Source organism: Pholis gunnellus, assembly GCF_910591455.1.
Source record: "Pholis gunnellus genome assembly, chromosome: 18".
NCBI lineage: Eukaryota > Metazoa > Chordata > Actinopteri > Perciformes > Pholidae > Pholis > Pholis gunnellus.
The window spans coordinates 11281660-11521812 of NC_136545.1; the positions used below are offsets into that span (position 1 = coordinate 11281660).

Sequence of the window (240153 nt, forward strand, 5' to 3'; positions counted from 1 at the left end):
TTATACCACATGTTATGTGGCCTACTTGGTAGAAACATCGTCCTGTTACAGGTTTGTATCATTGTATCATTTGCATGCAGTGGTTGACGTTTGCAAAATCATCTCTGTATGAATGTTGCATTAAACGGAATCTAAATTGTATGATAAGTGGGATATCTAATTCTTTAAAGATTGGAAATGGCAAAAACCAAACTTTTATTTGGGGATAGACACATCAGCAGACATGTTGGGTCAGCTGGGGTTTATACACCAATTAGAGTGGAATCCGTCGGCTGTCACCTCATCACACATAGGCCAAGTTCATTCAGGAGTAATTTAATTGCATACTTTATGTCAGAATTATTCTTGCCCCAGCGGCTTCATTGTATGGCGAGGACAAACACTTTCTATGTCATGATTTCGTACACTGAGGATGAAAGCCAGGACTTTGGACAGTATGTTCTCTTCTAGGTTGCAAATCATTTGATGCAGCACAATTATGAAGGAATAACAAAGATGAAGAGTCCCATCCCAAACACAATTAAAGCACTTTTGACACCACCCAAAAACACATTTACTACACCATGGAAATTTGCATAAGTTGTTTTATTCATAGTTATTGTCCTCTTTATACTTCTTTTTTAGTTGTTTTGTCTTTTGTTGAAGTGGACATCCCGTCAAGTCAAGCCTGAAGCCCTTAGCTTAGTTGTTTGCACATCACCCTCTGAACTGAAAAGAAAGGGTAAGAGGAGGAGTGGAGTGGGGTTTTGCTCCTTCTCTTTCTCTCGCTCTCTCTTTCTCTCATTTACAGTATCCCAACTCAACCTATGTTTTCATTTGTTTGAACAAAGAGTGTACCTTACAGTATATTTACACATCATACTGACTGGCTGTTAAACAATTTCCACTTAGATAATGCAAGGAAGATTGAACTTTCACGATTTGCTTCTTCGTTTTCATGTTTTTCTACAGTCTTGTTGTCCTTTGATCCAGTTTTTCCTCTCATGCCATTGAGATTTTCCTCGACATTATTGTAATCATCATCACCCCTACCATCATCATCAATCATCTTTTTCATCTTCATCATAAATTCATATTCACCATTATTATATTGATATAACTCTTTTCAATAGATTCCTCTCTGACAACTGTACAATCGTACACAGTGTTTGACTTATATATATATATATATGTATATATGTATATATACATATATATATACATATATATATATATACATATACATATATATTTGGGAATATATTATTTAAACCTAAGAAAAGAGGAGCATAATCCCAAAGAAATTATATTAGTATCCCAAAGTAACAAAATCATGCATGTTTAAATGTATTTGTCCATAAAAAATAAACAAAAATGAACATAATGGATGGGATCTGGTTTTATTTACAAATTGATCTTGGCACTGTTTTTTGTTGTCTCTTTGCTGGAAACTGGAATGATCATAAAGAATACTTTTGACTACCGAGCATAACACTCTCTTGGTATTATAATAGGTCAGTGACCTGCTATTAAAAAGCAGGTTTGAGAGACATAATCTTTCTTTAAAACACAAAAAAAGATAAAAGCTAGAGGGAAAAGAACAACATTAGAGAGTTGACCAGGAGGGAAAAACAGAAATAGTGTGTAGAAAATGTATTTCACTTCAGCTTTACACTGTGGCAGTTTCCTCTTTTAGGTAGAAACCCTGTGACATCATGTCTGCTGACATTTTTTTTTTCCCCCCTCAGATATACAGGCTCTCTCCACGTCTCGCCAGGTGCACTCACTGGTGATTGTTAAGGTGACAAACCCAATAGAGAACATTGATTCTTTCAAAATTCTTCTTGTAAAGCAGCATTAATTGACTGTGGCAAATAAAATGAAGGAGACAAAAGTAACTGAAAACCATCAGTACAGACCTACTACCTCGAGTTTGGCAGGCAGGTAGGGGCAGCTGTCTAACATTTCCAGTGTTACCTTGTCAAACAAGTGCTTGACTGTTGATCCAAAGATCTTTTGTGTGAGCAAACCTAAGGATATGTGTTGGTGCGTGTGTGTGTCTGTGTGTGTGTGTGTGTGTGTATGCGTGTTTGGGTGTCTCTGCATACTCATATTCAGTGCAAACACATTGGGTAAAAATCCCATCTTGACCATGGCCCATCAGCTCTTTTGTTTCAACTGAAACACATAAATCTACAGTATCGTCCATCCCTGACCATCATACTACCTCATTTCTTTTGCAGGTCTCTGTTGCACCTCTTCAGAGAGATAAACTGTCAGGCAGACGGACGTGCCTTTTTGTTTATCCAGCCTGGTGGCGGGCCGACTGCTGCCGAGCGGGCCCCCACCCCCCCCCCCCCTGCCAGAATCAGGTCCTAGCACAGCCCAATGTACTTGAGATTGTTCTGGATGATCACGTCCGTGACAGCGTCGAACACAAACTGGATGTTGCTGGTGTCAGTGGCACAGGTGAAGTGCGAATAGATCTCCTTGGTCTCCTTGTTGCGGTTGAGGTCCTCAAACTGCCGCTGCACGTATACAGCTGCCTCCTCGTAGGTGTTCTGACCCTTGTAGTCAGGGAAGCACACTGTCAGAGGAATGCGTTTGATCTTCTCAGCCAACAGGTCCTTCTTGTTGAGGAAGAGGATGAGCGACGTGTTGGTGAACCAGTTGTTGTTGCAAATGGAGTCGAACAGGCGCAAGCTCTCGGCCATGCGGCTCTGTGTGGATGTGGAGAGAGAGAAAGGAAACATGAAGAAGATCACACCGTGAAGACATTATGTCAGAAAAATGTAATATTTACTTTGAAGCAACAACCCAAACCAGCCCGATCCATCACACAATCAGACCACAAGAAGGGTCATGTAACCCAAGAGAGGAAATTAGACCATGTACGGTGTGAGTTGAGGGGGAACATGAAGACAGGAAAACGGACTGACTGGCGAGCCAATGGTACGGCTTCCCTGTTATGTCAACAGAGACTTGAGACGCAGACAGTCCTGCGTTTGAACTCTCTGCACATTCTCCTCCGAAACTGCTGATTACTTCTTTTTACCACCATACCGTAAAATGATTAGTGACAGAAGGTGACTTTACTCATTACAGATACATCTCGCTATTGTGAATAATTTGAAAATGGGACAATAACTGTCATATGTAAACATCCGAATGGATCACACGGAGGCGGAGACTTCTGTGTGTTTACACTGAGGACAGGCTGCTATCACGTTCTCTTCCAGTGCACCGTAACTGCTCTGGCTCTATGATAGTGTTTTATTCTTCAGCCTCAACATAAATTAATCTTAACAAAGGTCCCCCAAATGTTGATGGATTATCATTTATAGCCCGCAGGACCACATTTTTGTTTCACAATAATGGAAATCGCTGCTGTCTGCCATGTCTTGCAGATAAATGAGCTACACAAAAGATAAAGCGAGGAAGAGTACAACAGCAAGAATTTGATGCAAAACTAAAATATGAACCATGTGACTGGCATTAGCATTAAATCCTAAATTGTTTTCATTTGATTCTACTGCATGCAGGACAGGACATAAAAGAAAGTATTGTTTTTGTGTTGGGGGCAATCTGTTGGTTTTGGTACAGAAGAAAAAGAAAAAATGTGTGTGCGTATGTGTTGATTTGCATGTATATATCCATGTGCTTCAGTACAGTTTGCGCTCATGTGACGGTGAATGTATAAGAGAAAAGAAAGTTGATTTGTTCGTGGCAGCTGCTGGCATGTGGCGACTGGCCAGCAGCTTGTGACTGGGAGGTTGTCAGATGGAAGACTGCTGTTTAAAAGGTTACAGATACAACATGGTGCTCTGAGCAAATCACAAGATCTGCACAGCATGAAAACAGATACTGAGGGGAGTAGCGACGGATTAGACAATCATAGTGTGGATTCAAAGTTAGCCTTAAAATTATTCAGTGTTGTAAGTGCACTATTTTGGGAAAATGATGAAAAGCCTAAAGTTGCATGTAACCCTTATATGCAGTCCGTGTTTTTACATCAGCTCATTTAAGTTGAAAACTCTCCATTATTGGATTATTTATGTCCATTAAAACATCCTTGTTATAATAGATTATATAGAAAAACAGTGTGTTTGTTCAAATTTGACAAAGTAGCCCCTAATAATAACTACGTCCCTGAAGGGACAAAGATTTCCAAGAACACACTGAAAATATTGAATCACAAGTTCAAACTAAGATACTGTAAACCTTTTCTCCAAAAACACCTTTTGCCCTATTAAACAAATGAAATGACATAACACATGAGGAACAAACTAAGGCTTTGTTCACTACAAATTGGATAAGAATATGTCTGCAGATCCCCGTTGCCCTGATCTTCGTTCATTCATTCATGTGTCTTCCTTTCCGCTCCCGTTCTCTCACATGTTGTTACCCTCACAATGAAACATAAGCTCTCCTTTCTGTATAAGTATGTTTCTCCCGGGGACTAAGACTGGCCCCTAAACAATGCACACTATACATACAGTCATGTCTGGCAGTTTGACCTCACTCCTCCTCGTACGGTGTGAAAACAAGAGCTCAGCTGCAAAGAGGGTATGGCAGGAGACAGCGAGCTGAGCCCGGGAGTCGCTAGCCTCACCTGGCCACTACGGCGCTCCTACACTCAGACTTTCTTAATGGCGAGGGGGAGAAGGGGAAGGAGGGGGAGGAGGGGGAGCACTAAAGCATGCACACTACCTTCCTTCGCTTCAAACGCCCACTGATACACAAACACACACTTCTCTCCCCCTCTCCTCTTCCTGTCAGAGTAGACCAGAGGCGCAGGCTTTAATTAAGCTTAAGTATTAATGAAGAAGTCATTGCTTTGTTTACCATAAATACAAATCACTTAAGTGTATAGCCACCCCTTCATAATTCATTACGGTTCATTTTCAATGCCACAGTCTTACAAGTAGGAGTGCTTTGCTCTTATCTACCGAGATGATTTTCTTGCTGTACCTGAAAATTAAAATGTTCTCCCTTTCTGTTTGATTACTAATGTCTATGTGGCAGCAACACCGCTGGGTTTAGATTTCACCTTCCACTTTTGGTGAAGGGACCTGATGTGGTTTAAAGTCCGCGATCAAGGAAACTGTCATTTCACGTTCACATCAGTTCATTAGGTGTCTCTGCTGAGGCTTTAAAGCGCACATGACAAACTTTGACATAAAATCATGAGACACCCGCGATTCCTTTCCACCCGTCTGTCATGCGACGGGTAATTAATTCCTGTTTTTTTCAGAGATTAATACGAAAAGAATTGAGACAATAGAAACAGAGCTGACACTGCAGTCAGTGTCTGCCTTGATGTTTGGCTAACACAAGCTTAAACAGGCGCTGTAACCTAACATCATTTCGTTTTCACCTCACATACACAGGATCCGCTGCAGTTGCTCAGCCTCAGCCATTGCATATAAACCTGCACTACACAGATGTTGCACCCACAAACAGTCACGCAGGCACACAATACAAGGACGCACATATACACCTCATATCTATTCTCTCCAGCGCCGCTGTTTGTTGCACAACCCCCCCCCCCCCCCCCCCCCCCCCACCCCCACCCCTCTCTTCTTCCCTGCTCTCTCCTTCTCATCCTCCCTTCCCTAGTCACAGCTCACTGTCAACAGCGCAGGATTAGGAGCATTTGACTGGCCTGTTGCTAAGCAACTGTAGCCAAGGCAACCGATTCATTATGAAGACAGGGATGGGACAGGGAAAATGCACCAGGGGATGGGTTGATGGGTAAATGTTATACTGTAATTATTATGGTGTATTTTCTCTCTTGTGTGAGCCGGTGCATTGAAACTGAACCGGCGTCGATCTCGTCAGACGAAGTTTGTTTTTCTGCTCGTGTGACATTTTCAAAAACTTTGAAGATTTAGACCACGAAGCTAATTGTTGGACACCACAAGCCGTTCTCATAAAAACGACACCTTTTCCTTCAAAGCTACGGTTTTCTATAAGTGTGACGGTTAATTAGTGATCGCCGCACATATGCACGCACAAAATAAACTGATGAACCCTCAAAACTTCGAATGAATTTCGCAACAAACACTGTGCTTTGCCTCCTCTAGGCGTGCCGTTCAACTCCTATAATCCCTGTTGTGCTTCATTCTAACACGCTTGTTAACCAAGCATTCTGATACTGCGGTTCTTCACTAAGACACGGAAGAGCCAGACTCGCACTTGATCTAAAATTGATGAGTCACCTTTGGTCCAGAACGTTGAATCAGTGACTTCTTTTCTAATCTCACACAGGTTTATGCCATTGGACATTATTGACTCAGTTGTGTGAGGAGAGGTAAAGGAAAGGTTAGTACAGGAGCCATTAATTAGCAATCAATGTATATGCTGTACAACAGCTTTACTGCTAATGTATTCAACATTTCTGAGATGTTTCTTCATGGAAGGTTTAACCCATAAATGTGTCAAGGTCATACCGCGACAGACAGCACTTTCTGATATGGTCTCGGTTGTGAAATCTATTTTATTTATTGTTCAACCTAATAAATACGAGTTGCACTTTAGGTTATTTTCTAAAAGGTTAGCTATCTTGCAAAAGGATAAGGCAAGGATATGGTTATGTTTTTGTTCTTTTTTGAAACATCTGTTGAGCCTGCACAGTTATCTCCTTTTCGTACGATCCGACCAAACAGAAGGGAAACATTTTCTTAGAAATATGTACACATTTCCCCTGAGATCCGCCTGCCTACTATCCAGCTATTCATTATCATTCGTGCTCTACTTAATTGTCAGTATCTGTTTTCTGGTACATTGAGATACGTTGCCTTGTCTGTGTTTGGAGCATTGAGGCTGACCTGTTTTCTGCCTAACATACTGTGGGCTTCTGGATATATTTAAATGTATTTTGTAGGTATTGCATATTAGTTTATTTATTTCAAAAGAATAATATTTTGTCCTTATATTTACCATTTGCCATTTTCTATACCGCTGTAGCTTGTTAGTATTCTTCTCTCTCTCTGCACCAGAATCAGGGTCAGTCCTTTTGCCCTCACACTGTCCTGACCTTCATTCTTTTAATATTAACTGATGCTTAACCTAATTTAATAGAAACCAAATCGGGTTTCACTGCTGTTATTTTCTCATGTTGTATCATGTAAACCTTGTAACCAGACACACGTACCGTACACAGATACAAACACTCTTCTTTTCGTCGTGTTGCAGATTTATTTAGCATTTAGAGGCTCGACGATGTGTTAGGTAACAGCTGTTCGGCCGCGTGGCGTCAGCTGACTGTGGTTATAGAAGCGGACGGCTACAATGTGCAGGAATTCACTAAGGAGCCTTCTGTAGGTGATGAAGGAACCACAGGAACATTAAGATTGGGACTACACTTAAATTTAGAATTGCTGCTGCATTATGCCGTCTGCCTGATGGTCCTGTTGATTTATGAAGGCGTGGCCTGATGTCCAGTATGGCCACCGTCATGTGGTGCTGGTACAGCCTCTCTTTCACAAATCTGCGGGCACAGTATAAATGTTCAAACGACTGGACCATCTTAGCCACGACATTAATGTGTTTCTATGTTACTGTATGAGTGCTTTGTCAATGCCGTGTTCAAATGTACATATTTATTCAGCATTACCGTGGTGTGGCTGCACGACACTAAATACACGCCTCGTGCACAGTGTGATGTTCAATTTGAAATGTGAGTAGATCATCTCTCCAGGTCATACTTTAATACGCTGTGCGTCCTGATACACTTCTGCGCATTTCTGCCATTTGCACGTTCTATCTATCCATTGTATATTAAGTATATTATTTTAATCATTAAGACACTGTTACATCTGTTAAGTTATATAAGATAAAGCCTTCTATTTCTAATTCTGTGCCCGTCAAGATTTTTCATTCATTCTCGACTTGATTATTACAACACATGTGTTTCTTTAAGTCTTGAATGTCATGAAGATTGCCTATATTGTGCTATTGCCATGGTGTTGAAGCTGCACTTATTGATTTAACATATTTCACACATAAACAAAAATACAATAGCTAATAACAATAGCCTCCACATTTCTATCCTTGTGTAGCTGAGATAGACAGGTATAGCTGAACATTGAAAAGAACGAAGAACATTGTTGGTGCACAGTTTTGGCAACTGAGTGGCTGTCTTCAAGCAATGCACTTTGCGTGCACATGGCCATAAACTTGGCTGTATGCTGCTATACGCTTGCTGTCCCTCAAATGGTTGCTCAGCAATGGTACGCTTTTTGCTTTGTTTTTGGTCTCACAGTAAAGTCACTGTAGAATGGCTTGCACTGAATAGCCAAACAAGCTAGCCTTCCCCAGTGCCCATGCAAGAAAACCATTTTGCAAAAAAAGTACAACAGTTCGATGTGGCGCAGGATTAGCTGATTGCACTGATGACGACATGCAAATAGCATCGATCTCGTAATGAAGAATAGCACTTTGTGTGCTCATCACTCATAACACTTTAAAACACATCTAAATCTGAAATGTGCAAGACTTATTGGGACTCGTTCAGCCAATGTCTGGCGTCTCTTTGTGCAAATGCAGTTAATGGGAACACAAAGGGCTTTTTTGTGAACGGGTTTCACTTGAAACAGATAAGGCAACATGTTACAGTCTGGCCTCAGGAAACCACAGCCAGTAATAATGTTACTTTGTCACAAGTTTTGCCATTGTCCAACTGATCAAAGAGAACTTCTGCTTCACGTGTTCAAACACATCAACTAAAGGCAGTCATTCATTCAACCACAAACCAACCATGAAAATGTCAGTTTTAGCAGAAATTGTATTCATAGTGTTCTGCAGCAGGGTGGTTCGTCTTTCTTTCTGGTACTTTTGATCCATCGCTGAATTTTCTTCCTCTCCTGTCTTAGAATAATAAAGGTTGTTTTTTTTCTAGCACCTGTGAACTCCCATTGCTACACAGTGCCTTTCAGAATCTGCTAATTCTCACAGGTACAGCCTCACACTTTATTCTGTGAACTCAATTAACACCATAGTGCATTTTTCTTCTCACACTTTATTTTTAACCTGTCAAACTAATTGATTTCGTGCTATAACCCAGCACGGTGTACTCCCTGTTTTATCCGGGGAACCAAGGAATTATCAGGCCAGTTCAGTTGCAGGAATGACAAAGTTCTGTTCTCAAGTTATTTCTTGTGTATAAAGAGGTGTAAATAGATACTGGAATCTCTTTAGGAAAGAAATGTGATCATGCCTGTGAAGAAATAGAAAATAGCTGACCCCTCATAGCTGGTCTAGCCTAAAAAAGTCAAACAGAATCTATTGTTGACCTTCCATTGTCAAAAAGGCAGATAAACAAGCAATAACGACCCAGCTATTCCAAAACACTCAGATAACAAAACAGATATGCTAATCGTTGGAATTCCACAACCATGAAGGGGAGATAAGAACCGCCGGCCACTGTCATTCAGACAGATTTGAAATAGTTTCACCACCACATTAAGGCAGTGTTAATGTGTTTCACCTATTTTGACAAAATCAATCCATTCATGCCCCCAGCCAAAGAACTTTGGATTAGGAACATTACATTTGTATAAGACTCACCCAATTGTTTATTAAACCAAACTACATGAACTGTAGAGGGATAACATTAGGTGGGAATGCTTTTTAGGATGAGAATAACGTGACGACAACGGTGCATAAAGTGGTACTGGATACCTTTTGATCCGCAACTTTGGGTATATATTTCATTTTTGTACATAGATTGAACGTTTTACAGTTGCTTTCTGTAGCTGTAGACCTAAACTTAGTAGAATGCCTTTTAATACTCTGTTTGTTTAGGTCTGTTATCCTTCTTTGAATGATAAGCTGCTTTAGGAATCTTTCAGTCGGCTAATCGTGCATTTGTTCCCATACAGTGGAAATGCAATGTACTTGATCTACTTAATGAAATGCTGGGAAACAATCATATTTTTAATTCCTAATTGCTGCATCTAAAATTGTTAAAGCTCTTTCCTTTATTAAAATATTATTATTTGAATTTGAAGTAATCAACCCAGTTTCCAAAAATGATTTTGCATGTAGCCATTATTCAATTCTAATTAAATTCAAAATTAAAATGCGAATGACGCAATCATTATCTTAATTGCTTTGACTGAAATCTAGATACCAAGATTATTGGTAGCTAAGATCATGAGCCAAACAAATGTTATCTGTCTCACATAAGAGAATTATCCACTTGAATTATCTCAACACATTGTGAGAAATAATGGTCACACTTCTACTCACGAATGGTGTAAAAACTTAAGTATTTGTAGAATATGTGCTGATTGGGTTGATATCTGGCTGCCGTGTGCGAGCATGTGTTAGTGCATACACGTGTGCATGTGCATACATTTACTGTGAAAATGTGGGCCCTTTAAAAAGAGATCTTTCTTACCGTCTGGTTGTCCTCGTAGAGCTTGAGGTCATAGCCACTTAGCTCGACACAGAAAATGATTGCAGTCACGCCCTCAAAGCAGTGGATCCACTTCTTTCTCTCCGAACGCTGTCCGCCCACATCCACCATCTTGAAGGTGAGCTCCTTGAAGGTGAACTTGTTCTCCACAATGCCGGTGGTCATGTCGCGGGACCGCAGGATGTCCTCTACAGTTGGGATGAACTCAAGCGCAGAGATGCGGTCCAGGTCATTCAAGTAGTAGGCAGTGTTGTCCTCTAAGTGGTACTCATTGGATCGTTGAAAGCACTCCTGGACCCCTGAGTCAGCCCACAGGCGCTTCATGACCCCCTGCAACTCTAGAGTGATCTCCCCTTTGCTCTCCGCTGGCCCTGTGAGGGCAAAGAGCTGCACAGCATCGTAGGCGCGATCGGCATTGTGAAAGTCGATCTTGAGGGTGGTAAGAGCGCGGATGATGCGGGTGAGCGAGTCGATGGCATTGTACAGGATGAGGGGCTTGTACTCCTTGCAGGCCTCCAGGTTGAAGCCACCGCTGTGGATGATCTTCATCTGCTTGACGATGGTGCTCTTGCCCGAGTTGCTGGTGCCCAGCAACAGTAGCTTGATCTCACGCCGCTGCCGCTGACTCTCTGAGCGCAAGTGGCGGTCGATTCGCCGCGAGCGCCGCGCCGCTTCCTTCTCCTCCGAGCTCTGACGGCATCCCATGGTCCTCCACCACGTGGTGAGCGCAAAGGAACTCGTGCTGCTGCTTGATGGGAAAGCAAATTACAACGAAGTGGTGACCTAAAAGGAGCCGGTGGAAGAGTTGGAGAGGGTTTTCACTAAAGGTAGGAACGTGCCGGTGAAGAGGCAGACAGAACTTCACAACAGACCAATTTAACACTAGACAGGAGAGCCACCACACTGAGGAGTGGCTCAGGAGTATTTCATTATTTTTGTTCAGGGGCAGTCGGTGAGTCCTGTGTGGGCAGAACCCAGACTTGTGGGATGCCCACACAGTGCCTGGCACTGAGGGTTGGACTGCCTGCTGAAGCCAATGGAGCCGGGGTGCATAGCAGGGGCTCCCGCTGACGAAAAGCTCTGGACAATAGCTGGGGAACGTTACGTATATCAGTAGACAACTTGTTTGGGCTTGATGCGTGACAATAGCAAAGCCCCCTCACTCTCCTCCCACATGGCTCTTGTGGTACGTTTCACTCGTTTGGCGTCTGCAACCGTCCACCTCAGTTCGATATTGGCCTGTTTTGTTTGATGTTCCTGATAAAATCGTTTCCGCTTCTTCTGTGGTGTGATATCTCCCCAGCAACTGAAGGGCTGCGAGTCTGCCAACACATAAGACGGAAAGAGAAGAGAAATGAATACCACGTTCAAGACAAGTAAGAGCAGTTTCATCTCTCTCCATTACATCAATAACATATTAAAAGAATAGTTCAACATTTTGTAAAATATGCTTCTTCTCTTGGAGATAACTCTTAAGTCTTTGCGTTTGATTAATAGCTGGAGCCAGGAGGTAGTTAGCCTAGCTTAGCATCGAAGCAGGGGGGAAATAGATTTACAAATATCTTTGTACCAAAATCTGTGCTCACTGACTGAGTCCAGCAACCAGCACTCTGCATAGAAGTGCTTGCTGGATGGATAAAACACAAATTATTGTTTTTGCAATTGTGCCATTCAAATAAACAAGTGAGCTTTGGCGGAACCGGGAATCATATTTTCCAACTTTGGACTTGCTGTGTGCCCACTTCCAGTCTTTATGCTAATTGCCTCCTGGCTCTAGCTCTGCATTATCACACATGGCAGTAACACCGATCTGCTTATTTCAATGTAATGACATGTAATTCTTTATCCACAAAATGTAAAATCGACTGATTAGCAATGAAAGCCTATACAGTCACATACATACTGACCTGCACACTTCCCATTCAACCATTGCCATGCTACCCTTGTTCTGTGTACGCTGCCTCTTGAGATTTCTGCTCCTAATAGTTACACACCCCAACTCTCTCCCTCAGCAGTCCTGTGTTACCATAGACCCTGAACCAATGTAGATCTCAGCTCACCACGCCCAGACGTTTAGCACCGCCGCACACACGGACACTCATTATATACACAATCAAGGTCAAACAAACGCATAGCAACAGACCGAGAAAAACAAACTGTACTCTTTGAAAAGGAACGGGTGCAGGATTAACATGACACACGTGTTTCCTTGTATCCAATGGCATCTTCCGCCATTCACACTACACCGCAACACCTCTGACTGTCGTGCTCTCAGAGATGCTCAGCTTAATGCATCAGGTGAAATGCTCATTTACTATCGCAGTGGAAAATAACAGGCTTGATTCAGAAGGTGCCTCTCGTGCTTTCATTCCCCGTGAAGCCCCCTTTCCTTGCCCAGATATCTGTATTGTATCCTTACGATTGTATGCGGTGATCAGAAAAATAAAAAAAAGTTTGGGGACATGAATTCAAATAAAATACTGTCTTATAGGATATGATGAATGTAAAGCAAAAACAAATTTGGAGTAGTGAATGCCTGTGGGAATTGGTGATAAATAGATGCACATTGAAACGAGCTGTATGCTATTGGCTGAGTAACGAATGTGAAATCATACTGTGGCCTAGTTTGGTTGGCGGAACTATATTCTGCAGACCTATCACATAGAGGGGGAGAGAGAAGGAGGGAGAGGGAGCGAGAGAGAGAGAAAGCATTTCTCAGAGCTCAGTGAGTGAGGTCCACTCTTCAAATGACGGACAAACAGAGCAGAACAAAGCCATAACAAAGCATCACAACACAAACGGAGTGCAGAGCATTGTTTCCTGGCTCCAGGCACCTGACTTCCCTCTCAAAATGGCATAGCCAGCCAAACCGGTTAATGCACATCACTGATTTTGAGAGCCTACGAAACACATTAAAGCTTCAGAAATATGCAACACTTGCATTTCCGCACTTTTTGAAGTCTCACCACTTTAAATAATTGCTAAGGAAGTAATGTACCGGCAGTGCAAAAATCAGTGTATATTAATATCAAATTTAATTTGTATTATTAATATTCCCCATGCTGACACACTAATAACTGGAGCGTAATGCAGAAGGACAAAACAAAAAAAAGCCTGAAACTTAAATTTGTAATAATCATAAAAAACAGTAAAAATGAATTAAGAAAGTGCCTACAGGATAAAAACATGCTTACTCTTTATTGAAATAGCTCTGAATGACAGCAACAACAAATAATATATCATCTCTATTCCACATCACGCCTACAGTGTCATCATCTTTACTCATTAAGGATACATTTCCAGGCTTACCTCCTCTGGCAAGTCCTATCTATCCTCATATATGTCAAACCGTCCTCCAGAGAAAAAGGTGTTACGAGGACACCTGTGCTACCTTGGCTCCGGTACGAAGAACAGGCGTGTCACTTTAAGAGTAAGTGAGTGGAGGTAGAGCCATGGGGGCCGCAGAGTGAGGCCAGCATCTCAATGTGTCATGAGGGCTGAGGTAATGTGATAGCCGAGATTAGACCGAGCTTGGTCACTCTCCTTCACAGCTCCTGCTGCACACGGCCCATCAGCTCCTATTATTAATTTACCACGCTGCAAATAATTACAATCCCGCTCTTTATCAGAGATGAGCACACGTAGTCACGGTGTGTTTCTGTTGCACAACAGCCTCTTCCTACCTGCTGCAGTTGTTGAGTCCACAAAAATGCTATTCAAATTAAGGGTCAATCACATTAGGTTGAGTGGTGATTTTAATCCATCAGGGGCTTAATTGTAATTGCTCACAAAAAAATTTGTTGCAAGAAAAATGGACAGTCTGAATACACTCTCAAAGATATAAATCCCACATTGATGATCAAACACACACCTGAGAGGATGAGAAAACCAGGTGGTCGATTAGATTCAAACAACCACCGAAAGCACAACTTTCAAAAAGAGGAAATGAAAGAGAAAGTCGGCGGGTACACCCTCATCTGTTTGCAGGCTCAGCGAGCACATCGCCATGAAAAAGGTGACAATAAACTCGGTGTTCCAGGTCAGTAGACATTGTTAAACATATGTAGAGCATTTAATTGTATCTCATAGATGCTATTTTAAAGAGCTACACAAGCGTGCTAAATCCATTATGTGTTGCTGTGAAATCAATCTCACCGTGTGAGCCGCTGAAGACACATAATTAAAATCAAACCACATATCATTTCAGAGGAGGAATGAAAAGTGATGCTGTGGTGCAGCGGTATTATGCGCTACGAGTCCCACTTGTGCTCAGGTGTGTCAAAGATGAGGAAGAGCAAATGCAGCAAATGTATTTATTTCAATGAATGAAAAGCAAAAAATTCGGAGAAAAGAAAGGGGGAAAGGCACGTGTCTCTTTTAGTCATCTTGTAATGCTTTATGAATGAGGCGGGCAGGTGTGTGGTCAGCAGTCTTGCATTTCGAGAGGGATCGGATGAGGTGTTCCAGTGGGAATAACCCTGCAGTCGGCAGGCAGTGGGAAGAATACTGCACTTCAAAAACATCTGCCGTCATAAATAACTGTTGTCTTCAGCGGGGGACCAGCAAGCAATCGTGTTTCTCATTTATTAACCAATTATCCATTTACATCAAGACCAACTTGAGCAAGAAAATTGTCGATTTATCACAGCTAAGCAGGCCAAGGGCTTGGCACGTGTGTTGGGAAAGTGACTGAACATAAACTCGGTTGAAACCTATATGGCCGTGAATGTGTTAAATGTTGGGCAAATTGTTATGGCGATTAGTGGTTAGAGTTAGTGGTAGTGTCTATAGTGTGAATTCCTGAATCTTTAATGTTCATCTGTAGTGGTCCCAGTAATATGTGTTTACACGAGCACATAACTGATCGCAGACGAAGGCCACTGCAAGGCCTTATGACTCAACTCATACACTGCCATGGATGTAAAAACAAAAGGGACATTGCACATCAGGAAAAAAATGCTTTGAAGATAGTACACATGGCAGCATATTCTTTCAATTTGTATAAGGCTTCTGGTGAATTGGATGCTCACACTGCAAGCCCTGTTTTTTTTAGACGAGATCGTAATAGGTGAGTAATACTGAGCTATCACAAGTCATGCTACTGACTTACAAACTCCGAAACAAATAAACTAAAATTGTTATTAGACCATAATTCCCGCCGCCGTTATCGTCTGCTCTGACTGCAGTCTATGTTCACTTTAAAGGTGCAAAGTGTAAGATATGACCGGAGTTTTTTATTGAAAAACAGTACAAAAACACTCCCTCGTCTCTGCCACCCCGGACTGAAGGGAAAAAATAAACTCCCAAAAGCGTACAGTACAGCCCCCGGTTAGTGCCACAATAAGCTCGCTGATGGCTCACGTAAACTAGAGGCCGATGCCAAATGTGAAAATGATAAGATAGCCGTGTTATATCGAAGAGCTCTCAGTGTTTCGGTCGAATTTTGCATGTTCTTGCCTTGCTGTTAGTAGTTGTTTTTATAACTGATCACTAAATTTAGATTGTATGGACCCAGCAGTGGAGGTGAAATGTTAGGCATTACATGGTGCACCTTTAAAGGCTGCAACTTATGTATTGGGAGCTGCGACTCCCGTTAACTCCTTGTTCTACAGAGAATTTAAAAGCAGATGGGTTTTTTTCTCTCTATGACGCAAGTTAACTTTGCATCTGTTTTTACAAACGCTTTATCAGTGACCAACAATCCTCTCTTCTTCAACATTTTTGGGAGCAAAATGCGGCCACATGGTTCATAAAAGCGAAGGGACAATTCGCATTGCGCAATACCTTGAGCGCCTTTCTCCTCATAACGTTTCTTGGCGTCTACTGGCAATTCTTTCTGTGCTTTTGTTTTGAAAGAGCTACAGCCAATGGTGTAACTCCATCACTCACTCACCTGGTAAGTCAGGGGCAGACTTTCACATTCACAGTCCTGGCCCCGCTTTGCTGTGGTCCAGCCAGAAATAATGCTGGCGCTCATTCAGCATTGTCATTAGGATGATACAGAAAGGCATACGCATGGACAATTTAACCTCGACCATTCAGAAGAGTATGGTGCTCTGGAAACGTGACTCTTTGATGACTGAACGGTAATTCATATCCATATGCCCCATGGGTTAGCAGACCTACTGAACATTATGTGTTGCCATCATTCATCGCATTTTCCCCAACAGGCCACACATTGTGTTGTAAACATGTTCTCATAAAGGAACATTCCAGCAGTTAGACTCCCTCTGGCAAACTAACATACAGTACATGCACAGAAAACAAAACAGCTCACATGCTTTACAATCAGCTGCACAGCGCTCATGCTGTCTCAACCAAAGGCAACTGTTTTAGTGACTGGGTGGTCGCTTCCTGCTTCTGACTAGCTTCATCCTGACAACCTGCAGGACTTAAGGCTGTCTGGTCGGTGTCCATATACAGTGTTAGAGTTTTACTGGGATATAAGAGAGTGATTCTTACAATAATATCCGAAACCCCAGGAGTGAAAAAGTAGCTAATCCCCAGATCTGCTATAAATCCTGCTATTGTGTCAAGATTAGGCAGTTAGAGTAAAACGGCAATCAAACCTTTTGGCCGTGTCGGATATTTATGAGCTCAGTGGCAACTGTCAAGACCAACTCTGTCTGCGATCTTTCAGTTCTGTTTCACCAGGGAAGAGACTGCCGACCCTGTAGGTGGAGGTCAGGGCGACATTCATAGGTTTGGGTAGATCGTTGGAGCTGTGCTGTTGTTATTGAGCTACGGCAGCGCACCAGCACTGCACACCCGCTGAACTGAAATTTCCATGGGCATTAGCATTTCTTTACAAGAGCTGAGAAATTTAAACACTGGTAGTGACGCTGTTGACAGATGAAACAAACTTTCAAAATATCATCTGAAACAGTAAACAGAAGAGCAGCACTCCTTTAGGAGCAGCCTTAAGTTTCATTTTAGTGTCATGGCTACAAAAGAAAGGTATTGAATATTGATATATATATATATATATATATATATATAAACACTGCTTGGTTGGTCATTGACAAAGCGATACTCTTGAGGCTGTAATCATTGGAGGTTTTTCAGTATGTACACAGGGGCAGACATGTTCTCTTAGCTCTTGCCTTTTTAATAAAGCACTGTAGCTGTAAATATTCCAATTTGCATATTGTGAAAGAGATAACACGCCAAAGTATTTGTTATTGTGATCGTGACTGATTATTGAAATAATAAATGGAACCAAAATTACATCCACCTCGAAACAATACATTTTACAGCTTGCTTGAACCCAATAAACTAAATAAATAAAAGCAGAGTAATCAAAGAGAACAATAAGCCTTTCATAAAAAAAAGGACACGGGTGGGGTCAGTAACGTCGACCAAAAGCAAGCGATTGCAACATTACATGAATTAATCTAAAAGTACAAGCCTTTCATTAGAAAGAAATGTTGGATTTTAATCAAGACATGAGGTTTCAATCTTTGCATTGCTGAGCTAAATACTGGATCACAACATGTTTGTGGCTGATGGGCTGCACATGACTCAAATCAAGTCTTTTAAAGCTTCACTTTAAGCGAGGTAGATACACCCAGAGGAAAGAAACCTGTTGGAATCATAGTGTGTTGTAATTCGATCCAGGTTTATGGTTTGCATGTGAACATTGTGTGGACATAATGATTATGGCCACTTACAGATTTCACATTTTCCTGACAAGATATGCATTGATGTTACCTTAAAGGCTGCATGTAGCACCTATTGTACATCACCAAGAAGAGATATCATTTATGTTCTACATTTATGGTCCTTCAATAACGTCATCGCCTCTATTACAATGACGCCATAGACGGAGGGCTTTTTGTGTTTGGATACTGTTGTCTTTGTATACGCGTTGTTTTTGGCACCTTCGTAGACTGCTACCAGCTATAAAGTCCCATGAAATAGCTCAACAGTTGCTGTGCACTTTGATGAAGCGGTGGTCTATATTTCATCTTTTAACGACTGATACGCTCGCATCGCAAATGAGACACTCACACCTTTGTTATTCCTCGTTAAAATAGTTCATTTTGGGCTTTTATTGGTTTGGCTATTTCCTGAGGTCATTGTCAAATCTGGTGTGCGCTTGCTAGTCTGCTCACATGGTCTAATGTGAGAGCGTCACAACCACTCATTGCATTTAATTGTCAACACTACTAAACAAAGGACAAAGGAAGGATGTATCGCAGGGTTATTGTAATGGACCACATTAAGTATACTTGGTAAACTGATGACTTGATATATTTTGGTTGGTTGTCAGTGTCATTAATGACCAGTTTGATAAAGTGTAGTCTAAATGATGAACGATGGGGAAGTAGGAAGGAAGGGAGTGGAAGGTTTTACCATGTAAACATATTCAATATGTGATTCGTATGCATTTTAAGACACAGATGTTTCATGTAGCATGCACAGTACATGTAACAGCATTTTAAAGGGCTGCAGCTATGATCCAGAATGACAAGAACATTTCTCATCCAAACAATGATGCCATAACTGATATGTTAAGTACATTTACTTCATTTAACTCAAAACTGAAGGTGGAATCTTTGAATCTGAAATAGCAAAAGAGATATTGAAATATACCTCGTACAAAGCAACATTGACCAATTACCTAGACCCAATTCATCAGTTATATTACCCAATCTTCTTCTTTTTTTTTTGCACGAGTATCCTTTTGAATCCCACTCTCTTGTCTTATCATGACTTTAATCTATTTAGGCCGACTGCCTCAGAGTAGAGCCACGAGGAGTCTTAAATCAGTCGTGCTAGAGCTACTGGAAAGAGTACGAGTGATGTGAGCAGTCTGGCAAGGGTTCCAGGAATTCCTACATCTAGCAGCTTATACTGTACACCATGGCAGCTTTTGATAAGATGGAGCTGGCTACTTTGGCGATTATAATCTTAATCTGTCAAAATCCTTTTGCCACAATAAACGTGGGAACCATGAATGGTTAAAAAAGGGCAGTTGTCCTTTAATTCCTTCCAATACGCCTGATCATCTTTTTACCACACTGTATTTACTGTATGAATCGATGCTAACTAAGTGCAAGTAGGTAACTTTCCAAGGGACAGAAATAAGATGCACAGTAAGTCATAGGTGGGTGATCTGCAGGGAACTCCAGGGTTTTTGTTTCCCTAAACTGGATATACTGAAACTACAACGATGTGGAATCTGGGATAAAAGTCAGAGAGTCAATGTCATGCTTCTAACAGCAGAATGATAGATCAATATCAGCCCAATGCCAGTTGCTAACACAGATCCCGTTGATAACATTATATCATGTGATGCTCCTGAAAAATGTACTGTGTGTGCCTCGTAGCCTAATAACTGAAATACATGTTTTTTTTTTGTGCATCTCTCAGTGGAATGAAATAAATGAAGTCTTCCAACCAAGAAGGCCTGTGTCTGTGTGGTGAGTCAGAGCTTTGTGGTCTCTACATCCTACATCAGAATCCTATGAGATATAGGTCGCAGGCAGAGTGATCCTCAGCACCATTCAACAGTTTGCACCATTTTATGCAAGATTTAGCCTTTGAGCCTGAAAGGACTGCGTCCGGACTGGCCTACTTTCCCTACAATAATCCGGTCCATTTTCCAACACTAAATTCGGTCTCTCCTCGTATGTCATCTGTTCTAGAGAATAGCTAGTGAAAAAATGAACAAGCTAGGGACCATGTCATTCAGGCTGAACAAGAAAACCTAGTTAACCACATTTACACAGTGAAGACACATTTAAATTGGCTGTCAAAGAGCCTCAAGAATGAGCCTGTCAGCAGAAGTGTGTCTAGGATTTCTCTACCAGAAGACTCCTGGGGGAATTTTGAAAGCCTCTAATGTCGTATAGCACCTTCGCTTCATATGTCAGGAGACATCGTATCTAATGGATTTTGAAATTGATGTTGTCATTATAGTAAGGGACCGTCAGACGTTTTCTTTGTTCTTGTCGTAAAGCTTTTAGGTAAACTCAAAATCTCGGGAGATCAGTTCTTGTGTAGCTTAATGAAAACTACATTAACTGGTACTAATCAGTACTTTTAAGGTGGATCAAATGACTATGTGACGTCAAATTGGTTGAAATCATGGAGAATTATCGCCCTTCTCTGCAGCTCTACAGGGCTTTATAGCTGTATAGCCTCTTTTAGCAAATTGTTATGGTTCTGTGTCCTGCATATTACTGTTACTACAGGCTTTTTGCGCACAAATAAAAGAGAGGAAAAGCCTTGCATCAAGATGGTAGACAGACAATGTAAACAACTAGCTGGTGAAAAGAGTCAAACAGCCTGCGAAAATATGTTGGTGGACCAAAACGGAGGTAAAAAGAGCAGTGGATACTGGATTTATGGACTGTAAATATGACTCCAAATGAATCCTAATGTTGCTCCGTGTCTGCTGGATGTGTGAGTAGACAACTGTGCGCCAGCGATATGGTGGTCGCTAGCTAAGGACACTTTTTTCTGTGTGCACCCTAGTGGCAAAAAATGGAATAATGCAGCTTTAAGAGAAACACTGTTCTTATCTCAGGACATCTATAACATGCATGGAAGCGTGTCACATGTTCTTTTTCCAGCGATGTGAATCTACCTATTCATTATGGATGGACCAAATCATCTGGGAGTTGAAGCTAAATCTAATATAAGCTAGTAAATTGAATTCTCTGTCATTGGCTTTATGAAAAAGAATTATATGGTAATCTAATTATTAAACCCAGTTATTGTAAACCCTTAATTTATGCCTCACATTTGTTTGTTCAACATTTCATGCTATCGCTTCATGTTATCGTCGTTGACATGCTGTCCTGCATGCGAATTTCATAGAAAGTTGCCCGTATACTGTACACATGTGAGGACACTGCTCATTCATTATGAGAAACAATGATGGGCTGTGTTCTCCTCTCTACTCCGCCGAAACAGTGGGCTGTTTGGAGACGGGGTGGGGATCAGGCCTCTGTATGCTAGATACTTTTTCGTGATAGTGCTCCGTTTAACGTTCCTGATCTCAATGGATGTGTTCCCCCTTCTCCAATCCAGCGGGTCACACTGAGTCACAAGGCCGGCCGGCGATGACAATGGCATGTTTGTGCACAGGCTGAGCTATGGGTAGGCTGTCTGATGCGAAGGGATAAGATGGCACAAGGTGGACACTAGAGTCTTGTGTTGTCACTGATGTACACACAGATGTGAGTACACGTGTGAGTCTTTGGGTATCTGTCTGAACAGATCTTTTGCTGCTGGTGCTTACAGATGTTTTTCTGCCTTCATACTTCTCTCACTATATCACTTCGATCAAAACCATTCAGGTTAGTAAGCAGTCTAATCTTCATTCAAACACTCCAACGTTATATTCATTTGGGTCATGACAGATAAGATAAATGCTTTCTGCAACAGAAGGAAATTGTGGTAAACGGACACTTTCAGGCTTTGTACAACCCACAGACATTATCTGCAGTTGGGGGATTTGATAACTGGAACAGGAAAAGGAGAAATAACTACTACAGCACACGCAACAGCCATTAAACCACATTATCAGCGCTGTAAAATAAATGCTGTAAGGGACAATGATGAAGTATGCTAAAAGGAATAAGAGTAACATATCTTACATATTGCAGTAGGGCCCCTGCAGAGACTGTGCAAGACTTACACCAAATGATGAAATCACCATCCGAAAAGGCCACACCTATATTTTAATCAAATGATGTATAATCTTGCTCTATTGCCAAGCCCCCAACTGATGCCAGCCCAGAACTGAACAGTTATATGTTTATGGGATGAATGTGTGGGTAGGGGAGAGATATGACAAAATGGCACCTGTACAAACAGGGAAAGGCAATTATACTGCATGTTAAACACAGGAAATCAGAATTGATTTATCTACAGCAGTGGACTGCAGAGGTCACTGACACGCACCACCAGCTTTAATCCACTTTCGGGTATTTTCTCGGAAAAGCAGACGTGCACGCCCTAATCAAAACAACCTAATTGTCGTGCTATGAACGTTACGTTGTATCTAAGAAAGCCTGTAGTATTCACAGATTCATGCAGGCATATACATGCGTCCATGCACGCACACACACACGCTCCTTTCGATTCTTTCGGTATAGACCAACATCCCTCACCAGTATGTAGTAGGCCATACACTCCCTCATCAACCCCCATCCCCCCCCCCATCCCTCCCTCCCTCTCTTCCACCTCCTTGTTGTCATATGACCGCTGTTATGTGTGTGCAATGGAACACAACGTTGCTCTGTTAGTCCCCTCTGCTCTGCCCTCTCAGATTTGAGTGCTGTATGTAAGGCCCTCTCACTCGCCGGCCTCAAGAAAACACACAGGCCCCTGTATGTGACGAACAGCAAAGATTAGAAAGGAGCGCAAAGAGAAAGAGAGGGATGAATTGAGCCCCCCCCCCCAAAAAAAAAAAAACGTACTCATTAACAGAGCCCCGCCCGGAGATTTTGTTTGATTCAGCTTTCCTCACTGATGCTTTACTGTCAAGTCCTTTATTAGTCCTCTATACATCTGTGTCTGCCCAACAGTGTCTCCTAGTCGTTTGTGTGGAGATGACACTTTGTCCCTGTACCTGGCAAGGATTAAAGACCCAAAACAAACACAAATGCTGAGCCAGCTGAAACAAAGCACTGCCCTGTCTGAATATACAGAGTGACAAAGCGACTGAGAGCTCTGAGCTCTATGGACCGCCGTGGTGTTAAAGGGTATTTCATCGCCTCTGCAAGATCACTTTCAATGTTAATTCCCACTACCACTAAAGCAAATGTATAAGAAGTGGTTAATTCTGGTGCTCCCTCTCCAGGAAAAAAGGGACATCTTACATTAATCATTTTATTAAGTAGGCTGCCGAGGGAGCTATGTTTGGCCCCCTTGGTACTTAAGTGGAATAGAGCTGAGTTTAATCGTCCAAGTCGACTGTGTGCTCACCTAAAAGGTGTAAGATGGCTGAAAGTGCACCGGACGGGGACATTGGCCTCCTCAGTGCTAGAGCTGCCACCTCAACAGCCACTGTCACTTTAAAACCAAGTCTGTCCCCGCTGTCCCCTGCCATTATGTCACCCAGTGGAGTGGATGTAGCAAGTAACAAAGGAGGTGGAAGGAGGTCAACTCAGCATAGGTTCTGTCACACTATTGCTCTCATTTTTACATGCATAAAGGCAGCTTGAGTGGAAGCATACTGCGTATTACCATTGAAACAAAGGAGAATAAATACATCAAGAGGCTCCATGCTTAATGTATGTGACATGTATTCCACTGGTTTAAGAATTCATGTTGAGGTTTGTGTATTTGGCTTAAAAAAACAATTTATCAAAAATCAGACGAATTGTATTTCTTCCAATATTATGTTCAATATTATGTTCAAACTGTCTGAATGAGGGTATGATGATATTTTTCAGTATGTGCGCGTGTGTGTGTGTGTGTGTGTGTGTGTGTGTGTGTGTGTGTGTGTGTGTGTGTGTGTGTGTGTGTGTGTGTGTGTGTGTGTGTGTGTGTATGTAAGCATGTGATTAACCTTCATATTCCCCACTGGACCTCGTCATACATCATTTTAAAGCCAAGGGCATTAGTGATCTCTAACATTTTTTGACGGCTTGCAGAAGAAAACTGAAAATCCAACAGAAATAATTCTTATTGATTGGAGCTTTTGTCCCAGTGGATGTGACCTTGGTTTGTCTTCTAGTGGTCAACAAGTTGCTGAGACTGTAGAGGAGAACGCGGTCATAACTGGACCAAATCAACAAAGTCACTCTGAATTGTGGGTGAAAAACACAGACGGCGACACACTGTCTTGACGACAATGCAAAACATGTATTGTTGTGCACGCAGTTCTGATCGTGGCTGTGATATTATCGGCCACTGTTTTTCTCCAAGTAATTGGAAGCAACATGACGTGCGTCTTCTCTTGAAATGGCATCATGAAGAATTAAGTATCTGCACATTTTGGTCACCGCCCTAAATCACAACTCAGACCCTTTGAAGTTTTAATGAAACCAATACTGCACATTGCACTGACAACAATACATCACTTTACTGCGAGTCATCTACACTTGAAAAACACATGGATAATTAATTCATTTGATTTATCCACATTGTTAATTTGAGGTCAGAAAGAAATAGAGCATGATGTCTCAGCTAATGGTAAAGTTACACTTCCTAAAAAATATGGTGCTTCAATATCTGCTTATCTGAATTCCATAACGTCGAGCATTTTCTTGATGACAAACAGTAAATTCAACTTGCAAGCAACCCACAAAGGCTTATTCCAATCTGTCAGCATTACACTATGACAGCGATCAATATTCCCATCCAGTTTAATTGCGTTTTATCGCGAACCTGAATCAGGCAACATTACACACGTTCAGCAAAAGTGTCAATCTACTCCTGATCCATTTTGGTATCAGTAGTGCTCAAGAGATAAGGGCATGGTGGAATTTATCCACCATCTTTGCCTTGATTCACAGATGTCTCTGGTACTCGGTGTGAGCTGCTGCCGCTGGAACTATCACAGGCACATCCAGCGTTTTTTTTTTTCTTTTTCCTTCACATGCTCAGAAAAAGCGCTGTCTTTCTACACCGACGTGAAATTATCACGGTCTTTCCCCCTCTCGTGTATCCAATCGGTTCCAAATCTTCTCTTTCCTTCATTCTCTCTCTTGCTCTCTGCTGCATCAACCTCCGCCCCTCTGCCCCATCTGCCTCCCTACTGTTAAACCCCCCCCCCCCCCCCCCTCGACCCCTCCCTGCACTGGTTCTCCCTCTCTCTATCTCTCCCTCTCGCATGTAACACAAACACACATACAGTACGCACAAATACACATGCTCTCCTGATGCTGCACAACCGATCCCAACCCCCCCATTGAAAAAAATACAGTAACACTCTGTTAAAGATGTGAAAGATTACTGAAACAGAAAATGTCACAAATTGTAATGAACATGCTCTGCTCTCCCCCCCCCCCACACTTGCCCCCTCTCACCGTTAAGATTTTACATTCACAAACAAACACAACTTGACCATATAAATCCCAGCTGGAGATTATTAATGAATGGTGAGGTAAATGTCCCCCAAAGAACAGCAGACAGAAAGCTCCACTCCAATCCTACAAGCGTTCCTGTGCTGCTGTCAAGCCACAATTTGCCCGCTTATCCCAGTGTCTGCGAGCTTCGTGGGATTTGTGCACTTCCCACTGCAAATTCACAATCAATATCTCGTGAAGCCAGTTGTAAGTACACTGAACACCTGATCGTGTGCTTTTACTCTCTCATTTACCCTCTTTCCATTTCTGAGCTTATGGCCTGGACAGACAGACAGACAGACAGACACACACACACACACACACACACACACACACACACACACATCTTTGACGGATCCTTGACTTGTCCTACATACAGTAATTACATGAACTAAGCATTCAGAGAAAAACATTCTCTCCGGATCGAGGATGCTTCGGGGAGATGATGAGTCAGATTGCAAGCATAAGATACAGCAGCGTCCGTTGGCACAGAGCTAGCAGGGTGGAGGAGGGGACTGGACAGGCTGCCTGCCTGCCTGCCTGCCTTGGTGCCATCTCTGAACATCACCTTCCCCATTTTATCAGGAAAACATACTCGCCCTACGACAGAATGACTGCAATGAAATGGCATCTTGCTCCACCACTGTGTCCAAACCAGACCAGCCTTGCGGTGATCACAAAAAAAAAAAAGAAGCTTTGCGTCTGTTTTGAGAGTAGTCAGGCTTACCGTGTTCACAAGCCAGCATCCATTTACAAAGGATACTGCAGACAAGCCCTTACAGGGAGAGAAAGGCTCTGTGCAATCCACCTTTAGTCCCGCTGCTTCATCTTCAAATCTTCCTCATATTCACAGGGTCACACACACTCAAGTACATCTCTCTCTCTTTCTCTCTCTCTCTCTCTCTCTCTCTCTTTCAGCACCCCACTTTCTCTGTCTTATTAACGTCTGCGTTCTATATCCTCTCTTGTTTGCTCCAAGGCAGTTGAGACACTGCAGCGATGGGGGTGGAGGGCGTGTATATATGTGTGCGTGTGTTTGAGTGTGTCAGAGACAGAGAGGCAGAGAGAGGGAGTGCAGGACAGAAACGGAGGGAGGAGTCAGCAGGGATAGAGAGAGAAGGGGGAAATGGTCAGGATTAAATCATGAGAGTAACAGACAGAGAGAGAAAAACAGGCTTTGATGGGGTTGCTACAGCACCGTATCTTTATTTCACGCTATAATGATAAAATATACATTTGCCTTTAAGAAATCTGAGCCCCTCCGGCTGGAATGGAGATGATACAGTGAGTAGATCTGTTTCTTGAGCTATTATATTTGCTGACAGACCAGCAGCAGGATTGGTTGTGTTTCATTGATGACTGAAAAAACATACAAGATAGGAAGAGAGGGAGGAGGAGGAGGAGGAGGAGGAAGGGACTGGAGAGGAGAGGAAGAGAGGGGAGGGGAGAAATGACGACAAAGGAATGGGAGGGGGATTGGACGATGGTGTAATGTGCTGTTTCCGTGCCAACTGTTTCTGTGACAGTGGGACCACTTCCTTTATTGCTATTGGCTATAACCAAGAATTGATAGAGGCTCGGGCAAATGAGGCAGCATACCATGAGGTGTGAATGGGTGGGGTTTTTTTTCTTTTTCTTTTATTTATTATTTATTCTTGTTCATCTCTGGTTTTGCTTGACTGCAGCCACAGAGAACACATGTACGCACGAACACATGGAAACATAATGATCGCAGCGCTGGAGCATGATGTGAGTTATTGCTTTGTCATTATGGATGCCACCAGTGTGTAAAAAAAGACTCCTCCCTTCCTCCTGACACACACAAACACACTGTACAACAGCGGGAGAAATCCCCAGATCGGGTTGCTCAGGGTGTGTAGTGTGAGGAAATTGCCTGGACATCAACCCCGGTGTCATGAACTGTGAGATAATTAATGGGCAAATTGCCAAAGCAAGCGCACATCTGGTGGGGGGGGGTGAGAAACTTTGCTTCTCCCTGACCTTTCATCTGGCCCTTTTAATCCGTTCTGGGAGGCAGGTGGTGTAATTGTCCCCATTCTTTCTCCCTGTCACTTTCTCCCTCACTGTAATCATCAATTACCGTAAACAGACGCTCGATCTCAGCGTACAGTCGCTTCCTCTTTAGTGTCCATTTAATATTGCAGAAATGTATCGGCTCTCGGTTTCGGCTTGGGAAGTGAACTCTCTATACTTCTCAAAAATGAGTTACAGAAACCTGCAGACAATAGTGTATAATGTAAGTCAGGTGCATGAACCTGCCATCTGCCACAAAACCACACTGGGATGTCCCTACGTGTCCATTTCAGTCACATTAAAACACATCTGACAGGTGCCTGTTCCGAGTCGATGTCACGTACTCAACAGCCTTGATTCTAAACTAGGTTGTTTCCACTTGGGCTCAGGCGGCTGTTGTTTTACCTTCGAAATATCAAACCTGTGACGATCCACCAGACCACATCACACAGGAGATAAGTCTCGAGGTGGGATAGAAACATTACGTATGTTTTGATGTTTTTGAACACGAAATGTGTCAATCAGTGCTGAATGAGAAGATCTATCAGGCTGATAGAAATACAAAGCAAGAATCGGTCAAGTTGCTGATGGTCACAGGCAATGACAATCTGTCATTTTGCCACTTAACAACCACTTTGCCTCCTAAAAGGTTCTTAACACTTCTTGGCTTTTTAGTAGCTATAGCTCACCAGCTCATTTTGGTCTCCTATCATTTTAAAGCTGCTATTGTCCACTGAAAAACACTTTTATAACAATCACAGGCCTCCTTTTTTGCTATAGAATCACTCAATGTAAGTACATCATTTTTAACAACTAGCCTCTCAAGTAAGACTCGAGTGGCAACCAATCAAGCAACAGCTACCCTATATACCCTTGGATGTGATTGGGTCTGATATTTGCTGTAATGATAAATGTGCTCAGTCTTTGCTTCCTTCATTTAAAAGCTATTTATAAAATAACATATTGTTTTTGTTCATATTTGGAGACCTTAAAACATTACACATGCCTTTGTTTTTGTTTTTTACATTTAGATTACTATATGATTCTTATTCCTGTTTGCAAAACCGCAGCAGCTGTTCGCCAAACGAAGAACAAAAGATCTTATCACCCCCCCCCCCCCCCGTTAAGCAGTTCTACACTGGTTGCCTGTTAGCTTTAGAATTGATTTCAACATTTCACCATTAAAGCACAGCAGGCTTTGTCAGACTTAACACTTCATGAGCTGCAGCACAGCTCGGTCCTCTGGGAGAGAGCTTGGTTTGTAACAGAAGGTGACTGAGCTCGCACAATGTCCAGTGAGAAAAACTAAAGCTGTGTTGTCTTTTAAATCACTTCAAAAGACGTGTTTTGCAGAAAACACTTGTATTGTATTTGTTCGACTGTACTTCTTGTTCCTCTCATTAGTGGACTGATGTATTTCTTCACTGACTTTTTCTTTAGTTTCTCAAGGTGTTCTCTGCCCGTGCCTAATGACCCCTTCAACATTTTTTCCATCCCTTTCACTGCCCATAAACCTCACTATCCCTTTTTGTCTCTCCCAGATTGTCTCTGTGCCTCTCCCAGCTTCCTGTCTCCCTAATCCTTAATCCTGTGGAAATCGGTCAGGCAGAATGAGCCAGCTTTGATCAGGCTCTCATATCAGGCGTGATAACAGTGTCAGCACACCCGGATCCCACAGAACCCTGGAGCCCAGGGGGAGAGCTTCAAACAGGCGTTCACCCCTTGACTCTGTTTGAGAGGAAGGGGAGGCTGCAGAGTTCCTGGCTCAACTGCAAGATACAGATTCTGTCATCAGTCTCTCTCTCTTTTAATTTAGCAAACATCACGATTGAACGCCATTTATCTGTGATGGCACCTTTGCTTTCAGATGGACTTATTCTGCACGAGTTAAACTTGCTGTGGGAAAAAGTAACACCATTTGAGGCTCAGAACAGTGTACGGCACAGGGAAGTGAAGGTCACTTCTGCTTTTGTCAGCGGTGTCCTTGACAGTAATCATGCGATCTGTCACTGGTGTTTCGGTATTGTGATCCACAGCGAGGGATGATACCTGCCTGAGTGGGAGGCATGTCACAAAACACATGGCGAACTTGTGGCACAAATGCATCACGCGGGAACATGAGCTTTTCTTAAACGTCAGCATTGCACACAGCGTCTGACAAAGTCCGAACAAAATACACGAGCTGATTTGTGCCAAACGCGATTTGTGCTTGATCCCACATTTGAATCCAAACATCCTACCCTGAAGACATGTTTGTAATGATCACTGCAACGCAATAACTCAAATAAACCTGCTGCTTTCCCTTCGGGTAAGTGTTTGAAGGTGGAACCATTTGTAAAAAGAGGTATTTACTGACTCGGAATTGATGCTATAAAGTGTAAGAGTAAGTAACAATGCAAATACCACTGCATTCTCTTAGTAATTAATTGTATAGGTGGTGCAGATATTCTTAGTGGAAAGGTTATCCTACATTGTTAGATTTGGATCTTGATAAAGAGTTATTCACTATACGTACTTGCGGAACCAACAGAAACTGTACATAGAGGTTTTTGCTTCTCACAATCACATGACCTGGAAGTTGGAACTCTCTGCAAATCTACAACAATACTGACAGCGCACTCAGTCTTAAATCAGTTTAGATGTGTTGGCTAATCAGGTAGACAACTGAAGCATCCAGCACGGCCAGTCTAGATAAAGTGCAACATGTAATATGTTTATTGAGCTCCATTCCTCAACTGAAGACGAAAGAGGGCAAACCCTGAACATATCTGTGCTCATAACTCTGTTCTAGAAAATGTAAATTTTGCAAACAAGACATCGCCCTGTATACAGTACATCAAAGTAACTGATGTGGTACCTGCATCACTTACCAGTGGTTCATAAAAAGATGAAAATGGGAACATGGCAAGGAGAGTACATGTCTGTAAGTGGAAATAAACTGTTGACGAATGCACCGACTCTTTTTCTGTACAACTCTACCTTTGCATGACTTGTTGTGGTCTGCCCCTCTGTGTCGCTTGTCCACCTTCCTCAAAGTAAAGGCTGACATCTACCGGCCAAACTGATGTACTACAATGTTAAGATGGAAGATTTTGTATTTGGATCCAATTTTGGGGTATTGAGCACAAAACATTGTTAAGTAAGAAAAATATGATTTATATAAATTAGAAATGATTGAGTTGATTTGAATGTTTGAGACAAATCACGATCAATTCAACCTCACATTAATAAATAATTAACCTACATTTGAAAGTGAAAGACACAGAAGGCCCAGTTTGTGCCAAATGTAGTAAATTGTTTTAGTAGCTCATGTATTTACTTAATAAGGGCTTCACCTCTGAGCTAATATTGAGTACTCACACAGCAATGAGCCAGCAAATGTACTCATATCTAAGGCGTTTTATTTACACTTACATGCACCTTTCTGTAGCCATTATGCAGCTGACATCAATACAAAGACACATTTAATTTTTAAAATAAATGACAGCCACTTGAAGCCTGTAATTGAAACATCCTGTCAGAAATCAAGAATGAATTGACAATATTTACACTAGCCCTTATTTTTCTTTGTACAGATGGAGCAAACCTCTGGTCTTCAGTATTTGCTTTAGACTATCAGCTGATGTTCAGACTATCAGTGATTTCACATTTGTGGCTGTCTGTAATCTAACTCTTACTTCTATGAACAACTTTTGTGAACCGTGTTCTTCTCATATGATCTACATACCCAACAACATGGTTATCATGTGCACTAAATTACATAATTTAGGCGTCCTGTCATATCTTAAATTAGTATTGACTACATACACTTAAGTAGTTGTTATGAGCGCCCCTCTTCAAAACCCCAGAACATGGCTGTTGTTTGGCTTTAGGCTCAGAGAGATGGACACTAAATATAATTTAGTTTTGTGTCACAAGCTAGCTGAGTGCAGCTCGTGGATGCTGCAGAAAGAAAAACCTTCCTTGCCATTGAATGAATACACATTTTGGTCCATACTGCTGCTGTGCTCTTGTGGATATAAGGTGCTGAGAACAGAATGCACATAATCTGTAAGAAAATCAGCTCTTTGCGGGCTTTGGTAATCCCCACACTCTTTGGCTAGAGGGAATCCCATTGACCCCATTCTAAACCCTAATGCCATCTTTATCTACAGGAAAGACACTGTCTGGTCTGGCATCAGCTAAGCTCTTACAGGAAAGTTTCCTTTTGTCAAGCATGATGATTAAATCCACTGTGCTGGAAAGTAAAAAGAGCAAGGATTGTCTGCACTTTTTATGTGATTTTGTTTCTTAACCAGGACGGGAAATTAATAGGTTTGCAATGTTATGGCCTGCAGCCGTGTAATGGTCGACTTTCAATGAGGCGGAAATGATTGCACGTGATTTATAGCATGCTCATGGGTTCACATGGATGGTTAATTTCACAGAACAGTTATAATAGACATTGACAGTAAGCTGTGTCTACACCACACATGGCTGTAGAAATTAGATTCTTTATTTGTCTGTTATAAAAACAGTCATTTTGACCAATACCATTGCCAACACTACAGGATCGTGCTCCAGTACGGCCAAGCACACATCACTGTGACTTGAGGCTTCTTTTTTAATAATACATCATTGTTTTTGTTTAACACACTAAAGTAAGTGAATGTTCTTCGATTGACATAGAACAGAACCAGTGTGAAGTCTCGGGCCAGCGTGTTGCTAATGTACTCTTTTCTTGTTCCATCCGTCCATGCGTGCATCTGAGAATTAGTTTGTGTATTCATTCATTCAAAGCAAGATATTTCAATAGCTACTTCCCCCATGACCTATTGTCCAATGCCACTTTTACATCAAAATGTCCCCCTGACCAACCATGGCAACTCATCCCCAGAACAGATGAATTCCATGAGATTTGCTGTAGATCCTAGTCGAGCCTACTCTAGTCCCCAGAGAATGAATCCTAATCTTGATTGGTTCTCTAAAAACATGAATCCTGATTTGAATGAGCTGATAGTCTTTCAGTGGTGTTGCGTACTGATAAGGCTCCTTGAACAGAAGAAGACAACGGATCCAGAGCCATGCTAGCGGCTCAGTTAGGTCCTAATGCTTATTATGAAGACAAAACAAACTGTTGGAGAGAACCAACGAATTATTGCACAATTTGGAAATTTGGAAATAAGGATTGCATTAGATGAAAGTTCAGGGGATCACCAAGCTCAGAAAGACCATGAATGTCTGCCCCAAATTCATGCCAATCCATCCCATAGTTCACTAAAAATCCACAATGACAATATCATGGTGGCACTAGAGGAATACATCTGTAAATGTCCCCGCTGCGGGACTAATAAAGGATTATCGTATCTTATCAGGGTCTGGAGACTTCCCTGAAGATCATGGATGCCTGTAAAAACTTGAATGGCAATCCATCCAGGGGTTGTTGAGGTATATCAGTTTGGACCAAAGTTGAAACTGACTGATGACTGACATTGCCATCCCTTGAGCCTCTAGCGTGGCTAATACAAATTGTATGTCGTTTGTTCCAACCAACAGTTTTATATCGAGGGTTGTATATTGCAGCCTCTTGGGGAGCCCGTGGGGCTTTACAATTGGCCAAGGAATCATCATGTTTGTTCACACAGAAAATCTCACACAGTGCTGATGAAAGTTCCATGAAGGGGAATGATAATCTAGCTTGTACAAAATAGTAACAATAAGGACCTGACCTTTTGTTGAGGATCTTGAGGTATATGTAAATGCAATTATATTTAAGCCAGGACAGATTGAGTGCAGTGATGCCTATAAGAGCTCTCACTGAAAAGCTCAACCACCCTGCAAGAGTTGTATAAGTAAGGGCAACTGGGGAAATTGTGATATCTAGAGAGCATTAATCTGCAGGGTCCCTATTACAGGTTTACTAACATTGATCAGAGGACCCTCTTAGGATCTCTATCCAGTAGAAACATGTGTCTTCTCCAATACTTGTTTCTATTAATCATCTGCTAAATCCTGAATGATACAGTATTTAATTATTTTTTTATGGCCACCATTGAATCCAGCATTCTTTGCAATTACATTGATCCTCCTAAGGAGGCGCCACAACATGTATTTGCTAATGAAAATATGATAAAGAAATACATGTAGTAAGGCCTAACGTATTGTCAGGACATTCAGATTTATTGAAATGTTTGTAACACAACATAATATTTTATATGTAGCTGTTGTTTTTGTCTTACTGTGTTTTATTATGTATTATAGCCTAATTTATATCTGATATATGTCTTTGGACCAGGGGCCTTAGACCCTGGAGCAAAACTGATTCAAAATAAACTCTTACAGATAATTCTGTAAACCATTTATGTGACAGAAGCCAATGGGTGAGTCTTTCTTTGCAAAAAATATATAAAAAGGCCAAAAGCAGGCTAATCTATACCTGTTCTCCTTTGTATAAACCTTATAAAAACACTTGTTAAACGTTTGTTTGTGTAACCCCTTTTCTCTAGTTATTTAAATGCATCTAATACAGAGGGGCTGTCCGTTTATCCGTATTTTGTCAGTAATCCAAAATCACGCTTATGATCACATCAAATTATTCGGCAATAATTTAAATATGTATAACCACGAATTATATTGTATAATCGACGTAATGTGGTCGGTGTGTATGATAGGCTGCAAAGCTGCCAGCTGAAGGGAAACCATTGCCAGTACAAAAGCGTCTCAGTGCACGTCCTACTTGTGTCGCTCTACAGCAGGGCGATTTTGCGCGTTCCCGTGACTCGCCATAGAAAACAAAGCTTGAACGTCTCCCACAACAGCGAGGGGTGCAGACTTGAGGACTATCTGAATTTATTCTGGATACATCATGCTGGATATGGATCTACAGTGGCTGTAGCATCGTTGGAGACCGAGCCTTCACGGCCGGGGTTGACGGCAGGACATTAGCGAAAACGGACGAAAATAACATCAGTGTTTTTTTTTCTTTTCTCGGGGTGCTTTGTCTTGTCCACCTAACGATAGCAAACCATCATTCCCATTTCAATTGCAAGATATTCAGCTAGTGACTACTAGCTGCCGCCGGGATGTATCGTCATGTTGTCACCTTAAAGTAGCTGCTAGGACTGTTGGATTGTGAAGGATACGCGGAAAACCTCTCCGAGGTCCCATCGGGTTGTCACCGGGACCTGAATCTGTGTTGGCCACAGTCGCGGAACCCACTGTTTTCGGCGATATGGCGGAGCAGGGCTACTCATCTTGGTGAGTGCGCACAGGCATCGCGCTACCGATTAGTAGTACCGCTAGCTACCGTACGCTAGCTGCTGCTACTGCCTGGTGATATAGGTCACTAAACCAATGCACTATATTCATGACATGTCACGGAAATACTCTCCACACAGACTCCTTCTGATGCATGTATCACAGTGGAGCGTGTAAAATGCCACTAATCCCATTTCCCCCCTGCACCTCCGATATTGCTAACAGGCTGGTTAGCTAGCCGCGGCTAATCAGCTGCACCAGCTGACGCTATGCTAGCGCTACCTAGCTTCGGTTCCAACGGTGCTATTGTGAGCGAGTGCTACGGAGCTAGCTGCCTAGCTAACGTGTTAAGCTCACTGAGGTTAGCCAGCTGGTGAATGACTCGTTCGCTAACATTATCAGCGCTTGCTGTCTGAAAGTTGTAATGACACTGCACGACAGTGTCGAATCGATTATTGAACATTAGCTGTGCCAGCAAATTAGCGTTAGCTGATTAGATGGCTAGCATTCGTCGTCGATCCGCTGCACACAATAACAAAGGTTCTGCCGTTGAGCTAAAGCTAGCTAACTGGCATCGCCAAAATACTATTTCAGGGTGAGGTAAGCATTGTGACACAAGACAGGTTGTCCCAAAACATATGTGCGGAAACGTGAGGTATGCAGACTATAAACAAGGTGAACGTTATAGCTGAATTGAAGTGCTTGGTGAGGATTAGATGAAGACAGAGATGGTGTGATCACTGAAATGCGTTGCCCCATGAATGAATATGTCCTGACTATGGTGAGGCCTAGTTAATAAAATAGGATAAATTATGCTTGTTTGATCCCAGCAACACGGGTTGAATGTTCGCACAATGCTTATAGCAGCAGCGTCTTATGTATGAATAGTCCAAACCAATACCTCTCCAACAGCAGACCAGGTTCATTGAATGGTAGTGGTCCACAGAAATGCTTGTGTTTACCTAAATCTCATTTAATGTCACATTGTGATTATTTCCTGGAAATGTCTTTTTAAGACTTTTTTTATTTTGACTAATTTATACTGGCTTTTTGTCATTGTAGTTTTCATAAAAAAATCCTGTTTGTACTGTTGGGGAAATTGCTTACATGAGGAAAAGCCCAACCACTGCTGTATGTTCACTATGATGTAATATTAGGCCGGCGATTTCTCGTTGACACAGACTACATTTATTTTAAGCGTGAATGCAAAGTGGTAGCAGTTGTTTTGGAAAATACTATCTCTTGGGTTCATCTCCCCCTTTCTCCATTCGTATTATGTTAGTACTAACTAATAATAGTTAATTAACTAATGAATTAGTTTTTTTGCCAATAACGTGGTGAAAATCCTATTTTACATGTTTGTGAAAAAAAATAAGAGTAAAACAACTAAAGGGCCCAAGACAGCGTTAGTTTAATATAGATTTGATGTTGTAGGTTTTCATTGGAAAAGTTAGCATGGAGTGCTTCTTTACAGTTTTATAACAGAATTATAACAGATATTTTTTGATGATGATGATCAGAGAACAAAGACACAAACAATGACAATCTATTGTGTGAGAAATGGCATAAATGTCACTGAAGAACTGTGGAGATCAGGGTGTATTTGTATGTGTGTGGTCATACACACCTAAGAATTTGAAAATAGCAATTTCCAGGTCTGGCGAAGTTTTGGAAAATTAAATGAACCCAGAATTTTTGGAAAAGTCATGGACTTTCCTAAAACCTGTATACTGTGGTTCAGATAAGGTCAACTGATAACAATCTATACTGGTTGAACTTAAATGTTTTGCATTAGATGTTGCGTTGTTCTCTGTGCGCGCTAACGTCAGACTCTGACATTTTATTCTAGTTTTTCATGTTATAAACAGACAATTCAGAGCTTGTATTCACGCTTGAAATTAGTTTTTTGCTGTGCAACCAAACTGATAAGTCACACTTGCTTTCAGCAAACAACTGTAGCTATGTGAAGATATAGTGGAGTAATGTCTACCTGAGAATGAAGTCACTCTTGTTATCCCAGCTTCTCCGTGCTTTATTGACATAGGCGGGCTGGCCGCACGCGCATTTCAGTGCTTGTTCATGCATGTGAGCGTGCCCCCACTAGCTAGCTTTTCACTGCTCTCATTCGGCGATTACAGCCAATAGCGCCTACATGGTCGTTGTAAAAGTGTAGTACCCACCCCGGGGTTCCCCCTCAGGTCAACACAGTTTGCTCTGTCAGCACTTTTGTCGTAGTTTGTCCATGTTGGGAGCCATGATGTACCGTCAAGACTGCCAAAGCTGCACATTTTCAAATCATATCGTTCTCATATCTTATCATAACGCAGGAGAGTAAAAGTGTATTTGCCGTGGTCGTATTTGCGGTTTTAAAAATGTTAATGCCGTTGCACCGGTTTATTGAACCTTGCCATAACATCTAACTTCATCACTTCCGTATTACATTACCTGTTCAGTAGGTGGTCTTTTACTCCATACCAGTGAGGTGAAATAACTTAAAGTTACAGGATGCTCTGCTTTGTTTTTCCTGTTTTTAAATGAACAGATGGCAGCTTCATATCGGGCTCACCTAGTTGCACAAATCAAGCTGTCCTCGGCAAACATAAGTCGTCTGGAAACGTTACCTCTGCCAGTTGTGTCTGTTGTTGTTACACATCTTTGAGCCTCGGAACGCAACCCCGTGCTCCCATCGCCTTGGAAGCAGACAACGTGCAAACGCCCAATAATGCATTTTCGAAACCATTACATTAAGATCATGGACATAAATAATATGATTTGTTGTACTAGGGATGCTTGACTAAAGCAGGTTTTTAGAAGATACAGACCTCTCTGACATTGCTTGTGCAGACATTTGAATTGGATGCTGTGCTTGGCTGAATTTGCACAATTATTAATATATATTTCTCAATCACTGCCTGGATGAACTGCTGATAAGTAAACCGAGGCGTCCCCTGTTGAGGCTTGTGGTTTTGTAGGTGTCTTTTTTTTTTTGAGAGCTTGCAACTTGTAGTTTGATGACATGTTCATCAGCCTTCATGGCTTTCTTGCATCTTGCTTCAATCCAAACCGTCAGTAGGTGGCTTTATGCAACAATCGCGCGACTACATCTACTCGGTAATGGAATTTTCTCCTTGTTTCGCTTCCTCATTTTGCAGCGTGTCAAGTACCTCGTGTAAGTAAGAGCAGACCTACGCAGTTCTCTTATAGTGTTTGGTTTTACTTGTCCATCGAGGCGAATGCAGTGTGCCACTCTTCGTGTTTTGTATCTGGGAAACATTGATCAGTCGCTGCACTTGTTGGTGCCACCACATGAAAGCCTTTAATCTGTTCATTTGTGAGAGGAAGAGGAAATTATCTTAAATAAACCATTATGTTTTGCCTGAACATTTCATTAACAGCTGTTGCTGCAGCCATTGTTTTTGCCCAATTGTGCCTTTTTTGCTTTACTTTAGTTTCTTTAGTCAAACGCTTTATTGAGCAGCCAAAGGGTTTCGGTCTATATTATCTTCAGGGCCGGATGCAAGTGTGTGATTATCTGGCAAGTGCACATAACAAACGTCACAGTGAGGTTTATATTATGACTGAGAAAGACGGGGCTTTTCTGATGCGGAGAGGATGAGCATTACATTCAAGTCAACGATCAAAAGTGAATATGATGCGATGCTGTTATGTTCAATGTCAGGGGTCTGAAAAAACGTGGACATGTTCGCACATGTTTGTTGGTAAAGTAGCAGACAACACTTCGGTAAACAAAGGCACCAGCTTGCCTTATGACCGAGCTTTCGCTCTTGATTCAGAGATCAAAGGGGGAAAAAAACCCCATCATATAGTGAAACCACTCTGCCCACACCATCAGGTGTAATATCCAGTATGAACAACCACGTCAATCAAACTGAAAGTTCAAATTCTGCCAGGGAATATGTACAGTGTTTCCCACAAATGAAGTTGGTTAATCTTGGCTGAATGTAGTTATATGGTTGGTCATGGGCATGTCAAAAATATTGACGAATACCCACAAGAAGAAGCTGTAATTGTACTTGATAAATGACTGATTGTTTATCAGCGAATTGATTGTTTTAGCACTTGCGTTACACAGTTCATTCTGTGGGTTGTGTGGACGAGTGATTTGTAAGCGTTGCTGTCCACGTGTGGAGAAAATCCTTTGATGTTCAGTAACCACGTTAGCCGCCAAACTCATCCCTGCAGCTCGTTTTACTGCCTCGCAAAATGTTTTAAAAGCTTCTTGCAAGTGTGCAAGGTTATGAGCGAATGTGTCGATATATTTGCCATCAACAACGGTGGTTTCATCTGCAATCCCACACACGGCCCTGTGTTAGCGATGGGGGAGTTTTAGAGAGGGATGAGTTTGTGTTGTTTGCTGCCTGACATTAGTCATTGCTGGTATTTACCTCAGACTACATACAAACCGATAACATGGCGTCGTCAGTGTGAAGCCAACAGCTTCTGAGGGTTGGTCAGAAATGTAATCTTGTTTCGTATTGATATAAAAGAATATAAACATGCTATCATAAACATATTAACTGAGACTATGTTGCCTTTTTTATTGATGAATTTAAGAAAAATCCATTCTCAAGAAACATGGTTATTAAGATCTTATCCCGAAATCCTGTTATTAAGACTCCACAGTACAACCTAGTCCAAGCTCTGCCTTTCTAGACAAAGGAGGTGATGTTGAACTTAAAAATACATTTAAATTTTAACAGAAACATCTAGTGTAAATGAGCATCTGCTGCCTTTTTAACTAAGAATCTGTGGTACAAGCACTGTTTAGTTCTTCTCTACAGTATATTTTAACTATATAGACACAACTAATGCTGCTGTGTTCTGCTGAGAGCACACATCGCTCTGTTTGAATCTGACAGATTACTGAACACCTGTTGCCTGCATCTTGGAACAGAAGCTCCGCTTAAGATTAGCCATCAGAATTTCAAAGCCTAAATAGTTTAGATTCGGACATACAGCGGGTCGAATGCATCTTGAATTCCCGAGGCTCAGACTTTGCCTCATAGTGTCCACGTGGTCTGGAAAACAATTAACATAATGATTCAATCTGGACGTCAGTCTTGACATTTTGACCAGCAGCTAATATAAATGTATATTTATGCCCCGCATCGTTCTGCAGGGCATACTTGTGATGCCCAACCCTCACATGCCTCATTCACACAAAGACAAATGCCACAGAAGGGTGTAAACACACGCACACACACCCACACCCCCACAAACACACAAACACACAAACACACACACACACACACACACACTGGAGTAGCAATGTTGGGGAGGAGTACTTATATTCATAGCGACAAAAAGGTCATCTGTGATCACAAATTACATTCTTGTACCTGAAGGATGTAACCCATTACATCCATAATTGGATGAGAAAGTGGAGGCAGATTAATGTTAATCCCCAATAGGAGGTCCAGCGGCAACCTTAAACCGGAGTGAATAATAGTGCATGTTAAGTTAATGTATATTCAGTTTGTATCATCTTGTGTATGATCTGGTGAGGACTGAGTAAGATATCATTTAGTATATATCCACGCCTCACAGGGCAGTGTTTTGTAGAAGTCTTCGTCGTAGCCTGCTGACCTGGCCCTTAACGGTCGAGTCATGCATGCGGCTGGCTTGACGGAGGACGGTATTGGAATTGTGTTATTGAAAACCGAGCCCGTTGGCGAACAAGGACGTCTTATGGCGCTGTGGGCCGCCATCCAGCCCCTCAACAGTCCGGGATTGTATTTAGTTTTTAAATGTTCCATTCATCTATCGCACCCATGTTCTACAGGCTGCTTGTGCGCAGAATTCAGACGAACCGGTTCGATGCTAGAATATGAATGAGGTCCGTGGTAGATTAAACTAGCTGTCTGTCCACTCGCTGTGTCGACAGTGAGGCAGTGACATCATTAGTGTGTGTGTGTGTGTGTGTGGGGAAGAACAAGGCCAGTTTCTTAATCGCTGTCTTTAACGCTCGAGGCCAAACTGTTGTCAAAATATTTAACCTGCTTAGTTTAGTACTTCCTAAAAAAAAAAAAAAAAAAAAAAAAAAGTAGTGTCCCTTCTCCACATGTTACCCCTCCCCTCCTAAACACCCCGTCGTCATTCCTGTACTGCTGAATGAATGAAAGGAGACGGGAGATTCTTGTTTCCCCTCCTCCTCCTCCTCCGCATCACAATGAAACCTGTGAATTCCTGCATCACATACCAGAATGAAAAGTGATTTAGAGCAGAGTCTTTTTTCATTTTTTTTTTTTTTTATATGCGAGGGCTGTTGTCTCCGTCAGTACTTGAAAGACAACTAGTGATGCGGCCCAGCGATACTCGCAACTGAAATAGTACTCACTGGATGCCGAGTTAAGTTGCAGGTCCTGGTATTTCTTAGCAGATGGTATCCAAATGAAGTAACACTGACCAAAACCAAAATGCATTTACCCACGAGCCCTGTTCAGACCACGATGGCGTTAACCCTCCATAACCAGGGTTTTATATACGGTTGTAAGTGTTTTGTGCGTTTCTTTCTTACTTGCACTGATGCTTAGGTTCATATCCGTTGTTAACATTGTAATGTAAACACTTCACCATGTTCCCTTGCATGGTGTCATATGTTGCAGAGGAAACCCATGTATAGTCGCTGTGTGGTGTGTCGAGTAGTAGTCGAGTGGGAGATATTGTTGCCTTTTTAAAAATATGACCCAGAGCTCACTAAATCAAACTTTAATAATAAAGAGAAATGCCAGTAGTGGGAATAAATAGCGGAAACTGTTACAGACGTTAAATCACCGCAGTGTTTCTTTTATTTTTAGAACTTCATCTTGTCGTGTAACAAATGTTCAGCTCATTCAGAGACGGCCGGGCTCAACTTGTGACTGTTGTTCGTTTTTTTTGTTAATGTGGTTTTCCTGTGTGGAGCGTCTGTCATCATGATGTGAAAGACCCTTTGTAGCTCCGGCTCTCTTTTGTCTCATTTATTATTCTCAGTATAATAAATACTCAATTATTTATTACATAGTGAGCAGGAAATTCTGCAATCAAACATCCACTGATGTAGCCCAAAGTATTTAGAGTGTCTAAGTGCGATACAGACGTGAGAGCCTCTAAATCATCCGCGAGTGTGACGTTTAACAATTAAAAAATATTTAAGACCAACGATGTAACAGTGTCGCTATTCAGTAACGTCTTCAAACGTATGTTTGGCAATAATGTGCTTCAATTACTTGTCGGCCAACATTCATCAATACAATATATCTGCAAGCTGATCTTGCAGTCTTGCGCTCTAGTGTTGTACAAGTGCATTTTATATAAAATGTGGCGCATTGCATTCTGGGATTGATAGAAACCTGTAGTCGTGATTTGTTTGGGGGCTTCACTTGAAGCAGCATCGGCCGATCATTGGCTCTATCTTTTAAGACACGATTGTGATTGTTTACGACCAAAAATGGAACGGCGTCGGTGGTTTAGCCGGCCGTGTGGATCTGCTGATAGCTAATAAACGTCAGCGTTGGATGCAGACCCTGATGAAATTTGGGGGGAGCTAAGCTGGTGATGACATTATTAGGGGTCACTGGTTGTTGTTTTTTTTTTAAATCCAGACGGCAGAGAGTTTGACGGGAGAGACAGACGGGTCAGGATTGGGGTCAAATCTGCACCTCTCACATGAAGGCAGCCGCTTCACAATGGCAGCCTTGTCTTTCCCCCTAGAAAAGGTCTGAATTATAAGGTTGCATGTGAAGTCTACGCTACGTCAAGGCCCTCAGATCATTGACAGTTTGGCGCTTGAATGCAGCATCCGCCTGCAAAACTAAAAGCCCGATTTACGCATGGAAAAAAAAAAAATGTACATGTACAATGTACAATCTCTTGTTTCTGAGAGCACGGAAAATCTGTTTGTTTGAAAATAAGCTGTAGGAAGTTTTAAAGCCACGTTCATCCTTCATCTAGAACGTACACTTTGTCTCTCCTGGACCAGAACCAAGATGCCGCCATCTTTATTCTGAAGTGATACTCTCTTGGCTAAGGACTTGCATTATGATGTCCTTCATCAGCTCCTGTTTGTTTTGTCTGGTCTTTCTCACGACGCACAAAAACAAACAGATTGCAAGGAGTAGGATGTAGGTTAAGAGGAATTTAGATTATTTTTGGCAGGATCGCAGCAAGGCGAGGCCACTCAAACTCGAAAGTATGTCACTGACCGACTGAGTCACTGAGTGAGTGAATACATTTTGTTGCTGTGGTAATTTCATGACCAGGCTCGCTTAGCGCACCTGGGATCAGTAGGAGCGCATTATAGGCGGGTCCATTAGAGGCTGTTGTAATCATGGCCGATCACATTCTTTACTTTTCGGCCTTCAGTATAGCTCCACTAACTTCACATATCAATAATTTTTGTTTACTATTTTGTGAGTTAAATACTTGACAAATGTAAAGTGTTTTGAGCTGTACATTGACTATGTTTACACAGTTATTAGATTAAAATAGTTGTTGACAAATAGTTTCATTTCACCACACTGGACGATATCCGTAAGCAGAGTTCTTGGGTGCAGGAGTTGAACAACGAAGCTGAATGAATGTAGAGAATCCTGCACACTGCTGTTGGGGAAAAAAAAAACGACTCAACATTTGGGTTCCCAGTGGACCGTCGCACATTAATCTCCACAATTACTATGCAGAGAGAACCGTGTCCTCAGCTGGATGTGCTGTTGTGTTCTGAAGTAATTGAGCTTAAAGGGACAGTTCACCACAAAATCCAAAATGCATATTTTTCCTCTTACCTGTAGTGTATCAATCTAGATCATTTTGGTTGTGAGTTGACTCGTTTATGAACCGGTAGCCGTCAGAGCTGACCGATGCTGCGCAATGATTGGCCAGTCTGCGTTCAAGGGGCGGGACTTTGCGATGGGTTTAAATTGGCTTATGCTTTTCAGCTCATTCAGGCATTTTCTTTTGTTATGTTACTTTATATCGGTGTGATGTTAGTTTTTCATTAAATATCATACAAGATACGACCCATACATTCTGCTTTATATTAGTGCTGATTAAAAATTAACCGTGAATAAGTAGCTACCCTTTATAAAGCACCTTTGAAAAAGCGACGTGCTGTACAATATAACAAATAGTACAATATATACATGAAGGTGTGTGTGTGTGTGTGTGTGTGTGTGTGTGTGTGTGTGTGTGTGTGTGTGTGTGTGTGTGTGTGTGTGTGTGTGTGTGTGTGTGTGTGTGTGTGTGTGTATATATAATAATTGATTTCCCCTTGTGGGATTAAGACGTATACTTCTTCTCTAGTATGCTGTTGTTGAGCGATTTTAAATTGCACGTCTTTCAATGTTTTTTTAAACCACAGCTATTTGATGTTTATTTTCCAAACTACGGATGAGTCATATGCTCCCAAATTACATCAATAGGCCCAATTAAAATGTAGAAGACCTTGTTGTTGTTGTGTGAAGAGACCCCCCCCCTCCTTTTGTAGAGTGTTTCAAATGTGCCTAGAACCATATGGGTCACATTTGCTTTATTGATCTTCATAATCGATCGCTTGTTTTTTTCCCCCAGTTTGTTTGTTTGTTTTTTTTAAACAACAAAATTTGCAATTCTTATTTTCAGCACACTGATATCAGGGGAATAGAATATCATCGTGTTCTTGAAGCGGGTCGTATCAGTGTGTTTGGAATGTTTTCACGTTGCTTTTGATGTTCTTGTCGATAGTCACTGAAGAGGATTTTAAATTCTTCTCGTTTTCTAATTTTGACTACAGTGATTATAGTTGAACACTTAAATTGTCGACGCAGTTCCCCAAATATACACACTGCGCAAGTCAGTTGGCCGTTGTATACATTGTTAAATGCATACTGTACTTCCTAATCTTGATTCCTGACATATCTCCACACGCAGCATCACTTTTGGTTGTTGGAAGCAGGCTGTTTCTGGCTGCTTTGAAGGGGTTAACGTGACTCGTGTACCTGCAGAGATTCACAGTCGGGGTTTGTAGAATCGTCGATGTGAGATTGTCAAAGTCAAAATCTGGAATGATTGACCAAAGTTACAGTTAGCATGAGTTAGCACTCAATCACCTGAGCTTGCGATCAATCATCAATATAGTCAAAAATGAGAAATGCCAAAACTTGCATAATCATCGATATCAAGCTGCAGTCGGCTAACTGGCTTCGATGCAACTCTCCGTGTGTAAAAGATTCCAGTTGGGACCAACAAAAGGAGGAAGCAGCAGATTAAAAAGGGCTTAAAGTCTTTTCACAACACCGTTTGTGTATTTAAGGATTATTTACTTTTCTTTTCTATTTTGCTGTTCATGTGATGTTTAAGGAATTGACAGCTTCTGTTAAGTAGAAACTAATCAATGTTTGAGTTAATCAATGTCAATAAATATACATGAAGCGCTTAACAATACAAACAATGTGTACTTTTGTCTCCAGTATTGCACTAAAGGTGATGGGGGATGTTTCATTAAATACACTTTTGTCTTCTTCTCTGTGTCCTCCTTTAGGGCCTACTCCCTAGTTGACTCCAGCCAGGTGTCCACCTTCCTCATCTCCATCCTCCTCATCGTCTATGGCAGCTTCAGGTGAGTCTCTCTAAATAAACACTTCAGCTGTCTAGAGGGGAGTCAACAAGGACTTACCGAGCATGTCTCGCAAAGACCTATAGTCTCAAATGTCATCACTTTCACGTCATCTCTTCATCCTGTTAGACGTTTGTGTGATAATAAGTCGTATCAATTATTAAGTTATGGGCAAAAACATGAGTTGTGAGGTCACTTAGCCTTTGACCACCAAATTCTAATCAGTTTAGTCTTTGAGTAGACGTACGTGTTTAAGTATTCTACTCTGCACTGTGAGATGTCTCCAGCATTAGACACGGCAGATATTTGTACTTGTCAAAGCAGGAAACGCAAAGGTGTTACTGAAACCATTAATGCTCAAGTGTGTCTGTAAGCCTCGACTGTGTTGACAGTGAGCCAGCGTGCACGATGCCAGGGCCCTGAAAGTGAAGCAGCTAAATGCAAATCCAGCCGTCATTCATTTCATTAATGACGCTTGTGTTTTTTTTGCGTTTTGTAACGATGTCAAAATGTCTTCAGTGGAAAAGGCGTTCCCCTGTAAGATGGGAACACGCCTGGAGAATAAAGAAATAAATTACATTTTTGTGCATATATATATGTAGTAATTCTTCTCGGTATGACACTGTTCTGGACGGGAAAGAAAAGCAAGGAAATGGTGTTGGAGATACGTTCAGCTTAAGTTTTCGGGTATTTTCAACACCCTTACTTACACTAATCAATTCACCGTAGAATAAGTATTTTTAAGTCTCCCACACAGCCTCATATCAACAGTTTACATGCTTCTGAGATTGGGATTACTGCTGTCTGAGTCCAACTCACTTCCTGTGTGTCCCTCCCCTCCTGCAGATCATTAAACATGGATTGTGAGAACCAGGAGAAGGATAAAGACGGTAACCCCATGCCGGGGGCTTTCAATAACGGAGGCTCAAACAACAGTGAGTGTCTGTATCCTTCAGACCTTGCAAAAACTAACACACAAAAACAAACCAATTTTTTTTTTGTTGGACTGTGCGAGTATTCACTTCTCATGTTCTGTGTTGCAGGTATTCAGACTATAGACTCCACACAGGCCCTCTTCCTGCCCATAGGAGCCTCGGTGTCTCTGCTAGTCATGTTCTTCTTCTTCGACTCGGTACAGGTGGTCTTCACCATCTGCACGGCAGGTGAGTGCCGCTCTCGAACGTAGTAACACAAAGCGGCTTTAACCAGGCTTTTTTTCGCGTTCCCGTCCAGTAGTCGGGACACCGGGGCAGGCCTCTTAAACTGTGAGTATTGAAACTGTAAAGGCCGTTAGCCGCCCCATTAAACTCAACGAAAGCGACCGGGACGAGCAGTCGAGTTGTGTTAGGCCTTCGGTTTTTAACGGCGACCATTTGTTCTTCTCCTCAGTTCTCGCAACAATCGCATTTGCATTCCTCTTGTTGCCGATGTGCCAGTATCTGACCAGACCCTGCTCCCCGCAGAACAAGTAAGCAAATCGTGTGGATTCTGTGTGCCTGTTGTCGCTCAAGGGTTTAGTCTCCCATGTCTTTTTGAAAATATTTATAAAGCTCCGCGCTTCAGCAAATCAGCTTCCTGTCAATTAAAACTGAAACTGTCCGCGAGGCTTAATAACGCCACTGGGAACAAGTAGGAAATAAGTTTTGTTATTTCAGGTTTTATTTATTTTTTTACTTACTGCATACAAAACATGTTTAATAGCCTCGAACAAGGAATCCCCAACAACACAACCCACCCGCTCAATAACCAATATGAACGCCTCCTCTCTAGTGATCCAGAGCTTCCTTTCTCGTGTCACTAAAGCTTTTATCTGCTTTACGGAATCAGTAATAACCCTCCAACCCAAAACCCCTTTTTCTACTCTGTGTTATTATTATTATTCACTCATCTCCGTCCCCCTTGTCATTTCAACAGTAACAGTTTAGCCAGCGTTAGCTCCCACTTTTTATGAATTGCGAGCCTAAACGTTTTATAGTCTTCTCCGGGTCTCACTCGCTCCACTTATAGAGATCAATGCTCTCTCAGTTGTTCTTTGCTTATCGTTAAGTATGCAAATACTGCTCGTGTGCAAAATGAATCGGCCTGTAAATGTTTGCCTGCACATTTTCTAATGCTAAAAAAAAAAAAATCCCATAAATGTTCTGTCCACACGCCTCTCCTTCCCGTTAAGTCTTCTTATCTCGGTTCTGTGTGATTTAGACTACACTTGATTGAGGGTGTCTCTTATTCGTCTTGTTGCAGGATTTCTTTTGGCTGCTGTGGGCGTTTCACTCTGGCTGAGCTCCTGGCCTTCTCCCTCTCCGTGTTGCTGGTGCTCATCTGGGTGCTGACTGGACACTGGCTGCTCATGGACGGTGCGTCTCTCGGTCCCGACTCTTGTGCCAGCGTTCCCGTCCACCAGAATTCAGTACACATCAGATCGTTTGTTTTTATTCAATACTCCTGGTGATCTACCGGGATCCCAACGATTTCGTGACATTAATCTGAACGGTGGTTTGTGGTTCACATTAGGAACATTGCCAGTTATTAGACGGATGATTTGAAGTGTGCGAGGAGAAGTTCTGTTAGCATAGCTGCTAACTTTGATGCTGCGGAGTCGTGAAAATACATTCGGCCGTCTCAATCTTTAATAAAGGCTGGAGTCTGGGCACAATGTTTCATCTTCTGTTGAAGGAGGAATTTGACATCATGACTCATACAATATGAAGTTTTTAGCAACACTATTTTAAGGCTCTTGCTGTAGTGTGATGCACTCTTAACAGGGAGAATACACTGATGTTAGTCAGCTGCTAACTGGCATTTAAGCTATCTGGCCTTTCAAAGTTGGAATCTTAGTGAGACACTGACAAAACGAAGAAAAGTGTGTGTGTGTACTTCATTTATTTAACCCAGTTGACTTCTGTAATTTGAAACGTATTACTGGCAGTCTCCTTCAGTAATCGCTGCCTTGACACAAATGGCAGCATTTCGGTTTGAATTGGGGAAAACGATCTGAAGAATCAAACTCTGACTATAAAATTTAAAACATTTGCAGAAGAGTTTGACACAACCGTGTAGGGCTTCTTTTTGCACATCTGTTAATTACATTTCAACCCGGTGTTTCTGCTTAATTGCAGATAAAGATCAGGCTTCACTAATAGTTTTATACTATTTGTATTTGTATCGTGTGATACAAACTCTACAGAGTGACGTCAGGTCCAAAAGTCAACATTTATCGAAAAAAGATGTAATCATGTCCACGATTCACATGTTTTTATCGAACAAAATATTCTGCTTCAATTCACATGTGAGCTTTTAACCTTTTATAAAATAACATTTTGACTGAGATCAATAAACAGTTTGTTCTCCTACTTGCAGCACATTAGGGGAGGCACTCGCCTGTATAAATGGGGCCGTCTAGCCCTTTTTGAGGGTGTTGATGTCTCAATAGAAGCTTTGAATGCAAAAACCAAAATCAGCATGGCATACTGTGTGTCTCTGCATTGGAACCAGTTAAATAATGTTACAGTGCCCCCTGGGCTCCTATCACCATTATGCCTGCTATAGTAAATGAACACCACAGTAGACGCACTTCTTTTAACAGGTGAAATGCAGCCATTGTGACAAACATTCACTTTAAATGAGTCCGATCGTCTACGCGTGGAAACCCTGACGTGCTCCCATGTTTAATCTCAACACCATCTAGTGTCTCATCAGGGCACCCAGAAGTGAATTAAGACATTTCATGAGAATAATCTGACTAATTAATTAGGCCTGTGTGCACAGTAATGACTGTTTCTTAAATAAACTTGCTAAAGTCGGTGCCCACGTTGCTATTTCAGCTCATTTCCGCTAAGACTTGGAACTGTTGTTAACATATCTTGTGTGTTTTTTTTTCCTCCCTGCAGCTTTAGCCATGGGCTTGTGTGTCGCCATGATAGCCTTCGTGCGGCTTCCCAGTCTGAAGGTGTCTTGCCTGCTGCTATCAGGACTGCTCATTTATGATGTATTTTGGGTAAGACACGCTCTCATCCAAAGCTTCACCCCTGTCGCAGCTGACGTACAAGCCACAATTATTTAAAAAATGTCTTTGTATCAAACTTAAAACAAAATGGTCATGATTCAGCGTATGAAAGCCTTTACATGTGGGTTTTTTTTTAAACATACACAAGCTAATACCTCCTTGCCAGCTAGATTACTTGCTGCTTGGGGAAGTGACTCATTTTACATTTTCCAGCCACAATCCAGTGTTTTGAAAAACCTCGGTCGTGAGAAATTCAGCCTTCACGAATGGAAATGAACAAAGGTAGACGATGAAGAGGAAGGCGAGCGTGCGACAAGCCATAATTAGGATGATCATCGGAAATTCCTCTTGAGAAATGATAAAACATTGATGTCTAGCTTTGTCTCTTTCTGGCTTTGGTAGATTCAGGTTTGATTTATTAGTCATATCTGGCACCGTCCCTATTCTGGAGCCGCGCCTGCACACAAAAGCAACGGCCACTTAGCAGATAAAGTGGCACCAACGTCGAGGGGAACCGGCGTCACGAGCGGTGGTTTTATTATGAGGATGTGCATCAGTGGGTTAGAGAGTGACTGAGGTGGAGAGTCATGTTTTTTTGAGTTTGATGAACGTAATTGAACCACTGAACAAAGTAATCGGTTCAGATCTTAATCTGAGCGTAGTAGAGCTGAACTATGAGCACCTTGCTGCTTTAGATGTATTATCTCTTTCATTCAGGTAATTATACGTTTGTTTAAATAGTTGCTTGTTAGAAATAATTAAAAAATGATTCACTTTGTCATTTGATTACAGAAAACTGCTTCTCTCATGTTTTGTCAGACTATGTCCTGCACACACAAATACAAACTGAACTTAAATCATAACTGACTCTGCACAACACACCGCTTCAGCTGATGTTCTACCAGTGAACACGTCGACTACGATTGCTCTCATCTTTCGCCGTGCTCGGCGCCTCCGGTGTTTATTTCCCCGCTGACCTTTTATGTTCACAATAACGTTATTTGTGAGACAAACGTTAGATGAATCGGATAAACTATCTCCACCTGCTTTGAGGAGTTGAAGCAGCGATGGAGTCTGATTAAAGATATAAATCAGGTATTCAGACGATACATCTGGAGATTTATAATCTAGAACTGAAACTATTAATAGCAAAGAGTATTGATTATCATTCTGATGATCAATTAATAAAGTTATTCTAAATACCAAACGGGCTGCAGCTTCTCAAAAATGGGTGTTTTCTTGCTCGTCTGTATAAGATGAATTGCGGCTTAAATTCCTCTTCTCTTCCCCCCCCACAGGTGTTCTTCTCAGCCTACATCTTTAATAGTAATGTGATGGTCAAAGTTGCAACCCAACCTGCTGAAAATCCCATAGATGTTCTGTCCCGGAAGCTCCACTTGGGACCCGGGATGGGCCGCGACGTCCCCCGTCTCTCCTTACCTGGAAAACTGGTCTTTCCCAGGTAAGACACAGACGGAACCATGCGGAGAAAACAATCACACACTTTTATTTTCTAGCATTATAACCTCACTAACGCTAAAACGATGAATGAAATACAAACGGTACACGCTTATTGCACATGACTCTGTGTCATGTACCCAAATGTATTTTCTGCTTCTTTTTCCCCCGATGCGTGCAGCTCCACAGGAAGTCACTTCTCGATGCTGGGGATAGGAGACATCGTGATGCCGGGGCTGCTGTTGTGCTTCGTCCTGCGCTACGACAACTACAAGAAGCAAGCAAATGGGGAAGTCCCTTTGTCCGGACGCATGCAGCGCGTCTCCTATTTCCACTGCACTCTCATCGGATACTTTGTGGGTAAGAAAAGCAACCGATGGACGGATGGATGTGAAAGGTCGAGGGTTTTATTGTGACTGTGTTTGGTGGGTTTAGGGGTGATCGCTTTAGGTGTTCGGGAGCCGGTATAATGTGGTTGCTGATGATGTGAATCTGTCTTCAGGTCTGCTGACTGCCACTGTGGCCTCCAGGATCCATCGTGCGGCTCAGCCCGCTCTGCTCTACCTGGTGCCCTTCACCCTGCTGCCTCTGCTCACTATGGCCTACCTGAAGGTACGGGTTAGCGGACAAGAAAAACTAAAGTTAGGCGGTGGCAGTTTTGCAGAATTTAGCAACTTTACTGGGGGTTTTTTGCAAAGTTTTCAACAGTGCAGCACATACAGTATGTTCTATTAATGGCAACACATCCTGTTAAAGTGCATATGATTTTATTCTACACTTGTGAACATGTTTCACGTAGTAAAGTGGTTGTAATCATGACTGTAAAATTAAAAATAGATGAATTATCAGGTTAATAGTTCACCTCTGCTTATGATTTTCTTCTGACTTTTGTGGTCTCACTCAACTCAGCCATTTTATCCGAGAGGAGCATAAATGAGTTTTTTTTAAGTCGATAAAAAGTTTTACAGATGTTTTCTCGGCTGACTTGGTCAGCGAGGATGCATCGGGACACATTTGATTCATCGCTCACGTCCAAACTTGTGTTTGCGCTCCACAGGGGGATTTGCGGCGCATGTGGTCCGAGCCCTTCCACACCAAGACCAGCAGCTCCCGCTTCCTGGAGGTATGATGCACCCTGGGATAAAAAAAAAAAACGACCAGTGCGGGGAGGACTGCTGATCTTTTACCTTAATTAGAGGGAAGGAGAGAGGGCGCACTCACAGTGAGGCCATGTTGTCATCACTTGTTCATGCTTTCCGCCAATCTTCTGTGAAAACCCTCAGAAGGACACCAGTGTGTGGATCACAACGCCCCAACACGATTCATTGTTGGTCCCTACATCCTCCCCGTTTCATCGCCGCTTCCTCTTTTCTGTTTATTTCCTCTTCATTTTTAGCACATCCTGCCTACGCTGTGTTTGCCCCCCCCCCCCCCTCTCCCTCTCCTTTTTTCCTTTTTCTCTGCTCTATAGTTAGTCTCATTTGCCACTTCTCTCCCGAGGCTCCTTCCATTCGTCAGGCCTCTTCTCGCTGCGATTTCCTTCTTTCCCCGCGTCTTTAAATTTCTCTGCATCTCTGTTTGTCACCGACTCGGATGAACACGAGGGCCAGGCCTCCCCCCTTTTTGTGGACTTAGGGTTGTGAGACATGGCTGGGGTTTCTATATATTTTTTTTTAGCATTCTCGTGGTCATTATTATTATTATTATTAGTATTATTATTATAGAACGGTTTAAACAAACTGAGAAGAGGCGGAGTGTTGCAGTGGCACAGGACAGTGCTCGGGAGCAGCGACACAGTAAAGAAGAAGAGTCTTCCCCCTCCATCCGTCTCCCTCTTCCTCCCCCCCCCGTGCTTTCTTCATCTGTCCCTTCATCCCACCACAATGGCTATTTTTCCCCCCAGCGCTCCCGCCCTCCGACACTCCCCTACGAGCCCCACCCTCATCCTCTCTGTTCATCTGCTGTCCCCATTCCCCGCCCTCACAGATAACTATGTATTTTATTTAGAAAAAGTTTTATTCTTGGCATATACAGAAATGCATTATAAATTGTTAAGCTGCCCCCAGCATTTTAGGGGCCGCTTCTATTTGTATATATGTGTATTTGCGGTATCTTGAGTTTGTATTTGTGTTCGGGAGCATGTTGAATAGGGTGGGAAACTGACGCCAGCCAACAGCTGAATTTCGGCTGCCGGTTTTGTCAAACCGACTGGTGAGCATCCATCACTTACAGGCTGTTTTCTAAAGTTTGTTGGCTTGTGTGATAGAAATGTAGCTGATGGATCTTTGGGATAAAAAAAAAAACAGAAAAAACACAAACATCTGCATCGGTGGCTGGTTTCCTGCTCTAGTGTCTAGTGTGTTGGATCAAACGGTTTCACAAACACATGACATGTCTAATGGAAACAGTTTGTGTCCTGACTTGTAAAAAGTTACAGAAAACTCAACGGGGCAATTTTGTTTTTATCGGTCTTTCTTCGGACAGTTGGAAATGTAAACAGTGTTTGTTTTTTTTTTGGTTCTTTTTCAAATAAATGAATGTTGAATTCATTTTAAGGTATGCTATGTTACTTTTCATCATGAAACCACATCATACATCATGCTGGGTAATTTCTCTTGTGCACATCCTAAATGTACATGTATTTATGGCCATGGAGACACTTAAAGCATCAAATTTCAGACATTGTAAATGTCTGAGCATGGTGATATCTGATCAGTTTGTATACGTTTTGACATAAGAGAAAGTCGGTGGAACAGCACAACAGCACACGTCATCTGAACTTCACCGCTATCGATGAAGACCATCGTGAAAGTTTGGACTCAAAGCATGGAGATAAGTGAAGACGTACCGAGGTGGTTTTCATATGTAGTTACAGATGAAGGGTACTCTGTGTGGACGGTTAAGTGTGTGTGTGTGCGCGTGTGTGTGTGTGTTTGTGTGCGCGTGTGTGTGTGTCATCACATAATAAAGTCTGTTTGGAGCTAGAGAGGGGATAAAATCAGTTATGAAATGGAAATTAGAAATAAAAATTCACCCATAGGATGTTTTTACTGTCACCACTTGGTCCCTGACAGTCTCTCTCTTTTTCTTTTCTTTTTTATGGTCCTTCCACCTTTTTGTGGTGCTTGTCAGTTAATATCTAATGTATACTGGAAAAAGTGTGAGTGATTGCGCAGCAGGAAGTCGGGAGAGACGTACGGACGATGCAGTTTGCTAGCTTTTAGTTTTTGTTTTTTACTTTTCTATGCTATCTGGCCGTGCATGTTAAGTGTACAGTGTATCATTTCTCTGACTGCATCGACGGGGCTACCGCAGTTTTGAGTCTCTGCTGGCCGACTCCGAGGCACTGGACCTAATGAGCTCGCCTACAAAGAGCAGCGCCAGCAGCGTGAGTGGGTGGGACAAAGGCTGCAGGTCAGAAAGGCTGCAGGTCAGAAAGACTGCGATTGGTCAGCTCTGACCTCCTGTGACTGATTCACAAAGGCTGAATATTAAGACCTGAATGCTGTCAGGTTGGGACACCCGGCCTGCCGCTCAGTGCGGTCGCCTAAACTCGGACATCATGGAACCACAAGGCCCCTTCACCTCTTCATGGACATGGAAAGAAAATATATATAGATCTATATACACATATATATGTGTATATATATGTGTACACACATATATGTGTGTATATATGTACATACATAAATAATTGATGACGATCACGGTGAAAACAACAAAAATGTTTTGTTTTTTATAGAAAATGAATTCCTTTTTACCCGGTTGTTATTATTTAACTTTTTCCTTTAGTGCTTTAGTTTATTTTTATTTTTATTTTTTATTTCCACCTCTTCTCCCCTCCAGTAGAGGACTCCAGCTCTGTTGGTGCATTGATATTACGGCTGAATGGATTCTGTATAGAAAAATGGTGAATAAATAAATTAAGAACTGTGTAGTGGAACATGAATCCTGAGGCGCTTGATCTAAAACACTTTGTCTCCTTTTAACCCCTTCCCTCTGCCCTCTCCCCTTCTTTCCCTCCTCGTTCAGGATTCTGCTGTAAATAAACATGACTCTAACTGTAACACCAGTGTCTCTTTTTCTTCGGCTCGCCGGTTTATTAAAGACTTATTTGCTATATAACTATAGTTACTTTTCAGATTCAAATTTGACATAAAAACATGGGATCAGCTTATAAAATACAACTCATTGGTTAAACCAGTGCGTCCCAACTTATATCAAAATATGATTCTTTTGTCTAAGTTGTTGATTTCAATAAAGACAGATTTTCCCTCTAAACTTCTCAGATGGTTTCCTTTAAATTAGCTGCCAGATTTACCTTGTGGGGGCCCGGAGGTATATAAAGTAATTCATGTAGCTGCACCTCGAACAGCAAAATGCTGCTCACACATTGCTGAAGACTTATTTGTCTACAAACAACATGACACACACTAGTAATTGTAATAAACTCCCTGCTTTAAAAAAAAAAACATCCTGTTATCTGGGCACAACAAAGACTCACCAGCATTCTGGATTTCAAATATTCTCATCTTCAAATGAATTATCATCTAAAAAAAGTGTTTTTAAGATATCACATTTCTGTATAAAAGCATTAAGAGTAGAAATACAGTATACTGAGCAATGACAAAAAATGAAACCCAGGCTGTGTCCTTGAAGTACTGCGAACTACATCTAGTACACAGAATACATAAGACCCACTCAAATCGATAAACTGCATGCCTAGGTGAAGGATTTCTACACAAACTGTAACAATTGTGCCAAAGAATACTCCTGAGCAAGATGTTATTTCTGGCACAAGTCTGGTTTGGTTTCAATGGCATTTAGTATTTCTACTGAAATGAAAAACGATTTCAATAAATGTAGCTGACAGACTAGAATAAAATGCGAGCTCAGTTAGGCCAGCTAGGAGCAGACCGTGTGCATTTGAAAGAGGTTCCAGTTTCCGATGCAGCTTTTTGGGAATTTGCAGAAGCCGTACAGCATCAGCATCTTCCTACCTTGGCTGAAAGCGTCGCCATCAACAGGCAGTTTACATTAATCTGTGTTAATTCAACTTTGTCCAGCAGATGGCAACACAGTACAAATATCTGAAAACACTGTCCGAGTAGTCCGAATTATGAAAGGCCTGATGTAGTTTATGTACTCAAACATACAATGCTCACCATATTTGTATGCACGGAGATCTCAACCAGTATCATGAGCTCATTTTACAGAATAAAGCAGAGGTGTCTTTAAAGCTAAATGTACAAACACGCAGCAGTGGACAAATTCCTGTTTCCACAGCAAGCCTCCTGACATGAGAGGTTGCACAGTCAGAACAATAATTTAAAAAAAAAAATCATCCCTAGATCAACTGAAATGAAAGGCATGCGCTCATCCAAGAGAGGTAATTGGTTCCTGCAGTGCACTGTGGAGAGATCTTGTGAGCCTTCGTGGGAAAATGGCTGCCTCAATGACAGACCAAAGACGCTGAGTCAAGAGTTTGTAGAAAGGCTGCTGCAGAATGGGGGAAAAAACCTCCAGAAATGCTGAGTTTCTTCTCCCTTAGTTCATATCAGTAGCGGAAATGAAGCCTTTTGTCTGTTTGATTCACTTTAGCTGCTCAGTGATAACAGGTCTGTGGACAATCAAACGTGGAGTAGAGGATTTAAACGCTTGTGTTTGAGCAGAGTTGTGAATGTAGAACAGCATGAGGAATGGAGCTTTTCTGGAGAATGTGATTACACTCATTGAGCAAATCCATTTAGCCTCCTGTGAACTTCCATTTTAATGAAAAGACACCACGAGGACCTATTTTAGATGTCTGTTTCCCCTTGTGAAGTTCAACTGAGGCGCAATCTGTGGTTTCACTCTCAAAGGAGGCGAATTTCAATATTTTGTGTTCTTTGTTGCCGACAGACGGACGGACAGCCTGACCTACTGGCTGACTGGCTGCTTCCCTGGATGGATGGATGGATGAAATGGACAATGGGGGGGGGGGGGGGGGGGGGTGAGGAGCAGGACACTGGGTGGGTGGGTGGTTGGTGGGGGGGGGGGGGGGGGGGGGGGGGGGTCGGGCCAGGTCGGTGAGGTCAAGGCAGGCAGGGTCCACCCCTCTTCACCTATTGGCCAGACCGACCAACGAGTCCTGTGCTGCTTTGAAGCCCTGAAGTGGACAGAATTCCACCACGGCCATGGGGATTGTAGCATGTCATTTGTAGGACATTTTGGCGAGATGGTCCTAAAAAGAGAGAGAGGTTGGCCCACGCTTGTAATGCAGGGTTTTGTAGGCTCCTCTCCCATTGATCCTGAAACTATGGGCAGGTAATCGGGCAGCCTCCATTAACCAACTCCTGCAGGAACCAGTGTTGGTTTGACTTTAGAGGGAGAGGAAGTCCTTCTTTTGATTTGCAAGTTGTTGGCATGAATTTAAAGAATATTTTACTAATATTAAGTGATCAAAACAGTTTCTTTTTTTCCCTGGTGGGTCAGTCATGTCAATACCATTGAACATTGTTCAAACCCCCCAAAAAACTGTGATTTTAAAGTCCTCAAGTTGCTATAAATCCACCAAAAGCGTGGCCGGAATTTGGGGAAGTTGTATAAAATAGTGCAAATGTTTCAATCTGATAAAACAGTGTAGCCATAAAGTACAGGCCAATACAGATGATGTGTTGTTCTGTCAGACAGACTGGAATAAGAGGATTTTTCCTACCTCGAAGCCACATATGGGAAAAATAAGAAATGTATATTTGTTAAGGGGTTTGCCTGCACAACACATTCAGTGATTTTCACCTCTTATCACGGACATCTGTCCCCAGTTTAACTGGTGAAAAGCTCATAAGACATTTCAGAGTCAGTGGCACATGAAGTCAGCCAGCGCAGGTCATTTCAAAAGTGCTGGTATTTATTGCTCATGTTAATGGCAGAGAGGTTCCTTCCCCTTCTTCCTCTTCTTCTTCTTCTTCTCTTCTCTCCCGACCAGGCATTCCAGGCTTGTTTAAATAAGGCCTGCCTGCCTGGGCGCGGGTGGATTCCCCTCTGGCCCTTTGCCCTTTGACCTAAAGTGCATTCCGTATGTAAAGTGAGGAATTCCTCTGAAGTTCAGTTAATGGGGTTGAGTTTTTTCATCCTTTGGACTCTGCTCATGCACTCGCCCCGGTTTGGAAAAGGGGGAAAAACAAGCTTGATGTGCACTCGCCAGGCAGCTGTGACTTATGGATGAGGTCGGTTGTTTATCGGTTAATAATCGACGTCTCCCACCAGAAGATTTGGAGCTTCAATAAAACTGTGTGTGATAATCCTCTGGGATCATGACTAATTGATTTAATGGGGGATATTGTGGAGTGGACATGGAGGGTGTTGTGTGCTGTACAGATTGTTCAGCACCTTGAGGCAAACGTTAAATTGGGGCTCCATAAAAGAAATTGGGTGTGAAATCACGAGGTATTATGTGCAGACGGTTTTCTACATAGCAGCACAAAGATTAAACTAATGTGTTTTACCACAGGTTTGCTGTTGGGATTTACTTTGTGGGACCATGCGTTCATTTTTTGCTGAGCTGTCTGTTGCTAAATGTGCACCGGGAAAAGTTATTTTGAAACCCACTTATGATTGGAGCAGTTATTCTTTCAACGTGTTTGATAATCTTGCGAAACACTTGAATAGAAGTAAAGGGGTTACATTTTTGTAAAAAGACGTTTTTAGCATTTGTGTTTTGTTGAAATCAACTTGACTTTCTAAAATACTGAAGAAGTACTAACTGTAAATTCAACCTTTTCTTCTGACCTCATCAAAGCCAAATATGTAGAAAAGTATTAAAGCGGTAACACTCACCCATAAATGAGAAGTATTGCTATTACACCGAATAACCAAAGATGTCATGTTGTACATGTTACTTGAGCTATGCATGAACATTTATATATACTTTCCTCTTATTTGCCAAAAAGTAATTCAAAGAAATCTGCAGCATGTTGTCCTTTAGTCACTATGAGAGGTTTAACTGTTTATTAGACCTCTTGTGAACAAACTGTTATAAAACTCCAACAACAGAAATCCAATTATTTTGAAGGGGTTGTGCTTCTAACACTAATCACACATACAGAGCATATGAAAATATTTAGCATTTCACCAGGCGGTGTCTTTAGAAGTGCTGTGACTACAGCTTAACCTCATCAGTTCCAAAAAAACATGTTTATAGCCTGGAAAAGTCGTGAAGCGTCATGCTAATAAAATACGCTTTTTGAGCTGTTAACGATCACCTGGGGGGGTTAACGGCAAAGAAGGAAAGAAATGTCATGCTTATTGACTTATTGTTTTACATATCCTGCTCAGTGAACTTCTGAGCCTTTGGACAACAACATATCCACACGTCTCATCACCTTCCCCAGGTTAGAATCATGGGTAATGGAGAGCTCACCGTGAGCTCCTGGGTGGAGAAGTGTATCTGAAGATGGACCCTGGGTGGAGGTTCCTCTGCTCTTGTGCTTTAGGAGCCCCGTGTACTGGTGGAGACGCTGTAAAAGGCTGTGCCACCCACACAGCTGGAATGTCATGCATGCAGTCCATAGAGTCTGTTTCAAGAGGGAGGCAGTGGGGGGAGGAGGAGAGGAGGGGAGCCCTCTTTGGAAGAGCCAGGGTGCATGGGGGGGGGGGGGGCTCTGCGCTCAGGGTGGGGTCTACTACTACTACTATTACTACTTCATGAAAAAGATGAAGCAGAAGACTCTCTGCCCACCCCCCCACCCCCTCTCAAAAAAAAAAAACCTTCTCCATTAACCTTTTTTTTTGTGTGGTGGGAAATTATCAATGACGATCCATCACGGTTGTTTGGTCTTTGGCCGATGAGAGGAAGGAGGGGAAATGTGGAGAGAGACGTGAGATGGAGGGATGGGGGTTGGGAGAGGTTAAAGGGCAGAGGAAGAAAGGAGGTACATTTTCGGAGGATGGGAGGTTGGAAAAAAACAGAGGGAACAATAACTCCCATGTTTAAAAGGTTTTTTGTTTTTTTCTCAGCCCCCATGACACCTCACACAGGCAGCAGTTTAAAGTCAGGCCGTTCAGCAGGGAGTGGTGCTTTGTGGCTCTTTCCCCTCAGGCTCACTTTCAGAAGAAAGACTCTCCAAAACATTTGTTTTGTCTCTTTTCATTGTTTATCTCAGCTGCTTTTTAAACAAGGAACATTTCAAAAATACTCTGTGCTTTTTCATCCATATATCTTCTACTATTTTCCTGTAGATCAAACCTGATTGACCACATCCGAGCTGCTGGTGTCTTTGTTCTGTAAATACAAAATGTTTTTTTCCAAAAACCTTGAATGAAAATGCCACCAAACAGGAAACAAAGCAACTTGAAAACACACGATTACAATTCTTTAAAATGCATCTAATGAAATGAGCCGATTTAGTTGGTTAACATTAGTTCTTTATGTTTCAGGAGTATATTTAAAGTACTAATAAAGTACTTATTTCAACTATACTTGTATTGAGATTGTAGGCCTTGTTCACTAAAAGTTGTGCTTTCGACGGCAGTAAAATGCATTTACTTACATTACTTTCAATGTACTTTATTCATTATGAATGTATTGTTTGATTTTAAAATGTTACAGTTGTGTTGGATTATTGAATTTGGCGAACTCCATGAAAATAAGCCAAATCTGGCTTTTCAATCAGGAAATTGTTTTAGTGGATCTCTGTGAGAACAGGCACATTTCAGAATGAATCATTAGTATTTTTAAATGTTTTGCTATAATTAATTTCCAGTTATTTAGTGGCAGTTTGATTTTCCTTTTTTAAAGAATAAAAAACATTCAATTTGAAATTTAACACAATTGAACGTCAAGGTTTAACGTAAAAGCAATGCAAAAGGATTTGAATACATTTGTGAATTAGAAAAAGGAAAATTGTTTAATTATCTTATTTATCTCTTTTAATTGGATAATGTGTTATTTAATAGTGTAAATGTATAATTAATATGACATTTTAATCATACAAATCTGATGCAAAATCTGAATGTATCTCTCGGTAGCTACTTTTTAGAAGATAAACAAACATTTGTGATGAACTTTTATTGAGTTTATTCTATTTTAAAGCCCAAAAAAACCTATTAACAACCCGTCATTTCAACAAATCAATTATTTATATTTTACATTAGTTATCTTGCATGTGTTTCTTCTTCCATTGACGAATGATTTCAACAAACATGTGTTGTTGAAAGGAAAAGCAATCCTTTTAAAATACTTTTTATTAACTTTTAAACATTTTGAAGGTTTAAAAGGAAATTTGGAATTATGTTTTAGTAGCTAGGATTCATTTTTATTCTCTATTAAAGCAGATATAATATCTATAAGCTAATGCTAAATACTTTCACCCATTTAAACACTTTTTAAAATTGTTTTATCTCAGAAATTATCCTCATATAATGTGAAAATAATTACAGTTATTTTATTTTCACATAATGGATTCACTTATTTCCACAGTATGAACACCTCATCCTGCTTGTTGCTTCTCTGTGGAGATAAATACTGATAATCAGTGATTTTAAATGTTTATGACGTGTATTTCCATTCAATAACCTTATTATTCGGGCACTTAAACAGGAATCAACATTTCTGTCTGTTTTTTCATTAGTTTATGAACTAGCAAAGGAAAAAGAGCTCCGGCTGCGTTTATGAAAACAGAAGATTTAATAAAACTAAATGTGAGTTTCAGAAGTCTTAACTTCACTTTGGTGTCAAACACTTTGTCACTTTGAGTCGAGTTTGATGAGAGTCTTTTTGTAGGATGCAGAGGGGGCATCACTGCTCCAAAACCTTCACCGGATCCATCACGCCCCGCCTTACATCAAACTTTTTTTCCTTTTTTTTTTTTTTTTGCCGACTGGCTGCACAATCAGATCCCTTCTGAGTGGGCTGCAGTCGGGTGGGTGTGAGGGGAGTAAAAAAGTGGGCCCTCTCCCACTGGATAATGCCATTATTTCAGCTCCTCTGGCCAGGAATGCCAAATTTCACAGCCCGCTACTCCTCTCTGTGCGTCAATCAAAGCCCATTGGGCCCGCCTCCAGCGCCGTGTGATCTGATCCAACAATTGATCCCTCACAAGCCTTATCATACGTGCTCACTCTGCGTGCTCAAGCCGGGATCTTTGTCTAACTTCAACAACCATTTCGTCTTTTTCGTAGTTGACTTTAATTATCATTTGTATAAAGTTCGCTTATAATGCGCAATTACAGACATATAGATCGGAATCAAGCGCCAACTAAGCCTCCATTTCTACATTTCTATTAAAATTGACTCATTTAAATCGATCCCTATTAAGGCCTGATCCGCGCTGCCTGCGTGAGAAGATAAACCGGGTTTAGTCCATATTTGATCTAATGAACAGCATAACCGTCCCTCCGGAGGCCAATTAAAGGCTAATTATAATCCCCATTGTAAATGCACAAAAGATCTTTGCGCCAAAAAGTAAATAAAATAATTAGTGGTCAAGTATCTAGATACAGTCGGAGGGGGTGGCGGGGGAGAAATTTGTGAATGGGACACAGTTAATCAGGTATTCGTTGTACGGTGTGACGCTTCCCCGCGCGCAGCCAATCCCGCGCGCGCTGGGAATGTTGAACACGCCGAAACCAAACCAATGGCTCATCATATAGCAAAGACTAGCGCAAGAAGAGGCCAATCAGCGGGAGGCATGCAAACGAGGAATTTGCTCCGGCAGGCTCTGAATGTCAACTAGTCAAAGATGGAGTCCGGATCCGAGAGGCCGTGTGCTTGTGCATGAAGACTTGCGATTTTTTTTTCCTGACTCTTCGAGCTCCGCACATTTGAGCTCCAGTCGCTCGCAGCCGTTCAGGAACGAAGACGCGAATCCACGATGCGGCGGGCCGCGGCGAGTGGTTTGTGGAGAGGGTTGCTTTTCTTTGTTTTATGGACAACTTTTTCCCTTCTCTTTTTTTTTTGCCTATAACGGATTGTCCCTCCCTTGGCTAGATACTATTCATGATGTAGGAAGGAGGAGGTGGTTGAGCAGAGGGAGGAGGGGAGGGGAGGGGAGGAAGGGGGGGGAGGGTGTCCACTGTGAGTAGTAGCCTATTTTGCGTAAATTTGTCAGGAGCCCAGTGCCAACTTGGAAGTTGCACAGGTCGAGATGCGAAGATTGTGTGTTTATTCATGCGACCGACGGGAAGGGAGCAGCGGTAAGAGTTAAGAGTCGATCCCGCGCGCTGCGCATCTGGAAGCTCGCTTCAAAACTTGATCAGGACACGATTTAACGTCTGGGCGGATAAACTGGTCCTGCGCCTTTTTATGGGGGTGGGGGGGGGGGGCTGTTATCGTAATGTAACGTGTCTCTGAGGGGGACATTTCCACGATGCTGGTGTGCGTGTGTGCACACGCGTGTGTTTGCAGCCTATAGGCTGTTGTGCAATCTAACAAGTCGTCAGTATTGTACGGTGGGCTTGTGAGCTGGCAGGAATGGCTTGCAGAGCAGCTCCAGTGCTTCTAACGTGAAGGAGGCTGTATAGGCCGCTCACGGAGATGTATGGTGGAGAAAAGCGTTCAAGAACAGGTAAAAAAAAAAAACCAAGAAAAACGAAACACCTTGGTGTGTTTTATAAGAATACTGGGCTAGATCAGACACGAGGAAGCTGCATGGCGTTCTATAGATTCACAGCGTCCCTTTTTTTTCCTTTCATGGTATAGATTGTGTATGTTGTGTAACAACGCGTTGATTGTGCAAACTTGCAGCACCTATACTCTGCTCTTGTTTTCGGCGTTGTTGCAGCTTGTTGTTAAGTGATTTTATTGTAAAAGAAAAATGCAACTTTTCCTGAAGTTTTTCTTTTTTTTGTTGCTCTTTTTATTCAAGGAATTAATTTATTTCGTCGGAGCCTGCATGTTTGTTTTCTGCGATCATTGCGAGGGGAGAATTATAATACTTAAATTATAAAAAAACAAACATGTATTTGATATTTTAGGGAGGGAGGGGGCAACGTGAGTTATCTGAAAGCTTTGGGAGTGTGTCTCTCCCCCCCCTCCTTGTCTCCAACCTCCCATTTCTCCCCCCAAATTAGAATGCATGTCATTCACTGGAGAGAATAGTATGGGCCCACATGCTGGGAAATACCCATTCTCCCAGGGAGAGAGTAACCAATGCTGCTTAATTTAGGAAGTTTAACTCCACCTCTGAAAAGTTATATTGTTAAACTGTAATATCCCGTCTGGCTCTTAATGGGCTGATTTTGTTCAGTAAAATTTACAAAAGACGAAAGTTTGCAAACTTAAAAAAATCCGGTTTGACTAAATAGTTTTGATATTTCAAAATAAGAGTATACTACAAGAGTTTATGATTAGTTTACTTTTTTAATTTTTGGAGTAAATGATGGCTTATTGAGTCAGAATGAGCAGTGGAGTCTGATGGTGCATGTTGTTGTCCACTGCCCTTTTTCTGTTGCACTACTGGACATTGAGAAGAGCAGTGCAATATTAAAAGGGCATTGGCTGATAAAACAGACACACACCTTCCTTAACTGCCTTAACACTTAACCTGCACATGGTGCTATGGGGGTGTCCTTAAATGTCTGTGTGTGTGTGTGTGTGTGTGTGTGTGTGAGCAACAATGTCTTTACTAACTAGCATCATAAAGTGGAAAACGACCTCAACTTTGTCAATGTGCTTTATTTTGTAGCAGTTGAGATAAAAAAAAAAATCAAATATAAGTTAAATTTCAATACCTACCTCTTTCTTTTTGTAAAACATTATTTAACAGTGCAATCAGACAAACAGCATTGCTGCTTATTTAAATGTAATTGGAGTTTGGCGGTAAAGAATGGCTGTCCACGTGCTGACACATGCTGAGGTCAGCTGCTTTGACAATGTTGCACTACTGTACCATCCATTCTAGCAGTGCAATAGTATTGTCATAGCATTTGGCCTCAGCTCACACGAAACTGGTGCTAAAGAGCTCGTTTCAAACGAGTTTGTGTAGAAATGGAGCTGATGACTGATAGCAGGTGGTGGCGCAGAGCAACCCCCCCCCCACCTAAACTGTTTACCCACTTCTGTATTTACAGAAGAGAGGTTACACACATTTGAAGGCTGACAAGCGCCTCATGACCTACATTTAAAGGATAGAAGTGCATTGAACAGATTTAAAGGAAGAAAAGAAATTACATAATGCTTTTCGCAAAACTGTAACATTGATTTTTGTCCATCTTGTGTGGTGGTGCATTGATTGGAAGCCATCATTTACCCACCTTTTTATTTTACGCCACAGCTCATGACAAATGGGGCTAATTACGTGAAGTGACCACCAGAAGGGCAAGTCAATAGGTCAGGACACAACTGGAACTTTTCCATTATCTGAACTGGATTTTCAAGTATTTTACAGGATAAATTCACTGGTAAAATCTGTTTTAAAAAAAAAAAATGGAAGTCAGTTTGCTGGGTTTAGTTTCTTTACCTGTGTGTTTTGTCGTCACACCAAACACTGTGACGATGTGTATCAGTGTGCTGATGGTAAAATAAGCAGATGGGGAGGGAAAGAAAGAAAGAAAGAAGTGGGCGGGTGAGGTCGATGTGTGTTTTTGAGCATCCTCGGTGGTAGCAGGTCGATGGGGGGAGGGGAGGTTTGGGAGGAATGTAGGGAGCAAGGCCCTCTCTTCCCCCTCGCATTTTGCCTTCTCTTCTGTCTCTCTTTCTTTCCGTGTTGAGATTAGGTGTCACTGCTCCCGTGTGTGTCTGTGTGTGTGTGTGTGTGTGTGTGTGTGTGTGTGTGTGTGCGTGTGTGTGTGTGCGCCTCGTGTTTGAACCGTAAAGTAAGCGAGTAAAGAGGTTTGTTTGTTTTGATGACTGTCAGCAGACCCCTCCGGGTGGAAATCTTTTAACCAAACAGTCCAGTTTGCTGTTGCAAACTGCAGAAGAAGGACACAAGTGTATTAATACAAACAGAAAGAGGACACACATCTTCTAGGCACTGCTGCAAATTAGTGTTTCAGGTCAAAGAATGGTTGTGGTGAATTAAACCAACCTAGTAGCTTTGAATTTTAGAAGATGTAAAAGTGCATTTATGTGATTGCACACCGAAGGGAAGGCAAAAAGGAGACCTCAGTCACTTGACTGTGTGAAATTCTCCCTGAGTAAAGAACGTGACTTGTTTAGGCTTGCTTGCAATGCTTGCTGGGAAATCCTGGAATGTGTGGAATGGGGGACGGTGGTGCTTCTGCAGTTATCTGACTGCATAGAGCAGCAAGTATCCTGCAATGGAACCCAACATGTCAGCGGCGCTTTTCTGAGCAGCTTTTTCATGTGCAGATAAAACTACAGAGGATACAAGCTAGTGAGATAATGGCATCTGCGTTTCATTAAACACATAAAACAAACTGCTGCGCATGAAATGTTTTTGTTTCTTTCCTTTTGTGACGTGTCATTGACCCTGCTGTTCGTGACTTGGTGTGTTTTCATTACACTGTAAAAATGTTCATTAAGCTTTTTAAAAGCACATATGAATTCACTGTTGTTGACAATTTGTAGAAAAGCTGAACTGTCATTCACACATATGATTTTAATATGGAATAAAAAAAAAGTTAAATGTATATATGTTTTTAATTACTTTTGTGGTTTATGTAACGTGTCTCATGAAAGAAAACTGCTGGTCATTTTCTCTGCAACTTCTATCTGAATAAAGATGAATAATTAAAGTTTTCAATTTCTCTGTTATTTTCTTAAAAAAATGAGTTAAATTGAATGTTTAAAATAAATAAAGTGTTTGGCGATCAGATGTAGAAAAGAAAATCAGATATAGATATAGCCAATCTGAGACCGTTATGCCAAATGGAATTTCGCATTCAAGAATTGGAAAACTGAAAAAAAAAACAAGAACGGTATTCCTCCATAAAAATGTTAGTAAATCTTATTATATTGTTAAAACATTGAAATTCCAGGCCTAGTAACGGCCTGCTCGCTTCAGAAAAAGCAGTGCAAATATGTCATCGCAGTGTGAATGAGTGAATCTTTACTGTTCTAAGATCAGTTTTGATTAAATAAACTCAATAATAATCTGATTTTAAAGCTCAATACATGTATTAACTCTTTTAAGTGCAGCCAAACTTTGTTCAAACACACACAACTCTATTTTGACATCTGGGAGAATTTATAAAGTTTTCCAAATAATCCAGAACAGAATTTTGTTACATTCATCTAGAATATGATGTTTGATATAATGGCTCAGAAAATAACACGTTGAAAAGGTTTACAAAGCTGAATGTTTGGTGTCTTCTGTGAACAGGAATAGCATAAATCTTTCGCATTGTTAATAAAAAAAAACACAACATAAAATGCTTTTTTGAATATTTTAAAAGAATATGAAACCATAACTGACTCGGCTTCTTCTTCAACTTTAATATTTACACTGATACGATCACTATGACGTCCTTTACCAAAATGTTTCCTCGTGTTTTCTGATTCATTTGAAGTCGTGTTCAGGGATGAACATCAACACCTCCTCTTTCTCCTCCATGTTAACATCATTATCAGAAGTGTGATCATACTGCATTATTTTAAAGTAAGCAGATATGTCAGCAGAGTGACATGTAGGTGAAACTCTAAACAGCACAGAGAACCTGATACTTGTCACACTTCTTCAGGACAGGTACGCCGTCTGAGAGAAGCTCTTATATCACTGTGCATATTGTCTGAAGGAGAGGAAGGAGGGGTTATAAACTGTGTATGTGTTCGTTTCTCAGGAGAGCTTTTACTACTCAAAAAGCAATGTTTACATGTATAAGCAGGACATTTATTTTGACTTGTTTCTGAGGGTTTCTCGCAACAATTTGGTTTCTAGTCCTGAATATCTCCACTCAGACAGACAGTTAGTCTGGTGTCGGGCTGATCGTTCAGCTTCAGTTTAAGTCAATAACTGCATCAAAAAAAAAGATGGGGACTTGTATTACTATGTTACATCAAACGTCTGAGGTCAGAGAACTCTACGGTTAGTTTATGTACACATTGGGACTAAACGCAGTGGAGAAGTGATTAAAAAAAACAGATGACATGCTAGAGATGAAAGCTTGAGGATTCTAACTGCCAATACATGCAGTGGGTGGCTCCTTATTTAGACTGGCCTGGAATGTTTATTTTGAAAGAATAATAGATTCTCACACATTGATATGAATCGTGTCAAGGTGTCCATAGAAATGCTCGAGCAGTCCGCACTTGAAAATGATTTCTTAATTTGTTCAAATCTTTCTCATTTTAGTAAACACATGTAAGTGAATTCAGCACGGGGACCTTACTGACAATACTGTGTTCTCTTCTGTTTTTCCTCCCATGAGTTGAAGCCAAAGTTGAAGGTGTTTCCTGACATCAATGGAGACTTCATCATATCAGATGTGAGACCGATGCTATATTTGTATTAGTGTTTCTGCAGAGTGAAATGTGGGGCAGATGTGTCTCTCTACAGGAGCACAGCAGGAAAACAGACATACTGCACACACACACACACACTTCAACCCTGCAAGAACACCAACACTTTTTACTACACATGATCACACGTGAGGACTGATATACAGTAATGAACAGAGAGAGACAAATATTCCTCTCAGCTCTCTCGGTAAAGGTTCAGCTCTGGTGGGAGCAGGACTGTCAGAGCCAAAGAGAGAACAAGAGGGAGGTACAGAGTGTGTGTACAGTTAGTACTTCACAGGTGTGTGTGTGTGTGTGTATGACAAGAGCAAGATAAGATTAGTTTTATTAGGGGATATACACAAACACGCAGCAGTTTAACCTGCCAGTAGCTGCTGTATTTGCTGTTTTTGGAGCATGTATTTGAATATATTTTATTGTAAACACAGTGATTCCTGTTATCGTGTGTTAAGAGACAAATCTTGGTTTCGTCAAATAAACCAGTTTTCACTTGTTTATGGTTTTCAGCCAGTTCTCACACACACACACACACACACACACACACACACAGAGAGAGAGAGAGATGGATCTGACCTGAGTCTGTTGAAGAGGTGATTCTCTGCCATCCAGTGGACAACAGATGTAGTACAAAAGAACAACTTAGAAGGGTCAGTTCACACAAACACAATACAAGTATGTTTCTGAGCTTGCTTTTAGATCCTCTTATTTTATCAGGTTCTTTTACATTATGTGTTCTCCAGATTTCTGGCTGTTAAAATACAGAGGAAAGGATTTTTTGTGGTGCTGAAACATTACATTTGAAAAACTCAACAGCAACGTGTCTTTCCCAGAAACGTGTCTTTCCCAGAAACAGTGTCCTGGTTACTGAATAATCCACAGACCTCTGCATGACCAATTTTCCTTGGAACTACTTTCTGTAAAATACACAGTGATAAAATGATTGTGTGAGGAGGTCCTTTAAAATGAACTGTGATCCACTAATGGCCTATACGCCGGCATGTTTGGTCAAAGCTGTTGTACTTCAATGAAAACAAATAGTATGAATGATTTATTGAAATGATTCAGAGGTTTTGCTGCACAAACAACAAATGAAGTCACTTCCTAAAAAACACTACACAAACGTTAACAAGTGCACATGCACCGCTGCATAACAACAGATTAACACTGATATATACAGTAACCCTGAATCTGCTTTAGCTTTCAATCCCCAAATCTCGTTGCATGGCATAGCACTTCACATCCACAAGGTGGAGCAATAGGCTGGTTTATTTATTTTTTGTAAATGAGGCACGTCATGGCTGCAACAAAACCTTTATACAAGCACAAGTGCAAACAGTCACCTTCATCAGTTAAACGATTCATTTGAATATTCCTCTTCACGTGTTCTTCTTCTGAAACATGTCGGCCAGCTGTGTTCAGCACTGCGAGAGAGAAAAACGACAATAAGCCATCAACACAATTCAGTAAAGAACAAGAGCAATTTTGCTACAACAATAATGACAAAAACCTTAGTTTCTGCTCATCTTGACGATATTGTTGGTGCGAGCGAGCTCGGATGAGGCAAAGTCAGCTGCGAGTTGATTCGTGGGGCATCTGAAAGAGTTCATGAGTGAGATGAAGAATGAGCTTCATGATAAATTATGAAAGAACGCAGATTTGCTTTCTGTGCAGGCATGTGTATGGGTGGGGGGGGGGGGGGATGCTGACCAGGACTGGGGGAGCCATGAAGAGGTAATTAAAGGGGTAGTGCAGCAGGTTGATGCAGGTGGAGGAGTATAGATCAGCGTAACGCAGCAGCTGGCTGGCGAACAGCGTCTGTTTGGCGCCGCTGCGCAGTAGGCTGCCCATCTGGCCGTAAGACATGTCCATTCTGTAGGTCAGCACCTGCAGAAAACCACATCACCGGAAAAACCTGGACTGAGTGTTTAACTGTTTAGTTTTTTTCTTGCCAAGACACAATAACTATTGACCAAGTTTGCTAAACCACGAGCACATTGTCTGCTTTACAGACTGCATTTTGTTTACAGTACAATATGTTCGTGCAAGTAGTTCAGTCTGATGAGTGTTAGGTAATAAACAAATATGCGGAAATGCCAAAGGTCCTAGATAATTGTGTTTTATAGAATATCAGTGTGCATTTTTCACGTGGACAGAGCTATTTATTTGGCATGTGTGAAAGTTGCAAAGATGCAAAAATACAATTATGTTTTTGGGTTTTTGTATGTAAGCTTCAACAAGGAGGACCCTAGTTTTAGAAATTAACTATTGCAAAAAAAAATGTAAAACATCTGAAACACAGGTGGACAAGAGCAAGGAAGGTACTGATGTAAACAAAGTTCTCATGCACTGATTTGGGCTGTGAATAAAAGGGAGGGTGGTAGAATTTGAATGGACAACCAAACCTCAACCTTCGTCCAAGTGAAGTTTAGATGTGCTGGAATATTTGCAATGACCGAAGCTGTGTGTTAAACCCCTGGGGTCTCTAAATGAACCTCTGTGTTTAACTTCCTGAAAAAAAAAACCTTATGTTTTGATACGCAGAGCTCACCTTCATTCTCGTCTGAATGGCCCAGATGTCAGGACACTCCTGACTGCCGCTGTCCAGGTGCCTTCAGAGGACCAACACAAAAACCATTCAGTCGTTGCTTCATGTAAATGTGTCTTGTAGAAAGTGAACAATTAAATCCTGATGTCATGGCAATAACGTTAAAACATTGTAAATGTTAAGTGTCACATGTTGCGACTTAAGAATAACTCACTTGTAAAGTTCGGCTAAGAAGACGTCGAGACGTTTCAGCTCCTCGAACAGATCTGCAAAAACCAAGAAAGTCATCAAGAGTTTGAAGTGATCAAAATGAATGGAGAGCAACTAATGTTGTCTACTCGTTCTTACGTTTCTTCTCGTCCCACACTTGCAGCTCCTTGGTGAGCTCCGGTACGACGAGGAAAGTCCTCCAGCCCTGACGCTTCTTAGATTTGAGGATGTCGCCAAAGATGTGGTCGCCGACGTAGAGGATGTCTTTACCTCTGACATCCAGCAGATCACAGATGACGTCTGACGATCCTGCAAACAGACGTTTATTCAAGGAGAGGTTTGACCTGTGTTCCATGCATGTTGTGTGTATGTTATGAACACTGCAGGGATGATGCTTTTGTCCAGTCTGTGCTGTTTTGTATTTGTTTATGTGTTAAGTCTAAACCTTCATAAAAAGGGCAAAATTAATATATTAAAACACAGTTGAATCTCACCTCCGGAGTAAACGGTTCCATGTTGGAGGTCGCCTGTGTACGTCCCGATCAGAAGCTTTCCTGTGTTCTGCGTCCCAAAATGCAACATTATTGAAACCTGCCGTGGTTTAAACATTGACATGTGCATAAATCTACAGTATGAGTCTTTCTCATACCGTGTCCACTTGTCTCAGCACTGTCCCCTCTGCAAAGAACAGAGGCTTTTTGGTGTCCACCACGATGAGGTCAAAGAAGGAGCGCCAGGACCTTTTCTCACTTCCAGACTGGAGATGAAGAGAAATGTTGACGTGATTCAATGAAATTGGCATTTTCTGATCATTCAAAGAAAAAGATAAAATGGTCTTACCTTGGCATTGTTTTCAAGCAGGTAATTCATAATGGCCTTGATGAGGAAGGAGGAAAAACACATTGTTTTCATGTAATACGTGGGAAAGAGTGTTTAGTCATGGTTCACTATATGTTTAGAGGCTCACCTCAGTGTAGCTGTAGTCACTGTTGGTGGCGAGGAAGACCTTGGCCACAGCTTTAATCCGGGTCAAGAGTACAGGGAGATTTGGCTGTGAAAAAAAACACATTCATTTGCTGATTATTTCAACTTTTCTTTTGTCATTTTGGTGCACTATCTTGTCAGTTTACTCACATCTTTGATAACGTATTTCTCCAAATTCTTGATGGTCCGTTCCTTCAGGATTCCCTATACAGCGCACAGATACAGTACAACAGTGAGAGACAAAGTCTGATTATGCCAACAACGGGGGGAAAAAAGAAGAGATTTGTTCATTTAATTCACCGTGTCGTGAATAAAGTCCATTGTGTCTCGAACATCCTGGAACATGCTTCTGTAGGACATTAACAAGTCGCCATGCTGGAAACCTTTCAGGAGGCTGGGAGACATTCAACAGCAGATAAAGAGTGGTGAAGTTGAATGACTAATTCAACGGTTCATTCATAATTCATTTAAAAAAAGCGAAAATGAGGAACAGTCAAGCTTTTATGAGGTAAACAAGTCCACTCACTTTGTGTATCTGGTGCATCTGGTGTAGAAGTCCACGAGGCAGGTGTAGAAGTAAGTCTCTGCAGGGTGCATGAAGACACAGTGACACTTTTAAGTTGCTGATATCATAAACAAACGTATACACTTTCCTTTTTTACATACGTTCTAACTGCAGACAGATACGTATTTTATTTATTTGTAATTATCAAGAGTTTGGGGTAGCAAAAAATACAGACACAACATTTTAATATTGTGTCAAATTCATCATTTCTTCAGGTGCAATTTATACCTGAAAGATTGAAGAGAGTGTTAAGAATGTAGAAGCGGTCGGTGTCGTCTCTTTGGATGAACTTGTTGGGGTAGTAGTTGTGAACGTCTTCTCTGTGGAACACAAAGACAACACGGATCAATACTGCAAACACACAGACACAAGCTAACTAACTCACCGACTGTAAACAAATGCGCTAATTTTGGGTTTCAGGGTTGTGAAAATTGCATGATAATCTATTGAAAACAAACCAAATTAGAAAAACTCGTGTTTATCCGCTGCTGTGGTTTGTAAACAAGTGAAACTGATTCGGCTCATCTCAGCTGACCGTCATGCTGCAATCAGACGGTCTTTTTTTGTCATTGAAAACCCTGATTGTCACACTCGCATCCTAATTTAGAGTTTCCAATTTACCCAATCTGCATGTCTTTGAACTAAAAATGTACTTACCTCAAGTCACCTCTAATATTTCTTTTTTTTTGTTCATAACTTTTTAAGATGGCTTTTATCGATTGAGAAGGTTGTATGTAGGTTGTCTGTGCTGTGCTCTGTGAAGCGTTTGACTTTACCCTTTGAGGAAGTGGAAGCCATGACTGCAGACTAAAATATTCCCATTTGAATCCACCTTCAGGAGGTTCCCGAATGTGGTGTCGATCACTAAACCGCTGAGAGGGGAGAAAAAAATAAAATGAAAAATGAACAATTAATGTATTATCAGAGTAATTGAAGATTATTATTTACATTAAAAGACTCATTGATTAACTGACTAATAGTTTCAGGTGTAATCTTTTTTTTTTCTAGTTTATATTTTGATTAAATTGTTTGTTAATGAATTTGCCTATGGACCCCTGTTGAAAACAAAATGTTTAATTAAAAGGGTGTATCCTTAAACTTACAAACGTAACAAATAGTTATCTTTGGGAAAAAATGTGTTTTGTTGGTTACATCATTCGTACAATATATCAACTTGTGTCTTTCCCAAATTGTGTTGCCCGGACAAGAGACAATGCAAAGAAAAATTGCTTTAATTTCATTTTCTGTTTCTGCAGTACCTCAGATGCATTCATTACTTCACTGTTGCATGCTCCTCAGTTAGCGAGGTAGATTTATAACCAACCGTGTGGGGAAGCTGGGGTCGTATGTGTAGCGTAGAAGCTCATGAGGGTATCCAACAGACACCATTCTGTCCCTTATCAGCTCAAAGCCAAGGCTTTCGTAGTCAGGGGACTTATACACTGTAACACACACACACACACACACACACACACACATACACACATACACACACAAGCATCATCAGCATAAAATCAGTGAATCTTGCCCAGCCAATTAAAGAGAAACTCCTGAAGGAGTAAAGAATCAAATACGACAGAGTTGTAATCTATAACCTCCTCATTGTGTCACAGAACATTACACACACAAAGGTCTTTCTGTTACATACTTGCCATTGTGTAGTCCATGTCAAATCCATAGCACTGGATGTTCTCCAGGGTCACACTTCTGTTGACGAACACCCTGTGACGAAACATAACACACAGCTTGATCAAACATGTTTTAGCAGTAGACCTAATGGGTTCATTGCACAAGACTGACGAGGACATTCAGGATTGGTATGTAGTACTTGTTTGCATAATTTTTTTCCCAGAGGTTGTGTTCTGTGGGCCTGAGGGGAAGGCGTCCTCTAACGTGAAGGGACCTTTCGTTTTAAACCTTAATTACCTTGTTGTAGTTTTAGCCCCTGGGCTCTTGCTCCTACAGCAGGGGTGGAGCTGGGTGGACGGTAGAGATGTTATCATTGCCTCAACTATCTGTTTCAAATAAATTACAAGTAAAAGGATCCAGGCTGTATTTTCTAACAGACTGTTGTGTTGACTGGTGTAACAGTACATGGCTTCCTGTGGCACTTGCTCCCAGATGCTGCTCTTTATCAGTGACACCCTGACAGAGAGAGAGAAGCCTATCTGTAGCACCTTCAGTCTGCAGGGCCCCCCAGTCCCATCCTTCCCTAACAGCTCATAGATATAAGGTTACTGTAAATAATTAACCTGCAAGCTCTTGTTTTAAGCTGTGTTGCTGCTGAGCTATTGAGGATGTTTCTGTGTGTTTCTGATGCAGGAGCGCTCATCGTAGAGTGTCTGCTGATTAAAGTATCTTGCGATGCGGGTGCAAACTGTCAGAGGATGAAGTTGAGGATGTTCAGAAAGCACTTGTGACAAAACACCAATTATTCTAAATAGTAATAGCCTTAGTATGATGACTTGTTAATAAAGCAGCTCCTGACCTGATTTTGGGACCAATGAGACACAGAAATTACAACAACAACAAATGACAAAACTTGCAAAAGTGTTATGTTAGTGAAAGCAGTAGTGCTGTTGTTAACCTCAGAGCACAACAATGTATTCCATTGATGCAATCAAATGGACTCACATTTGGTCAAAGCTTCTCTTCACCTTGGGCTCATCAGAGGAGATGCTGGGATCTGAGTCCATTTCGCCCTTCAAATTTTCAGCAAACCCTATCTCCTGGGAGTTGTATTCACATGCAGCTGCGGTCTGCGTATCGGCACTTTTTTGCAGCCGGTCACCTAATTTCACCAAAATTTTGAAGGCGTGGACGTGCGTGTTTTTCTCTATTTCATACGCAAGCTGAAACTCCTCCCTGTGGCCATTTGCTGGTTGCTGATGTAAACAGAGACGCATCCAGCCTCTCGCCTTTAGCATTTGTTACGCACTCGTTCTGCGAGACATTTGGATTTGAACATGCAGATTGTGTTATCGGAGGCGCACACATGTGCCGGGGCTGCACTCCTGCGTAATACAGCTAGAAGTGTCCCGATGAAAGTCAGTCCCGCCTTGACCCGAAACATGTCAGATCATTGAATCGTTTGTCTTTTAGTTTCCCCTAAAGCCGCACTGCACACGCACAGAAGTATTGTCAGCAACATGTACGCTAGTATAACATACTATAAAACATATTGTGTCATTAAAACTATCTACAGATAGGTGGAGCAGAACCAAAGCAACAGTCATAGATATGTATGCACATTCAATGGCAGCATGCCTGTCTTAATGATCTTAATGATGAGAAAAGGCTTTGCTGATTTAGGGGAGATTGAAGACTATGTTTTATTGCTCACCTTGTGATGATTTAAAGGCTTCACTTTGTACATCTTCATGCCTGATAAGTTCTTCTTTATTTTTATTTTTTTATTTCTTTAAGTTTTGGAGACAACATTCTTTCTTTACAGTTTAATGTTTTATGTAAGAAGTTATAGCCTTTTCTGACAGCTGTTGTTTCACCACTGTTTGTGTCTTTTACTGTGAGCCCTTGTGGGCAGGGACCTTTATGTGCATGATTCAAAAAATGACGTTATTAACCAACGGCACTTTACACAGTGTTAGGCACGTACTGTCAGTGGGAGATTACTATATATTACAAAGGATTATAATAACTAATGCAAAGGTGTTTAAACTGTTAGTGTTGCTAATCTATAACAACATGTATTTTATGATGACAGTTAGTAAAATAGGCTATTCATCTTCAGGGTAAAGCAGTACAGCCAGCTGTAAACACAAACTACTAGCCAGAGCTTATACCATGGAGACCCCACTGATAACCAAAGATAAAGATGAACACGGCCTTGTTTGCCTGAGTTTAAAAATAAGAGTTTACACTGCAACACAAAGGAACACACATAAAATAATGTCACAATGAAAGCAGTCACAAAGAAAGACCAATCATAAAAGACAGTGAAGCCACCTTTATTAATGTCGTGCTGCATTGTTCACATAGCTGACTTTATAAAATTGACTGTAATTATATGATTAAACTACATGAGTTGTATCTTGTATTTGAATTTAAATCGTCTCTTTGTGATATAACGTGACCTCTTCAAGCTAAATGTTTGCCCTTTGACACTTTATGACCAGGCGAAAAATGATCACAGTTTAGTGTCGTCTGTTCGGTTTCCGTCCAGTTTCTGTTCAGTGGAGATTTTGCTCTGCGATCTCTCTCCTCCAGATTTGCTGTGCATCCTCTGAAACTCCACAGCGATCTCCAGCGCTGTCAGATTCTTGGTCTCGGGGACGTTAAACTTCACGTACAGCGCACAGGTGACGCAGAAAAACAGGAATATGAGAAAACAAAAGTATTGCAGATTCTCCTGGAAAGAAAGCATGTTTGGGGACATTTAGGAATCAGTTTGAGTGAAGCATTTCATTCTGATTTCACCTGAATGATCATGAATACTTGTGTCTACTGGCCTCTAGTTCATGTAGATAATAATGTGCTAACCACTAAGAAAGGGAAAAGTATCCCCATCAAAAACATGAGCGTCCAGTTTATAATGCAGGCCAAGGTGTTTCCAGCCGATTTGAACGACTGAGTTAACATTTCTGATGGAAGAGGAGGTGATATTCCAGCTGGGGGTCAAGAACACAGGAGAGATGTATACACTAGATGCAATCATTTGTTGAATACTGAAATGGTTGATAAATAAGATATTGAGTGACAAACATACCGGGTCCCCCGGCAAAAAAGAAAATAAACAAGAAAATGAGGACCATGCTGCAGTACGGCATCCAGGAAAACTGACTCTGAAGAAAATGAAAAGTTGGCTTGCTTGAGTTTATGGGTTATTTGAGTTGTTGTCAGTCATCACTCGTCATCTTTTAACCATCAAAATATGCAGAAATAAATGCTGCTAACAGTGGTGACTCACTTGCAGGTTCAGAGTGACGGTGAGGAGGATCAGTGTTACAGACATTCCCATGTATCCTCTTAACAGCAGGACCTTCTTGCCTGTATTCTCGACAATCATGAACTGCAATATCGAAGGACATTTACAGCATTTAACCACAGAGGGGAGCTCTAACTATACATTGGGACAGGTATCACAGATGGAGACATCTTTGAGAGAAGAGGAAAGGTTTTTCTTTCATAATTGTTTTCCTAAATCACAAAAAGAAATAGTAGAAAGACAGGAAATCTATGTCAACATGTCAAAGGGATATTATACTCAAAATGCACTGATGGTCATAGATGTAAATAAATGAGACTTACACAGACTGCAGAGGTGGCCAGCTCACACAGCCCTATTCCCATGTTGGCGTAACGTAAATGGTGTTCTGGGATTCCTGCCCCACGAAACACATCAAAAGAATAAAAGTACACCTGGAGAGATGTATTTGAATAAGAACCAAATCACATGTCTATTTGAAAGCCCCTTAAATATTGAAATGTATACGTACACATTCCTAGTTTTTCTTTTTATTTAAACATGTACAACAGGTTTCAGTGCAGGGGGCAGTGAGAGGCGGGTAATGGGGTGTTGTCATGTTTCTATTATTTAAAGTAAATATCCTCATTTAAAAGTCTGGTCTGCTTTGAATGGGAAAGTGGGGCTTTCGTGGAAAATTAAGCATTAATTCCAACTTGAGCTTAGTCCCCGTATTTTTTGGTTTGACTGTAAATCATCTGATGAAAACTGAAAGTCTTTTTTTGTTTGAAGGTTTTTTTTAGGTGAGAGGATTGATTCCACTCCCGTATCTGCACATAAATAATATGTAGCTACAACTACAGCAAGGAGGTTAGCTTAGCACAAAGACCAGAAACAGGAGAAAACAGCTGGAAGTGTACCATCCTGCTAAGGTAATTCACTCTTTACAAATACAAACGACCAAAAAAAAAGGCACATTCAGTGTTTTACAGTTGTTTATGTAGCAAATTGTCCTTTTGACATTTCACTTTTGGTTGAGTGAGCTTTAGAGGTGCTGGTTGGTGGATTTTGTTACGTTGAGATGGAGCCAAGCAAACGGTTTCGCTGTGTAAACTTTCCAGTCATTGTGTGCTAAGCTAAACGGCTTTTGGGTTTAGCCTCATATTTAACGGACTGACATGAGAGTTATACGTTTCATCTTATCTAACTCTCTCTCTAAATGTCGACCTTCCTGTCAAATCTTTTTGGCCTTTAATGTGTACAAATACTCTAAAAGAACTATTTGGGTTTACAGCCTCAACATGGTCCCATTCAGTCCTACATGTATATTCTGCCATAATGTTATATCTACAGCTCTGTCTAAATAACACAGCTGTGTACTAACACAGACTGAAAGCCTCAACTTTACTTTAACAATGCAAGTAATAGCTCTCATGTTTGGGAAATACAGGGATTATGCGGATCATTAATTCTACATTACCTAAAAAGGGCTGAAATTTCAGACGATGCAAAGGAACGTACTGTATTTAACATTTTACTAATCTTGTGCAAAACAGTGTTCACTCACGCTGCTGATGCCACAGAGCTGAATTGTGACAAAGAGAACGATGATGGTGAGGACCTGCCAGCGGAGGGTTTGGTTCTGAATCAGCTCCATCACTGAGTGGCTGCGAACGCTCTGCAAGGCAGCCTTCTCCTCCAACATCTCCTCCACAGCCCCGCTGTAGTCAATTTTGCCCCACAGCTTCCTTAGAGCTAGGGGAAGGGTGACAACAAAGATTAAAGTGATGATGACTCTCCAGACCATTATTTCTGCCAAAAATGCTGTCTCACACCTTTCTCGCAGGCCAGGCGGTCCCCTCTGTTCAGCAGCAGAAAGCTGGGAGACTCTGGCAGGAAGGGCAGGGTGGCGAGCTGGAGTAACGCTGCAATACCATTGAATGCAAGCAGCCAGGGCCACCTCTCCCGTGTACCAAGCAACTCACTGCAAGGGCAATGTCATCATGCAACAATTGAGCTATCACAGTGCAATACAATGACGTGCACACAAACCCTAACTGGTTAAGCATTTTGTCTTTTTTAGTACTTCCTGGGTCGTATTTCAGCAGTTTTCAGTCCATCGTTCCGATCAATAATATTAACATTGTACGGCCTATTAACTAGTGAGATCTGGGAACACAGTAAAATTACGGAAAATAAGTGGTTATTACAGTGTTATAACTTGTTGCAATGATGCTCTCAAAACCTTGAAAATAAGACCCAAGTTGTAAACAACACAATCACGCTAGTGGCTCTATGTTGTGGTATGTGGTTGTTAGAACTAAATGCAACATCAGCATGCTAACCTGCTAACAATGACAATGCTAACATGATGATAATTAGTAGGTATAATGTTCACAATGTTCACCATCTTAGTGTCCCTGCTCTGAGGTTTTGTCATTATTCGTGTTTGCTGTTTTATTTTGTTACTCATCTCCTGTTGTTTCAGATCAATTCACTTCCTGCCTTTGTGTGTTTTCCCACCAGCTTTGATTGTCTGCCCCTTCCGGATGAGTTTCACCTGTCCCTCGTTAGACCTGCAGTCACCAGACCTCCTGCTCACCTGTTTCCACTTCCCCATTAGTCACTCACTACCAGCCCAGCTCCTTTGCTATTTGTCGGGTTGTCTTTTGTTGCTGTATGGAGTTTTGGGTACCTTTTTGGATTCTGAGCCTGTAAGACTTTTTGTGTTGTTAAAGCGTCTTCATTGTACCTACATGTCTCTGAGTCTGCATTTGGGTCCTTCCTACCTGTCCTGCTCTCCAAACTGTCCCTGATACTTAGTGTAGCATACTACAATTGTGTTAATTACCATCAAATACAAAGTTGGGAAGGGTTAAAATCAAATACAAAATGTGGAACTGGTGACAGTGCTGGATAAGGAAAGTTAGCTAATCGCAGAAGTTATCCAGTCTGGATCAAAGTGGTGGACGGTCTGTGGCTAAAATGCTAAATATATGTTGAATGTTTGGTCAATATGGTTGACAATCAACTCTGGTCAGACATTTCGTCTCAATGTTTTATGGGGTGACTTCCATGCCAAGTAATGTTGCAGTGGGTGAGCAGGCAAGCTTTATGTCAATCAACAATATCCTTATAACTTATATTATTAATGTCAACATGCGAATACTTTTATTTTCCCAAAACAGACATTCTTTAAGTGTTTTCTTAAGAGCTTGCAAATGTGTTGTATTGCAGCACACAAGATTTCATCCATGTCGCTCCCCTACAGAGAACACACAATGGGTCTTTATGAGACATGTGAGCTGTCATTTGAACCGACCACCCAACCCCCTTACTTGACTTACAGTATCCATGACGCCGGCCACCTCACCTGATCCCCAGCAGCTGACCACTGAACTTCCCCAAGGAGAGGAAGGTAGCGGGGGTCACGCCCAACATCCCTCGCAGGTTCTTGGGGGCGCATTCAATAATGTACATGGTGTGAGCTGCAAGATTGACTCCTAAAGGCGTACAATAGGGAATCATACATTTTGAGTAATGTAAAGATACTGTGACAGAGAAATCAAAGGATTAAAAGAAAAATATATAGGTTCACCTGAATTGATGCCATAGAGAAATCGTCCCACAATGATCATCTCAAAAGACATGGCTCTTTGGCTCAAGAGCATCAACACAGCTCCAGTTATAGCCACAAAATTGCTAAACAAAAGGGTTTGCTTTCTGTGGGACAGGAACACAGAGACTCTGTTAAACCCTGAGGCCAAAACAAAAGCTAAAACCTAAGTTTGTTGACTTTTCTGTTCATTTCCAATGACCTGCCAAATTTTGAGATAAGCTGACCGGACACCAGTGACCCCCCTAACCCCCCGATGCAGAAAATGGACACGGTGAAGGACCAGATGAGAGAGACCTGCCACTGGTCCAAGGAGACACTGTATCTCTGTAGACATGTTTGGTTCACCAGCTCCTTTATAAACTGCAATAATCACATTCATGGTTTCATTTTAGTCATGCAAACATAATGTCCTGTATCAAGTGTTTTGAGTCGTCTTTATAGCTGTATTAAGACCGTTCTTGACAGTTTACCATGATTTATTTTTTGTATTTTACTTACAGCAGAGGGGGAAGTCATCACAGATGCACAGAATCCATATTGAAATGTCCCACCAATGCCAGTGACAAAAATGGCAGCAATTAAAATGGGACTGTCTGCCTGCAGAAATTATAAACAGTTATAATGATAAATGTCTACATTTAATTTGATATCAAACATGCTGGATCATCAAACCTACTTTTACTTAAATCTCACATTTGTCAGTGTTGGTTATGTTACTTCTGCAAGCTACAGCAAACACTCTTAATACTTAAAACACTCTTACTTAATATAGCTTATTCCGAACCTATACCCACAAGAATACAAAAGACACACCATCATCTTAAATCTTACCAGGAGTGATAAGTACTGTGTTTTAGGTCTGGTTGTTGTCATGTCTGGAGTCTTTTCAAATCAAGTCCACATTAAACTGGTGCAGAGGGTGTTTAACTCTGCACTGAAATGATTAACTGTATACTATACAAACTATGTTGTAAGAGTGTGTCTGGGGGGGGGTTTGTTTGCTTAAGGATTTAGTTTGATGAAAGAACTGGCGCAGACCGCACTAAATAGAAATAGTCTGACCACAAACAAGACATAATTTTAGAGCAGGTCGATTTTTATTTCGACCAACTCACTTCCCAAAATGTTGAACTATTCGTGAATTCTTCTGATAATCCTCCACACACACACAGCTGGAAACCTGGTGGATTTGTCCTTTTACTAAAGCTGTGCAATGGACCTAAAGAGATTTGACAATCTTACCAAATTTCATGGCAATCTATCCAATATTTGTTGGGAAATTTCAACTCAAAACTGAAAAGAAGAAAAGTCAAGAGATCACCAAAGTCTTTAGGGTTCATTCTCTTGGCGCTATAAGTGTTTCTACCAGATTTTATGGCAATTCATCCAAAAGCTAAATTTTTCTTTTTTAGTGAAATTGAAATATTTCATTTAAAAAAATATAAACCTCATGGTATTTTTTTAAGTCAGAGCATCACTTAAGTATCTATGGTTTGTCCTCAAGGGACCATGAATATGTGTACAAATGCTCTGTCTACAAGTTTAAGTTTTTAAAACCATTCACTTTCATAATGATTTGTCTTGAGTAGTCAACATTATTGAGAGTCGCAGGAACAATCATTGTGTATTGTCTTTTCCTTTTGGAAATATGTTTTCAGTCTCTAGACTGGCTCGTTCTCACTGTTTAAACGATGCTAAAAGTGCTGGGTCGGTTGAATTCTGGAAAGCGTCTGATAAGGCACATGAAGACACCCTGGTGAACAAGCTAAAAAGGGCCACCCTGCTTCTTCAGAGTCAGAGTGAGGGAAACAACAGAGGACAAAGAGGAAAATTAGGGCAACGAGATGAGAGTGAGAAATATCGGGATGTGCTTCATTGTGTTTGGGGAGGGTAAAGTGAGATTATAAATGGGATCTGGAGTAAATGCTGCACCTGCCAAAGGCAGGGGAGAAGGATGACTGGTTTTATAGCCACTGAAAACCAAAAGGAAATGGAAAAGCCTGAAATTGCATCACAAAAGAGCCAAGTGAAATCTTCAGTTGTGAAACTGATACATCATGTTAAGATCAAACCCACCACAAGTTACGCTATCCTATTACTAAAAGACAAAACAGCCCCTAGATGAGGTAGATGATTTAGTTTTTGATGTTTTTTAGCTTCCTGCTAATGTCAGACAAAAATACATCACTTGTATAAAACTCCTTACACTGCATATTTTACAAAGATCTGGATCAGTAACAATGTACACAAAGACCAGCTGTTCAACTGCAAGTCAACTGAACATCGCCAACTTTGTTGTTGGATAGAAGTTCTTTTGAGCAGCTGGGAGTCTTTGTCAGGCCTCACACTGAGCAAAACGCAGATGTGTGCGCTCTTCTTTTTAAAGCTTCCCATCGACCAGGCAGTGACTGAAACTGTATCACAACATCTGAACATTACCTGTGCACAGACGGATGCTAACAAAGTGAGGCATAGCAAAGTTGGTAAGGTTTTACTTAGTAAGGCATGTTAAGGCGGAATCTTAAAATTGGCCATTTGGGTACAATTGAAATTTTCTCGGGTAACTGTAAAACTCTTAATTTCAGTTATATGTCACCATAGGTATTAATTCCATCTAAATACAACTGTTTTTGTCTTTGTTTTAAAAATCAGTTAGTCAGTTCCCATTTTAAGACAACCATTTGTCTATTTGACCAGCTCAGGCCTGTATTGAAGCCCAATGCCTTTAGCATGAGTGCAGTATGCCGGATCATCCACCAGATGGAGACACAAACCTTTTTTTCACATGGGTGGCCGAGGATAGGCTGTTCGATGCTGCAGGAGGCAGAGTGCAAATGGATACATTTGGCTGGAATTGGCTCAGAAATTATCCGGAGACATTGTGTGGCCATTAGAAGCTCTGATTTGCCCTCGAACACCACTTTTGATCACAAAACATCAAAGTCCAGATATAATTGCTTCACTTCACCATGGAAGTTTTTTCTCGGCGAGTTTTAGTCGTACAGTGATACAATGTTAAGATATATACTGTTAAAATATGAGCCTTGCTTTCATGAAGACGTGACATGTTGTGTGTGCAGGTAGCAAGAAGCAGCTAAATTGTTAGCACCACTATGCCCACAAGCACCGCTCATTTAGTTGCTTTGTGTTAAAAATGTGTTTCTTGTTGGTAAAAATTCATCATTATGTATGTAGGATGAATATGTTACTACATGTTTAACATGTCCTTATGTGGTTTTGTGGTAATTGGTGAGCTGATTGACGATGGTAAATAGTATACCTGCTGAATATCAGCGTGTTGACATTATCATTGTGAGCATGTTAGCATGTTGATGTTTCCAATTTTGCTCGAAGCACCACACTAATACATTTGATTTATTACTTGTAAGACTGCTGTGCCTATGTACAGCCTTACACCGCAGCCAGCATAGCTGTAGTGACCGAAGGTATATTTTTGTTATATTCCATCTGTTGCGAGCCCCCCAGCTTAATGAAAAATGCAACATTAATCACTGGGGTACGTCTTTATTGAAGTCAGCCTGCTACACTCTTTCATAACCTTCCTGGAGACAGACGAGACAAATGTTAAATGTCGCTTCAGCATTGTCATGGGAGCTGTTATTCATTTTACCATTACAATTATCAAAATGGCATTTAATGTTATCTTAGCATTTATAGTCTTGCCTTACACACAGTGTCTTTTTTTTTGTATCCACAGCTGTGATTATAGTCATACATTTAGTAAAAGTGAATACCTTGGAAAAAGTTGTATTTTTACCTTTTTGTAATATGGTATAACTAATGGTTAAAGATCCATCAAGCCATATTTGATATTTCAAGATTTGATGAAGTACATTTTTCAGCAGAAATCCAGCTATGACACTTTCTATTCTGCAACAACCCCCCAATGCTTGCTGTGAAAAATCTCAGTTAAACACATTATCAAAGCTTGCCAAAAACATCATCCCTCTTGTATTGTCTTTAAATTTGCTATGAGATAGCAGTTGGACCGATGTTCTCTGCATGGACTTCTGAGTCCGATGTCTTTTTTTTTCATCACACAAACACTTGGCAGCCGAAACGAACACTTACAAGGAGTCGTGCCAAACTCTTAAAGTCCTTCCAAGTAGACAGAGAGTCATGGCAACGCTTGATCATGATGAATAATGAATGGCTCACAGGTTCACTTTACAAGGAGCTTTTCAGGCTCAGACACACACTCAATATATTCTCATTATCTGAGTGTGAACTGCAGTCCAGGCAGGGTGGCTTATACGAACTGCTGCTTACACAACTCCTTTAACTCTGCTGGATAAGAAATAGTTAGTGTGACCTGCACGACAAATATCATTACTATGTAGTAGTTTAAGTTAAGCTATACATTTAAATGAATGCAGCAAATCATGACTTCGTCCACTTACTGTATGATAGTCACGGCAATCAGATTTGAAGCAGTTTGTCCAGAAATGTTGTTTTTAACTCTCAGAGATGCAGTAAAACTACGTCAAGTAAAGCACACACAACTGAAGCACTTAAGCCCAATTATCTGCAACAAGAATTATAAACTAAAAACTAATTATTCCCTCTGACTATCTGGAAATGTAATGAATAATTTGTCATTTTGAGAAGCAGATGAGTAGGTTGATACCACTCTCACTGTGCCCGTAGCAAGAGCTAATTACCCTAGCTTAGCATAAAGCATAGAGGCACCGGGGAAAGCTACCCTGTAACTCATCAACATGTTTTATCTAGTTTTTTTAATCGGTACACCAAACAATCAAATAGTTGTTTGACATGGTTATGTGCTGGGCTGTTTCTTGACTAACAAAAATGTTCCACCATATACATAGCTAGCCTTGCTTTGTCCAAAGGTTAAAAAAATCAACCTACAAGCGCTTCAAAAGTTAGGTCTGGTGTATGATGCAATATCTTCCACTGCAACACAAACCCCCCGTTTAACCACAACTTGACATTTTTACATTTGGTTTGATATAAGTTTCGATAAAAGAAAAATGTTAGGCTAGGTGTTCATGCTAAGCTAAGCTAACCTCCTGCTGGCTATGGACAGAAGTCTAGTTTTCTGACTCAAAATTCAACATATCTGCTCTACAAGACTTGTCTGGAAAAGCTTAATTTCACGTTGATGGTTTTATGTGAGTTTTTGACAGATGTGCAGACATACTCCTCTGTTTTCTCCAAACATCATCCAGCTGTCAGAGTCTGCTGAAGTGTTGTTTTCTCATCTGGGTGGATGATGGGACAGACTAATAATAGGTTGTAGACCAGAAAAGATCAAAGAGCAGTAAAGGTAAAAAATATAGATGACAGACGTGGGGATGAACCCTGATCAGTGCGCCTGTGCTCAAAGCATTTAGCTTGAACCTGAGCAATGTCATTTGTAACTCTAATTAGCACATTTAGGATATCTCTGTCAAACGCAAACACAAAATCCAATGATAATACAAGCAGAGCTTGTCAAATCTGTCCTCAAAGTCACGTTGGATACATTTTCTACTCTCCAGTGGCAGGAAACAGACTGACGACAAAGCAGGTTTAATAAAAGGATTTTGTAGGTATTGATGTTAATAATAAAAATAATATTCCTTTCATCATCCAAGTTTTTTTTTAGTAACCAGACATGTCAGTTTGTCAGCAATCAGTAAACACACTTCCTCGCTTCATATGATACATTCATCCTCAGTTGGCCATCAAACACACTTGTGTTTTATAAGTAACCAGACAGACGGACCAATTAAGCTGTGAATATCTGCCCATGCATGCAGCCTTGTTGCCCATTCTTCATATTACAAATAATGCATTTACAAATGAACCAACACAACAGCAATTTATCACTCTGCTCATCAAAATAGATTGGAAACCTGAGAGTCAAAATCCCATGTCGTATTCCTGACCATCATGCCCTTGAGTGTGGCACTTAAACCAGATTGCCAGTAAATCTCCAGCTCAGCACAAACGTCTCTTCTGTCAGGTGTGTCGCACCTTAAAGCCCTCTGGATTCAGGTGTCAGGGACATTAGAGGAGTAATCGGAGTGAAAACAGGTGCAGAATGCTGGTGGATAGTTTCTCACTCAAGTCAGGTATCAAGTGTCCATATGACTCAAAGCTAAATAAATCATGTTCAATTAATTTCCAGCACACTGGAGGCAGGTGACATTGGATTTTTGGTCAAATTGGGGGAACGGAAGGATGGATGTCAAAGTACAAGTTCATACTTACACTCACTAAAGTCCAGATGGACTTGAAAGTATTTTCCTTATTTGTTATTTGTCTTGTTTGCTTTTCATTGCCACCTTGTTTGTTATTTATTTCTTCAATTATTTTACTTACTTACTTCATCACAGGTGGTTCATAATGCTGCAACAATCTTCTTCTGCCTCTGGCAGCTGACTTTGGCCCCAGCTTAGGCCCGATCCCGTGAGAGATCCATCTCCCAGCTCAGCATTAACCGTTGGCTTTTAGTCTGCCCCTATTTTGTCTCCCTGTTGGTGTCCGTCTGAGGGCACCCTGACTTTGGGGATTAGTTCTGGTGGCATCCTCGGTATATGTCCAAGCAAACAGAATCTCCATGCCTTCATTTTTTTGGCTATGTGGTGTTGGTTGGAGATCGTGTTAGGCCAGTAGATATTAAGGAATATGCGGAGGCAGCTGTTGTGGAATGCATTGACTTTGTTTTGCTCATTTTTGCTTACTTTCGCTACTGCAATTTCAACAATATATTAGAGATACATACCTTAGGTTTCGGTTTCAGTAATCTGTCCTTCAGTTGTCTTTTTATATCCTGATTGTGTAGCAGGCCGCTGCAGTTGGGACTTAGCCTTTTTGGGGTGCCCGCTCTACCAGATGACCTACCAAGCGCCCCAAATACACTTGTTTATTGAAAGTTTGTTTACCAATTTGAGTGCAAGCATTTGAGTTACATTCTGTCATTGACTTTGGCCAAAATATCAAGCACCAATTAGAATGGCTTCTTATACTAAGACAGCAGCAAATGGAAGAGACCAATTGGGCGTGCCAGAGGGGAGCCTGACATTAAATCTAATTAAATGAAATCTAATTATTTAGGTTTGTTGTTTTTGTTTGATATTTAGATTCGTTTTTATAAACACTTTGAATCTTTTGATTGTTTGAAGTTAATTTGTATCATAGAGTTAATTGTTTATTTCTGCCCCTTGTGTGTCTGTGTAGGCTAACCTTATATCAGTTATAATTAGTTTGGTCTTAAGTTGCTGTTTGTTCAATTGGCCTCAATTAAACTTCAATTTAAATATTCTAGGTTTTGCATAATTTTCTCTAATTTTCATATTTTGGGTATTCTTAATCATTTGGTATTTTGTTGATTGTTGAGGTAGGCGTAGAAGAAAAACAACTCCCAACATGCACTGGGGTAACAGACTCCTTGATTTAAGTTATTAGTTATTATGAGTAAATAAGTTTAGAACATGTGTGCATGATTGGTGAACTGATCTATAATGTGGGTGCAGAAAACAGTTAGCTTCAGATTTAAGACTCAATCGGCTCTCCAGGAAAGTGTTTGCACCGAGAACTCTCTCTTCCTGTTATCAGTCAGGACACTGAACTTTAATTCACTCTTACAGGCCAGAGGTACATGACCATGAGTGGGAGCAACTGAGCTGTAATGACTGCAATTACTATCCCTCCACACAAGTAATGAGCATTATAGACACTACCAAAATCTGAATGAGCAGTCCTAGCCGATGTCTGGTCTTCCCTTCAATGTATTTTTGACAAAAGTTATACAAACAGAGTTGTATTGTATTTGTATGAGTTGGGTGGAGCTTGATATTGATAATCTGATAATCCCTACTGACAAGATATTAAACCCATTCGTTTTTATAATTATTGTTAGCTTTTTAGGATTTACCAAGAAATAGTAGCTACAGAGGATATTTTGTTTTGCTCAAGGACCAGAGTTTTTCTATTTACAGGCATTGCCCTTTTGGCCTTGTTATCACCATTTGATCCACAGAGCCTTGAAAGTGGACTGCACTGTTGTCAGACAACAGCAATCACGATGGTGTCTTAATCTGATTACGAGGTCAAACTTCAGAAAGGTCAGAAAGGCCTACAGCAAAACAAAGATAGGAATCACATATGTAACTTTGCCAGAATTGTTTTTACTATATATATATATATATATATATATATATACTGTATATATATATACAAATGTATGCGTTATCCCTCATGATCAACTTGTATCTCATCAGAGTTTCTCACATGTGTTGATAATGCAATTTTGTTACATAAAGCACATGAAGTGCAAACATAATGACATATTTGTAGATCGATTTAAGCCAAATTAAACCAGTCATTCCAACAACGGTAATGGTTTTAAAATGCATTCAACGTACATAAATAGACAAGTGGAGTCCAGTTTACTAAACTTTTAAAACACACGGTTTGTTGTCCTCTTGTCTATTGTGTTACACAACAGCATCATTTAGCATTTAGCTTCTTGATCTTTGTTTTTGCTCTGATCTTTATCTGTGGTGTCAGAGTCACCTGAGGCCTTGATGTTATCAAGAAGAAGTCCTGAAGCTATATGGAACCTGCACAACAAAACAAAAGCAATCTCACCTCATCATCCTGTGAAAAAAAAGCGATCAATGTTCTTCGAATAACCAAAGTTATAAATGTACAGGAATTTGTCATGATGACATTTGTGTAAATACATATTGATAACTTTCAGAGCACATATTGACAACAGCACAACTGAGACACAGACTCTCTCAGTTATGCTGCAAAGGGATTGTGCGCATTGGACTCTTGAAAACACATCCCGTTGCTGTGTACATTCAAACAATATGGCGTACAGTTTAGATACAGCTTTGCAAGAAACAGAGGCCAGTGACCGATTGTGACTGAGAAAATTGCACTGAATGAGACTTTATTAAATAATTAAAACAAATAAATGATAAAATACCTTAGATTCCATACATTTATAAATGATATTGTGTGAAGCGTTATGTCCCATACTCTTAGTGATAGAGTCTGGGATTCATATACATGAATGTGAGACACTGACAAAACAAGTGGTAATATTGTTATGTACTGAAGTGAAACTCTGTCTGTGTGTTTTCTTTTATATGGAAGAGACTTGCAGTAAAAAGGTTGGTAAAAAAATGCCTTAACCCTCAGGAAGAAGCTATCGAGGTCAAGGATGTTCGTGATGTTCTTGGCGTTAATGGACCAGTACCAAAGAAACTGGAAAAAAATGACTGCTGAATGCTTGAGAGGCTGTTTGTGTCAACCTATGAGGAACTTTACCTGCCTCACGCCACATTATTCTACTTGTCAGACTGATCAAAACACAGTCCAGTAGCTAAACACGTGGAGGTGGGGAGTAAAGTGGTGCCGACGCTGTAATCGCGTGAGGCAGCATTATGTTTCCCTTTCAAGGTACACCAGAAGGGTGGCAGAGAGAGCGGCACAAAGCGAGAGACGGCTGTATAGGCTCACAACTCTGAAACAAACTTTTTATTCATGAGCCTAACAATCGTTTTATCATCTGCAGGATTAAAACCGCACTTGATCTGAGTGACATTTATAGTCAAATGGGAATGAGATGACATTTCTAATCAAGAAAGGCATCTAACATCTACAGCTACATGTCTACATTAGATATGCAATGGGATTCAGCCAACAGAGTAAAAATGAATAAATGTGAATGTATATCGCGAAATGTTTTTTAGTGATTCTCATACCATATGATTTACATTTATACATTGTATGTGGGATTTGACCTGTCTCTTGTATACATGTCATCGAGATGGTTTTATCCTAAAAAGGGTAACATGTGTAGATGAATGAATACAAGTTCTCATGTCGGCCCTTTGTGAACCAGCGCCTCATTACAATGGTTCAACACACCTTTAATGAGACATGTCAGTCTCAACAGTCACTTCCACCACTAGGGGGAGCAACACGCAGCTCCACACACACCAACACAGAACATAAATGAATAATATGTGTAGGGCTTTTATGAATGCACTTCCACTAATTATAGTGCATTGATCATAAATCTCTCTGAGTGATTGAATAACTGGCATTGAGGAGACTCCTGGGATCTTAACGATGAAGGTTCATCTTAGATCTATATCTATATATCTTGTTTATCTATCTATATATGAACTATTTTGCCATGCAGTTTTACAATAAGTTATGCTCATGTTGGAAAGGCGAGGTTGTGTGCTGTAAGCCACATAGATAGATAGATAGATAGATAGATAGATAGATAGATAGATAGATAGATAGATAGATAGATAGATAGATAGATAGATAGATAGTACCTCCATGAAAGTTCCATTAACTTTCAGATTCCTTAAAACTAAATTCATAACTGCTGGTGAGCCTCGATGGTGATTATGACATAAATGAGGGAAAATACAGACTATTTTGTGTGCAATGTGAAAGATAAGTGGAAAACATGAATGCCTCCTCGTATCGTACTACCGTGTAAAAATATCCCCATTCTGCTTAAATGAACAACTCTCCGGCGCTCTTTCCTCTCTCTCTCTCTGTGTTCCCGCCCACAATAATAACATGTACGTCCGGAGAGGATACCGTGTCCATCCTGTTGACGATACGTGGCTTGAATTTATGCAGACTGACTTCATTCACTGGAATCCACTCACAGAGAGAAGGGGGGGGGGGGGGGGGGGGGGCTGGGAAGGTAAAGCTGTCACGTGGTATGTGGACCCAGCCAATCAGGAGTAAGTGCGCATTGCGATCCTGTGCAGAGGGCTTGTTATATTAAAGGGTTGCTAGTGATCAATGAGCGAGTGGAGCTGTCCACGGTGCTGAAGTTTGTTCACGATGGACTGACTTCCAGCTCCGCGAACAGCAACACATTCATAAATCCTATTCAAAAACAATACATATGACTCTATGTTCATAATATGACACTACATGTATACATTTTAAACTCGTCCCCTGCAACTTTGCAGTTGTTTCGATTCTTTATTGTTGTTTGCTGGTCTCGTGGGTGATGTATATGTAGAGAGAGACAACTTAACGACTCCAATGCAACTGAAGCAAGGAAAGCCGTGTGAGCAGACTGCGCAGCTCTAACCATAATCCCCTTACAAATAGGCCTAGAAAAACATAACTCCAATAAAACCTAACAGTCCTAAGACTAAATTTGTTGCTGCTGCATACGCCAGGACGTGTGGATGATTGGGTTTCAGCCTTTGGTTTATGCCTCCACAGCTGCTCAATCTCGGGCAGTTGGCTGTATTTCCTCGGGGTGATATAACTCTTCTACTCCATTAATAACGGAGCCACCAGCGGTCACATCAGTCTGTTGCTGCTGACACGAGCCCTGGCCATGTAGGTGCTACAGGCCTGCACGATCACATGGACAGCGGCCCCACGAGCTGAATGGAGTCGGCGCCGTGTAAATCAGCGGTGACAGCGAGCTACGTGTGTTTCCTATGAAGTCAATAAATGGGAAATCAGTCAGGAATTTATGATTAGCCTTGGCCTGGCTGATGGCTATTGTGCGCGAAAGATAAATCACACCTGTGGCAGTACTATCTCACAATGCAGAGTTGTGTACACGGGGTGATATTTAATAGCTGTAAAAATTAGACACACACCTTTTATATGTTTTAAATTGACACTTTCAAGACTCTCTTCTTTCACTCTCCTTTTGGCTGCAGTCTCAGAAAAGTTTTAAAAATATATATATAAGTTCAGATCTCTCTAAAGGTGTAACAGTGCGGGTATTATTTTTAAAAATCACAAAGCAATAATACTGTTGATCCTGTTTAAATAAGGCTGGGCTTCACATCTCATGGTTGCAACCTTTTCATGACGTCGAGGCAGTTGTTTTGGTCCCCCCCTGCCCAATCGGAGGCTCCGCTCACATTCTACCGGAGCCGAAATGGGTCTATTCATGCAGCGGTCCTGTCCTCCCGTAAGTACCATAACGCCCTTCGTCGGGTGCTCTGTGGTACCCGACTGCTGCTTTAAACGGCAGCACTGACATGGAAAACCCATTGCAGCTGCAGAACGATTTCTTTCCAGAGCAGCAGTTCCAGCACTGTAAGTACCAGCACTACTGCGGGCGGGAGGATCGGATCGGTAAGCAGCACGACCAATGCTGCACCTGCAATAACTGCACCTGTGATGCGAGAAAAAGCCTCATCTTTCGCGGGACGTCGCCGACCACTGTGGGAACTTTAAGGACACCTTCGGAAACGTCTTCGAGGCAAGGTTGCCAGTACAGCGTCTGTGAGTTCACACCCTCTAGTCATGGTAGTTCATCCAGGCATCAGCAGCAGCAGCAGCAGCAGCAGCATTGCCGCGATCGGCAGCGGGGCAGCCTGGGCAGCAGCCACAAAGACAGTAACTCCTACAATGAAATAGCCATGAGCAGCTGCAGATACAACGGCGGCGTAATGCGGCCGCTGAGCAACTTGAGCTCGTCCCGCAGAAACATACACGAGTTCGATTCCGAGTCACAGCCTTTGCAGCCCATCTCAGCCGCAGATGCGTCGGACACTTTAGTATCCAAGCCGGAGAATAATTCCACCACACTGATGCCTTACGCATCGGGAGACGGAGCGGGAGGCTGCGGCCACAGCGGCGGCAAATCGGGGAAAAAGAAGAACCAGAACATTGGGGAAAAGCTCGGTCACAGGAGGGCCTTGTTTGAGAAAAGGAAGCGGCTCAGCGACTATGCTTTAATCTTTGGGATGTTTGGGATCGTTGTTATGGTTATAGAGACTGAACTCTCATGGGGAGCTTATGGAAAGGTACGTATTTACATAAAGCCCACGCCGTTCAGAGTTAATTTAGTTGCATGTGACTGACAGAGCAGGTCATTCAAGAAACTTATGCTCAAGGTGTTGTAGAAAATCAGTCACTTTAAATAAGTCCAGGCTCACTGCAAAGTGTCCCACATGCAGGCCAAAAGGCCCACTGCTGTCCAACCACCCAATAGTGCAAACATATATCATATGTCAGAATTTGTTGCAGATAACTAGGGCTGGTTTACCACCATCAGAATGTGATTTAATGTCATGATGTTTGTTGTTTGGCTTTAGTGTTGTTGCTCTTTTCCAGGAGTCCCTGTATTCTTTAGCTCTAAAATGCCTGATAAGCCTTTCTACAATCATTCTCCTGGGGCTGATTATCATATACCATGCAAGAGAGATCCAGGTAATGTTGTAACACTTTTCTTATTCTCTAACTGTTGGTGTTGAAGGGTCAGCAGCAGTCTGCGTTAACAGTAGATGTCTCATTGCATCAATCAAATTAACATTGCTCAATTTAACATTCAATTAACACCTTTACAACTTTATAGGATGCCACAAATTGGTGTGGTACTGAATATGTTTAGCAGAATATTTGTATTTTCAGATTAGAAAAGATTAATTTGATTGGCTTGCCAAAATCTACCGAATCAAATAACTTATTGTGAAAGCAACTGAAGTATTACATTTGAGTTTTTTATGCAGTGTGGGACAGTGTAATTACTCAATGAAGTCATATTTACTCTTCATGTCTAATGTTTGTTCCATGACTCCAGGCTTTAAACGACAGAACATCTATTCAGTCCTGTGATTGCATTAATGACTATAGACTGTAGTAGACTGATCATCATCTTTTGAAGCCACATTAAAAGTTCATTACACATTTTGATAAGATTTACGGACTCCTCACAGGGCTCAGTGGATGAGTGTAGATTGTCAGCCTCTCCTGAGATGTTCCAACACGTGGCCCGTTTTATGACCTTGCCTCGGATTGTTACATTACTTACAGTTCTCCCTTCTCTTCAGCACTTGTGTCTTTGTTGTACAGCCACAAAATGAATGGGTTTGTTGTTTGATATTAAATCAGCTTAAAAGAGAAGACTTCACTCGAAAAGAAGCATAACTCAAAGCATTTTCTCAAATCTTGAATGACATCATGTTTAATCATGTTAATGAATGAAATATGGCGATGGGGAATTTTTTTTTTTGTGATGCCTTTAGCTGAATTGTTTGAGCTGATCAAGCTGTTTTCATCTGCTCTTATTCAAGATGTAGAATATGATTTAGTAGAACCAAAAAATATTACGTTTGGACTAAACATGAGGCACATGGCTTTTGCATTCAAAGTAGTATTGGCCACAGTATATTCATCAGCCTTGTTGGTATATTTAGTGCTTACAAGTCCCCTGGGAGTATCAGTCATTGAAATAGCCCAACAGTAAAATGGTTCGCCCCCTTCAGATGCCTCATTGTAAACCTTTCTTTATGAGGAATGATAGAAACGCACAGACATCATTACCATATTTCAATGCATAACAAAAGTGTTTTCATTTCCCTGGCGGACAGTTCAGTTGCTCTTTATAAATTAGAAAGCATACTGTAAGTTAACAGTATCATGTTCATTCTTCCACACCTTTTACTTAATCCTGTGTAAATTATTCAATTCCTAAACTGATCTTTTTAACCTCTTGATTGTCTTGATGTTGAATTATATATTGATTTAGTTGTGATCTTTCAAAAGGGATTTTTTCATCAGAGCAGGTTTCCATTAGAGTGAGTTTCATAAGCAACTGTTGTGCATGTATTTTGTGATGCAGCAGCACATCTGGATTGGTAAATACGCTGACGGTGGCAGTTTTTGAAAGCTTGAAGCCTCGGTTTTACACATTCAAAATGGCTGTGAAGCAATATTCTTTCTTTCACTACAGGCAATTTTTTTCATTTTCGCTCAAAAACAATCTTTTCTTCCCATTCTTTTAATCGTCAGTAGCTGCACATTTAGCCCACAGGAGGGCTGTTTCAAACTTCTTTGATCCAGACTTCTCTGACAGTCACGTCGATATCTAAAACATTTTTCACCCTCGATAACCTTCTCTCTTCCCGATAAAGATGTTTCCCTTCTTGCTGACCCTAGAGAACTTTATTTAAGCAATTGCTTGCCCCAGAGTGGATGACTGCAATGCACTTTTCATCACAGAACCCCTCTCCACAATGATTTGTATACAATTTATTCAAACATAAAAGCCTGAACACCTAATTCATCAAGTCCTTTTTGGAACAAACCATCAGCCAGTTCCTGGAACCTGACTCTGTCTTTTATTTGAAACCAGTTCCTAGTGTTTGCTTTAACTTCCACCACACCAGCTGTTCCTTTGCTACCCTGCCTGAGGGGATTTTGTGCCTGTTGTTGCTTGAATGCGTATTTCATTACTTGGTTACCACAGACTGACATATGTGCTTGCTTACACAAACACACACACACACACACACACACACACACACATTTATTAAAAATCTATCTTGCTAATGACACAGACACGCACACACAGTTGCTCTGAATGGGTGTGTTTGCCCTGGATTTTCTCTGTGCTTTTTTTTCATTTGCATCTGATAAAAATCTCTATGTCAGCTCTATTTTTTTTCTATTTCACCCTCTCTTTCTAACTTCATTTTTTTGTTTATTTTACTCTCGATGAGGCGAATGTGTTTTGGGATATTAGTAGAGTGCTATTTCTAAAGTGCACTTTTCCACGAAATAAATGTTGCTCCTGCAGTGAAGTAGATTATGCATGCACATCCATGTGTACTCGCAGGTGCCTGTCAGATGTAGTTAGAAGCGTAAGTCAGGATGATTAAATGTTTCCTCAGCACTTCTAACCCCTTAAAAGTCATTTGCTTGTCAGACTCAGCAAAGACTTTGCCCTCTCATTTTTATAGGGTACAAAAACAAGAAGTTTTTCCTCCTCGGAGTGACTGAAAACTCAAAAGGTCAGGTCAGGCGGTGTAGATGTTTGACTTCAACTGTCATTTGAATTGTTTATGGATACATCTGCTTGCACTGCAATGGCAGTGATGGTGACCTACTGAGCCAAGTGTATCAACAGAGGGAAACAGTGTTTCCATGTCCAGCTAAATGTCCTTGGACTTGTACCCCCATCTACAGTTCGGATACGTAGCATTAATGTTTAATCCTCTTTTAAACACATTGATGTTGTTCAGCATTATTGTGTACTTCTCCTTCAAATGGCATCATCCTGATTCAGCCCCAATGATGTCTTTTGTTAAACGCTGGCGATCCGCCGGAGGACTTTTCAGACTTTTTAGTTGAGTTTGCTGCGTTGGCAGGCAGCGACTTACGGTACGGTGCGAGTGGAAATGGAGGTTAGAGTCTGTAGCTGCTTCATGACTTTGATTTGTCTTTGTCAAAGTGTGATATGCGCCACGAGCCGCGAGTATATTCCTGCTCTCGCTGCTAAGATGGTTGATGAGTTCACCTAATTTCCAAACAGACAGAAACTGACATTTTGAAAGTTTTCTCCTTTTTCTCACATCAAAGGCTCGCTTGCCGAGAGGCATTTGCGTTAAGGCCATTGCTGTGTCGCTGTTCCTTGTGATGACAGTTATGCTGAGCTTTCTTAAACTAATGCAAGATGCTTTTGCGTCTGTTCTGTCTTTGATGTGTATATTTTTTTTGTGATAAAAGTCAGCGCTGATGTTTCACAATTGCACAGTATTTACATTCGACAATCTGCAGAAAAGATAAAACAGCAACGCATCGCCAAAACTCTGCCAGTGAAGTCAAACTTGGCCATGCTTGTGAGACTGCCCCTGGGTGGTGTGTCTGTGTCAGAGATATGGTCTAACAGCAGGAGACGCTTTGCATGTCTCAGTGAAATCTGTCCTCTACCTGAGACTCCAGACTGGAGTCAGATAACCACCACTAGCTGGTGACCTCAGTGTTTTCACTGAACATACCAGCTTTCAAGGGCAGAGACACTCAGCCTCCCAATGAGCCTGAAAATGATTTATTGATGGCGTTTAAATTGTGTTCTGAATTTGACTTTAAACATGTAGATGTCTTTAGGTTATCAATGCATTTGGCTCCAGCAGCTATAAGAAAGAAAGATTTATACGAGCTTTTACTTTGGCTCAGAGTGGTTTTACTTTGCTTGAAGAGAAGAATGTGTATGCAAATGTGAGACTTAATTTCAGAAACAAAAGCAAACTGAATCAGCAACAGCTTCGGATTTACTCAGCAAAGTGGCCTTTTAGTGGCTCACTTTGATATAATAAATAAAGCATTGCATTAATGTCTAATCGGGCCAAACCTCTCAACCTAATTCACTAATGAGATTGAGCGATTTCATCCTCAGTGACAAGATATATGTTCCCATCTCCACATTACACAGATTAAATATTGAGCCGGACTCCATTAGTTATATTGAGCGTCGTGAAACCAGTAACCAACCCAGCGTTGCATCGCAGGTGAACTCCTCTGAGACTACAGCGTGTAGACGCAGGACAGCGGCAGGCGGAGAATGATCCCGGGACATAATTCAGCTGTATTGTCTCTCGACCCGACATGAATGAAGCTTCCCCATGATGAGCGAGGGGCCTGCACTCTGAGTGATTACACTGTATTTGGTGGCCATCAGAAAACAAGCTGAGAGAAGCTTGATTTGCCCTCAAATCGTCATCGCGGTCGCTGTATCAGCGGTTTGTTCTCTGAGATGTGTTGCACAATGCAGTAACTTAATGTATGTGTACTTTATTGTCACTGTGAGGATGCCATTTTTGGGGAAAAGATGGCATTTTGGCCAGGGTTAAGGTTAGAATTGGGTTTAGATAAAATTACAAAAAAAAAACATACATTGTTTCCAAATTCTTTTATGAAGGTATCTGGCTATGCAGATAGCTTTGATTTGCCCAGGTTGTGATTAATTCTTCTCTCTCTCTCTCAGTTTGGTGTGAGGGACTTTGTTTCTGGAAAGAAACGTTGCCGTTGATTTTTCTTTTAGCCATGATAGTCGGGCTGTCGTTAGGTCAGTCCTCCACTTTGGTCCAGATGGAAATCTCCATGAATCTTTGTGCAGATATTGTGATTCTCCAGAGGGTGAAGCCTATCGACTTTGGTGACCCCCTGACTTTTACTGTAGGGTCCTCATGAGGTTGACATTTATGGTTTTGAGTAAAATGTTGAAACTATTGGATGGATTGCGATGCCCTTTGGTACAGACATTCATGTCTCCGTCAGGATGAAGTATAATAAACTTCGGTGATCCCTTCAGTTCTAATCTGATGCCATTTTCAACTCAAAATTTTAATTTGTCCAATACTTACGATACAAATACAAAACAAATGGCATTCCCATCAGGCTCTGCTGTACTTTATTTTTTGTGCTAACTAGCAAATGTTAGCATGCTTACACACTAAACTAGGATGTTAAACATGGTAAACATTATACCTGCTATACACCAGTGGTGGCCTAAAGGTGAGAGAAGCTATAACCACCACTGAGGTTCCCTTGAGCAAGGCCCTTAACCGTAAACTGACTCACCGGATGTAGACTGTAGGTATAAGCCTGCCATTAGCCGCCTATGTCAGCCGGCATTCCTCCTCCCCGCATATCCTATGTTTAACGCTACCCAAGGTGATTGTGATTGATTTAAATAAATACAAAACGAGCCAGAGCATTTATTTTCATAGCCGGTTGATAACGTTTGAACCCAGACCATTCTCTGGCGCTGACACAGCGCTTTTGGAGATGGATCTGGCTATGTGAGACTCTTTAACCCCAACTGCTCAGTGGAGCTGCTCAGTGGCCAGCAGACTGATTGTACTGGACATCTTCCAGGTGAGACTGTGTAACTGTTTGAACGTGATCAGGGCTTTCCCGAGAAAGAGAGCATTGCTTTCAGTGAAACTGAGATAATGAACTGGAAAAACCATCAACATGTTAGCTTTTTTCCTTGTGAGCATGTTAGCATATTGATGAAGAGCTATTCCAAAATATGGGCAAATAAAACCAAAAACGACCTGCATGCCACAGGAAAATATGTTTTTTTTGGGTGCACTGACCCTTTAAGTAATTGAATCAGCCGACAAATTCTCCAAACTTTCATTTAGTATGTTTCTAAGCTTCAGCTTGAAATTGATGTTCCTACTTTTCCTAATTTTACGTTATTCTGAGACCATTCTCCTTTTGAAGAACAATTTCTTCTCTACTTTTCCCCTCCTTGTTGTATTATCGGTACAATTGATTGCCTGATTTATATTGTATGTACAGAAAATGTAAAAAGAAGAAAAACAGAGAACTACTTGACCAACACAAATTAGATTAATTTGGACTCTTTGAGCCTCTAATAGTTTTGGGGTTGTGATGCTTTAAAACGCATGTGTCATAGTGCTGATTGCCAGACTGCAGTCTTCTTTGCTTTCATTCTTTACACGTCTTAACTGTAATTAAGTGAGTTCACATTTAAAATCCATTTACTCGCTGTGTTTAAATTATTTGTCAGCCTCCTGTAACTAATTTAGTGTCCTATTTCCTGAACTGTCTGGTTTTAGGCCTGACTCTCACAGTCTTCCTCCGTATTTTGACATGATTTAAAACACCCATTGTAGTTTCCTCCACCTCTCTGTCATAACTGTTGGTTCTGCTACTTGCATGGAATATTTGATGCTCTGAGGTAAAGGGCCCTTGAGTATTGTATTTCAGGTCATCCATTACCATAATTGCTTTTACCCACCAAGTAGGCTTTCCTTATGCAACCTGCGTGTAAATGTTTAATTACATTGTTTTGAGGTAACAAACTTTGTAACTGCCTTTGACAGGGTCGGTTTGTTGTTTAAAATGTAAAATAAAACGCTGCTTGTGCTGTGTGCAAACAATAGATTTAGCTGCTTTCAGAGCTCTAACTCTGTAAGTAAGAAACCGCAGCAGAGTGGAGTCACAGCTTGTGTTTCCATGTCTACATTACACTCACTTGGAAAGCGAACAAGACGAGCTGTGGTTAGAGTTACACACTTCTCGGACAGACGTCAGTTTGTTAAAAGAGCTTGGTGTTGCTCATTTGATATGAACAACTGCCACTGAAAATTTAATTTGTCTGTTTTCTGTGTTTGGGGGAAACTTTGATTGTCGCCTTTAAATAACTATAAATGAGTAGCAGAGGCTTTGTGGGTCAGTTGTACCGTTTGATCGGGGACTTGTATTAGCTGCAGCTTGTTCTGTTTTTGTTGTAATGTGCCGGCTTGTTGAGAGTTGATATTTCTTGCACAGTGGCTGTTGGACATATAATTGGATCCGAAGCTGTAATAAGCGTGCTGTGTTTGCTGTTGTGCGTTCAGTGAAGGTTTTTGTGTTCAAGCAAATCAGGGGCTGAGCTGTAGCGTCAGAGCGCCTTTGAAGCTGTCAAGCTGGAGTATGTGGAGCAATCATGTATGTCTGTGAGAAAAGTGTCAGTGTTACGTTATTGCCTTTTATGTGCTTTCTTTGTCCTTGAACATGTTGAATAGCGCCTTTCATTTCGATGTGAAAAATATGACTTCGTCAGCACTTCAATTTTATGTTACATATCACTGATAAATTTACAATCTAGGTCACTGATCCCATTAGCCCCCCAGGATTGGAACAATTTTTACTTCTATAATGGGAATGTCCAAATTAAACTAAATGGAGGGTAGTTGGCAAGATGCCGAGTTGTAATGTGTGCTTCCAGGGTGTGTTTAGACTGTGGCGGGCCGTGAATTTTATACCTGGGCCTTCTGTGCTGTCCTACTACAGTTGAATAAACTAATTATGAGCCACAGCTACTGTTATTATTTGTTTCTAGGGGTGTAATAATACATGTATTTGTATTAAACCGTTCGGTACGAGGCTTACGAATCGAACAATACGTTTGAATAATACTAATGCATTTGGAAAATGCAGAAGCTTAAATTGTGGGAAATATAATGTTTTCGGTGGACTGCGCTCATGTAGGAGACGACGGGCTTTGTGACCTTTGAACTCAGAACAAAAAAAATCAAAACCAAAAACAGCTGAGGCTACGCTAAACTAGCTTAACAGAAAAGCAACCGCGGCAAACCCCGCGATGACGGGACGCTCCGTCATTAACGGACAAGTCAGAATCAATGTAATTAACACAATAACAAGAACAAACTCACATGAACTAGTCACATATATTTATATGACAACAAAGCATGACAAATCAATCCAGCAACACTGCAGCGCTAACACGCGTATTCTGCCGCACACTGAGGAGCACGAGCCATTCAACTATTATTCACATCGGAGGGAACAATATTCACCATATCATAAAAATGACACAGTAGAAAATCTAATGGTAGTAACGCTACTGCAGATGTAAAAACACAAAAGCATGTCACTTACCACAGCTGCTGTTCACTTAAAGACAAAGTCCATCCTCCTTTCTTTGTTAACAAAGAGTTTAATACCGCGGTTGTTCAGAACATCGGTTCAGTTTAGTTGCAGTCAGAGGTCCTCCTGCGAACGTGTTCGTTGAGTTGTAGATCGGGTCTCAGCAAAAGTTTCATTCTTAGCCATAAAATGTGCAACCAGCCAGAAATACCATTAGTACAAATCCTTTTCCATGCTAGCTGTGGGGTTGACCGACCCTTTGATACGATGTCCAGTTTTTCTGGTCTTGAGAAATCTGTTTCTCCTCCTCCTTCTGCCATTGAGGGTTAAAAAACACAGCTAGGTAAAACCAAGCAAAACGCTAGAAATGTCATAACTTATCTTACATATGTTTCAACATGACCTCTTACTAAACACTAAGATCTGCTAGCTAGCTTTCTGTTTGACAAAAGTCACGCTGGCCCACTGACCAATCACGGCGCACGTTAATGCAGACGTACTTAGGAGACTACCTCGGTACCACTGGCACGTCAAAGAATACGCCCAACATGTCAAACTAAAGATCTGATTGGTTGAAGACTATGACAATCAACAATATCGTCCCCATTGACTTTAATCTGCAAAGTCTACCTCGAGGACCTCGGGCCTCTCTCCTATAGAGACAGCATAGAGGTGAAATCTGATTGGATAACAGCTCTCCTTAAAACAAGCTGTGCTGGAAGCAGCGCTGCAGGCTGGAAGCAGAGCAACAGAGGAAGACAGGAGCTGTGCAATGAGAAAATAAGCTAATGGCAAAGAAAATGTATAATACATGTAGTGTATTTGTGAAAAATTATTAAATTATGAAATAGCTATAACTTTGTGATTCTGTTTAGGCCAGCAGAGAAGGCTTAGCTGGCCCTGACGGCCCACCTCTGGTGTTAGATATCATTTCTAACATTTGATTTCTTCTAGAATTAAAAGTGCAATTTTGACTGATAAATCAATAAATCCTACATTTCACACTTTAACAGCTAAGGGAGTGTGTGTGTGTAATAACTATAAATATCCATATCTACTATGTCTGAAAACTGACATATTGATGCCACTAGAAACTAGGGGGAGAAGAGCCCTGATATAGAGACTTGATTGTTGTCCTCTGCATGTGGCAAAACGTACCTCTACGACACATGTCGCACACAAAAGGTTTGTTTTACTGTAAATGCTGCAAGAAAATGATGAAATTAAATATAAATGTGGGCCATGAAAAAGTTGAGACATTTATTTTAACCATTACAAACCTATTCTTCACCATTTATTCGTGGAGTAACTGAAAATCTAAATCTACACTTTGAATATTAGAGCGAAGCTGAAAGACAAACTTACCTAAACTGTAAGCAAAAACATTGCAATCCTGAGAATTACTGGAGATAGTATAATTAATTACTAAGCATATTAAGTAGGTGTCCGACAAAATGTAATCATGTGCAGTTTTTCTTTTCTCCCCTTTAGAGAGGCTTCTGCTCTCATGGCAAAAACAGCCGCCAGGAAACCTTGCTTGTATTTGCTGACAGCAGCATTTTGTGAAATATCTATTGCCAGTTGTGACGGCCTGTACACAAGCAGAGGACCTTGAGGTGATTGAGTAGATAGAGCAGGAACAGCTGTGAGGGAATATCAGTATGGCGGGTCAAAAAGAGGAATTATTTGAGAAATGTAGGGGGATCTGATAGCATTTAATCTGCAACCCAAACCTGCAAAGAGAAAACTTGAGAGAGTACATCTACGTCTGTAAGCATGACCGGGGATCGCCGTGAGTGAGCTGGCGATGGCGGTCATGGGCTCAGCCGTTAGTTCAGGGTGAATACACCGAGCAGTGAATCTTCTGGCCGAAGATAACCGTAGATTGGATTGAAAGCGTTGAGGAGGAGGGAGGGGAGGAACAAGAGGAGGGAGCAGCAGCAGCAGCAGAGGTGACCAAGTGAGGAAGCGATGACGGAGGACAGGGTGGAGAAGAGTGATGAGGCCTGTTGAAATCCACCCACTCTGAACTCCCCAGTGGAACAGCCTACCTTCTGGTCGGGGTGGCCAGGCGATCAGAAGCTAACGCTAATGTGGAGGCGGCAGATGTTCTCATCAGTATAACGCTTTAAAGTTGAGAATGCAAGCTGTTAATGTAATGTATTTTTTAAATCCTTTTTTATTCAAAGGAGTCTGAAAGCAGAAAGAGAAACCGCATCATGTTTGGACTATTTGGCCTATCTTACTGTACACATATTGCATTCATTCTTTCCATTTGCTGTAGAGTTGTAGATGCCTGAGCCCAATGTGAGGTCTTCAAATGTCCCATATACCCAAAGATATTTACTTTACAGTGAAATTTATGACAGAAAAACAGCAAATCGTCTCTTTTGAGAAGCTGGGACCAAAGAATATTTGGCATATTTACACTATTTTTGCTTAAAAAATTAGAATTGACTAATCGTTTTAGCTCTAACTTTCCACCCTTCAGACAGTCGTTGCATTCCATCCATTTCACTTTAATTTGGAAATCATCCGTGAAAATGGTTCAACCTTGAGATAGGTTAACGCGGGGTTTTTTGTACTACACATAAATGAATAGCGTCAAATGGCTAGCCGTGAAAACATACAAAACACCATGTCTTTCTTTGTGTTGTGTACATATATTCAGAAAATCTAAGTCATGATATTTGAGTATTGCAACCTTCGTCAGATATCTCAGTGCCTATCTGAAGGCCATGTTTGCCCTTGAAAGAGTGTAGCGTCGCCCCTTTATCATATCACTTATTTATTATTTTCTTTCCTCCTCCAATTAAAGCACAGTGAATTTTACTCTGCAATGGTCTTCAGAAAATGTGACCAAAAAATATGATTTAATGACTCAAGGCTATTTGTGACTTATTGTTTAATGGGGTTTAATGATTTCCTGTAGCTTGCTGTGTCAGCAAGATGGAAATGTTACCCTCCATCGGCCTCACTGTGCCCTTTCCTTGCAGTTATTTATGGTGGACAACGCAGCTGATGACTGGAGGATAGCCATGACATATGAGCGCATATTCTTCATCTGCCTGGAGATCCTGGTGTGCGCCATCCACCCCATCCCAGGGAACTACACCTTTACCTGGACAGCACGCCTGGCCTACTCCTACGTGCCATCCGAGACGGATGCAGATGTGGACATCATCCTGTCCATCCCCATGTTCCTGCGGCTGTACCTCATCGCTCGTGTCATGCTGCTGCACAGCAAGCTCTTCACGGACGCCTCGTCGCGCAGCATCGGTGCGCTCAACAAGATTAACTTTAACACACGATTTGTGATGAAGACCCTCATGACCATCTGTCCCGGCACCGTGCTGCTGGTCTTCACCATCTCGCTGTGGATCATCGCAGCGTGGACTGTGAGAGCTTGCGAGAGGTGCCTGGATCCGTTTCTCACGCTATGCGGCACTGCTCAGCATGAAACATAGATAAGGCATAAAAATAGAAAACGTACACACTTCATAGCTCACTCTGGGTCTGAACTTGAAGAGTAAATGATTTACAAGAAAAAAAGCTCTGCAGTATTCAGACACATTTATTCATATGTACAGTACTGCATTGATTTGTTTTGGTTTTTTTAAATGAGAAAACGTTATTAGGTGAAGCTGGACTGCATCGGGTGCATGAAGGTCAGTCAACCTATTGCATATTTATCATTTATTACAGGTACCATGACGACCAGGACATAACCAGCAACTTTCTAGGAGCCATGTGGTTGATCTCAATCACGTTTCTCACCATTGGATATGGGGATATGGTTCCAAACACATACTGTGGGAAAGGAGTCTGCCTCCTGACTGGCATTATGGTGAGAAAGGCAGACTGAGTGCTCCAGTGTAGTTTTTGATCTTACGCCAGTCAATATTTTCTGATATTGAAATATTTCTGAAAGTAACTGACATGCTACTTCTGTTTCATGACTGGAAATACGTTGTAAGTTACATTGTTGTGCTTGTTGTTTCTTGTTATTTCACAGGGCGCTGGCTGCACTGCCTTGGTGGTGGCTGTGGTGGCAAAGAAACTGGAGTTAACCAAAGCTGAAAAACATGTCCACAATTTTATGATGGACACCCAGCTAACAAAAAGAGTAAGTGAAAGCTCCCAAATTCGGTTATTTTTTACATTAAAGGTATTTCCCCTTTCTGCATTCTTAACTCAAATGTTGTTTTTTTTTGCACTTTAGGTGAAAAACACAGCTGCGAATGTTCTCAGGGAGACGTGGCTCATCTATAAGAACACCAAACTGGTGAGGAAGATGGACCACGCCAGAGTCAGGAAGCACCAGAGGAAATTTCTCCAAGCCATTCACCAGTAGGTACCCCGCTCTTAACCCCTGACCTCGCCACTCATGTGTCGTCTAATGCCTTTTATCCCGCAGTGTATTCACTTGGTGTACCGATGCAACACCGACCTGAAATCTGACTTGTTTGACACCTGTAGCAAAAATATGTGCTTGTATTGTTGAAGAATCTTGTACTTGTTTCACCTGACTTGACTAACTTTAAATTTGCAGATGTGATAATGAGTTGGCCTGTTGATTCTGCAGCATAAAGAGTGGCAAAATATGCGAGAAAACTACATTTATGTAAATGGTATTCACTGATACACTAGAGGCTCTTTTAAGACATTTCTATCAAAATAATTGTGAACTGGCATTTTCCTTTGAATGACATTTGGGGAAACTTCCCAGAAGCCTGTTGGTGTATTATGTAAATAGTCGGTTCTCAGTTTTACAGAATTATTCCAGAAACTAATTTGACCTTGAAATATTCTGAAGTTACAGAATTGACAGCAGTATGATATTGATCTCTCTCTCACCTTTTGCGGTCAGATTCACTCTTGTGTTTGTTTCGCTGTAAATCAGATGTCGGGCTGACACGTGGGTTTCTGCTTTTCTAGCGGCTGGTCCGACACTTACCTGTCAGCTAGTCTTTTAGTGGGTCCCCGCGGACCCCCGAAGTGCTGTCTACGTATTGATTTTAGCCTCACCTCGCTCTTGGTTTTTCTTCAACCTACAGTGCTTAGAAGCACATCCAGGTTGTGGCTTCTTGCAATTACTGCTTTATTAGAATAAGTCACTAGATGACGGGGATTTTGTTAAAATGTAGCCTTATGCTCAAGTAAAATGTCCCCTGTTTGTATGTTTGTTTGCTTTCTGTGGTTTTATGCACATATATGAGTCTTTGTGGTGTGCAACTTTGATTTGCTCTTTAATCTTTATGTTTCAAAGACATCAGGGTTTTTAATTACAAGGGCATAGAGGTAGAGAAATACACAAACTCTCTCTGCTGCTGCTGCTGCTGCTGCTGCTGCTGCTGCAACCCACATCCAGATTTCTGTGTCATGGTTGCTTTGTCGAGTCATTATGTCCTTGCTGTGTTATTCATCCGATTTGCAGCGGTGAAGACAGCGTCTCATGTCCACCTCCTGTTCTCTACGACAGCCTAATAATGGAAATCCCTCTGAGCTAAAGCTAAATCTATAGAGAACCAGATTCAGTGGGAAAAAAGTCACGTCCAGCACTGTGCGCAAGGACAACTACTCAGCATGGTGTCAACATCCAACCGTCACACCTTTATCCTCTATCTGTTTACTTCGTGACGTAGTGTGTCCGCAGGCCTTATCTTGGAGAGTTTTAACTATCGCTTTTAGGTGAGATGAATATAGGACAGGAAGCGGCCTGACAACCAGCAGACCGCTCAAGTGGAGAGTTGGAAAGGTCCTACAGCCATCATTGACCCGTGTTGAGGCGATAGCAAACATCAAATCGGATATCATTGTTCCTGTTTCCTCTGGTCAAAGCTGTGAAAGACTTTCTCAGAAGTCTTCAATCACTGTAAAGGATGTGAGGTGTAAACAGTTGTGAAATGTGGCCATATACGCTTGGAGGCACTGTCTGCGTTGGTGAATGTTTACAGGAGAGTTTGTTTTGATTGACTTTATTTCTGATAACCAGGACTTGTGTGTGGGGGAAAAAAAGGGATTAGACTAGGAGAGCAAGCAAAGCTGCAGCTAGCGTAAACAGTCCAAACACAGAGATAAGACTTCCTGGTTGCAGAAATAAATAAGTCAAGAAAGAATTGTTGCTGCTGTTCAGAGGTGAGGTGACAGCGTAGAGATGAGGGCTCCAGCAGCAAGATTTGAGCAAAACAGATTTTGCCGTCTGAATATGTTTATCTGATGTTGTAATAATTCATTTGTCTACTTCATGTTTCCTTTTTTTCCTGTTTGTGTCGACACAATGCAATAGAGCTCGAAAGTAAGTCTTCGCCTCACATGTAGATACAGACCTGTTGTGTGCATGCTAAAGAGAGCTTGTCCTTGAACCCAATAATGTGACTAAAAAATTACACTCCCTCATTTGATAAGTGAAATTCATGCCATGAAAAGATGTGGTAGTTTGCAATGATTGAATGGTTTCACATGACACAATCATAATGTTGCCAGATTATTTCATTTAAGCTGCTACAAAAGTTTTTATTAGATGTTCAACTGAATAGCATGCCAATTTGATCAAATACACATTAGTCTCACATTTCTCCTTCAATCTTCAGCATTTTGCAAACAAACAGCTTTAAATAACCAGCAAAAACACCTTTTCAAGTCTTATTAGTTGGTAGACCCATGCTGCACTTTCTAAACACACCCACAGATGAATATTAAGTGAATTTCAATTATCGGTGATGGAGGGTGTTTTTCTTTCCATTTCTGCATGGATGTGATGAGAATTTGATCTTTAATCAGAAAGCCACTGATTAAACTCCAATCAACTGTGCTTTCACGTACCGAAGGATGACGACTAGAGCTCCACAGGAGACACAAGTATATGAGTAACACAAGTATATGATTCAACATATCCCTCAAGTCATGTCAAACAACGTAGCAGTCATGCTCATGCAGATCAGGGCTCAGGGTCATCTTTCGGCGTGTGGAACCATTGTTACGCCTGTTGCTACTTTTGCAGCCACATTTTCCCCCCGTTCCTCTGTTGGATGACACAGTAGCAAAGACGCTGAAATGGTGTTATCATGGCTGGTATGCAGCATAATAACACAGACATACGGCCGTCATGCATTTCTGCACTAAGAAGAATTACCACAGTAAGCTGTAGACACTGTTTTGTCACCCCTGAGTTTATTCGGATGGTGCGGGCTATCACACTACAGGCATGATGTTGCACGCATGCAACCAAATGTCTTACCGGATGTAATGTTTTAGGCCATTACAGCTGTGCGGTCAGACCATCCCCTTAGGGAGCTGTCTCTTTCCATCTACAAGGTTGAAGTGGGAATCGTAGCAAGAGGCAGGGCAGTGAGTGCCAGTTAGCTCAGAGATGAGAGGATTGGAGACACGGGAACGTGACCCGAGAGGAAGGTCAGGGCAACGTCTTCGAGCAATCCCGTTTGAGCCCGAGGGGCTGCGACTGTGACCGACGGCACGAAGCTGTCAGCGGGGACAGGAAAAAGAATGACGAGCTGCAGCATGGTCACCCTCTCCGTTGCACTGAAGAAGAAATTAGCATTTCGTTCCACAATGAGGTGAAGGGAGGTCATGACAAAGAAAGCAAGTTGAGAGGGTAAAGAATATGGTGCAGCACTAACTGAGATTGCCTTAACTGATTTAGTGGGGTATTAAAAAGCTTAGCGTAGCCGTTTTCCGTTGATGAATAGCAAGCAGATTTAGAGTGGCCATTGAAAAGGAGAAATGCCCGTGAGGAGTGATTGATTGAGGGAAGGAGACACATAGAATATAAAAGACAGGGCACGTGGGCTTCCTTGTCCTGACCTCAAGCTGCCCTGTGCTTTGACCCCATCTCAAAGCTATTGGTCATCCAACTGTGAAATGTGTAATTTTTTAGGTCTTACATCGACGGCAAAGTCATTTAACATGAAATACCTATTGACTTCCATCATTTTAGATGCCCCCGTTTTTCTTTCATTTGAACACATGAATAATAAAAGTGCAATCGTTTTCTATTCTGTTCTTGTCTTTTGAGTCTGCTTTGTATGAAGCATTTCGGTCCTCGGTTGTGAGGACACCGTCCCTTGCCTGTAGTTTCCTTTAGTGACTCTCCGTGGCACCCTCTGTTGGTCTAACCGGTCATCTTCACTCCACATCTGCCTGTCTTCAGGAAACGGAGAAATGATCCGGCATTGCATGAGAATGGGTGCATCTCAGCTAATTAGCAGGACCCCCCCCCCCCCCCCCCCCCCGCCAAGGGCCCCTTAAATCCCTTCTCGATATTCATTACTGTTTGCCTTCGATTCACACACAACCTTGTAATCACCTCAAACTGCATTCATGTCTCAGTCAGTTAAAGGTGTTTTTTATTCCTTAATTGTATCCGAAACGTTTGCGAACTCGCCAACGAGATGCTATTCTGTGTATTGTGCCAAGTTTAATTTAGCATGCGTGGGTGATTCTCTTTTATATCTTGAAACCACGTGTGGTCGACATACTGCATAGTTGCTGTTTTTGAGCCCCCTGAGACGATGAGTAGAACAGGCTCTAGAAGCCTAATTAATAAACAGGAGATGTGAATTATTTAAGCATGTTGTATGAAGTAGGCAAGTTATTTTTTGCAGACTTTACAAGTAAGATTTTTTAAGTGGGCCATAAGTTTACTGTCACTGGAAAAAAAAAGGATGACTTTATTAAAACAAGTCATGTTTAATGTTCTAGTCATGATTGAAGATGAACAGGATTCCTTTAAGTGGCAAATTGTGAAGACGTACTTTTTCTCAATTCTGATGCAACAATTATTTTTTTGTTTGTGTTGGAAGTCTCCAAAGGAAAACGGTCCACATATGTGCAGATTGCTGCTTTCAAAAGATGAAACTTTAGTCTCTAAACGATGTTTGATATATGTGGCTTTTTGAGTGACTAAATAATTCATATACTCAAACAGAGAAAAGTTGGTTTAACCAGAAGGAGAACTTGTAGCCGTTTGTGGTGTTTTATAATCTGACACATCAAGAAGCTAAAGGACGTGAGTGGTCTGAGTCCGCCTCGCTCCTTTACTATGGTTGATGTGTTGGTTGGGTCCTCAGTGGCAGCTCTCCCACCCGCTGTGGTCTCTTCTCCACGTGCATGCAACTCAACCAAACAGACTGACCCCTGCATTCTCTACACACACCCTGTGCATGTCCTAGGCGTGTTCTCCGTGTGTATGCCTTGTGTGTGCACAAATTTAATGACAACAATTCTGATAGCGTTAATTTATTGGGTTCTGAATGGTCTTGTGTTCAGATTGAGAAGTGTTAAAATGGAGCAACGCAAGCTGAATGACCAAGCAAACTCACTAGTGGACCTTGCTAAGGTAAGCTAGACGTACAGTCTACTGCTGCATTGTACATTAGGACACACAGCTACCCTGATAAGTTTCTTTCCTTTGTGTGATTGAACTCAATGCATGCTATAGTTCACTCGCTGAATTAGTTGTGTTTTCTGATATGATCAAAGTCTACAGGTGTCAAATAAACAGACAGGCTGTTCACAGGGTGATCAAAGATACATCTGTGTGATGCTTCTGGTTGTCTGCACTCACCTGAGATTCTGATTTGGGTTTGAAAAAATAACTTCATTTTATTTCACAGCGTTAATTGCTATCCCCAGGACACTTTCTCTGCAAAATTACCGAACGAGAGTGACAAGACCCCTTTGTGTCTGTGGCGTTTTGTATTCTCTGATGTTTGCCTCCAGATGCACGAAACAGAAGCTGACAAACCTTAGGGAAAGACCAGGCAGCTCGCCAGCCTGACACAGCAGAATCAGTAACCTGGGAAGGGAGACACACTGTGATCTGATGATTCAGCCAGAATTAAAGGCAGAGAGGAGAGAAAGGCAGAGAGCTTTGACATTCAAACGTACAGCACAGTCAAACTGGATTCAGGCCAGCGTGTCATGAAAGGTATTAGCCTAGTTAATATTGCCCGAGCACTTGTGCTGTAAAACGGCAGCGAGAGTCGGGATGTGACATTGGATATGAGGTGGCTAAAAGCCAGTGCCACTCAGCTGGATCTGTAATCGTTGCTGTAAGAGTCTGTTGCCATAAGAGGGCAGAGTAGCTTCAGTCTCCTCGTGCTCTCAGTGGAAAAAACGAAATAGAGCTGAACATATTATTGGCAGCTGCATCGCCACTGCAGTGCAATGTGAAATCCCTCAGATCGCAATGTATCCCCTTAACTCATTATCTCTTCTACAGTCTAATATAGAATATGGCTTTTCATTTTATGTGACTCAGGTGATGCACTGTTTGGGTGAATGTTTTTTCTTTCCACAGCATTTTCCTCACTTTGTCTTTCAGGCTGAATTAAATGTCCTCATTGTCCTCAAATTACTAAATTGCTTATTCAAGCTGCAGTTAGAAACAATCTCTGCCACTTTCCTCTCTCTTTCTCTCATTCTCTTGTCCAGAAATGGGTTGATGGTGTCAATTGTGTGGTTTTACTATGCAGTTAAAGTGGATCCATAATAATGGCATATAGTCTTGCACCATCAGTTTCATCCTCTATTGATTATATTGGTTCCCTAATGGTTTACTAGGCCTCTTTTCTTGGTCTATAGCATTTCACACCATCACCTTTTAATTAGTTCTTATTACACTTCATGATTAACAGATGAGGCCCAGACTTGGGTCAGATCAGCTCCACATGCAATCGACGTGTTAATCAAAGGAATGATTGCATGTGGAAAAGATAATACATCATAATATTTTAGTGTTTGGTTAGCATTACGCAAACGGTTTGAATGTCAAATTGCATTTATGAGCCACTGATTAAATCTATGCATGACAACAAGTCAAGGATTAGATTAGTGTTTATGTAAGTAACACAGTGAAACCCTTGTCTCCACTAGCTGTCAGGTTGAGCGGTGTCAGTGCTTCTTTAGTTCTCGTTAATTGAAATAAACAACCTATCCCATTATCCCCCCCCCTCAAATCAGAAGAGGACAAGGTAAGTGATAGATGGCATCGCCTCCAGGCTGCCAGGGATTATTAGTCCTCTGCTGAATAATACCTCAGTAGCCGCCCTCCAGCAGCATCGCCCCCACACCACATCTGAAATGTGACATGGATTTATTTAGTGTGCTGTTGACTATTCTTGAAAACTGAACCTCGGAAATTAAAAAGCAGCAGCTTAAGGTACATTTAGAGGTCCGTGAGCCGATGGTTGATGGATCAGAAGAGCAGAAAGCATCATGCAAACTCTGCAAACACCTTTCCTGTCTCCTCAAGGTCACAGGCTAATGTAATCTGGTCTGCATGGAAACATGAACTCTTGTAAACTGCTCATATAAAATCTACCCGTCTCAGCCAGCTTTTAAGGGAAAGTTGTAACATAACATGACGTTGGACTGACCTTTTTGAATGTGGAATTTACTCTGCTGTGGCTGGGAAATTGCAGCCAATAAAATGTATAACATAGACTCTGTGACAGCATCATAATAAAAGCATTTAACTTGTAGAATTGGATTTGTCAGTTTGACTTGATTTTCACGCTGATAGCTGATATTTCCATAACAATTCCATTTGGCATTTTATGTTAGATGCTGAGATTATAGGATAGGTTCACATTTCTTTCAGCTTTGCCGTAAAACAATACAAAATGCACCGGCCTTGTTCTGCGCAAAAATGCATTTAAAAGTTAATTGAAAACTGATATGAGGATTCAGAAATCTGAGTCAGTCACATCAAGCAGGTGTCTTCCAAAGTTACTCTGTTCTTAGTACAAAATTCCCTCTTTGTTCCTCTCTTTTCACCGTAGCTCAGTAAGAAAATTCTGTCCATTGAAGCACTAAAAGGAAACTAAAAAGACCGTAACTTTAGAAGACACCCACTTGACTTGTCTACCTCAAACTGCTGAAGCCTCATATTGGCTTCGACCGAACTGTTGAATCAATGAAGTCAATGAACGCTGTCAATGTACATATGAGCAGGTGAATATTGTATTTCCAGACAAACTGGGAAAATGTGAATCTATCATTTAATTGTTTTTATGTAAGACAATAACAGTTGGTAATGGCTGTTCTATTCATGTTTTTTTATTTAAAGTCTGAACTGAATGTGTTGAAGCTGAATCTCTCAATATGAAGCTCACAGTCTTCCACTTGATCTCTTTTTCAGAATGAACTCTTTCAACTGTATAGTTATTGACGTATTAAAGAAGCCTGTGTTTTTTTTTAAATATATTATCCTGCTTGTTAATAATGGATACATATAGTATTTCTAGGTTGTCCATCACACAAAAAAACACCAGTTTGGAAAATGATCATGTTAAGTGTGTTCCCTCTCCCCTCTTCCAGACTCAGAACATCATGTATGACATGATATCGGACTTAAATGATAGAGGAGAGGACATGGAGAAGAGGATTGCCCTGCTGGAGACAAAGCTGGAGACTCTACTGAGTAACTTGCAGGCTCTGCCGGGACTCATCAGCCAGGTCATCAGCCAGCAGCACAGGGACTTCCTGGAGGTGCAGCTCCAGCCTTATGACAAACACAGCCCTGAGCGCTCACAGTCAGTGTCCCGACGAAGGTCGTCTTCCACAGCACCGCCCACCTCCTCCGAGAGCAGCTAGAGTCCAAGGGGAATGCCTCCACTGAAGACTTTGGCCATCATATGGCCAAGTTGCATTTATCGTAAAGCCTTATGGTTTCAATAAGTATTATCCAAATTCTGATGACAGAATCCAAGATACTGGGGACAATGCATTTTAATGGATAACTTCATGCTGTTGTTTGTTTTTTATTACCTCAAAAGATGATGTTATCCTTGCTCTGGTGACATGACCACAAATAATGGCTCTTCCCTCAGTGAAAGGCCTATCGATGGGGGTACGATATGAACTCTACTCCATCTCTATGCAGAGATAGCCAGTTTTAGGTGGCAAGGTTACCACGTGTGAAACTATTGCACTAAAATAGTGCTTCTCACAAACTTTGTGCTTCCGCTGGCTTGATTCAGTTGCCCTTTTCCTCAATGCAAACTGAGAAACCACTGAGAAATCAGTCAGGAAGCATGACAGTGATTTTGGGGAAATGTGCTGTGTTTGATGGACTGGAGTGAGCCGAGAGCAGACAGCAGATGAAAATCGCTCCTGCACACTGTCACTCAGAGATAACTTAAGAAAGCTTGAAATGAGGGGGAAAAAAGCATATATCTTTTAGGTTAGAAACAGCATCAACTATAGCGGTTTTCTTTTGCAGAGTGCCCCTGTAGAATGACTATTTTTGGGGCGACATTGCAAACAATTTAATCCTCTAGTCGAAATGAATGCATCAAAATCTGTACTTGCACTTACTTTTTAATCAATGCACTTCAATGCTGACTGACGTATGATATAAAGATGCGTTGCTCATTAAAAGAAGAACATTTGAGATGTTTGGGCATGGGTTTATTATTGTCAATTCTCAAGTTGTGGCTAGTGTTGAATCAAGTCAAAGCCCTTTTTTGTTTTCCACAAAGAAGCATTAACTTAGACCTGTAGCGGTCTACAGAAATGTATTGAGTGATCACAAACTCAGTAATTATCCAATTACCCCTTGTCTTGCTGTGTCTCACCTCCTGACCTTTCTTCCTGTGCTATTTATGCTTGCTGTCACCCCAGCAGGGCAACAACAGATGCTGAACAACAACTCGATGAAACCGTATCTACCTTTTAAAAAGAAAATGCCTATTTTTATATATTTTGATGAGGACAAGCACACCTTGTACAACGAAACAAACGCTAACGGGGATGTATGACGTGACAGATTCAGCATATCTAGCACATGGTTTAATATTTCTTGGACTGGAGTTGAGATACATAAAGTTGTTTATGAGGTTCTCTCCTGAATTTGATTATAGACTATTTAGAAATGGCATTATTCTTCAGATTGCATTTATTTTTTACAGCAAAGGCTTTAGATGACACTGTTGGCTGAGCTGGAAGAGCAATATTCAAGAGCTGGTGGATCTACCTACAGTGGGTGGAATTTATTAGGTTTGGAAGTTTCAACGTTAATGAAATTCAGATATTTAGATTTGATTGAAATATCCTCATTGGCCTTTCATACAGTCTATCTGCGTATATCAACTGTGTGAAAAGCCCTGATGTGGCCAATACACCCTCTAGACAATAATATTCACAGTATGAACATAGTTGTTCACAGCATAGCATGGGTCATTGGAGATCATCAATTCAGCAGCACTGATCTTCTTCAACCAGCACAGCCACTAACCAATAAGTCAGTCAGATGGTCAACAGAATGACAGATGTTCAGTCCACAAACTTCAGCAACATAGAAACCAATGAGAGATTATACTGTATGCGACTTAAACAATAAACAATTAAACATAAAAAATATACTATTTGACTGGACTGCATCCTTTTTTATTGTGTGACACTTTGTATTAAATAGTTTAAGTTATGTGTGTGTGTGTTTGTGTTTGTGTCGACAAATAATTGCATAAGTTGTGGTCAAAAGCACTTTCATATTTTATTTTATTTTATTTGGTGTGACAACCTTTCTTGATTTCTCACTGATCAGTAAGTGGAGACAAATGTAGACGTGCATTTAAATTGAGGGCAAAATGTGCCCTAGTTAACCTACAAGCTTTGTAATGTCAACTATAAAAGGCTTACCATCAGTTGTAGAATAAGTACTCTTTTGCTTAAGGAAAGTTACCAATACCAAAATGTAAAAATTCTCAATATGCAGAAACATTTCCCCTGTGACTGACATATTATTATATATGGCATTATTAGATTGTTACCGATGCATCAATGAGAAAACAGCATTTTACTACTGCTGGTCGGTGTGTAACCAGTTTTAAGGTTACTGTATATACAGTTAGTTACCGTAGTTTAGTCCAGTGGTTCCCAGCCTATGGGCCATCTTAAGGCTCACAAAATAAGTCTGAGGGAGTGAGATCTTTAATTTGGTAGAAAAGCAGAAAGTTTAAAGTTCTTGGCCCTCTGACAGTTACTTGAAAATGGAACCAAAAGTTAAGATGGGATAGTTCTCGTGGAACATCTAACAGCGCACAAATATCTAAAAACCTGTGATGAGGAGCTTCAATAGACACTGCTCTTTTATAAAGGGACACAGGCCCTAAAGGTTGGGAGCCACTGGTTTGATCTTTAACACATTTTCTTTTGTGTTATTTCATTGACATTGTAACAAGTGATTGCATCTGTAGAATTAATGTAGTAGTGTAAAAAAGTACAATATTTGTACTCACATTATATGGGGCTGAATCTTTGGCAGAATGTATTTCTCTGCTTCTTCAGAATGTTTGCGCTGTTAGTCAACGCAGCGGGTAGTGCTCACGTCACATTCTCGCGAGATTTCCCGCGAAGCAGCGCACAGCTGCTCTTGCGTGGTGTGGACCTGTGTGCATGCTAAGCTGATGCTAACCAACATCTAACTTTGCTAACTTCCAATAGTAATATTTGTCCAACTATTTTCTGGTAACGTTGGCTGTACAGAAGAATCTCCGTCACAATGAGTATACTCATCAAAATAGCGGAGATCGAAAGTGAGGTAAGATAGACAGCCGGCTGGCTAACTCAGCGAATCTGTCACGTTGTAGCTACATGCTAACTGCTAGCCAGCTGCTAACTGCTAGCTAGCTGCTCACGCTAGCAACTAGCGTTATTAGCCTAACTCCTACAGCTGGGACACGTATTATCGCTAATATTTCGGGCCCACAGTTTATTCACAGATTACAATGTTTATTGAAAAGTTGCCTTTCGGGCTTATTCGGCTTGCTAATGTTTAATTAATCAGACGTTAGAGTTCCTCTACCATCAAGTTAGGGCAGTTAGTTAACCTATGCTAACCATTTATTGTAGCCCACGAAACAACCAAACAATCCTAAATTATCATGAAATATGAAAGAAAATAAAGGTTTTTTCCACGTATCAGTGTGTGTTTCCTCCCATTAAAAAGGGCTTTAAAGATTTTGAGTAACGTTATCTGACTTGAAAACAAACTTATGGAGGTTATTTTCGGCATTTGAATGCTTAAACGGTTTGAAAATAGCCCTGGACACTAACTTTAGTCTGGTGCTGTCTTCAAATGGCTCAAGGCTTTGACACAAGAGAGGCCAGGTTAAAGAAAACAGATCCCCATGGTTTGTAGTTGTCATCTTATATCCTACAAGTGAGTTACTTTAACTTCTAAGTAACTAGCTGGTAGGATATAAAGTTTTAACATGTTAAAGGTATGGGTTCACTCTTGTGTCTGTTTTATAACAAAAGTCAGGTTTCCATATGAACACTGGAACTGTTGCCCATATTGTATTGAATCCTCCATGTGGCCATTAAAAGGTCTCTTCCTAATGCACTTCCAATGTAAGTGATGGGGCGACATCTACAGCCTCCTTTCTGGAAACAAAAATATTCTATAGTTTCTCTACAGCTTATCACAAGCTGATGATTTTCTCTAATTGTGTCATATTTAGTTCTACCTGACTGCATACAGTAAACAGTCTTAAAATGCTGCTGCTCACTGGTTACTACAACACTGTGGTGTAAAGAATAAGACCTCAAACTGTGTTTCTGTTCATCGTAGATGGCCAGGACGCAGAGGAACAAGGCCACAGCTCACCACTTGGGTCTGCTCAAAGCTCGTCTTGCCAAACTTAGGAGGGAGCTCATCACACCGAAAGGAGGCGGTGGCGGTGTAGCAGGAGAAGGTATGATCCCAATTTCTAAAAGCGTTTCTACTCTTTTCTAGATATGATTACAAAAAAAATCTTCTTTTTCTATCATCTAAAGCATCATTGTGGATATTTTGTTGATTCAAGTTTCTTTCTTTCTTTTTTGTCTTTTAGGTTTTGATGTTGCAAAAACCGGTGATGCTCGCATTGGCTTCGTCGGTTTTCCTTCAGTGGGAAAGTCCACCCTGCTAAGTAACCTTGCAGGCGTGTACTCTGAGGTTGCCGCCTACGAGTTCACCACTCTCACGACGGTACCGGGAGTCATCCGCTACAAAGGGGCCAAAATTCAGGTACAAGAATGTCTTGCTTGTCCAGTACCTGCAGAAGTGTTTCCAGTGGGTTGCTTGTTTTAATCTCTTGCGTCTTCCCTCTTAAGCTTCTGGATCTCCCTGGAATCATTGAGGGTGCCAAGGATGGCAAAGGCAGAGGCAGACAGGTCATCGCAGGTAAAGATGGGATCTGTGTGGTTTCTGCTTAGACAGGTTTTCTTTGACTAAATAGAAGAGGAACCGAGGATGATACCAGTACATCTATATTGTGCATTCACGTTCCACTTGATGAAGCACTTTTTACCTTTTTTATTACCGTTTGCAGTTATTTGCCTCTAATGGCATCAAAGAGGTAAAATAAAACTTCATAAAGGGTGGAACGTGATGTTTAGAGGCCAATTTAAACACATTTATTTCCACCCAAAGGTTGTTGTTTTTTTCCACAATAGGGGCACACACTTGCCTTAACAACGTTTTAAATGTAATTGGCTTACAGCTAAAGCTTTAGCAAACAATATACACTGTGACAAACACATTTAAATGCGTTTTCTGTATCTGTAAGTTGTTGCAGGTACATACTCTATCTACTACAGAAACTTTGTGATTTCCTTCATCCACTTTGCTCTAACCACTGTCTGCTTCTCCCTCCTCCCTTCTGTTTTAGTGGCTCGAACTTGCAACCTAATCCTGATAGTGCTCGATGTGTTGAAGCCTCTTGGTCATAAGAAGCTAATAGAACGTGAGCTGGAGGGCTTCGGCATCCGACTTAACAAGCAGCCACCCAACATTGGCTTCAAGAGGAAGGACAAAGGAGGCATCAACTTCACCGCGACCGTATGTCTCGCACAGACTTACAGAAATATGAAAACAGAAATGCAGACGTTCTCTTTAGTGTTACTGATCTGCAGAATTGAAATGCAGACAATTTACATAAGATGTGTATCACAAACACGGAAACACTTTTTCAATGCCGCCCTCTGGTGGCCATGTATGATATTACACGCCACTAAGTAGCTCCTACACGTTTACTCTCCGTACATTATGCATATGTATCCGTATTTATTTTGTATTTGTTGAACACTGTGATTACCCTTTGGCTCATCACTTTACTGCTGGATTTTCATTACACTGCACTTGAAGCATTAGTCAACTGTCTCGATGTCTTCTGTTGATTCCCATCATGCCTTTCATCCCCTCTCTTTAGTGTGCACAAACCGAGCTAGATGGCGATACTGTTAAGAGTATCCTGGCAGAGTACAAGATCCACAACGCCGACATCACTCTGCGCAGTGACTCCACGGCTGATGACCTCATTGATGTGGTGGAGGGGAATCGGTAAGCTGCTGAAGTGCCAGAATGCCCCCCCCCCCCCCTAGTCATTCTCAGTGGGTGTGGCCAGTTGGAATCTTAAATCTCAATTTCCACGACCCGACAATGCTATTCATAGTTTTAATAACCACACTTTCAATTTCAGACCGCGTACCATTTTTTTCCCTACGTGTGTGTGTAATGTATAAAGTTTAGTTTGGCAATGTCTTGGGACTATGGGATAACTGTTCCTCAATGGTAATTAGATATAGAAATGTGTTAAAATCAAGTATATGGACAGTGTGGGGTGGGGCATGTGTAGTGGGACGACGTCTGTGCTGCGTTGTATGTTGGAAAAGGACGTCTCTTCCCTGGATTGTCTTGTCTGCATTTAATTGCGAGGCGCCAGGCACGGCACCAGCGTATAACCTCCCTGCAATTGTAATGAGAGCGTTCACAGGGTCCCTTCTGCATAAATGCTCTCTGTGCATCCCCAGGGAAAAGACCGGAGCGAAAAGGGAGGACATACTCGCTTTTCTTTCTGTGTTCTTTCTCTAAAATATTACAACAACATAAATTAGCCACGCAATGACCCACACACACCTGCAGTTCTATAGTAACAAATCATTCACGGGGTGTCTTTTGCATTAACGCTCTCTGTGTCTTTGTAACACCATGAACGGAGTCGTGAAACGCTCAGATGGGTCTCAGCCGTACAAGCTACACAGCGCTCCTGCCGCACAACTTCTCTTCTTATTATCAGTTTCACGTAGTTAAAGCAGACGTCACGAAGCTGTGAATTCACTTCAGACCACGTTCATGTTTGCTCTCAATGCAGACATTTCATGGACGGCAACCACTGACAGTCTCTTGTCCACAGGGTCTACATCCCGTGCATTTATGTGCTCAACAAAATCGACCAGATCTCCATCGAGGAGCTCGACATCATCTACAAGGTGCCCCACTGTGTGCCCATCTCAGCTCACCACCGCTGGAACTTTGATGACCTGCTGGAGAGGATGTGGGACTACCTCCAGCTTGTGCGCATGTAAGCGTTCTTTACACAGTCCCCCGCTAGGGAGTGTGAATGCAGGGGGAAAGGGTTGGGCGTTTAAATGGTGCAGAGCGACAAATCTACTGTATGTGACATTTTAATTTAGTTGGTTTAGAGTGTAAGATTTGACGGAGATCATTGTGTTCATTTGCAGCTACACCAAACCCAAAGGCCAGCTTCCCGATTACACTTCTCCTGTTGTTCTCCCGGACGGACATACTGCAGTCGAGGATTTCTGCTTAAAGATTCACAAGAACCTCATGAAAGAACTCAAGTAGTGAGTATTTTCTTAAATCTTTCCCTTCTTTAAGGTTTCTTTCTTTTTTTCTTTTACCGCACAGATTTGATCATGTGTGCAAACTTGAACACTATTCCCTACAGGATGATGTTTTTCCTTTATCATTTTATTATTTCATTTCCATGTTTTAATTTAACAGGTGGTGTTATTCAGTACATCAGAATAAAGTGTGTGTATGTATATATATATATATATATATATATATATATATATATCTATATCTGCTTTATGACAAGTGTTCCTTACTAGGGGATAAAACAGCAGTCGCTTTAATCACAGCCATTGCCCTCTTTACAATGAGATGCAGCAGATAAGCATTCATGTGAGTCTGGGTCTGAGATGATGTGTCGCACCACCCTCTCTAAATGGGAGAGCTGAGATCATCAATCTTATCGATATGTTAGTGCTGCTGAGCATTACCCTTCCTCGGGGGAATGAATGGGTCAAACGGTGACACACGCAATTAGAAAGCCTTTGTAACTAAAGGATGTTATTGGACCCTGTAGGTTACTTTATTGTGCAGAACCATTGTTGCTGTAGCAAAGGAGGAATAATGGGGAGGTCGTTTATCTCAATGGGGCCTTTCTGACTAAATACAGGATGAATAACAATGTTATAGTATCTGTATACATTCTTTTCTGGTGTAGTTAATGTGCGGATCACCACACGATGAGCTCTGTCATCCTTTTTTATGGTTCTATAAGGTGGTGTAAAATTACGAAAATCATTTATGTACATTCATTTCGATATTTTGTGTCTTTCAGCGCACTCGTGTGGGGAGCATCTGTGAAACACAACCCTCAAAAGGTGGGCAAGGACCACGTGATGGATGATGAAGATGTTATCCAGCTGGTGAAAAAGTAGACGGTCGTAGTCGACTGCATGGCCCCGTGTTCAGTACAGTTGCTCAGTAATAATCACCAAACGTGTCCACGAGAGCATCTGTGTCACGCCATTCCCAGTTCTTCGCTGTAATTTAAGAACAAGATGACATGAATGTAAGTGTCTCATTTAAAGGAAACCACAGTTCTTAACACCATGAATAGTTCATATTGAATATTGCTTAAGGCTTGCATTGGAATAAAACAATAAAAACATGGAAATCAAGGAATTATGTGTTTTTCATTCTTGTGCAACAGTTACCGTATTTTTCTTTTCATCCAGCTTTTAAAATTACAACACGTCACACAAACCGTCTCCAGTTTTATTTCACTTTTTCATCTATCTTGCCTGCATCGGGGGTGGATTCAATGTTAACATGTATGTCAAGTGTAGCCGGGCACAGTTTTCCTCTTTTTTTTTTAAACAAGATGATCTAATGCGGTACATCTGGTCTACGTGAAGAGCGTCACAGAAATGTTTCCTCGTTAAATCCTGTAACACGCCACACAGTCTCCTTCAGAAACACACCAGCACTAAGCAACAGCAACGTTACTGCGACCATTTCAGTCTGGCTCAGAGAAGTCATTTGAAAGCCCTGTCCAGCTAAACGATTTATGTGACATTGATGATGAAGGCAGTTATTCAGGCTGGCGGGCCGCCCCCCTCTCTCTGGAAGGGGACCGCCACTCTGGTTAATCAGTTCATTCACTCAGATGCAGTCTGGGGACATCACACGCCAGCTGTTCACAACTAACGAGACTCCACAGAACCAAATAAAGAGCATTTCATCAGAGCTGGGAGCACTTCTGGTAGTTTGCCGTATCTGATGTCGATGTGGGCAACCGGCATGAGGTGTGGTGGCCATTTTGTGTCCGAGCGCCCTCTCATACTCGCCAGTGACTCGATGGATTGCACCAGTGCATACGTGAGATTGTGGTATAATATAGAAATTTGAAGAATTAAGACTACACTTTATTGAACTCGACAATTCAGCTGAGCTTTCCCGGAGCTGTATGAGCTTCTTTCAATATGCTGCAAAGATTTGGTTCTGACCTTTATTATTTTAGCTTTCTTTAAATAAACTGACCTTTACATTTCATCTAATATTCCATACAATTTATCAAACAGGAAAGGACAGGTGTGTAAAGATGTAAAAATAAATAACGTTAGAGCTGTACAAAATACTCAAAATACAAAACTAACTTCAATCTTTATGTATTTACCAAAATATATTATAGCTACGCCTACAATGTGCCATAGCAAATAAAAAAAGATCTCAGTAGTTGATCCCTAATGAATTGAATCCACTCTGCGGTCGAGGAGAAAAAACTGCTTTGCTATACCACAAAAAGAATATTTCTACGCTCTCATACAATAAGCCATTTAATTGTCAGAAGGGCTATTCATACTGTCTATTAATTACTGTACACCCGTTGACACTGTCTGATTCTGAACAATGTTAATCTTGAGAGGTTCACAAAGATGTAGATATGCAACAGGACTCCGGTTCATCGACATGTAAGAGAAGCCATACAAGCTCACAACGCTTTAATGGTCAATGAGGATGCTGTCCAGTGTTTTTTACCTTATAGTCTACAGTTCTTACTGAGAAAATCGCTACTTTTGTAGGAAAAGCTGCAGTGGTTGAGGTTATTGCATGCCTGTCCTGCAGCAGCAGGATCAACCCTCCTCAGACACCACCACCTCCCCCCCATTTTACCCTGTAAATTATAGCAGCACTCTAGCTAATGAAAGAGTTGAAGACCGGGCACTAATAAAAGCCATTAAGTGAATAAAGCACTTCCCCTCTAACAAAATTAAAGAATCTACCCATTGGGAGAGGGAGGACTTTGTATTAATATTTATGAAATGCGGAACCGGTGGCCCCCCCAAAACTCCCCAACCGACGTCCAATCCCAGCCTGACCAAGTCCTCCTTGCCCGTGCACCTATCCCAAGAGAACATCACCAACCCCTCCTAGCTGGAAGGAGGGGCAGGAGATGAGGACTTGAAGGGTGCTGAGGACGCAGTCAGGACAGTCTGTCTCCAGTTGAGCAAGCTGGAGGACCCCAAGACACAGCTCAGAGCTCCCAGTCGACTTCGGCACCACTCAGCCGGCTGCAACTACCTCCGACTTTGGGACCAAAGGATGGAAAGGTGGGTTTCTTGGAAAGACCGTACAGATGTACAGAAGTGAGTTTCCAAAGACAGCATCTGGAGGTTGTTAGTTAAATACAGAGTAGGTTATGACTAAGTTTCATTTTTGTCGTGTTGCATTGATAGTTTGTTGGGTTTTCACCCTTAGTCTGAAGAATATTTTATGTAATTTCTTTGCTTAGAACAAGATATTTTAATGATAAATTGTTAAGAACATAACAAAACAGTCTGTGTGGTGTAAAAAAAACAGTAATTGTGGTGTTCCATGTAAGTTTTTGAAGAAAGAAAAAAACACCAAAAACAAGGTAAGGACGCATAATTGTGTATCACAATCATCCATGCATAAAAAACCATCACGCCATCCCATCAGCCACACTGCATCCTTTGAAACATCCTCATTGTTCTGAAAAACAGAGGTCCGTTTCACCGCCGCCGCCCACCGTTTTCACCCAAAGCACTCCCATTTTCATGCCATTCGGTCAACTGCAAATGCAGAGTTTCTCTTTGGCGCATCAATATGCATTGTGGTGTAATTTCATCACACAAAGTGGTTCAGTTGCCAGAGCTCTAAGTTGATTATCGCACCATGCCTTCTCATTTTAGTAAGATGTCCCATGGGAGCTGAAAGAGACACGAGAGAAGGTAACAAGATTGTCAAACCTTTTGGCGAAACAGCTGCCTTAGCTTGATGGTATCATGACTCTTGACATTGCACTCAGTGACCGTTAACTTAGTTAGGACTAAATTGCCAGAAGGGGTTGTGTCTTTACTCTAAGAAGACGGCAAATGTCCCAAGATGGACTACGGCAATATAGCAATAACTATCATTCTTGCGTCCATTGGTATCTCTAGACTTATTTTTCAGTCAATTACATGTAAAATTTCAGAGACTGGACTCTATGAGATGCTGCAGTTCCTAACAAGATCGCTGCCGAATTACCCAAACTCTGTTTCCATTGATCAGTTGAAGAACAGCCAACAGACTGATGGGAAACTTATTAGATTAAGCCACCATTCTTCAGGCCTGCTGTACATCTTTTTTTTTGGTAAATGTTTAATGTTTTAATATTTGTTTCATGAAATAGTGATAGAGGTTTGAGACTTTTTTTGTCAGTCGTGTCTGGTAGAGTTGGGCGCGAAGGGCGGGAGGGTGTGGTTTGACGCAGTTTGTGCGCAGGAAGGGTGTAGCCCTTTTTACCGCAGTGAGTGTGACCTATGACTAATCTCTTTTTTAAATTATTATTATTCCGCAGGTGGTCTTAACCGCAAAAGTGTACAATTGTTTCCCAATCGTTGTGTGAACCAATGGTGAGATTTGTCTTTTTTAAATTTTTAAATCCATCCATGAGCTTGGATCTCCTCCCTCACACCTTTGGACTTTTCTCGACTCTTGGACTGCAGATACAAACCAACCCGTGGGATTGTCCTTCAACTGCAGGAAAATACTTTGATGATAATGTGTTTCTTTTAGGAGTTTTAATACTTGATGAGTTGGTTGACGAAAGCAAAAAGATGTGTTCTGTTTCATTGATTTTCTCCCTTAACCTCCATTTAGATTTAAACCAAATGAAAACGCTTTCATGTTCCTTGCCTGCAGTATTTTGAGCTGGATCCACGGTTGTCTGTGTTGTTTCTCTGTATTTGCCCAGGACCCCATTGTGCTTGATCTAACCATGCAGTGCATCTTCTGTCCATGGTTTTGCCAAGCACCTTGGAGGCTTGTGAGCACTATCAGCCTTCTGTTGTGAATTCCTGAGCAATTTTTAAAAAGTCAGTAATGTACAGTTTGTGGAATTTTTTAACTTAGACATAAGCATGAAATGAAATCTCGAATAGGGCAATAAAACTGAAAATGAACGCTATGGGGTGAACAAAAGGACCATCATTATGTAATAAGTGGCTGTAATTTTGTTTTTATTCTTATTCAGGTTGATATATCACATGATGTACTCCAAAATGTAGGTCCATGACCAATAAATATGATCTAACCATACAGTGTGTTTGATTGGCATTTATTAAAATGTCGAATGAAGGGCTAAAAAGGTTTATAAAGAGAGAGAAAGTGGGGGAGAGCGATCGGGGCTCAGGGTTTACAGCATTCATATAGATAAAACATTTTCTAAAAAGCTGGTTGGTGTCATAAAAGCAGATTTATGGAAACGATCAATTACTGTAAGTGCTCCGTGGCTTTTAACTATATGGCTAAGAATTTCAGACAGTGCCGGTCATACATTAAAACAATGTGCACTCTGTTAAGACATCACTGATCTGTAAATCAAACCCTGAGACAAGTCCATGTGCTTTAGACACACACACATATACTGCACTAATATATATATATATATATATATATATCAGTTTTGTTTCTCCAGTGTGCCGAGTGTCTTATTTGTGTATGTTGTACCATAAGTCAAATCACAACCAGTGTATTTAACAAATACATTTAAATTGATTAAACCAGACTTGTCCTTTCTTTATGACTCTTGTTCTAATGAACTCAGTCTTCACTGACACTTCAAGTACATTAAGTACATTAAGAATATTATGTAAAACATCTGAGTTAGAATCAATGTCAGAATGACCATTAGCGATGAAGTACATCAAAAACCTTGGTTTTATCACGTTGTGGTCAATTGATTACAAATAAAAAAATTTTTTTTTTTTAAATGTAGCAATGGCCCTTTTCACATCAGACATTTTGCTTGTCACAGAAGGAAAAATGTGTTAATCTTGTTTCATCTAGGACAGCAGTAGGTGGCTCCAGTCGGAAAACCATTATACCACCACATAAGAAGTGGTCGCCATAAAATGACGTAAATAAAACAGCGCCAGTCGGAACTTCAACGTGAAAATCAGTGCAGAAAACTAGATGTATATGTGACATTTATGTTTGTTTCATGTATTAATGTGAGGCCAGTTACGTCAGATCTGTGAGGAGCCACGAGGAGACTTTTTACATGTGCTGCTATGTTTCGTCTAGTCAGAGGAGCAGAATCGTCCGCCAACGTAAGTCACGTGCTTTACGTACGTCATCATGCATTCGCGAGATGTTTCCATTGCACGTTGTCAGATGTTGCTTTTATTTATATTTCTCCTCAGTCAAGCATAAAAAAACTTATACGCGATATTTAAAATGTTTTTTCCTAATGTTCTGCTTTTTCATCTTAGCAGCAACATCCGGTACTGATAAAATAAAGCCAACGCGGAAATGCCACAAACTGCATTTCCTCAAATGACTAAGTACTGGATCCATAGACCCCCATTATAAATGTATAACTTTACAGAGAAAATAAACATGTGTAAAGCCTGGTACAAAAAACGGGTTTGGTCTCTATAACAAATACAATGGATTTTAATATCGCCCGTTTAAAATTAAAATTAAAAATACTTAAGCATAATTGAGGGCGTGGCCGTCCCTGAAGTTAAGCCGCTAAATTGAATTCAACCATCATTAATTTAATTGTTTACACCTGTGCTTTTCGTACTGCCATGTGTCGACATGTCTTCCTTGAAAAGCCTACTGAAGATTCTTTTGTGAGACTAAAATTACATTTTAAAATGTAAAAAAAGACCAGCAATCACAATTTCAGGCATATTTTGTCAGGTAAGCACAGCAAAGCATCAAACTGGATGGATATGTCTAGATTTCAAAATTATAATAAAAATATTGTCTTTTCACACAGCTAAAATATTAGATTGACAATCTACCTAACTACGCACACACCCTATATCTCAAAGCCATACTACATACTGATCATACACCGGGTTTGGGTGTGTAGTTTGATGGATGCTATTCTCCCATAATGCAATGCTCACAACTATCTGTACTAGCTGCTGAAACAATATACAATGATTATTAATATGAAGTGCTTGCTGTATATAATTAGTTTGTAGTGTGGATTTGTGACACAGCTGCAGTTGTTTGCCAGTAGAGTTAATCTGGTTCCAAGCTGATCAGACAGTGCTTTAGGTAAACGGTGGAGCCTCTCTGCAGTCTGTCGCTGACCTTACGCCCAGACAGGGAGTGTAGGGTTTACAGATTATCCCATTAGACTGGACTACGCTGGCTGCTCGGCACTAAAACAAAGCCATTCACCCTTTACTCTTACTAAGACAAGGTCAAAACCAAGAAAGCTCTGCAAGGAACAGCTGAACACACATATTTGATTTGTTATATATATATATATTTGTTTATTTGATCTGATTAGACGCTCCTTCGGTAATTATCATGTGGTAGCTAATCACATATGTTTTACTGCCTGCAGAAAGAAAAAAACAAAAACAGTATGTGACAACTACTGCAGGTGGCACACAGGTGTCCACAAATGACAGAGCATCAACAGTTACAATACAGTCGACAGCTGAACATTAGCAAACGTTGCATTATGTGTAATTGTGTTATTGTGATCTCTTAAGTCTGTTTTGTGTGACCATACAAGAGGTAAATATAAAAAAACATTTCATTTCCTCCTTCACACTTTCAAAATAATTGTATTGCATAACTTACTCTGCCATTATTTTAAATGAAATACTCCAGTACAGAGTAGAATTATACACATTTTTGACACAGTGGGGATATAATAATACTCATACATGTTGGACCTGATTCACTCTTGTGTACCACCATCACATAACATTTTAGTACAAGATGAGACGTTTGTAAAATACAAATGAATTTCTAAATATCTGTGCCAGATTGTTCGGCTGTAAACAGTGTACTTTATTAGGCGATATTTTACTCCACAGAATTGGGGAAGCTCTTTGTACATTCATAACACCCTCTGCAACATGAATTACAAAAGCAACAAGGATGATTTGGATGGATGAGTTGTAGCGATTCAGCAGGACCCACATTAATAACAAAAAACGATGCAGGATAAATGGGACCGAGCTTGTTGTGAACAGGGGTTTCCAGTATTCAGGCAACAGTTTTACGAATGTACAAGACCCACAATATTAAAGAACACACCAACACACATAACTCACACAGTACAAACTCCTGTGATGTCTGTAGCGGACACCAGGATAAAGAAAAATGTGACAAATTCATATTTTTAACTCGTGAAAATGCAAATATTTGTGATGTGGCAGAATTGCTCCAAGTTTCTCTAAAGAGGGATATGGATTTATTAAAATGCATCTCTGTAGGTTTGCCTTGTTTGTAGAACTAAACAAAAGTGCTTTTGAGGATTTATGTGGTTGGTATAAGACACTATGCCCCGAATGTTAAAGGACTGGTTTATCTTCAGAAGGCGGTTTTTGCCTACGCTGGCAGCATGAAACCTCCACCTGTGTCGACAGCAAAACGCCATCCCCAGAACACAAAGAAGTTTTCAGTTCAAATTCTGTGGACACATTTCCCCAATAATGGCATCATTATTCTTTTTTTTAATCCACCCCATCCTGTCACATAAAGATAAATCATTTATGCTGTTGAATCCATGAAATGAAGAAGCGTGGTAGAAAGTATTCCCCCGCAGACACCTCCATTCTTCATAGGTCAGTGGCCGTAGTTTAAATACAGTGATAATGTCCATCAGAAGCCAGTCAGTTACCATTCTGTGTCCAATACTGCACAACACCTCGCCGTCATCTCACCGCAGACCCCGTTTAATGTGGCAAGACGTAGAACGATAGAACGAGAGAAACAGTGTTTTGGCAAAAGCATCTCTACAATTAGGACTTTTGGCTCGATCATACCAACAGACACATTGTTACCAAAAAAAGAAAATTGCCTGGCTAAGCAAAAATAGTGCCATTGCCAGCAGTCTGGATGAAAAATTCTATGGCAACAGGCCCATTCCCAGGCAGTCCATTGTTCTGGTGACATCTCATCTACAACCAATGTAACCATGTCTACGGATGGACATACTGTATATGTGTCCTAAATGTAGGTTGCAACTTCCATTTGCAGCTCATGCGATCTACCCATAAAGTTGGGGCTGGAGGGTTCGATTGAGGTTCGTATGCATGTGAAAACACACCAAGATAACCCCCGGTCTATAAAATGTCTGTCTCTCAGGCGTAGATCTGTCCCGGGCCGCCCGTGTGCGGCTTTTCTCCACTGAGGCGCTCCTGGCTCGGCTGGCGGTTGGCGTCGCTGGATTTAATGGCGCCTACGTAGTCGTAGATCCCCACTTCCAGGTTCTTGGCCCTCAAGGCGGCAGTATGGAGCTTCTCCAGAAAGTCAGGCATACCTGCCAGGTGCAAAGAGAGAGTAGAATACCCGAACATGAAATGCATGTGGAGGAAATCTGAATGCAACAGCAAACAAAGTAACAAAACATTTGCAGTGTGAGGATCTTATGTGTGAGGATTTGCTGCTTAATGTCATTGTAAATGGAATAGGGACAAAATAGTGAAATATGATTGTGAAAATAATCACTACATGTAGCCCTAGGAAGTTTTCAAAACAGCTCACCACTTGACACCATCCAGTTCACACAGTAACGAGGAAAGACCGTCTGAGGATCGTCACTGTAGGTCAGCAGGTAATCGAATCCATTCTGTTAAGAACAAAACACAAACTCAGTGGCTACAAAACAGGATCCCGGATGCAAGTTTAAGTAATTTGTGTAGCAACGCGTTCACCACAAACCTCATCAAAGGACTTGTGAGGGCGGATGACCATCTTTGACTGGTATGAATGGACTCTCACAAAGTCCTGAGTCTCCGGGACTCTGGGATGCTGCACGGCTCTATAACAGAAGTTATTTGTTTCAGCAATGTATCAAAAACTAAACTATATTTGACCCCAGAGACACATTATTCTTGAAGTTCTACCTGGATACCAGGACCATCAGGTTGTTTTCTACGTCAACATCGTAGCGGCGCACATAGACGTAGTCCCTCGAGTACAGGGGATACTGTTAGGAGAGATTAAACCGGATTAAATAACAGCTGAGGAGTTGATTTTAGCCACATGATAAACCAATGTCAATCAGTTTGCTGAAGAAAGAAACAAAAAGTTCTCTGTCAACACACATTATGTAGGACAAATAGCCTCCCTCATTAAGTTTTCTACAGGTTTACATGTTTATGCCGGCTGATTATCCAGTTTATCACCTGGTTAACTTTTGTCTCCACCGCGGCCTCTCTGCTCTGCTGTTGGCTGACGTGTGTGTGTGCGTGCGTGCGTGCGTGTGGGGTTGGGAGGAGCTAAACCCTGACACAAAGCAAGGGAGACGTGTGCTGCAGCGTGATATTACACGACACCTAAACATTAAATAGTACCGATGAAAAGAACCAAAAAACGTCTGCGCTTATAAATACTCCAGTGTTCAATAATTTTGCCCCGGTGCCAGTTTGATGCCGGGTTTCGGTGCTCACCCCTACCCTTAACACACAGTCAGCAGAAACTCACGGGGAAGTGCGTCGCCCAGTGCACAACTTCAGAGCCTGTGCAAACATCTCTGTCCACCACTTCCAGCTTGATCACCAGCGCATCCCACTTCTTTCTGTACTCTGTGTCCAACTGAGGGAAAGGGGAAATAATAAGTCACGGGTAAGGTGCTTAATATAGCACAGAGAGAGTGTCACAGTGGCTTTTGTCCCGCACACAAGCACATTGGTTGTGCAAGTGCAGCTGGTTAATGTCAATGACAAACAATGCATACCATAAATGCAATCCATGCACAAATTAACATGTAAAAGGTCCCACTCAAAATTACTACCATTGACAGTTGGATCTGCTTGCATAATTGCCATTTTGTTTCAGTAATACAAAGATTTCTCATAGTTGGCACAGAAGGACATTAGAAAAGTCTGTACCTGTACGTTGAAGAACTGCCGTGGGGTGACATCATTGTAGGAGCCCAACACTGCAAGTAACACACAGAGAACAGGTCACACCAATACAATCAGCACCAAAGTACCAGATAAAACTCAAAGAGCACAGAAGTAACTCGTGAGATTGCGAGTGGGCTGACCTCTGTATTCATAGAGGTGACAGTCGGGTATCGGTCGCTTCCACACTTTGAAGCCTTTCTTCTCCACCACCACTTCCCAGCCGGGTTCAAGCATTCCTGCCTTTGTCCCCGAAGTTGTGTTGAGACATTTTACAGCCTCCATCGCCTGTAGCTCAAGTCCACACCTTCAAATGGATGCAAACAACAGGACAGCTTATTTAGCACACTGCACAGCTGACATTACTAAAAGGTGTTGAGCAAAACTGCATCAATGCTACAAGTTTCTTTAACTCTGCTAGAGGGATGAACAACATTATTTAAAGGATATTCCCATATGTGAGGTTCTGATACAATGGATGTGTCTTAACAAGATACCCTGTTATTTTTTGCATCCAGTGTGCTTTAAAATAAAAAAATCAAACCTTTGAATTTCCTCATCTTGAATCTTCTCACTGTCCCACAGGAAGATTCCAGCCAGGGCTGCAACAAGTTTCCCAGTCGGGGCGTGCTTGCTCTGAAATCTCTGCCATATGTTGGCGACCAAAGTCATCCTGGTCCGCTCGGAGTACAGGTTGGAGTACAGCTCGCCGATCTGGCAAGCACGCCGCAGCCTCTGTCCGGTCACAAAGCTGCAGTGGTCCGCAAATATGGAGAGCAAACCCTTCCTCTTTCGGCCAGAACCTGCTGCGGCCTCGGTGGCACCGACACCTGCCCTCTGGAGCCAGGACAGCAGCAGGCCCATGCCCCTGCCCAGCCACGGGACCCTCTCAATAGTCTCTCTGCCCTCCTCGACGGTCCGCTTCAACGACCTGCTGCTCCGAAGCCTCATTGTATTCACACCGATCTCGCAGATCGGACGACGGGACACGGAGTGAAACATGACGGCTGTGACCGTGACACACGGTTCCCAAATACAAACTAAATGTCAAGTGGAGTAGCTTCACGTTGGCTAACGAACTTCGCAGCGACAGCTAATGATCTGTGGACATGCACCATGCATTACCGTATGTACAGTTGATAATACGGACGTTTGGCTAGACAGTCATACTTATATCCTTGTTGTAAGGTCAATTGTGGAGCCGTCTAGTGCATGCGAGCACGCGACATGTAACGTTACAGTTAGCATTAGCTAACGTTATCTGTTATCTGCCTATTACTACGACACGGACATACCACGCCCGATACGGCAGCACGTACTTCTTAATATAAACTCGTATAACGGTGCTGTAAACTATATCGTCTACTATAACTCCAACACAATAGTCTACCTGTGAATATTTCCAGGAGACAGCCTCACGTTTGTTAAAACTCTAGCAGCGCATTTGACCTCCTTTTCCTAGTCACCCACACACCCACTCGGAAGTCCCGCCTTACAAACTAGGGAGCGGGCGTTCATTGGACGACTGTCGCTCTAGGCCTAATCTGATTGGCCCCAGCGGGAGCCAGTCTTAAATGCAGCTGCTCGGGCGCCAGCAAGTGCGCAATGTACCGCTTTTACGCCTCTACCTAAAGCTCCCCCACTTTCCAGTTTCTTCGATGAGCTGGGAACAAATGTTGCGTCCCAGCTCCTCGGGTTAACCATAACGTTCAGGAGGTGAAGGTTATTTTCAAACATGGTCCAGGACCAGTGTCAGAAAGATCAGACAGAAAGCTGAGCCCACACTGGAAAGAAGTATAGTCTAGCCACAGACTGTATCATAGTTTAAGCCACAAGTGATTTCACCACGTGTGATGCAGATGGAAGATTATTTATTGCACGCAGCAGTCATACTTTCATGATAAAATATTTGATTGTCTGGAAATATAACAATTTGTGATATTGACTAAAAACACCACTTTCTAGTTAGTTCTTGGAGTCACCTTGCTGATACATTACGGTGTTTTTAGCACTTTGTAAACACCCAGATTACTGTTCTGATAACACTTTTTTCTGTGACAAACATTTTTTATGACATGTATTTGTTATCGCTGTAAAAAAAGCATTGATTAATTGTTACTTAAGTCTCACACTTCCTCAATGTGACAATTTGTTGAAAACGTGTTGTTATCCCTTAGTTGTAGTTTTGTTTTTTGGGGGGTGGGGGTTTTAAACTAATAAGAGAACAATTTTGACATTTGAATCATCCGAATGCGCATACAAAAAGATACAAGCAGAGAGAGAAATCGTAGTTATAAAACTGTTATTACAGAATAACGCCAGATGGCACTGTTTAGCCATGCAGAGAACTGGAAGTGTTGACATAGACCTGCCTAGAATCCTGCACATAGATCCGGCATGTCTGATACAAGCTAAGTAAAAACTGCACAAATGAAACTTAAATTGCTTGGTATATCAGAGAAGGGGCCTCAATGATTCTGATCAGCATAAGTGTAGTAGCCTATACACTGCACTCAACGGCTCTATGGTGTCATTAGGCTCCCCAGGAATCAATGGAAGCAACAGTCGAGTGTGTATTTATCCAACTATGTCATTCAATCAATTATCTTATGCAGTCTAACATGTCAGGAATTGTAAACAAACAGGCCAGAGGTAATGAAATAATCTTTATATTAACACAATCTATAGCATTATTTCTGATCTGAAGATTACATTGACGACGTCGGTGTAAGGACAAATACTTCAAACCCTGTGTTGGCTTGATTTATCTTATTTTATTATGAATCACGTGTCTCTTGCTCATGAAACAAGCTGCAGGATTTCAGTATCATTAGACCGTTGCCGGACTCAGGCTGTCTGAGGGGCAGGGATGGAAAAAAACAAGGCACCAGCTGCATGCGGTGGGGCACCAGTGCTCAGAAGGTTTTCTAGCATATAGGGCAGCCTATATGACACTGCATCATGTTTTCACATTTTTAGGGCCACCCAGAGGGTATTTCATCATGTTTTCTATACTGGTAGGGCACCCCAGAAGGCCCTTCATCATGTTTTCTATACTGGAAGGGCATCCTAGAGGGCACTTCATCATGTTTTCTATACTGGTAGGGCACCATAGAAGGCCCTTCGTCATGTTTTCTATACTGGTAGGGCACCCTATGAGCCCTTCATCATGTTTTCTATACTGGTAGGGCAACATAGGGGGCACTTAATTAAGTTTAATCTACCATAGAGGCACTCAAGAGAGCACTTCTTGAGTCCACTGTACACCAGTGCATACGATCATGAGACAAGATGTTTTTAAAGAACCTTGTGCAAACACAGCATGTGCCTTTGTCTCATTTTTCTTATCCGTTACACAAAACAAGTCCACGATTTTCTGACTGCTCTAATGCATCATTTTGCCTATATATTGCATTAAGGAAAATGACTATATTCCATCAAGTGTCCTTTCTGTGAGTTTGGCATTTGACCATTGTTAAAAAAAAAAAAAAATCAGGCTCTGCAATTTCAAGTATGTTTGAATTAGGTATTTTTATGATTATTGGAGTAGAAGCTAGAAAAACAAACACCAGTAAACATGAATTCCGAGTGCTTTTATGACATTGACAATCTCACTATCTTATCTGTCATTATCTCGAGGTCACGTTTCTGGTTAATGGCAAGGGAGTAAACAAGAAGCCGCATTACTGAGTAACAGTATTTTTTCTGAGAAGGTAGTTGAAGAAGACGCAAAATATATCTTTTGAAGTTTAAGTTATATCAACTTATTATTTCGAAGTTTTGAGATTATATTTTAGAGTGAGAGTAAAACTCCCCGATCGAGTGGTTATGAAAAATGCGAAATTGCCTTCCATTCCTTTGTGAAACGCTGCCTTCAGGTGCCAAGACAAGGATTGTAAGTGATCGCAGCCTATTGCTCAATGGATTGGGAACCCGGAAATTTTCCATGATCCTCAAAACCAGTGACGTCAGGGAGAGACACCGGAGGGAGTGAAGTCGTAATAAAATAATAATTGTATGTGCTGTTATAACAGCATCAGCCGATGTAAATAAATAACCTACTGTGTTGTGTTTTGTGAATTCTAACCTCGTTGCTGTCATACAAATACACGTTTTGGCCTAAACTATTAGTGAGTCAAGTTTATATGCTTATCTAGCAGTTCTTCCATTTAGCATATCACGTCTCTCTTGAACACAATAAAAGAACAGTCACCAAAGAAAACGACTATTGTTAGAGAGTGAATGTTATTATCATTTTCGGTCGGATGCACTTGAATGAATGACACGTCTTCTGTAAAGCAGTCAACATCACCACCACCGGGTGTTTTTCCGCACTGTTTTGACGGGCCATTGTTTCCTTTGGCTGGGAAAGCAGTGGTTACGTGGGTTAATTGTATTTTTTTGTCTATTATGTGCATTCAAGGTTTTGTCTGAAAGTTGGTCACATTACAAGGTATTACAGTTAGAATTGCATTCAAAATGTTAATTAAGTAACAGTATAGCCCGTGTTATATAAAGTAGACCTAAAGTGCATAATGCAGAAAATCGTGCCAGTGTGATTTTATTTTAGTATCATATTCTTGGATTATTATTAGTTATGCATTTATGTTGAAAAGTGTTGAGGTGAAGCAAATGATGTTGGGTGGATTAATCCATAGCAATTAATTGTATTTTATAAACTCATTATCGGTTTTGAGTCCTAATACTACATAAATACACAACTTATTATCCTAGTGGCATGGATTCAAACCAGCTTATTTTAATAGTGGGGGCAGCTAACTATAAAGTGAAGGAATATATAAGAATATAAAGTTGTAAAAGAAGACTCGTGTGTGAAGTGGGATCCTCTGACGAACATCCACTGAGCGCGTGATGAGTAAAAAGAAAAAAGAAAAAGAAGAAGTCTCGCCTACAGCTGGCCGGTGGGGGCGGGGCCTGTGAAGGGTGTATCCAATAAAATAGAAACCCTCTGTTCCATTTACCGGTATGAACGAGTTCTACACACGCGCTGCGAAGCTCTAATTCAAACGGAAACGTTTCTGGATTTTGGAGTTATTTCACATCGAGTCGGATATTCGTTAATAGCCTTTGACGTAGTAACGTTATCTTCTAAACGCAAGGCATCATTTTTGAAAGGGAGTTTGTTTCCATATCCGTTTAATTTGTTCGTTATCCCGCGCGCGCTATCTTAACGACACGGTCTGTGCGCGCGCCATTTAGCTTTACCGGATATAGCTAAAGCGTTAATCTTCACAAGACCGACAATTGGAACGTGTGGTAAGTTTGATCATTTATACTTTCTATCAGAAGAAATGGCCCTTGGTGGTTTGTCTGCTGTACGCCGGAACGCGTCGATGATAAACATAAAGCTAATGCTAAAGCTAGCCGGAATAATAAATAATTGTTCTGTGTATTCACCACTAATGATCTGAGTGTTTGCTAGGTAATGTAACTAACGTAAGTGTACGCGAGAGTTGAGACCTAGCTAACATCATTGTAGCTGCTAAGTTAAACACCTTGTTTGACCTAGGAGAGATGATGGTTGCTACCGTTAACATTAACACCACAACCATATAACGTTTGTCTCGAACCACGGTGAACAAAACCGCAACCAAAAGAGTATTTTATGTTAATGTCTGACGTTTACGGTACGGTCCAGCGGACACTCTATTAAAAAGGGCACGACACACAACGGTGCCTGCCTCCCCAGTCAGTCGGTTATACGCACTACTGTCTATGGTCGGAGCTTGTGTTTCCCCACACGGAGTCACTTCCGGTTGCACCCCCTTTTAACAAAAAGCACGTCAAACATTAGAGAAACTGCGAATTAAAGGCGCAATAGCAATTTAAACGGACGTAGCCAAATAATTAAATTAAAGACTCACGTTAGTCTGGTTTCTGTTTGATCCCGTGAAGCGGTGCGAACAGATGGCGCTCATACGCAGGGCTATGTTCTATGAATGGATGACGACACGTGCACTCATAGAAACTATGAACGATTGTAAAGTCTACTATGGATAAGGCACACCGTATCTCATAACGGTAGTCATGAGATATGGTGTATATATGTGTATATACAGCTCTGGGTACAATTAGACGACGTTCGTGTAATATAACCCCCGGTTTCTTCCTGCGACATTTATCAAAAATGGCTTCCCGTTTGGTTTTCAGGAAAGACATTTACTAGAGACCATGTTCCAGTGGAAGTGTTTACCAACGTTACTGGTTTTCCACGGTCCCTGTTGCGTTGTTTATCTTATTCGGTTTTTAAAGATGCTGGTTTGACACCCTCCCTGATTATCGTTATTGTCGGTGTATTTTCTGCACGTGACCCTTCACATGAAGGTTGAATGAAGAAGCAATTATTAAAGCAGGTCTTTTCTGTCTCTCTTTTCTTTCCAGCATGTACCCCTGCTCATCTGCAGTTACAGTCGCACAATGGCAGTCTATGCAATCAGTTTGATGTCTCAGCACCAAAGAAACAGCAAAAAGTCTAGTTTAATTACAGGATAGCAATAAGCCCACACCTTACCTCTAGTTTCCTGGTCAGTACCAGTTAAACGCATTAATTTGCACAAAGAACCCTGTTAAAACACAGGCAGTTCTAAAGAAGTTAATTATTTATTTGACCATTTACCTCTTACTTTTACAAGCTGCTGTTTAGAAACCGCAGCTATTTTGACAGGCTTAAGATTGTGAAGCAATTTCTCTATAGCCTATAATCATGGTATCAACTACTGCTTCTGCAATAATACTGGCCACCACGGTGGGGCTGGTCAGTACCCACACTGCTCTGACGGAGTACACGTGGTTGCTGGTTGTCGGCTTCATCATCGCCTTCGTCCTAGCCTTCTCCGTTGGTGCCAATGATGTCGCCAACTCGTTTGGCACGGCCGTCGGCTCCGGAGTGGTCACCTTGCGACAGGCGTGCATTCTGGCCACCGTGTTCGAGACCGTGGGCTCTGTGCTCCTTGGGGCCAAAGTGAGTGAAACCATCCGGAAGGGCATCATTGATGTGAACATGTACAACGGCTCCGAGCATGTGTTGATGGCTGGATCTATCAGCGCCATGTTTGGTGAGTACCAGCAACACATGGTTGCACCTACCGTCGTTGAACCCTGTGAATAGAAATTGTCAGACCAAGATGAAATGTCTAATGTGATCACTTTATTTATTCTCATTAGGTTCTGCTGTGTGGCAGCTGGCCGCCTCCTTCCTTAAGCTCCCCATCTCTGGAACACACTGCATTGTTGGTGCTACTATAGGCTTCTCGCTGGTTGCCAGAGGCCAGCAGGGAGTCAAGTGGTTTGAACTCCTCCGTATCGGTAAGTCACACTCTTAATCAGCTGACCCAGAAATGTCCTCAGTGTTTTGCTTGTGTAGATCATAGACTATATTAACATGACAGGGTGTGATTGGTAATGCACTCTTATGATAATTCATCAGCCAGTTTTGTGTCTGTGTTGAGGGGCTTCAATGCTGGGGTTAACAATCAGGTGTTTGAGAACATGGAGCAATTTTACTCGAAGCTTTACAGGAAAATAAAGTGACCGTAATAAATTCACACGCTGTTGCATCATATTGTAGATTTCAGGTCTGTGTTGCGCTGTGGAAAGGCCCAACCTGATGTAAACCGGACTTCCCAATTTTAGAAAAACAAAACAGAATCTGAAGTAATACCATTTTAATGTTATTCAGTTATGGAAAGGGCGTGAAATGTTTATACTGCGGGCACAACAAGAAATCTTGCTGATTGACTGACAGAAGTATAAATCAACCCACTGTGCCGGTCCATGGGACAGGTAGCTGTGGTGCCAAAATAGCGAAAGAACGGCTCCTTTATTAGGCAAATGATTATGATTGCTCAATAGTTGAAACTGGCATGACCTGACACACAAAAGCTGAGACGATATCTCCTGGAATTTTCAAGGGAGTGTATAAGGGTGTGTGTTTTTTGTTGTTGTTTTTGTGAAAGGATTGTCAGATGTTACCTTTCTTTTATATTGCTCATATGTTTTATAATTTGCAGTTGCTTCCTGGTTCCTGAGTCCTCTTTTGTCGGGAATAATGTCCGCCGTTGTTTTCTACTTTGTGCGCATGTTCATCTTACGCAAGGTAAGCTGTCTTTTATCAGATTGTGATGGTATGCGTTTTTGTAAGTGAGACTCGAACCTTCCGGGGCGATACGTTTTAGGTCTGTTTCAACGCTGCCCTAGTCCGCTGCCAAAATGAAATGTTTGTGACATGTTGAGAATCAAGCTACTGTCCTCTGAATCCGTTCCTTATCCACATCAAACAGCTGGAATCAAATGACTGTAACCTGACAGTAGAATCTTTGTTCATGCCTTGTTTTGTCCCTGCAGAAAGACCCGGTACCGAATGGCTTGAGGGCGCTGCCTGTGTTCTACGCTGTGACTATGGGAATCAACCTGTTCTCCATCATGTACACTGGCGCTCCGAGTGAGTATCATTGTTTCAGTCACTTTGCTTTGCATGCCTGCCCACAGCCTAAAATAAACTGCTCCCTCAGACAGCCGGATGCCCACACATACTCCAGACTGAACCAGACTGTTTACCATTTCTTTACAGAGGCTGTGTTTATTTTAACATGTTTTTTTTGGAGCGCTCGTGCTTGTGGTTCTATGTGGGTCATAGCTGGAATGAAGTTTTAAAGCGGTTCACATCAGGGAGGTGGAAATAAAATGTCACTTTACTTGACGTCACTGTCTGCCCTTCAGGAGGAAAAGAGAAGTAAAGACGTTGTTGGCAACTGTCATCGTTGTCCACAGATTTAGTCTAGTAATGCTCTAAATGCTTGTTGGCTTTTCATCTTCCAGAATCTCTTCATTAAATGAGCAACTTTTGCTCCTTTTTGTTTTCTTCTCTCTACAGGGCCTAAAAGTTCAAGATGTTAGCTGGCCTGGGCCGTTAAATGGCACTACAGGCCAGAGTTTGACCAGATATTGTGGGCTGGTGTGTGTGTGCACATCAGCAGCGCACTCACAGGGAGGAGAGCACTCGCAGTTCCAGCATAGCCCTTAACCCGGCCTAGTCAGGCGCATTCTGTACAGCTGTGTGAAGTCCTTCACACTGTACACGAGGACCTGTACTTGGGTACCTCACATTAAAAAAAAAAAAAAAAAGGTGCGAGATTTCATTTCAAACACTGTAACAAACCCAGTGCGTCCTCTTAAACTGGTCACCACTCACACATCTCATTGACAAAGCCCCAGGAGACCACAATGGAGCCACTTCATTATCCAACGACAGATGTCCCATGTTTATTTATAACATGGGACATTATATTGCTCATTCTATTGCTGGTTTATGAACTCTTAATTCAGCTGTGATATCGGCACCCAGCGGAGTACAGTACGTTTGGTTCCCTAATCTAGATCTTATCACAGTGGTGCGATTGGACACCAGGCATCCCAGAGCACATTCCTTTTCTCAATATATATATATATATATACACACAGAGCAGTGCCAGACACTTTAAGTCAGCATGTGCATGCAATTTGGGCCAAAGAATCTGAGGGTCAGCTGTTGATCCTTTACAGCTGAAGCTTAGCGGGACTTGGGTTCTTCACATCGTGTATATCTCATGTGCTGTCACTCCACTGCAATTGAAAAATGATAAATCTACCATATAAACAGACTTAGGATATGATTGATACCCCCTTTAAGATGTTTGTCACATGGATATGAAGACATGGTGCTTTCTGAGTCAGTATGAAGTCACTTTAAACTCCTTTTAGACAAACTAGTAACTGTTGTTTTACTACATCAGCTGATTTTTATCCCTGAATCCTGTCCATGTTGTTGGCCTTCAGACAAAAGCCTGCTTCATATGCTAGGTCTAAACAGTTTATTGCATACCAGTGTATGTTCCCCCCGCCACATCAGCCTCAATTGATGAGCTTCAATGCGTTTAGCTGGATACAAATTTTCTGCCTGGGTTACCCTCTGAAAAACAAACACCCAGTAGCGTCTGTTGCTCTGGGGACACAAAGCAAACGGCAACCTAAAACTGATGCACACGTTTTAGTATACGTGACTTATTTAAACCCGAGCTACGGTGCTATTGTCGTGGATAGATACTTATCGTCAGGAGTGCACGTTGGGCTAACAGATCCTTTCAGTGCTGAGACTTAATGCAGCTGTCAGTTGATCATAATACTCTTGCTAAGTGCTACACCTAGTTCGTGACAAAAGTGAGGCCAAATGCCCGAAGGTTCTTTGCCAAGTGAGTCATAAACTGCCACTTTAAGCCATTGTGATTTAGGTTTGGGGTGAGATGCACATACGGCAGTGGAAAACAACAACAAACTATGTTATTGTGTGATGTAGGCCATGGGATACAGAGGTTTAAGGGAGGGGTTAGGAACGCAGCTGTGGTTAAAGTCAATTTCCTGTGCAGTCCCATTCATCCCACTGCATGGCTGTGGTATAAGCTCACCCCTTTTGTGTGGGAGTGTTTATCAGACCTAGGCTTGCTTTTTAAAGCCTTTCTTTTATATTTTGTAAGAAGTTTCCTACAAAGAGTATTCATGTGACTTGCGTCAGGCCCCCTTTGTCAGTTGCAGGTTTGTTGTTTTTTTTGTCCCTGGTGGTGCCACCGCCCGGTACTGTGGAGCCGAATCCCACCTGTTACTGGGTGTCCCACCACATGTGAGCCGATGCACCCCGGAGAAAGACGGGAACCACGGCTGTTACAGAGCCTCCTCTCCTGCTGGGATTTAGCTTCCATTGCATAACTAAAGAAACATCAGTTAGGTGCTCTGCAGTCTCATGCTGCAGCGTGACTCAGTTGAAAGAGTGCACTGTAAACTCACATCAACACAGCGACTCCTATCACTTAGCATTGGCTCGTCTGTTTATCTTAAATGCAGTCCCGAGCTAGTGGAGGTGTTTTCTATTGTTTTTAATCACGCCTGGCCAAGGTCACCTCATCCAAAGTGGTGGTGTTGGAATGTTCCGCAGCTCTAGTTTTTGTTTTCTCCTCGCCACACTGCTGACTTGTATCCTCGTTGGTATGACGGAGACCGCTGCGTCCCTGGGGGAATGTGAATAGTTTCTTTCTGCTGGCATGTGCCGCATTAACTGTACCTCTGCTGCACCGGCTTTGCTGCAGTCTTGGCAAGAGGGTGTCCTTATTGCTACAGTGAAGGATCCCCTCCCTCCTTTTTAATTAACGCCGCCTTTTAAGGAACTCATTATCATGTGCAGTGTGTCCGCAGGGCATTTTGGGGTCATGGTGACATCTTTTTGCTCTTTCACCTTTTTCGGTGTTGTGGAACTGTTCACATCTAGAGGTGCACATGCGTTCCATGTTTAACTAGGATGTGGCAATGCAGCCGTGCTCTTACCAACTAGAGCCCAGATGTTATTGAAGTCCTTTGCTATATCCCTGTAGTTGACTTTCATCCATTGGTGTTTAATATAAGAACAAAAGTTCTTTCAAACCTGACCTCATGTTGACTTGTGCAAATTTTTGCTGTTTGCTGTTTCAGTCAACTTTTTCTATTGTCCTTCAAGAAAGGTAGCACCGGCTGCCTTGTTTGTTAAACCTGCCTTTTCTCTATTCTCTTGTGTGTTTGTGTGTGGTTCTGTCCCGGGCACCTGGCGGTCCTTCAGTGCTCGGATTTGACAAGATCCCTTGGTGGGGCACCCTGCTCATCTCATTGGGCTTCTCTGTGCTGACCGCCCTCGTGGTCTGGTTTATTGTCTGCCCTCACCTCAAGAAGAAGATTGAACGTAAGTCACATTCATGTTTTTCATTATTGTTATTTTTGGTCCACCTGATGATTCAGTTTTCAAATCCCCGTCACCAGTTTCTGCTGACCGCTGAAATTACGGTTTTCCTCACCGCCATTGGACGCGGGGATTTCGCTTCGCACTTGTAACCTCCAGACTATTCACACTGAGGTCTCATTTAATCCAGCAAATGGAGCTCAGGGATATTTTTTCATAATGGAAATTATTGTCACCAGTTTTTGTTCTATAATCCTGGATTAAAGTAAAACCCATCTGCATTAACGCACCAACAGTGTGGCTTCTAGTGTGCCAGGGCAACGCCATTCATTTTAACCTTCATGAATGTTTAGTGGTTCCCTCCATTGTTAACAATACAATGCTTTGTATTCAGTTGTCCTTATGAAAGGTCACGTCTTGCCTTCTTACTGCATTAACAATCACAGAATAGCTGTTTTTTATATTACGAAAAATATTCTCATTAATACCATTTACAAAGCGTATACATTCAAAAAAAGTGAATTTTCTTTACTTGTAATAAAGTTGATAAAACTGTCACATAGACCGATCTTAAACTATTTGTGATATCGACCATACCTGCAGCTTTTTCTGGCCAAGCACCATTAGTCTGCATCGGCCTCCATCCTGTAGACTAGCAGCCTAATTGGGTCGTAGTGATCCACTAATTGGACTGAAATAAGCCGAGCTTGACTTAAGGCGTTGACTTAAGGCGTTTGCGCTACATGTGTGGGTAGAGTGTTGAGGGTGACTGAATGCTTCACATCCGGCCTTGACCAGTTTGGATGATGTAATGTGGCCAACTGCTCAGGATGCTCCTAGGATTACCGCATAGAAAATATTGGCACGAAGTATCTGATTCACTTTAAACCCACAAACAAAAGGTTACGTGAGCCTCAGGCTGTGCCGAGTCTCATCATCTTTCATAAGTTAAGCTGCTCGCGGCAGTGTAAATATGTTCCATGTAAGGTCATAATCCATTTATCGGATCTTGTGAACACGGGTAACGTTGCATTTATAGGACAAAGGTGTTTATGGTTATCTCATTCTCGTGACTCCCTCTAGCTCTGGTTGAGAGGGAACACATGTGCTGTGCTAGTATTTCTCTGCTTGTACACTGTGCATGTTTGGACACGACCCAATCGATATCTTCACTCCCAACTCCTCCCCTACTAGGAGATATCAAGTCTGCCAGCCCATCAGAGAGCCCCCTGATGGAGAAGAGGGAGCTGAGAGAGGCCCACTGTCCAATCCTGAAACAGGCAGCCAAGGAGACGTCCACGCCTCCCGCCCCAGCTGTCAATCAAAGCCCCTCCGAGCAGTCCCAGGCTGCCCCTGAGGAGCGCCGGGTGGCATTTGACATTGGAGATTGTGACGATGTCGACAATAATAAGGAACGCCGGGTGGCGTTTGACATTGGAGATTCTGATGACTCGGACTACAGCAATGCAAATGGTGGTAAGTGTGCCAGCAACATTTACATGTAATTAAAATAATGCAGCCTAATGGTATGAGATGCATGAAGTTGATACAGCATCAGACTTAAAGGTTTGTTTTTACCAATTTCTGCAGCTCCTAAACAGGTCCAATCAGACAGTCAGGTCAACAACCAGCAAAATTCGGCCAATCAGGTCCAGTTCAACAAAGAGGTCCAGTTCAACAACAGGCCGGCACAGATTCCCAGCAACGGTTACAGCCAGTACCACACGGTCCACAAGGACTCGGGCCTCTACAAGGACCTGCTGCACAAGCTCCACCTGGCCAAGGTTGGCGACTGCATGGGCGAGGGGGGGGACCGACCAATCCGGCGCAACAACAGCTACACCTCCTACACCATGGCCATCATCGGCATGCACGGAGACTTCAAGCATAAAGAAGGGGAGTACCGTGCCTACGAGGAAGGGGACAAGGTCACGGGGGCAGCGGGTCAGGAAAGGAAGCGCGTGCGCATGGACAGTTACACCAGCTACTGCAACGCTGTGGCAGAGCACACGACTCCCGAGGCTCTGGGAGAGGGAGACGTGACGCTAGAAATGGCGAAGGAGGACGCAGGAAGCAGCCAAAGCTCTCTGGATGATGATCGGCATGACGCAGACAAGCCTGAAGTGTCCACTCTCTTCCAGTTCCTCCAGATCCTCACCGCCTGCTTCGGCTCCTTTGCCCATGGAGGAAATGACGTCAGGTATGTGGAGTCCTTCATGAAGGACTTTTTCTCAAGTCATGAAGCCGGTGTCATGTTTGGTCATCAGGCTGACTCGTCAAAGATTCAAACTTGATATCAATGTAATCCTTTCCTCTGCAGTAATGCCATTGGCCCGTTGGTAGCTCTGTGGCTGGTTTACACAACCAGCAGTGTGAATACAAACGAACCCACACCCATTTGGCTGCTGCTGTACGGCGGCGTGGGCATCTGCGCTGGACTCTGGGTTTGGGGTCGCAGAGTGATCCAGACTATGGGCAAGGACCTTACTCCCATCACCCCCTCAAGGTAAAGACTCCACAGACCACCTTATTTATACAAACCACATCCTCTTCAGACATGACCTTTTATAAATTTTAGCGAAGCATGCTCAGACACAACCACGAGAGAGACATGACTGTTGTTTTTATTTCCCCTGCAGTGGTTTCAGCATCGAACTGGCCTCCGCCGTGACGGTCGTGGTAGCCTCTAACATTGGCCTGCCTGTCTCCACCACCCACTGCAAGGTAAGCAGGTCAAACCCTGTGGTCTGGGAGCTAGACTGAGACACGGGGGAAGAGGCTAGTTAGTGTGAAGTAGGCTACGGTAAACAGGATCCCAGTCTGGGACACCATCCAAATGTGGAACAACTTTCTCCTCAATAACTTTTTTAGGTATGCAGACGGATGATTAGAAGTCATGCGTTTAAGTAAGAGGATGGGATTGATCGGACATCTTTGTTTCTAGGTGGGCTCTGTGGTTGCAGTCGGATGGTTGCGCTCAAAGAAGGCGGTAGACTGGCGTCTCTTCAGGAACATCTTCCTGGCGTGGTTTGTGACCGTGCCCATCTCTGGTCTGATCAGTGCCGCCATCATGGCCATCTTCATCTACGGCATCCTTTGAGCCTTGGGCTGCACCCCCAACCAGGGGAGGAGAAAGAAACCGCTTCAGTGCGCACCAAAAGAAAAGGAAAAGAGTTGGAAGGCCGGAATATATCGCTTACCTCAAGCTAACAACTTTGGAAGAAAAAGGAGAAAAAAATAGAAATATTTGAACAGGACTTGTGATTATGGGCCTGTGGTTCTTGGCTGCATCATTTTCAACCTAGAATTTGCCGTTTGTTCCATTCTGGCCACATGATTTCTAGCAGGAAGCTTGCATTTCCTTGTTCCGACTTGCTTTTTCATATCATTCTGTAACGAGTTATCCTGAAAGCGTCGACTCATTTTTATTTTTGTATTTTCCTTTCAGTTTCCTATTTTACTTTGCAATTATGTAAATACAACCATGTTCTGTTTTTAACTTTGTTTTACACGTTAGAAAGAAGTGAGCAACTTAAGATGCAGTGTAAGCCTTTTGCAGATGTAACTTAAGTCATAACACGTGCTGAAAGTAACGTAGATGCAAAAGCAGTATTTTTAGGTTTGAATGTGTGTGTTTTTCCTCATTTCTAAGTAATTATTAATGAAATAATGCTTTCAATCTGGCTTGTATCTCCTAAACTGGTACATTAGCTATTCCCCTTCTCTTGTTATATAAGAAAAGTCACTTTAAACAAACCGTTAATTCAGAGAGGATGCTGACGGTGTTTCCCAACATACTTGAAACATGCGATCACATTTCTGCAGCGTTTATGGCCTAATTGTCTAAATAGTTGACCACGGTGGAAGTACCAGCTGTATGACCACCTGCAGAATATGTGACATACTGTAGCAATAGCATAGAAGTCAGCCCACTCTGGCAGGAAATAATAACACCTGCAATCCAGTCCTTTTTATCAGAATGTCCTGAGTCTCCACATTCTCACTCGGCGCAGAAATCTCTGCCTGATATTATTGGTTACTTGAATTTTGAGAAATGTACCACCAGAATGTTAACGAACAGAAACACATGCTCTCAAACGAGTCTCCTGTTAAAACTTGATTGCATCATCTTTGATGGTTAAATGCGTAATGCCTCCTCCAGCGTTGTGTTGCCAGGTCACCGTGTATTGGCTGCTTCCCAGTATGTTTTCTTTTTCTGTGAAATTTGCACCTGCCGAAACATTTCCTCTCTTTTTCTCATCTTGGAGGTGATTTTAAGGTAGTAAAAGAGAGCAGGAACCCAAAACTGGAAGTTCTCTAGCTGAGTGGTTTGGTGTTGGGCTGATCTGGTCTCTTGTTTGAATAAGGGTGGCCATACGTTGCATGTGTGGTCATTTGGCTGCAGTACTAAATGCATATCAGATCTATAGCTGCTGTAGTTGCCTTAATTGTTTTTAATTTTCCCTTTAGGTACCAAAGAAAAGTTTGTTTTGTTTTTTTAATGCACATCAACATACTCTAGTCCACACTTGTGGATGAAAAAAAAACAAATAAAAATGGGAAAATAATGGTGTTGAACTTTGTTTTTGTTACTAATTTATAATACAAAATGTTTCTTTATATAATAAAAGTATTGCAACTCTAAACACAGGTTCTTGTAATATACTGCTGTGTTATTGAAGTACATATCCCAAAAGGCAGTTCTCAAACACTATTCAGAAGCATTTTGGCACAACATGAAACAAAGGCGGACATGTTCAGATAGGTGGAATAGTTCCCGTCTTTATTGGCAGTAAGCGCAGTGCAGCTCAGGCACCGGGAGAGGAGTGAGCGTTGGGATCCACGCGCTGCTGTGCTGTCTCACTCCAGTGCATCTGTGACGCAAGGACAGACAAGAGAGAGGATTCCTTTACGCTAGCTTTACATCGCCAACACACCACAATGCAGTAGTTTTCCAGGACTCTGAACAAATCAATGAATCACATCTTTCAGATATGACTCACTCCTGCGTACTGATGAATGACTGCAGCACCAGTGTGTGTGTGTGCGTGTGATGTTGCTGCTGTTAAAGCACAAAGAGGCCTATTCTACCCCCGGAGAATGAGGAGTTACTGCTAAAACCTGAACATTTAGGTCTGCCTTCTCAGGGGTTTGTCTTTTCTCATCAAGGAGAGTATAAAATACAACCTATATCACGGCCTCAGTAACCTTGAGGCAGAAGCATTTTATCAATTTGAAACCAATCCTTCAGGCATCTTTCAGGGCAGGGACGGTGCATCCTTGGTCCAAAAATAACCAGAAGCAGACGATACAGTATATAAATCAAGCACAATAATTACCTGGGGACAGACTCCTCGGAGTGTCCTGGATTCTTGTCCTAGATTTACTCACATACAAGGAGGACTGCGCTCAAATAAACAACCCCAGCATCTCATTTTTGAGGTCAAACAGCCGGCCGATCTTTTTCGGTGACTTGAATATCTCTCTACAAACATTTGTTTCTTAAACAAATCGTTTTAACAAGCTGCCGAGTTGTACATTTGTAATTGCTCTTGAGGCATTTTGGATTCTGAACCCAACCTAGGTTTTCAACACTATTTCAAACGAGCTGAGACCGGCTGTGACTGGCTCTGCTGCTCACTGTCTGTACATTGCATAACCTACAATTTGACTTTCCCTGTGTTACTCAAAACAGTTCACCACATCTCGCCTCAGCCGGTACTACGAGTCCGCCCCCCCCCCCCCCCCCCCCACCACCACCACACCTTAAAATAAAAGTGAACCACAGTCTCTGGATAATACTAGTGAACAGGTAACATTGCACTCAGCTTTAAAGTAAATTATTAGTGTTTAGCATTTAAAAGTCTCCACCTTGTTCCCACTTGGTTGAATCAGGACTGACTCCAACTGCAGAGGCGAAATGAGAACATGGAGAGTTACAACCACGGAGTCACAGTGAGGGTTTCATTGGTGCAGTGAGTCAGCGGCTTTACTTCATCTTACCCAAACTGCTCACAGTCTCTGGCACTGCGTCGTGGTGCTCTAGGGAGACATTAAAATGTATTGCATGTACAGTAAAACGCTTTAAAAATGGCCTTAGGCCAAACTGCTGTGTACTTTCTATTGTTTATCTCTAAATGATCTTTCAAAAGACGTTCAACAGCTAAACATTCAAAAGGTTTGTGGTGCAGGAGAGTCACTTACCCCGCCTCTGTCTCCCTTATAAAAAGAATAAAGACACACATTGTCATTGATGACAGAAGCTGGAATTACATCTTTAATGTGCTGAAATAAACTGCATACACAACACCTTAATGTCACAAACTCACCATCTGCTTCCTCAGAGGACTCAGACTGGGATTCTGTGTGTGTGTGTGTGTGGGGGTGGGAGAGAGAGATCAGTCACATGGTTGTGATATTTTACATGTAAGTGTACTTTAATAAAATCCTGCAGGCCTTTTCCAGTCTGTCCTTTAACACCATCTACAGGCTGATACTTGAACAGTAAAAGCTCTCACCTTCATGCGCTGTTGCGTCAGAGTTACCGCCTCCCTCTGCTGAAGGAGGATTTCACAGTTAAAATCTCAGAAAGATCACATGTTGTCTTTTTTTTAAGCCAGCAGGATGCGTTTTACACACCTGTGTCGTCGTCCTCAACTTCAACATGCTCCTCTACTGTTGGAAACATTTCAACAGGTGCCATTAACACACGATCAATATGTGTTCAGGTGTTATTCATAAAAGTATAACTTACCGGATTCTCCTTGAACAGCTTCTGTATGTAACATATTTTTGAAAGATTGCATTACAAACTGCAGCTGAATTCATTGTGAATGCGGTCAAAGCTCATAGTTCCTCTTACCAAGGTAGCGGGTTTCCTCATTCTGTTTCTCTGTAACTTCACAGTGGAGGGTAAACAAAAAAAAGAACAGAAATGGATGAAAGACATATTTGCTTTAAAAGGTCACCTCGTTTTGGGTTAAGGTCATTGCCCTGGACTTTGGTCAAACGTACCATTCATCTGAGCGGTCTCGTTCTTTTGAGCGGCCTCAAACTCCATCTGATCTGAGGAGACAGAGCGACACAACGATGCAAAACAAGAGCCGAACAAGACTACAGGCAGTGTGGCTGATATTAAAAATGAAGAAATGTAGCGTTACAGGTTGAACATGAATTAAATCGAAAAATAAGAAGTGTCTGGTAGGTGGCTTTAACAAACCGGATAGTCTACTTGTGTCATTACAAAGCAAAGGAAAAAGACTGCTGCTCCTGCTGCCAGGTGAACAAACAGACTTAATAAAGTACATAAAACATCCGTTCCACACTCAGCTGGTTCTCAATTGGACCGACGCACCGTACCTATTTTCTGCAGCGCAGTTAGCCCATCTGCATGAAAAAACACATTTAGATACATTTTTGAGGCATGCGAGTCTGATCGCCTTACATAATGATTAATAACCAATTACTCTTGATAATAATTCCTCACCGTGCTGAGCAACTACTTCCTCTTTCTCTGCAGATTCCAGAGATGCTGAGAGAGCTTTGAATGGTCACAAGCACATCAGTCAGGCTTCAAATAAACACATAACTGAACATCTTCTGTAGTAAAAAAAGAAGAAGCATGAATCCGTTTCCTCTGGAGGCTAAGTTGCACACACATTATTATAACAAACAATAATAAAAACAAGTAAAAGACAAAAATGTTGTCTCCCAGTCTCCATCGATAGAGATCAACCTGTTTAAAAATTGTAGTCGTATTCTAAATCTTTAAAATCAAATAACAATTTCTTCTTCTTACCGGAGTGAAGCGCTGCCGCAGCGAGGAAAACGCACAGTGGCACTACAAATCTCATCTTGGCTGTTGGTCTGGGTACTGGAAGATTTGGGGTTGTTGTCAGTTCACAGCCTCTTATATCTTCAGTCGCATCACATGTTTTGCATGGACAGGCGGCTCTGGTACCATTGTCCCTCCCTACCTGAGAGGACAGCTGGGTGGCACATCACCACACAGACGTATCCTTATTCAGGCCGTCAATGCCACCCATTGTTGGCTTTTCAGTCACACGGGCCTTTATTTGGGGGGGGGGGTGCTGTGTCTGTTTGATACAAATGGGAGTCCTTGCATCTGAGCTGAAAACAATGTTTATTTCCTGCTGGGACTGGCGGTGGTGACTTCACCACACATCCTTGGCTTGTGGATGACGGGTCACAAGCCAAGGATGCAAAACAGCCGCGGCTATTAAATGCTTTCACCGTCAGACCTTGATCTGTCACGAACAGAAGTGCTTAAAAATGAGGATGAGGATATAGTGAAATGTGTACAAACTGAGTATGAGCTTCTAATATAAAGACAAGAATAAAATGGGCATCAATATCACCAATCTTAACTTTATCTATGAAGCAAGTTTGCTTCATAAAAAGTGATTTTTATTTGAGTGTCTTGAGAAGTGATTCAAAGGCTTTTCATAAATACCTGATATGGTTTTGTAGTAAAATCAAATACGAGTACAAAGCAGACAAGGTTTCATAACTTTATTGTGATCGTAAACACTTGTAAAACTGTTTGGACTGGAAGGTTTCAGTGTTTAAAATCTGATTCAATCTGAAATCAAACCTTTAGATTTGTAATTAGAAGCCTCGTTGTATTTGTGCAGAGCAAGACAGTTTTTCTGGCGTTTGCCAAAAGCATTAAGTGTAAAAGTTAAACTTTTCTGTCAATAAAGCGGCGCTATTCCTATTTGTGCGTCTTGACATATACTCACAAACAGGAGACTTCTTTCAAAAATCTAGAAAAATACACCTTTCAAAAGTGCTTTAAGAAACAATTAGCAAACTACAATTTTCTTCCAAAAGTGGCTAAAAAAAAAACCCATTAAAGAGATTTAGATGCTGTAGGTTGTGAAGCCACACGACATCTGATAAGCCTCTTTACATGTTACAACAAAACACAGTCTGGTCCTCGTGGCCTGACTCTGATGGCAATTTTCACTTCATTCAAAATGACATGAAAACCCGAAAGACAAATGATTTCTAAAATGATCTGGAGACTTATCACTTAATGAAGACGTAAGCCAATTAGTCTGATATCTTTAAGGCACCTTCATAGTTTGAATTCCTACAATTCTTCAGTGTAATTAGACTGTCAAATTAAAGACTTCAAAATGATCAGTACAATTAAATAGGGAGGTGAAAACACAGACTTGTTAACACTTAACTGACATCAATAACACATCATTTAGAAAGACAACGTCTTCGTGGCACAAGTCTGTTGCTGACGGCCACGTAATCAATCAATAAAAGGTCATCTTGGTTAATGTGGTTAGATGTGAGCTGTACCTTGTTCATAACAACATCTGGGCACATTCAAAAAAAAAAAAAACACACATGTAGACAGAGGAACACTTAACAGTATGCGTCTACCCCGGAGTGCAGCGTGGTTCACAGTGATTACGAAATTCAGCACAGTGCAATGTTGAACCATCTTTTCGTGTGGTTTGTTCTATTGTTGCTGGTGAATGATGACCTGTGGTCATTAAAGGGTCATTACAATTTGCTTCTTAGCTTTGGTCGACATTTCTATTTTGCAATAACTGCTACTGACTGGAAATAATGGCCTACCACTACAACAATAAGAGAAAAGTTGTAATAAACTATAATTGTGTGGAGTTTAAAGTGGTCAGAGCACTCCAGATACCTGAATAAGAGTTTGGATTTGCCCTGACAGGAGTGTCGTTACGGTGCGCCAGGCTTGTCCACGAGTGTCTGTGTGGATCAATACTGTGCTTGATTGATTGTGTTGCTTTTACTCTTCTTCTCTCCTCTCTTCAGAGTTCCCCTCTCAGTCGGGTGTGCAGGTCCTCCTGGTCGATGTTGCCGACCTGTTGGTGCCAGCGGTGGTGTGCCAGCAGGGCCACGTTCCTGGCAGAGATAGCGCTCATCTCCATGGCACTGGCCGCCCACTCCACAGCGTTGAGGTAGTACAGCCGGTTGTGCAGGATGAAGGGAGGTGTCTTGCGGTGCGGCGGGCGGTAAGAAGGATAAGCCAGCCACTGAGTCTCCGACACCGAATCCCAGGAGAGGAACATGCCCCGCAGCTGCTCCTGGGACAGCGGCTGCGGGGAGAACACCTTCCACACTTTGGTCTGGCTGGCAGGGGGTCGCTTGTAACCCTGAGGGATGTGCACAGGGTCAAGAGAGCTCAGGCTGTTGATGACAGAGTCCTTTGAGTCTGTGGTGAGGATGTCAGCCACGGTAAACTCCGAGGCTGGCTGTGTGGTGCCCAGGTAGGACACGTTCAGCATGCCGTGGACCAGAGTGGAGACAGTCTGGTGGTAACGTCCGGGATAGTGGGACGGGATTGGGGGAGAGAAGCCTGAGAAGGCGATATCAGACTTTCCCTGGTGAAGCGGTGTTGCTATCACCACGATGTCATACAGAGAGTGTGCCGAGCCTGACTCGCCCACATAATTGACCTCATAGAAACTGGCTGTGGTGCCTAAGAAAAACGGGAGACGGAGAGTTGAGATGAAATGTTTGACATTACAAATGGACATGAGAAAATCCATCAGTTCTTTACCAAATGAAGGAATGTCAAAAAGGTACCTGTCTTGGATGGTCGAACTTTGAACAAAATGGAGGTCACTCTGGCAGGGATGAGCTCACTTTTGCTGTTGTACAGCAGTCCCGAGCACACTCTCTTATTGCCTCCATCTACTGCCCACAAGCCTGGATCCGCTCCGGCTAATGACACTGCCCCTAGGAGACGAGACAGACGGTAAACGTTACCTCTATTTTACAGCGTTTTTCAACAAAACACCTTTGTGTTCATGAACCAATCCAAACTGCGACACACGTACCCACGAAACCATTGATGCGGACGCTTTGGCCGTAGTTGACACGAGCGATGGGTGCGACAATATCGTTAAGGAAGACTTGGGAGAATCCTTGGCCCATCATTGCTTCCTCCAGGGTCTGATTCAGCAGGGTAAGAAAATCGTCGCCGCCCATGGCGTGAAGGAGCTTATCCACACTGGAGAACGAGTAACCGTACTGCTGATACTGGTAGATCCTGTGTGTGTAAGAAAAGAGGTTTCACATGACCATCTATGTTGATAATACTGGATCTTATGCAACAAAGAAATGACATTTAGGAGCCACGACAAGTGCTTTTCCTCCTCACCGCATGAATTTGTCCAGAACACTCTCCACCCACATATGCATTCTGATAAAGCTGAACCCAAATCTCCAGAGCATACGCAAGAAATTGACTATAAACCAGTCGCTCTCTTCAAATGTGAGCTCCTTTCCATCAAAGATTGCCATTTTAGAGGGGACATCTGTCCTTGGAGGAATACCTAAAGAAATAAAAAAAAAAAACATATAGTAAGAGGGTTTTAGTTGCTTTATACTTTTGTGATTCTGTTTTTGTGACAATACGTTACCTAATTTCTCAATGAAGTGCTTCATGTGTAGGTTCAGAGGGTGGATCACTGCGCCTCCCGTCTCGTACTCGTGATCTCCGATCGTCGCTGTCGCGAGTCGTCCGCCGACATCGCCTGGTTCAAACACGTCGATCTTCACCCCGGCTCCAAATTCCTGCCTCAGGTAAAACGCTGCAGATGTGCCCCCAATGCCCGCTCCGACCACGGCTTCAGAGCAGCAACCACAGCACGGTTAAACAGTGATATTTTCATTTGAATAATAAAACTGGTTCTACTGCTGTCGCTCCACGTGCACATTCTGAACGTCCTCCAGTTTAATTTGATTATTATAAAGTTTTATTCCATGTGAGGTAAAATAAACACATCTTGCATTCAGTAGTCTCTTGAGATGCCTTTTTAAAATGCTGTACTACAGTTGCAACTAATATGATTATCTTTGACTGGCATGTGTCTTTGCAACTGTATTCTGGGTTAGGTCACAGCGAGGTTTCTCCCACAGTAATATATTAGTATGAGGAAGTATTGATAGAAAGGAGGATTGGTGTGTTTTTGTTTTGCACCATAGGACAGACTCACCTATCTTTTTGGGCTGATCTTGCAGCTCTGGTGCTGAGGCGAGACTTCTTCTGCCAGCGTGCCAAAGCCCCAGAAACAGCAGGGCTCTCAGTGACAGAGTTCGTGGATTCATGGTGCGCGTCTAGTTCCCTGCCGCACCACACAGCATCTGTACAGGGGGCATAAACACGGTCAGTTCCGCATACACTCTCTTATTATATACAGTCCGAGTTAATTACTCGAAGGCAACAGTCCGTATCAGTGTCGGTCAAAGGTTACTCTCACAGGAGTTCAGACTCACGCATAGGATAACAAAGGAAGTAGTAACTTATGTCAAATACTTAGAAACTTTATAAAGAGAATGTGTTGAACGGTGAGGACTCACTATTTCAAAATACAGTTGTTGATCGAGAAGTAGACTTCACAGCGTAATCTTCGATAGACTCTAAAATAATAGTCGACGTCCGGGAAAACTTAAAACAGGAAACTGAATTGGTGATATTAGCCACAAAGACGAAAAGTGTCAGCAACTAACTTAACTTGTTTAACGGGGGCAGCAGGTCGGTGCGCCGTGAACGTCCCTTAATACCGAGACACACTTCCGGGTATGCTTACGCGTGATTTTCACAATAAAGACCGTAACATCTTTATTTGAGATAAAAACTAAATAAATGTGTAAAGTTTTAAACTATGGCAATTGATTTGACCCTCATTGCCGATCATATTATAATTAACCTTTCAAAAGATATGATGTATACATATATGAATATATATGTGTGTATGTAACGTTATGTGTGTGTGTGTATTTATAAGTATATACGTATATATATGTGTATATATATATGTTCATTTAAAAGAAATGTAAATAGACTATAAACAGTAGTTAAACACAATTAAAGTCGAGTTAGGAACTAGGATAATGTACTTTTCACTGACTTATGAAAAAGGGTTTAAAGGAGCTGAGCGGAAGTTGTCATATTTCTTGTCATTTCTCACGAAAAATATAATATATATAATATAATTTACTGGAACCCAATTTTGAAGAAGAAAAAAAAAACGGAAGAGGATTCTGTTGCGGAAGTAAAGCGGAAGTGGCGGAAGTCTACTCATCCTGAACCATGCTTGAATGGAGGTGACCTTAGTTATCAAATTGTAAAGTAAAGGAACGTGTTGTGGACATCACGGATACTTCGGGTCAGTCCAGTCTGGTTTATATACTAAACTTAACATATTAGTGGTGTGAGCAGGACGAACTGAGATGGCAGAGGCACATCAGGCACGCGTGCATAATGCGGTGGAAGAAATGGTCCAAAGCCTGGAGAGGGACCACATCCGTGTAATGCAGGCAGGTTTTGCTTTTATCCGTGGAAACATGGTCTGTGCATGTGGTGCTTTGTGTTTCTACCACACCGATCTGTGCAGTACCTGTATCCATCATATATATATATATGTGTGTGTTCTCGCTGCAGGGTCGCATGTTCAGGTGCAGTGCAGACTGCTGTGAACGTTCCACGGACTCCATGTCTGTGGTGCATCGGTGCATCGAGAGGTGTCACACTCCTATGGGCCAAGCTCAGGGCCAGGTCACTTCAGAGCTGGAGAAGTTTCAGGTGAGGGGGACATTTGACCGAGTGGCACGTTCAATAATGGACGTTTGTTAAAGTCCTCAGTCAGGCCACATGTAACAGCTGTTGCATGCTCTCGATGACAAGGTTATATATCAGTCTGATATTTCTAATGGAGTTGGTATAGTTAGGAAGATGAAGTGACTATATTAGTCTTATTACTGTGTTGCTTCTTTTTAGAGTACTTTTTTAAGTCGGTATATAAGTCGAGATTTATTTAAGTGGCAATACTTCAGCACTCTTAATTTTAACATAAGCAATGTGCCCGAGGAAAAATAATCTTTAGGTTTGCAGGCAGGAAGTCAAAGCACTAAACCAGATATGAGGTTGAATAACAACAGCAATAGCAACATAGCACAGCTGAAATCATGTCTGGAGTTCAAATGTATAACTGCTGATAACTGAAACTAGATGATAACAGGGCCAATCTCAGTGAACAGTCACTGAACAATAGAAGGGTAAAGCTCTTTTGTTGTGCAGTGCATTTAATAATTTTCCACTTTCCCCGTTTATTCCTTTTTACTTGCACTCAAGTATTTTTTTTTATGACTTTATGACATTAGTACTGTAATTCCAAAGAAAATGTCAGATAACTCACCTCATCCTTTCACTTATGTATTTATAAAAAGAAAAAAAAAGCCCCTTTTGAAAACAAAACAGGTGACCTGGCACATATCCTGTATGAACATCTTTCATATGCAGAGACTTCTATTAACATCCGTCCCATTCTCATGAACGTGATATCACAGGAAAGTCTGGAAAGTCTTTTTTTATTTTCATGATAGTATCCTTTTTTCTTTTCTTTTTTTTACTTTTTATGACAGAGTTTGCATTTACCCGTAGAATCTTAAGGCAACGGGACAAGATTTTGGCATTTGAAGTGTTCTGGTACAGCTTTAGGCTAAATGCTTAGCTGCCTTGTCACTTGCAGATCCTAAACATGTCGACTGGGACTTCTATCTTGTCTGTTTTTATTAGGTCTAAACAATCTCTCCTCTTTGCCCCATCAGGACCGTCTGAGCAGATGCACGATGCACTGCAACGATAAGGCGAAGGATCTTTTTGACTCCGGCGCCAAAGAGCCAGCTGTTCGATCACTGATGGAGAGCTGTGTGGGAAGTTGTGTGGACGACCACATAAACCTGATCCCCAGCATGACCCGAAGAATCAAAGATAATTTGGACTCTATACAGCAGTGAGGAGAGGGGATGGATGACTTGTCGTCCTTCCTGGAGACTCAGTCTGAGGTCATTACACATACAGAAGCACGGTCACACTCAACTCGGCCAGTTTGAACAGTAATAACTGAGGAATAGGGGGCTGAAATACCATGAAAGGATTGAGAGGGAAGTTTAACATGGCTTGTGTGATACAAAAGAGTTTTGACAAGTTCTACAGGCTGTGACTCTGAATGCTGCTGTTGTGGGCATTTAAAACTCTTCACTGTGAGACTTATCTTACTATGTGTAATCTACAATCTATAACCTTCCTGGATACTGAACTGAAAGTGTTGTTGTTTGGTGTTGGTTTGGTAAACCAAGTGATGCATCTGGTGGCGCATCATTGTTTATGAACAAGATGCCAACTCAAACATGCATTGAAGAAGAGAAGTGTGCATTTTATAAAAATGAAAAGGAAAAACTCACTCATTACATATCAGAGTATCACATTTTAAAATGCCTGTATAGAGTACACCACTCAATGGTCCTCGTGTGTATCTATTCTTGCATTTTGAATGTACTTAATGTTCAACTCTTGTCAGTCACATTTGATTTATGAAGTTCCTCTCCAGTATGAGCCTTCTCATCCCTTTCATTTTGTTGTCATTTCATTGTTGTTCTGTGATTGTCTGACCTCATGATTTATGTATCTGTATTAAAAGCACTGTAGATGTACCTGTTTTTGGACTGCATTTTAATGACTGCAAAAAAAATCGTATTTACAAATAATGGTACAAGAAATTACTTTATTCAACATGACTTTTTTTATGACTTTTTTTCGACGTGGTACACTATGACTTTTTTCAACATACTATGACTTTTTTCGACATGGTATACTATGACTTTTTTCTACATGCTATTCTACGACTTTTTATGACTTTTTCTACATGCCATACTATGACGTTATTCAACATGCTATACTATGACTTTTTTTGACACGCTATACTATGACTTTTTATGACTTCGACACGCTATACTATGACTTTTTATGACTTTTCGACACGCTATACTATGACTTTTTATGACTTTTCGACACGCTATACTATGACTTTTTTCGACTTTTCGAAACGCTATACTATGACTTTTTTCGACTTTTCGAAACGCTATACTATGACTTTGACTTTTTTCGACATGCTATACTATGACTTTTTATGACTTTTCGAAACGCTATACTATGACTTTGACTTTTTTCGACATGCTATACTATGACTTTTCGACACGCTATACTATGACTTTTCTCGACTTTTTGACACGCTATACTATGACTTTATTCGACATGCTATGCTATGACTTTTTTCGACATGCTATGCTATGACATTATTCAACATGCTATACTATGACTTTTTATGACTTTTCGACACGCTATACTATGACTTTTTATGACTTTTCGACACGCTATACTATGACTTTTTATGACTTTTCGACACGCTATACTATGACTTTTTTCGACTTTTCGAAACGCTATACTATGACTTTTTTCGACTTTTCGAAACGCTATACTATGACTTTTTTCGACTTTTCGAAACGCTATACTATGACTTTGACTTTTTTCGACATGCTATACTATGACTTTTTATGACTTTTCGACACGCTATACTATGACTTTTCTCGACTTTTTGACACGCTATACTATGACTTTGACTTTTTTCGACATGCTATACTATGACTTTTTATGACTTTTCGAAACGCTATACTATGACTTTGACTTTTTTCGACATGCTATACTATGACTTTTCGACACGCTATACTATGACTTTTCTCGACTTTTTGACACGCTATACTATGACTTTATTCGACATGCTATGCTATGACTTTTTTCGACATGCTATGCTATGACATTATTCAACATGCTATACTATGACTTTTTATGACTTTTCGACACGCTATACTATGACTTTTTATGACTTTTCGACACGCTATACTATGACTTTTTATGACTTTTCGACACGCTATACTATGACTTTTTTCGACTTTTCGAAACGCTATACTATGACTTTTTTCGACTTTTCGAAACGCTATACTATGACTTTTTTCGACTTTTCGAAACGCTATACTATGACTTTGACTTTTTTCGACATGCTATACTATGACTTTTTATGACTTTTCGACACGCTATACTATGACTTTTTTCGACTTTTCGAAACGCTATACTATGACTTTGACTTTTTTCGACATGCTATACTATGACTTTTTATGACTTTCGAAACGCTATACTATGACTTTGACTTTTTTCGACATGCTATACTATGACTTTTTATGACTTTTCGACACGCTATACTATGACTTTTCTCGACTTTTTGACACGCTATACTATGACTTTATTCGACATGCTATGCTATGACTTTTTTCGACATGCTATGCTATGACATTATTCAACATGCTATACTATGACTTTTTATGACTTTTCGACACGCTATACTATGACTTTTTATGACTTTTCGACACGCTATACTATGACTTTTTATGACTTTTCGACACGCTATACTATGACTTTTTTCGACTTTTCGAAACGCTATACTATGACTTTTTTCGACTTTTCGAAACGCTATACTATGACTTTGACTTTTTTCGACTTGCTATACTATGACTTTTTATGACTTTTCGACACGCTATACTATGACTTTTTTCGACTTTTCGAAACGCTATACTATGACTTTGACTTTTTTCGACATGCTATACTATGACTTTTTATGACTTTTCGAAACGCTATACTATGACTTTGACTTTTTTCGACATGCTATACTATGACTTTTTATGACTTTTCGACACGCTATACTATGACTTTTTCCGACTTTTCGAAACGCTATACTATGACTTTGACTTTTTTCGACATGCTATACTATGACTTTTTATGACTTTTCTCGACATGCTATACTATGACTTTTTATGACTTTTCGACACGCTATACTATGACTTTTTTCGACTTTTCGAAACGCTATACTATGACTGACTTTTTTCGACATGCTATACTATGACTTTTTATGACTTTTCGACACGCTATACTATGACTTTTTTTGACTTTTCGAAACGCTATACTATGACTGACTTTTTTCGACATGGTATACTACGACTTTTTATGACTTTTCGACACGCTATACTATGACTTTTTTCGACTTTTCGAAACGCTATACTATGACTTTGACTTTTTTCGACATGCTATACTATGACTTTTTATGACTTTTCGACACGCTATACTATGACTTTTTTCGACTTTTCGAAACGCTATACTATGACTTTGACTTTTTTCGACATGCTATACTATGACTTTTTATGACTTTTCGACACGCTATACTATGACTTTTTTCGACTTTTCGAAACGCTATACTATGACTGACTTTTTTCGACATGGTATACTACGACTTTTTATGACTTTTTTTCTACATGCCATACTATGACGTTATTCAACATGCTATACGATGACTTTTTTTTACACGCTATACTATGACTTTTTATGACTTCGACACGCTATACTATGACTTTTCTCGACTTTTTGACACGCTATACTATGACTTTATTCGACATGCTATGCTATGACTTTTTTCGACATGCTATGCTATGACTTTTTTCGACATGCTATACTATGACATTATTCAACATGCTATACTATGACTTTTTATGACTTTTCGACACGCTATACTATGACTGACTTTTTTCGACATGTTATACTATGACTTTTCGACATGCTATTCTACGACTTTTTGACTTTTTTTCTACATGCCATACTATGACGTTATTCAACATGCTATATGATGACTTTTTTTGACACGCTATACTATGACTTTTTATGACTTCGACACGCTATACTATGACTTTTCTCGACTTTTTGACACGCTATATATACTATGACTTTTCTCGACTTTTTGACACGCTGTACTGACTTTATTCGACATGCTATGCTATGACTTTTTTCGACATGCCTATGACTTTTTATGACTTTTCGACACGCTATACTATGACTTTTTATGACTTTTCGACATGCTATACTATGACTTTTTTCGACTTTTCTTTTAACATACTGTACTATGAATTTTCTATGACCTTTTTTGGACATGCTATACCATAGTACCATAGACTTTTTTCTATTTCTACTATTACTTTTTTATGATCTATATACCGTGACATTTTTTATGACTTTCTTTCAACATAGTATGCCAAATCTTTTTTGTACACACTATAATACAACTTTTTAATGACACACTATACTATAACTTTTTAAAGACTTTTTTGGACACACTTTACCTTGATGTCTTTATGACTTTCTTTTCGTCACTCACATACATATATATATATACACACATACGTATACATATATACACATGCATATACATAAAAACATATACACAAATCTATATTTATATATTACATATAAATTAAAATGATACACATATGCAATAAAAATTGACAGATTGGTCATCACTTCAAGTGTTAATCACTTACATTAATAGTATAAAACTATTATGTTGCTAAGTATAAGTATATCCTAGTGAAAGTCACAAAGTAATAAATCAGGCAAGAACTTGTGTTATATCTACAGAAACATAAATACATTAATAACTGCAGCTGTAGAAAAGGTGTATGTTGGAAAAAGAGACAGGATCATGTGATAGCACCACAGCCTACCTGAATGGGCAGTTTTATTGGCTGTTTAGAATTATATTTTCCTTTGCAAAAAATAAATCCATACAAATACAAATGAAGTAAAAATAATAAATAAAAACAAAACAAAAACACTGTAAAACTTCGTAACCGTTACAGATATACAGGTGAGTCTTACTGACTAAAGTTAGTTATCAGTACATGTCTACTTTACAGGTTTGAAAAACAGCAGGAGGTTACAGATTTCCAAAATTGCCGAACAAAAAGTGACCGTATCATTAATACGAAAGTGTAAAACAACAAAACTGCAAAGGTATTTCATGTGGCGATGTGTCAAACCGAACTGCAAAAGAGAGGCAGTGGACTCTGGTAACAGCAGTAAATGGACATTCGACAGTCTAGCTGGTAAATACAGAAATGCTCAAAATCTGAAGTCTGTCAACATTCTGCTGTGAATATCAGAAAGCTGGTGCCCATGAACGGACAGCCAAGCATAAACAGTTTAAATGAGGCGAACACACTCCCGAAGGCTTCTGTCTCGTGGAAGAAAAGACTTAACCGGGATTTCTGATTTCACGATGTAGGTTTACATAGAGGTATGTAACATCAGTATGGTTACCTGGGCTTTGTGACATTACTTTAAGCACTTGAGTGCAATGCTGTTTTATAACTCGAATATTGCAGTAAATGTTATTTACAAAGTACTTCATACTGGGTATAACAAGGAAGGGGGGGGGATGCTGTTTTCTCCAATTTACAAAAGAGGCGGTGGACTTTCAAATCCTAAAGCATTTACAGAAGCTTGTGTAGAATCACACACATACATGAAACCCTGCCTTTACTGCACCTTTCAGGTTTTTCACTCAAAGTGAACGTCTGTTGAATGTAGTCGTCAGCTGTCCTCCATTTGACCGTGCCAACCTCTGACTACACCTCACAGTCTATTTACATAATGGTCAGAATGAGCAACAGACTTGAATCTTCCCACACAAGTCACTAAAGGTCCAGTTTCACCCTACAGAGCAGTTCTCTGACGCTGTTCCCATGAACATAATATATTAATATAAGTGAGTTGGATGGTTTTTTTTTCTCCCCATCTCGAGAACTTGTCCAACATCCCAGTGCAGAGAGTTCATCGCAGAGGTCCAAAGTTTGAAGCTGCTCTGAAGACAAAAGTGTCCTAATCTCTCCTGGCCACTGTCTCTGCTACGCTTTAAACCCCATGTATGCGCAGCTTACTCTCAATGTCCAAAACATTTCCCCTTAAACGTCTCACTGTGTTACATAGCATGCAGATGGTGTGTCCAATGTCAGAATGATGTCAACTGTGGCGATGGATCGTACGCACAAGCTCGTGTCAGTGTCTCAGCATTACAAGAGCAACAGTAGCAGTTAATGGCTGCTGAACAGGCATCAAGACACGCAGCGGGCAGTGCTCTCTTGCTCTGAAGAGTCTGGACGTTGGTCCGAGTGAGGTGATGTATACAGGAAGTTACAGCACACGTAGAGGGGGAATGTCAACAACCGGCTGTCCAGGTTCATCACCACATACTCCTGAGTCATTGACGGGAAGGGAAGAATGTTAAGCAAATGAAAAACAGTGTTATATAAGGTAATGAATCACAAGACAATTGAGCCGTCGACAGGTTAACTGACCTGGTCTTTCTCAAGGGTGAGAAGCTGGTAACCCGTTGAGCGACTGCAGACCAACTTTCCTCGACTGTCAAAGGAGGCGAGACGTAACCTGAACACATAAAGATCGTCAAAGGAAGGTTAGAGACTTTCCAAGATCAAAGCTGCAGATACATAACCATACATAACATTAAACAGGAATGATTTTGGGAAACATGCTCATTTGTTTTCTTGCAGAGACTTAGATTAGAAGATTTACATCATTCACATAAGGTAAATATGAAGCCAATATTAGATTGTAATATAATAATTAATCATTTATTCTCATGCATGCTGCTCAGAGTAATCGCACTTTAATAAATACAGTTATTAAAAGGTGTTTTTCACTGAAACATAATATAGATATTAGAGAGGAAATCACGACCTGTTTAACTTACTAACACAAGCTCTAAGCAGCTTATAACATGTAATTAAAACTACGAACTAAGATTCTTAAAAATACATTAATTTATTTTGAACTGTGTGTTTTTATGCAAACAAAACACCATAAATGACAATAACAAAGTAAAATGATAACATTTAGAATTTTTGACGGTTTACACCAACTTTGGGACGGTTGAAATTATTTTTAGTGACAGTGGTGAAAAAAAAACTTAGTGCGGAGCCTTGCTGTCAATTGTAGTAATATTATTAAAATCGGAATCTGCAAAGAAATCGGCAGGAGAGACTTAAATAATAATTACAACAATACTATTTACAGTTCATTATTGCTTAATCATCACAGAAGTTAACAACTACTCATCATTTCAAATTCAGATGTACACATGAAATTAGGAAAAGGATCCCAATTCTGTTGCAGCTGAACTCTAAAACGTATCCTCAACTTACAAAGTCCCTTTTCAGTTTTTGGTCTGCAGGACTGTGAATGTACTTTAACAAATGCTAAATCACTAAATATTTGTTTTGTTTGAGACTATATTTTTACATATTGTTATCTTAGTTTTCCCTATTAACTGTAGGATACAGACACAGCTGTACGTATCATTTAGATAAACATTCAAAGGTTGGCTGCACTACACACCTGAATGCTAGATGCCTTCGAGGTTGCAGACTCACAGCGCCTCCACATGGCTGACTCAGAGTATTTCTTTTGAAGACGATGAAACGGTTCGTGTAGGTCACCAGCAGGTCAAAGCCAAAGTTAAAGCCTGTCCACCGCCAGCAGTACTGAGGAGAGGAAAACACATATTAAAACAATACATTGCACAGGAGCACAAGTTGCTGTAGAAGTGAGTCTGACTTACGTCTCCATCTTTAGTCAGTTTTCTTCCGCACCTCATACTGCTCAGCTCAAACTCATCTTTGTTAGCTTCCTGGGGACTAATGACAGACATTCAAATCATATTCTATGTGTACAGTTGTTGTACTTGTATAAAGATGCAGCAGGTGAAATTAAACAGTCCACTGACGTTACAATGGTTCAGTCTCAGGTTCTCACCCATTGTCGTTGTCAAATTCTGTCCGGAGCATAGCGAACCACTGGTTTTTGTACACCGACGTTAACCAATCTGGAATAAGAAATAAGAACATATTAACAGCGCATTAACACAATTCCTAGAGATGTAACTGTGAGGATGAACGATGGTAACTCTGCTTTACAATTTACCCCAACAATTTTGTTAACATTTTGTAAAATGTAGGCCTGATTCTTCAAACCACTAACAACAACTTAAGCAACCGAATTAAGAACACAAGTGGAAATAGAGCACTGATGTACATAATGGGGCTTATTTTTCCAAGCGCAAAGGAGAAACACATTCATGATGAACTCTCGTCAGACTTCTTACCAGGGGGCAAAATATTGTCTCTCTCCAGGATGCGTGCGGATGCGAGATCGTTGACGATGTACTGGAGACGAACGTATCTGAACACTGAACGAAAAAGTTCGCCCTCCTCTGTGTTCAAGTAGGGCTCTTTCTCACACAGGTCTGTAGAACAAAGTCAATCGGAAACAGAGTCAAACGTCTGCGTGTGGCTACTGATGAATTACATATGAAGATCCCCCTTTCATAACACGTGGCCTTTGCTGTACCTGTCCTGCGTTTGCAAAGCCAGGCGTCAGCGTCAGCCAGAAGCTGCTTGATCGGGCCGTCCCATGAAGGATTGAGCTGCAGAAACATCCACTGCAGAGAGAGAGAGATGGCAAAGAGAGCTCTTAGAAACAGGTCTGATGCTACAGACAAATAAAATATCGATATTTTCATGTTATACCTTCTTCAAAGCCGTGTAAACGTCCATCTCCACCTGCATGACAAACAGGTCCGAGGACTGGATGAGCTGCTCCATCACCTCTCCCCTGTAAATGGTGCGTTTGATAATTACTAAACACAGCCGTTTGATTTTCCTATATTAAATAGGTCACAGCACCAAAGCTATTTGAGCTACACAGCTTAATCATGAGGTTTGAGACGTGATACCTTCATTATCAGAGCAGATACAATGCTACCTAAAGAAAGGAAGATGATGCAATAACTACAGAACCGTGAGCCGAGCGCGCACACGCACCCGAGTTCCTTCATCAGGTCGACGTTTTGATGGGTCATCAGGTTGTTCAGAAGCCACTCAAGACACCTGCAGAAAGATTGTGATGTGAGTACACAGTATAAGATACTGTTTCACCCTTTTAATTACTGTTTAAAAAATAATAAAATCGCACTTTTTCATGACTAAATCCAAGCCATAGATGCTGGCACAAGCGTAGTAGCCACACACGGTCTTCGCACTAATGTTTTCCTTCATGGTCTCTCCACACTGCTGGATCAAGCCATCCTGCAGACAACAAAGAAAAGGGACTTGATTAGTTACGGAGTGCATTTGCAAAAATAAAGATGGTAATTTTATATTTCACACAATAGCTGTGTTAATTAAATGTACTGACCAGCTGTAGCATACAAGCAGCTGCAAGAATACTGACAACTCTGCTGGGCTTGATCAGGACATCATCCCGGTACAGGGATCCAAACACGACCTGCAGAGCTAAACACACACACACACACACACACACACACACACACACACAGTACAGTTCTATTAGTAAAACACATAAACAATCAACCAAACACAGTCAACTGCTGCTTTCTTCACCTTCAGTGTCGATGTTCTGGTCGGGGATCTCCAAGTTGATCTCCATCATGTTGGACTCTTTCCAAGAGCCGCTGAACATGCTGGAGAAATACCCGGACTACAGAATGCAATGAGGAGGGAGAGAAACAAGAAGAAGAAGAAGAAACAATATTAAAGGACAGGCAATGATAACTAACGTGAGAGGATATATCACCGGTTGTCTTGGTGCCGTTTTACCTGGCACAGGTACACTTTGTGGAGGTTCCACTCCTGTCCCAGAGCACAGATGCGAATGTCGCTGTTTTCTCCGTTCAGGAACAAAGTCTGATAAATGTATCGCGACGTGCTTTTCAATTTCTTCCTGCTCAAGTTTGGAAAACAGAAACAAACAACAGAGGAGAGACAAAAACAAATGTAAGACAAAATATTCATGTCTTAAAGATATTTGACACTGAATTTATTTTTTATTTTTTTTAACCAGACTTGCCTGCGAGGTGCGTCTAGTATGGCATCGTCCTCCTCTTGCTCGCTGTCACAGTCACACTGGGCGTTTCGTTTCCTCTTCGTACACTCACATCCATGCTTGTGGCTGGTACTTGTGCCCTCTGCAGCCTCCTCTGGTCCCTGAGAGGGGGACTGGAACCGACTGCTCAGACTTCCCATCTCGACACCTCCAAAGAGACCTAACACAAACAAAACAATCTTAATAAATAACAAGTCTGCTGTCCTGTATCTTGACATTGCAACAGATCTGCATAGAGCAACAGAATATGAAAATCATTCGAGCAGATACTGTTAGGGACTTTGGCCTTTGCAGTATTGGGATAAAGCTTGTGTTTTGTTACTTTTCTTCAACTAACAATTAATTTAATTCCTGATTACTCTGTTGATTGATTGTTTAGTCTATAAAATGTCAGACAATAAGGAAAATCAAAAGCTGAAAAAAGCTGCAAAATGCATGGAATTGTGAAGCTGAAACTAATATTTGTAACTTTTAATTGATAAATGACTTGATGTGATTGATTATCATCTGCTGATAGAAGGATTGACAATTCATTTTGAGCACATTCACTTTTCCTAAAGACTGCATTACAATAGAACAATGCATCTGTATTAACTTGTCTGTCTGATGAAATACATTCAACATGTTGACTATTTCTCAAAAATGTGTGGTGATATTTTGAAAGTACCACTAAACATTTTCAGTTTGGTAAAAAATTAAACATGAACAAATCTCAACGACAAATCTCAACGACAAACCAGTATACGCCTTCATAAAAAAAATGACATTGAAACACATATATTTTACTCACATGGTACAGAGATTTACATTGTATTTTATATAGTTTCATTAGCAAAGGTACACTTGTACCTTTACCAAGGCTCCCTCCTGCAGCATATGGAAACCAGATGCACAGTATATTTAACAGAAACGACCACATGAGCTAACTTACCTGATGCTTAGCAGGGGACCGGCGGAGGGAGAGGTGTAGGGTTAAATTGGACTGTAAACACCGAGTATCTCAGGTCACACAGTCTGCCAGACGAGGGGTTAGCTAGTTGAAGAGGAGCTAAACTAAGAGCTAGCTTAGCTACGAATTCACACACGAAAATAGGTCTGAAAACAATAACAGCGCTGATTCTGACAAGCTTCTGTTCCACACACGCCTCCACACCGCAAAACCCTCTTGGGTTCCAGTTACATGTTTCTAGATTATCGCAAATATAGACACAGAGGCAGGAGATGTTGTGCTATTGACCTAATAGGATGTGGCTGCTTTTTGATACTCTTCTTCTCTCATTATTCACTGTAGCGTTCTAGGACACAGGCGGCTGCTCCGCTCAACGGCGCCAACTGCCGTGAGACGGAGGGATTACAAAAACCTGGGAATGTCTGTCAAATGTCAGTACGTGTTTGTTTATTTGTTTGTATATGTCTAAATGTTTTGAGAGGTAAATTATAATTTAATAATTTGTGTCCAGAAAAAAACATGTATTTGGGCTATTAAACTACATTTCGTTTTTAGATTTATTTAATAAGCTAACTTTAAGAAATGTTTTAATAGATGCTGATGAAAGCAAGAAGGGTGGAACAGTCCCCATTTATTTGTGTGTGACAATTTATGATTTCTGTTGGCTAAATTCGGAAGGTAAAAAACCCCAAAAGACAGCTTTAATTTGAGCATACATTACACAAATAATCTATGACTAATACATTGAATTTCTAGGAGGAAATAGCTATGTAATTTGTAATCAATGATAGGTAAAATACTGTATATTATTTACATTTAAGCCTATTTAATCAGGCCAGGATCTCCTTTGCAAGATAGACATGCGTAAAGAAAAAGTAAAGAAAGTTAACAACTAACGAACAATGATTATTTACATGGTTTTAAATGAAGAAGCATATTGTTTCTCTGGAAGCTAAACTGATAAACTAAACACAACTAACTAAATCCTAACTAAGCTGAGCTTTGTCTCTGTTTTCCCTATAATTGGTGCCAAATTATGACTTAAATATAATGAAAACACCTGAAACAACAAGCTTACTAGAGATTTATTACAGATTTATATACAGACACATTATCTATTGCATGAGATAGTTAATGCATCCAAGGAAACCAGTGCACAAAGGTCTTTCTTGTTTTGAACATTCAGACCACTTCAAAACCTCTCACACTCACACTCTGACATCTGAATAACCGACTCAGGTAGACCAAGACCACACTGAATGGAGGCTAAACTAATCCCCGAGTTGCAATGAAGTGTTTCGTCTACAACCATCTGCAATGGCCTAACATACCACCAGCTTCTACAGAGGATTGAGATTCAGCAGAGATCCCTTACCCATCCCCCTACAGAAATAAATAAACGTTATCTGGTATTGTAGTACTGTAGTTATTGTTTCCTCTGTGAATTTAACATTCTTTAACATCAACAACTCTGACATTGCCCCCTGTCTTCAATAATGGGTCTGGCCTCTTACTAAAATCCGGAGATTACATCCCTTATCTTTTCTCTGGGTCAACAAACAAAACGCTGGCAAACAGATATGAACATACAATACGTGACTGCCCTCCACTGGTACTCTGTGGTAGTGTAGTCACGACAGGAGCTTGAATTACTGCAGGAAAAGGAGTCATCAGAACAGTCACAAGATGTATATGTGTGGTGAATTGTGATTTTGTAAAAACAGTGTGTAGCAAAGAGCACAGATGGTGACAGCGTCACATGATGACGAGGGTTTTCAAGACACCTCCAGCTTTCTGCCTCTGCCCATGCAGTTGTAAGGTCATTTTTTAATTTAAAGATATGTATTCTTTTCTATATTTATTTTCAGAGGAAAGAAAGATTAAAAAGGAGGAAATGTGGCACACAAATATGTAAATGTAACCTGATTCCTGCATAAATTATACATAATATACAACAAATAAATATTGATTATTAACGATGATTCAAATTTGTTCAGATTTTTTATATTTTTAAAACGTTGTGTATATTTATTTATTGTTTTTTTTTTCCTCATTTTTTTGAAGTCATTTGTTTTCATTTCATTTTAGTATGGAGGTGTGGTGAAGTGGGCGCCGGATATGACGTTGTGTTGTGCTTCCTAGTGGGCGTGCTTATTGGAAGAATCAGCCATTCAACGACGAGCACCTCTTTCACAACATTCCAATCCCTCCCGAAACCTCCACCTCCTCTCCCTCCCTCCCTGCCCTGTCTCGCCCGTGTGTGTGTGGGACTGTGACACGTAACTTTGTCCCTTTCATAGACGTGTGCAGTAAACGTCCACCTGGGGCCCGGAGACAGGGCTATCTTAAAACCCATGTCCCCGATCAAAATCCGTTTATTTCTGAACATTTTGTAGCATGGAGGCGAGAGACGCATCTGCAGGTGAGGTTTTGTCAGCTGTGACAGTCAAGTGTGTCGGTGTGGTTGTTGTTTAGCCAATGCAATAACCAGTTAGACCTATATTTAACCAAGGCGACGCTGTAATCTAAAACATAATCGGGCTCGGTGTGTAAACAAGAGCTGAATGTTTTGTAAATCATGCAAGGATTTTCGTGGTTTGTAAATAAATGCACAATAATTTGCAACTGTACACAATATCTTGCTCTCAGTCATAAAGCAACATATTACATTGTACCTTGGGCCTGTTGAACCTCTAGGTGCTCTTGTGAGCAGTGATGGAGAGGAGCAGCCTGCAAAGAAGGACACAGCTCCAAAAAACGATACACCACAGACCAAAAGCAAGATGGAGAAGATCTTTGGGTTCAGGAAGGAGGACCTGACCTCCTGGCACAGCCTGGTGACCCTCCTGAACCGCCCCACTGACCCTGCATCCCTTGGCATCTTCCGCTGCTTGTTTGGTAAGTTAAGATGTAATTTACTCAGACCAGACTGCCTGCTGGGTTTAAAGGATGTTTGTAACCGGGTTGGAATAGCTCCTAGGAGCTTTTAAAACACTTGTGCCCTTCCAACTTCACTGTGTGTCTTTTCATGCAGGTCTGCTCATGGTTATCGACATCACGCAGGAACGTGGCCTCAGTCACCTGGACTTTAAATACCTGGATGGTGTCCCTGTGTGCCGCTTTCCCCTCTTCAATGTCTTGCAGCCACTGCCGCTGGATTGGATGTATCTGGTGTATGTGGTGATGTTCTTCGGTGGGTCACGCTCCTTATTTAATGTCAGAAACTTGTGTCCAAAATGTTACAGGTTAAAAAGGCTCACACCCGTGTTTACTGAGGCTTGGTGAGGAAAGGGGACGCCGTCTGTTTGAGTGTAAGCGGATGCAGGCGTTTTATTGGAGACAGCCTCTGTGGGGTGGCTGTCTACGGTGAAGATGAAAGCACATGAAACCAGACCTGCAGTTTTTCCACTTTTATTTTCCCTTCAAGCCAACATGAAAGATTATATTTGAGTCTTACAAAGATTTTCACAACTAATGCAAATATGGCATTCACTGTAGCAAGAATGCAATACAACAACAACAACAATCAAAGTGAATAAATACTGATACTGACTAATCCATGTTCTACGCCTAATCTTGACACTTCCAGTATTACGTAACATTAGTTTCGCACCAGAGAGGAATATCAAACCCACTTAATTCTTGACATTTACAACATTAACACTGTTACAGTATTGTAGGTACAGTAATACTGCTTGTTTTATATGTGGTATTACATTTCTATATGATATTTGTCATATAAAACTTATAACTTCATTATTTACATACCTTATAATGCACAAACTATTATCTAAGAAAAAATAAACATTGAACATAAGACAAATAGAAATGTATGTTCATGTCCAAATCATGTAATTGTATTACGATGCAAATTATTCTTACTGATTCTTTAATTTGTGATTAGTTAATTCACTTCAATTTTTTTAATAGACTTTTGACAACCGTCTTGTTTTGCCCAAATTTCTGCGGCAGATTTTATACACATAATGTTGGGGGACTTGCAACAGACAGATATTCCACAATACCCCGATGATGAGTCTCTAGTATGGGTCTCTGAATGCCTATATTTCCCATAATAAAATACTATTTTAGCATCTTTTGGTTTGACCCACATCTGTCAATCTCCACACCTCCATTTTGTAACGCAGCCTTTCTATTTTCAGTTCTACAGTTGTCCACAGAAGACATTAAACAGCTATTTTTACTGGCTGAGCAGGACTCCCTTTAAACTATGTGTAAAAATAGAATAATTAATCTTAACAACAACTGTTTTTTATTGTTAACTGACGTTGCTATTTATGTTTCTCACTGAAGGTGCTTTGGGCATCATGCTTGGCTGTTTCTACCGTCTCTCCTGCCTCATGTTCATCTCAACGTACTGGTACATCTTCTTTCTGGACAAAACGGCGTGGAACAATCACTCGTACTTGTACGGCCTCATCGGGTTTCAGCTCACATTTATGGATGGCAACAGATACTGGTGAGATCACGTTTTATTTAAGTCTGCGTGTTTGCTTGTGCATTTCTGGCCCGTCTACATGTGAGAGCGGAGGAAGACCTTAATGCCCGTGTCTTATTTGTAGGTCAATCGATGGATTGCGGAGGCCTTCTATAAGAAATGCTCATGTGCCTCTATGGAATTACACCTTGTTGAGGACACAGGTTTGACTCTTAACAGCTAATACTGTCAATTCTTAAATTCTTCACGAACATGGCTTTTGGTACAGTTGGTCTAATGATGTCAATGTTTTTTGTTTTCCTCTAAGATATTTATTGTATATTTCCTCGCTGGAATCAAAAAGTTGGATGCAGATTGGGTGGAGGGATACTCGATGTCATACCTGGCTCATCATTGGCTGTTCGATCCTTTCAAGTAGGTTTTATTGCTCAAAGACTTTTTTTTTATTTTTTATCACTGACTGTATCTCAGTACTCCTTCTCTGATCTTGCTGTTCACACATTGTCTTTCAGAGTGATCCTCCCTGTGGAGTTAATTAACCTGCTAGTGGTGCACGGAGGTGGTCTTGTTCTGGATCTGACAGCCGGCTACCTGCTGTTTTTCGATGCCACGCGACCGTATGCATTTTTCTTTGTCTCCTACTTCCACTGTATGAACTCTCAGCTCTTCAGCATCGGTGAGTCTGCGTTAAAAAAAACACCTTACTTGTTTTAATTCTGCCGTTAATTTGTGGGGCATCCTTTTACCTCTATCTCATTGAGAATGTTTATCCTCGGCAGGGATGTTTTCCTACACAATGCTGGCCACCAGTCCCCTCTTCTGCTACGCCGACTGGCCAAGAAGATTCTTCGCTCGTTTCCCAGCATTCCTCAGGGCAGTCCTGCCACTCACCTCGCCGGACCCTCAGCCCAGTACTTCCTGTGTTTACAATTCGACCCAGAGCACCAGCACCGATCCCCAGGAGACCCCGCCTGTCGCCAAAGCACCCAAACTGAGATTAAAGCACAAGCTGGCAGCCATCTTTACTATTCTCTACATAACTGAACAGCTGTTCCTGCCTTACTCCCACTTCATCACACAGGTACACTAGTCCATCCGCTCGTTTCCCTAAAAGACTTTTACAGCCGACTTGATCCAAAGAACCAATTAGCAAATGGTTGCATACTGTTCTTCTGGCCCCTTCTCTACACACAGACATTCTGTTTAATAGGATTGTACTTTGCCGTCAGCATTAGCCTTGTAAACCCTCTCTGAGTCACCAGGCCGAATGTTGCTCAATCAGAGTCAACAGTCATTGATCCGCAGCAAACAACAGCTCAGACTGGTGTCAGCAGAAAGGTGAAAGCCCCAAAGAAGTAGATACTCCTCATATGTTATTGGTTCTTTATGAATTTAAAGTCTTGGTTTGTATACAGCTTAAATAGAAAACTGGTGAAAGGGTGAGGAAAAAGGGTGAGTGATTTCTATTAGCATGGACTTATGCTAATATTTAGTTTTTTCTGCAGGGTTACAACAACTGGACCAACGGCTTGTACGGCTACTCATGGGACATGATGGTTCACTCCCGCAGCCATCAGCATGTTAAGATCACCTACAAAGATGGAAAAACTGGAGACACTGGATATCTGAACCCCGGGGTGAGTTACAAGGGAAAGAAACACCGTCAGACACAGAGTATGTGAGCAGTACAATTCATCTAAACGGTATATTATGCAGCGTAGGCCGTCATGATGATGAGGACGAATGCGCAAGAGCTGCAATGCAAAGCGTGTACGGTTAACTGTCATGATAAAAGACTTTAAAGGTTAGATAACAAACATGTTGAAGAAAAACGGTATCACTAAATATACCACTTCCTGACTTGACCTTCGAGATTCAGAGTTTCTCTTAATTTCAGTTTAGCCGACTACTAATTAAGAAATAATTACTGTGTACTGAAGGTGTTCACACAAAGCCGTCGCTGGAAGGACCACGGAGACATGCTGAAGCAGTATGCCACGTGCCTCAATCACTTCCTGCCCCGCTATAATATCTCTGATCCTGAAATCTACTTCGACATCTGGGTGTCCATCAACGAACGCTTCCAGCAAAGGTGTGAGAGATTCTTTTGCTTCGAGGAAAAGATGCTATCAGTATAATGACTTCAGATGTATCAAATGAATAATGTAAGAGTGTGTTTTTAAACTTGCTCTGGACTTTCCTCTAAGGATCTTTGATCCCCGCGTGGACGTCGTGAGGGCCGATTGGTCACCTTTCCGACCAAGCACATGGCTGATGCCTCTACTGGTGGACCTCTCACCGTGGAGGACCAAGTTTCAGGAGATTGAGGGCAGTTTGGACAATCAGACTGAGATTGTCTTCATCGCTGATTTCCCAGGTTACGAATCTCTTCTCGTCCTTTTCATTTTTACGGAACAGTATCGTTGTGTTTTGTAGTTTGCTACAAGGGCCGCCTTTGTGCTAACTGGCAGTGTGTTACCTCTCAGGTCTCCACTTGGAAAACTTTGTCAGTGAAGATCTGGGCAACACCAGCATCAGTGTTTTGCAGGGCAAAGTGAATGTTGAGATAGTGGAGGAGAAGAAGAACTACACTCTCCAGCCCGGTGAGCAGATAAAGGTACGGCAGCACACTATCGTCCCCATGAACATGAAACTGTTTAACCTGGACACACTCAAAGCATTTACCATAATGTGTATGTGTGTAGGTACCGGCTGGAGCTTACCACAAGGTGTACACAGTGTCTGAAAACCCATCGTGCTATATGTACATCTACGTGAACACCACAGAGGCGGCGCTACAGGAGAACTTCACCAAGCTGTATGAGCTTCAGGAGCGTGTTCGCAACGGGACAGGTAAATGTTAGGCAGTTAACACTATGAAGAGGAGCACTTAATAGAGGAATATTGTAATGTGCAAACCTGAAAAAATCCCCGGATGCTGACCGGACTGTTCCGCCTCCTCCCGTAGAAACCGAGCCTCTTCCTCCTGAGCTGCAGCCTCTTATCGCTGCAGACGGGGATGAAGGGTCGGAGGTCAATGCGACTGACCCGATTGTGCAGCTGTTCCTGAAGAGACAACGTCGCATGAAGGAGGTGAAGAAGCGCAGGGAGGCCGGTGCACTGGAGCGACTGGAGCGCTTTGCAGTGAAGAAGTACTACACGATACGGAGGGGGTGAGCGCCGTCTTCTAACAACACAGTAGCACATCAGGTTTAGTTGTATTTACACAGAAAATGTCCGTGAATGTATCTCATTAACTCCCTCCCCTTCTCTTTTAGATTCTTGATGACAGCCATCGCTATGAGAAACCTGGCGGTTGGTCTCCCTTCTCTCGAACAGCTGACGAGAGAAGTTGCCTTCGCCAACATGAAAGAACCTCAGGCAGACGGCAACCAGGACGAACGGCTGAAAGACGAAGTTGGTCACGGAGAACTTTAAATCTGTCGTAGGGACCAAAGATGATGTGTTGACTTGCTGGATCACACGTTCCACACATATGTGTGTGTGTGTGTGTGTGTGTGTGTTGTTACTACTGGACTGTTACTGGGACAGAAATCAAAGGATTTTTATTTTTATTTTCTATGCCTCTGAAATATTCTGCCTCTCAGATTATTTCCAAATGTAAAGCCAGTATTTTGTGATGGCATTTCTTTATGAACCTTATGCAGAGGACACGTGTCTGTTATGGATGCAGAATCCTGTCGGCAGACACGCTTTGCTGTTCAAGATTATATTTCCTTTATGTTTAATTTTTGCATAAGAATTTTATAGTTACAATTACGGCTGACCAAAAATACATCGACAACATATTGAAAATGATATGATCGATGCATTATGTGATCTGCTGGAGGATGGTAATTGAAATACTCTAAAACTATAAATTCTTCTTTGTTTTGAATGAAAACAAACAAGCATGTTACTGTAGGGTTTTGAGTTTTAAGGGGACAGATCTTGGCGAACATACCGACATAAACAGGAACAGGTTGGTCGATAACTCCTCCTGTTGGTTTATTGCCCAGCACGAATGTCAATAATTCTGTCCCGACTCATAACAAGCACATTAAAAAATACAAAGAAGGATATGTTGAGGTTTACTGTTTTGAGGGAATATACTTGTCTGATCTTTTATGCAAACCCCTTTAATGTGATAAAAACTGACTGAAATACAGAACAATTGTTAGCATGTCAACCGACGGCCTTTTCTAGTGACTTTTCTAATAAAAGCTTGTGTCAATTCAGTTGATGTCATTTTAATTAAAACTCTGACAAAAGCAGTTAGTGGCAATAATGCATTTTATTGGTGTCAGTATTTAACATTTCGCCCATCTTAAAGTGCTACAGTTGAATTCCAGTGTTCACTGTAGGTTGACGTTATGGCACATAAATGACACTTTTCACATGTTCAAGAGCACAAACAGTACAATGTTGAAAAATATAAATAAATATAAATCTATGAGATGGATCTCTAGGAAATGAATTACTCCGTTAAAACATAAACTCATGATCTGTTTAGTTGAGGTTAATTGCTCAGGATTCATTTGATTTCAGTATAAATATGTAGTTGTCACCACTGGAGAGTCCAGTCGCGTAACTCTGGCCGGACAAGTGTCATCAATTACTGCAGACGCTACAAGTATCTTCAAGAGTACACATCGGGAGATGTTTGTAAGGACAATCTGCAGCTTCGTGACATATTGCACAGTGTTTTACTTCGAAATCACCGTCTCTCATTTTAAAAATCCTCTGTAAAACAAAACACACTTTGCTTCCCTTTTCATGATGCGTGACTAGACTTCTAATCACCACAAAGTGGAAAAACTGACCTTCTAGATTATGTGTGACGTCAACATTAAACTTAAAAGGACTGGCATTAGTGTTAGATACTGGCCTTTAAGTGTTATCAGAAGACTTTTATTCCCATTAGACTAGTACTTGCATTTTGCATGTGCTGTGGAGCGTCAACAAACCAGCTCATTCTCCTGCTTTACGGTCAGCTATCAGTCCTCGTATCTCATCGTTGCATCTTTCGTCAAAAAAATGTTTTGAAATGCAAGTGAAGGAAGGAATGAGACATAAATAATAAATGGAGAAGCACCCTCGAGCTTGCCCTAATCCTCTCTTAAAGGGGAACTCCACTTATTTGACACACCAAAGTCTGTATACAGGTCTCGCAGAGTACTACTGTATATGTGAAAAATGTGTATCGAGCCTTCTGTTGCTCCAGAGGGAGCTGCGCCGAATCGGATAAAGTCTGAAAATAAAAATAAAAAGTCTTGTCTGTCGTGGTTACATTTCAAATAGGCTTTGTGCCTGAAAACCTGCAGCTCCAGACTGAGCCGCTCCTTCACAAACATCTTGTGCTCAACAAACGAGGTCCACATCACAACTCATCTCCGCCCTTACATGTGGCACATAGCCGTCAACTCCACCAGAATGCACAAACACACTCTAAATTGTTCCACGCTCCCCCCTCAGATGGCTCAATGTTCACAAACCAACAGTGCTGGTGCTACAGCGGGAGGGAACGCATCCCTGTTTGCAGGCCCCGATCCAGCTCCTCGTCTTTTACGGGGGCCCCTCTGTGTCTGGCAAACTAACCTTCAGTCCAGCTGGCATCAGCGTTTCCTTTCTGGTTCCCCTCAGTTTCAACTTCTGGTATTCACTTACTAAAAGCAAACTTCTCTCTACTTTGAGCTTCCTCTTCTCTCTATTTCCAGCTGATCCTGTACATTTCACTCAATTCTTTCTTAAGAAATAAGGAAGAAAAGGCTTCTAACAAAATATTTTAGTCTTTACTTAATTACTTTGATTCTAAAGCGTCAATCAAGTTAACCTGTCACTGTTAATGTTTCATATATGGTTATACATTTTATAGCTGAGAAATCCATATGGGGCAATATTGCTTATTTTAGGAACAACTGATGGTGCTGGTGCCAGTTATTTATCGAAAGAAAAGAAACCTAAATGTCTGGATTTTTGTGTTATGCTTTGCTAAATTTCAAATGAGGCTCAGTGTATCTCCACATGTCACATCCTCCGTGATGCACACCTAACATGGTGTGCAAACACGAAGCATCCGTTTGTAGCGACGTGCCCTCAGAGACGGCTCCGCGGCTCTACCTCGGTTGAAGATCTGGGTAGAAAACTCCGTGGACCACTCCTTCAATCACAACATTTGAAAACGCATCTGAAAGGAAAGAAGAAAAGAACGTTTTTCACATTGAAGGGAAGATGAGGGAGAAGCTCATCCCCACTTTTTGCTGAAATGATATTATGTATATATATATATATATATATATATATATATATATATATATATATAAATATATATTTAGGTGTAAGTAGCCTGAACTCACCGTGAGCGGTTGGCAGCAGGTAGGGGTCTCTCAGAAACAGCAAGACTGGCTGATGTGAAAGTTTACTGAGAAGAATCCAAAAAGGAGAAGTCAGAATGTTTGTGTGTAAATTAACAGGATGCAGAAATGTAGATGGTGTCACTGACATGCTGGGTGAAGTTGAAGTGCAGAGCAAATAGGGATTCAAGTTTTAACCGGTTGGAAAAGGTGCTAAACAGCGGTTTCATACAATAGTTTGTTGTTATATTCACTGAAAAACGCCTCACCTCGATTCCTCCGATTCTGTATCAAACGACCTTAGAGAAGAAAAACACAAGTTAAGCCACAACCAACAGATCTTTTCTTTGTTCAAATGCGACAAAATTGGTCTTTTATATCATAGAGTCAACTCACCCACAGCTTTCTGTTTTTGGCACTGAAGGAAAATGGCGGATATTGAGGAAATCCAAGAATATCTTTGGAAGAACTCCATTCTCCATAATTATAGTCTGACAAAATGGACAAAACAAAAGCAAATTGCAATGTGCACATGAAGCAGCGCCGCTGAAGTGACCTGAAGGACCTTTTTGGTGAACGGTTGGTATAATCTCCCGACATCTGTACAATAGTTTTACGCGTTTACTTTGAGTTAGAGACTAAATATGTATTTGTTAAAAGACAGAGTTCATGATACTGACTCCACATTAGTGTGGTCATGATACTGGAACTTCTAACTTTGATACAATACCTTGAAAGATAATAATATTTTAAACCTTTTTCACTACCACAGGGAAAACTGACAAAAAAAAACTCAAATTTTGAACCAGTATCAATACTTTGCTATTTATGCATAAAGAAATGTTACGCTTCAGTTGCAGCAGGTGGAGCGGAGGTGTGTCAGAGTACCTGCAGGTAGAGCTCCAGGCCGTGCCTCCTCTGCTCCAGCACTTTGGGAACCCAGTTTCTCACATGTTTGGAAGGGATCTCAGGTGGCTTTATGCTCTTCTTTAGCTGGAGGGATTTAAAAAACATCATTCAACGATATACAGACAGCCGTGCTAGCAGCATGCTAACGTGTGGACTGTTCAGCAGGACAGGAAGAGGAACTCATCTGTAACTCGACAACCTCAAACGATCTGGTGGACGTGGTTCACCACCAGGGAGCTCATTCATCATTTATTTATTTGCTGCTGAGATTTCCTAAGCACGCCTTCACACTTCTGAATTTAGTAACTTGTAAATAGCTAAATAGCCAATTCACATTTCATTTTTTTTCATGCTTTGTGAAGCCCAAAATATTGCATCCTTTTGTATGAAATGGGCTGGAACAATATAATTGTATACATTTTATTTATACGTTTTTTACTTCTAGTTTAATTGTTTACTCTTTAAAATCTCCGACAGTTGAAGATGGAAGCTCATAGAGCCCAAAGTGTCATCTTGTGTTATTTGACAGAAAAAAACAAAACTGGATTCAGTTAATAATAATAATAATAATAATAATATGAAACTGCGATCTACAAATGTCTAGCATTTTCATTTCATAGTGATAATTGATTAAAATGTCGATTGATTAACTGACTAATCCTTTTTTAGCACATTATAGAATAAAGTTCATCTATTCAAATGTTTTTGCAACTCATATATCAGTGAGAAAAAAACATGGTGGTCAAATGTAAAACTCTTTATATTTCACTAATGGTTAAGGACTTAAACACTAAATTGGAACTCACGAGAAAGGGCGACTTTGTTAATACTCAACATCACTGACGCTCACCATTTTATGCAGTGCGTGGAATTCACTGTAGCGTTTCTCGACAGCGTGTTGTCTGCCGTTCATCAGCACGTCAATTCTAAAGACCTGAAAGAAAGAAGAAACGTTTACTCTTTGGACAAAAAGGGTTGAACTCTGTCGTTGGGAGTCAGTTAAGGGAATCATGATTTATCACCGGAGCACATCAGCCAAATAGGGCCCCACCCAGTGCCTACAGTCAGTGTGTGACTGACTGACCACAGTGACCAGCTGACTGCAGAGCCGTCAGTTACAGTCAGCTCGTTACCAAGAGGAAACATCTGGCTGCTGTTAGATCCGTCAGAATTACTGTTAACATCCCTAAACAGACTTCTACTTCCGTCACTCTGCTGGATTCTTCCGTAAAATGCCCCTCTCATTGCCAGTATCATGTAAATAAGGAACACTTATAAATGATGGCAGTGTTGTCACTGCAGTGCAGTACTGGCAACACAACCACATACTGTGTCTCCTAAGACCGAGAGCCAGCAAGTAAACATTATGAACAAATGAACAACTCAGGGAGAAAACAGCACAGCAATGAAATGCTGTCATGACTGTGTGAAAAAACATCCAAAGAAGCCTGATGACGGTTGAGACCATACGTTAAAGGAAGATTATTCGCTTTCTTGCCTGGAGTTAGATGAGAGGATTAATACCACTTTCATGTCTGTATGGTACATATGAAACTTTGTCTGGCTTATTGTAAAGAATGGAAACAGCCACAACAAAGCAAATAAGTGCATTTCCCAAAGAGCTAAACTAATCTTTTAAATTTGGGGGAAAGGGGGCACGGGGTCGGGTCGGTAGAGGGGAAGTAATGCAAATGGAACATATTTGTGACATAAAGTCTGAGCATTTAAATCTGGAGCTGTAGAGTTTGAAAGACATGGGAGTTTTTTTTTGGGGGGGGGGGGGGGGCTTGAATGCATTATGGGAAATGTAGGCTCCAACATTTGTGGAGGTTGAGGAATACAAATTGTAACGGTGTCTCGTTGCAACCCAACATTCCTGGTATAGTCATTTAGGATTACCATTCATACACCTAATTTGAGGTTCCCTGTGAAATGAATGATGTCATACAGCTTTATTTAAATGTCTTTAATCCATGTCAGACAGCTGGGGGGGGGGGGGGGGGGTCCTGGGTGGGCTGGTTCATAACAGCTCAACACAAATACACAAAGTCTTGCCAAACGTTACATTGAAATGAAGAGTGAGCGGGGTGTGCTCTTTAACGATGACACGTTTAACAATGTGCACGTGAACGCGGTCAATTCGCGACTTTGTAGCATCTGAACAAGAACAGCGAAGATGAATAAATCTGAGGACAACATGTAAAAGTGATGACAGCAGCAGAGCAGACGACACGGACACACGGAGGTTATTACCGAGCAGCTTACCGTGTATCCTTTCTCGATCGAGTTGGCTTCCGAACGAAACGACGGGATCGACACTCTGACTGGGTGCATTTTTACAAGAGTTTTTTTTAGGTAATATAGTGTCCTATGGTTCACACACACACTCACACACTCTCTCTCACACACACACACACACACTGCTGGTGTTTGACTCCAATTTCTTTGGCAGCCAGATAAAAATCACTGAACAAAGTCTCAGTGACGCCTCCTGCTGCACCGGAGTACAACTACGAGAGCAAGGTTGTGATTTTAATATTTTGATATTGTGCAACACAGATCTACACTATGGAGCTCAAAGTGTTACCTATTAAACAGCTATATCAACCCGTAATTATTATTATATTGTGTAAAATACATACAAAATATATACATGAACAAATAATATATGCAAAAATGCCAAACATTTACTCGTTCTAGCTTCTCAAATGTGAGCCTTTGCTGATTTTTCTCTGTTTTATATTTGAATAAAGATGTTACGTTGGGCACTGGGAACTTGTGATGGCACATTTCCACATTTTCTGACATTGTATCAACTAAACAATTAATGGATTCATCAAAAAAATATCATGTGTATGGAAAATAATTAGACGTTTGCAGCCATTTAAACCGTTTGTATCCACCCTTTTTATATGGTGGTTGTGTGTTTGTGATTCAGTGTGTGTGTGTGTGTGTGTGTGTGTGGCAAAGACAATAAGAAATAGAAAAAGATAAGAAACAAAGGCAAGACAGGGAAGTCACCTCAATCTGGTCAGCCCAAAAAAAGTGATACAATATCACAAAGTTTTATTCAACTTAGTTTCAACAAAATCTTTGTAAGAGTTTCTTTCGTATAAATATAACAAATACATTTCCTTTACAGCTGGTTCATTTTAAATTTGTGATATAACTGATATGGATTTAACAATGAGGGTAAGCTGGTTCACACTTTATTCTTGAACTGTCCTCCAAGTGGTATAACACGCAAGATTACAGTACAATGCAATAGAAGTAAGACATTTAAGATATTCTCATGAAAAGATGAGATAACAACATACTTATCAGTATGGAGAAAAACAAGCAAAAACTAATTCAACATTATCCACCACCATGGCGTCCGATGATTCCGACCATTTCTTTCTAACTTGGGAGTGTTTAAAAATCTAGAATGTATGTATCACAATTTAACATTTATTTCACGTTGCTGTCATATGCAGTCCTCTGCATTGTCATTTACAGAACACCTTTGCTGAGTTCCTGTGAATGATGTTGTTATCTAATACCTGAAAGAAAGAAAAAAACACCATGAGGATTGAAAGACAATTGCAAGAAATGTCAAAGAAACATTTGTCCCTTAAAACATGATACTCACGATGACATGTGACAACCCGACACGTAGGCGTAGTTGCCAGTGTAGCGAACGTCACAGCGCACAACGTTGTTGCTGTAGTCTGATTCTGGGACATGATATTGCGGATTAACACTGATCTGTGGGGAACAACGTACAAAACAAAATATAAGGATGAATAACAAAGCAACACAAGCTAAATAAACAGCATGGACTCAATGGGATTCCACACAAGCAGCTCTTTAAAAGGGGTTTAGTGTCCGACGAGGATGACAAATGTCTTCTGGTATTTCTAACAAACCTTGAGGATATAGTTTCCAGGTTTCACATCTGTGATGTCAATCCACTGGCAGTCGATGTCTGCGTTGTAGGTATCATAACACCCTGGGCTCAGGCCCTGCACATTGGACAGCATCCACATAAAACATTATTTAAACAAACACACTTCTTATGAAAACAATATATGGATATTATATTTTGACGTAAAGAACTGTAACAAAGATTTTCACGTTTTATTACAGGATGATATCTTGTGGTAAGACTAAAATAAGAAGAAAGAGAATGAAAATCAGCCAGGAAAAATAAAGAAAAGAGGATGGAAAAAAACAAATAGTCTGCCAAACAACTGATCAGACGTTCAGGCAGGTGGGATCGTCTGACAGGAGAAACAGGACATTGTTTATTCACCGCTGGCTCGTGCAAAAAGGAAATACTGAAAGACAGCTGCCTCAGTACAAGAGCACTTCTTTTCTTAGTTCCACTCTCTTTTAAAGAAATGTAGTGACCAAATTCATATGAGCAGGTCATTCTATGAAAAGCAAGTCAGTAAAGTCATTATCCTCTATTTTAGTCTGAACCCAAATAAAACTAAACCACTAAAGTGTTTTTAGTCATCTCTATATTCCTCACCGTGAACAGGCTTTTATTCTGCAACCACTACAATTCAATCGAGCTTGTTCTCTAAAGACATTTTGACATGTCACAAAAGCACAGAAGTTAAAGACAAAAAACTTTTTGGGGTTTAGTTAGATGTTGGTCGATTCAGAATTACTTTGACATTGTTGCTGCGCTAGCTACCAGGAGCTAACTGGCTAAATGTGGTGTTAGATTGTGAGCTCAAACCTGCATTAACTTGTTTGTTTTTTGGCCACTTGGGGGCAGCATAACAAAATGTAAACAGAAGACCGATATATCATAAGCTTATAAAGTCAGTTGGTTGCATATTTATACATGCAGCTGGCACAGAGCAAGAATAAATCCAACATTCACTCTTCTTTAAGCTCTGGTTTTTGGTCTCCAAAAACACCTGAGGGAAAATTCTGTCTCTATAGCTGCTAAATTCTTCCCTATGTTCCTCAGGTAGTGGCTAACTGTGTCTGTCTGCTTTGATGCCATGCAGGAAGCATACAATTAATTTATCAGAGGTGTTAGCTGCCTGCTGTAGGCAGAAAAGAGCAGATGAGAGCGGTGCGAGTGAACCACAACAGTAATGTTGTGGGCAGTAAAACCAAGACAGAGAGTTGAAAGATGCTAAACGCAGAGGAGAGAAGAACTGTAGAGTTTGCTGTTGGTTTGTCAGTACGAACGACTCCTTTCACAGACAAGTAGTCATGTAATCAGGCGTTAATATGAAAACGAAATAAGAGCAGCTTTAAAGTCAGTAACGTCAACATCTCTTTATCTTTTCAGCGGGTATCATTGAGACCTGGGTATGTGAGGTGCAGGCAAATCGCCTGTAATAGCCGTAGTCACAGGAAGTGTCCTCCAGGCAAAAGCTGGCTTTGTGGCCTTCAGCCACCGAGTGGTGGGTGGAGGCATCCAGCAGGTCGTAGTGGCTGAACTCATCCATGCTGTGGAAGTGCCTGTGGATCAGCAGCAGCAGTGTTCAACAACTCCGGCATTTTTTAATCTACACCAAATTGAGCCCCTGTGACGGCAAACATCACATGTATTCATCATGTACATGTAGCGCTACACCGTATCTGAATCTGCTTTCACTCTATTATCTTAAAGTCAGTTTGTTTAATGAGACAAAACAGTCTGGATTTTAACACAAGTTGACTTTCAAAACACTGGCAAAAATATATACTGTCTACAGTAACAGCTTATTGGATCTTTGCCAAATGTGCTCCATTTTGGGAATAAGCACAGTGGACTGGTTGTTTCACAACATAACTATGGACTGAGGTAGTTTCTGATGAATCAAGGAAAACTGGCACTTTTCCAAAAGCTCAATAAAGGAACAAACACACCAGCGGTTTTCCTTCCAGGCTCATTATCCCCATCACACAGCTTTATTTTACAATGTCTGGCTTTGCAGCTGTAACTGAATGATGAGGTCATATGAAGTTCAGTCACATCATCTTTCGGTTTTACTGCCTTTATGCTGAGATTTTAAAAAATATAAAATTATGTCTTTAAAAGCCTAAAAATATACAGATGTTAAGATGACAATTCTGATATCAAAATCTCAGCAGAGCTATAAAACATCCAGAAGTAAAGCCGGCTGTGGTTCAACAGGGGGTGCCACAACTACAGACTGGACAAGACAAATAGTGTAGTGACTAATATTATCTCTTGGAAACAACTAATGTGTTAAACAAATTAAAACAACTACATAGAGTTACAATGTGTGAAGATTCAAACTCTTAAAAACATGTAATATTTAAATGTTCTATATCTGATTCAGACACGGCTTTCCAAAACTGGATCCGGATCTGGTTTATGTTTTCATGCATGACATCTTCACGTGAAGGCCTCTAATTCATGTCAGCTTGTTGGCCAGAACAAATCAAACAAGAAAGCAGCCACAAGTCAGAGACGTTTTCACTTTCACTGTGTGTGATGGTGAGGTGGACAGCAGTGAAATGGCCGTATACTCACTGGTGACAGCTGTGCCACTCCCAGGAGTAACGTGGCCTGCTGGGGAGGAAGTCCGCCGTCCCTTGGTTCTTGACTCTCTGAGGAAACCTCAGCAGCATACGGGTGTCATAGTCTCTAACGCTGCCTGTGTAGGCTGAGCTGCAGGCACAAGACAAAGGTATAGAGCATAAGTTTGCAGAAGAAAAAAAAAGGGTCATATGTGGACACAATTACTTCACTGAGATTGTTTTTCCTGCTAGACCCCCCCCCCCCCCCCCCCCCCCCCCCCCCCTCCCCTTCTGAGTGCAGCAGATTTTCAGTGTCTGAGTGAAGGCAGTCAGTGTGTAAATGGTGGGTGGAAAAACAATTTGGAGGGCTGAGGTTGTTTGGGTTAGTTTTCGATAATGTATTTACCATTCAGGCTTTCTCCCCTCGGGGCAAACCATGATTATACTTTACAGAAATCCACCACCCCACCCGTCTGCACCATCAGTGGCAGGATTCGGTTAATTTTACCTCATCTCATGGTTCCACTGGGCAGCCCTCACCCACAAACACTTTAGGTTGTTATGGCTCAAAGCTCTGTGAATCACACTCAGACTTGGATGCAAACCCTGTTTTCTTTTCCTCGCTGTGGATAAGTCCTGACAGCAGTCTACCTACCTTGACAAACAGTTTTCCTCAGCTGCACATCTCAGGTTGTACATTGGGACTCTCTGGGCATAAGCAGAGGCTTGAATGTAGTACGCGTCCGGTACCAGATCAGGCAGACCTAAAACCACAAATTATGTATTTATTTTCTAATTATAATACTGACAACAGATATGAATATGACGGTAAATAAAAGTGGTACATAAAACATGAATCAATCAGTAAATTAATATGTTTCATATAGGCTACATATGCAAATAGATGCAGCAATGCAGAAATGTTGAACCAGGACAGACAAACAGATTAATTCATAGACCGGGAGCATTTAAGCATCATAAACACCACTTTATTGGTCATATCTATTTTCATTAATGTTGTTTTGAGAACCCAACTCTTACCATACTGATGATACCTTGTGCCATATCCGGGTCTCGATCCCCGGCTCGGTCTATCGTAAACGTCATAATGATTGTAATATGGGTTGTCACTATCAGTGGACTTGTAGGGGTCGTAGGGATCATCGCCGACCATCATGTCTTCCCTCCGGGGCAGAGGCGGACTGACAGTGACCTTTTCCTGGGTCTCATTGCTGCTCTTCTGCGTCCCCGTGCGCTCACCGAGACTGTCATTGTGATGCTGGCGGTGCTCGTGCCCTCTCACGAGCCTTTGGAGCGGAGACGGGAGCCCGCGGGGGGTGTGCAGTTCGGACGCCGGCCGGGGAGGCTGCTGCTGCTGCTGCCGCTGCTGGGCCACACGCTGGCTCGAGGTGCCCGGTTGGCTCACGTCCGCATCACGATTGATGGTGACAGGTCGCGCCTGCACTTGTCCCTGAGTTGCGCCCCTGCGCTTCGGTGGCTGATACTCCGAGCCCTGGCTTAAAATGCTAAGAATCTTGCCGTTGTGTGAATGCTGCTGCTGCTGGGCCACACGCTGGCTCGAGGTGTCCGGATGTCTCACGTCCGCATCACGAATGATGGTGACAGGTCGCGCCTGCACTTGTTCCTGAGCTGCGCCCCTGCGCTTCGGTGGCTGATACTCCGAGCCCTGGCTTAAAATGCTAAAAACCTTGCCGTTGTGTGACCACTGTAGCGTCTGCCGGAGAGCTGCTCTTTGGCTATTTCCTTGTTTGGTCCCTGAATTTGTCTGAGACTGGACAGCTTGCAGGAGGAAAACAAAAAAATAGACGCACGCATATGCGTAAAGTGGCGTGCCAAATATGCGTAATCCCATTATGAACTCAACTAAAGGAGATTTAATGTGACAAAGCGAATATTTCAAAGGAGCTGGGTTTGCCGCTTGTCTTTGACTTAAATGTCCTTCATCACTATTTGAAGGATATTCATTGAGAAGAGAGGAAAAGCTAAGTTTCAATGTATCCGTATCAACTCATATCGCTCTGCTCCTGTAGCCTGCAGTGAGATGATGATGATGATGAGGATGAGGAGGAGGAGGAGGAGGAGTTCAGCATTTGGCGTTTCTGAATCTGTTACACAAGTCTGGTGCTGTTGCTCATATAACCACTGAATGGATACACGATGTGTGATCATTCCCAGCCAAGAGTGTTTGATAACTGCTCATTCTGGCTCTTTGAAAAGTGTTTAATGTGTGTCAGTACCAGGCAGGGAGACATATTTTCTTCCTCACAAAGATTATGCATGTTTTGAATCATAACAGTTAGACCAAAAACAGACATGCACACTTTCTTCCTACTTCATTAGGATTGGGGCATGAATAGCACAACCCATTTCCACTGCTGGATATTGGATTCATTTTTTCTTTGACAAATCAACAGAATGTCATGATAAATAGCTTTTTCCTCTGACTGTTGGATGAACTCACAACCTTATTGCAGCACACTCGACCAGAAGTCTCTGCACTCCACTTTCTCATTGGAGGTTTTCACAAACCCGAAGCATCACTCTTTGATGGGCCTGCAACATTTTCATTTTCTTTCTGGGAAACCATCTGCCACAAACCCCCCTCCACCCAGTCCTGTCTGTGTTAAGCTTAGCTGACAACGTGAAAGATTCATCACGTGCATTTCCATAGTAATCTTCTATAAAGTCATAATTCTATTCTGAGCAATAAACAAAACTGACACTTGATAGCTGCATTACTGCGTCTGGTGGCAGACTAGTGACCCCACGCTCCTCTCCTGATGAATCCAAGTCATTTTGCTGCAGCCCAGTCAAATCACCGCCCTGCTGTTAACACCAGAGGTATAATGCATAGTTTGGTAAACTTAATCCAGGGTTTCCATTTTCTTCTGTCTATCAAACCCAAAAAAATCTTTCTAGCATCTACACAACAGACCACAGGATGGCTGCTGCTAAACCACAGCAAGTGCTCAAAAGGATTTTACAGTTTCTCAAATCACAATGTTTTTTGAGAGCTACAGACTTGAAAGCAAATTATTTGGATTATTTGAGAGGGATTTTTTTTAACATGTACAACTTGAGATTGGTTAAGAGCTACTATGTATCATTAAAAAGCAGCAAGTAATGATCAAATAATATAAAGATCCCCTGTGACAACAGATCAATCCCAGGGTCCTATATCCCGACACTAGGGGCAGATGACTGCAAATAACATTGGAGTGCTGCATACCACGACTTTTTGGGAAATCCGCTTGCTCACTTTCTGGTTGGATGAGAACATTGATACCACTCATGTATGTTAGCTTAGCTTAGCACAAAGACTGGAAATGACGAAACAGCGAAGTCGGCTCTGACCAAAGGTAATAAAACCACAATTTGTTACTTCCGATTTTGTTGGCTATGAATAATCAAACCAAATATGTCATGAAAAATTGTTGTATCACCTTTGGACTGAGCACATTTTTATAAAAAAATGTTGAAACCTGTGTTATTTACAGTCATGTTTGATAGTTAACAGTCTTTATTGGGCACATTGCTACATTTCTCGCTACCAGTAGATCAGTGGAGTGGTGTGAAACTACTGGCTCTAATGTGTATCATATCACCCACTTGCTGTGCGAGAACATGCTCGGGGCCCTAAAACGCTGAGCCAAAAACTCCACATGGTACCTTTAAACATCGATTGTTGCATATTTAGTTGTGTATATTTAACATACAGATGAAACTTGAGCAATAAAAACACAACGTGGTAGTGATTTATACATCAACACAAGCATTTATGATTTCTAGTAGTCTATTCTGCCCAAACAGTAGCTGAGAAAGAGACCAAGAACCCACATTGGACTAAAAATACTTTATGGTTTGAGAATGGGTATATTTAATGGTAAACTGATATCATGCTGTAATTGACAGTTCAACCAGTTGTATTGTTCTTGGATACCGAGAGCGCATTTCATCTCACTTTCATGTGACGTTACGTTTCAGCTTGTGCAAGCTCTGAGGGCCAATCAGAGCGGAGTTATATGATCTCCCGAAAGTGTATCCTCCCTGCGGACTTATGTGAGTTAAAGATAAGTGGGAAATTTTTGAAATGATTAAGAAACAGGATTCCAATGGCTCACTATTCCAAATAAAGATGCTTTTGTGAAACTTTGTGAGATTTGGTTGAACAATAATCAGTTCCTGATGATTTATAAAGTGAAAAGAGTCATGAGCTATGAATGTTTTAACCAAAATCTGATTGTGATTTTGCTTGGAGGAGGACTAAGATACCCTCCTCTGAATCTGCATACAGAGAGTGAAAACTATGTGTTCCTGTCTCTTCATTGGAACACCAGACAGACAGAACCAGCTGTACTGGGTCACTGATGTTTTTCTCTCGTAATTCATTGAACTTTCTCCATGCAGAGTTCTTCTTCTCTCCAGCGAGGGCAGCACAGTGTTCCCCTAACAAAGCTGAAGAGACACATCTGCAAGGAATTAGCCGAGTTCTTTTGTCCACGTAGCTGCATGGAATTCACCCCCATTCCTGATATCTTTTGGGCACTCGGCTGTGCTAAAAGAATTTGAATATGTTCAGCTCTGGGTTGCAGAATACGGAAGGAAAATAGTGTCGAGACCTCCTGCGTAAGACACGTCATTGAGCAAAGGAGGAAAAAAAGAGCTCCTTCCTTTCATGATGCTAAATTTACCATAACACCGACACAAATGATTCAATGCCATCACTGAGTCAACATCTGGCAGACATTTGCCACTTTGCTTGAGACGTGAACCCTACATTTAAACATTTACAGCAGCCGCCTTCTAGATTTAAGGCATATTTTATTAAAATGTGCTCTTGCATCTGATATAAAACCCCCATTGCTGCAGTTTTGGTGGCTTTGTTTTCTCAAACAAGGGCTGTTAGAAATCCAGCTTTTTGAAAAAAGAATTGTTTTCTCCAGTTGTGATTATTTTCCCATTTAAAACTTCATTTTCATGTCATCATTTTGACCAAACAGGACCACACATATCTCTCAAAAACATCCAGAACAAGCCTACTTCCTCCGGTCTCTTCTGTCAGAATCCTCTACTTAAACCACACACATTCTACCTCATTACATCCACTGCTTCTGTTAATTGACGTCTCTCTACACTCTTACATTTCTTTCCAGTAGTAGATCTTACCGTCTACCCATTTGAAAAGCTCAGCTTACACAAAATAAGCTCCGGTTCATCTCAGCGCAAATCTCTACGACAGAAACAGACGATTCAAATATTTTTTCCTCCCTCATAAATACTGGGTTTCCATTACTTTTGGAGCACCAAACTAGGGTTTGCACCACACACACACTCAGCCACCACACACGCACACAGTCTGGTGGACTACGTGGCACTCTGCACATGCACTGTAGACTCTGCAGCCAGAAGGAGGAGCGCTTTTATCAAGACGCAGCCAAGAAAACTTTACATTGTGCAACGATTCATGCAGATCTATGTCCTTCCATTCCACAAACAGAGAAGCAGGGATACATTCCAGTGATAAAGAGACTTATTACTTTGACTTGTGATATTGTACGAGTCATTATCTGCAGGGATTTATGTGGCTCTCTGTTTCCCAAGAAAATAACAAACTTAACTGCAGCGACAACTTTCTGATTGTAAAATAGTAAAGTTACAATGTGACATGATGATTGATTTTCAGTCAAATTCAGATTTGTTTTGGGCCACTTGGCGGCAGTGGAAACAAGCTGTGAACACACGGAAAAACGTATCACTATTTAAAGGAATAGTTCGACTTTTTTGGAATATGCTCATTAAAAAAAAAGAGTATTTGTTGGCCAGGAACTTCCTGAAGTCTCGGAGCCAAGAAATAATCCGGTGCATAGCTCTTTGTAAAAATGTCTCACGATTTGCAGGTTCACCTCCAGTGTCCTTTCGCAGTGTGAACACATGCAGGACAGGTGGTCGAGAGAATTTACAATGAGCTAACTGCAGGTGTACATTTTTAGTGTGTTAGTTTGTCTACCTTGCCCATATCCAGCTCATGGTGGGTATGTTCTGGCCTCTTGTTCTGGCCTCTTGTGACCCACATAGTATAAATGGTGAAGACAATCAACAAAGGCATTAATGTCTTTTCCCCACATCTTTATGAATAAAATGTGACATTTTGAAGATGAAGTTAAGTATGTCAGTTTCTCATGCAGCAACAGAAATAGACTGAGGGAACACTTCTGACCAATCGTCTCTCGACTAACGTCGGGAAGTGTTTAACTGGAGGACGATTGCTAAATAATTAACTAAAGAAATGAAAATAGGACAACTGTGACTTTGGTGGAAATATAATATTTTCAGATGCAGTGCTTTCAAGGCCTTGTTGTCAGAATGAAGCAGTTATGCCGCTAAATGAATCACAGTTATTCTGTTTAAAAGAAGAACGACGGCTCCATCTACAGGAGACACTCTTGCACTTCGGCCTCTGTTGCTCCATTTAGATAACTGAAGTCAATAATAATACTATAAACTAACTGAGCTGTTTTGTTAAGTTTAAATATATTCTGGGATGCAAAGTATCCCAGCTTGATCTTTTTTTCTATCACCATCTCCGCAGAAGTTTTCCATTTGACAATTTCTATATTTTGAAATATTTCCATGAAAGGCTTCCTGAAGTCTCAGAAATATGAACACATGAACACAGATTTAATGCGGCTCAGTTTCTTTAGTTTATTCATAGAACTGAAAATACAACAGATACATTTAAAAGTAAAAAAAAGCCACACAGAGAAGCACAGTACACATTTCAATGCATGCTTGAATTTCATCAGTGCCAAACTTTTCCTAACGATACTGGTGAATCCCAACATCAACATTTGCTACTGACAACATTTTGGTACAATAGATTGAACACTGTAACAGAGTTGAACAGATTTGCTGACACAAATGCAATGTTCATTAGGCAGCTTGTTAAAACTATCGAATATTTGTTCATTTTTCAGAAAAATATAACGCGTACAAACAAAGGAAATTACTAATAATAGATATTTGATATGATTAATGGAAATTGAAGATCAGTGCAGGGAGGCTGAGCAATACAACCAGACCCTAAAGCAGAAGCATTAAAGGCTAGTGGTTCGGGTTCGGAGAGCGCTGGTGTCACCCTGAGAAGAGCAGGTGTCCCGAGAAGTAGCTTTTGGTGCTCAGGCCGCGGGTGCCCTTGTTGGCCTCCACCCACACTTTGTCTCCCGCCTCCAGCTTAATCACCGTGTCACCTGATGACAAGTGGTTACCTCCCTGATAAACATTGAAGCCGCGCAGCACCAGCTTGGCATTGCACTTCAGGTCCACATCTCCCACACTGACAACGGATATGCTGAGGAAGCTGAACTCATAGACACCGGGGACGACGCATGTAAACAGGCCTGTCTTGGTGCTGTAAAGCTGCTGTTTGTTGTAGACGACTTGACGGAAATGAATGATTTTGTCTGAGGTTGGATTGTACTCGCCCAGAAGGACGGAGAAGGCATATTGTGACTGCGTAGCATTGGGGTGGCGTGTTAGCTGTCCAGGAGGGCCTCGAGGTCCTATCGGACCTGCAGAGGAACACAAGTATAGATCTCAAAATACATAAAAGACATTTTTGATCTGGTGCTACATTATGAATTATTCAGTGGAGGGAAGTAGCTTACTTAAGCACACACATGAGATACTTGAGTATAGTTTATACTTCTACTTCACGACATTTTAGATGGAAATGTTGTACTTTTTAACGCCACTACATAATTACTAGTTCTTTTGAATATCATTTTTTATACAACATTCTAAAACATGTTGCATTGTTCAGTTAAAGAAATCTCTTCCATGAAATCATCATGAAAACAATGTTGTGACAGATAAGGTGACAATAATGACACCTGGGTCATGATAATAAATATAAAAGGACCTGATCGTACAGTGTAAGTTAAAGTTAAAAGATAGGCGTACTGTAGATTTACTGTATATATGAAGATGCCAAGGCTGAGCTTGTTTGTTTTATATGTGGGGTAAATGTGTCTCAATGATGTTGTACGTTTTTTTTTTTCAGCACTATCTACAAGGTACAAAAGGCTAAACAGACAATAACTGAATAGATTACCTCGTTGTCCACGAGGCCCTCTGGGTCCTGCTGGTCCTGCTGGTTTTTTCGGTCCGTCTGATTTGTCAGATTTGTCGCAGTCTGTAGATCAAGATTTGGAAGTTAAACTTTTTCAGCCTCATAATTTAGCCTCGAGATTTGTTCAAAATCTGCTCGTATCAGAAAACCCTGAGTGGAGTGAAGAACACCTTCCCCAAGATGACAAAAAGTGAAGTGTCATGATCTGAATGTGAACTTTTTTTCTGACTTCATTGTGCTCTTAAAATGTGGCTGCCGCGTGTTAGTACTTAAACCGACCTCTTTTCCACTGACTTCATTACAGCTATCACCCGGGCCTGCAAGATCAAACACCACATATAAAGAACCAATTCCATACAAGTGATAGAGAAGAAATAAACACACCAGGTTAAAACCAGAATGAAGAATACAGTAGGTGACAAATGAAAGTCTTCCCCCGTGGTCAAAAGGTTAGGCGCCGCTCTGTTTTACCTTTGCATGGTCTCTCCCTCCAGGCTGAGAGGTTCAGGCTTCGGAGGCTGGAGCAGCGGACGAGCCGGTTCCTGTTAGTGAGGACGCTGAAGGCGTCAGTGGGGACAGACGTGATACCGGTGTTGTCACAGATGATCCCGGATATGGAGGTCGAGGACAGAGCCCTTCTCTGAGCCGCGGTGAAGACGCCCGGGTTCTCGTACCACAGTCTGATTTTTCCAACAAGAGATTAGTGTCAACAGAGACTAGAGAGAGTGTTTGTTTTTGTGTTAGCGTCACTTTATGCATCCACACACACACTGACCTGTCACCCTGGCGGATTCTCTGGAACTGTGTCGCGATGAGGCAGGCGAACAGAGGCCCCACGCGGCCGCCACGGACGAACGGCTCTGCCACGCCTCCCATCCAGATGTCGATGTTGTCGGCCGTACCGTAGAGCTGCAGCAGCCTGCGAGCCAGGTTGGCGTTGTTCAAGACCCGAGCGAGCTCCGCCTGATTCCTGGGCTGAGACAGGCCACATAACTTGCGCCAGGCGTTGTAGCCTTGAGGAATAACGAACAAGTCAGCAAGGATGAGGATGAGGACAATTAAGAAAGAGAAGAATCTTTACAAAAGGCTACAAATCAGAGTAAAAGGTTGTACCAGGCAAGGCGTGGTCACGGCCCCTCTCCATGTTCAGAGAGCCCAAGTCCAGAGCCAGATGCATCACAAACTTGAACAACTTCTCCCTCAGAGCGTCCACCATCATGTGATCCTGAGTGTTTAGTTTAGCGGGACGGCCGATCAAACCACGGAGCAGAGGGTCAATGCCACCTGGAGAGATAGAATAAAAGTTAGGGTGACAGTTTGAGAAAGCGTGATTGATACGTTGCGGCCCTTCTCTTTGTACGACTCACCCTCGAATACGATCCTCCAGGGCGTGAAGAAGGCCTTGAACAAGGGGACACTGGGGAACTGAGGGTTCTCCCTGTAATTTTGATCCAGGCGGCCTAAGAATGGCTGGATGGCCAAGTGGGCGAAGCGGTAAGCGGCTGTTGCAAAGACGTTGGAGATGCTGGGGTCCACGTTGGGATTGTAGCCGGGATAACGGCCGAGCTGTGTACGCATTGCGTCGACGCCCACAATGTGAGGCAGATAGTCCCTGAACACAAACACCTGAGAGAGACAGAGATCTATTTTGAGCAAAAGACGGAGTGCATGACACATGCTGTTGAGATCTAAAAATAGAATCATGAATTCTGACTGACTGGTTTACCTACCTGTGAGTAAGCGCCCATGATCTTGCGGGCCTCTTGGTAGAGTGTCTCACTGTCCCACTGTGGGTTTAGTTTCTTCAGTTGACGGGCCAGGCGGTTATGCTCGCGCATAAACAGTGTGTGAATGGACGTCAGACCGATGTTCTCGTCCACGCGGACATCACCTTACGGACAGAAATGTGCACATCAAATAGTGTTCACTTCCTCTTCTGATTCATGTCTTTGGCACTTCTTTCTATTAGGAGTTTATGAGTTGTAGATAATGGATTAACTCATGGTTAATTAAGCATTTCTTAATGCTTTGTACAATTACTAAGAACACCATTTGAGTTGCTAAATGTCCCCTAATAAAACATCAGCAACCCCAAATTCTTATTACTACCCTTTGGAGCTTATTACTGATCTTTTAAGAATAAATGATTAATTAACCATTCATGAAGCTATTAGTTATAGTGAACTTGCACGATGACTAACCTGCAAGGAAACAGGGCACCTCTTCGGCATTTGTGTTGTTGGTGACAGCTTTGCGAGTGGCACACATGTTCACCTCGAGTTTCTGGAAGGGCAGCAGCTCCCGCCTGTTGTCTTTGAACTTCGTATTCACGCGCAGCAGGCCGCCGTCACTTTCGAGGTCGCGAAGAGACAGGGCGAGCTTCTCATCAGAGCCGTACACTTGGCCGAGATCCAGGAAGGCTGTCAGGGAGTTGATCTGCTCTCTCGTTTTGGGTACTCCACCAAAATTGAAGGCAGAGTTTCCCGTCCCGCAAACAGGGGCGGATCTGAATGCAGGGATGCAGCTCTCTGGGCCAGAGGGCAAGCGGGGGTCGCGGGGAGGAATCTGTTCGTAGGAAAAAGACAAATCTTTATGGAGGGAATCTTTTAGCGAATGCAACATCTCTGTGCCTGGGTTTGAGTTTTCGAACGAACCGCGATGGGGATGCATGGCTCAGATTTCTCACAGCTCTCATCACAGTTGAGCCCGTTGCTGAAGGAGCGGATGCTGGGGGAGAAGGGCGTGAAGGTCAGATCGTGGTCGTTCCACTGACCGAACAAGGTCACCATGTGAGTGTACTCTGTGTCGTTGACAACGCCTGCGTCTGTTGTGCTCAGGATGTTGTTGGACACCTGTCGCACCTGTTAGTGGAGTAGAATCGTTATGTTTTCATTTCAAATCAGCATTTACGTGTATTAGTCAAAGCGTGTTACTGAGATTTCAAGGTTGTACCAGTGGGAGCAAGAAGTTGTTGAATCTTCGGCCTTTGTTCCAGCCTTTTGGTTGAGAGACGCCGTCTTCATATTCGCTAGGTAGCCAGCGGGCGAAGGGGGTGTTTGAGGAGCCGCGGCGAGGTTCATTTCTAAAAGCAAAACAGGGGACATGTTTGGAAATGCTGCTTGAGAAATCCCAGGGAGGTGAGCACATCTTCTGCGGTGAACCGCCCCAAGATGTTCAGGTGTATTTCAAAAGCATTTCCTCTGAATGTTAGCAACACTCAACTCACAAACCCGACAAGCTTTCATTAATTCGTCACATTTCTACTTGGAACAAAGTGCTTTTTACCTACGTGTATGTAGGAAACTGTCATTTTAGAGTCAAAATAGTGAACGAAAGTTGATAATGAAGACATTTGGTAATGTTAAAAATGTCCCTGGTAAGTTAAGTTGTTTGAGAAAAGGACTTCAATTTGAGGTTTTATATTATATTTGAAGAATGTTTTGCATGTAAAAGTTTATCTATGTTTTTCATGCTACAGAAGTCAAAATACAGAAAATAAACTGCTGCATGAATTAAAAAAGTGAGTTTTTGAAACAGCATGTCATGTCACTTGAATGTTTTCTCTTACAAGTTGTTGCAGACGCTGTTGGCCGTGCGATACTTGTCAAGGTTTGGCGTGGTGCGGCATGATGGGATGCGGACTCGAGGTGAGCATCCGGTTATTTCACCAAGTCTATTCAGGTCCTCCGCGGTGAGCAAATCTGAAAAATATGAACGGGATTTCAAGTATGTTTGTCACATTACAAAACAATTAATTTCAGACCATCAACCAGGACCAGGAAAAGTTGTTTGACCCGTCTTACCTGTTGCGTTGAGTGAGCGCTTGTGCACATGATTCACTCTCTCGTGCAGCAGACGGAGGGTTTGTGCCATGTAGTCTGCGGATCTCACAGCTGAGCGAGTGTCACCACGAGGCTGCTTCAGGAGACGAAGAGCATCGTGAGGACGCACTACCTCCCTGCGGACTCGTCTCAGACTCCTAGATGAAAAAAGTCACACAGTCAAAAAATGAAGTACTAACTTTTTTTGGGAGCTCCTGTTCTTTTTTTTCTAGCAATTACTGAGCTCCAGAATTACTGTAATGAATGACTTATATGACAAAGAAACAGCTTTTCAGTGTAGATTGTCTGCTGAATTAATTTAAAAAGACAATCTACTATTTTACCGTGTGCGATAAAATAATACATAAAAGGAACTCACTCTTCTCTGGAGTACTTGTACGCGGCATCGACGATTTTCTTTGCGTCCTCAAAACACTGTTGAAGGAGAGGGCTGCCGAGATATTCTCCTGCAAAGAAACAACACGCTCATCAAATAGTTCCATCAATTGGGACAAAAGGACTTAAAATGTGACCAGTATGTAACACAGACAAAATTTAGGTGGAGATCAGAAACGTGTTTACAGACTTGAGGGATGTCGCCTACCTGCAGGTTTGGAATGGGCGGGAATCAGGCAGATGCCCAGCACAAGAAGTGCAGAGAAAAGCATGTCTAGAACAAATGAATAAAAGTCAGAATAAAAACTTAATTCATTGTACTTGTCAACAGGCATGCACGGAAATTATTTCTTCAGCACCATGTAGCATCGGAAAAATTTCGAAGCATCCGGAGCAAAAAGCTGATCTCGTTACCTGCGTCGGTGAAGCTTTCAGATGCTCCTGGAGATGTGGAGTTAGCGGCGTTGCCATCGTCTTTTTATTCTGTTCGAGGGGCGAGGCCTGAATAGGGTTGCCTAGGTGACGCTCCTGTCAGTAAAGAGCAGTTCCTTCTTCCTCCTCTGTCTGCTCAAGGAAATCCTTCACTCTTATCAGCTAGTGTTGACATATAAACTATGATTATCAGCATCAGTGGCGGTAGTGATGGTGGTAACAGTAAGTCATAATAGTAGAATGGCATCATCAGCATTTGTAGTTGGCTTTTAAGAATTTTAGTATAAAGCTATTTGAATAAATATGTTTCTTGGTCACTATTATTATTTTAATGTTGATGTGTGTAAGGAGCATTTCAGAAGCATTTCAGAAGTATGTTTACTTTTTGACATTCTTCTTCTTTGAGGAAATCATCCACACTTTTTTCTTTGACATAACTGGACCGAGTCTTTTCTCACTGGACAAATAGTTTTCAGCCCATTTTTCTGTAATAACTTTTGTACTCTTTTTTTTTTTTTTCTTCCTTTAATGATAGCAAACAGTAAATAGATTTGCAGCATTTGGACAGTTTTCTTTGTGTCACTTGTTTACTGATGTCGCCATGCTGTGGCTGTTGGCCTTCCGTGTTACCACACGGAAACTGATTTGACTTGAGGAACTATTTGAAAAGGGGAAGAAATGTTCCTACTAACTAATGCAGATGATTAAAAACAAGAGTTTATCGACCTTTAGCCTCTGAATGAAACAAAAAATCCCTTTACCTCAGGTTGAGGTTTGGAATTCCCACCAGGGCAGAGCATCACAGGTAAATAATTAATAGGTTGCATATGTGATCCATGGCTGAGCAATGAGGAAAAAGAAAGACAGATTAAAAGTCAAACATGAGCTTACCCTGAAAGTGTATGTGCGTGTGTTTGGGTGGAGAGCCCTGTGGCTGCTATAGATACAAAGGCATTTTCATAGCTGTCACGCACAACATTTTCATAGCTGCCACGCACAACATTTTCATAGCTGTCACTGATAGCCAAACAAAGACGAAGCGGTGACAAGCCTGACTTACAATAACTAACTGATCGTCATTGATAACGTGAATAACAGGTTTTGGAGAGTATTACATAATGTACTAGTCCAAAACACACCAGAAGACCTTAAAACGTCGAATTATCTATGAAAAAAAGCAGCATCACGTATTTAATTAATTAAAGATTTCAGCTGTAGACTAACACACACAGCTGAGACTATACAGGATGTTGTTGGATTTTGGATTTATTTATCCCGACTGTATGTTTTGAATCAGGAGTCGAGTGATTTGAATCTTCAACAACCTGCATATTGAGCCGTCATCCCACTGATCCGTGGCCTTCATTTCAACCAAGTCAGGTGCTGAAATTATTTAAGTCAAAAGACAAAAAAACGTAAATTTGCACACTTCCAAAAATTGTATTGATGCAAAGCTTTGACATGCAAGGTCTTTGTGAGGCACACGTAACAGATCTCACACTGTGGACGACCTTTTCTGCTTTACCCGGCTGTGGGACTGGATGTGACTACAGTAGACATTGTTGAAAAGTTGAGGAAGAGGTTGTACAGACATAAAAAAAAAAAAAAAATCTTGCACATCATGCTAGAGCATCAGTGACTACAAGTGATTGAAAGTACTTTAATATGTAAAGGAAATGTAGGATGAACAAAACGTTTTCATGCAGGAGAAAGAATATTTTAATTCTCATCAATTTCAATGAGAGTTCAGTTTGCTTGTTAACAAAGTCTAAGGTCACTTTTCTGTCAGCACATCATTGTCTTTGCAACATCCACAGGACAGTTGCATTAATCGTCTCCAGTTCCTTCTTTGAAGGATGTCATAAAAAAACACAAACCAACAGCAATGGCTGAAATGTTGTTAGTCAACCTCAGAGTTTAGCAAGAAATCCTATTTCTCCAGTGGATTGGTTAGACAGCTGTTTCTGTGTGGCAAATTCTGCTTTTACAATCAAACCATTCTGTACTATCAAAAGGACAAGAATAACCAATAATACATTCAAATTGAAAAAACGCCAGGTTTTGCAGACGAACATTTAGTGAGCTGGAGCTTTAAGAATGCCTCGCATTTAACAATGCGAGGCATCTGTTAGTTTTACGAGTAATTACCCATGGTCCAGGAAGAAGAGCTGTTCTGGACAACACATGAGTCACTTGTGCCAGTCACAATAACAATTGCTTAAGGAAGCAGTGTACTTGGCACTATAGGTGTCTTCCACCAGACTGATTACACTAAAAGGAGTTTCCAACATGCAGGAAATCTTATCCTATTTGTGATTCCAATCAATTTCATTAAACCCCAAGCATATGAAAAGCTTGAAAAGAACTGCAGGAGATTATGTGTCCATCCATGTGCAAACCTGAGGCCTCATGAACATAGACACAATTTTGCACAAAGCAAATGAATATGAAATAGTACTAAACAACATCAGTTCTTCAGCAAACGTCCATGGACAAAAGACAAAGTTGCCAGTAAAAGAGCAAAGATAAATGCAGCTTTCTCATTTAATAGACTTCCTGTCTGAGTGAGAGACAAAACTATTGAGGTTAGCATATGAGCATCAGCTTGCACGCACAGCCGAGAAGTGTTTTGGTATTTGTTCTTAAAACAAGGAACTCTTCTCTTAACAGGTTTATCATCTTTACCGAAGCATTAACAAATATTTCGACCTTTCGTGCCATTAAATAAACAGAAGTAAATGCATTTTATGTGACCCGAGTGTAAATACAACTGTGTTATGTCTTGCTCAAACTCAGTTTAAGGAACAAAAGGTCACGTTGTTTTTTTCATGCATATTTCCTTTTTTTCACACAAAGACCAATTAGCTTGATTGGAGACATGCTGTATGGAGGGCCTATCCGTTTGTCCTCCCTTTATTCACCAATTTCTGCATTCACATGTTGACATGTTTTGCATTTAGACCGTAGTGCTGCGTTCGACACCATTGACCATTACATTTGTTAGTAGTCATAATTCTTCCATCATTATTCTGCTTACTACTCTCATTGTATGAATCATTTCTGTCATAAGCATTGAATGTGTTCATTCTGTACACATGACATCTATTGCACTTCTGTCCATCCTGATAGAGGATCCCTCCTCTGTTGCTCTCCTTAAGCTTTCGTCCTTTTTTCCTCCCAGTTAAAGTTTTTTTGGGGAGTTTTTCCTGTACCGATGTGAGGATCCCGGGACAGAGGATGCTGTATGAGTACAGATTGTAAAGCCCTCTGAGGCCAATTTGTGATTTGTGATTTTGGGTTATACAAAATAAATGTAATTGAATTTACACTCTAAAATGCTTAATTACATTCTAATTGTTTTAAATAAATGAACTGATATTTAGGTTCTGGTCATGATTGTTGTTGTTACACACAGATACAGATATTTCCTTGCCGTCATTACACTTATCTAAGTGACTAATCCAAGCAAGGATCTGAATTTATTTAGTTTTCTTTTCCTTTTTCCCGTTTGATCTGAATGAAAAGTTTGGAAAAATGGCCAGCAGAGCTATAGGCAAAGGTAATAGGATTTTCTTTTTCTGGTGAATGAGCAATTGGTCAGCATTTAAGGAATACAAATCTGCTGAAATGTCAAGAGAGATAAAATCAAAATATTTCCTGTAGTGTAGATTTAATTGTTGTGTACATATCTAACTAAGCTATTCATTTCCTCAGTGTCTCAAGATCGCCGTGGATAAACTGGACTGTTTCAACAATAAGCGGACAAGTACAAATAGTATTATTACACATAAAAGAGTTTGTACTTAGACATTTACAGCCCAGAGTGAGAGAGTAAAGGTAAAGTTTGGTTTATATTTCGTGGGGATCGTTAACAGTCGAAAACAGCACAGACAAAAAGGCTCCGGCATCTCCATGTTGCAGGTAAAACACACTTAGCAAAGAAAAGCTTCACCTGGAGCTCTTCTTAAACTTGCTGATTCTGTCACAAATTCGGAGCATGCAGGAAGCAGAAATGTGCAGAGCATCACAAACATTTGACAAGCAAAGCTGACGCGAACAAAAAGTACCTGGGAAAGTCAGAAGGAAGAAACTACGAGTGGAACAACTTGTTACAATGCTGTCATGGAATCTCGCCGACTATTATTCCAAGAAAACCATTGTGACAGCAAATACTTTGAAACAGTGAGCGGCACATGAACAATGCGATATACTATCAGTGTCTTTCAGCACCTCTTGTTTGTACTTCCCCTTAAAGTGTGTTATAGGCCGCTTACCTAACTCAACAGGAAGTAGAATTCTACGTTGTGCACAACTATAGCCAACATAGTCACCTCGACGGCTTTGTGTTAATGTATATACAATTTAAGATTGGCACAACTCTCTGAAAGCTGCTGCAGAGATATGAATTACTGGAATGACACACTACCATAAAGTACTGGTCATAAAGATAAGCCAAGAGACATATTCCAGGAACATTCCAAACCAAGATAAATGGTTAATAGGCACCAAAACGTACACAGTTAATCCAGGGCACTTAAGGTAATTCAGGCTGCGACCATTTGAGGCTATACCACTCAGTACACACAGTAAAAAATGGAGACGGCTTTGTTATTATCAGAACCTCACCATGTGGACAACAAACGCTAAGGTTAGCCTGAGGGTCGCAACAGATAAGCAGCCCTGTAAAACCTAAAAAACGTTCACAGGCCCGATCTAAAGCCTGAAACCCTGAACACTCAGGGACTTAACTAACGTCACCTGTAACACCATTGTGTGAGAGTCTGTAAGGGCCTGAAATGGTGTAAATACCAACGGGACAGCACTTTGCTGCAACATATCATGCTACCCTGACAACATCATAACATGTTATGTACCATTGTAGGTATTTAATAAAGTTTTTACTTCCTGATTTGAACGTCTTCTAGGCTTTTGCCTCACGAGATTATGTATAATTGTCAAATAATCTATTTACTGCACTAATCTATAATAATAATAATGATTATAATCTATGCACGTTGAGGCTGAATGCTAATATGCTAAAGTTAGCATGTTAACATGCGTACATTTTGCATAATAAATATGTTAACATGTTAACATGCTGACATTCAGCACGTCATGGCAGTAAATTGAATAGTTGTTGAGATTTTTCAGTCCAGACCAAAGTGGTGGATCGACCAGCAGGCCGACCGACAGACAGGTATTCCCATCCCTAAAAAATGATAAAGCCCCTTTATGTACAACTGTTGTGTGTTTATGTAGCAACCATCCATTATCTTTAACCGCTGATCCTTGGTGTGAGGAACTGAATATGAAACTTGACTAATATTAGGCACAGAGAAAAAAAACAGTTCCTCTGTGCTGAAAACAAATCATATCTTGGTGGTGGGCCCCGTCAAATATATAAGCTTCAGTGCACACACAGTTCCCTGTGCAGACCTCAGGAGGGAGGACGTTCAACTAAAAGACCTGAAGATAACAGATGATGGCCTCGCTCAAGATCGCTTTGCTTCTCTTCGTTTGTCTTGAAGCCTTTGGTGAGACGATAATTAATTGTACTAGGATGATGAATTATGAAGTAATAAAAAGTCAAGTGATGAGACATTACAATGAAGATTATTATTGATGAATATTTCCCCCTGCAGCTCTGACTTCGGCTTTCAACATCGATGGTTTGCAAAATGTTCCAGATGCCCCGAAAGCAGTAAGTTTACTATTTTGATTTCTTGTTATATTTTGCATTCAAAACATGAACAACAAAACGACACATATTTTACGAAGCAGCTTCAAAGTATAATGTGTATACACCTTATCTTACCGATAAGAACGCACTGAGACACGACTAACCAAACAACAAATATAACTTCAAGTAAAAAATACATTTAATTACAAAGAATTTCAGGAATCTTCCATGAATTCTTAGAAATGGTTTCTGAAAGTATTTTGTATATCGAGTGTGTATTATCATCAAAATGTATTTAAAGTATTAAAGTAAAAGTAAATACAAGTATAAAAGTTTTTGTTATGATTACATATATGTAAAAACACGTCATAAGTTGAGCTAGTTCAAAGATAGATACAGTATGAGAGTTCAACCGTCACAGTGAGGACTGAGATTTGCATTTCTTCAAAATCAGGAAGTGTCTTCAATTTTGCACAGTTCCACTTGTAGAATATTTAAAACTGAAAAACAACTTTCACATGTCTATTTTACAGTTTCACTTTTGAATCTAGAAGAACTGTTACAGCCACACGAGGGTCTTCCTCTTAAAACACAATACAAATCTCATGCATGCAACAACTAAGAATGAGTTACGAGTGTGCGTAAGTGATTAAATCAGTTTAAAGTGTTCATTCGTTTTTCATTATGTGACTTCTACTTTACAACCAGACTGGGGACGTCTGCCAGGACTGCACCCAAATATTTGCACTCCTTGCTGACATGTTTTCCAATGCAGACCTCCAGGTGAGTACAATAGTGGTCTAAGCAGCAAAGACATCCCAGAGGACTAATATTAGCTCACTGATATTATTATTATGTCTATATTCACAAGTCAAGATTAAAATACACACTGTGCTATCTCAAATGCCTGATAAGCTCTGTGGTTGAATAGTTTTCATTAAATAAAAAACACCTTCAATTCCACCTGTTCTTTTAATAGCTGAGGCCCGTTCTTCACATTCAGTGGTGTGTTCAGTGCATTCAAGCATGCACAAGAAAGTTAAGTTAAGGTCCCCTTTTCTTTTTGGTGCGAAGTCACTTCCTATTTTCTGTCTAACAAAAAGTTGAAATGAAATGTTGAAATGAAAGTTTCTCACATGACCTCAAAGATCCTCTTTCCTCTGAGCTTCATCGGGTCTGTGAGAAATCCCATCTGAGTCCAAAGAGAGAAAACTTAAATTGGTTAATTTCCATGAATTTCTGTCACCGTTTTGAACCACATATCATCATAGAAAGACATTTTACCACTCACCGTATCCTCTATTTTGCTGAAAACCGCCAGTTTGGATTGCATAGCTGTGATTAGAAGAAAAAAAAATGTGCAAAAGACGAGTCACAGTTCTTAGATTATTAAGTAATTTATTATTTACTAATGTCATTAATTAGCGTTACACAGTGCTTCGAAAAGCAAAGTGGAAAGATGTGACAAAAAAAAGTGTACAATATAAGACCTATTACTTATATGGTTACACATTAAAAATTGCATTTAAAAGTCTTGAACATGTCCTTGCTGTAAACAAGGTCTTTACAGAGAGACGTAGTTTGTAAAATTGTGTAAAATGTAATTTTGCTATGAGCACCACGAAACAATCATCGTCACATAAAACTGAAACGTCCACGTGTGCATGCTTAGATTCCACTATGGGCTGCATGGTAAATATAATTAAATAGTGTCAAAGACATAACAGACGTTGTGGAATTGATTTTAATCATATGGAGAAATACATAAAGGAAGCTAATTTAAACTCAACTAATGATGAGGATTTTTTATTTTATTTCCTTCCAAGCAAGGTTTTAAAATGTCCTTTCACAAAGGTTTTTATTTTGTTTTGTTCCTTGTGTCACAAATGCTCCAATTTAGCCAGCTAGCTCCTGTTAGCTTCAGCCTCAACAATGCGGAAGTAATCAAATATCCGCGACTATAAATAAACACCAGACACCGCGTGACAAGGACTTTTATTTGTTATTAAAGTGAACGCTGTTGTTGACGTCTTTTAATTTCAGTTACATCCGCAGCTTTGTGACTCTGATGATGTTCAACTCAAAAATATAGTTTTCTCTTTTGTTTGTTGTTGTTTGGAGCTAACTTAGCTAGCTAATAGCTATTTGATGAGCTTGTTAGGAGGCACGTGATTGGCTGACAGGTGAGGGGGCGGGGACTGGTGACTTCTTCACTGTCATAAAAAAGTACAAGAAACTTATTAATTTAGATCAAAAATGAAGTCCAATAAAAATGTACTCTTGCTATAATAAATAATTTGAGTATCAATAAATTAACTTATTTTCTAATTATTTTATATATTGTATTCTTGTTGGTTTAGGCAGCTTGTGTAAGTTTTTGCCTCAAAGGTGGAAGCTAACACTTTTTTTTTGACCAGTCATAACGCAACTGGGTTTGCATTGCACCTGTTGCTCAAAGATGTAATGCAATTGACAAGGTACGCCCACTATCTTATTGTCTGTTTAATGTTTTGCAACTTTAGCGGGAGCTGTAAATCTCCAGTCCAAACCATGGGATTTAAGAAAAGAAAACTGACTCATTGAACAACGTATATAAGACAATTCATGAAATCTTGGCAAGAAATGATTTACTTAATTACAAAAAAATGTAGTATGTGATCAATAATAGCACTTAAACTGTTCACTCAATCCTCTGACCTTTAATATAGGTTTGAAGAGGGAATGCTGTTGCATGTCTCCTAAAAATCAATAATATTAATATAATATAGCTTTGTCCTGATGTCTAAAGAACACACAACACCTAATTCAGCGCTTCTTTTCAGAAAAAGATGATGGATGGCATTGAACATCTGTGTGACTACCTGCCTGGACCAACTGCTAAACTCTGCAAAGAAGAGGTGGAGAAGATGCTCCCACTGGCCATCAACTTCATTGCTGGTTTCGTAGTAAGTTGCATGCTGAATTAATCGTCTTAATTGACTTTCCCCAGAATAAGAAATAACAAAAAATATCAGTGCATGCTGTAGTCTTTGCTGTTGGTGTGTTCCTGATGAGATGTCTATCCTCAACACATCTCTTTCGCTGCAGAAACCAGCAGAGGTTTGCAAAGTCATTGGACTCTGTGGCTCCTGTGACCAGCAGCAGGAGAAGATGCTCCGCTATTTTGTCAAGGAGGCCCTTCAGGTTGCTGCGAAAAGTGAAAATGTCAGTAAAGTACAAGCTCGAGGAACACAAGTGCAAATAATATGTATCTATATGCATGTGTGTTTGTGTTGTGCTTTACTCCCTCTGCTGTTTGAATCAATCAGGTGCAGTCCACAACACAATGCACCTTCTGTCTTTTCCTCATCAAGACTTTGGAGGACTTGCTCCCTCAAGAAAGGACCGAGGTGAGTTACGCTCACGCAATGAAAGAACACACATGAACAAACACAGTATCTCTTTGTCCTGCACAACCACCGACACACAATGCAACTTCCTCTCGGTCACTTGTTGCAGGATGCCTTGATCAAGCTGCTGGGGGAGATTTGTTATATTTTGCCCTCCACCTACCGAGATGAGTGCCAGGCCGTGATTGGCAAGTTCAGCAAGACGGTGCTGGATGAGATCCTGAGCTACGCCACCCCTCAGGCCATCTGCACTCTCATCCAGCTGTGTAAGGGGCAGGAGGCTCCTCTTGTAGGTCAGTCTGCCTCTCCTTCAGTGTTGCGTGCAGAGCTTCATCTGAAAATAACTTACTTCATCCATCCTCCATTTTAAAACCGATGAAGACGTTTGTCCATCGTTTTTTAGTAAACCGTGCCAGTGAGCAAGCAGGACAGACGCTAAGGCTCCTGAACTAGTACGCCTACATTGAATGCAGCCACCAGTAGTGTGACACATGTTTGATTATTTAAAATGGCCACTGTGAGAAAGCTCTCATTTTTTAGAAGCTGGAAGCAGCAAATGTTTACTTGATAAATTCATCAGTTATCAAAAAAGAAGTGATCTGCTGTCTTTCAACAAATCTATTAACATTCTAATGCCCCTGTTCTTTGCACTCGCAGACCCATGCACTTTGGCAACCTACAGGTGCAGAGACATGACGACTGCCCGCAAATGTGGAGTGAGTAAAAGACTGTCAAGCAGTGAACTTGGTTAGCTTCTGAATGCTAAGTAGTGATCCTATGTGTCTTCTTTACGCAGACTCTGTTTTACTGTCAGAAATTTGCCTGGAAGCCTCTCAACACACTTTAAAATGTTACGGTAGGTAGAATTTTATGTCATTTTTATGAGAACTTATATCCACGTTGTTAAAACTAGAACACACAACCTCACATAAAATGTCTCCAAATGTTTCTATTTCAGGGTCGGCCTAAAAATATGAGTCAAACTCCATGGACGACCCAGATCTTTCAACATCAAACTGCAAATATTACTCGTACTGCTTGACAAATGTGACGTTCTGTCTTATAGCATTTCTTTCTGATTTGATATCTTACTGCATTTTTGGATTTTGCTCCGTATTTACTGTCTGCTTTGAGTGAAGAACACCAGGACGTAGCTTTACAAAATATCACGACAAAAGGATTATTTGAACTTCTGTAGTAAAAGGAATGTGGATCAGATATGAAAGTTGAATTATTTGTATAAAAGAAAATGTTTTCACACATATTCTGTATACTTGATGAGAGTTTTCTATTCCAAACCTTTTTACTCTTTTGTACTAACCACTATATAAAACGTTTCAGGGCTTCATCCATGTTAAATAAACTGGATGGGTCTTCTATTCTGCCAATAAAGGATCATTTAAAAAACATTTTTTGAAGGTAACTTCTTTTGGTGGTCTTAATCCCAAACCTGGTGATAGTAAAAGTCCAACTTGCATGGTAAGGTTTCTGAACTTTAGTATTTACAGTTTTAACATAAAGAAGTGAACGTGAATTATTGAGCGTAAAGGTGTGTAGAGAGTAATCACTGCTGTTAATCAACACAAATATAAAAACTAGAATAGAAACTACTCTCAAGGTTTTGTGTCAATTTATATTCTACCTGAGGATGTGATCATCTTTAGAGCTTAATCATATTGATACCTTCTTGTTTTACCATTTTGGTTTCCATATACACAACATTGTCATTTGTTGTTGGCCAGAACCTTCATATACAAATTATAGTTTTTAATTAAATGTACACTGAGACATGAAATCACTCGAATCTGCTTTATGATGCAAAATGAACAGCCAAAAGCCCAGCCAATGAGCACAAAGAAGAGTGCAGTTTATTTTTGAAATGGTTTCAGAGTGAAACAACAAATCAGACTCCTCAGTAAGTGTTGAAGAGGGAGATTCAGCAGCCTCAGGGTAGACACCGGGGGAGAATTCAGCAGGAGTTAGATATTTGGGGCAGGGGATAAGGGCATTGCAGAAAATGAGAAAAGGCACTTTTTCACATTCAGCAGCCACACTACACTAACAGACTTACTTCTGATCATTTAAAAAAAATTATTCAACAAAACATGCACCTCGACACCCTCCACAGGAGACCATGTAAACAGGCTGGTTTCTCTGTACAACACCAACCGACCATTTGTCTCTTCTGTGGATGAGCTAGAGGATGCAGACACATTGTAAAAAAAAAAAAAAAAAAACAATCTTTGGGAGGTTGAGTCGTCTCACCAGATGACCACTCGGACTTAAAATGCTCTCAGCACCACTCTAACGGATGCTATCTGAGCTTTCTCTGCAGTACACTCGAGGTGAGTGTAGCGGAGCCAGACTCAAGACGAGATATCAGTGTTATCAGAGTAGAAAAAATAAAATATTAACTTCAGCAGTATATGTGAGGACACAGTGCCACCTAGCTACACAATGAAGACTTCTTTAGACACACTAACTGCACACACAGCTCAGACAAAGTACAGACTGTGGTGATTTTAAGATGAATACCAACCTCACAGCTGGCTAAGGCTTTTCTCTGCAACTATATTGTGAGGATACATGTCAAGGAGGAGGGCAACTGGGGAAGCATTGGAGGCATATACTGTGTATTCAAGACCCTGGCACACATCTATTGTCTCTTTCTGAATTTCCTCACCAAGCTCTCGACAAAAATCCATAAAAGGAACAATGGCAGGAACAACCCTGACAAATCTGGATCGTTTCAAGTTAACTAATCAGGAAGTATCAGACTTGTGCCATCCATTGGGTAGAATGTAAAGAGTGTTTTTTTAAAAACTACTTTACTAAAAAGTAAATGAATAAATTAAAAAGAAAAGCTTCAGCTGCAAGCTAAACATTCATTTTGGAACTGCTATACATTGAACATCAAAATAGAGGGCTTTTCCACTTTTGGTAATCATGAAAGCAAAAGGTTGCCGTTCAATTCCAGCGGAAGATTCAAAATCCACAAACATAACAGAAACATATTCCATCATGTCTGTGAATCATTTCACATGGTCCCACGTCCTCGTGTGTACAAAAGCTAAACTCTTCTGAGCAGTAATACGATGCCTTACATTCACTACGCTGACTGTGTACCGTCTTGGTCGGCGTTTGGCTCTACTCGTCATGTTCTTCCAATGCCAATCCACCTTTCACATGAGACTGAAGGCGTCAGGATAGCCTTATTATGAAATCACACTGCCCTCTTCTTGGCAAGACCCGGCCTGTGCGGCGACCATGCTCGACGAGGTACTGGTAACCTGATTTGTTCGGGTCCTATGGTCTGACCAATTGGTTATTCTGACCCTAAATCCTCGAGGTATACGCCCAACCATAACTGATCGTCTCTGCCTAAACCAGCTTCACAGGGCGGGTCTTGCCAATAAGTGCAGTGGGACTCATAATTACGTGTCGGGACACTAAAACATGTGCGACTGAGTTGAAAACAGCTTTTAGATAGAAAAACTTGTGGCACACATCACTCAGTTGTCCTTCCTTGCTGGTCAAACTGTTAAGGTCCCACAAACAGTCAAACAACCTTTCTCCCAATTAAAATACAATTTAGCCGTGTGATGAAGGCAGCCCCTGCCCAGAGGCGACTGAGCCGGGTTTCTCTGTAGCTACACCCAGAGTCAGTCTCAGGTAGGAGGAGGGGGGGGGGGGGGGGGGACTGCAACGTGCCTTTATCTTGGTCAGTGGAACATTAACACATTTAACATTTTATGGAACATTCACATGACATTAAACCTACAAAATAAATTACAAAAATTGAGTGATTTCATCGCGCAGCCCAACATCACCACAAGGTCATTAGCAGCTTCTGACTTCTCTGTACAACGTCAGAAAAAAAATGGCCTGAAGGGACAGCACAAATTAGGAAATGAGCAGGTTTCGCATAAATTGAGAAGGGTTTGGCCCTCTTTGTTCCATCAAAATTTCAAAAATAAAAAGGGGAAGGGTATGAGGGGAACGCAGCGGATGTTTTTGCAATGCTAAACTGGGAAATAACATGTTGCCATTAAAGAAAAAGCAACATAGGATTCCAACCACTGATCACTTATATAACTAAACTTCAGTGAGATTCTGAATTTAAAAAGCTGAGGAATACCAGAAATGTCTTACAAAACACCATCAATACTGGTTAATGTGCTTGTTCTTAATATCTGCAACTGAAATACTTTTGTTATCTCATAAAGATGTGTAGAAAACCAACAGGTGGAGAAAGGGCATTGTTTAGTAGAGGCTGTGGTGACGTGGCTGTGTGAGCAGAAAGAGGGGGGGGGGGAGAGGAGAAAGGAGGGGACAGACAGACAGGTGTATCTGTAGTACACCTGAGGCCCACTCAAGGGAAGGAGGGGTTCAGTATTTCAGCACCTTGGGCACCTCCCATGAAAAGAAGTCACGGCCAAAGTGCCCATAAGCTGCTGTGCGCTGGTAGATTGGTCTCTTCAGGTCAAGATCCCTGAGACAGAAAAAAAAACAATTTAAAAGAAACCTGACGCATATGTTGTACGTTTGTTGGCTAACATCTAGAATTAGACAGCACAGTATACCTCACGATGACTCCTGGACGGAGGTCAAAGTTCTTATTCACAATTTCCAGCAGCTCCTTCTCGCTCCTCTGGGAGGAGCCAAAGTGGAAGATGGAGATGGAGAGTGGATGGGCAATTCCAATAGCATAGGATACCTGAAACAGATCATGTGCACATTATGAATTCTGCTGAAACAGGAGAGACATTTTAAAAACTAGCAAGAAAAAGACTGCTGCTAACTACTGTAATACATATAGATTTGGGGCAAGTTATCCCTTCAACACTGATTTATTGTACGCTCACCTGGACCAACACGCGCTTGCAGAGCCCCGCTTTCACCAGAGATTTGGCCACCCAGCGGGCAGCATAGGCAGCAGAGCGATCTACTTTTGTGTAGTCCTTCCCAGAAAAGGCTCCGCCTCCATGAGCACCCCAGCCACCATAAGTATCGACAATGATCTTACGCCCAGTCAGACCAGCGTCACCCTGCGAGAACAAACACGGGACTTTGAGGTTCATGCACATTTAAGACAGATGATTTTTGATTGACATGATTTTGTTCATTTTGACCGAAGCCTTTAAAGGACAGCATTTTAAATCTTTGTCTTGTGAATGTACCATAACATCGTGAGATCTCAAGACTCGGACAACACGTGTTCACTGAAAATCGGTTTAATTTCACTTATCTTGGTGCGACTTAAACACAGTTTAAAGACGTTCGTGTCTCACCTGCGGTCCTCCAATGACAAAGCGTCCACTGGGCTGCAGGTGGTATACGGTGTCCTCGTCGAGGTAGCCACTGGGAACCACAGCTTTCACCACCTGCTCCTTCAGACATTTGCGCATCTCATCCAAACATACAGCCTCATCGTGCTGCACTGAGACCACAACGGTGTGGACACGCAGCGGCACCATGGCTCCTTGATCCTGTCTGTACTGAATAGTCACCTGAGGGGAAAAATAAAAAAGGTGGTTTACATTTGTGCTTCCCTCCACAGGCTAACACATTGTAATGTCTAAAATGATGTTTAGTTTTTACTAAAAGTCCTTCTGAAATCCCTCAAGCCTTTAGAGTTGCAACATATTTGAATGAAGGAGGTAATTGCCTCCGTTTTATTTAATTGTAAATGGAATAGCTTTGGTTTTTGGACTTAAAGTCAGACGTCACTCTGAACTTGCAAATCGTCATTTACCATTTTCTGACATCGTATAGCACTAACAAAAACTATCAACCGATAATAAAAGTAATCCCTGACGCAGCTCATCTACAGTAGTAGAAATATGTCTCTGCACGATGTCTTTAAAAGTGTATATTTGGAAAGAAATTGCTTGAGTGAGCACCCATACTTTGCCAATAAAAGGTGATTCTGATTGTGGGTTTTATTTTCTAAACAAAGCAGATGGACTGTGTGGACGTTGAGGTACCGTTTCCTTGTCCTACCTGAGTTTTGGAATCGGGTCGGAGCCACGGCATTGTTCCATTTCGGCGCAATTCAGCCATCTTGGCGTTGAGCTTGTGAGCCAGGACGATAGTGAGGGGCATACACTCCTCCGTCTCATCAGTGGCATATCCGAACATCAGACCCTGGGACCGGTGCAGTCACAAATCACAGCATGAATAGAGGTCAAAAAATAACATAACATCAAGAACTTGGTTACCACCCTATTTCTGGCTACAGGTACCCAGCTGTGGCTCAAACACAAACATAAATATATGAACGCTCCGACCTGGTCACCGGCTCCTACGTCCTCCTCTTTTCGATCCAGGTGAACACCCTGAGCAATGTCGGGGGACTGCTGCTCCAAAGCCACCAGCACATTGCAGGTCTTATAGTCGAAGCCTGTAGAACAAGACAGCTGAACCTCAGTGACCAGTTTCACCTGTCAATCCTCAACAAACCCCTTCACATATGAACTTCAACTTAAAAGCTGGCAACAGGACACCACCTGGGAAAAGGTACAGAGCTTCCAGCGCATCCTGACAACATTGCCGAACTGGTTTTACTTTCACTTATTCACTACTCACAATATACTACTTCCCTAGAACTGATGAAACCCTTTGGAAGATTTAATGCAATCCTATGTGTAAATCTCAATATTCATCGACACAAACTTGAATCATTGCACAGAACAATGCTGAAGTTTGAAGCGAGACCTTCTAAGTGTCATCAGTGTACCTTTGGAGGAGTCGTCATAGCCTATGTGTTTGATTGTGTCCCTGACTATCTTCTGGTAGTCAACGTTGGCCCTGGAGGTGATCTCCCCCGCCAGCAGGATCATCCCCGTCTTCGCAACAGTCTCTGAGGACACAATGTCATACAGTGTGAGGGATATAGATATATAATAGATCATTAAGAACACAGCGGTGAAATGGAATTAAGGACACGTCAGTTATCAAACTTATTGGTTATTCATTTTCTTTTAATTGATTAACAGACTAAACGTTGCAGCTCCATCACTAAAATCTTTGGCTTATGTTGCATGATGTCCAACACGACGTAAAACAACTATGTGAGGCGAAGACATCTACTGTTCCACTTAAAGGCTTTGATCTCTCATTGATATGGCTGTTGCTGGTTAAACAGGTTGTCATAGCAAACAGGAAAGTTGCCCTACCTAAAAGCCTTTCCAGCTTTCATTATCTCTAGTGTATTCAAGTGTGCGCAGCATAGTCATTGCGAAACGTTCCTCTATGAAATCAGAGAACAATGGAACATCTGCAAAGGGGAGTGTGCTTCCAGAGGCTTCCAGAAGCTTCCTAGTTCCCAGTTTAATTTGGTTGAAATGGGCCTATATACCTTACAGGAACCATAGGATACATCAGAACATATTTCTCAAAAACAAAATACGCAATATGAAACTGTAATTGAATACTTGATAAACGCCTGCTTTGCTTTCTAAAGACTTACCACATGCTACTTTGGCATCAGGGTCTTGTCTGAGGTGAGCATCCAACACGGCATCACTGATTTGGTCACAAATCTTATCTGTGGAATAACACACAAGAGATTTTTTAAAACACACATGCAAACATGGCAAAATATGCACACATTGTTGGAAAACGTGTTATGTGTTTGGTTAATATATAATTAAACTATTCTTAACATTAACATTTATTAATGAACCAAACACAAATATTTAAATTTTCCTTGAATGGAAAACTTCTCCCAACTAATCAGGCTGAGCCACCCCCTGTACACACTGTGCTGGTATAAAGGGACATAGAGGCATATAATTAGTGGAGATCACTTCAGGCGCTGCAACTGTGAAGTAATGTGTTACACCCAGTTATATAAACTTGGCAAAAGCACACTTAACAAATGATTGTTACTTTCTATGTCAAAGTGCAGTTATTAAGCTTAACTCTGAACACAGGAACTCAAGAAATGTAATATTTAACTGTACATCATGAGGCTTATTACTCACTTATGAACATGGTTTTGATTGTTTTTGGACAGCAACCACTGAGCAGAATAACACAGAGGACATTACAGCATCTCACATCTTTGTATTCTTAAAGTCACATCTATCACAGGTGATATCCAAATGCTGCAACACCATATGCTAGCTAGCTAGGACAGCAGCGTGGAGCTACTCGTGAGTGACAGGCACCGACCACGCTAACGAGTTAGCAGTGTTGTTAGCACGACGGTGCAACTCAACGTCCACAGTAGAAACATTAACGATATCCCAGCCTGTGAATAGTACGTGGTTCTTCTGGGAGTGTGTCTTGTCTGAATTAAATGAGACTTCCACACTGGGTGGACGCACTTGATACCAGTTGACAGAGGCACAGTAGAGGATGAGCAGGGACTTAGTGGACAGCTGACACTCAACAACACGCCGAGCGACCGGTAAACCTGCAGCATGACCTTGTTTCAGGGGCTAACATGATGCTATCGGGCTAATTGTGATGCGGAGAGGGGAAGCGTGCAGTTACCTGGGTGTCCCTCTCCGACTGACTCAGACGTGAAGAGGAAGCAGTCTTCATCAATGAGCGAGTTGTTATGGAAACCGTTCATTTTAGCCAATAAACACGCTGTTAGCTAACGAAGCTAGCCGCTCGGATACCACGGGGTAGAGAAACCGGACAGCTGTTCCAGCCTTCACTTGGAGGTCTGCTGCTCACGCACACTGTGCGAGTACGTAGCTTCAACGTTTCGGCTCACAGCGGTGCAAGTGTGCAGACTGGACCAGGACAGCTGTGTTTATATGACTGAACAACTTCTTCAGACCCTTCGAGGCTTTTCTCTGCAGCCAATGTTGTTGCTGAGCACAAACCACGTGGTGCACATGGGCGTGCTCGAGCTAATTAAGAAAAGTCCCTGAGGGGTAAATAAATATTGTATTGTATTTGCATTTCCACAACACATAACCAAAAAATCTTTTCCAGATTTGTTTTACATGACAAAATAATAATTTATTTAATGTTTACATTTGTTTAAATGTGTTTTGAATTCAACAACAGAACACATTTTAATTAAAAATGATCGAATCAGCTAAATCAATTGAGCTCATTCTTTATTTTGTTATTGTGACAAATACATCACACACAAATTAACTCACTGTCACATCACCTCACCAGGATGTTCAGTGTGTGTCACTTTGGGACTTCAAGAGTTAAAATCAATATCGTAACTTGGAAAGTGTGACAACTTGTTTAAACAAGCAACCTGTTACATTACGCCCTCTGCTCCATAACGAAATGCCATTTTGTTCTACTTTTTTACAAATGCCACATGTAAATGAAATATTCTTGTGTTGGCTGTAAGCTGCACGTCTATTTCTGAGTATATACACAGAGCAACATAAAACCAGTTAAATCACTTGTATGAGTACACATTTGTGGCCAATAAAGCTGATTCGGATAAATTCTAAAGACATTTTAGAGCCTTCCACCACCCTTAAAGTGTTTTACATGAGGAGGTGAACGTATCAAGTATTTCAATTGTTTGAGGATTTTTTTATAGCAGCCTGAAGGCAAAGCGAGGCAGCTTTATTCAAAGCCCATAACGCATTTCAAAACGGATAATTCAAAGTGCTTTGCAAAGAATTGGTTTTATAATTGTCATCCTAACGCTTTCAATAAGCAATAAAAACAAATACAAAATTATTAATGTAGAATAACGATTTAAAAAGCGAGACCAAATGAAAAACAATACAAAAAACATATTTTTTAAATACATTGGAAATACAATTACACTGCAGTAATTTGTTGTAAGTTAGCCCAAATGCAACATGAAGAAGATTTTAAAAGTCCTGAAGGGTCCATGAGACGATTGTGAGTTTTACTTATTGGAACAAGAGACGTGGAAAGGTGCAAATATAAACTTGCTTATGGGAGCCTGAAGGCAAGGCAGTGTAGCAAGTGCATGCTTTACATTGACAAAGAGAAGCATTAGGATGACATTCAAAACCAGAAAGCAGAAAATAAATTACATTGAAAAAATAGATAAGATAGGCCACAAATAGAACTGAATAGACAGGATATAAAGTTATAATACAGCAGTATTTTGCTAATTTTAAGGTTTGTAGGGATTTTTAGACGCTTGAAGAAATCAAGGTATTTCACTTTATTTAAGGAATTTCACAGGCCTGCAAACATTAAAGTATCATGACTTATTTTAGAGATTTCTACAGGCCTAAAGAGGTGAATGTATCAAGTGTTTCGCTTATTTTAAGGATCGTATAGGACCAAAAGAGGTAAAAGTATCTCATATGTTGCCTATTTTAAGGGTTTTTAGAGGCCTTCGCTACCAAACATCATAGGAATTAAACTTCATTTCTGCTCAGTATGTGGAGAGGAAAAAAAACCCCTTAGTGGCAGTTGTTTGAGGGGATCTGTAATGATTATTTAGCCTCCCTAACTTTCTTCAGCCAGCTACATGTGAACTATGCAGTTGGGATTAGAAGCCTTATTTCTGGCTGCATGATCCCACTTTGTGTGTACAATGTGTTTTGTCTTCTTCTCTCTTGTGTACATCTTTGGTTTTATGGTCGCTTTCTAATCCAGAGGGATTTTCTAGAAAGGAAATCAGGGCAAACCCCACGCTGTGCATGCGTATCCACGTCTCAGTAGAAACCTAAAGATCTTCTCTGGCTAAACTAATTGCATGGATATTCCAAGAGATTGACAGGTTGTTATCTTGTTCCTATTCGAAAATTGTCACATTCTTTCATGGCATTTGTCTGCACGAAACGCCGTCAGCATATCAATGATATCATGCCGGACAAGCTGTTTCCCCTCTGCTGCTGTCACTGCAGTGACTACTGTGTCATTATATGACTGGAGTCCACATATACACACTATTTCTCAAATAAACATGTTTTTTGTTGTTGCTTTCAGTTTTATTTGCACACTCACACAAACACATGACACGTATCTTTCTTGAAGCAAAACAAACACATTAGCCTTAACACCCACTCACTGATCTCTATGGAACAGCTGCTAAGGAAAAGAGCATCGTTCTAAGATTACTGTTCAAGTCACACGGACACATGTACATTTCAGATTGACTGAGGTGGCGAAATGCTCTCTCTCTCTCTCTGTTCTTTGATACATCAGATTCATTTTATGAATACAGGCCAAGAACTATAGAGTTAAAAGTTGAAACCATCATCTGGTCCAAAATGCATGTTTCACACATTTGTTTGAACACATAGGCCTACACAAACACACGCACACAAACACACTCTCTCTGATGTAAAATATGACACTACGTCAACACGTCAGGTCCAGGGTCCTTACTTTGATATGAGACTGTCTACATGGATCCATATTGCTGTCAGTAATCACTGGTCACATCCGTCACAGGTTTACTCTGACTTTGGTTTCACATTCAACAGGTTTGTTTACGTATATGATATAGCTTATGAGTCTATAAAAGCACTTGGCGTCGGGAGTCTGGACACATCTTTGACTCCAAGATACACAGCGTGTATGCCATGATGGTCGATTCAGAAACAGAACTGCATGGCTACGATGTGGAATGTTTACAAACTACATGAGGAGTCACTGAATGTGCTTCTTTTACGAGCACAGCGACTGATCGTGGGATCAGACACTTAATGCGTGGATATTGCCGTTGTTCTCCTTGTACAGCGCCTCCTTTTCGCTATTGTTGTTTATAGTCTATGCAGTGCCTGTTTCCCCCGTCTTCCCTATCTGTTTGACCCCTGTGGGGCTAATCTGAGCTGGTCTGTGTTCACCTAAGATGGCAGCGACCAGGGCCTCCGGTGCAGTCACCCCGCCGCCTGGAGACACGGGGCTGCGGGGACTGAGCGGGCTGATGGCGGGGGACACCACGGCGACGGGGGAGACCAGTCGCTCCTTCTTAGCAGCAGAGCAAGGGGAGCGGCTGCGAGTCTGGCCTTCTTTGGAGCGAGGACAGAGGCTGAGGCCCTGCAGGGAGGGGAGGGGTTTGGTGGAGAGAGCAGAAACAGCTGGGCTGCGGCTGCGACGATGGCGATGGTTGTGTTTTCCGGTTTTGGGGCTCGGGCTGCGGGAGTTTGGAGCTAGCAGAACCAGAGTGCTGTCGTCTTCTGAGCTGGCGTCTGAGCAGTCGGAGCGATGCGCGGTGGGGCTGTGGACTGGAATGTTGATCTGTTTTGGATGGAGAATTCAAGAGAAGATAAGGGTGTTATGGGCGAGGTTGCTGGCAGTTCTTTCCTGTCACACTGGTTTTTCCCAGTGTGGTGTGACTTAACATAAATTGACAAGCCTGCACAGAGCACTGACTTATATAAAAGTATCAGGGGAGTGACTTGACTTGCTTGAGACTTGGACCAAATGACTTTTGTTACCTGAATTGGCGTTGACAGTCCAACAATGCTGTTCATATTATTACTGTAGTATCCCAGGATGTATTCACAGTCATCTCTCGGCAAATCCTCCTCTGAAAATGTCACCTGGTGAAGAAATGAACGGAAAGAAATGAACCCTGAATTCAGCTGCTGCACAAATTAAATGTGTGAATTTGAGTGTCTGACACACCTGTGTTGCATGCTCTCCCTTGGCCCATATGTATGCCTGGTAATCTTTGTGATGTCTGAATCCAACCTGTGCAGAAGTAACAAATGGACTTCATTTTAAACACTGACGCCGGCCATGAAATTGTACGAATTTATCCTGAGCTGTTGAGCAAAAACAATCAGAGAATTACCTTGTATATTGCTACCCAGTCCCATGAGCTGCGCTGATAAGTCAATGCAACGGTGAATCTGACAGTAGAATCTGAGACTTTACACCATTCCTTGTTTAACTGCAGCTCCACCAGAGGCATATCCACCTTGAATGGGAACTAGAAAATAGAGCACAAGGCAGTTGAATAGAAGGTAAGCAAGCAATACAACGAGAGATGTCATTAATGGTACAGTGTATTTTAAGGAAATATTGTCTCACATCCAGTGAAAACACGGCAGAAACAGGCTTGTGGTCGCTAACGGTGTAGCCCATGTGACTTCGGTACACATGCTGTGTCACTTTAGTCGCCCCGCCCAACCACGAGGTCAGACCCCGCTGCAGCGCTGCATTGTGGGTAGGAACTGGGGAGCCGGTACGACGAGGGCGCCAGAGGATGCGATCTGTCCAGGCAGGTTTCCTCTTCTTTGTACTGACAGAAAAGAAGCAAATAAAGAACAGACTGTCGTGGTGGGCAGCAACAATTCAACAGGCCTTGGCCTCTAAAAAGAAGATATCATTATAGGGGGATGTTTACGATAAAGGCAACTGGACGAACCTGGTGTCGTAAGTATGAGTTCCCACATCAAACTTATAGGTGGGTGGGAATTTTAGTGGTCCCTCAATGAAGCCCTCAAGGATGGACTCTGTGTTTTTAGCCATGTTGAGCTGTGGAGTAGACAAATGATGGGAAAGGAAGTGCAGGTCACACACCTGGATGACTGTCATTCACCCTGACATAAGGGGATGTTTGTCCACTTTGTGCCACAGCGCTCTCTGCTGGTCGTAGTTGATGACCAAAAAGCAGGTGTCGTAAAGCCTTCAAGAAAAAGTCAAGGGGCGAATGATTTAAAATGCCTCACCTGATCTCGCTCCCACAGAAGTGGCAGTTTATTGCTGTCGATGGCACATTTCACCACATGGATGTCATAGTCTTCAATACGGAAATTTAAATCCCCAAACCAAAAAACGACACTGGGGACAGAGAAGAAACCCCCGCAGAGGGACACATTTCAATATTTCTATATAAAAAAGGAAGGATGCTATTTCTTTTTACTTCTAAGAGGCAATTGTAAAGGCGCTTTTCAACAATCTATTTTACTTCATGATCCCAAGAAATCAGCAACATTCTTGGTCAAATAAAATGTGTGGCTTGAAGCTCAAGACACATAAAAGATCATATACTGAGACTTTTAAGATAGCTGAGCTTTTCATCATGTAATATGGCATTTAGGTGCAAATAAAAACTATGCATGACTGAATGCAATATTTATAGATGGACAATCTTCAGCTAAACTAGTCAAAGTCATACATAAAAAATGATATCACCCACTCGTGGTCCAGCACACCAGTGGCAGTGCCTCCTTCAAACTGCTGCTGCTGCAGGATGCTTTCAAAGTCCTCCATCCGCTGTTCCAGGTTCCTCATGTGAGCTGGCAGGTGACAGTTGAGAAAGCACACTGGATGGCCAAACACTGTCATCCTCGCGCTGACACCCCCTTTGTTCCCCTTGGAATGAGAAAAAAAGGGTAAAGAGAGGACACGTTGGGAGAGGGATCCCTTCGGGGGGGGGGGGGGGGGGGGGGGCTGTGGTTCAGGAGATAGAGCGGCTCGTCTGCCAATCGGTTTCGATCCCCGGCTCTTCTAGTGTAAAAGCCCTTTGAGTGGTCCGAAGACAAAAGGCGCTGTATAAATGCTAGCTCATTAGCATAAATAATTAAACATTTTCATAAATACGTTGAGCCAGCGTGTATCAACCGTATCTGTGTTCAGGGACAAAGTCAGGATGTTTTTTTTTCTGACCGAGTCACAGAACCAGAAAGCCAGACAGCCTGCTGCTGCACTGACCTCAAAGAGAAGGAGACTGCACCAGCAGTAGCCAGGGGTGATGCTGACATCAACATGCACAGGAAGGTCACACACTGACATATGCACCCACGCATGCACGCGCCTGCTGGCAGGAGGGAGCACACACACACTCTACCTTTCAGTAGCCCCATCCCCCTAAATTCCCACGGACACAAACCCGCCACAGATTTAGCAACGTAACAAATCTCAGAGTTAAGAGCAGATCACGCGTCGTACCCAATATCCCCCAAGTCCTGTGCGTGTGCTCTCAGTCTGCACACCTCTGAGGAATGGAAGATGGCAGAATTTAGAGAAAACCAGCAGCAGCACTCCCTGCATACGCTGGGACGCCACCTAAAGGGATGGGACAGATGCAAAACATGATATCAATACAGTAAATTAGAGTTTATAATGGTAAAGAAAAGGGATAGGAGTAAAAACTAAATCCACAGTATGACAGATATGGTGAGATTTAACTCCTTACTGACCAAAACATATCCGAAAGGACTCAGCTTGTCCATGCAAAGCTCACTCCACTGGTCTGAGAAGATAGCATCCTTCAGTCGCTTGTTTATCATGGAGTTGACTTCCTGGAGTCTGTGTGGTGCCAGAGAAGTAGAGAAAAGTCACCAACAAGTGAAGAAAACAAAACATTAACAAAAAAGGACAGTGATGGGTAACAGGCGGAGACGCATCACAATGAACACAGATGACTGAGTGGGCACCCGCGGCTGTCTCCCTGGCACTGCTGAGCCTGGTGGAAATACTTGCTTACCCGATGATAAACATGTCAACGCTCCCATCTGAAACATTTGGTCCGAACAGAGACGTGATGTCATCTGGAGGGACAGCTGATCCCACGTTCCATGTGACGATGTACACCCTGTGAGGGATTAGAAAGAGTGAAAAATGCTGCATTCGATTTAAATACTGTTGTATACTGTGAAAGAGGACATAATCTGTGCTGTAATCCTCGGCGAAATAGCTGTTATCAGCCTTTGTGTATATACACTCAGCATATATAGGTAGGCACAATTACCTCGATGATGACTAAGGTGTGTAGGTGTGTGTGTGTGTGTGTGTGTGCTAGAAGAGAGAAAGAGAAAGAGATGGAGCTAAATGTCTTTTGAAATTAAACGACCAGCCATACTGTTTTATTACAGGCAACACAACTCATTAGAGTTGCTGCTAACATTTATAGAATCAATTGATCATATTGTCTATAAAATGTCAAGAAATAAATGAAATAAAAAAGATTCATGATTTTTTGCCGTCACATAAAAACGGTTTTCGCAAAAAATATATTGACTCGTTTCACGTGTTTTTGTTTTTGCATATTACAGCAAAATCAATACAAATCCACTATTTACAGTACTGTCTTTTTCAAAAGCATACCATAGGATTTGAGATTAGTTCCATTCATTTTAAATGCCTATAACATGAGAATCAATGTAATTGGAAATTTGGAAATATAAACTATCCCAGGAAAATGTTACATTTATTTGTTTTTGTCAAATGTTTGCTTAAAATCATGTTATTTCTGAACACAATCTGTCTTGAAAACTTCAAGGGCACTTTTATGATTACGATTTGAGAGCTGGCTGTTTATTTTAAGGTCAGAAGTGACCTAATTCACATTTTTATTTTCAAAATGTTCTTGTTTTCTTCGTGTCTGAGTCTCATTTCAACATAGCTCATCGTTTTCATGCTTTTCAGCAGCAAACTCCCAAGTCTTAAAAGCCTATCCAGAACACATATGTTCTCCTTCATCTCCTTCTGCCAACAAAATGTGGCTGTGTCACTTTGCCAGGTTCACAAAACTCAAAGTGAAATTTGCAGCTTTGATTCATTCGACATGTAAAGGTGTTATTAATTGTCTCACCTGAAGTCATTGTTTTCTCCACCGGGCTTCTCAGACTGCACTTGGTTCTGGGTGGAGCTCCCGGGTGAGGGGGTCCTCTGAGGCTGAGGACTGAGGCTGGGTTTTGGGCTTAGGCTAGAGTTCAGGCCGGGATTGGGATGGGGCAGGCCAGGGTTAGGGCTCAGGTAAGGCTGGCTGGTGTAAGACTGAGGGCTGCGAGGACTCTGAGGACTGTGACGGCAGAAGGAGGACTCTGTCGGGGAATGTGACAGGACGTTGGCACTCTGAGGTCCTGGGATACAAACTGGGATTAAATCTATTTCCTTGGAGGGGTCCACTGAGATTCTGGTCGACTTCGGAGCAGGTTTAGTTCCGAGAGCAGTCGGTCTTGGCCGGCTTATGCTTATCAGTGTTGGGGTGGTTCCAGACTTTGGCTGCGTTGACTGCATTTGGTCTGTCACTTTTACAGGTGCAGCTGCAGCCTGCATGATGCCCAATCCACACTGTTTCTGGGGCTCCTCTGATGGGCTGATGAGAGGTGGTTCCTGGACTGCGAACTGTGGAAGTGAAGCCGGGCTGACTCCGATCCACGCGCAGGGTCCAGGTTGCACTTTGGGTCCACAAGGGTCAGTGCTGATCTGTTTCTGCTGCATGCGATCCATTAACCTGCAACAGGATAATTATTACACATTTATCTTGAAGGACGAGTCAAACATTAAAGCAAAAGAATGATTGCAGGGAGCATTCTTTGCCCTTCATCATGTCTTGAATCGGACTGCACCCAACAGTCAGTCAGTGGGTCCTTAGTACACCTGTTCAACAGCAAAGGGTTTGCCTGCATGAGTGGAAGCTGAGCGAATGCATCACATTATAATGAGCACCTGTCCACATCATGCTGCTCAGGCATCACTGATGACGTTGTCATGAGAACGCAATGGGGCCGAGGCAGTGAGGGAAGAAGTATTCTCTGTTAAGTAAACGTTTTGCATTCGAAGTAAATGTCTTAGCCTCAAAATATACTCAAAGTAAAAGTACTCATTCCGCAAAATGGCCCATTTCAGAATCATATATATATATCATTGGATTATAACAATGGATGCATTAATGTGGATTTGATTTTGTATTAGTAATTTGAATGTGCTGTTAAAATTGTACTCACTTATTGGGCTAAGGAACTAACTTTGTACCTCCTTCCTCGAATAGATCCTTGTTGCCTAGCAACTTTAATTAGCCCTCTGACCCTTTCACAAAGCAAAAGACGGAATTGTTCATTACGAGATGGCATCTCAGTGTGAGCCCGGGTTACTGCTCAGCGCTACACCTTTGATCCCCGTCTCAGGGCACAGTTCACACACAGCTGCAGATCAAGAAGCACGTCAGACAATGTCAACAGACTCTGTAGGTCACAAGGAGGAGGACGCGTGACATGATAGGAGGACAGGGGCCTCTCTCCTCCCACCATCTTGTTTACGTGCTCCCTGCACACAGAAATTGTACACCTCTTTTAAATCATTCATGAAATGCAAATTAGGGTATCTCAGTAACAGAGCATCTCACGTGACCACAGTCCAAAACGGAGCGTTGACTAACGGTGATAAGCAGGTTTGTAATTAACTCACTTTAAAAGTAAAAAAAGGCAACTTTGAGAGCAGCACAGTACAAGTGGGCCCCTTTTCACATTTCATACTCCATGCGCCTGAATGACAGCTTCAGTATCTTCAAAGGTGCAGGCGTGGACTCGTGAAGAACACCACAAAGCACAATGTTACATGCGAATTAAAACACAAACACGCAGCTGCAGTGAACACGTCCCCGTGAAAACACCCGTCTTACCGTTCAGGCGTTTTTTTTTAACCGTTATTTAATTTCCAAGGTGAACCGCAAAGGTGATCTCCTAGTTGCACGGAGGGGAACCGCATCAGTCCGCTTTCTGTCTCGCACGCCAATCAACGCGACGGAGATGTTACACAAAGGCTAACCACGATTTATAGTCTCCGACCCCAACCAGCCTGCAGGACGGACGCGACCTGCCGGTATAGCCCGAGCGGACGTCTCCGTCACGGTGCGGACCGCGCCGCGGGGCTGTCAAGACAGGAGGCGGTCACGGTGGATGCGTCCGGACTCTTTCATGTTGATGTTTACACTGAGATACAACACAGCTGATTGTTCCTCATCCTACGCGTCACTGTCTATAGCAGAACAGCTGTGCACTTTTCGGTCAGCATCCCGCCTCCACCTCCGGAACACCGGCCGTTCAGCGACCCGTCACGCGCGCTCTCAGTGCAGCTCTCAGTGCAACTCTCTCTCTCTCTCTCTCACCCCCCCTCTCCCTCTTTCATCCTCTCTCTCTCCCTCCCTATCTATTTCTCTCTCTCACCCCCATCTCTCTCTTTCATCCTCTCTCTCTCTCCCTCCCTCCCTTTCTCTCATCCTTTCTCTCTCTATCTCTCTCTCTCACACCCCCCTCTCTCTCGACCCCCCTCTCTCTCTACCCACTCTCTCTCTCGCTCTCTCTCTTTCTTTGACCCTCTCTCTCTCTTTCGCCCTCTCTCTTTCATCCTCTCTCAACCCCCCCTCTCTCTTTCATCCTCTCTCTCCCTCCCTCCCATCCTTTCTCTCTCTCTCTTTCATCCTCTCTCTCTCACCCCATCTCTCTCTTTCACCCTCTCTACCCACCTATCTCTCTCTCTCTCTTTCTTTCACCCTCTCTCTTTCATCCTCTCTCTCACCCCCTATCTCTCTCTCTCTTTCTTTCACTCTCTCTTTCATCCTCTCTCGCTCTCTCTCTCACCCCCCTCTCTATCTCTCTCTTTCACACACAAATATCTCAGAAATAATTGAGCATCTGTCCTCTCAGTGACGCATTAATCTGGCATTAGTGCGTCACTGGTTGGGGGAATTGATCAGCATGCCAATATTTAAATTTCAGTCTGGCAAAGCTACCTATCTGTGAAATGTAATCAATGAAACTTATAGGCCTAAAGTTACATTAGTGACTCTGTAAAAATGTGTTAATCAAACATATAGTAATTTCATTATCAAGTTTTAAGATTGTCCTGATTTCTTGAAAAGATAAACTGTGATTATTATTATTATTACTATTATTATTTTTGTAGCTTTAGTTGTAGATGTTATGTAAAGGACGTAAATTATTCAGTGCATGAACTGTGCAGCCCTGTCATAGTCTGGTGACCTCTCCTGGGTGCCTTCCCCCAATGTCAGCTGGATTGGACATATATGCATGGAGGAACTGTGCAATGTGTCAATATGCCCATTAAAAGAAATATAAAAAAATTATAATAATCATTTAAGGAATTATTAGTATAAAAAGGAATATTCCAGCTATTATTGCACCTCCATAGCAAGTCACAGAATCCCCGAACCCTGCATAGTAGCTGCCCGCTACACCTAATGCTAAAATGGGCTAAATGCAGAGACTACATTTCCCAACATTGTGCTCTGCTGCGTTCGATTGTGTGATTTAGATTTACATTGAAGTTGAAGTCTCGAGCTCGAGGCAAACACAAACTTTATCCATTGATAACGTCCTGGCCAAATAGTTTTGAATAAAACGCGAAGAGCTGCTGAATAATGTATCAGGCAAATAAATCACTTCAGTATCTACAGTACCATTTAGTTTAATCATCAGTTATAGGTAGACAACAACAGCATGTATCATGGAATGGATATTTATTACATTTATTTGCAATACTCACACTCGCAGGCCCTCAACAGCATCATGATAACATTTGTTCCCAGATTCTCTACGGCTCTGACGGGGATTAATGCAGATGTGTAATCTCAGTGGAATGTACTGATCCTAAGAGCCAGCTGTCCACTGAGAGCACAGACACCCGCAAGTCCCTGCTAATTCACAAACCAATACAAATACTGCATTTACAGTAACATAATGCACGAGTACTAAATAGCAACTCTCAGATCAAAGACAAAATGTAAATATTAAGTTGAAAAAGGTGAGCAATATTATCTCTCAGACATCATGCTTATAGGTGCAATAATTATAGAAATTGAAAGTCACTGTCAATCATGAAAGCTGTCAGACTCTACGGTCGCTTTTTGGTTTTGACCAGGCCTTTCTCCACCAGGCAGCGGTAGAACTCCTGGATGTACGTGTACACACACTTCCAGTCGGGCTCCTTCATTCGGACTAAGTCGTCGGCGTCCAGCAGAGGGGGGCAGCCAGCGAGCCTCCTGCGGACAGACAGAGAGAGAGAGAGAGAGAGAGAGAGAGAGAGAGAGTGCCACTGATAAACAACTTGAGACAAGCTATGACACAGAACTGTGAAGTCATTCTTTAAATCTGCACTGCTTGAGTTTGTTCCAGACAAGATGCATCTGCCTCTTCATATAAGGAATGACAGCTCACTCTGCAGCGTTGAAGGCCAGCTGGAAGTTTTCCCTGGGCTTGTTGGGGTTGAGGGTTGAGTACTCAAACGCGTCGGGGAAGAAGCGGTGCACCAAGGCGCAGAAGGCAATGCCGTCTTTCCAACTTGAGGAGAAGTTACGGATTTCCACCCCCTGTTTCAGACCAGAGGGGAATCAGTTTAGAAGAAATAGTGGCAAAAAAAGGCAGAGATATGCTAAGCTCCAGTGAGAAATAATTCAAAGACAAAGAGAGTCGGGGCATGTTTACCTCATATGGCTCGGTTTTGGCTCTGCACCAGTCCAGAAGCATCTGTTTGACATTTTTAACGTTGGGTGCTGCAGCAGGAGGACATTTCTGAGCTGAGGCTACAGCGGGACTGGCCTCGCTGAGGAGAAGAGACAAAGACGAGGAGTTACACACCGTATGTGCAGAAAGTATGGCTTCTCTCATCTTTTAACTTGGGAAATGCTTTGGATATGAAAAAAAAAACGTTTTTATTTCCTTTATTGGGTGGATTACTTAACACACAAGAAGACTTTGATCTGCAGCAATAGAGCTCCCATTAACTGATGCTGGCAGGCTTCAGCAGGGGCACCACACTAAAATAGGATTCACCTCACACCGTGGAACATGTTGTGGACATGGCTACTCAACATTGTTTTAATAAAGGGTCATTCAAATGAGCTAATTATGAGGGCATATCTAGGATTACATTTTTAAAAAATCTGTTTTGTATAGTTAATGAACCCAAACATGCCAAAACTGAGCAAATCATAGACTCACCTGCCGGCTGATGGAGAGGGCTGACCTGACGGCCCTGAAAAGATGCAGAGAATCAAACCAATGTCAAGAAGCTCAAATCCTTTAAATGAAACATGAGATATCACAGCATGTCTTTATAAACGCACTGTTTGCTGCTGGCTGCTGGGTCATGGATGCTCTGCCTATGCTGACAGCCCCGCCTGTTTTCCCTCCTTTGCTCAGGCCCTGCTGCCTCAAGTCCTGCTGCCTCGACCCCCGATCCTGCTCCCGTTTATCTGATGAGAGATGACGGAGGATTTAGAATATGGAGATAGTATTATGGTAACTTGCACGGGGGAGCAAGTATCAGGTTTCACCTCGCTTTTTCTTGAGCAGCTCCCGTAACGCAGCGCGTATCATTCGCCTCTCTTCAAAGTCGGTTGTATTATCCAGCTGAAAAAGACAAACCACTGGTTCACGTGAATGACCGGGTTAAAGGTCGCCTCATTTGACAAAGCAACAAGTGAGGAAAGGTCTCAGTGTCAGAGTGATGAAAGAAAATCTCACCATCTTGTTGAGAACCTCTTCATCCTCAACAGCAGCCAGTTCTTCGCTGGTCACCGATGCTGATCCAACATCAGGTTTTGACTCCATGTTTGAGGAGCAAATCTACTGGATGGTGAAAAAAAAAAAACAGCACCAGAGACACATACACAGAAACACAGATTATTGACATAGAATTGAACATGTTTGAATTATCTGCACAGACCAAACAGACCAAACACTTTTAGTTATTTACACTAAACAATGAGCAAATGTCACAGAGCATAAAATCACATTGCAGTGATTCAAATACAAACAGTTGTGCGAGTCTTAGGAGACACAAGCTGAGCAGCCGTGCAAGGAGATGTTTGTCTTACTCAAGTAGTGAATCTCAGCAACCAGCAGGGCGAAGAAACAGACGGGGAGAAAACACGTACAAATATAGTAATGTAGTGGAACGAGACCATTCCTAAAATAATCTGATAACAGCGTAAAAATATGTGCTCAGACGCAGCGAGAAAGGAGTCACAGTCGGGCCTAATGGCACAAGACAGGAAGGATTAAGTGATAAAATTGTGAAACACACACATTTGTGGCTTGATTTGTGGCTGTTAATCGCTCACCTGTTTTCAGGATGCAGACGTGTGTGTGTGTGTGTGTGTGTCTGGTGGACGTCTTTGAGATTCTTGGAGGTTTTCAGCCTCTCCTCGATCCTCCTTGAGACTGATCTGGGGAGCAGTGAGAGCTCAGCGTTGACATCACACCTCACACCGCGGCGCTTCGCAAGGACGCATGTTTGGAGAGCAAGTGGAGGTTGCTTACACGAACCACCCAAGATGGGGAGGAGGAGGAGAAGAAGTCTCCGTCACCCTCAGGAGAGTTTCTCCTCCTCTTGTCACTGGATCCCGGATGATGTCGTGTGAAACTTTATGGCACCAAGCTCTATATGAAAGTACAGACTCTCACTTGGTAACACTTCATTTGGAGGGTGCAGCAGGCAACTCTTTTGGGCTGGAAAACGAAGAGTTAACAGGGGTGGGGGTGGGGGTGGGGGTGGGGGGGAGTGAGGAGCACTGCCTTATTCAGGCAAAAGGCTGACCAGTAGCACTGTGTTTACAGAAGTAGAGGAATCTTTAGAGGAGAGAACAGAGCACGCACACACACACACACACACACACAAAAGATATCTGGATGAAAACACCATTAGCAAAATACACTCTTCAGCTTCTACAGTGATTGTTTATATTCAATATTTAAGGCAGATTTAGGGAACGATCTAACAACTCAGACAGCAGACAAACTGCTCCACCAAGTGGTGAACACTCACAACTACATTAAAATAGCCTCAATGTATGACAACATGTACTTTTACAGGCCAAAGTAAGACCCGTCCCTGTTTCTGGAGGGGAATTGCTGACTCGATTAGTGGATTAATTGATTCGTAGACTGACTGTGTTTTGTGAAGAAAAAAGATAAAACATTTAACTAGTTTAAACTTTCCAACATACAGATTTGCTGATTTACATGATTTCAAAAAATAGTTGTTTAGAAGAAACTGTGAACTTTTCAATGGAAGTCTTATTTTTCTACAGAATAAATCTTTATCAAAATCTACAGATGTATCGATAATGAAAATAGACTTTAGTTGCAGCCCTGAAGGCAACTTTATCTGTATGGTTTTCACCATCACAATGTGTTGTATATTCCCAAATGTTATTCAATAGTTTTACATGTACACTGGAAATAACTGTTAAAAACTAAAATAAATGACCTATTAACAAAAAGGTAAAAATAGCCTTTTATAGCATCAGAAAAAACACCAAAAACATGTACTTGTCCATTGTTATCATTGTTATTTTTATTCAAGCAATTGCAGATCATGTGTACATGAATCACCCATATATTTGCCTCTAAAAAGAAGCACCTGCACCTGCTGTTGGCATTCAAAGTATAAATCAAAACATTATTAGATAAAATGAGAAATAAAATCCCTCCGTTCTTATCTACAGTATGTCCAAATAAGGCATGAGGCAAATGTTTCATTCTCAAATCAGTATAGTTTAAACCAGCCACATAAGACTATAAAATACATTATTATCATAAAACATCTATTTACACCAAACTAGCTTTGCAAACAATTAAAACCAGTATGTACGAAGCCTCTTCGTACTTTTTAAGTGCAACAGTTTCTTCGCCCCACACTCACAATCAACACGTGACCCACGAGAACAAGCAGCCAAACTCCCACCAGCTGGAGATCGTTTGAATGAGACCGAACTGAAATCTTCCGATCGTTACCATAATGATCAATAATGTGTTTTAAAATATGTTGACCCACCTAACACAGAGAGAAATCCATCGCTCCCATGCTGCAGTTTCATCGTGGTTACTGAAAGGCTGCTTGATCTCAGGACAATAGTTGATAATAAACGAACAAAAGGGCAAAACAAGTCCTATTCAACAGCTGAGGTATTCAATAATGAGTGAAGTGATCTTCTGTACATAATCTTTAAACCTGTAAATGAAGAATTATTAAACATTTATTAAACTGCAACCTAAAACAGTTTCATATCTTTCTCGCACTATTTCTAAAGGCCCGAAAAGCACCTCATGATCATTTATGATGCTTTGGAGAATGATATTTTTATAAATGATCAGTTAACGTCAACTAAAATCTTTCAGCGTACAATCCTACTTGGAGTTATTCTTATGGAAATTGTGGAGAGTTTCATAAAAAATAAAAAAAACGTAGACGTATGGCTTTGTTGTTGTCTTGTGAGAGCTCAACTTGTATGTGAGAAGTGATCAAGTCAGTATTTCGACACAGTGTGACCAAAAAAAAAGCTTTCAAAGACATTTGGCAAACCGTGAATGTAGGCGGGAGTGCACAGTAACAGACATCCTGGATGATGTAAGATGCTTTCAGGAGCAGCAACATGCAGCCTTCTGCATAGTATTTATGACTTTCCTCTAAAAAGAGAGACTAGTGTGTACTAATATTACATGTATGCATGTACAAGACACGTGAGGACCAGAAGCTACAGCATAACAAAGCCAGTGACTGCTGAAGTCGCTCAAAAATAAATATTTCCTTCCACATCAATATTTTAAAAAAATGGGAATAAAATGGGTTTTGTCAATAAAAAAAACCAAAATCATACTAATAAAATGTTCTAGTAAAACATTGTCCAGCAGAGGTCAGTTTTTCCAACTTAAAACAATGAACCTAACAGACGACATTGGCTGGGATTGAAGAAGCAACCTTAAAGGACATCTCAATCCTCTGCTTCCTCTTCTCTTCCGCAGGGAACAGACCGCTATAGCTGCGTGACACTCCTTAGAGCACTCGTGAACCTAATTATCGAGGAGAGCTGATGTAAAAGATTGAAAATAATTGGAGTAATTCTTCAGGGAGTTGCCCGAGAACAAAATCTAAGCCTTAAGTGGGAAGTCACACTGAGGTTCATCGGGGGAGGACGAAATACACAGATTAAAAAAAAATGTGGTTCAGTAGAGGAAAGGACGAAATCTCTTTGTTAACTTGTGCCTCGAAAAAGTTTAAGCGTCCTTATTTAACAAGCTTCGTGGTTCAAATGCCAAAAAAAAAATAAAAGCTGCCACAAACCCAGTCCCTTACCATGACCAGGTGAATGTCAGGTAACAGTACCATTAATAAATATCTTTTATACAAATTGTGCCCGTTCAGATTTGAGGCGGAGGTCTCTCTCAGCCTTTGACGTCACACTTTAGAGCCCTCTGCCGATGAGAACGTTTTCACAGTGTAGTATGAGTGACAGTGTGAATACCTTGTGAGGTATCAAACAGTTTAGTGTGCTCACGCATGCATATACCGCTAAAGGCTATGGATGAGTGATTTACAGATGAAGGAGGGAAGTTATCCATCACCTTGACAAATAAAGGCTACCGTTAGCTCTCCGTGGACTCCAGAAATAAAAACCATCCGTCAAATCATCACTGATGACGGCCTTAAAAAGTCACTCACCCTCGCATAGCCAGGATTTTAATCACTTTATCTTTCAAAGTTTTATCCTCTCCTTCATCTTCTCCGTTCAGTCCATCTTGTCTTCCTGTTTCTCGTACGTTCTCTGCTGCTGATGACACGTCGGTTCGGATGCACTAGCTTTGTCCGCGTCCTCTCCGCCCGCAGCGCGAGGATCCCCCCGTCCGGACTTCTCCGCTTTGGCCCTGCGCGCGTCCAGGAAGCTGACGATGAACTCGGAGTTCTGATAGATGAGCATGCCGGACAACGTCAGCACGGCGCCGGCGCAGCTGAGGGCGGACAGCTCGGTGCCGAAGAGCAGCTGAGACAGCAGCAGGTTCCCCACCACGCTCAGGTTGCCGAGGATGTGCAGAGTGACGGCGGAGGTGAGCGTGATGACGCAGCAGCTGGCCAGGTTGTACATGACGGAGCCCAGGCAGCTGAGCAGGATGAAGACCCACAGGTGGCGGTCGTAGTGAAACGGCGACTCCAGCAGAGCCCAGTTCTCTAAGGCCAGAGCCGCCACGGCCAGGATGCAGAAGCTAGGAATGGACATCAGGTAGAGCAGGAACACAGAGTTGATTTTCTCCTCCTGGAGTAAGATGCCTGAGTAAACAGAGAACGGTATGCGACGGTTACAAACGTGACTTTGTGTTTAATGGCATAGACACGAGTCACGTGTAAAACAAGGCTTGGAAAAGCTTGAGGTTCTCTCGCTGAAGTAAACACAGAAGTATATACAGTGGTTACAAAGATGACCGTAAAGCAAAAGAACAAAGAGAGACGTGGAGAACACAACTCGTTTTTCTATTACTGCACTTCCTACTTTGAAGAAACATCTGTTTCAGCAACTACAAGGACTGTTTCTACTCAAATATGCAGTATTAGACTGTTCAGGTGACATAACAAGGTTCCTGTGTTTGTTAGTCTAAATAAGAAGGACAGACTTCTATCCTATTCACTTATCTGCTCATTCAAAGGTTTACAACAAGCTCTTGACAGAAAATTATGCAAAACTCCTGTTTGAAAACAGGCGTGAACAGGCGTGAACAGAACACGCCTTGATGTCTGACATGTAGGGAGCTATGAAGTCTTTTCATGTTTCAGAAAGAGCTACGGCAGCTTGAACACACTTCACTCACTGGAAACACTTCATAGTGTTCACATATAGTGCCGAACCTGTAACAATGCGTTGAGTCTGGGCCTATAACAAAAGCATGTGCACTACCAAAGTGTGTCAGAGAAAAGTTAACTTATATGGGAAACTGTTACAACAACAACAAGTGAAAGACGATGAAAATAGCGTGTTGAAACTTGAGACAACGTCGCCCGGCTAGTTTGGCACCTCAGGATGGACTCGCATGTTTCGTCATGATTAAAAATAAAAGTAATAAAAGCAGCAGCTTCGACCTGTTTGGCCATCGGTTGCTAATTCTGCTCCAAATGCAAACGCAGAAATTAATTTCCCTTGTCTGTATATTTTTAGAATCTCATAACCTTCTTTTTTTTTCCCCATCTCTGACAAAGTTGTTGAGACTAATGACATTACAGAAACTAATCTTGTGGACACTGAGACTAACTCCGAAGAAATTCCTTACACGAATGCTTCCATGAGAGTGGAGGACATTAGATAATGAGGACATTGGATACATGTGTGTCAATTCAAGAAAGGAATCCGTCTCTTTCCCAGGTCTCGCTCACTAAAACCGACCAGACGATCACTCTTTCAAAAACAACACAACAGAGCAACATGTCTCCAGGATGTGTAACTCCGCCCATTCTTACTCATAAATCATCAATGTTTGTATCGTGTTCCCTAAGAAACCAGAACATATGCCACAGTGACTTTCCACCTTGACGTGTGGGTGTGTTACTGGAGGAGTGAATCACTAAGAAGTTCCAGGACCACAGACTCCTGTGGTGTACACTAAAATAACCTCTGATGTCTGAGCTATGAGATGAAATTTCCATGAATAAAAAAGGGTATTTAACTTATAAAAGGCTACTTTTGATAGCAAAGACAAAAGAAAATGTGACTTACTCTGCTGAATGGACTTGACGCCCCTCAACATGGTCGCTGCAAACACAAAGAAGCAACCGGTCTGATCAAACTGGACTTCTCCCATGATGCTGAAGGAGGCTCCCAGGCAGATGGGCATCATGGCTGTGTATTTGAGGAAGTGATGTTGCTTGCCCAGGATCAGGGTGGAGATGGCCAAGGTAAAGAGCGGGGTGGTGGTGTAGATCATTTGTGCAAACGACAGCTGGACATAGTTCAGACCCATGTTGCCGAAAGCGATACTGGCACAAAACGTCAGACTCAACAGGAACACCTTATATTTTGCGCTGGGGGTCAGGTCCTGTTCCCAGGGCCCTCTGTGGCGGATCACCTGCAGCTTGATCAGCCCATAGTCCACCACTATAGCGGTCAGCATGTGCAGCGCCGACAACAGCAGAGGGTACCTGAAGTTGTACACTGCAAATATCCATTTGTTGAGGCTGGAGATGGTGGTCCCCGTCACCAGCCAGACAATAACAGCTGACAGCAGATGGAGCATCTCTGCGGGTGGCCTCCTCCTCCCGCCTCTCTCTTGCAGAGTCGCCTCGCATTTTGAGAAGCCATCGGCGCTGATCATGTTCGTATCATTGTCCTCTCTACAAAGAAAACACATGTTGAGTCCGCGCCTCTCATCTTCCATTTGAAATGCATGATCAAAACCGGACACGCCTCGCGAAAACAACCTGTGACACAGCTGTTCCGTCTCCTCTGCGGCGTTATTATAGCCAGTCTTTGTTGATCAGTAAAACCTGCATTTTCTTTAAGCACCGCCCACAGACACGTGTTTCTATTTTGGTTGTGTAACTTACCCCGGCAGGCGAAATGACATAGGACGGACTATGGCAGACAGACAGGGGGGAAGACCACGAGCACAACAGTTTCTTTGCCCGTATAAAAAGGTTACAGTTAACCGACCTCTGCTACGGACTGTCACGTGACACCGCTCAGCTCAAACCGTCTTTCTGCGCTCGAGCTGTCATGCTAACGTTAGCTAGCGACCCCTCTTCTAAGCTAACTGTTGTGTTTGTTATCTAACGTTAACAAACCGTCACTCTGGCGGGTGACGCGGTGTTAGCTTAACGTTCGTAACGTGAACGTTAGTCACACCACGACTGCGGTCAGTGGCGTGTTCTCGCAATGAGCATCGTCGTCGTGTTTACCTTGTCCTTCGACGTGTACCTTGACAGCACGGGCAGCATCACTAGCCTAAAAACAACAAAATCATTCGGTCACTGTACTTGTCAGACGAGCCGAGGCGGCGCAGACGCGCTTCAGTGTGATTGGATGGTTTATTTAAAGGGCGGTGCCACTCATTATTTGTGGGCGGGGCTATGGGCATGGTGCAGGCTGAATGTAACCGCTCTCTGCTGGGCAGGGTTTGAGCCTCAACATGGTCACGAGCCACACAATGACAATAATGAATTGCTTTTTCCTGTCATCATATCGGATCACATGAAGGGTTCAGTATTAGTAACTACGTTAGCCAACAGCAGGGTTTAATGTTTGAAATGCAAATAATTAAAAGACAGCGGAGACATCAGTGCAACATCACCACCACATACAACTCAACAGTGGTTGTGCACAGGCTTGAAACAATGTAAATATTTACAAGACATCCTTTTTTCTTTCTAAATGAGGGGTTTGTTAATTGTGCTATATCAGGGCGCATAGGAAACGTAACTGAAACATCCACCATAAAAAGTGTGATGTGGGTTATGTGATAGTTTAAATCATCACATATAACACAGATACATGCAGAAAGTTAACTTTTTCTTGGCTTTACTTTGCCATATAGGAAAATAAATGAATC

General features: G+C 41.5%; 21 protein-coding genes across 28 annotated transcripts; 7 read left to right on the plus strand and 14 right to left on the minus strand.

Moving 5' to 3' along the window:
* Nucleotides 1–2354: 2354 nt before the first annotated feature.
* On the minus strand, nt 2355–11107 carry gnaz (guanine nucleotide binding protein (G protein), alpha z polypeptide; the record flags this gene model as incomplete). The annotated part of the gene is made up of 2 exons (XM_079179740.1): nt 2355–2699; nt 10385–11107. 2 exons carry the CDS (start codon nt 11105–11107, stop codon nt 2355–2357), a joined length of 1068 nt encoding a protein of 355 aa, XP_079035866.1.
* A 23143-nt stretch (nt 11108–34250) lies between these two features.
* Nucleotides 34251–53302, plus strand: sppl3 (signal peptide peptidase 3). 2 transcript variants are annotated; one of them, XM_079179639.1, is made up of 11 exons: nt 34251–34701; nt 45218–45295; nt 46139–46233; nt 46336–46455; nt 46682–46760; nt 47534–47646; nt 49180–49286; nt 50594–50757; nt 50935–51113; nt 51256–51365; nt 51811–53302. In XM_079179639.1, exons 1-11 carry the CDS (start codon nt 34676–34678, stop codon nt 51880–51882), a joined length of 1143 nt encoding a protein of 380 aa, XP_079035765.1. In that variant the 5' UTR covers nt 34251–34675; the 3' UTR covers nt 51883–53302. The 2 variants fall into 2 exon arrangements, with proteins under 2 accessions (XP_079035765.1, XP_079035766.1); XM_079179640.1 differs by having other exon boundaries at nt 46139–46227.
* A 15735-nt stretch (nt 53303–69037) lies between these two features.
* Nucleotides 69038–75219, minus strand: nt5c2l1 (5'-nucleotidase, cytosolic II, like 1). 3 transcript variants are annotated; one of them, XM_079178454.1, is made up of 18 exons: nt 75113–75219; nt 74104–74177; nt 73780–73897; nt 73232–73327; nt 72684–72775; nt 72417–72474; nt 72191–72284; nt 72041–72094; nt 71874–71957; nt 71747–71782; nt 71556–71663; nt 71401–71467; nt 71045–71215; nt 70911–70962; nt 70700–70760; nt 69859–70035; nt 69659–69744; nt 69038–69572 (listed from the first exon to the last, which is right to left on the minus strand). In XM_079178454.1, the coding sequence occupies exons 1-17, from the start codon at nt 75121–75123 to the stop codon at nt 69718–69720; spliced, it is 1380 nt and encodes a 459-aa protein (XP_079034580.1). In that variant the 5' UTR covers nt 75124–75219; the 3' UTR covers nt 69038–69572; nt 69659–69717. The 3 variants fall into 3 exon arrangements, with proteins under 3 accessions (XP_079034580.1, XP_079034579.1, XP_079034581.1); XM_079178453.1 differs by having other exon boundaries at nt 75090–75217; XM_079178455.1 differs by lacking the exon at nt 75113–75219 and adding an exon at nt 75090–75105 and having other exon boundaries at nt 74108–74177.
* Nucleotides 75220–76602: 1383 nt separating this feature from the next.
* Nucleotides 76603–81514, minus strand: slc2a11l (solute carrier family 2 member 11, like; the record flags this gene model as incomplete). The annotated part of the gene is made up of 11 exons (XM_079179282.1): nt 76603–76824; nt 76956–77083; nt 77182–77257; nt 77383–77484; nt 77724–77834; nt 78947–79134; nt 79215–79363; nt 80753–80882; nt 80978–81102; nt 81198–81358; nt 81497–81514. The coding sequence occupies 11 exons, from the start codon at nt 81512–81514 to the stop codon at nt 76603–76605; spliced, it is 1410 nt and encodes a 469-aa protein (XP_079035408.1).
* Nucleotides 81515–93027: 11513 nt separating this feature from the next.
* Nucleotides 93028–114799, plus strand: kcnn2 (potassium calcium-activated channel subfamily N member 2; the record flags this gene model as incomplete). 2 transcript variants are annotated; one of them, XM_079179604.1, is made up of 8 exons in its annotated part: nt 93028–93798; nt 94109–94204; nt 105178–105596; nt 105887–106028; nt 106197–106307; nt 106404–106531; nt 111470–111539; nt 114524–114799. In XM_079179604.1, 8 exons carry the CDS (start codon nt 93028–93030, stop codon nt 114797–114799), a joined length of 2013 nt encoding a protein of 670 aa, XP_079035730.1. The 2 variants fall into 2 exon arrangements, with proteins under 2 accessions (XP_079035730.1, XP_079035731.1); XM_079179605.1 differs by having other exon boundaries at nt 93412–93798; nt 94112–94204.
* A 2762-nt stretch (nt 114800–117561) lies between these two features.
* Nucleotides 117562–122956, plus strand: drg1 (developmentally regulated GTP binding protein 1). The gene is made up of 9 exons (XM_079178722.1): nt 117562–117746; nt 118779–118902; nt 119041–119216; nt 119303–119372; nt 119860–120029; nt 120400–120530; nt 121384–121551; nt 121712–121834; nt 122620–122956. The coding sequence occupies exons 1-9, from the start codon at nt 117708–117710 to the stop codon at nt 122717–122719; spliced, it is 1101 nt and encodes a 366-aa protein (XP_079034848.1). The 5' UTR covers nt 117562–117707; the 3' UTR covers nt 122720–122956.
* Nucleotides 122957–129068: 6112 nt separating this feature from the next.
* On the minus strand, nt 129069–134132 carry stard7 (StAR related lipid transfer domain containing 7). Its single transcript, XM_079179641.1, has 8 exons — nt 133224–134132; nt 132823–132986; nt 132665–132714; nt 132258–132368; nt 131678–131760; nt 131493–131592; nt 131316–131400; nt 129069–131091 (listed from the first exon to the last, which is right to left on the minus strand). Exons 1-8 carry the CDS (start codon nt 133679–133681, stop codon nt 130913–130915), a joined length of 1230 nt encoding a protein of 409 aa, XP_079035767.1. The 5' UTR covers nt 133682–134132; the 3' UTR covers nt 129069–130912.
* A 3542-nt stretch (nt 134133–137674) lies between these two features.
* slc20a1b (solute carrier family 20 member 1b) lies at nt 137675–149002 on the plus strand. Its single transcript, XM_079179060.1, has 11 exons — nt 137675–137956; nt 139082–139755; nt 139865–140005; nt 140710–140795; nt 141044–141140; nt 144318–144437; nt 145629–145910; nt 146025–146634; nt 146755–146940; nt 147074–147158; nt 147379–149002. The coding sequence occupies exons 2-11, from the start codon at nt 139404–139406 to the stop codon at nt 147532–147534; spliced, it is 2115 nt and encodes a 704-aa protein (XP_079035186.1). The 5' UTR covers nt 137675–137956; nt 139082–139403; the 3' UTR covers nt 147535–149002.
* Nucleotides 149003–149168: 166 nt separating this feature from the next.
* LOC306710835 (uncharacterized protein) lies at nt 149169–152303 on the minus strand. 2 transcript variants are annotated; one of them, XM_079179538.1, is made up of 13 exons: nt 152233–152303; nt 151921–151974; nt 151794–151820; nt 151449–151499; nt 151297–151332; nt 151189–151209; nt 151074–151109; nt 150953–150991; nt 150764–150796; nt 150639–150653; nt 150438–150476; nt 150306–150341; nt 149169–149308 (listed from the first exon to the last, which is right to left on the minus strand). In XM_079179538.1, the coding sequence occupies exons 1-13, from the start codon at nt 152285–152287 to the stop codon at nt 149295–149297; spliced, it is 456 nt and encodes a 151-aa protein (XP_079035664.1). In that variant the 5' UTR covers nt 152288–152303; the 3' UTR covers nt 149169–149294. The 2 variants fall into 2 exon arrangements, 1 of the variants encoding a protein (XP_079035664.1); XR_013767505.1 differs by having other exon boundaries at nt 149197–149308; nt 150306–150796.
* A 648-nt stretch (nt 152304–152951) lies between these two features.
* On the minus strand, nt 152952–157024 carry pcyox1 (prenylcysteine oxidase 1). Its single transcript, XM_079178511.1, has 7 exons — nt 156816–157024; nt 156452–156599; nt 155876–156082; nt 155614–155788; nt 155291–155502; nt 155037–155189; nt 152952–154929 (listed from the first exon to the last, which is right to left on the minus strand). The coding sequence occupies exons 2-7, from the start codon at nt 156561–156563 to the stop codon at nt 154259–154261; spliced, it is 1530 nt and encodes a 509-aa protein (XP_079034637.1). The 5' UTR covers nt 156564–156599; nt 156816–157024; the 3' UTR covers nt 152952–154258.
* A 512-nt stretch (nt 157025–157536) lies between these two features.
* On the plus strand, nt 157537–159944 carry fam136a (family with sequence similarity 136 member A). The gene is made up of 3 exons (XM_079178529.1): nt 157537–157775; nt 157900–158040; nt 159066–159944. Exons 1-3 carry the CDS (start codon nt 157689–157691, stop codon nt 159252–159254), a joined length of 417 nt encoding a protein of 138 aa, XP_079034655.1. The 5' UTR covers nt 157537–157688; the 3' UTR covers nt 159255–159944.
* Nucleotides 159945–163900: 3956 nt separating this feature from the next.
* On the minus strand, nt 163901–170114 carry gmcl1 (germ cell-less, spermatogenesis associated). Its single transcript, XM_079179507.1, has 15 exons — nt 170081–170114; nt 169114–169309; nt 168864–168987; nt 168648–168744; nt 168442–168539; nt 168220–168332; nt 168069–168134; nt 167775–167859; nt 167596–167686; nt 167351–167491; nt 167002–167071; nt 166808–166883; nt 166585–166730; nt 165528–165615; nt 163901–165425 (listed from the first exon to the last, which is right to left on the minus strand). The coding sequence occupies exons 2-15, from the start codon at nt 169287–169289 to the stop codon at nt 165285–165287; spliced, it is 1512 nt and encodes a 503-aa protein (XP_079035633.1). The 5' UTR covers nt 169290–169309; nt 170081–170114; the 3' UTR covers nt 163901–165284.
* Nucleotides 170115–172405: 2291 nt separating this feature from the next.
* On the plus strand, nt 172406–178712 carry ggcx (gamma-glutamyl carboxylase). Its single transcript, XM_079178988.1, has 15 exons — nt 172406–172520; nt 172796–172996; nt 173133–173291; nt 174413–174578; nt 174682–174760; nt 174865–174971; nt 175070–175233; nt 175337–175638; nt 176063–176194; nt 176498–176649; nt 176765–176934; nt 177044–177174; nt 177263–177410; nt 177526–177730; nt 177836–178712. The coding sequence occupies exons 1-15, from the start codon at nt 172496–172498 to the stop codon at nt 177993–177995; spliced, it is 2301 nt and encodes a 766-aa protein (XP_079035114.1). The 5' UTR covers nt 172406–172495; the 3' UTR covers nt 177996–178712.
* A 1892-nt stretch (nt 178713–180604) lies between these two features.
* On the minus strand, nt 180605–184242 carry snx24 (sorting nexin 24). Its single transcript, XM_079178989.1, has 7 exons — nt 184085–184242; nt 182670–182753; nt 181799–181903; nt 181307–181401; nt 181180–181209; nt 180914–180978; nt 180605–180744 (listed from the first exon to the last, which is right to left on the minus strand). The coding sequence occupies exons 1-7, from the start codon at nt 184151–184153 to the stop codon at nt 180674–180676; spliced, it is 519 nt and encodes a 172-aa protein (XP_079035115.1). The 5' UTR covers nt 184154–184242; the 3' UTR covers nt 180605–180673.
* Nucleotides 184243–184850: 608 nt separating this feature from the next.
* loxa (lysyl oxidase a) lies at nt 184851–190337 on the minus strand. The gene is made up of 7 exons (XM_079178510.1): nt 189338–190337; nt 188952–189060; nt 188310–188447; nt 187132–187288; nt 185728–185823; nt 185451–185566; nt 184851–185361 (listed from the first exon to the last, which is right to left on the minus strand). Exons 1-7 carry the CDS (start codon nt 190167–190169, stop codon nt 185355–185357), a joined length of 1455 nt encoding a protein of 484 aa, XP_079034636.1. The 5' UTR covers nt 190170–190337; the 3' UTR covers nt 184851–185354.
* Nucleotides 190338–195744: 5407 nt separating this feature from the next.
* Nucleotides 195745–201096, minus strand: mpx (myeloid-specific peroxidase). Its single transcript, XM_079179195.1, has 16 exons — nt 201077–201096; nt 200871–200936; nt 200646–200733; nt 200249–200424; nt 200014–200146; nt 199398–199527; nt 199100–199306; nt 198647–199010; nt 198176–198336; nt 197813–198071; nt 197559–197729; nt 197221–197458; nt 196917–197125; nt 196725–196762; nt 196428–196508; nt 195745–195885 (listed from the first exon to the last, which is right to left on the minus strand). Exons 2-16 carry the CDS (start codon nt 200932–200934, stop codon nt 195877–195879), a joined length of 2328 nt encoding a protein of 775 aa, XP_079035321.1. The 5' UTR covers nt 200935–200936; nt 201077–201096; the 3' UTR covers nt 195745–195876.
* Nucleotides 201097–206509: 5413 nt separating this feature from the next.
* Nucleotides 206510–211572, plus strand: sftpba (surfactant protein Ba). Its single transcript, XM_079178533.1, has 10 exons — nt 206510–206628; nt 206737–206795; nt 207483–207557; nt 209597–209719; nt 209862–209978; nt 210083–210163; nt 210273–210456; nt 210821–210879; nt 210960–211019; nt 211122–211572. Exons 1-9 carry the CDS (start codon nt 206574–206576, stop codon nt 211008–211010), a joined length of 804 nt encoding a protein of 267 aa, XP_079034659.1. The 5' UTR covers nt 206510–206573; the 3' UTR covers nt 211011–211019; nt 211122–211572.
* A 428-nt stretch (nt 211573–212000) lies between these two features.
* mat2aa (methionine adenosyltransferase 2Aa) lies at nt 212001–218916 on the minus strand. Its single transcript, XM_079179234.1, has 9 exons — nt 218666–218916; nt 217635–217712; nt 216903–217025; nt 216454–216566; nt 216167–216310; nt 215455–215673; nt 215029–215211; nt 214747–214880; nt 212001–214655 (listed from the first exon to the last, which is right to left on the minus strand). Exons 1-9 carry the CDS (start codon nt 218745–218747, stop codon nt 214553–214555), a joined length of 1179 nt encoding a protein of 392 aa, XP_079035360.1. The 5' UTR covers nt 218748–218916; the 3' UTR covers nt 212001–214552.
* A 2941-nt stretch (nt 218917–221857) lies between these two features.
* inpp5ja (inositol polyphosphate-5-phosphatase Ja) lies at nt 221858–227275 on the minus strand (the record flags this gene model as incomplete). Its single annotated transcript, XM_079178524.1, has 12 exons — nt 221858–222328; nt 222529–222633; nt 222719–222784; nt 222888–223025; nt 223127–223337; nt 223464–223573; nt 223768–223879; nt 224238–224413; nt 224990–225106; nt 225241–225349; nt 225528–225635; nt 226635–227275. The coding sequence occupies 12 exons, from the start codon at nt 227273–227275 to the stop codon at nt 221858–221860; spliced, it is 2364 nt and encodes a 787-aa protein (XP_079034650.1).
* A 2975-nt stretch (nt 227276–230250) lies between these two features.
* smtna (smoothelin a) lies at nt 230251–233068 on the minus strand. 2 transcript variants are annotated; one of them, XM_079179723.1, is made up of 8 exons: nt 232908–233068; nt 232309–232410; nt 232119–232194; nt 231909–232037; nt 231784–231817; nt 231268–231385; nt 231001–231152; nt 230251–230825 (listed from the first exon to the last, which is right to left on the minus strand). In XM_079179723.1, the coding sequence occupies exons 2-8, from the start codon at nt 232393–232395 to the stop codon at nt 230678–230680; spliced, it is 744 nt and encodes a 247-aa protein (XP_079035849.1). In that variant the 5' UTR covers nt 232396–232410; nt 232908–233068; the 3' UTR covers nt 230251–230677. The 2 variants fall into 2 exon arrangements, with proteins under 2 accessions (XP_079035849.1, XP_079035848.1); XM_079179722.1 differs by having other exon boundaries at nt 232309–232413.
* Nucleotides 233069–234114: 1046 nt separating this feature from the next.
* On the minus strand, nt 234115–239540 carry slc35e4 (solute carrier family 35 member E4). Of its 2 annotated transcripts, XM_079179721.1 has the most exons (3): nt 239504–239540; nt 238326–238939; nt 234115–236890 (listed from the first exon to the last, which is right to left on the minus strand). In XM_079179721.1, exons 2-3 carry the CDS (start codon nt 238918–238920, stop codon nt 236355–236357), a joined length of 1131 nt encoding a protein of 376 aa, XP_079035847.1. In that variant the 5' UTR covers nt 238921–238939; nt 239504–239540; the 3' UTR covers nt 234115–236354. The 2 variants fall into 2 exon arrangements, with proteins under 2 accessions (XP_079035847.1, XP_079035846.1); XM_079179720.1 differs by lacking the exon at nt 239504–239540 and having other exon boundaries at nt 238326–238976.
* Between the last annotated feature and the right edge of the window lie 613 nt (nt 239541–240153).

Excerpts from the sequence above, each read along its gene's own strand:
- slc35e4 (XM_079179720.1), bottom strand. The coding sequence starts at position 238,956 with ATGTGTTTTCTTTGTAGAGAGGACAATGATACGAACATGATCAGCGCC. Across the intron at positions 236,891-238,325 it reads CGTCAAGTCCATTCAGCAGA|GCATCTTACTCCAGGAGGAG; the intron begins GTAAGTCACATT and ends CTGTTTACTCAG.
- mpx (XM_079179195.1), bottom strand. The coding sequence starts at position 200,934 with ATGCTTTTCTCTGCACTTCTTGTGCTGGGCATCTGCCTGATTCCCGCC. Across the intron at positions 198,337-198,646 it reads GGTGCCCTGTTTCCTTGCAG|GTGATGTCCGCGTGGACGAG; the intron begins GTTAGTCATCGT and ends TCTGTCCGTAAG. Across the intron at positions 196,763-196,916 it reads GAGGGAGAGACCATGCAAAG|GCCCGGGTGATAGCTGTAAT; the intron begins GTAAAACAGAGC and ends TTGATCTTGCAG.
- loxa (XM_079178510.1), bottom strand. The coding sequence starts at position 190,169 with ATGGGATTACGCATATTTGGCACGCCACTTTACGCATATGCGTGCGTC. Across the intron at positions 188,448-188,951 it reads GAGGAAAACTGTTTGTCAAG|CTCAGCCTACACAGGCAGCG; the intron begins GTAGGTAGACTG and ends TTGTGCCTGCAG. Across the intron at positions 185,824-187,131 it reads CCTGCACCTCACATACCCAG|GGCCTGAGCCCAGGGTGTTA; the intron begins GTCTCAATGATA and ends TCCAATGTGCAG.
- sftpba (XM_079178533.1), top strand. The coding sequence starts at position 206,574 with ATGATGGCCTCGCTCAAGATCGCTTTGCTTCTCTTCGTTTGTCTTGAA. Across the intron at positions 209,720-209,861 it reads ACTTCATTGCTGGTTTCGTA|AAACCAGCAGAGGTTTGCAA; the intron begins GTAAGTTGCATG and ends CTTTCGCTGCAG. Across the intron at positions 210,457-210,820 it reads GCAGGAGGCTCCTCTTGTAG|ACCCATGCACTTTGGCAACC; the intron begins GTCAGTCTGCCT and ends TTGCACTCGCAG.
- fam136a (XM_079178529.1), top strand. The coding sequence starts at position 157,689 with ATGGCAGAGGCACATCAGGCACGCGTGCATAATGCGGTGGAAGAAATG. Across the intron at positions 157,776-157,899 it reads ACCACATCCGTGTAATGCAG|GGTCGCATGTTCAGGTGCAG; the intron begins GCAGGTTTTGCT and ends TTCTCGCTGCAG. Across the intron at positions 158,041-159,065 it reads CAGAGCTGGAGAAGTTTCAG|GACCGTCTGAGCAGATGCAC; the intron begins GTGAGGGGGACA and ends TTGCCCCATCAG.
- mat2aa (XM_079179234.1), bottom strand. The coding sequence starts at position 218,747 with ATGAACGGTTTCCATAACAACTCGCTCATTGATGAAGACTGCTTCCTC. Across the intron at positions 217,713-218,665 it reads AGTCGGAGAGGGACACCCAG|ATAAGATTTGTGACCAAATC; the intron begins GTAACTGCACGC and ends GTTATTCCACAG. Across the intron at positions 214,656-214,746 it reads CGTCCAGGAGTCATCGTGAG|GGATCTTGACCTGAAGAGAC; the intron begins GTATACTGTGCT and ends TTTCTGTCTCAG.
- pcyox1 (XM_079178511.1), bottom strand. The coding sequence starts at position 156,563 with ATGAATCCACGAACTCTGTCACTGAGAGCCCTGCTGTTTCTGGGGCTT. Across the intron at positions 155,789-155,875 it reads GCACTTCATTGAGAAATTAG|GTATTCCTCCAAGGACAGAT; the intron begins GTAACGTATTGT and ends TTATTTCTTTAG. Across the intron at positions 155,190-155,290 it reads CCGCATCAATGGTTTCGTGG|GGGCAGTGTCATTAGCCGGA; the intron begins GTACGTGTGTCG and ends CTCGTCTCCTAG.
- snx24 (XM_079178989.1), bottom strand. The coding sequence starts at position 184,153 with ATGCACCCAGTCAGAGTGTCGATCCCGTCGTTTCGTTCGGAAGCCAAC. Across the intron at positions 181,210-181,306 it reads CCAAAAACAGAAAGCTGTGG|GTCGTTTGATACAGAATCGG; the intron begins GTGAGTTGACTC and ends TTCTTCTCTAAG. Across the intron at positions 180,979-181,179 it reads ACAGAATCGGAGGAATCGAG|TAAACTTTCACATCAGCCAG; the intron begins GTGAGGCGTTTT and ends GATTCTTCTCAG.
- gmcl1 (XM_079179507.1), bottom strand. The coding sequence starts at position 169,289 with ATGGGAAGTCTGAGCAGTCGGTTCCAGTCCCCCTCTCAGGGACCAGAG. Across the intron at positions 168,540-168,647 it reads CCAGAACATCGACACTGAAG|CTCTGCAGGTCGTGTTTGGA; the intron begins GTGAAGAAAGCA and ends GTGTGTGTTTAG. Across the intron at positions 165,616-166,584 it reads CGAAGGCATCTAGCATTCAG|GTTACGTCTCGCCTCCTTTG; the intron begins GTGTGTAGTGCA and ends TTATGTGTTCAG.
- drg1 (XM_079178722.1), top strand. The coding sequence starts at position 117,708 with ATGAGTATACTCATCAAAATAGCGGAGATCGAAAGTGAG. Across the intron at positions 120,030-120,399 it reads GCATCAACTTCACCGCGACC|TGTGCACAAACCGAGCTAGA; the intron begins GTATGTCTCGCA and ends CCCTCTCTTTAG. Across the intron at positions 121,835-122,619 it reads CTCATGAAAGAACTCAAGTA|CGCACTCGTGTGGGGAGCAT; the intron begins GTGAGTATTTTC and ends TGTGTCTTTCAG.
- stard7 (XM_079179641.1), bottom strand. The coding sequence starts at position 133,681 with ATGTTTCACTCCGTGTCCCGTCGTCCGATCTGCGAGATCGGTGTGAAT. Across the intron at positions 132,715-132,822 it reads TCACCTCTATGAATACAGAG|TGTTGGGCTCCTACAATGAT; the intron begins GTCAGCCCACTC and ends TGTTACTTGCAG. Across the intron at positions 131,761-132,257 it reads ACTGGGCGACGCACTTCCCC|TATCCCCTGTACTCGAGGGA; the intron begins GTGAGTTTCTGC and ends CTCTCCTAACAG.
- slc20a1b (XM_079179060.1), top strand. The coding sequence starts at position 139,404 with ATGGTATCAACTACTGCTTCTGCAATAATACTGGCCACCACGGTGGGG. Across the intron at positions 141,141-144,317 it reads CATGTACACTGGCGCTCCGA|TGCTCGGATTTGACAAGATC; the intron begins GTGAGTATCATT and ends GCGGTCCTTCAG. Across the intron at positions 147,159-147,378 it reads TCTCCACCACCCACTGCAAG|GTGGGCTCTGTGGTTGCAGT; the intron begins GTAAGCAGGTCA and ends CTTTGTTTCTAG.
- sppl3 (XM_079179639.1), top strand. The coding sequence starts at position 34,676 with ATGGCGGAGCAGGGCTACTCATCTTG. Across the intron at positions 46,761-47,533 it reads CCCTGCTCCCCGCAGAACAA|GATTTCTTTTGGCTGCTGTG; the intron begins GTAAGCAAATCG and ends GTCTTGTTGCAG. Across the intron at positions 51,114-51,255 it reads TCTCATCGGATACTTTGTGG|GTCTGCTGACTGCCACTGTG; the intron begins GTAAGAAAAGCA and ends ATCTGTCTTCAG.
- nt5c2l1 (XM_079178453.1), bottom strand. The coding sequence starts at position 75,151 with ATGGACTCAGATCCCAGCATCTCCTCTGATGAGCCCAAGGTGAAGAGA. Across the intron at positions 71,783-71,873 it reads GTGACTACAGCTACACTGAG|GCCATTATGAATTACCTGCT; the intron begins GTGAGCCTCTAA and ends TTCCTCATCAAG. Across the intron at positions 69,745-69,858 it reads TCATGGCTCCCCCAGTCCTG|ATGCCCCACGAATCAACTCG; the intron begins GTCAGCATCCCC and ends GAACTCTTTCAG.
- ggcx (XM_079178988.1), top strand. The coding sequence starts at position 172,496 with ATGGAGGCGAGAGACGCATCTGCAG. Across the intron at positions 173,292-174,412 it reads GTATGTGGTGATGTTCTTCG|GTGCTTTGGGCATCATGCTT; the intron begins GTGGGTCACGCT and ends TTCTCACTGAAG. Across the intron at positions 176,650-176,764 it reads AACGAACGCTTCCAGCAAAG|GATCTTTGATCCCCGCGTGG; the intron begins GTGTGAGAGATT and ends CTTTCCTCTAAG.
- smtna (XM_079179723.1), bottom strand. The coding sequence starts at position 232,395 with ATGGAGTCAAAACCTGATGTTGGATCAGCATCGGTGACCAGCGAAGAA. Across the intron at positions 232,195-232,308 it reads AAGAGGTTCTCAACAAGATG|CTGGATAATACAACCGACTT; the intron begins GTGAGATTTTCT and ends TGTCTTTTTCAG. Across the intron at positions 231,818-231,908 it reads CCAGCAGCCAGCAGCAAACA|GGCCGTCAGGTCAGCCCTCT; the intron begins GTGCGTTTATAA and ends GCATCTTTTCAG.
- LOC306710835 (XM_079179538.1), bottom strand. The coding sequence starts at position 152,287 with ATGAGATTTGTAGTGCCACTGTGCGTTTTCCTCGCTGCGGCAGCGCTT. Across the intron at positions 151,110-151,188 it reads AGCTGTTCAAGGAGAATCCG|TAGAGGAGCATGTTGAAGTT; the intron begins GTAAGTTATACT and ends TGTTTCCAACAG. Across the intron at positions 150,797-150,952 it reads TGACGCAACAGCGCATGAAG|AATCCCAGTCTGAGTCCTCT; the intron begins GTGAGAGCTTTT and ends ACACACACACAG.